At 42.3% G+C, this 288358-nt stretch overlaps 4 protein-coding genes across 12 annotated transcripts in view; 1 reads left to right on the top strand and 3 right to left on the bottom strand.

Annotated features, from left to right (window-relative positions):
- The window catches only part of LOC121608377 (glucoside xylosyltransferase 1-like), an 8577-nt gene extending 1057 nt beyond the window's left edge, over positions 1 to 7520 (top strand). The window contains exons 2-8 of one of the 2 annotated variants that reach the window (XM_041939635.1): positions 1 to 3; positions 789 to 972; positions 1363 to 1494; positions 1583 to 1834; positions 2543 to 2666; positions 2818 to 2990; positions 5967 to 7520. The exon at positions 1 to 3 is cut by the window's left edge and continues 90 nt beyond it. In XM_041939635.1, the coding sequence (XP_041795569.1) occupies positions 1 to 3; positions 789 to 972; positions 1363 to 1494; positions 1583 to 1834; positions 2543 to 2666; positions 2818 to 2990; positions 5967 to 6128 (1030 nt within the window). In that variant the 3' untranslated portion in view covers positions 6129 to 7520. The remainder of the gene's footprint in view (positions 4 to 788; positions 973 to 1362; positions 1495 to 1582; positions 1835 to 2542; positions 2667 to 2817; positions 2991 to 5966) is intronic. The other variant, XM_041939636.1, reaches the window with a different exon arrangement.
- A 39851-nt stretch (positions 7521 to 47371) lies between these two features.
- On the bottom strand, positions 47372 to 163371 carry LOC121607832 (PDZ domain-containing RING finger protein 4-like). Its single transcript, XM_041938828.1, has 8 exons — positions 163085 to 163371; positions 68755 to 69008; positions 65961 to 66063; positions 57221 to 57319; positions 54944 to 55006; positions 53003 to 53104; positions 52028 to 52156; positions 47372 to 50692 (listed from the first exon to the last, which is right to left on the bottom strand). The coding sequence occupies exons 1-8, from the start codon at positions 163244 to 163246 to the stop codon at positions 49226 to 49228; spliced, it is 2379 nt and encodes a 792-aa protein (XP_041794762.1). The 5' UTR covers positions 163247 to 163371; the 3' UTR covers positions 47372 to 49225.
- A 3468-nt stretch (positions 163372 to 166839) lies between these two features.
- LOC121607434 (contactin-1a-like) lies at positions 166840 to 229635 on the bottom strand. Its single transcript, XM_041938223.1, has 24 exons — positions 229538 to 229635; positions 197651 to 197785; positions 195572 to 195610; positions 188258 to 188384; positions 187188 to 187366; positions 186737 to 186832; positions 185485 to 185691; positions 183306 to 183405; positions 182598 to 182779; positions 182184 to 182308; positions 181550 to 181667; positions 181072 to 181219; positions 180015 to 180142; positions 179120 to 179292; positions 178112 to 178235; positions 175081 to 175242; positions 174627 to 174776; positions 173963 to 174033; positions 172715 to 172949; positions 171397 to 171500; positions 170841 to 171030; positions 170625 to 170737; positions 170385 to 170541; positions 166840 to 169189 (listed from the first exon to the last, which is right to left on the bottom strand). Exons 2-24 carry the CDS (start codon positions 197703 to 197705, stop codon positions 169113 to 169115), a joined length of 3060 nt encoding a protein of 1019 aa, XP_041794157.1. The 5' UTR covers positions 197706 to 197785; positions 229538 to 229635; the 3' UTR covers positions 166840 to 169112.
- Positions 229636 to 235744: 6109 nt separating this feature from the next.
- Positions 235745 to 261340, bottom strand: LOC121607604 (neuronal cell adhesion molecule-like). Of its 8 annotated transcripts, none has more exons than XM_041938500.1 (27): positions 261259 to 261340; positions 258978 to 259083; positions 257503 to 257696; positions 256985 to 257107; positions 256005 to 256175; positions 255469 to 255525; positions 254271 to 254382; positions 253976 to 254160; positions 253651 to 253785; positions 252700 to 252843; positions 252483 to 252594; positions 252224 to 252390; positions 251379 to 251526; positions 251128 to 251252; positions 250805 to 250834; positions 249953 to 250054; positions 248620 to 248817; positions 248262 to 248332; positions 247832 to 248057; positions 247557 to 247672; positions 247264 to 247468; positions 246313 to 246435; positions 245729 to 245905; positions 241913 to 242125; positions 241060 to 241191; positions 240519 to 240597; positions 235745 to 237823 (listed from the first exon to the last, which is right to left on the bottom strand). In XM_041938500.1, exons 1-27 carry the CDS (start codon positions 261338 to 261340, stop codon positions 237577 to 237579), a joined length of 3780 nt encoding a protein of 1259 aa, XP_041794434.1. In that variant the 3' UTR covers positions 235745 to 237576. The 8 variants fall into 8 exon arrangements, with proteins under 8 accessions (XP_041794434.1, XP_041794441.1, XP_041794440.1 ...); XM_041938507.1 differs by lacking the exon at positions 241913 to 242125 and adding an exon at positions 238749 to 238760; XM_041938506.1 differs by lacking the exons at positions 241913 to 242125; positions 250805 to 250834 and adding an exon at positions 245521 to 245525 and having other exon boundaries at positions 245725 to 245905.
- Between the last annotated feature and the right edge of the window lie 27018 nt (positions 261341 to 288358).

The raw sequence follows: 288358 nt of genomic DNA, 5'->3' as shown, positions 1-288358 counted from the left end.
TAGGTATGACTGGTTTTGTGCATCTCTATTAACAGATATTAATGTTCTTTAATAATCATTAGACTTCAACTTCAATTTTTCACCTAATTATTAGCTGCACAGCTCAGAAATGCTGGGCTTGTTGCTGCATTCACAGTGTGTCTTGTGACTACTCTTTGAGTTTGATGAATACAAGCAGTTCTCCCAAACCAATTTGGTGAAGAAATGCTTAATCATCTCCATGTAATCTACATTACATATTAACCTTGAATCTCTGTTTACTTGTCATTGATTGACATTCACATATACAGCATTGGACATGCCAGTATCTTTTAACAGACTCCTTTCACCTCTCATCCTACAAACAGTCATGCAGTCATAAACAGAGAATGATAACAGAGGTCAAATTGTTCTCTTGAGTCTGTCTTGCTACAGTTGAATCTATGCTGACTTCATCAGATTAGACAAAATGAACAGATTTCTTTTCCAGTTCTAATTGTGTATGGAGGCTTGAAAGACCATGACATGTACAGAGATATGATTGAAAATTTGCAAAGCGGTAATATTCATGAAACTTAGTTTCGTAGTTTATAAGGAGGACTTGGCAGCACAAAGCACTACTGAGTGTCTTCTTCTGCAACCTTTTATTAAACCTCATGACAGTTCCAACCTTATAGGGCTGAGTACCACACAGCTGAGCCTGCTGATATCTTCATTACCTTTCCTCTCCTGTGCTTGTCAGTATATCCATGCTGTTAATAAAAGTCAGTGTTGATTACTGGTTAATTTTACTTTGTCTTGGCCCTTAGAGAGAGGTCAAGCTCTGCAGTCAAGGAACATAGTGATTGGAGAAGTCACCTGGCTGTGGTGGCATGTGGCCCCCGGCTAGAGGAGACTCTCACCATGTTGAAGTCTGCTGTTCTCCTCAGCAAAAAGCCTCTGCACTTTTACATCTTTGCCGAGGATGATCTACATGACAGCTTCAGAAGTGCTGTAAGTGTTTTCCCCAACAACACCAGAGCTTTTATGTAGTTGTGTATTGTACATGTAACTGTGTACATAGTTTCTTAAAGCCATAGTCCAGTTATGACAAAATCAGTGTAAATGATTTATTTTTCCTTTGTCAACGGCTGTATACAGAATCACAGTTAGAAGGCATTTTTGCAACCATTGCACAAATTAAACAAATAAACTCAAGGCACATTTGAAAAATTTTGTGTTCGGATGGATAAGTGTTAAAACAGTAAAGTCTTTTTATACAGTTGTCACCTTTTAGCCCAAAGACGGAGGTGTATCATTTCTGAAAGAACAGCTTAAGTTAAAATCTTTTATGTGGATAATGATGTGGTGCAATTTGTCTTTGTGCTTATCTTTTCCTATAAGCTGGACTCCTGGCCAAGGACAGTTCAGACCAAGTTTAACTTCACCCTCTACCCCATCACTTTTCCCAAGGAGAATGTGAAGGAGTGGAAGAAGCTCTTCAAACCTTGTGCCTCTCAGAGGCTCTTCCTGCCAGTAGGTCTAGAGTCATCTTTCATGCACATAACTTGTATCAATTACACACAAAAATTTGCTCAGAAGTTTTTTGTGTTCTGTTTTCCAGCTGATCTTGAAGGAAGTGGATTCTTTGCTCTATGTGGACACAGATATCCTTTTTCTGCAGCCTGTAGAGGACATCTGGGCCCTCCTTTCTCATTTCAATTCTAGTCAGTTAGCTGCCATGGCTCCAGAGCATGAGGAGCCACGCATCGGCTGGTACAACCGTTTTGCCCGCCACCCTTACTATGGCAAGACCGGTATCAACTCAGGGGTCATGCTCATGAACATGACACGCCTCAGGGAGAAATTTTTTAAGGTATTGTGCAGGTAGAGTTTTCTTTTCTTGTGAATGTTAACCACTGTCAGCTGTTGCTATGTGCTGAAAATTTTTACTGCTTCTGGTCAGTTTAATATAAATTGTATCATGGCCATTATGATATTAATGTACACAATATGAATAAGTGCTCACCTACAAAAAACAGAACTACTAAAGCAGGTGTGAAACATCCAAAATGTAAAAAGGGAATTTTATTATGTCTAGTTCTGAATTTTTTTTGCAAATCACAGGAGTGTTTATGAGAAAAGCATGGCTCAGCAATGATGCAAATATAACTTTACATTTAATGTAGGCCCGGCCACTGTCGATAGGTTGTGTGAATCAATTACAGCTTTGGATATTTTATAGTAAAGAATAACTGTTATCTATGGAGTAATGTCATATTATCCAGTCACATCAAACATCAGCAGCTTTACATCCGGTTAATGATGATATTTCACACATTTAAAAACATTTGAGAGTACTGAATCAGGAGTAGCTGCACCACCAAGATTAGCCAGCTGAGGTCGCTCTTGTAATTCTTTCTAAACTATCACAACGGGCATACTCAATTGAGAGACAAACTGTTTCTTTGAGTTGATGTGTAGTGTTGACCAAAGTGTTCGTTTTCCAGAATTGCAGGTTTATGGTTTCTTGATGCAAGATGATATGATGCTCTCTTTCATGTTTCTGTATCTTTCCTTCTAGAATGACATGACACGAGTTGCACTGCGGTGGGAAGAAATTCTGATGCCTCTTCTCCAGAAGTATAAGCTCAATATCACCTGGGGTGACCAGGACCTTCTTAATATCATATTTCACCATAATCCAGGTTTGTGCCACCACATGCACAGCATGGTTTTTGTCGTTACATATGACACAAAGGTTTTTGGACATTTTAGTCAAAGTAAATAAATATTTGAGGGTTTGTAATTGTATTTATAGTCTTTATCAACCCAATCATGCCTCTTGCTGTGTTACAGAAAGCCTGTATGTGTTCCCCTGCCAGTGGAACTACCGTCCAGACCACTGTATCTATGGCAGCAACTGTCAACAGGCTGAACAAGAAGGTGTCTTCATTCTCCATGGTAATAGGGGCGTTTACCACGATGACAAGCAGCCAGCATTTCGAGCCGTCTACAAGGCCATCCAAAAGGTAGAGAGGGCCTTTTTAACCAAAAATCTGTGGTTTCTATGAGCCCTTATAGTAAAAAAAAAAAAAAAAAAAAAAATAATTACTTTTTTCTTTGCAGTTTTTTAATAGTAATTTACTATATTTATTCTGCCTGAAGGGGATGTTTGAAAGGCTTTATTTATTCTAGTGAGGATTGATCATTTTTATAGACTTTCTTTCTGGTGCCTCTGTTTCTTTAGAGCGCCGTTGTGTCAGTAGACCAGACTATTTGGAGAAACCTTTATTAGTCATTACATTATCAATAGGCACTCCAGGCCATTGCTTTCCTCTTACGGATGCTTCCGTCCACCAGTGCTTAATCAATAGTCTGTTAAACATTTCCGTCATCCTGTCTTAGCTCTCCCAAACCAGACAAATCAGCTCCACCCTACTTTGACCACTGGAGAAAAGCTAAAAATCATGAAGTGCGTTGCAGAGTTGATGCACCTTATGGCATTCATTCAAACATTTCTTTGGGTACATTACAAATTGTGGAGTGTTAAAATATCAGAGTCATTATTTGTAGGCCAATTTAAGATTATTCTTAACGCAGTCAGTACCACTTTGATGTAGAATCATTGCCAAAGACAGATCTGCTTGCATACTTAACTTTTTAGGCTTATTCTGTTCATGTTAACTGTTGCTCACAAATTCCATAAAAAGTCCAAAACAAACAATGCATTAGTGTGTTCCTCAATGCTTTCTAACTTCTCCAGCCTGTGTGCGACACCCAGCCCAGAGTCCATTCCACTGAAATCATAAAGTCTTCAAAAACAGATTTTAAAAACATTAATTTCCTAAACACCTGGACAGTGTAATTGTTTAGCAAATATTACTGGAGCAGGAGTGAATATTCTATTTGTTGGGCTATTTTCTGCTGCAGACTTGGTGCTCTAGTTAGTATTTCCAGTAGCAGGATCTGTGGGACCGGCTCAAAATAAACTAAAGTGCCCGTGGTTATCATAGCCAAGAAACATGCTCATTGACGTGCTTTTAATAGTTTTTGGAAGACAATGACCAACAGTAGAGGACTTAGATATGTCAGAACTGTGGCACACAGACAATAGTTGTTAGGAGGAGCAATTCATTGTTGATTTTGGACTTTTTGTTAGATATTTAGACAATAAGAAAAGCATAAAATTACCATCCTCATCCTTTAATATCCTTCTTTTGGGTTTGTGCTTATGCCTGATTTCACTTTGTTGGAACAGCTGGTGAGGTCTGGCTGTCTCTTTATGCCTTCTGTAAAATCTAAACATTATCAGAATTGTAGCATCCCTAAGTTGGTATGACACCCTACAGAGCACTGCCAGTGCATTGCTGGCATTCAAAAATGAAGACAGAACTTGGACTAAAAAAAAGTAAGACATCTGTCAAATGCCCTAAATGCGTTTCAGCTTAAAAGTCCACCACACTTCCCTCATCAGTGAGCATCATATCAGCCGGAGAGCTCTCTCACTGCTGCGCTGGCGGCTCGCCTTCGATCTGCTCTTGTTGATTTCAGCACACCGGTCAACACGCAGGCAGCAATCGGGGGAGCAAGGGAAGCTTCATTAGCTGGTCTCCATCCATTACCGCCACAGGGCCCAGCCTGGCCACTATCAGTGCGGGCAATGTTCTCAGCCATTAGGTAAACGAGCAGGCTTCATTATGGGGCACTCGGCCCTCATGCATCCATCAGTCTCTCCGACAGCATAAACACACATACAGCATCCAAGACAGCACATACCAGACTCCAGCTGATTTTAGGAGGTGGAGGAGTGCTGTGGTTTGTCATTAGTAACCATAAGACGTGTCCTGTATTCAGCAGATAAGTGTAAGATACAGATCTTTGTAGTACAATTAGCTCATTAGAAGAAAGCATTTTATCCTTTGGTGTTATAAGCTGTATTTTTTTTAAGCTTTTATCAGCGCTTCCTGTTGCTCCAGCTCCTCAGGCCCCCTCCCACTTTGTTCCCACTCAGTCCTTTGAGGACAGCATCCTAAAGCCTGGAGCAGGCAATTCTGGAGGAAACTCTCATTTCCATCCCACCAAGAGCTCCTTAGTCAGCCCGACTCCCAAGGCAAGCTCTCCCAGCCAGCAGTGGAGCTTGCAATAAAGGGCACTACCATTACCCTGCCAAGCCCACAGAAGAGTTGTAAAATTTTTAGTGCTGATGCAAGTTTGAGCCATCATGATGGCTGTGTGGACAACGCACCAGCAGCATCCACATAAAAATCGATAGGAGGCTGTTAATGGTGCTTTATTGCCTGCTGCAGTATAAGATAATAAAGGAAGTGTGCTTTGAGTGACCTAATGCTTGGCCAAACTGGAGTCAAATGAGATGCTGTAAAATAGTGATTTCTTCTTATTTACTAGAGCAGTCAAAGAATGGTGCACCTCAAAATAGAAACAAAAGGCTTGCATTACACACTTTACATACTGTATGTGACAAAAGCCGTGGCTGCTTATACTAACTGGCTGAAGAGCTGGAAGTTTTATCTTTGCTGTTCATTTTGTGACACAAAAGCATACAATAATGAAGCATATCTGGAATGCCGCAGCTGTCGCTTTCACCAATGCTGTCACGCCTTACTGAGCCCATTCTCGTATAGTTGTGGTAATGGATATTCATCGCCCAAACACACTCCGAATTGACAGATAGGAATCAAATGCAGAATGTTATTGTCTTAAACTGACAGTGATAAATGTGGCACTTAATTCATGTGATTTGAATGCAGTACATAACGTCCTATCAGGGCTGTGACAGGAGGCAACAGGTGTAAAAAAAAACGAAACATAGTTCTGCTTGATTGTTTTAAAAAGCATGTTTTGAGTCTTTCTTGAGTAATGTCAGGAGTAGGAGACACAACCACCAGAGACACATCACCATGGATTTGCAAAGCTGCAATAAAATCTGATATTTATTCTGATATCAGAAAGACTAGCACGTTTTTTTGTTTTTTTTTTCGTCACAGTACCCGTTCGGCGAGAACATGGAGACCTCACTGCTTCGGCCGCTGGAGGCGTCACTACAGACCACCACAAATACCTACTGTGGAAGAGCCAGTCACCTGTTTACCAAGAAGCTAAAGCAGAGCATCATGTCTGTTCAACAAGAAGCCACACAGAGAAGATGATTAGGACAGCACTCTAATATCATTCCATGATTACTGTCTGATTGGTGACTTGGATTTAAGACACTCCTGTGGAGACAATGAGCTGGATGACGAACAGACTCTGGTCAACATTGAACCATCGTCTGTTTACAAACTGCATATCAAGGCTGTGGAAATGGGGAGCAGAAATCTGTGGAACAGGTTATATTTTTTATTTTTAAGTGAAGCCAATGTTTGTACATATCTGTCCAATGAACACACAACTGGGTCACAAATGTTGCACTGAATCCACTTTGCCCTGTAGAGATTTTAGATTTCATAGCTGACAAGAAGGACACTCCAGACAATCAGGTTGTATTATTCTTAGTAATGAGAAGGAACCTGCAATTGTTTTGTACAATTCTCTAAGGTTTTTTGGGAAAAAGAAATGCAGCAGGGTACTTCAATACACTCTTCTTATTGAGAGTATTTTATTATAGCTGTTTTAATAATAACTTTTACTAGTGTTTTTGTCACTGCAGTATATTATGGAGAAGGGTTGCTATTATCAGGTACTTGTTAGTTATACAGGAATTATCCATGTTTTATTGAACAAAACAAATGCTCATTAAGATAAATCTGATCAGTATTTATTCTTGTCGGACAGGACGCACTTTTGACATTTACCTTTATGTGACATGATCATTTCATGTGTGCTGGCGGCAGAGGTTTCAAAGCATTGTTTACTGTACGTTTACTGTAAGTCATTTCATTAACCTCACCAGGACGCTTTCCCACAACTGGAACAATGTCATCGGGAGCTGTTCATTTTCATAAAAGCCAGCAAACATCATGAAATCTGCCTTGAGACAGGTTTAAAAAAAAAAAAAAGTTTTTCTGAAATGCCAGCATAGACATTCAAATGTATATCTAATGAGTGGGAAATAAATATTTTATTAAAAAGCGTTTCTAATGATGCAGTTTGTAGTTTCTCTAGCATACGTGGGCTTGAGATCAGGTTGATCTCAGTCATATTATTTTAAATGCAACAGCTGTAAAGTATATGATACGGTTTAGAATTTCCTTTTGGCGCCTTCAAAGTAAATGTACAATATTTTGAGCTGAATATATACTTTATACTCCAAGAACCCATACAAGTATTGACAAAAAATGAAGGAATACAACAATGAAGTGTTTGTGATAAAGGCAAATTAATTTTGGCGTAATGAAATTCTGTTATAAGGTTTGCTTTGGAATGTTTGTTTCTCAGTTTCTTATATTTTATTTTCTGTTCTTTTGGAGTCTTTTCCATCAGCCATCATAACCACTTTGCATAAACGGCACTTGTTGCCCACTCATTCCACATAAAGACCGAGCATGAGCTAGAAGGCAGCAGCAAGCTGAAAATAAGAAATTAATGTGTGAGTGTGAAGACTTCAGAAAGTGCTGTTGGATGGCCAAAAAGGAGCTGACGTGTCTGGGTCAGTAGCCTCTGGCTCTTCATTTCACAGTCAGATTGACTGACGTGCCTGGAATAAACAATAGATCTGCATGATGAATTTGAAATGTTCTCTATTCTAAGAGAGCTCTTAGATATATTCTGTTTTCTTGCAGAGAAATTACAAAGTGCGCAGTGGGTGGGATAAAAACAGTTTCTCTATTTTAAGAGCAAATTATCACTTCACAAGTTTTACAACATCTGCATCTAAAACTCAATTTTATGATGTGAAGCAAGTAGAGACCCAGCACAGCAATGATGCAAAAAGATCTGCGTGTTTGGAAATGAATGGCTGTATTGCATTGTGAGCTACTGAGCAATAACAGTTTAGGATTTTGTTGATTTCATTGGGAAAAGTTTTGGTCAAACTGGTGGATCACTTCAAACCTTGGAGCAATTTTCTCCTACTCAGAGTTGGATGACATACTAAGGAAGCCTTGTACTGTTTGCTGTGGTTCATATTTTTAGTAAGGGACCTCTGTACTACTTTTTCTACTCCCACTTACAATAGTGCCTTTAAGGGGTAGTGTATATTTTGGTTTGTTGTGTGGATGCAAAAAAAAACCTCCAAAACACTAGAGGTCAATTTATTCCTCCCAGGAAGTGATTATACACTTGCAGAGAAAGGCTCAATGATATTATTGAATACCTTGAAGCACAGCCCTTAGTAAGATAGATGTTTACAACTTCTGTATGCAAAGCATAGTCAGTTTTTAAGGGGAAAGGCTAATGCTGCTACTGCATGGTTTCACTCCCTCTGAGTATAATGGTTATTGAGGTCTCATTCTCCATCGGTCTAACAGGAACTGCCAATGGATTATTCATGTTATTGCTTGCACCACTTGGCCTCCGTAATGTTCAATAGCGATTTAAAGCCCAGACATAAATTAAAACAGTTGCAAGCAAATGGATCAACACGGAGTAAAAAGGGTCAAAAAGTAAAGATTATGCAATATTAGGCAATGCAAAATCATCAACATCCTCTTTACTTGAGAGAGTGTGGAGCTTATATCATTAACGGTTATGTGCAGAGGACATTTGCAGTTTGAAGATGAGAGGATCTGCTTTACAGAGTGCAGAGAAAAAAAAAACTGTGCTCACAAAAATGATGCATATACCATTTCCCACTCATAAACTAGAATTTAGTAGAGTATCCAGGGAGAATGTGTGTGCAGAAGATGCATACACACAGTTTTCTACAAGAGGCTGATTGTATGCTAAATATTTCATGGCTGGTATTTAAACTTGGAATGGGGGAAGTGGAAACAAGTTGAGAATGCCTCACTGACATATCACTTCTTACACTCATATGGCAAAGTTGTTAAAAAACACTTACTTATTGACATATCCAGCAACTGCACAATATCATGTTTCTGGCCACCTTATCAAGGCCCATATTTAGCCATCTTTTAGCTCTGCTTTTGGTCTCTACCAACTCCTAGTTTCCTTCTAATGGGAATACTAAACTGCCAAACATTTTACTTCAGATAACACTGTATTCTTGCAGCTTGTAAGTTGTTAACACAGGAGCAAAGAATTGCTTGAAACCAGCAGACACAGAGCAGCATGTCTTGTTTCCAGCCACCTCTCGAATGTAAGTCTAATATCCACTCTCTTATTAGCTCTATTTTGGCCTCCAACAACTATTGAGAAAGATAACTAAGTCTCCCTCCAGTATGTGTGTTGATGCTTCACAAGATGATTACAGTGGGCCTATCATAGCCACTTTACTGGCAAAGGCTGCCTCCTGGCATAATAAATAGAATAAAAGTGGCTGGGAAGCCTTCAAACAGTTCAATAAGGAGAAATCACATGAAAGTGTATAACAGTATTTACTGATATGAGCAACAGAGAAGCACTTTAGCAATTAGACTTGATGGATGTGAAGCATCTTTATTAAGAGTTGGTCCACTACTTCAGAAGATAGGAGAAGGTCTGAAAGTCAGAATGACAGGATGTAAGGACTGATTGGCTCAAGGAAAGTCATTAGATAAGGTATTAGTCTGATATTAGTCACATGAGCTGATGTTAGAATTTCTGAATGAAAAGGACTTTGGCAGTGTTGGAAAGTGGACGCCACAGAGCAGATCGAGGTGGGTTGAAAAGCAGCTGCAGAGTATTAAAGGCAATGTAAGACACAAAAGATCTTTGTTACTAACTTTGCCAGAGCTTCAGTAAATGTGCATGCCTTAAAACCAAGACAATGAGCTAAAAGAGACTTAAAGGTCCGTACAGCCGCAGAGTTTACGGTGGGCTTCATACATCCAGTACAGCTTGATATGTTTTGATGTCTGCAAGGGAGAATTAAGATGAAATAACAGGCCTGCTGACGCTTTCATAGATAAAACATATTACTCAATACGTGACATGTATACCTGAATGACTGATCCCCAGTCTGCTCATTTTGCAAGACAGCAGTTCTGAGTGAGGACGAGACTTCAGTTAGTCAACACATGGACGTGACAGCCAGTCATGTATCTTGTCAATCTGATAAACTGAACGAAGAGACAAACCAGAGCGGGGGCGAGAGGAAAGGGCGAAGTTTATCACAGCTGAGTGGACCAGGTAGAAAATCTACTTTCCCCCTGTGCATATTTCTCTGCTCCCTACCTTTCCTGCTGGAGAAGGATATCATTTAACTTAGTGAACATTTTGATCAATAATACATTTTCCAGCACTGCTGAGACACGTATAATTGTGCTGGTATGTCAGGGTTTAAAACAATTAATGTAATTTACCGTTGAGCATTAGCTATGCATGGATCATTCAGTATCATGCTGAGAAGTGAATTTGCCACCGTAAGCAGAACAAGATGTAAAATATGCATATGGAAATACAATGAAACTGCCAGTTCAGTGCCTACGGTCAGAAAGTATAATATCATCTTATCACTGCAGCACTGACAGACTTGATAGGCTGATAAACTTCCTAATTTCAGGTCAGATTTGATGGAACAAGATTAAAGTCTACAGCTCTGCAAGGCTGTACCGAGGCTTGGATTAAGCATGGCAAAATACTGCCATAATGCTAACATGCTAATGTTTAGCAGATGTATTGTCTACTATGTTTGCCATCTTAGTTCAGCGTTAAGCTAAACTTTTCTAATTAGCACAAAAGCCAAAGTAAATCTGAGGCTGATGGTAATGTCATTAGTTGACCTGATGATGACACTCGATGAAAAATCAGGGGTTTACCAAAGAAGCAATTCATCCTGAGGGTGGAATGAATGTTTGCACTAAATGTCAGGGCAATCCATCCAATACTTGTAGAGCCGTTTCCCTCTAAACCTGGAAACCATGAATGTTTACTGAAGTTTCTGGCGATCCATCCACTAACTGTTAAGATATTTCAGTCTGAACCATATAAGAGGTGGACCGACTGACTGCTACACTGACATTGCCATCACTACGGCCGCATAGCTAACAAGTTTTTTTTTTTAAAACAAAGGTTATTCTTGGATCCACTTCTAAACTTGCAATTCAAATTCCATTCCAGGAAAACATTTGACTCTACTCCTCAAAGAACGGGAGGTGAGCCAGATTAATGGCACCTCGCCTGACAGCCACACTGTGTGGATCAATGCTTCAACAAATAATCCATACCCCGTCTACCCGAGGGTGGCGGCTCCTCTCCTCTCACTCAACAGCCATAAACAACAGCTCAAAGACCTTCCACATTGACCCCCAGGGCTCTCGCCTCCGCTGCCACCACATATGAGATAGCACAGCATGTTTTATAGATGCATAACATTCAAACACACAAAAATAAGGATGTTATTACTCAGTCTCAATCTTATATTGGCTTTTATGGCCCAGTTGGTGTAAATGTCATTGAGATTGAGCATTCAAAATGCACAAGTAATACCATCTGTATTACCACTCATAAAAGAGGGTATCAATCACTTCAACTGACCTTTTTTTTTTCCCCTGATAAAGCGTCTCATCAATGAGCCACATCTCGGTGCCTGAGGGCTGAAGGACTATTGGTTGAAATCAATGCCATGCAAAGTATTGTTGGTGAACACTATGCCCCGTGATTCAATTTGCCGCACTTTCTTGATTGCATTGTAGACACCACTGACAAGCAGTATTAATGATCTGAGCATGTGATTCATGCTAACTGATTGATTGCACGGACTATTACGGGCATTCACTTTCATGCACCAGCATGACAGCAGCATCAGTAACCATAAATTGTCTGTGGCTTGGCCAAATGCCAACAATGTGTTTGTGTTGTCTGTTTGCATGCAAATGAATGTATGGCTATGTCTGTGTGTGACTGCTGACTTTTGGGAGGCATGGCAAAGACACGGGGCTAGCTCGAGCTCACATATTTGCTTTGTTCACTGAAGTTCCTCTGGACCCTCTGTGGCCTATATGACTTCGGCTTTATTGTCTGTCATTTTCTGTTTTGACCTATGTTATTTTAATTGCTTAAAAATTACACCGAACAACTGAGCAAACTTTGTTCTGTACTGTTGTTTTTCATATCAGTCTTTTCCCCTTTTCTTTTCATTCCCTTGAGTCCTCAACCTCATATACTGTAGGTCAGTTAATTGTCTTCCACATGCATCCCTCCTTCACTGGCATTTCTTAATGAACCTATCGTCCTCAGGCCCACACACAGAGGCTGCTTCATTGACTATTGGAGCAGCTCGACCTGCGTGTGGAACCTTTAATTGTTTTTCCTGGCGTCTGACAGCCGAAGACACATGATGGATTTGCCACCACATTTATCTCTGACACGGAAAAGGACGATCCCTGTATACCTTGAAAAACATTCATGGTCAAATGGGAACTTCTGCAAAATGCGGCTAAGTCAGTGCAAAAAAATGTTTTTAATGAGCGGATTTCACAAGCTTGGTTTTAGACCAGAGGAGTGTCTCTCATTTGGAGTTGAAAGTACATTCAAAGGAAATCCCTGGGGCTAAATGGGCTGTTCCACAAACGCCACAATTTACCACAAATCTCTCCCCACCTCATGAACTGTTGGCTGTGATGGAAGTGTTAAATGAACTGAGGTTCCCGGAAAAACGTAGACATGCCCCTCATGTGAAACCTATTATAAAAATCTAATCTCGAACTAATTTAGCATTCTATTTCTTGCACTCTAAGGAATTTGTAACAATGAAATAGATTAATCAGACACATTACAGCAACAATGCAATTTAAGGTTACCAAGCTGCAAAACGCATAATGAGCTGTATGTACTACGGAATATAGCACAAATTGCTCCAAGGAAGCCATTTTTCAGATACCCTTGTTATTTTCAAGGGCACTCTGACCACCAAAACACAGAGATGGTTCCTCATCAAAGCTCCTGTAAGTCATTATCATTATTTATACACGCTGAGAGGAATGGAGGGTCTTATTCTTCAGTGATATGACTGATAATAGGTCAGTGTAGATTACATGGAGTTTTGGGGGGATATTTCTCAAGAAAAGCTCATTCTGACTGATTCAGATGTCATTATTTAGGGTGAACTACCTCGAATTAAAAGGTAATTCCTCATCTCGTCACTTGGATGGTGAGCTTTTACAGCAGCTTTTGCTCTCTTCTGATCCCATAAAACAATAAGCAGCCTTATTGCTTTCAAGGATGTTCTGTGCTCCTACAGAGCAGCATCCGGAGGAAAACAGAGGACAAAGAGTTCCCAAATTATCATCAATTATCAATGCCACAAGTAGCATTTTATTGCTGTAGCTGGTGAAAGCGGAGCTAACTGCTGTATATACTGCTAGATGTTTTTAATTTAGTGGTTCACAGCCAAGAGGTCAGGCCCCCTCCAAGGCTCACAAGATAACCCTGAGGGGCCATGAGATGCTTCATTTAAGATGGGAAGAAGAAAAACCAGACAACAAAGACCCCAAAAAGCTCTGGAGCCTCATTCATAAAAATGTTCTTTATACTTTAATTTAGTCTTGAGATAATTTCCAAAGGTGTGCTTACATTTGATTCATAAAAGCATAAAAACAATCCTTGCTTTGGTTCTAAGAATCCCATTTGAATCTATGTCTACATTAAAAAGGTAGAACTACAATAAATATCTTATTGTAGTGGAGAAAAAGTAACTCTTTCCCCTCTGAAATGCAGTGAAATAAAAGTTAATAGCAGCATAAAATAGAACAAGTACATCAAATTTATACTTTAGCACAGTACTCAAATTCACAGGTCAGAGTTCAACCATCTGTTAAGACTCCACCTTGCCTCATATAAAGGATCAAGACTACAGGTAGGTGAATTTCTAAGTCCCTCATATTGTTCTGAGCAGCATATTTTCTCCCTAAGCCACAGCGCTCTTGTGTTATAGCGTTACAGGCCTGGCAACTGACTCCAGCTGGCCCCCTCAGTAAATTGCAGTTTGATAATAGCATTGCTTTCTGTCTGCAAAACATCATATCAAACATAGTATTAAGAGGGAAACACTAGTTTCACAGAAAAGCATCCATTACAGCAAAGTCAGAGGACTTGGAAAGTACAGGCGTTACTGTGTCCGGGAAATTAACAGGAAGAGACAAGACACTGCCTTTATTTAAAAAGTTGTCCATCATGACTACAGAATAACTAGATTTCAATTAAAGAGGAAAATCTTTATTGTCATGGGACCCAGAGCGAGTCACTGGTATGTGCCTTCAGGGTCTGACTTCACTCTATTTCATTATCTCCCTCCTGCATGCATGGATTTCCTTTTTCCTTCACCCAGCAGCCATTCAATGTTCCATTCACTCAATATTCTACCTATAAAGGTGTTCAAGAGAAATCAATTGAAGGGCTGTGATGTGGAGTCAACTCTAAATTGTTACATTGAGTGAAACATTTACACTTGGTGCTCTGAGTTTTTAGAAATTGATTGCTTTTGTTGCAGCGACACCTTTTATGTATACAATGTCAAATTACATGAAAAGACTCAACGTGTTACTTGAAATTATGATATCAGCCAAGACATTGTTGCAATGCAACAATGTCTTGTTGCAACATTGCAATGTTGATGTGTCACCATTTCACCTACAATTTATGATCAATTATTTGTGCTTCCAGACATATGGGATGAAGAAACACACAGTCCACTGCAGGTAACATTTGACATTTCTAATAAAGATTTATTTTGCAGAACTGTGTCAACTTTATGTAACATGTGAATGACAATTTAATAAGAAGATTAAGTTCTAATCCTGTTTGCAGATCACTGAGGTCTACTGTGTGACATTGGAGGATAATCCAGGGGGCTTCTCAAATGATTATCTTCCCAACACACAAACGCTGATGTAATAATCCTGCTTTCCATTAGTGTGGATGAGAATATATATTAAGGTGTTTAAATATTAACTCGCATACTGTTAGAATAAGCCATACACAGGCTAATAGACAGCAGGCTAAACGGCCGAGGAGCCACAGGAGGTGCATCATTCACTGAGCACATAATCTAAATTTCCCAAGGTTGAGTGTGAATGTGGTTCACGTAAATGTGCCAATAGATTTTTAAAAAACAAGCCTTTCGTTTTTAGAAACGTTGAATAAAATGTTTGAATTATTATCTGTTGAGGATAAATCTGGGTGGGGGAAGTGAAAGAGCGGCGCTTGCCCCTCCCTCATTACCACCACTGAGGTGCTCTTGAGCAAGTGAGGTCGTCGACCTGCAGCTGCTCCCGTGGGACGTGGATAAATGGATGCTTGTACAGCTTTCAGCTCCTGGAAGAAGTTTTTAGTGTCTGTTGACCTCACCTCTGGAGAGCCCGAGGGCGTCTGCAGATGTCAACAGGTGCAAAAAACTTTAATCCCATTTACATAATGAATCTAATCCAAATTCAACTTACACTACTCTTCTGATGACTGTTATCTTGTTTGCGATCAGTTTTCATGTGGCTCTGGGCAAAGTAAGTGGGAATAGAGAAGGAATAAATAAATGGATGGATTCTTTTTTTTCTGTATTTTATTTTGGATTGCAGCTGTACATTAAAGGTATATTGTGTAAACGCAGCTCACCAGTCACTGCAAATCTATAACATGAGAACACACCGAATCTCTGGGACTCAGAGTTGTGTTTCATCAAGAGTACTCAGAAGAGAAACTGGTGAAACTGGCTATTTTTTGGTAAAGAAAACTACAAAGCTAGCGTTATTCCAAAATTGCAGGAGTCTGGAGACGTGGAGGGGGGCACCTGTTGACAGCTGCTTTCCCACATTATCACACTGACTGTCACGCTGACAACTCTGTTGCAGCAAAACCAATTCTATTGGTAAGACCTTTCTTATGATCCCTCCCATCTAATTACTCTCCTGAGCTGGCTGTGGATGCACTGAAATTGCAATGTGACCTTAGTTTATATCTCTGAGATTTAGGGTGAAAACCTCAAAAAAGTTTTTTTTATATTCTTACTCTGGCTCAGTGGCTTTTACTGATTCTCACTTGGCGTTCCATGTGCTGCATAGTTTTTAAATAATATTGTGCTGTCAGTAAGAAAATAGACATCCCTTTACAAATTTCTGAAAACCTGCTATTAGGAGAATAGGCGAAATGTGCGTTGGCACAGGGAGTATAGCAAAGGAAGTAGTTTCCAGTCAGTCTGGAACAGCTGTTGTAGTGATGCCATTGTGTGGTGGTTTGTTTGTGTAAAGCTGATTAGAGTGCACAGAAAAATGTAGCTATATTCAGTTTTATTAGCACGAGCGGCTGCTGTCTGCACTCAGATGAGGAGTAAACACTTGATCTTCCTGCCTTGCAAATATTGTTTAAAAAGCAAAAAGAGATCCTTGTTTAGCTGCATCATTCTCAGAACAAACTTGTAATTGATATGATCAAATGCAGGTGAAAAATAGTCCTCATTCTCTAGTTTTAATTATAAGAAGAAGCCTGACTGGGCTTTTATAAATCAAATGCAAATTCATTGAAATTCAGATTAAAGATGTAGACATCACCTTCCAGGTGTCAGCCTTGGTGGGCTTGTCATGCATTATGAAATGATGGCACTCTGGCTGATTATGTGTCATAATATAGCAGCGTGCTCTGTAATGCTTTCTGCTGCAGTCTTTCCTGCTCTGCTTTCTAATGAACAGCACTTTTGAGCACCAGAGCAGAAAGTCATAAAAGCATCATTTGGCTTCATGCGACCACTTTGAAGAACCTTTCATGCCACTGCACTTTCCCTCAATTTCATTAGAAAATGTGTAAATGCAAGGAGATGGGAAATAGAACAACTCAGCAGGACCATGTACTTAACATCCTCACGCTTTTGATCAAATTAAAATCAGCATGTGCTTTCCTCAGCAACAGATACAGGTCTAAATCATGAAGCAATCATATCGAGCTATTCAGGGTTCTATCCAAATTCCTAATTCGATTAACAGTTTCGGGAGATGCCTTCTCCTAATCATAATTATACGGTCTGGCGTTTTTATGGCTTGTCCACAAAGACCACTGTCCCATTTAATCTCCCACAGCACTTTGTGATATGTCCCTGACTCCAAGTGATAGCTTTAATGGTACTCCACACAAGTTAAGCGCAATCGTTCAGCTGATACATTACAATCCTTCCCTCATCTCGCCTAAAGGTGTGAAATGCACAGAACACACGGCTGACAGGCAGAGCTGGCTGATAATCAGCTGTGGAGGTTTTATTATCATTATTATGTTAAACCTTGAGTGACATATATTTCTTTCTTTCGCTGCATTTTGATTTCTTAATCTTGCATTATTCATGAAACCACAAACGAGTAGCTTGAGAACACAATCTTACATAAAGGGAGGAGATACAACCGTGAGCATGGTTATGGTTGGAATTAGCTGGTCAAACGCTGCTTATAAACCTCTGAAAAAAAACTGCAACAGATTAGTGCTGCATTGTTGTTACGTGCTAATGTGTGCCGCATGAACAACTACCCTGGATGACTGGAGGCTAAATTAAAATCTAGTCTTTTAGTATTCATGCACGCTGTCATAAGGAATAATACAATGCCACACCTCTTCTGTGAAAAGCTAGTACATACTGGTTTTTGTTATTGGTGTAGGACATGGCAGGTTAGTTCTGGTCAGCTGGTGGTACCAAGTCAAGAGGTCACTATTATAGCTTTTTTGATACCTCTTTGTGTTTGTATTTTTGGGTGTCTTTGACAGTTTTTGCTTTGAGCTACTGTTGGTTGCTTTATGTGTAGAGTTATTTCATATGTATATAGAATACATATAGGTCCCTATAAAGATTAAAACGCCCTCTTGACTATGTATCTACTGTGTCCAATTGTTGTGGAGAAAAAGAGGATCCACAAATTGCAAGTCCTCTGCTCTACCAATGCTGCCTTCTGGGAATTTACCAGTCTTGCCACAATGACTAAAAGCTCTAATCCCTTTTACTTAAAATACCATTGTTTTCGTTTCTGCTGTGACAGGGCTGGTTTACAGAAACCACTCCTCTCTTCTCAATTGTCAGGCTGTGTCATTATTATTCAGGTGTTGGCGTCCCAGGAGAAATCCACCCATCTGAGGCTGCATCTCCTGTATTTCCCACATACTCCTCTATTATACAGTGAATACAAATAACAAACACTGTCTCTCTCGGCTTTGTTTCTGGCCACTCTTGCAGGCTGAGACAACAACCCGTGTCGCTGTTGAATGTTGTTGTGGAACGACAGAACAAATCTTTTTCAGTGCATCATTGTGGTCACAGTGCAAGTCATCAGATGGAAGATGCAGTAAGGGCAGGTTATTTCCCAGTTGTGCAAAGTCATTGGTCACATTTACATGCAGATTGAAATATGTGATTATAATGTGACTATGGCAATAATACCGTAATGTCTTGCTGCAATAATGCAATACAGCAAACTCTGAATAGCTGCTTCATCTTACTGTCATTAGTATGTAGAGAAAATACTGTTAAATAATATGAAGGTGAATATAATTATCTACTATTTATTGAAAAGATGATGCTACACAGCACTGTTGTGTCAATGGACAAACCTAATCTAGTCTCCTGTTCTTACATCTGTCCTTGACAACTTGTCCAAAAGTCCATTTGATGGCAGCTATTATAGAACTAGAAGAAACTCTGATCCATACACTATTATTTCAACCTCAGTGACTTTTATCTTAAAGCAAAAGGTTGGCAGTACTCTGTATTTTTCTTACTGTCAACAAATCCCATAAAAAGACCAACACCATCTGTATATTAGTTTGTCTCTCTGTGCTTTCTGACTTCTCCTGCCTGCCAATTTGCTCCTACTGAGGACATGAATCTTCAAAAACAGGTCACAGATATGAACAAAAACAAGGCTTAATACTCTCCTGTAACTTTTTAGCAAACTTTTCTCAAACAGGAGAAAGGACTATATTTGTTCGGGACTATTTTCATCAAGGGAATGATATTTTTGTGTAGTTCTAGTGAGCACTGACAGCAGCAGGGCAGTGTACAGTTTGTGGGATTGACTCAAAATAAAAAAAAAAACAGTACCCATGCTCATGGTTATTACAGGCCATGTCACCCCATATGACTCATGTTTTTAATAGTTTTTGGACCACAATGGAGCTCTACGGCACAGAGGAAAGCTATATCAGATTTTGGCCAAACAACAATACTCGTTAAAAGGCTTAATGCATTGTTGGTTTTGTTGTTTTCATGGGGTTTGTGGCAATAGGTAAAATATATAATATCACCATACTTATCATTTAAATGGCACATATCCCCAAACATATTGAGTGGATGGTGGGGAAAGGACTAACACAAAGAGTCAATGATCCAGCTGACCTGCATGTGTTGAGATGGGCTGTGAGATGGCATTCACACAAAGAGGACATGTAAACTAGGTTCAGTCGAACAGAAATGTGACAATACTAATCACTGGCTATTAGTTGCAGAGACATCATGTGCTAATGCAAACTTTTAGAACGATAAATTCTTCATATCCAATCCATTTCGTTTCATTTCATTTTAAATCCCATGTAATTCTTCTCCCTCAACTGAAATGTCCAAGGTTTCAACATCCTTTCCCCTCCCTATCTATCCATCCCGCTATTAATCAATAAAAATACTGCCCTGCGGCAGAAAGCAAAGTCAAGCGCTAAACTTCCAACTTGCTCTATAAAATGCATTTTTTTTCTCTTATAGACATATGCAGTAGGTGCTACAAACATTCAAAGTAGAGATAGGAAGTAGTTAACTGTGTACAAATGCCTCCAAGCCAGAAAACCTTTTGTACTTCTTTTGTACTCTCACTGTTGCTCTCTCTCAGTCATACTCCGATGGGGATAGAAGCGTGGTGAAGGAATTTTAAAAAATCTCGACAGGAGAAAAAACTGACATATTAAAGGCAGAACCATTTAATGGCGGTGTGGAATATCTGGGGAGAATGTGCATAAAACAATGAAGCCGCGAGCAAATGGCTCTCCTGAAAAAGGATGAAGCACACACAGCTTGAAAATATGGGACCTCTTCATACAGCAGCCTTCTGCACAACATTTAACACACAACTCTGACTTTAAATACCCTTGACAATGAATACTGCAGCTAACTGAGCTGCTGGAAATCCTACAGACTACATTCTAAATAGAGGACAAAGAAAGCTGCTGAATGAATGATACTTTTATTTCCAGAATATAAAATTGGCACTTTGAAATATTAATTCTGTTTTTCATCTACTGGCTTAATGGCCACCTAAATGCTTGGAATAATAAAATATTTACCAGCACACATAACATTTTATGAGCAAATGGCTAATTAACAGAAGAATAGCTTATTAACTGACTACATTTCAAAATCGGATTGATTTTTTCCTGAGACCACACATTGAAACAAAGGTCAGCCTCATATTAAGACTGCTGATTGTAACAAAACAATTTTTATTAAATACGTTGTTGATTGATGACAATCCAGTCTGCAGACACACACTTTCCTCTCCTGAGTGCATATATTAAGTATTACGTTTTAAAAGCATATGAGTAGGCTACATCTCCCAAATATTGAAAAGGCTTTAATTTTCATTGTGAGAATTTAGTCCCACTAACTTAGTGAACATAAGAAGTAATTTTGATGTCAGAAAACACTGATATGCTCCCTCCGTGGACCCTATTTGAAGAAACTGTTCTTTAATCCAACAATGTATATGTATCTACCTATATGTATGTTTGCACACATAGATCCTGATGCAAAAACACATGACTGAGTTGACAGCTCATTGACAGCGTCATAAAAACCCAAATCTGAATATTAAAGGTATCATAAAAGGTATCATAAAAGTAGACACATGAACTACAGGTCCACCTGGAAGTGGCCAGTGAGTGTATGTATATAAATATTCAGACATCCTTTTGGCCACACTCAGCATAGCTCATGCACCTCAAGCACCTTCCAACTCTTTGATGAGTTAACTGAAAACACCTGGCTTTTATTAACTTTCCACTGACTGGACAGTTACTGATGGTCTGGTTGCCTTTAGTGTTTAATGGTTTATACATTGTCTTATGACTTTAATTGTGAGAACCTATCCAAAAATAACAACCGCTGTAATTTGAAGAGAAAGATTAGTTTTCTTTATCAATTATCAGGGACTTTTTTATGTTGTTGTCACTTCCTTATCAGACAATTTTAATTGAGTTTCTTCCAATCAGTGAAACAGCGCCCCTCTGGGTGGTAACGGATTGTAATGCCATGCAGCCTTTGTGGTCAACATGCGACATTGCACCCTTACTGACGCCCACCTAACGCACAGCAGGTGTAGTTGCCATCCTCTGACTAAAATTAGCAAGAATCAAACAATTAGATGCGGTCAATGTTGTGCCTTTACGAAACAGTGAATGGACCGCTTCCTGGAAAAGAAACTCAAGGAAACTGTAAAGGTAGTCATACCGTGGCCTCACAACAAAAACAGCAGAAAGTGAACATAATTTTAAAGGGAACAACCCGGAGAGGTAGGCAACTCGTTTCTCAGTATTGCTAATGATAACAGCTAACAGTTAACGTTTGTTTGGCTAACGGTCGTTAGCTAACTTGTTTTGTTAGTGTTGCTAATGATAACAGCTAACATTTAACGTGTGTTTGGCCAACCCTCGTTAGCTAACTTGGCAGAGATGGATGGAGATGAAGAGGACTTCAAGGAGTTCTGCCGAGAAACAAACAAAGTAAACATCTCAGCAACATGTTCAGATGGCATGGATATGGACCTCATCTCGAAAGAAAAGAAAATGGACCTCAAGTAACGTGAGTGAGATACAACCATTCTCTGTGTACAAGTAACTGTTAGTAATGTCTCTTCGGGGCCTGTTTCTGCCTTGATACACAGTTAATTTGTCTCCATGTGTGTCTATGTGCTGTCCTTTGTTGACTCTTGTTATGTTATTGTATGTTGTTTGCTACTGAGCTACTGAGTTGTGTTATGGTGTACTGTACACAGACACAGCTGTGGGGTACCCAGCCTGCTTTGAATGATTTGGAGTTTGTCCAATTTTGCATTTTGTGGTTGTTCAGTTGACTGTGTGGTATTTGGGAACGAGCCCCTGCTGAAGGTCTGCTAGATGCTTGTCAGAAGGTCTTCGTTGTTGTTTTGTTTTTATCCTTTGCTGGATAGTGAGAAAGCATTTGCTTGACAAATGAGAAAACTGGCCTTTGTATGCCAAAATTATAATGTTTTTACTGTTTCAGTCTGTTCAGTGGTTGTTAGTGATTGGTACCCTGCTTATATTAGAGTATAAGCTTCGTGGTAACATGCATATTTTTGTATTTTAAGAAAATACATATTAAAGAGTGTGTAAATCATGTATTTTTGATGCAAGCCTGGCTCTAGATATGCAGGCCCTAACCAAGATTTTCTTTGTTGGCCCTCCTTACTTTGCCTGAAGCTAAGAACTATGAAATGAAACTATATACATACATATATACATATAAAACTATGTTTTATGTGGACAGCATGACAACCATTTGATATTGTGGCAAGAATATTCCTGCAATCCTTGGCATAATCATAATGTTCAACATATAGGCTCACAGACAACACAGTATAAAAGCAACACACATAATTAGTACACAGGGGCACAATCTAAAGGGCACAGTGCCTACTCAGACATCAGTGCTCTATGAAATCCTTCTTTTTATTTTCCAAATTCTTTGCTTTCCATTAGGATTTTTCTGAATTCTTTGTCATCAGAAAGAGTGTCTGATCATGTAGTGGATGATATTTCAACAGTTTAATAAGAAAACATTAATTTCAATGAATATCAATGAATTTAATGTAGCACAACACTGCACTATTTTTAACGGATCTTCTGCAGGACAGCCTCCGTGTGCAGCTTGAACACACCGGGTAAGTGTGTCTGATGAAGGCTTCTCTCACATTCGGGCAACACTCCTGCTTGCTTGCAATACTTGGCCAGAAACGGATGTAGCTTTTTCATTTTTTCAAACAGAATATTGACTCTGCGCATCCAGCCACAAAGTCTTGAGTCTTGAATGAATGCATATCTTGTGTTTGCTGATGTGGTTGCAGTTCTGAGAGTTTTTTTTTGAAGTGCTGAGCTCTTGGTAGTACGCTGCCTCACTCTCCCTCAGAGGACCTCTTCGACTTGACTGTGTGTGTGTGTGTGTGTGTGTGTGTGTGTGTGTGTGTGTGCACGCACGCACGTGCACGGGAGAGAGTGACACAACAATACATAACAGCATAGTTTTTCTTCCTGTTCATTTGGCTTAGACACTGTGAAATGTTTAGAATGGTAGGAAAGCCCAGAGTTTTATAAATTGCATCCACATTTTGGCATTTTTACAGTTGATTCCATTTTTATTATCAAATTCTGCAATTCCATCTGTGTTTTCTGCATCGTGGAAACCATAGGGCCTTACTTTCTTAAACAATGGTCCATTTTTGTGAATTTTTTAGTTAGGGAAGGCTGTAGAAACTTTGAAATAGTTTCTACGTCAATTCTTAAGCACTTAGAGCAACTTAAAGAAACTTCCATCATCTCTGTTTAAGCACATCATCACTTGTCTGCTTTGGTGAATTTGGCACATTAAGTTATTCCTTGGTTTGTGTAAAAATATTGCCTCAGTCTCTCCCAGCATGTTGCTGTAATGGCATGTAGGTTCCTCTGTGTCTAAAGTGTATTCTACCTGCCAAAATAACCAGCAGATATTTGTGAACACACCGTTTCATCTGATTGTTTACACTACTTTCTGAAAGAAGTAAAAATTTTAATGATGGTAAAATTGTCAAATTCTACAAAACCGTAACTGCAATTTGATCTTGTGTCCCCAGACTCTCTTTAAAAAAATCTTGTTTTTCGAATTGTTAAGTGAGGTTAAACTTTATCAACTTCGGGAAATGCTGTCTATGACAAATTCTTAATTATTTGTCCCCTTTTGTAAATTTGGCACATACCGAAATCCTGACTTCTGCTCTCTGTCTTTTTTTCATTTTTCTTTTGGCAGCACTGGAGGAATACTTGGGTGTGGAGCTGCCATCCTGTTATATCTTTTCATTTTATTTTTTTTAACCATCATGTTGTACTTGAGCAGCATAATTATTGATTGGACAGTTGCTGCAGCACCTCTGCCAATCAAATTCATCCCATAACATGATCTGTCCATTGACATTGGGGCTCCAGTCAGACATATTGATCAGCTTGACATGATCTATCCACAGGACTGGACCTAATGGACCTAATGTTAGTCTGACTGACTGTGCTTGCATCAAAATGCAGTTAATGTCTGTTACAGTGTACATGAACGTGACACGAGCTCTGACAGAGGCAGCAGAAATTGATTAAACCAGTATTTCTAGCTAGCCAGACTGTGAACACAATATTGCATTTTTTTTTTTAGCTTTTACTATGACTGTTGGCCTTTTGTCCACACACAAATGCAGGTCTTTGTCACTGAAAATGAACCTTTTGGAAAACTCCTGCCAGGGTGAAGATAAGCAAAAACTTCTTTTGCAGTGTTGGCATATAGACAGGGAAAACAGTTTTTGGCTGGTGACAATAGAGTGTGCACCTCATCTCCTTTGTTCACATGGAGCATTTTTTGTGCAATGGTGGATGTGGCCAAAAGTGCTGGTGCTAATCTTGCTAGCAGGACTACATTTTTACACATACATACAGCTACACTTCACTATACTGAGGAACAGTGGCGTCATAATGCACTGTGGGAGGTCACTGCTATATAATCTTAACATTCCCACAGACAGACGCTGCCAACAATGTTTGGGTTTGGATGAAACCCAGACAGACCTCCAGTTGCAGGTAGCCTACCAATAATAGCTTTTTTTCAGGCTTCTGAATGGCCAACATTGTTTTAGGGTTATATCAACTTCTGTTAGATTGGCATGCTCCTGACAGCGCTTTAGTTGTGCTTTTGTGTTTTCGTATGGATGGGCAAATTTGTTGAAGATGATCTGCTTTAAATTAATCTTAAACTATAAGGGATCGTGAGGATGACTGAGCTAATGATGTGACTTTGTCAGTTTATGAGAAGGTTACAAATGTAAACATGTGATTTAGAGGCTGGTTGGTACACATTTCTTCAACCAACAGACTAAAGTTAGTGTTGAATATTTAGCCCTTTCAGTATGTTATGGATTAATTAGACAAAAAATTCAACAGTAGAGAAAATCAATTTTCTTCATTTTGAGAACAGTAATTACCCTCTTCTTAGATAATTTGATATTCCCCAGAGTTTAACGTCAATTGAATAACAACAACACAGAGGTCACGAAAGGTTAAAACATCATATTGATTGGAAAGGTGATTAACTTGGATGAGTCATGACAAGTACCCTAACCAACAGCAGACATGCTCAGATGAGACAGGAAACTCATTTTATGGAGCTGTTTTACCAGAACGTGAAAAGAAACTGGATGACGTTCAAACGTGAATATCCAGTAATTGTTTTGGGTGTTTCCCTTTGAAAGTAAGTCCCTTGAACAAATGAGCTTCTGAGGCTCAAAGTCCCACTTAAACCTCTTCACATAGCAATTCAGCTCAGCAGTAAGTCGTCTGTTTCTTTCATCAAGTGGAACATTTATCCAATATTTTCTGTCCTCAGCAACTCCCCAAAGCAGCTCTTCAAGTCCCCTGAATGGCAACAAATTTAGAGCAAAGCACTTGCAGAAAGAGACCGCTCTTTCATTTTGCCAGGCGCTAAAATCAACTCCTGTGTACTTGATCACAGTGAAATTCTCTGCATAACTTTTTTATTTTAATTTTTTACCTAATTGCATTTTTTGGTTTAAAACACTGACTCATCCATTTATGGTCTGGTCACCAAAGACCAAAGGTCTGTGGTAAGGTCTCAGACATTATTGTGTTCAAAGATGGCATATACAGAAAATGTTAGACAGACATCTACACAGGTGTACACCTATACACTCATTTGCCAATTTATTAGGTCCACATGTGTGTACAGTCGACAGTGTAATAAATCCTACCTTCATTAAAGTTAGATATGCCCAGTTTTTGGTGCAGCTGTTTGAGAGGTGGGGATTCATGTTTTTTTTGTGGGTGTAGTTTGTGGTGTTGTTGAATTGCATTGTGTTTTTCTAATCATTGGTTTTGTTATTTTTCACACCACATTTATATCAGCTAGGGTTGTCTATTTAAAAGAAACGCATTTTTGTATGATTCAGTATAGTTCAGCTGCATCCTCCAGTTAAATTAGCAGGACTATATTAGACTGCAACTGCTAAATAGCACATACACATGTAAAAACTTTTGTGTTACAGTGAAGTAATGATGAATAATTATCTAATCAATGAATAAAACTTAAATAAACTCAACTTTTCAGTGAGATGAAGATTATTTATTCCACACAATTCCAAGTTCTGGAACTACTGAAATGACATTTACTCATAAAACGCCTGGTATTTTACATCAAGTGAAGCTGCATTGCATTTCTGATTTCACTGTTATGAGGCATCTGGACAAAAAAATAAGACTTTCTGTGGTTCATGTTTTCACTGAATGCAGGAATAATGATGTGAAGTTTACCTCTCAGTCAACACTATTCCCATGGTTACCTGGTATCTGAATTACAATTTGGACAGTTTGACAGTAGTGTCAGTGTTTAGTGTAATGAGGGCCTGTATAACCTTATGAGCAGAGCTTGGCATTAGCACTGCTGGAGTTAAGAATTTGTGTCCAGTTGAGGTCAGTCATACTACAATTATATGTCCGAACAGTGTATGTCATGTATCTATAATATAACTAAATGAAAAACACAGTGACAAGGCGTCCATAGTGTGTGCTTTTAATCACTTTAAAACATGTTGTTGTGAAGTCCCAATATATTCTACCCCAAATGGCTAAGAAATAAGAATTAAATAAGCAAGCATTGTACAAAACATGGAAGTGGTCAATTCATACACATTGTTTTTAATGCATCACAGCATAGTGCTTTCCTGGTATTGTTGAGAACACCAATGAGGTCCATGATCGTTATATCTGATTCTGACTTGGCTGACATATCAGCAAGACAGGTAGGACTCCAATTGCACCTCTCGGCAATGAAACAACCTTTAACCTATTAAGTTCACCCCATAATGTCCAAGGACAGAGGTACAACAAAATCGGCTAGCAATTTGCATTTAGATTGTGCTTCCATACTTAAGTATGTGAAAGAGCTAATCCAGCCTCTTTGTTTCAGCCTCAGTAAGGGTTCTCTGCTGGCAGACCCTCTGGTTGTAAACACTCAAGCAAATGTTGGGCAGATCCAGAGCCTGAATGAATTGATTGAAATATTTTGCCAGTGGAGTAAGAGACACATAGCATTTTCTTAGATTAATCAAATTAATATTTATTAGGTTCTGTTACTGGATCTAAATAAAAAAAAAACAATTTGCATACATAATTACCATGTTTTTGCTGCAATTGAGTGATTAGATCTCATGAGGCAGGAAATTTCACTGGTATGATTGCAAAATTTTGAGACATTTTCAAACTTTCCAACTCAACCCACTTTAATTGATATTGAGCTCTACTTCAGTCCCATATGACTCAACATGTTTTTTGGTCTACATAAACTGCTTCACTGTGTCTAGAAACAAAAGTAGACTACACTGCTGAAGATGAGATAAAAACTATTTCATTGTTTCTATATCACAGGTCCAATCTGTCCCACCAGGAGGTGTGACTCCTTTTATTAGGTGTATTGATGAAAGCAGCTCTGGCAATCAAGTCCCATGGACCAGGCTATTCATTTTCATTAAGTGCTCGTATTTCTTTAGGCTCCACGGAGATGGAGAGGAGCAGACCATCTGTGAGGCTCACACTAGAATCATCAGTGCTGCCTTTCGAAGGATTACCACTCAGTTTATAGGCCAACGCTCTCCTCTGCTTACTTTATCTGATGCATAGTTCTTCCACAACACACTGATATCAAAGCAGCGAGAGTTTGTTGTTGTGTGAGTCTCAGATTATTAAAGACTTCATATTACCATATTTACTTAAGAACACCTACCTGCATGTCAGATGTGACTTGGTTATTGTCAGAGCTTTATTGCACTGCCTATCTTTCTCATTGCATTCTGATATCAGATTAATTTGACAGAAAATACATTTGGAGAAGATTTGCTTCTTACAGACAATGGCGCTTCTGCATATTATACTTCATACACGTGTTCCCTGCTCTTTTCGCCTCCTGGGTCTTCTGAATATGAATAGACAGGTGGAATGAAATGATGATATCTGTGAATAGTGCCTGTGTCTGAGGGCCACGGCTGACAACAAATGATAGCTTATCCCCCACATCAAAAGGCTCATTATTCCAGACAATTTCAGTACATTCATTATTTGCACTGTTTCTTCATTCCCTCGCTTATTCCTTGTGTAAAGGGTATCGTTTGGCTGTCTTACACTCAGTTAAAGTACTGGCAGGTCTATTCAAGAGGGCCTTAATATTTCTCTTTCATCTTCAGTCAACAAACCCAGTTCAGAGGCTTGCTAATGGCATGACGGTGTTGTAATAAGGCATACCCACACAGCATTTTCCCATATCATTCTCACAGAGATTGAATAACAACATGAAGAATAACTATGAGAAGTTCATTATTAATGCTTAATGCAAGGCATATTTGTCTGTAAATACCCAAAGAAGCCCAAATGTGTAGATGCCCTTAATTAACTATGAGATGTCAGTGGAAGAGCAAAAAAATATGCTGTAGATACACATCGGCTGTCTATGTATATTAGTTCATGAAACATTTTTATATCTTACTGTTAGCTAGTGTGAAAACAAACATAGGCTCTTCACCCTGTAACAGCAGTGACATGAACAACTATGTGTCTCGGCTGCCCACCTGTGATTGGACCACCAAAGGTACCTGTTAAAGCCAGGTGTAAACAGGGCCTCTGACTAAGTAGTGCATGCTGGCATTTCACTGGCATGCTATGATGCAACCTCCTCTTACCCCCTCATTCTCCCAGCACCCCCTGGTGATTGGGTTGCCTGTCGGCAATCTTGAGTAACCATGATTGGGCGATATGAAAATAAAAACGATAGAAATGATTGCCCAACGCTACTTTGTGGTAATATCGATGGATAACTGGGCCTCCCAGACAGTCACCTTAAAGTCTAGATATGTATGATGTAAATAGTAAGAATCGAGTGTATTTATTATAATTGTAATTATAGGTTACAAATCACAAAGTAATTACATTAAACCTCCTCTGGTATTATTCATAATAACAGATTTACATAATTTATGAACCATTGTGGAAACTAAGCATCAATTTGCACACCCTACACATTGATTGTACGCATGCATATATGAAACTTGTAAAATCTGTTCAAAGTCTGTAACATCACTCAAATCTGCATATTGATGGGAATGCTGATTATCCTTGCTTTGTACTGACAGTAGCACTTTACATCACAAGCCTTGTCAGCAGGCAGTGCCTTAATAGCTCCTCCCCTGAGCTTTTTACCTGAAGTAATGCTTGATTAACAAATCTCGATCCATTATACCTCTTCAGAAGCTGATTTTAATTATGCATTTATTCAACAAAATAGCAGGCTAATTATAAACAAAATTAATTAATGCAAAGAGGAAAAATCAACTATTGACAAGTGGTTGTAACCATTTTGAAACATCAAGGTGTCCGCCATGTTTCAGAAGCATTTTATTAAATTGTGCCCATTTGTCAATTATTTGTTTTAGCAAATTGTAGAATTAATGCAGAAATTACCAGATTTGATCCAAATTTCAAATCGGATCTGCATATTTGACTGATTTCATAATGATAAACCAAATAGAACCAAATAATCTGTGAGTCAGGAGCACCCCTGCCAAAATTGAATCACAAAATACTATAATACAGTGTCATTTGCTGGCATGTGTTCTCTTGTCTGTATTGCTACCAGCAACAGTCAAGCCACAAGTCAAGCCACATTCAAATATACAGCGAAGACTGTGATTGAATTCCCCAGAGATTTTCCCTGCAGTCACATATCATTGAGATATGGGATATATGTACTGCAGAGGATGCTGCAATGAGAAAGCAGACTGGAGGAGACTGGAGGCTGGTGGTAAAGGGAGAGATGAACACAACCTCAAACAGCTGTGTAGCTGTAGCAGCGTTTAGCAGGGTAGACACATGAAGAATTTGATGTTGAGGTGTAAAACATGACTGGACATAATTTTGATCACCTGATGCATTGTGGTTAACTTACATAAACTAATCATGGTTAAATAGAGAAACTAGAATTACTGTTGCACAGCTGTATAACTCCACCATCCAGTCAAGTTGCCATTTACCTCTGTGTCTTTCCAGACTCATGTACGTAGTGAAGACTTTGATAAAATTTGGTGAAAGGTATTAAGTGTATATTTTTTCTGCAACAAATTGTAGCTCTGTAGCTCTGCATATCGCAATGTTTCAGGGATACAGGTTGAGAACAGCGTACTTGTTGGAGAGAGATTTGCGCTCAGGGAGAAAAGACAGTCAGGATTTTTTTTTGTTGAACATGAAGTTCTCTAGGCATGCTATTAAGACAAAAAAATCTTAGTTTTTGGAGATCTTTGAATATCAGTAATCAGTAGAATCAGTATACTCTGAATACACCGGTGTGTTCAGGCTGTGAAGATCAACCTCGTGTCTGCCATCACTTAGACCCACTGTGCAAACTTAATTTCTCAAATCCATGTAGTGTGTGCCAATGCTGTGTGTGCAAACTTCGTTTCAAAATAAGAGATTCTATACACACGGGCCACATTTTCCAGCATTCTCCATCTGTTGTGAGGTGGTTTGTGGAGCTGCTGAGGCCCCATGTATAATTCTGACACGTGCCTTTCTCCATCACACATGCAGCTGCCAATGAGCCTGTCAGCAAACAAAAGAGGAGTTGGCATATATAAACGAACAGCTGGTGAGTGCTAATATACAGGCCCACTGAACTGCCAAGGCCTCTGTGGTACACATATGTACTCTCAGAGACATGCTCAACTTTAGATTTCAGCCCCTCCAGGGCCTTGAGACAGCCTTGCTGTCTTAATCCTGAATCTGGATTTATACCACCACCACCACCTGTGTTGCCATACTTTCATCCAGTGGCCGATTTAGGCAAAACATACAACTAAAGCTAGTATGTAACTGGATGTTGATGGGCAACATGAGGGAGTAGTTTCTTCTGCAGCCAAATTTTGGCAAATGAGGTAACTATGGTCAGTAAGAGGTAATGTTTCTGGTTGTGGAGGAGAAGCACAATGGTAAATAATTTCTGGCAGTGATGGCGTGTGCACATTAAGATGAATTAATAAATAAATCCTGAAGTCTTTGACCTATTGGTATCCCAGAAAATGTATATTGGCCGTAAGAAGACAAAAAAGACATGATGATGTACATAAATTAGCAGGGGCCACTGCTCTATTACTCATTAGTGGACCAAAGAGAAATAAAAAGGATGATATTAGATCTTGTGGTGGTTTTGGTTAATAAGTACAAAGTTCATTTGAATTCAGTTAGAGCGTTATTGTAGTCATTAAATGATCCTTTATTGATCCCTGTGGGGAAGTTCATTTTCTGCATTTAACCCATCTTAAGTATCTAGCAGCGGGCAGCCGCTGAGCAGTACCCAGGAACGAACTGCAGCTCTGAGCCATTGCCTTGGTCAAGGGCACTGATGGCAAAAACATACATCTTTTTGATGGTGAGGGAAACCAGAGCATACCCAGGCAAACATGGGGAGAACATGCAAAACTATACACAGAGAGGCCATGTCCCGGTCAGGAATCAAACCTTCTTGCTTTGAGGCAAGTGTCTGTCCTGCAACTGTCTTCGCCATTTAATAACCTACCCAACAGACACATGGCAGTTGTGTTTATAGCCTCCTGACAAAATGTAAGATACGTTTTAACTCTTGTCATATCTTTGGTGTGGTCCCCGCCATCTCCTGAGGAAAATACCTGGCTCTATGGCAAAGCTGGCAATGCTTTACTGTGTTCACTGGGTAGTAGCGAACTTTGTCTTATATTTGGTGCTGTTCCAGTAGTGTATAGTAGAAGTTTTGTAACTAAAAACAACTGCCTGCTTTGGCTGAAACTAGTTATTTAAGAGCTCCTTCAGAGCTGACTGGAGCTTAAGGGTTGGGTACTACCTTTTGGCTTTTTCATCACTTCAGCTGCTTCCTCACAGCTTTCACATTACACACAGTAATTTGAGCCATTGTTAGCATAGGTGGTAAGATATGTGGAAATACACAGTTTTCTCTTAATGGATGCTAAAACTTGAATTCACTATTAGTGTTTGTTGTTCCTGGTTTAAACCCCATCAGTCACCTTCTTTTACATTTTTTTCTGCCTCAATCCACATTACCCAGATAAATCACACAAACAGCCAAGCTCCATTTGTATTCACTCCAACTGGGGGTCCCGGCCAGGTACACAACCCTGTGATGTCACATTAAAGTCGCCGGAGTCTGGGGATCTGGAAAAGAGATGAGGGAGCAGGAAGTAGGACATGCAACAAGAGGGTAAAAATCAGCTTAGAAAATATCCTCAAGGGGCTGTAGGTATCTTCACACAAACAGGTGCCACACACGAGCCCACACACACACACACACACACACACACACACACACACACACTCTGTTGCAAGGTTCAATGGCTGTTGTGATCCATTAGGGGAATGATAAGAGGGGCGTGTGGCAGGGAGAAGACTATAGATCTCAATGCAAATTTTCTGTCTCCTGACAGAATGAAAAGACTATTCTTTAGGGGAAAGCATGCTGCTGTGGCAGTGGCGGGTTGGCTTCACTGGGGCGAAAGAGGAAGACTGGTAAACAAGAATTAAATGATGCCGGGTATGCGCTGAGGCTGCCGGCATGACATTTCTGCTCTGCGAGATTAATAATGAAGGAGATTACAGGCACCTCGATGGGGACACACAAATGAGACAAAACCCGGGAAGATTATTAGAAGGCTGACAGCCCACGTCAAAAAACGGAGAGCCCCAGACAGCTGTTGTGAAATTAATATTTTATGGCCTTCCATCAAAGACCACAAGGAGGGATCTTGCTACTCAAAACGTGCTTGACTTTATATCGACGAAACTGGGGTGCCCATGTATTGAAAGTATGAGACGCTTGTCATTCTCACTATATAATGAGGGACATTGTGACTGCACACGAATGGAGAGAATATGAAATAATTCATACAGAATACAAAGAGTCGTGTTGTTCTTTTTAAACCTCCCCGCCTAAACCTAAACAGCAGGCAGCTAAAGCTGTGAATCAAATGGGACACCAGTTTTGCAAAATAAAAAGCAAGCAAGGCAAGGCAGCAACATCTGAAGAGAGACAAGAAGACATGGGAGGGTGCAGCTGGAGGTCATGAATGACTTGAATGCCAGTCAATATATTTTACTAAGTTTATAATAAGCTATCATACAATTCAGGAAACCACTTGGAGGCAATTACAAATTTTGATGCCTACTTTAAAGAAATCAATTTTTTTTCCTCATCTGAACACCGTTAGCATGCCCCTTTAACAGCCTTCAAATAATGTTGTGGTGAGGAATCTTGATGTAGACTGTCAGTGAGACGGGATCAAACAGATGTAGATTGACAGGTGGATTTAATTTGCAAGTTTTTTCCCCTCATTTAGCTCTGAGTGTTGATTTTGATTTCTGACAGACACATCAGCTTCCACTGCCTATTCCACTTCCCCCCTAAATGGTGGGGAAGTCTGTGTTGATAGACATCTCATAGACTGGTTTTATCTCTAAAACAGACAAAGGTGTCACAGGAGAGCAGGGTAACATGTTTGTTTTCCCCACCTTAGGGGACAGGATGTGCATCTGTCACACAGTATCCAAATAACTGGCTATTCACAGAAAAATAATTGCTCTTTTGCAGATATGGTAATTCCCTTTGACAGGGCCTGGTGAAATGTAAGCTGTAATGTTCACATAGCATCACTGGCATTTGAGCGTGAGGCCAAATGTAAATAGTCAGTGACGGGTGGTGATACACGGTAATGTAAGGCTCCATCTCAGTGTAGCCGAAGGTTATTCAGCTTTGCAAGAATTGTTCATCACCCGCCATGTTTGCATTGTTAGAATGGGAGGTGCTTTTTTTTGCTTTTTATTATCTTCGCCAGGTGGAGGGGATCATGCTTTTGGGTGTGTGTGTGCATGTGTCCAAGTGCCAGTAGCTAATCTTGCTTACTACTGGACCAATCAGCCTAAAATATTTTGTACACATTTATGCTTAAAGGATAACTTTCGTTTTTTACAACCTGGACTTTATTTGTAGCATTAATTACGACCATTTACTCACCCAGACAACTTTGGTGGCATTTGGAGTCGTTTTGAAGAAATTAGCCCCAGAGGAGCGGCGCGTATATCCGTATAATGCGAGTTATTGGGGCACCCGTGCGTAGCCTCTATAAACGCATAATCTGCGGCGAAACTCGTTCATATTCCAATATTTTGTTAATATATGCTGGTGCTATTCCCCTCTGAGCCCGTGGTGGCATGTTATCAACATCCAGCGTCTCTAGACAACTACTTCTGACGTGGATGACGTCATTTTCGAGCGCCGCGCGCTGCGAGCAGCCAGCCACAACACGGCTGACTCTGCGGCGGTCGGCTAGTTTAGCTGTAGTTCGCGACTGTTATTTTTCACAAAATGGATGAATATTTTTCTGACTCTGAGGTGGTGGACGATGACTTTGTTTACAATGGACGTCCTTACCGTTTTGAGCTAGAGTACACGGACGAGGAGCTCGTTGAAAGGAGGACGAGGAGGCAGAGAGAGGAACAGCTGGCCAAGCAACAACAAACGGCTGCGCGTCCACAAGTAGACGGTAACTGGTGGTGTTCTTGTGGACAATGTTCATCGATGACAACAGAGGAGGATGTGTCAATAAACGTCTGTATCACAACACTGGAGGAGACGTTTTTTCGTGTCCCTAAAGTGAACTGGAAGAGCCAGCCAAAGCCTGCAGGACCAAATGGGCAACTTTCGATTGAGTAAGTAGCTTACACACATGTATAGATTGTTTATTTGCCTTGGTTTTGTTTGCCAGAAGTTTATCAGTGCGCGGAAATCCTCCAGTGTTGTGATCCAGACATTTATTGACACATTCAGACGCGTATCTCCTGGCCGCAAGTCCCACTCTGAGCAACAGAGGCATTCCTCCTCTGTTGACATCGATGAACTTATCCTCCTATGTTGTCATCGATGAGCATATCCTCCTCTGTTGTCATCGATGAACATTGTCCACAAGAACACCACCAGTTACCGTCTACTTGTGGACGCGCAGCCGTTTGTTGTTGCTTGGCCAGCTGTTCCTCTCTCTGCCTCCTCGTCCTCCTTTCAACGAGCTCCTCGTCCATGTGCTCTAGCTCAAAACGGTAAGGACGTCCATCGTAAACAAAGTCATCGTCCACCACCTCAGAGTCGGAAAAATATTCATCCATTTTGTGAAAAATAACAGTCGCGAACTACAGCTAAACTAGTTATTCCCCTCTGAGCCGGCGGTCGGCTAGTTTAGCTGCAGTTTGGCACAGCTATGGTTCGTTATTGCGTATTCGTAGCCGACCGCCGCAGAGTCAGCCGTGTTGTGGCTGGCTGCTCGCAGCGCGCGGCGTTCGGTAATGACATCATCCACGTCAGAAGTAGTTGTCTAGAGACACTGGATGTTGATAACATGCCACCACGGGCTCAGAGGGGAATAGCACCAGCATATCATAACAAAATATTGGAATATGAACGAGTTTCGCCGCAGATTATGCGTTATATAGAGGCTGCGCATGGATGCCCCGAGTACTCGCATTATACGGATATACGCGCCGCTCCTCTGGGGCTAATTTCTTGAAAACGACTCCAAACGCCACCAAAGTTGTCTGGGTGAGTAAATGGGCGTATTTAATGCTACAAATAAGGTCCAGGTTGTAAAAAACGAAAGTTATCCTTTAAGGACCTATTTTATTGACTGCTCTGTTTTATACTACATTCTGCTGTCTCCTCACCCCTCTTAACCAGCCAGTAGTGGCTATAAGTGATAAATAACTGCTTCAGTTTGGAATCTTGTGCCTGTTAGGGACACTCTGTACTTTTAAGGGTACCAACAGAGTTATGTCGGTACTACTGAGTGCCTATTCGTGTTAGATCAATCTGTGCTAAATTTCGGTACCTTGAGAGTGGGTTCTGTTGTCAGTTCAAATGAATATTGTGAAGATTCTTTGAGTTTAGTAATTATGAAACTTAGACTTTAACATTTCAGTAGTATTTGCCATGTTAGGCTGTTACAAAAGAGCAAAACTAGTATAAAATAAAAAAAAGAAATGAAGAGGAAAAAAATACATAAGAGGCAGCCATCTTGGAAGCAAAAGCCAATCCATAGAGGTGAAAAGGAACAACAGTTGGTAAGCTTCAACATTCAGCAATATCACTGTTCCTCCACCTACCAGCACCCAGCCAACTTCACTATGGTTTCAACCTATGCAATGCATGCCCGGCAACCAAACATGCAAACTTCAGTGCATGTCTCTTCAGAATGGGAAAATCCTCAGGATGTACGTACAGTTTAGAGAACCCAAGCAAAGAGAGGTTGCTGTTCTTATCTTTGAGCACATGGTTGCTTCGCGCCTTAATGATTGAGTGTTGTTGTCAGTAACATCAGCTGCTTTCACATTAAACAGTGTCATCTCGTGGAGCACACTCACCAGCATATTCAGATATCCTAGCAGGTTTTTGCTCTTGCAGAGTAGGAAAATGCTTTTGTTGATGTGGTACCCCTTTGTAGTTGCACTTGCCACAGCTTAAATTTTGCTTCAAATGATTTGACATTTGAAAACATTGAATTAGTAGCCCCGTGTTCTTAACAGTGCATGTTACCTTCATGTCTTGTGTATGATGATCTTGCATTTGATAATATTTAATGCAAGCCATTATTGCTGACTTATTTAAAACATATCTTGTTATGTTACAACTCTACAGCACTGCTTGTATTTGCTCCTAAATTCAGGGAGCTAGTGAGAGGCTCCACAATCCGCCATTGCTGTAAAATAGAAAAAGGCCCATATGAGAGAACAGAGATAACATGACTCTCTCTGCATGGCTCTGCCTCTTAGTTACCAGTAACAATGCCAGGGAACCTCCTAATGAGCATTATGCCTCACTGATGACTGTAATGCAATCGAGCCATCATGTTTGCAATTGGAAACACCTGTGTTTTTCTTGCAATAAAAAGTTAAAATGTCCACTGTGAGGCAGGTCTATTTGTACTTCAAACCATCATAATGCTCTGTTGCCTTTGTGATGGATCTAAATTATGATTGCCCATTATGCACCAGTTATGGTTCATTTCTGGAAATGTACATGTATAAAACATTCCTGTACCTATTTTCAAACATACATTAAGTGTGGAAAACAAGCAATGCCCCTTATTAGATACCCTGCACAGCTTACATTCTTTGAATTGTAGATCTACAAACAGCAAACATCTGTACATTTCTTATATTTATATTTCATATATCTTAAATTTCTTAAGTTAACACTAGTATGTTGGTTATCTGACAAAACCTTTACCAGTACTTTTATGTGCTTAAGTTCTTTGTGCCTGCCGTTTTCTCATTCTCATCAAAAACCACCAAAGAGAGGAAATTAAACAGATGTTCATATTTGAAAGAAATATTGAGCCCTGTGGATCACTGGTAAAATTAATGGAATGCATTAGTCCAACAATATGACCACACATGAATGGCTATGAGGTCCCTATGTGTTTCTGATCATCAAAAGAAATATTAGCCAAGCTATTCAGCCTCCACTGTTGAATGGAATCTAATTTACAATATGCCTACAAGACCTTTTCATCGTAATATGAGGTGAGCATGTGCATATGTGAGCGAGAGGTAGAGGACTAGAATAAGAGAATATTAGAGAGGACTACCATTCATATGCACACTACAATACAACATGCTTATTTTAGAATAATGGGATGTCAAACAGCCAACAAAGCCATAAAGCCTGTGTTTGTTACACCCACTGGTCTTTTGTCTGAGCAGCAGCATGTTGTGTGTTGAATGGTGCCAGGAAAAATTGTTGCATTTCTTTTAAAACAGCGTGTGCTTAGATGTTTGCGTCCAGTGCTGTATTAGATGCCCTGTGTGCTTATAATATGAACGGACAACCCTAGAGAATAAGAGTCATCCTTTAAGGTCACACAAACAAAATACATTTAGAACTAAGAACAGGTGAAGTAGGTTAGGACTTTATGACCCAGATGTGACTCTTCGTAAATTTGTATATGCAGGGAAAGGAAATCTCTCCAACTGATGTTTAAAACAGGAAGAGAAAATGGAGCTTTTTTGTGAATGCCTTGTGTTCGTTTAGTTCAATTCACAACACATTCCCTTGTGATTTTTTTTAAATGATGTCGCCAACACATCAAGTTAAAACATTTAGAATTCACAAAGACCTGTCTTCACCTCCGGACAGAAAGGCAAGTCTTGATAGTAATTGTTGCGCACCACCATGGAGGACAAAATGTAAAAAAGCAATATCAGGTCAAGCTTGATTGTAGCCCATGCCTATGCCTATAAGTTACATGCAATCAGAGTGAATCAAAGTGAGGTGGTGAAGACCTTTCCAGAATGAGAATCCTGGTCAAAAGATCAGAGGATATCAAAAGAGGGTTGCTAAAGAAATCTATCAAAGCGTCTGACCTTTTGACAGTATAGGACCATCATGTTGGCCGTTCCTAGAATTTGACAATGAGGTTTTCAACTAAGGAAATGTTGAAATAATGCTAGCTGGTTACTGATTTATAAGATAAGTTGTTGTCACTGTTTATTTATTTAATTGTTTATTTTTTATTATTTGAGATTTCAGATATGACAGCCATTGAAGATGCTGCATTAAAAACAAGCTTGATGGTGCTGATAGGTTAGTCCTAGCTATTTACATGGTGTGTTTGAAAGGTCACAACAACAGAGGCTATGTTGATGTACTGTCGTGTGGTTTGACTTTTCCAATTCTATTTATAGGTATAGATGTTCACTTTTAGAAGCAAGTGCTGGCAGTATACGTTTGGTATTGTGTTGCCCTTGTTAAAGGCTATTTGCCTGGTTAAAGACACAACTGGACCAGTCAGACTTTGCTGGTGGAAGTTAGTGACATTAAGATCTGCAGAGGTCAAAACGTAAAGTATAAAGAACAGCTTTATATGGAGGGAGTCTTAACCCAAAATGTGTTTATTTAATGTGGTATACTTTTAATACACTTTACATAGTACCGTATTGTGCAAGACCCTTTAAATGTTCTTTGTAATGTATTTTGTAATGACCCTGATGAAGGCCACAAGCTGAAACTTTATGTACAATCGTGCTTTATTAGCAGCTATGGTGTTCACCTGTCTTCCCCACTTTAACAGTATCTTTAGTTATCCGCATTTTTATTTTGAGTAAATAGATTACAGAAAGTAGCCTGATTGGAGCAGGACCTACATTACCTAATTAGTTGGGTAAGTTAGCTTGCTAACATAGTTACAGATGTTAGCCAGCCTTCCATTACTGTAGGTCAAGCTGGCAGACTCTCCAACGAATCTTGACTGCATCAATTTTAATTTAATTCACTACAGCCCTGCCTTAAGTGTCCATGTTATCACTGTGATAATGGCTCCTTTTGTTCTGATACTAAAAAGAATAGACAACTCTGCATTGCAGACAAACTTTTCTGCTTCATCATCATCACTCTCAATACTGGGACACGTCATTGTGTGTAATCACTTATTTAACATGAAAACTGTCTTTTGCATCAGCATGTCCTCTCAGTATTGCCAAATGTTAAAGTTGAGATGATCTGAAAAAAGGCTTTTTAACCCTTTTAGATCACATTCTGGTCATATCATGCACCTATTTAACAATTTAATACAAAAATCAAAATCTTTATATTCTTATATCAAAATCCGATTGTGTTTTCTTCCTGTAAAACAGCTAGCTAGAAGAAGCATGGTACGTCGGTGTATCTTCAAGTGTTTGCTTCCTCAAACCTTATTCCTTGGGATGGATGAGGGCTATGTCTGCCTGCTCCAGTAACAGGGATGATGAAGGTGTTGAAGGAGGCAAGTAGTCCTCTACAGTTTAATGAGGGCTAGCATCCAACTCAATCATTGTGATTCTCCATGTCTGTTATAACACGGCCACTTTTCGACATTCAAATCAAATTCCTCCTAATGTCATGTCGTGCCTGCCTTTCCTGTTTCACTCTCAAATATATCACAGTAAGGGGCCTAGATACTCTCAAAATGCTGTTTCATCTAGACTTTGACTGTACACTGACTAACACAGTCCTTTTGATGACTAAGAAGCGGATAGATATATCATTTACATTGGTTAGGACAAAATCCAATTCTCCTCATTGAAAGCGGCTAACTGAAAGCAATGCCTGACTGAATAATGGAGTTGTCATGCCATTGACTCTAAATCTAAATATTAGGCCTGCACATAATGCAAGGACAAAAACTGTCCTCTGTGGCTGCACTCTTATGGTAGTTTGGTCTGTAACTGTGACTAATAGCCTAATTTCCCTACCAGAGATTCCTGATCAGAGCCTGACTTATCTTTTCAGACCCTCATATGGGCAGATTTGCCCATAACAGATGCTTCCTATTTCCTAAAAATGCTGGCCTAAACAAAATCACATGCACTTAAGATAATGAAAATGCGTACTCTATAATGGCTGTGTACACCAGTCTTCTTAAAACATGACTAATACTGCCCTCCAGAAGCAATTTTAATTGATTGCACTGCAGTATAGCAGTGATGCTCATAACTTTACATACTTTATGAGATGTCTTTGTTCTCTCTCTGCTCATATCCCCAGGTGCATAGAGAGCAGAGGGCACACCTGAGGAGTTTTGAGCTCGAGGGTATCCTAGATAATTATTCTGCGCGCAGAAACACAACCGCTGCAGCAGAATAAATGAACAACCAAGATGCAAAGTTAGACTTACATATCGCATCGAAAAAACACAAGATTTGAAGCCCCAAAAGTGCATTGTTCATACACACACAAAAAAACGATGTTATCAAAAAAGTCATTGCAACATCATGGAATGATCTCACTCAGACGAATGGCGTTTGTCTCCTTAACCTAGTTTAACAGATAAACAGAATTGTCAGCAAGGTCTAACTCATCTAGTAATTGGAGTCCATGCATACTGTAGCTACCTCGTGACAAAGCAATCCCACAGGAGACAAATTTTTCACAAGCAGTGTGCCGTGCAGATAGGATATTCAAAAATGGAGGATCAGGATGACAGTGATGTATGGCCTGTTTGCCATGGGGAGCATCACTACATTTTGTGGTGCATGTTGCTCCCAATGAGTATTTTATTGCACCACTTTTCTGTGCTATTAGTGAGACTGCGAGGGATGATATTAAAACTAATAGCGGTATTTCAGCAGGAGCCTATCTGTGATGTATGTAGTTCCACATTCACTCAAAATGTGACCTTCTCTTGAATGCACCAGGGATATCTTAATAGTAGCAACTTTTTTATATTAATGGAGAGAAGAAAGTAAAGACAGGGCCAAGAGAGGGCAGGGATGGAGTTATAGCATGCTGTGATATTGGATTACGACCGTGTGAGTGTGTGGAGGTGGTGTTATTTAACTGACTGGCTCAAGTCACATCTAACTTTACTTTTTGACACCAAAGGCCATCTAAAACAAAAGCAGTTATCCTGAGTGACTATAGCCACTCCTCTGTCGTAGTCTTTTTTCATTATAGAACTCAGCACTGTCAAATGGTCTGCAAAGCACTATGAAATCAGTAGCCATGAATCATTAAGCCTGCACAGACTTCTGTAGCCTGCTGTAATAAAGTATAATGGTGCACTCCAGCCTCAAGGTCAGTCAGTGTGAGAAAGACTCTGCTGTGCAGTCAACTGCATCAGCCTCCCTTTTGCATTACTTATCCCCCTGTTGTTCACCTGCCGCCTTTGGACAGCAGCGCACCTTGTTCAGCTTGCTTCAAAGGCTATGCAGATTATCATCTACAGAGGTGGACACCAGCTTTTTCTTGTGTAGTAATTCTTGTGTATTAATCATACTTCAAAGGGTTTAAAATGATAAAATAGTAAATCCACATCATAATGGAGGAGAAGGAGAATAGTTAATGTTTTGAGTTGCAGAATTGATTTAAGTGGTAAATTGAGAAAAGGCTCTGTTCAGCTTTGATGTTTGCCATTTTCCCAGTCGATCACCAAACAAAGCACCAGATGAGATTGGCCGTTACCATTTTCACTTCACCAATTTGTAAAAGAAGCAGGTAATGTTGGACAATATTAGCATTTCTGAAAGTCAACATGTATTCTTTAGCACAAAAACATAGAAATCAGGGTGCACTGGGTATGATTTTTTTCAGTAAAAAATTAACTTAAGTGATTAAGGCTAATCACAGTGGAGTACAGTAGAGACGAGCATATCACTTTCTGCAAATGTGACAGTGAAATCTTTGTTTAAAAAGAAGGACACACAAACACACACCAGTTGTGTTGGTCAGTGCTGTGTGCAATTTACTGTTTAATGTTATAAGATTGAGGCACCGGTTTTCTTTCACTGGCATTCGCAGAGCTGTCAATGTGAAGTTAAGTAAGTTGACTTATTTGCAATATGTTGATGATCCTGTCTAGATTTATAGTGAGGTCATTACTCACTTACTGGCTGGCTCTCTGCAGATGCACTGTGGATCATTGCCAGCTTGACTTGCCTGTGGCAAAGGCTGGAAGCAGTGAAGAGCTGAGCTCTGACCAGCATGGCCTCCTGGCAAGATTCTCATTACTCCCAGTGCAGGTATCCTGCTATCCAGAATGCAACTGAACAAGCAAAATCTCCTGCCACTTGACGCTGACTGTATCAACGTGTATCAATGGCAGAAGCGAGTTCACGTTACCCTCTACAAGCTACTATTTCATTAGGAAGTGCACTAGCAGCCAGCCAGAGTAACTGAGCTCACCATGACTAATAAAAGAGACCTCTTACACTGAAATGACATGTAAAGGGGGAGGGGGTCAATGTTTACATTGTGTAATAAATGTGAAGCAGAGCCTAGTATGCACTGACTGTCAGACATTATTTATTAATTCTCAAGCTCAGCGAGGCAATCACAGACTCAGAATCATATTAGTAATTTCCATTGGATACGGACTCTGACCCACAGCTCATGAATAAGAGAAACAAACTTACAGGAATGTTAATGGAATTCATAGAGACGATGAATGTACAAAAGGGAAAGTGTTACATTTGTATACAACATAAGGTTTGCATGGTTGACCACACATGTCAGTCATTTCCACCCTGGAGGTTAGTGAAAACACCAGGGTGAGAGACTGTCAGTTTACTGCTTCAGGCAGGGGAGTTGTGATTTGTGCAGGATTTTATCTCAAATATTTTTGAGGATCTGAATTTGAGGTTTTGACCCAAAATATATCGAAGATATGTGATAGGTGATTTGTATGTGGGGCTGGGTGGGCAGTGACAGTCAAAATTTACATTTTGTATAAGACCTGAGAACTAGCAAGTTAAAGATTAGTCGGTGAAGTAAAAGTAGTTTGAAGTCATGATAAGTTTTTGTCTGGCTGTTTGAAAACACTAAGGTAACTTAAGTAAAAGTGTAAGCTGAATGTTGCAGAGGGATTATGTTTCCACCAGTGGGTATTAACCAGCTCTTAAAATTTGCAATATTTGTCTATGAATAATATACTAGCATATCTCTGTTTAGGGCTAACAGTATTACAATATGTTTTAGGGAGTATAATACATATTCTATTTGCAATCCCAATAGTACATATTTGAGACCTTTGCAGTATGTACTGCAGTTTGGTTCACCCATTTTATGAATAATGAATTGTAATTGGAGCTCTAATTATGCTCTGAAATATTCACAGGTTTTTGCCTAATAGGTCCCGTAATGCATTTGGTTGGGGTGAAAATGAAACAACAAATGACACATAAAACAGGGGGTGTGAAAGAAAAGAACAAGTCCAAATGGTTCACAGAAGCAATAAAAGATCTTTGCCAATAATGACACACACACACATCCAGCAGAGAGTTTGAATACACAGAGCTGCAATGGAGCAAATACTGAGACAACAGAAGATACGACTTTTCAGCTAATCCTTAAAACTATTAACTTGTTTAATTTTCATATTCTAGTCACAGTTGGCTGTAAACACTTGGCTATAAACCTGGTTTTCTGCATGGTGTGATGGTGGAAACGAGTGAACTGAATGTGAAACAAACTTGTTTATTTCATTAGCATGTGAGTTTTTCTGCACCTCCAACTACTGTAGGCATTAGTGAATGTTTTCAAGTACTGCAATATGAGGCAATCTCTAAAGTTTGTACTATATGTGGTAGAGTAGCTGTACTACAAAGAATATCTAGGCGAAAAGATCACCACTGAGCCTTGTAGGCCCACTGTGTTTAATGTTTTAATTGAAAGATCTCTGTTAGGACAGACACACCAGCACTCTAGCTTGTAACATTGTCCTTTCTAGCCATGCTAGTGTCATGGCTGTATGGATGGCAATTTCGGTTTGTTGGTTGGTCCTTCACTTTAGTCCAGGGCAAAGGATCTTGACTGCGGGATAGTTTGCCATTAAATTTTGTATGGACGTTGCATATATTCCCTTGGGGATGAAATTGAATGAATGGTGATCTCCTTTTGGTCCAGTTTGTTAGGTTGTCATGAAATTTGGTACAGTTGTGTTCCCCCTCAGGATGAATGGAGAACTTTGTAAACCCCTGACTTTTCAACTAGCACCATCATAAGGTCAAAATTTTCATTTATCCAGTGCTTTGGTTTATGACCTGGTGTCACACACACACAGAGTCATGTTGAAGACACCTTCTGAGAGCGAGAGAGGCAGTGTGCTAGCAAGAGCCCGTCATTCCAACAAACTCTCAAAAGTGCAACCATGGCGGCAGATGCAAGACGCGGGTTCATTGTAAATTTTGTGGCTGAATGTGGAAAGTCAGATATTCTTTTGCAAAAAATTAAGAAGCTACGTTCATTCCTGGTCTAGCTTTGTACACAAAGAGGACTGTTGTCCAACCATTACGGTAGCCTCCGACAGACACACTGACCATGTGTGTTCAAGCTGCATATGGAAGCTGCCCTGCAGAAGATCCATTTGATTAAAAATAGTGCAGTGTCACATCAAATTCATTGATAATCATTACAATTTGAATATTTTCTCATTGAATTGCTGAAATTTGATTCATCACCATATGGTTTGTCACATGATTAAACAATGATGTGTTATTTCTGAAATGTGCTTAAATCATAAAACACAGAATTCTGCAAAGCACAGTCCTATAATAAGAAATTCTGAGGAGGTGTTAAGTTATTCCATGCACCATAATCCTCCCTAGATGCGCTTACTATTGTCTTCTGGCTCAGCTATAGCAGTCTGTCCAGAGCACCCACATCAACACTGCCATATCCAGTGTGATAGGGCCAATTGCCACAATACAGCAGTTGCAGTGACTAAGTCTTGCACTCTAGCTGCTACTGCCCTGGGATTACTGGCATGAATTTAAATTTTCTGTGGCCAGCCTGCCTTTACCATACAAGCCTAATGCTCTGAGGTATATTCCACTTAAACACAAATCAAATACATGGCTCCTACAGCAGTCATGATATCAAAGATCAAAGCCGCTATCAATTTCCAAAGTGACGCACAATCCAAGGCAATTACCAGTTTCTTACAAGCCTCTGAGATTAGCAGAGTGAGAGGAGGCACTATGAAGTAGATTGCACCATCACGTGTCAAGTGGATCTGTATGTCAATAAATATGAGCCTCCCTGGATGTATAATGATAGAGAATTTGTAGTTTTTGCTGTTCAGGGAATCCTAAAGGTTATCGGTAAACATTCATAACAGAGGCAATGGTTGTGTGTTTGCGTGTAAGTGTGTGTGTTTGTATGTGAGTGAAGCGCTGAAGAGGAGCTGAGCCACTGCTATCTGTTTGACATTTCTGTCAGTACTGGTATTTGAACTGCTGGGTAGCTCTGACAAATGCCATGGCTGTCACAGGCTCGATTTTAATTACACCTGACTGGGTCTTTCAGGGGCTCAGGGATGAACTTAATTAGCTAGCAAGTACTCGGGCTAGTTCTGGCTTTGGTTGGTACAACTCACGCCGCTTCTTCATCTCTGGCTTTTCATTGGCATTTTAATGGTCTCTGTTTATACAGACTGAGAGTATTAACAAATGAGGGGAGAGCAAATGGGCTCAGGGTACGGCAAGAGTCTTCTTTTCAATTACAATTTGGATGTTCATGTTTTGTCCATGGATAAATGGAGATGCTTTCACGTGCCAGAATATAATAGAAAACGAAGGCACTGACTATGGAGTACAACCTCAAAATCGCACTAAATGTGACACCCTGGCATTATTAATCAGTATTGTATGTAAATTAGGTAGAGTATGCCAGCAGGAAGTGCCTTCATTGTGATACACAGCCTGAGCAATGGGCCTTTTTTGTCTTGTAAGGAGTTTGGATGGAGTTCTTCACAGGCCAGTTTGCACACACTTAGTGTCTGGAAGTATGACAATATTAAGACTAACAAAAGAAAACCAAACACAAGTGCTTGGCAACAAAAACATAGACATAATGCCCGAACAATTTCTACTCAAAAGAAAGTGTGTGTAATAATATCAGGAAGATATGGTTCCTTACATTTTATCAGTTTCTTAAAATGGAACAAGTGTCCAATGGATGGAAACACAGAAGTACAGAACCGTTTTCAGGCAATAGTGTACCTGTGACACTCCAATTTCAGCTGTAGCACACTGACAACTTGAGATAATACAGAGAGCAGAGTATCCCCTGCATATGACAAGGCCATAGCAATGATTAAGTGGATGGTACATTTTAATGAACACAAAGCCATCCGAGTGGAGGGTGATTTTAATTGAAATCCCCTTCTGTTAAATCACTTAACATATCCAAAGAGGGAAGGAAAAAGTGAGTCACTTGAGGAGATGTGTTCAGTGAACAAGTAATTCTGTTTGACTCACTAGACTGCTCTTTACCCCCAAAGTGACTTTTTGTTGATCTCCACCTCTCTTCTTTGTGTATTTTCTCTCAGCATCATCACTGAAGACTACAGGAACAGCACAGATTGTTGCTCACTTTCACACTGTTTGTAAAGCAACTAAGAAATATAAATGGATCCTTGCAAATACCAAGTCTCAGCAGATTTTGGTTGCTCCACAAATGTCTGATTTAAAAAAAGAGAAAAGCATGAAACAGTGTGATATTTTACCAAAAAACAATAATTTATTATCATGTCTTTTGCAAAGATCACCATTATCACATATTTTACCTGGCTACAAATGTGCCAACTACTCATTACTCAAAATTAGACCATTGACATTGACTCCAAACAAATACAGGGATCAGTTTAAAATTTCAAATTTACAATACTTCAGTTAAAAAGGAGGCATTTGGAATGAGTATACTGTACATGTAACTGAACTTTAAAGTCTGTCGATAAATGGCAACCCATTCATTTCACCAGTTTAGTTTTTCAATGATCTAATATGCTGTGGTCTGAGTCCTGCTCAGTGGCAATCATCCTAACACAAGTGTAATGTGACCTCAAACATAATTCAGTAATGGCTATACAATATCTATGAATTTTTCTAGTTACTAAAAACTCAAATTATACAATGCATGAATAAGGCTGAACAATACCTCCCTGTTGCACAGAGATGCCCAGAAACAGTTTGTGTATTAAGTCAGTCTGCCACACAAATGCATCATTGATTCAGTTTTTGCTGTTAAGGCTATGCTGAGTAAAGGTGTATGTGGAGAGTAAAAATGATGTAAAAATATTGGTATGTAAAAGCTATGAGCAGGTCCATCTGTTGAATATGTAGAAAAAAAACTCAAAATATTAAGCAAAAATAAAACTGAATACAAAATATTTTTTACCCAAATCTGCAAACCAAACAAACAAGCAGCAGCACTGGCAATGAGTCAGAACATTTTGGACTCTTGGGATGTTGTGTTCCTTTAAATCAAAAATCTCTGTTTTAAAAGTACAATATATAGTACATACATATTCCATGTGTCCACAAAGTTGTTTTTTATTGACCTGTCAGTATAGCAGCTTCTTGTTTGTAGCTTTGTAAGAAAAGTGTCTCAAGTTGACAAAGTACAGAAAGAACATATAAACAGTTTCACTGTAGGGTGAGGTATCAAACTTTCAAAAGATGCTTTTATAAAACTGCTGATGACATTAGAAACAGGTATTTGTTGACCAGAAACGTTTGCTCATATTAGCAATTTACAATGTTCTGTAATCTAAAACCTCAAATCTTTCCTCCAAAAAAAAAAAAAAAAAAAACAGATATGGCATTTGAGCTGAAACACTTGAAACAGAAGGGGATTTTTTCCATTTCAGGTAATTGAATTTCTGACACATTAATTCAAGAAATTCTTGTCATAGTTATACTCAGTCTTTAATTAGGAACAAATTCTACAGTATTATGACTGGAATGTGTTCTATGTCCCCTTAAAGCTGAAATTTTTACCTTATTTACTTTTACTCTTTTTTTTTCTACATAAGATATCATAATTTTATAATACCTGTGTGGTTTACTATTAGCCTTTGATTAATTGGACTGCTAGTCCAAGTCTCTGCACCAGTAGTCTGAAATATAATTTGAACTCAATCTAGACAACACTGAGTGTTAATGATTTCAGCTGTAAAAGATAAGTAGATCTGTTTATTCGAGGAGCATTAAAAAAAGTTAGGGAAAGGAAGGAAACCCACTGATTCATTGTGTGTTGCAACTGGAAACTGTATGTAATACACAAAAGAAAATACTCAACTTTCTTAAGATGCTCATACAACTATTTTGAGTTATATGGTTACAACATAAATATGAAAATAGAATTGAAAACATGTTTAGAGCGAAGTAATAAAATAATTATATAGTCATAATTTCATAGAAAAAAAGCTTTTCCCGTAGAGTGATATGAAAAACAATACTGAAAACTATGAAGAAAATGGTATGATACCACTGATAAATTCTTTACAAAATGCTTTTTGGGTTACAAACTGTGAAAAATATTCCTATTGTCCTCAAAAAAAAGTGCCACTTTGAACGAGGCAAGTATATTATACCGCATGGGGTAGAATGTGTGTGTTATTTTTTATACAGTAGTGACTGATAGGAAGGCGTTGTGCACTTTGGCTCCCTCAGGGGCCTTAGTACCATGAGTCATCAGCTCCTGGATGGTCATCCAGTTGTCCAGGATCTTCTTGTTGCGTTTCTTCATCATCTTTTTGTGGCTGAGCTCTATAATGCTGACTTCCTTGCGACCCTCACTGCTGCTCTGAGGGTTCTCCTTCAAGCTTTCCAGCCGACTACGCTGCATGAATTCTCGTCTTTTCCTCTGTTCTTTTGCTCTGACCAGGTGCTGCTTTCTTTCCTCTTTACTCCAGTACCTCCCCATCTTCATTTCACTCATTGCATCATCATCCGTGGTCATTCCCCCACTACGCTCTTCTTTAATCTTTAGGGCTCGCTCCCTCAGGATCTTATCTCTCACAGGCCTCTTGGTGATGTAGCGTGTGCCATCACTGCGGATCTTGACCTTCCACTCCATCTTGGGCTCATTTATGGGCCTCTGTGGCTCTTTGCAGACACTGAGGAGGCTGAGCTGACTCTGGGCATACTCTACAGCTGAGCGCTGCTGGATCAGCTGCATGTAGCTCTGGTAGTGGCGGGCATGAGCCGGGATGTTGACCTGCCTCTGCTGGGAACTGTGGGATGGAGAGAAGTAAGGAATCTGGGAAGCACGTGGCTTGAATTTCCTGCTGCTCTCCTCCTCAGCTTGAGTTGTCTGGTTTGACTCGGAAGGTTGGCTGTGGTCAGGGCTACTGCTTTTGGCTGGCACTGGAGCACGGCATGCTGGGATTGGGCTAAGAGAAGGGCCAGTGGCAAGGCCGCTGCAAAGGTTCCTCTGGTTGGTGAGACTCACCATCCTCTGGAGTGAGTGCTCTGGGGAGCGGTCCATTGCAAGAGGAGTGCTCCGTGAACTCTCGGCCGTGTTGTAGGCACTGGAGCTGTCCTTGTCCGATTTCTCCAGCCTCTCGTTAATGTCGGCCAGCTTACCCTTTGTGGGCTCACTCCGATGGAGGCTTTGGTTTTTAGTTAAGGGTGCAGAGCGGCCCGTGGAGGGAGACTGCTGGCCCTTACGAAGGTTATGGGCTTGCATGATGTTCTGACATTCAAGCTCGATGCTGCGCAGTTCCTCATTGAGCATACGTAGCTCATGCTGTACACCTCCCTGCTCCCCCATGCTGCACTCAATGGTGCTGCGGTGGCTGTAGAACAGGTCGTACTCACCGCTGTTACGTATCTGACACTTCAGCTCCAAGAGCTGCTGGAAACGATCACCCTCCGTCTCATCATCGTCCTCATCCTCTTTGTCCTCCAGCCGTGTGGAGCCGGTGGTACGGTGTGTGTCCCGATTGTCTCTCAAGCACTGTGACAGCCGTCTCTGGATGTGTGCCAGGACATTATGCTCTGAGCTCTCCATTCTGTCTCTTAAACTGAGTACACTATCTTTATGATGAGGGAGTGTGGAGCAGGTGGGCTTGTCATCCTCTGCTCTCTGAAATGAATAAGATAAGACACGTGACTTTTCCTTTAATGAACCACAGGAGAATTATTTTTTTAATTATGTGTGTATGTACATGTTTATAGTAAGTAGTAAATATAGTATATTTTCATCTTATTTGCATGAATTCTTTCAAATATGTTTTAACTGATGAAATATTTACTGATGTTATATATGGTAATGAACTTTGAAAGGTACTCTGACATTTTCTGTTTTAGCTTCCTTTTTATAAAATGAGGACAGAAAACAACAAAAAGTTAACAGAACTACAGTATTTAAGAGTTCAAGAAGTGCAACCCTATTCTGCATTCTCCTGAAGGATTACATGTGCTGTTGTGCATAACTCTGTTATACAGCTCTGTTACTTCGGGGATTGTTTCCTCTCTGCCATGTCTTTGAAGTTCCATTTATAAGGTTTTTTGTAGCATGCTATCCTCCCAACAAAACAGAATTTTAAATTATGATTACTAATGTTTGGAATTTAAATGGTGCAATAGTCCCCTTCCATAAATATTCATAATCATTATTTTATATTCATATTTCAAAGCTTGTTTTCACTGTTTTGCTAAGTCAATGAAGAGCTTGAATCAATCTCTGCCACTGGCTAGATCTGGTTCATATTGACTTTGAATAGTGTCCTATACCGTCAAAGCAATTATTGGTCAGTCTTGTCTTATAATGTTCATTACTCACTGGGTACTATGGTCTGTCAGTCAGTGGGAATGTTAACTTAAAGGTACAATGTGTAAGAATCATATTCTGCATAAAACAATGGACATCTCTGTGACATCACCTATTTGTTCCTGAAGAACCTTTGTGAAGCCTGTTTGTGGAAATCTAGCAGCTAGCTGTCACTCAAAGAGGTCAAGCCCATAATAAAGCGAAGAGCGCTTGTGAAACGTAGCAAACTCACATGCATCTCCCAGCTGGAACTATGAGAGGCTATACTTTTGACGCCTCTTGAGATACAAAGCGGTATTATGAGAGAGGATGGGCCGCAGCTAGCTGGTTAGCATTCTAACTTCATTGGATATCTCTGCAACTCAATATATAGACGTGTTTGACAGAGCATCAGAACTTCTTCACACTCTGTGGATAATATGTTTGTTTATTTTAAAGTTTTAAGCTAAAATTCTGGCTATAATCTTACACATTGTACCTTTTAAATCTATTACTTTAGACTCACTAGTTTTTAGGGGTATTATTCTTATTGAACAGAGCAAGAAAAAAGAAACAGGCTTTCCAGAGTTTCTTTAATCCAGTTAACAAGGCTTTGTCATTGACTTGCTAATCCAGTTATGCAAAGCATATGTTTTGCTGCTGTCTGACCTGTTCATACTCCTGCTCCTCCTGTAAGGCAGCCAGTTCCATCTCCTCTCTCTGCTGCTCCTCCAACATTTCCATCTTCAGCTGCTCCAGGAACTCACTGTGCTCATCATCCAGCCAGGCCTCCTCCAGCTAAGGGTGAATGAGGAAGGGAAGCATATGGAGAAAGAGAGAGAGAGAGAAAGGGGTGAGTGTTATTTGTCAAGGCCTAAAGCTTGTGGCGACACTATGTCTCAAAACAAATAGTTGGGTGTTCCAAATGGGTGCCCAAATAGGATTTTCTGAAAAAACTCCCAGCATGGTTTTGAAATAACTGCAAGCATCAATGTGATGTGGTGTATGACAGATATGCAGTACCCTATTTCTTAACCAACAAAACAACAGCACCACCACTCATCTTTAAAACATGTCGTGTAATCTTAAAATCAAGCCAATACAGTTTAATGGACATAAGACTGCCACCTTTGACCTATTTGCTCTACACCATCCATCATTTGTTTGTCTGGCCGATGTAAACCAAATGGGATCCATATCTGAAGACTTCAGATTTACTACTGAGAGACACATTTAATTATAAAGAGTCTACCATTGCTCCTGGCTCATCTGCACTGCGGCAGAGTCCTTTCGCTTATTTGCCATCGGCCTTGGGCCTGAACTCACTCCGCATTAGCATGCCATTAGCTTTTATGGCTTACCGTTGGAAGTCAATTACAGTGGCGCTACATAAAAATAAAACATGATGAGGTGTCTCAGTGGTGGCTTCCATGAGGAGCGGTTGTGGCATTGGGGAGGGGGGAGGGTTGGCAACCCAACACAGCTAAGGTTTACTCTCAGCAAATACACTGTAAATGACAAACCTTCAGGGCTGTAATTTATGAGTAGCGTGCTTCCTTTACCCATGTTCGGCTCACAGTCGCTGTTTTCATTCAATGGCTAAAACATGCAGTATGTTAGTGCAAGTGTGTGGCCATTTCTAACCTGCATCTCAGGTCTGGCAACCAGCAGCACGATGTTCCTACATTCATCATTGGAGAGTGCTGCCATGGCTTCCTCTCTATCTTGTACGTCTTGGCCATTAATCTGAAGACGAAATACAAACATGATTACCATACTGACTATTAAGTCAGATCCAAGCAAGCAAACATGTATTGTATACACAAATGCAAATATTTGGACACAATTACATACGTACACACATGCATACACTGAAGACAGCTTCATTCTCTCAATAGAGAAGCCCTTGAGAAAAACAAAGCACCACAATAAAAGTGGCCCTGTACAGTAATGCTTTTGTTTCTGGTGGAAATTGTAAACACTCTGTGCTGCTCCCTAATATGAAGCAGGACCCAACAGTGATTATGAATGGGACAGTAACTGCCGACGGGGCTGTTGTGTTCACCAAAGTATCCGGCAGCCTACATACATCTAGCCGTACAATTAACTGGCCACTGACAGGGGGCGTCCATCTTTTTGCAGGCAGAGTAATGGCCCTGTCACTGCTGGATAATAGTGCCAGAGTACTGGTCTGCCTCACAAACACACACACACACACACTCCTGCCTTAAATCAGTCACACAACACATGGCAGACACCAGACAATTAGACCAACAGCGCTTATACATCTGCCCCCCGCATCTAATAATCGCTTGCACAGACTATTTACTTCCTCGTTGACTTTATTCCTGTTTCCATTTAAAATGAACAACTGTACTTATTAACAGATATTTTCTGCGTAGAATGCTATGGTTTGCTTCTCAAATCATAGACCTTCACTCTGCTGCCTTCATGCTGTAACTCCCATTCACTGTCAGTGTCAAAATAGTTCACATTACCCATTTGAGGTATCAAAATTTCCCTCTCCCTGTGCATTATGTTTAACCTTAATGCTGCACTAATTCATAATTTTTATATGAACAATGTACCAATGACTATAATCTAAAAGGTGTCACAACCCACAGAGAATCATCACGTACCTCTGCTGTTCCTAACCATCTCTAATGAGCTTTTGAGCCTGTTTTAGTTTGTTGTTGCTGCTGGGCCTGCAGTGCGAACTTTCCTCTCTCATCACATTTCCAGCAGCAAAATGGAACCGTGTACAGTGAAATAACCCTGATAAACCCATTGCAGTTTGGTGCTTGGAGGGGTCGTATGCAGACAGACAAAATTAGCGACTGGGTGGTGAACACATGGCAAGCTACAGAGCTATTATTTATAGAGCTGTTATTTCCCCCAGGAATTGGTGGAGGCCCAAAAATAGCTAAAAGGAAAGTGAGTATTGGACTTACATTCATCAGAAGATTTAAAAGCAGCTCACAATCAATGCTAATGTTGCTCTGTCTGCTGAATGTGTAAAAAGGCAGTTGTTTGCCGTAATGATTCAATAAGGTGAAATGTCATTGTTTTCATCTTGTTTCGCTGCCCCCAAGTGGCCAAAATAAATCCATTAATGTAACTTTAAATTTAAAATTAGAGGCTCCGACTTAACTATACAAAAACAGTAATTACCCACCTAATCCACTGAGGTAACACTATCCAACCCTCAGCCCTAACAACTCTCCTTTCATTGTCAGTCACAGAATTCCTCAATGTCTGGCCTGAAGATGAAGCTAGGGCACAATAACAGTCATGGCCTCTCAGCTTTCCCGCAGGAGGCAGTAAGCTGCAGCACAGCGCCATCCTGAACCAGAACTCTTAAAAACCCCTGTTGGTGCTGAGTCGGTAACTAAAACAGCCAGGGGGGCAATTCTCCCCCTCTAACAGTCACAGTGGGGGCAAGTACACCTTTAATGTGCAGCCATTAAAAATGAATGGGCTCTCGTGCTGGGAGACAGTGGTTGTGTGACAAAATAAAAGCGTGTTTTTACGTTGAATGTAATGAGAGCTTGTGTAGAGGGGCAGTGAGAGAGTGTCCAGCTGTACCTGTAAAATGCGATCCCCCTCTCGGATGCGTCCATCTCTGGCAGCGATGCTGTTTGGACTGATCTGTGAAGGTAGAGGGAAAAAGTAATGCCTTTAAAACACTTTCAGTCTTCTTTCAAGAGAATTGTGGAGTGCCTGAAAATGTTTTACCTCATTACGTAGACATCTCCCAGCTAGACATGTCTAGACTATTATTAACAATGTGAGTAACACACAGTAGGTGTGCTGCAATGGGAAGACCTTAGATATAAAATGTCTTTCCTGCAGCTGCATGGATGGTTTTAGCCATGAACAAAAGCCACAACAAACTGAGTTATCACCTTTATCATTTAAGTCCTGAATCGTAACCGCCTCAGTTGTTATATTCTGGCAGGTTTATGTAGCATTCACAGCCTGTAACTCAACTGCAACACATGATGCACCTGCCCCTCCTATCACTAATGCCAGTGAACAAGGGGGCAGGACACTCTTTCATCAGCCAATAAATCGGTGTCTGGGGCTGCTCGTTTCACTCTTTCCTTTCAGGTGGGATCTATGGAGATGGTGAGGTGCTGTGGCACTCCATCTTCATGATAGTCTACTCCTACACAGAGGAACACTCATTAAACCGGGAGAGAGGTCACTAGACAGGAATTGGGGGTAGGACTGGAGGGAATGGAGCACACTGAAGGTAATCTTTTTGCAGTTATGGGGAGAGGGCCCAAAGCCTAAATATTCTACAGCTGAACAATAGGAAAATATAGGGATGTTTGCTTATTATGCCATGATTACACTTTTGCCACAGAGCAAGAAGGTCTTAAGTTTGACTGTCATCTTTGGTTTTTTCTGTGTGGTGTGTGCCTTTCTCACTGTGTTTGAAAGTGGGTGGAGGATCTGGAAGAAACATAAGCAACAAGGTGGAAGGTGGACTGTAAATTGCCCTTTAGTGTGAATAGGGGTGTCTGTTGGCCCTGCAGTAGACTGGTGACCTGTCCAGGATGGACTCTGCCTTTTTGCCCTATCCATGCTTGGATAGACTCCAGCCCCCTGTGCACCTGTGAAGAATTAAACAGGTGTAGAAAACGGACAGGTGGACCAAAGTAATGTCCTTTTCTGCTCTTCTGAATAATTTAACCATTGTACTGTAAGACACAATGGAAACAAACAAATAACTCAGAGTAAAAAACAATGTGGCCATTCATCAAGTGCTACAAAGTTGGGAAATCTAGCTTGTTTTAAAATGACCTTCCATTGTTCTGAACTCCGTGTTGATGTGTTCTCACTATTTATGCAAGATCAGAACACGTAACACTCCTCGAACACATTGTGTATACAGTGACATTCAGCCACCTCATCTAAATGCAGCACACACCTCTTAGCCTTACTTTTTTGCAGAGCGAACACCTAAAGATGCTGCCAGGAGCCACAGACCACATTGATTTATATTCCACTCTGCTCTCAAAGTGAACACCTTGCAGGGTCCGAGTCAACTTCAAACGAATCGGAGGGAAAGTTGAGCAGAATGGAGAACAGTAAAGGCTTCCAACAAGTGGGAAAAAATGCTCACATGTATCTCACAGCTCGCTTGTTGTATGTCAGCTGTACTGAAAGGACTGCGTAAACAACTCAGAGAAGACCTGAGAGCATTTTGGTTTTTTCCCTGTCTTGGCAGTTATTTTATGTTTACAGCTGACAGTGTCATCAGGCTGTTAGAACATTGAACTGTTCAATAACATCAATTGTGTTTGATAAAAGAGATCAATTTTAAAATTACTATACCCAATAGAGAAACCTGCTATGCTCACATGAATACTGAAATGAATATTACATATCACAATTTATTTAGTCTTGGAAATTTAGCTCTTTCAGTTGTTTCGGCATTTTATGGAGGTACTCTAACATAGCTGTGATGATTTTCTAAAACAGTGTTTACTTCAAAGAACTGAAATAAAAGAAATCAGTAGAATTTGAAACTACGTTATGTCCTAAGTGTATTAATGTTTTCTTTTTTTAAACAGCTAGCTGTCCTAACTGTGGAGGTTGGCAAAAAAAGCTTGCAGGAGGTTGATACATATATGTTGCATGTCTTTTTTACAGTATCTCCAGGAGCAAAGCAGAGTGGGGAAAGATCAAAGAGATGCAATTCTGTGTTTAGTGAGTTCTCACATGAAAAACTTAAGTATGAAAAGTTTCTCATGGCAAACTAAGTTAGAAAATGTAACACTCATGGTGTTATTTGAAGGAGATGAACTCTTTGAACTCAAGTCTATCATCTTGAAGGGCAAGTTATATACTCACCTCACTGACATAGATGGCAACATCCTCCTCTTCATCTGTTCTGTAGCAGAGAGTTAGGCCCAGCTTCTCTTGGCTACTGAGTCGACACAGTTCCACTTCCTAAACAGGAAAATACAATACATGTAAGAACAAGACTGAAAGTGTAGCCATGCATGCCAGGCACAGTGTTGCTTTGAGCTAAATGCAATTTGGTAAGTGTTAATGGCGATGTCATTAGTTTCACAGTTCCAAATTTCATGGCAATCCATTCTATAGATGTTGGGATATATCAGTCTGGACTAAAGTGGTGCACCAATCAACCAACTGATGGATATTGCCATCCCTGCAGGATATAGATTCATTTTTGACCTTGGAAACAGTTATTGACAAAACAGTTTCAAATTAAGGTCCATTTAGAAAATATTCTGGAGTTTATATTATTATATCACACAATCTTCTTCTAGAGATGAAGTTCACATTTGTCATGGAATTGTAGATGGACAAGTTTCTATTTTTCTGAGCACTTCAAGCCAACATGAAAGAGAAATCCTTGAAGTGTTAAGAAATGTGCTACCATTCAATGACAACTGTACTCACTTAACTACTAAATTAACCTTTTGGAGATATTGTTTTGCCGACATTGAGGACCCCTGTAACCTCTAATAAAGAAACAAACAGACTCAAAATGAATTCTATACACTTGCCATTAGCTAAAATCTTGATGTATAACAATGGATACACAAACACAAAGGTTCTGCTCAACTGAGGATCAAATAACAATGTCTCAGCACAAAAATCCTACTTGCTTTTGAGACGCTCTGAGTCTGGATTGCCAACTCTCATCTGAGGTTCTTGAGTCTCAGAGTGTTTGATCATGAAAGACATTCTCAGCTCGCAGAGTTTGATCGGTGGGGCTTTGATAAATGTCAAAGGACCTCAAGTGTTTTTCTTTCAAGCCGTTGCCAAGTTATAGAATATTAGACTATAAATAAACTATAATTATGCTAGTGCTCACAGATATACATATTTATTGCAGCACCAAAGTATTCCCCTTCTTCCCTTGGGGAGAGATCAACAAACTATTGACTTACAAATCAGTGGTCGTCATATTTCCCCCGAGCCTCTTGGAACATAGCAGAGTACCCTGGCATCAACAGGAATTCTTCATTTAAGTTCATAAAAACACACACAGAGATTTGATGAACAGCTAGCACTTGAGTGAGTGGCACAGTCCCCCTTCATCTCATATCTAAAAAACACAACTTCCAATTTCTCCCGGGCTTGCAGACAGTTTATGTACATAACCCACTTTGCACTCCGTTTCCCACAACACAGGCCCAGCCAAACACCAAACAGCACAAGCCTGTGCCCCATCCCCGAATGCTGAAACATATCAAGGGTGTTGGAGGGAATCAAGTGTGAAATGGCCTCTCCTCCCAAAGTCTTCATTAGAGCAGAAACACCAACTCTCAGCAGCAGGAGCGAGGTGGTTGAGTGGAGAGGAGGGTGGAGGGGGCAGAGAGAAATGAGGCAACGGCAATGGCTCTGGTGGGGCTCAGAGGGGTCTCACACAGAAAGAGAGATTCATTTCCTCTATGACAAGTGTGGGTTGGCTGGTTACACGTGTCAGATGTGGCAGGGCTTTAGGAAGGGGACGAGGAGGGGTCGCAGTCTGACCGCGATGGGATGAGATGAGGGGAAAAGGCCAATACCGCTGCCACCTGATGCCTCTGGCTACCCCTCCTAAGCTACCCCCCACTTCCTCAAACACAAGCAAACACACTTTAGACTCAATTCCCATTTTCTCCTTCTCTCCCGTCAGTCTTTTCTTTCAACACTTCTCTGCCTCTGCTTTTCTCACACATTGGCAGATCACTGAGGTGTTTTTTGGACCGGGGATCTGCTGCTGCTGGTGGGCAACACACACAAAACAAAAAGTAATTCCTGCATCCCTGTGCAATTCCTACGCTTACACACACAATTCAGCAGAGCCCACACATTTGCACAGACACAGAGAAAAAGAGCTGAAGAAAAACTACGTCGTCTGAGCTTTGTTGTTTTATCTTTCTCGACACCCTCCACCTGATGGGGAGCTCAGATCTTTAATTGACTGCCTCAGAAGCGATGACAACCTCAAATCCTGGTTGATATGCAACGACACAATGTGAGAAAGAAGAAGCTTTGCTTCTGACAACCTGAACAAAGTGAGCTGCAAGAATCAGTCATTAGCTATATTAAAAATGTTACTAATGAGCCACCACTGTTATTGTTGGTAGAGATATTATTAAAGCGGTACATCTCCTGATGCAACGAAGCAGTCATGGAGGAAATGGGAGCCACGAAGACAGTGCACACCTTGCATGCTAATATGTGAGAAGTTGTGGGATATCTGTGCGAAATATTAAAATCGCGAGCAATGTCTCAGAGACACTGTCTAAAAATATACCACACAAATTAATTGCTGAGACTGAGGCAAAGCATAGGTGTGAGCAGGTACTACATCATCCCTATCTGGCTCTGCAAAACAAGCCTAAAGTTACCTCTGACTAATTAATGGCTAGATATAGTGCAGGAGACCTGTGGCTAAATGATCAGAGAAAATAGATTGCCACAATTACTGCTTGTTGGATGAAGCATCAAACGTGTGTGTTGAACCCAATGCAGCACACATATGTGACCCTTTGTTTTCTTTACCAGACGCTCTTTGGCTTTCTGGTTTTAAGACAATAATATGTATGAAAAAAAACACCCACTCACACTCAGATGCCTCAGTAAAAGGAGGTTGTCTCCTGATCCATCAAACACACTTTCACCAATCTCAGTCTAGCCTGTTCCCTGTTCATTTTTTTTTTCTTCTCCATTTTTCAGGCGAGCTCTTTGCCTCTCAGGCAGGAGATTGCAGCGTGGCACAGGGAAGAGGGCTGACAGTAAATTAATGACTCCGATGGCGTGATTAGGTGGAAGATTGCCGCCCACCATCAAAGTGCATTGGATGCTGTCATAATAATCGTGCCTTTGATTACCAGTAATTAAAAAAGCAGTCACAAATGCATGGATGGCTACCGCTGGCAGGAAGAGAGGGAGGACTATCTCTGAGCTTGGAGCACTTCACTTCTTTAGAACTTACCGAAACTAATCAAAGGAATGGTTACTAACATGGTGTTGTGGCCACATGCACATCAAGGGATTTGAGGAAATGTATGATGTTTCTGTGTGAAATTTTAGCTATAAGGCATAGCCTGTGTTTCATTATTCCAAACAAGCCAACCATCAGAGAGGACCGAGCCATTATAGGCTCATGCACTCCAGTCCAGGATTTGTTCAGTTTTAACTATAGGGGTGGCAGAGAAATTCTCCTTCGCCTCTGCTACAGAATGAACAATTAAATTAGCTGAGCTGCAATATACTGTATATTTTCATTCAAATCCTCCTCGCCTAGCTTGTTAAGTGAAACATATTTTAAAGTCCATCCTCAACCTTTTGAGATTATACAAATCTGATTCCAAAAAAGTTGGGACACAGTGTACAACATAAATAAGACAGAATGTGATCATTTGCTTAACCTTTTTGACGTACACTCTATTAAAAACAGTACAAAGACAATATATTTAATATTTGACTTCATCACCTTCATTGATTTTTGTAAATATCTGCTTATTCTGAATTTGATGCAGCAACATGTTTCAAACAAGTTTGGACAGGAGCAACAAAAGACTGGGAAAGTTATGGAATGATCCAAAAACACCTGTTTGGAACATTCCACAGGTAAACAGGTTGATTGGTAACAGGTGAGAGTATCGTGATTCTGTATGAAAGGAGGATCCTGGGAAGGCTCAGTCGCTCACAAGCAAGGATGGAGCGAGGTTCACCACTTTGTGTGAACACATGATTGCATGAAGGATGTTATTACATGGGCTCGGAAACACTTGTAAAACATAAATAAATAAAATAAAACAGTTTGTTTGCAAATGATTGCATTCTGTTTTTATTTATGTTCTACACAGTATAAGCATAGCATAGCTAACTGTCTTGGAATTAGGGTTGTAGATAAACTTAAAGTGAGGTGCATTATGGTGGAATTTGATTTTCTGTTCCTACTGAGTCAATTAAAAATAAATACATTGGATTGGAGTCATTGAGTCCGAATGGACCATGTTCTCCACCTCCATTGTTGACGCAGCTGTTCGGAGCTGTGGCCGTAAGGTCTCTGGTGCCTGCCGTGGCGGCAATCCCCGAACCCGGTGGTGGACACCAGAAGTAAGGGATGCCGTCAAGCTGAAGAAGGAGTCCTATCGAGCCTGGTTGGTTTGTGGGACTCCTGAGGCAGCTGACAGGTACCGGCAGGCCAAGCGTGCTGCGGCACGGGCAGTTGTTGAAGCAAAAACTCGGGTATGGGAAAAGTTCGGGGAGGCCATGGAGGAGGATTATCGGTCGGCCACAAAGATATTCTGGCAAACCGTCCGGCACCTCAGAAGGGGGAAGCAGTACCCTCCCAACACTGTTTACAGTGGAGGTGGGGAGCTGTTGACCTCGACTGGGGATATTGTCGGGCGGTGGAAAGAGTACTTTGAGGATCTCCTCAATCCCATTGCCACGCCTTCCGTAGAGGAAGCAGGGGCTGGGGACCCAGAGGCTGGCTCATCCATCACTCAGGCTGAGGTCACCGAGGTAGTTCGGAAGCTCCTCGGTGGCAAGGCCCCGGGGGTGGATGAGATCCGCCCTGAGTACCTCAAGTCTCTGGATGTTGTCGGGCTGTCCTGGTTGACACGCCTTTGCAACATCGCGTGGCAGTTGGGGACAGTGCCCCTGGACTGGCAGACCGGGGTGGTGGTCCCTCTATTCAAAAAGGGGGACCGGAGGGTGTGCTCCAACTACAGGGGGATCACACTCCTCAGCCTCCCTGGTAAAGTCTATTCCAGGGTACTGGAGAGGAGAATTCGGCCGATAGTCGAACCTCGGATTCAGGAGGAACAATGCGGTTTTCGTCCTGGCCGTGGAACACTGGACCAGCTCTACACCCTCCGCAGGGTGCTCGAGGGTTCATGGGAGTTTGCCCAACCAGTCCACATGTGTTTTGTGGACTTGGAGAAGGCATTCGACCGTGTCCCTCGTGGCATTCTGTGGGAGGTGCTTCGGGAGTATGGAGTCCGGGGCCCTTTGCTACGGGCCGTCCGGTCTCTGTATGACCGGAGCAGGAGCTTGGTTCGCATTGCCGGCAGTAAGTCAGACTTGTTCCCAGTGCATGTTGGACTCCGGCAGGGCTGCCCTTTGTCACCGGCTCTGTTCATTATTTTTATGGACAGAATTTCTAGGCGCAGCCAAGGGCCGGAGGGAATCTGGTTTGGGGACCACAGGATCTCATCTCTGCTTTTTGCGGATGATGTTGTCCTGTTGGCTTCTTCGAACCAGGACCTCCAGCATGTGTTGGGGCAGTTTGCAGCCGAGTGTGAAGCGGCTGGGATGAGAATCAGCACCTCCAAGTCCGAGGCCATGGTTCTCGACCGGAAAAGGGTGGCTTGTCCCCTCTGGGTTGGAAGAGAGCTCCTGCCTCAAGTGGAGGAGTTCAAGTATCTTGGGGTCTTGTTCAGGAGTGAGGGAAGGATGGAGCGTGAGATTGACAGGCGGATCGGTGCGGCGGCAGCAGTAATGCGGTCGTTGTACCGGTCCGTCCTGGTGAAGAAGGAGCTGAGCCGAAAGGCAAAGCTCTTGATTTACCGGTCAATCTACGTTCCTACCCTCACCTATGGTAATGAACTTTGGGTCATGACCGAAAGAACGAGATCTCGGATACAAGCGGCTGAAATGAGTTTCCTCCGCAGGGTGGCGGGGCGCTCCCTTAGAGATAGGGTGAGGAGCTCTGTCATTCGGGAGGAGCTCAGAGTAGAGCCGCTGCTCCTCCAGAGGAGCCAGCTGAGGTGGCTCGGGCATCTTCAACGGATGCCTCCTGGACGCCTTCCTGGGAGGGTGTTCCGGGCATGCCCCACCGGGAAGAGGCCCCGGGGAAGACCCAGGACACGCTGGAGGGACTATGTCACTCGGCTGGCCTGGGAACGCCTCGGGGTCCCCCCGGAAGAGCTGGAGGAAGTGTCTGGGGAGAGGGAATTTTGGGCCTCCCTGCTTAGACTGCTGCCCCCGCGACCCGGCCCCGGATAAGCGGAAGAGAATGGATGGATGGATGGACATACAGCACAGAATAAAAGTTTACTGGGAAAAAACAGAATTTAGGGTCTTTTTTCATTTAAACAGACTCTTACTTGGATTTATTTACTTTGAATACAAATGTGTCCTTTCATCCCACATAGGTTGTGTCAAAAAATGAAACCTGGCCACAATATAACATAACATCATTTAGCAAGCCCACATTCCTGACAACTAGTTTGTAATATGGCGGCGTACTTCTGCTGTTTACCTTACAACTAGAAATTAAGTAATTATGGTAACTTTTCAGACTCATAAATGGTTGAAGTGCCTCCTTGGTTTAAGCGCAGGGCTGTTTTTGGAGTTCTCGATAAGCTGCAGTCCGCCAAACCAAAACAATGACGTCCCGTAGAGCTGAGGCGGATACAGAGCTAGGTGATAATTCTCCGTCACCACAAGTAACTCCTTTCACATTCCACGTAGTCATCTGAATTATTGCTAATGTAAAAATATTAATTAGGTCAGCTTTAAGGGCATGTAAGTATACTGTCACTGGTGGAGGTTCAAAGGTGGAGGTCATAAAAGTATTATGTGTTAGCTGTACAGGTGTCAGTCTTTTGATGTCTCTCCTGATATAGCAATATGCAGTATGTTGTGTGTCCTGTGGCCACTTATTAAGTGCTAAGTACAGGAAAATGGAGATTCTGTCTGAACAGCCTTGAAATATACAGAATACTATGATTGTGTACTTCTGTGGCATGTGGCATCTCTTCACCTTATGAACCACTATCCTCCAGGACTCTGGCATGTTGATTACCCTAACAGAAACATCAATGTCCTGGTGTATTAGAAAGGTGAATTAGATTTAGACGGTTTCCCTGCGATGTGACGGCAAACTGCTCTCCCCCGCTGAGCTTTTTTCATCTAACAAAAGGTAATTTAAAGAAATGTCTTTCCTTCATTTTCTTTCCTCTCCTTCAGCGGAGAGCGAGGGATCAGGTCGACTCTGAAAGTGGCTTTTCAGCTTTCGTCTACATCCCCCTCACAGCGTTTTCAGTTGACATACAGTAAGTGGGGCTGCATTAGCGCGGTATCTAACTCCTCGAGCGTGAAATAAAAAAAAATGGCGCAGGCTACAAAGCATACACAGTATAATAGGATTTGTTAATAGCAATGAGGCATAAAGAGAGGCTTTAATATATTATATTTGTTCCGATTTGACACTGGGGCCCCTGCGATCCAAGCGGGTGCACATATCTCTTTCGGATGTGAAGAAACGGCTCAAGCTCAGTGGGTGGAAGCATTCAGAACAAATTTAAATGAAACAAATATGAGGAGGGAGGGGTGAGCAATCATCATACATCAGACCAGTCGGAGCCCTCGCTGGCAATGTGCTCGCACCTCAATGACTCGGAAATAAAGAATATTGGACCAAAGCGGAGGCAGTCTGTTTATCTCCTCCCGTCACAGTTGAATCAGTGCATCTGTATGTATATCTGTATGTGTCAGAGATCAGCAGCCTCAAAAATGTCACCTCTCCAACAGCTCCTGTTACTTACACTTCAGTAAAGATGTAGAAGCAAAGAAATGTGTTTCTTTGTTTCCTCCTTTGCTTACTAACGCCTGCCACACACACCTCACTTAACTCGTGTTTAATCAGGCTCAGAGTCAACCGGCTTGCTAGCTTTTTCCTTCCAGACTTGTGAAAACAATTAGTAAATCTCAGGTAACACTGTCACAGTATGGAGAATTTCACCTCCAAGCTCTCTTTTTGCCTTGCAGGAAAAAAAAAAAAAAAGCAAGAACACAGAGGCATGTCATCATTGCCGATGGATTTTTTTCAAGCTGTCTGCAATGTGGCTGATCATCTGTCACTACTGTGCCCCTGGAATCTGCCTGCAGACTTGGTTAGTGTTTGCGTCCATCCACCGATTGTTAAGCACCATTAAATAATTAAAGCATTAAAATAAAATTTCAATGTTCAAGTAGTGAACAGTAAAGATAATAGATTTTTGAGGATATCGTGCTAATGTGTATGTGTTTGGTATGAGGCTGGAGCCAGGAGACAAAAACTGCAGGCAGAAGAAAGCCGCTCGTACCAGCACCTCTAACGCTCAACAGGTAACACTATGCATCTCATTTGTTTAATCTGTACACAAACAGAAGTGTACAAAAAGAACAAGCTATGGTTTTCTAGCAACCTCAAAAACACTCCAGGAAGTCACAACTCCCCATAAAACCACAAAACCACACTTCTGTTTGTGTTGAATTACTACTGGTAGGCAGCTAGGTGGTATTCTAGGCTAACCGCTACAGCTACCAGACAGGCATTAGAGAGGTATAAGTCCAGCAACAAAGCGAATAAGCCTATTCCCAAAACTATTCCTTTAAGAGCTGGGACTACTTTGAGGATTTTGTGTTAGCTTAGTGCACAGTGTTCTCTGGTGTACAAACCATGCAGTGTTGACATTATTTCACTTTCTATGTTTGGCATTTCTGTGCCACAATTGTCCTGCCAACATATGCACCAGCGCATGTCAGCGCTAAAATTAGCTGATAACATTAGCCATGCCGATGAGTCTGTGAGGCTCTTGTAAGCGGTGATGTCAAGTGCGGTTCCTACCTCGTACTCAAACTCCTCTGTCCTCTCTCCATCAGCTGGAACCGGGGAGAGGTAGTCTGTCCCTTCATAGTAATCCTGGTCCATTGTATGAAGAGAATGACAGCTGTCAGGGGGGAGACACAGAGGAAGAAAGAGAGGAGACAGACAGATGGGGGGGGGGCAGAGACACAGAAAGAGGTGGAGGAGTTGGGCGTGAGCAATATCCTTCTCTTCATTTTCTTTCATATGTGTTCAATACCTCTAAGTGACAGGATTTCCTTGCCTTTGTCTTTTCGGGAATCTGAAGAATAAACGATTTGTCAAGGGCTTTCACTTGCAGAGTGTGTGTGTGATGAAAGTGCAGCCCCTTGTTAATAACAGCATATCCACATAATTTGCTTCCTGCTCTTGACAGACAAAACCCCCCACATTGTACAGTGTTATTCTATTATCCTTCCCTCAGTCACTGAACAAAACCGCATTGTGAGGGCCCGGCGAGATGAGCAGCTTCAGTGCTACACGATATAATTCACGTTGGACAAAAAACTTCAAAAAGACACTCTGTTGAACATGTTGAGTGACGTGTTCAGAGGCCGTCTGACTCTCAGATTACCCAGCACTGTAAAACTGTCTCCAAACAATCTTCCAGTCACAAAACCAGACTGGTAAATGTCAGGATGCTTTATACTTTGATGCCTCAGTATTAGCCGTATAACAGCATTGGCAGCGGGCGCAAAGAATGCAAGTTTACAATCCAGCCTCAGAAACAAGACTGACAAACATTCGTTGCATCTATAAAATCTGCTGTATATTGGATTTTGCACCTGAGCTCAGATGAAGAGAAGAAAGTGCGAGTTTTATGGGACACATTGATTACATTTGGAGTTGGCCTGGGGCTGTAAGTAGCCCGCGAGTGCACTGTGTTGCCTACTTTTTTATTAGCCCATTTGCTTTAATCACCTTGTAAACCTTCCATGAGTCAAAACGGATACACCAAGAAGCTCCAATTATGGCATGAAGGCCCTGTGGGGAATTCTATGGTAATGTCTGAGATATATACATGTGGCGTTGGTTTTGATCAGGTCATTTATAGTACTTTATAACTAGTATGTAACACTGGCAATAACAGATTTTTAATGATATTTTTAATGAGATACAGATGGAGCAGCCAACAGAAATTCTGTCCCTGAATGTCTCAGCAACAGTTACTCAGAGATGTTTATGATGGCTGGGAATTAATTATCCAGTGTGACAAACACACGGTTCACCAGCTCCATCCTGACTTCAGTTCTGCACCGTGAAGCTCCTGCATTGCAATCGTCTCATTGTCTCATTCCCAAGAGGTGAAACCCAGATTCCTTTATGCTAAACATGTCTTGTTCAGTTTACTTCTCCTTTGAGATGAAGAGAAACATAAACGAAAATGCCAGAAGAGGAAATAATGAACCCTGTTTCTTTTGTTGTTTTCCAGAAAACCTCTTGTTGATACTTTAAACTCTCCAGATATGTTCTTGCACATATTTTCATGCCTTTCTCTCGCATAGACAATAAAAACATGTGTTGGAGGTATTGTACTACCCAGCATCCAGTTGAGATGTGATTAGACTTCTGATTATACGTGTTGTTTTGATTCTTTTCATCTCTTCTATATTCACAGAGATGAAAGCCTAACAAACTTTTTTTTTTTTTTAACTAAACCTTTATTCAACCAGGTAAGTCCCATTGAGCTCACAAAATCTATTTTTCAAGGGGGGGCTGACCAAGATAGCAGCATTACAGTGTTTCAAGCAGCATGCCTGCAAATATTAAAAGCACAAAAACAAAACATACAGCATCAACTCGCAGAAACATATGCCTAAGAAGACAGACAGGAGGGAGAGGATAAAAGGATTAGGAGAAGGATTAATCTTACGGCTGTGTTATGTCTCTGTGCATGATTATCTCGGCAGAGGGGGGCATGTGAAAGACAGTTCAGCATCATAGTCTGTTAACAAAGTGCATGTGCTGTGCCCTGACCAGGGAAACAGCAGTCAAATTGCATATTGATTTATCTGTAACTGTGCATCTGCCACTCAATCACAAGTATTCCCCCTGTGCCTCTGCCTGTGCTGCGTTCAAGTGATGTAGAAGGAACACTTTCTAGGACAGATCCAGATTCTCATGTATTCTAAGTCACTTGAGGCAAACGTACATGGTTAAATTTTGCTGATGATATTCATTGTCAGTGTTTTCAAACGCAATCTCCCTAGTGATACTTTTAAATTAATGCTTTATACTAAACTAAACATTGAAATGCCAAGCACTCTTCACACATACATTCTGTATTAATGGTTCATTAGGACCACTTAGCTCTGTCCTTTCTTTCTTTTTCTTCTTCTTTTTTTTAATTAGGTTTGTCCTGTTGGTAAGAAGACGACGTGAAGGACGTCGAGGAGCTCATTCATCAAACAAATCTATATTTGTCAGAAAAGACTGAGCAGCTGGTTAGACAATTCATTTATATTTTACAGGCGGCTTGCATACTTCTAATGCTAATCCTGCAAACACTGATATTTCTGCTTCACAGCTCAATAACATTTCTCAGTCCCTTTTTTTTTCCTGCTTAATTACCAGCAGTCTCAGCCAAAGTCAAAGCAAGGACACAACAAACTCTTTGAGGCACTGAACTGAAATCCTGTGGAATTGTATCATATCGAATTTAATAAATATGAGATTTATCAAATCACTGACCTTCAAACTATATAATCCTGTTTTGAATCACATTATCAACTGACAGAGATGTAAAATGACTGCACACATTTCCTGTTGAACGTACCTGTCAGAGAGCAGGAAGGGACAGACGTCAGGCACGGGAGGGGTCGAAGGTCGGAGCTTTGCCAGCGCCATGATGTGTTCAAAGGTGATGTCGGTCTGAGTGCACACATCCACCACATGGATTTCCTGAGGGGGGCCATGGGGGCGGCCACTGGGGGTCCGCCTGATGACCTGCACCACAACGGGGTCCTTGGCAGCGCGAAAGGCTTCCACAGTCTCCTCGTGGCTGGACTTGGACAACTCCTTCCCATTCACCTGAGGAGGACAGGGACAAACGACCGTTGTTTATGTTCTGTCTGCGATGTGAAGACGGCGATAGAAACCTTTTACAGAGCAGAGCTGTTGCTGAGATAGACTGAGCCCTACTGGTTCAGCCAAATCTCTGTTTGCAGAGCCGAAGAGAAGAAGTGACATTAGATAGATGTGTTGGTCTGTTTGCTCTCACTTTGCTCCAGAGCATCACATGAGCAGAGTCATACCACCAAATTAAAGTGCATGTTGTTGCAGCAAATGTTTAAAACTGTAACAAATTGTACACGAGTTAAACTGGTTTAAAGGTTTACTGGGAAACCTAAGCACCAGATCCAAACACCACCTCCATGGTCTCTGAACATGCAACATACTGTACCGCATTGCAACTCCAGCTCTATGGTTGAAATTTACATTTTTTCATTCCTGGATGTCTTCTGGACAGAGGATCAAAATGAAATCTTTATGAGTATAACACTGGAAAACATACACACAAAAACACAGTTTGATGCAACGTTATCAGACTGTGAGATCAAAGCCCAAAAGGCCCCTGCTCACCCAGTCCATCTTCAACCTCCTCTTCACTAAATGAACTGGATTTTCTGGCAGATTGAAAACGATTTGCAGTACAGCTGGCACATATAAGGAAAATCATTGCTTCATTTAACATCGGTAATTTCTGTGGAAGAGAAGCCATGGCCCTGCAATACCTCTGAGAATGTGCTTTGGTATAAACGCTGAAACCAGAGATTGTAATTTAGATAACCGCAGAATGAAGAAAGGTAGACACAGCATAATTACACTTGCAGTTGTATTTAAATATGTTTTGGAATGGAGCATTTTGCTCGCAAGGAAAAGTGAAATGAGTTTAAATGATAAATGTAAAAGAAAGCATGTATTCAAGTGTCAGCTGTGGAAAAACAGGAAGGCTGGAAACTCAAACGCATCAGTGTTTTAGAACTCAAATCACAAACTCTCTTTAAAATGCAACAGAGCGGTAGAAATAAAAAAAAAAACAGTCCAGTTTACACTCTAGGTCTACTCTCTGACCTAAATTCATGAGTAGTCGATGGTTTCAAGCAACTCCAGCTGCATCTATGTGCTGCCTCTAAATGAATATTAAAGATGCAGAAGCCACCAGGGAATTCCTACAGAGTTTATGTTTTCAACGCCAGTATTGCTGTTATTCTACCACTAATTCTTCACTTTTTCTTGTTCTGTTACATATCGCACTGACATTTACATAGTACATTCAGAGAAATGACTGAATGTTTTGAGCAGCAGTAAAGTGTCAACAGAAGCTGATGGCATAAATCCTCTGGAAAGCCACAAGTCCCCACCTGAGATACACAACCCTGATTCCTTAAAAGTTGGGATGCTGAGTAAAACATAAAACAGAATGTGATCATTGGCTGATCCCTCTTAAAGTATACTGAACTGAAAACAGTAAAAAGACAGTATATCTAATGTTTGACCTCATCAACTTCAATGATTTTTGTAAATATCTGCGTGTTCTGAATATGATGCAGCAACACATTTCAAACATGTTGGGACAGGAGCAACAAAAGACTGGGAAAGTTGTGGAACGCTCCAAAAACACCTGTTTGGAACATTCCACAGGTAAACAGGTTGGTTGATAACAGGTGATAGTATCATGATTCTGTATAAAAGGAGCATCCTGGAAAGGCTCAGTCGTTCACAAGCGAGGTTCACCACTCATCTGGTGGCCTCACTTTTCTTCCTCCTAAAGGGACACTCCACAAACTTTAAGAGGTAGAGGCCGAGAGGAGCCTCCAAGCTCCAAAACACTGGCTACTACCCTTCCTATAATGCAACTTTATATCCTCGTAGACATGATGTCATCAGGGGGTTATATTTTCTACCTTTAGGAAGCCCCCTCCAGAAACGCCACAAAAGACATTACAAGACTGTTAATGAAGCCGATCTTCTCGTGTAAAGTCAGTGGAGGGACCTTTAATTTATTCGTTCAATTTCACAGACTTCCACATAGCTAACCTCATTACCTGCTAACAGAAAATACAATGAATATTTATAATGTAATACCATAATCGTGTGTTACTCTCATTCCTGGTTCATTCCTGTGTGCGCGTGCAAGGTTGTGTGTGTGTTATGTTGTTTCTTCCACTTCTCAATGTGTGTCTCTAGAGACTGAGTGATGCCCTACAAAACAACCACCAACTTACTATCTCAGCCATAACAGCACCATATATAGCTCCCTTAGCTCTTGTTGTGCTGTGGCCTGCTCCCCTGCCTCCTGACGTGACCTTTGTTTGTAGCGATGCTGCATTAATCACCTGAGCAGGAGATAAACTGGGTCAACACCACTCGTGCGCAACTGCAGGGCAATTTAGAGGAAAAATAAAAATGCGCTCGTGCAGCCTCTCTCATCCCTCCTTCCCTCACACTCCAAACCTGCTTTCATTCTCATTTTTTGGCCAGTCAGCAGGTATTAAATCGTGCACCACGTACATTAGAGTTAAGTACTGTATTAAAGAAACATGGAGCACTATAATAATTATCTCATATAGTTCCTTTGACTCTGCCTCTCTCTCTGTTTTATTTTTCCTGCTCGTCTCTCGCTCCGCAGGCTAATCCTGGAACAGGAGGCCTTGTGGAAACAAAGGAGTAGGAGCAGACAAATGAGGCAGCCTATGGCGTATGACAGTCCCGGAGAAAAATGATCAAATTTCCCAGCTCTCCCTCTGGTACAGCCTGTCCGGTCCAGGCTCCTCCTCCTCCAAGCCTTGCCGCTTGCTAGCCATGCTCCATGACCATAATGAAACAAGGGGAAACATGTCAGGAAAAAGAGGCGGGAGTGTTTGGTTTTTCCATTCTCTTCGCTGGTTTTCACGAGAGCCAGATGGAACAATTAATCCCCAATCAACACAGGAATATTAAGTAGCCTTAACTCCTGCACAAGGGACTTCGCCATCCTCGTTGCATCCCCTTGGCTGATGTCTATCCAGCTAAACACACCGCTTCGGTTAGTATCTGCAATCCTATCTGACAGATGGGAAGGGTTGCTATAAGCCCGGCTGCAGCTTCAGATATTCCCAGATATTCTCACACGGAAGATCCGCCTTCGGCACAGTCCTTGAGTTATCTTACGACGGCTTTACTGTGCAAAGTGCATCATCAGCTAGCCGCCTAAAGATGCTGAAGGTGACTATACAGTGGAATTTTAATGCGAGTCATTTTTGCAATTGGCTTCATTCCCAAGCAGCCTTGATCCTGTCAAAATTAAGCACCAAGCACCACCTCAGTACAAGCTGTAGCCTCTTAAAGTTTCATCACACATATTTTGATGTAGTCACACAAGCCTACACTACCCTCCTCAAGTGTGCATGCACAGTATGCAATTACATATTCATTCATAAACACATGCTGGTAAACAAAATCTGTTTGCAACAAATTATTTAGCAGCTGTGGTGTTTATAGAGTCCAATGCAGCTCAGTAAGTGCTCCATATGCACAGAGTCAACATGAATTATCTTATTGGTCTGGAACAAAACAGTGGTGATTATTCATGAGAGATCATTTGCTGTTCAATTGGGCCAAGAGATGATCAGGTAAATGTGAAGTTGGAGGGAAATGGGCGCTGGGATGAGGTAGCTGGACCAGGACGCATCTGCTGGTTGTTTGCACATGGATGTGCAGCAGCTGTAGCCAGGAGAGGAATGTGTTTTTATTCAAAGCCCCTGACGCGACCACCAGCCTTTCCACAACAGGCGCAGCAAAACCAGCTTAGTGGAGTGTGTCAAGAGGATGAAACCTCTTTTCTTTCTTTTTCTCTGTGGCATAGACCCATATTGACAAAGACTTTCAAAAATTGTGCGCTGGTGATGCAGCTGGGTGCATTAAGTCGCCGCTTCAGCAAATATCAAACGTCACTTTAAGCTGTTCTGAGCTGTTACAAGCAAACAAACAGACTTACATGAAAACTTCACCAAAAGTCACCGTTTTTACAACTACGAGCCTACAGTCGCCTGCAGCAAAGCACGATCCTGGAGGTTCTCTCATCTGTGTCCCATCTTATCGTTTATCCTCCAGGTATGAGGACAAGCAAGACAGAGCAAACGCGTAGCAGCTTAGCTCGACTCCTCAGGCGTCTCCTCCGTCAGTGCTTTTGTCTCATCGACTGCTGCCTCCCATCAATATCTCCAAAGACCGAGGGCAGAATGTAGTGACAGTGGCAGTAAAGTGGGGCCAGTTTATCTGTTAAGATGTCAACTTCAGCCACATCTGATGCTGCTTCTGCTGAGGGACCGTTTCTGTGGCAGGAGGCACAGACACTGCCAGCAGCTTGCAGGGGGATTACTGATAGAAGTGATTGATGCACTTCTTCTGCAAGGAGAAAAAAGCAGCCCCAGGCAGTAGGCTCTAATAGTCCATTAGCTTTTTTATGCCTTTGAATTAACTGCATACATTGCTTTATGGCTTGCATGTAGCACTTTGAATCTTAATGAAATGTTTTTGTTTTCAATTTTACAGAGTTTATGCTGCACACAAGGAGAAAGTGTCCGTCTTCACTCCAGGCTGAACTGGAAACGCGCTGAACTGAATGAAGCAAGGTCATCCTTTCTACTTCAGCTACACTGACAAGTGAACAAGGCTTTCAGCAGCGGTGGAATGAACATCAGAGGCTCATATTTAACCAGTGCGCGTAACCTTGTGTGTTGTGCTTAACATCTGTGCAGACAGTGAGCCTCCGTTACACACAGCCCGCAGCTCCCATGTGCCGTCACCTGCTGGTTTGAGTGGCAGCCTGTGGGGTGTTAAGTGTATGCGGGCAGATGGAGAAAGTGTAACATGTAGGTCATCCGGCCTCGGGAGTGTAGCGCTTACAGCCGTCAATTACACACCTGTTCTGCCTCCTCCTCTTTTGGGAAAAGGCAACATGACCCCACAGCGCTGGGGTCCAGTCAGCCCTCAGATGAAAGAGACTGAGGGGTGGTGACGGTGCAGGTACAGTACATGGGCCCAAAGGAAGCCACTAGAGTTGGGCTCCGGAGACAGAAGAGGTGCTGCTGTGACTGGGCAACCATCAAAACTGAGCGCTGACAGAACAGAAACCACTTTTCTAACACTCGTAAACTGAGGACAAACACAGGATGGGACAGGGTGTGCAGACAAACCTTCTCACATACTGTAGCCTGGGCGAACATCAGTGTTTCTCAACATAGCAACACAGAAGTGTCCTGGATAATTAAATAAGACAATAAATGAAAAACCACACCTTGTTGTTTTCACACTTCCATTTCTCTATTGATTACATGAGATATAACGTTGCCTTTTGACACTGTTAACAGTCTTTATGCTAAGATAAGCTAACCAGCTGCCATATTCTCTCAAGTCTTGACAAGAAAGCAAATAAACATATTTCCCAAAATGCCATACCTACTACTTTTCACAGGTTTCTCATTAAGCAGCTGCAACAGAATTGTGCTTTGCATTGGCTGTCTCATACCAAACTGCTCCTCAGAAGTATTTTATGACTTTATTAGTGAGACAACAGTACAGAGATGACAGCAAATAGGGAACGATTTGCAACAAAGGTCCCTGGCTGGACAAAGTTCTGGGTTGGCTGTTCCTCGTAGGTGAATTCTCTCCTTCAGTGTTTATGTACACATGCCTGCAATGTTCACTTTCTCTCAAAGAAACATATATTCAAATTAATCTTCTGTACTGATTATACAAGCCTCAGAAACTGCCACTCATGTGACATTGTCTATGCGGTGAATGAAGTGGATTTCTACTTGACTAAAATAACTGCTCCATTGTTTGTTGATTTTCCTCAATTGAGTCTGAGCAGCAGTACAGCAGAGGACAGCGAGACAGGAGCGCCGCTCACGTCTGCCTCTTCTGAGGCTCCAAGCACCTGAACAGCAGCCGCTACACTGCAGCTCCAACAACAACATCAATGTGTCGCAATTCCCTCTCTCAACATACGAAACTCAATTTGCATTTTCATAAATAAAAAACTATATACAGGCGAGAACGGGAACATTCAGTGGAGAAGTGGAATTAAATACTCCCTGAGGTAATTCCAAATGCGGGAAGGCTGAGTTTTGATGTGAGCATGACTGCCACCCCGTCCTCTCAGTGAGAAAACGTCTCGGGTTCCTCTTTACGCCAAAATGTCTCATTTCAATAATAAGTGTCAGAATAAAATACGGGCCAAGGTCCGCTACAGTACAGCCCTTATGACTGCATAAATCACTCTCAGACAGTCAGCGATACTGTCTGAGCGACTCAAGGAACGCTCCAGTGACATGAAACGAGAGAGAGAGCGAGCACGCCACTGGGGAAATCTGACGATCCCCTCAACATCTCTACATGAACCAATGTACAGGCCTCCTTTAACCCCTCCAACCACATAAAACACACTCCACAAGGCCCCTGGGTTATTCTTCACATTAAAGGCCTTACGCGATGCTGCTGAGGTTTTATGCCCGCAGAACATTTGATGAATTCTGCCAATTTTCTTCTCTGAGCACCAATCTCGTGTGGAGTGCTCCCTTTATTGCGCAACTCGTTCAAACTGCATCAGCTCTTTCACTCTGCTCTAAAATTCATGGGCCGCCTTTTACATACGTTTATTGTCCAATCTTGTGCCGTAATCGCCCAGCGCAAGGACAACTGTTATAAAAGGACAAAGGGAACGAGGTCTTCGCGTGAACTCTCCCAACACTCAATGTCAAAAGTGTTGAGCAGACGAGCAGGCGAAGAAGGCTCTAAGCTCATGAATGAATTGTCTCATCATCTAATACCACCACCATTTCCTCCACCTCCTCCTCTACACGTGGCCCTGGATGTCAGTTTCTCCGTGGAGGGTGTAGATCAGTAGGGTTAGGGCTTGGGCTCTCTGTGTGTAGTCAGACTGGTCCAACTTATGGTGTCTTATTCACATGTTGTGTTCTTAATTAGCAGGCTTGCTAACATTAGGCTGAATATGCATCCAGAATATGTGACATGTGAGACTTTTGAGTTGTTTACCTGTGACGAAGCTGGGCTGAGTAATTAATGTAAGTTTATTCTATGAATTATCAATAATGTAATTATTTTATGAGGGAGTAATATACAATGAGTAATTTCACACATTTTTCAAGTAATCACATTAATGAAATGCTGCGGGCTGAAACCTGCAACGGCTTCTTTGGGCCTGTCAGTTCCCCCAGCATGAACAAAACACACCAGCGTGCACACAGATAGGACAGACTGAAAGGCACACACTGGCGAGCATAAAGCCGTGCTCACAATGCTGCACGGGAAGGATTGTTGGGTAAACATTTCATCAGATTTCCTGTTCTATTTGGCCCAATCTGTCAGACGCTCCCTGTAATAATATCCACAATATCCTCCTGTTCTGCGTATGAGCACTTTCCCATGAAATTAGATCAATACGGCGTTCCATTTTCATCATTAACAGATTACGGCTGAATGCCTGATAATTGTACTACCTTATTTTGGCTGGATTATGAAAATTCTGCAGCAGACTCTAAATATGATTTGGGACTGGTGAGGGAAACGGAGTGCTAAGCTAATCAGCTTGTTCAAGGTTAATGGTACATGCAGGGTATATTTGTTAAAGAGATTTAGAGATGCACAGTTAATCTCTGTGCTTAACTTTGAAGATCTTGCCATCTTGGAGTGAGTTTTAATGTAAAATGGAGGGAGAAAATCGAATTAGAGTAAAAGCGGCACTTGGGTGGATGAATAACTAATGGATGAACAGCCTCCTCCTTGGTGATAACTGGTAATTGGTTTGGGGGGTGGGAAAGGAGCGGGAGATGGGGGGTAGTTGGATGATACTGTGTGCTGTGCAGATCAGCAAAATAGCCGGGGTGGCGTGAAAAGATGTTGTAAGGAGTAATGGTGCCATCCATATGCTGACTGAAGAAAATCAAGCGGGTACTGTCATGGAACACGTCCAAAATGTGCTGAGAGTGAGGCAGAAAGGAGGCACGACAAACGAGGGTGCCTGGTGGGTGTATTTTCAACGCGAAAGAGGCACAATATACAAAGCAAACATGCAAAAATACAACCACTGCTGCTCCATCACTTTGACTACTCGTCTGTAGCCCCTGTCTGTTATTTACAGAAGAAGAAGGAGCAGACTAAATGTTAAAGGAACAATCCGGTTTGCTGCAGCTTGGGTATTATTTGTTGTTTTGGCCATCATTTCGATCGGCAATGATAACACTGTGCTAAGATCTGGCACAGCAGGCTAGATGTTTTCTCTTTTTTTCCCCAGTCATTATGCTAAGCTAACCAGCTGCTGGCAGTGGCATCACACTTAAATCGCACATAAATTCGAGAGGTACTGATCTTCTTGCCTTTTAGCAAGAAAGCAAATACATTTTTCAAAATGTCTAACTACTCGTCTGTGGTAACGTGGTAGCGCCTTACATCATCAGTCAGAATGCCTTAGCATACAGGAAAAGTGTATATGCATGCAACTATGGTATGTATGATACAGCAGAAAGATTGATAAACCAGGAGGATGCTCTGTGTTTTACAGCTCTCCTTGGTCTGTTCATGTTTGCCCATATTTTCAGCATTATCTCCACTTTCCCAGATCCCAGCAATTAACTTGGTGAGCACAATGTTTTTATTACAGAGACAAATAGTGGTAAAATGGGAGAAATAAGACCCAAGTTGTAATAAACCAGATTTATCCTTTATAAATTTCCTGTGAACTTTTAGAGTGCAGATGAGGTGACACAGGTAGCAGATGGCACCAGCGCCGCCTTCCAGTGCCAGGGCCGGTCTTATTCACGGTGGCCTAGGGAGACTTTGAAAGCGGTAAATTGTTTCCTTCACGTTTAATATGCTCATCCTAGCAGCACAGGCAATTAACAGTGGATAAGCACTATTTACATAATGCCAGACACACTCGTGATCACAACAAAGGCGTCTCGTCTGACTTCCTCCTGCCTCCGCTCTCCGACTGGCTCTTTGTCTGCGAGGCTGTCGCACGGTCGCTGGTTTAGGAATGAGAGTGGAGGTCAGACGGTGGCACGTGGAGCTTTGACAGTGCAAATAATAAACTGGAAGGGTTTGAAAGGTCAGTCAGGACCCCTGCGGCTGGCCACTGATCTGCCTGTTAGCCATTAACTGGGAGCCAGGTCAGGCGAGGTGTCCAGGAAAGGAAAGAAGGAAAGAAAGGACGACTACAAGGTGTTTCCAAATCCAATCCAATACATTTCTGCACGTGATGTGTGTGATTGCGGGTATCTTATGCCTGAGGCTGCTGTTTTTAACACTTTCCCCAGAGGGAAATACAGTCATTGGTGTCCCATCACACATGCCAGCCACCACAAAGGACCTGACAAGAGAGCGGACCTGAAATCAAGAGTGCCTCGTGGGCCAAAAGCGAGCAGGTTTGGTCAATGCTGCCAATGTCAAAGAGAACAAATGGACAGGATTACTGATGATAGCCCAAGGCTGCGAGGACTGAACTCTCCCTCAAGCTTTCCTTGCACCAAACTCATCTTCAAATCTTAATTCAAACACTGGAAATGTTTCAGAGGAAGCAAAAGCTGGGGGGGTGTCTGGCAGGTGAATGGCTGGTGTTTCTTGATGAAATGTCAGGTTTATGGAGTCGCAGGATTATAAGGCCTCTCTGGTGCCCAATGAGTAAACACGAAGTTATTGACTTCAGAGCACTCAGCAAAGCTCAACACCACAGGGATCAAGCTAACATACCGCAAATACTGCCAACTCTTTGATTTAGTTTCAGAAGTGCTTGGGAGTTTTGTAGAGCAGTTATTACGTTCAGCTAGCAACTAACAATGCGGCAGTAAAAAACCCTGAGAAGCAGCTTTGAGAAAGTGAACGCATTTAGCTTCTCGGTTCAAGGATAAGACAGCACACCGACCGGAGGACAGCGAAACGACCAAAAACATCCAGAAGGGATCTCGTTTGAGCTGAAGGACACAGCAGTAAATAAGATCCAAACTTCCAGCGAAAAGCAGAGCTGTCCAATTAGGACGGCATTTGCAATGAGACAGTGATGAAGTTGCTGATGATAATCTTATCCTTGTAAAGAGCAGCGGCACAATGCGTGATTAAAAGGAAGGACATTATCTTAGAAGAGTGATCACAAGTGTAATCAATCTACTTCAAGGCTCCCTGTTGCGTTCTTCGCGGCACAGCGAAAGTGCCAGCGAGAGGTTAGGAGAGTCGATGTCTGTGGTTTCCTCTCAGCCCACTCGAGTCCCACTCCTTGTCAGGTCCCCGAGTCAATAAACAAAGGGAAGTGAGAGGAAATTGGATGCAATTCAGTGCTTCCCACTGTGTCCTGATTACACAGTTGGAACAGCGGAGGCAGAAATGATGCTCAGAAGAGCTTCTGTGTAGTTGATAACCGGGAAGGACATGAAACCCTCATCGCTCACATTGGCCTCATTAGTCCTTTGCGATGTTTGGGTCACAACTGATTGACCATAAAATGAGTTGCTAACAGGGAAAATGTTCAAATCAACCTCCTAGTGGTAAGTCCATCAGGACAAAGCACTTGTTTTTGGGGTCTGATGGTATCCACCAGTTGCAGACTTACATTTTGATGGACTTTGGTTTCTAAACAATGAATGCAACAGATTTTTTTAACTGAATGACACAGAAAAAGGCTAAAATATGAATATTACTATAAAACTTTGACTGTTACTAGTAAGTTTTACTTTCAAGATTGAGAATAATATATATAATGGCTAATGGCTAATAACATAAAACGATTCTTGGAGAATTGATGTGCACAGGAAAACCTTCGACAGCCATCAGTGTGTCAAGTTCTGGAAGTTTCTTTTGCCATATGACAAAGCTTTTTATTATCATATTCTCAAACCTCATATCAATAAAAGGTTATGAGTCAGTTGTTTGCTGGTTTATTGTTCTGGATACAAATGCTAAATTACAGTCTGGGAGTCTGCACAGGGTGTCTTATTGTGAAAATCTACCAGATTCCCTCCACCGTTCATGTGTCTGGACTTCCTGTCCAGCTCGATCTGCTCTGTGCAATTTGACGTGTCCGACAAAAATAGCCTCTGGGCTTCTGAATCGGAGACAGAACACTTGTGGAATTGCCGTGCGTTGTCTAGAAAGGGCGCCATCAGCTCAGTCATAGGTGACGCGGACATTACACACCTGGTGGAATTTAGGGGTTGGGCCAAAATAGCACTGTCCAGTTCAGTCATAAATTAACAAGACAAGTCATCAGTTGGTAATTAGGAAATGCGTATCGATTAACAAACATTATTTTAAAAGCTTCTTTCCAAGTGACAGCCACTTTAGAAATGACCAAATAGCCCTTTGTAAGGTGTATTATGATCAATTAAACAGCAATAGAGCAACACAGGCCAACTGCTGTACAGTGACACAGCTGAATGAAGTGAAGACCAACACGAGTTCCCGCATCGCCGTCTAATAACAGAGATCATGTAACCTCTAATAGAAAATGCAAAAAAAAAAAAAAACTGTGTCAGCCAGTCTATTCTGAACGTAATGAAACACCTGTCAAAACATGTTTATATGACCTGAAGCTTTGCACAGTAAATGAGCTGTAACATTACCTTGCTCTTGATGGAGAATACATTAATAAAAAAAAATTGTCCACCTGGCAATTTTAATGTATGCAAAAAGCAAGCAAACAAACCAATCTTGATTAAGAACACCTGGCGCTGTTGTTGTCTGAAGAGTGCATCCAGGAATGAGTGGAATGATTTACAGGCAATACACTGCAAACTTCTGATTAATGATTCTGCTGCCGCTTGAAGTTTCTCCAACAAAAAAAAAAAAAAAAAAAAAAAAAAAAAAATGTGTTGATGAACATATTGAGCTGGTGGAGGCACTCCAGAGCTGCACTTATTAGCTGGCACTTCAGAAATATTTTGACGTTACAAGGAGTACGCAGGCGCCAGTGCTGCATCCACCGAATGTGCAAAAGGATGTGAGATGGGGGGTGGGTGGGTAATGTGGTAATGGTATGCATGTGTGGTGGTGGCAATGATGGGGGGTATTGGGGGTCTTCACACTGTCATGGGAACCATAAGTAGGCCACGTATGTGCCGACTGGGCTGCGTGTTTGGGGTCCCCTGTTTCATAAGGCTCGGGCTCCTCTGGCTAATGGGTGTAATAAAGGATTGTTCATGCCAGCGTCCGCTCATTTATTCTCATTCCTGAGAGTGCGAGGGGACCGCTGCAGCAATCAGCCTCTACTCACTGGTTAATTCCAAGGCAGATTTATAGTCCGACTGTGTAATGGATGCGCCGTGTGCACGCGCATGAGATTGTTCCTGCGTGTATGTGTGCTTCAAACCCGTCCTACCAGTGCACAAAGTCGGTATTGTTTTACAAGCCTTTATCCCTACAACTGCGAGCCCAATATTAAATTTTAATCAGCTGCAAAGTGCAATCACAGCCATGGTTTGGATCCCAGTGAAGCTTATACCCGGTGCCCACACCTGGACCGTGCAGGCTGGAGCAGGGCTGTCATCTGTCCTGGCTTGCAGACAGGGACGGGTCACTTGTGGCTGTGGCAGAGAGGAGCAGAGACATGTTCCTGCCAGGCGGAAATGACAGCTGCTCTGCCTCCCCAGCACAGGGTGCGCGGTATGAGCGGTAATGAAGCCAGGAGAAAGATGTGAACAGTGGAGGAGGAGAAGAGACAGTGACAGCATGATGTCCAACTTGAAGCCTAATAAACAAACCCGACTTTTCCACTGGAGGGACTTGAAGCAACACTAAGCTAATAAAATGCTAAATAAAAAGCTAAAGTGCTAAATTCTGGCCCAACCTGGAAGCCCGCTCTATCCAATGCTGTTCATCGTAACTGGTCAAGCTAATGTGCAAACTAGTACCACATCTGCAACAGTGAGAGTTATTTTATCAAAAAAAAAAAAACAACTGGAAGACAAATGAGGACAAGCTGTGATAAGCATTTGGGAATCAGATCCTCAAAAGTGAGCATGTTTAAGCGTTTGGGGAATTGGGGTTGAACCACATGGCAAAACAACGTGTGGAAAATATGAATAAACAAGATTATAGAACATTCAAGGACCACAACATGTGCTTCAGAGCAAACTAACCAAGCAGCCATTTAATGCACTGGAAGCTATTTCAGCTTTGTTTTGCAAGGGTCTTAAACACCCAGGTCACAGGGTGCTACATGAAGAGGCAAAAGCCTCTTTTTGTCTTTGTCTTCACCTACTTTCCATTTCCCTCATTTTCTTCCACTTGCAGACGCCTAATTGTGGTGCGGCCCTGCCAAATGCAAGGCACAAGGACATAGTAGTTATTAGCATTAGAAGGTAACGCAGCTTCACACTCGGGCCTTCTCACTGCAGACACGAGCTTCAAAACGAGACACCACCAGCCGAGGGAGGCTGAGAAGTCGGGCACCACAGCAGGGTGTAGCGGACCACTTTAGCTGAAGTGGAAGTTCTTCTTTTGTTCTTGTCTGCTGGACAGTGTGTGGAGTTGGCGAGCGATTAGGTTCATTTATACCACGGCAGCCACTTGGCAAGGATCACCACTCCATGTGGAGCCAATTGTAACACTAGAATGAGACCAAATGGCTCTCTCAATTGGAAGGCAGAGAGGGGGAGGGTGGGGGTATTGGTGGAGGGCATCTGCTCAACATTTACCTAGTGTTTTATAATTAGATGAGCGCAACTGCTTGGGAGCAAAGCGTCTGTTCCACTGTGATTTTCCGATAACAATTCTATGACTTGGAAACAGGCGGAGGAGGGCTGGAGATGGAGACAATTAGTGAAGCTAATAAAATATGAACCATATTGCAAGTGAAAAGAAATCTGTGTTTAAAACATACAGACCGATGGCGGGTTGGACGCCGGTCGTGACAAATGCTAATTGGTCCCAAACAGCAGTAGGGCAACCTGTTAAAGCCTGCTCACATCTGGCACTTTTAGTTTCCTCTCGTCTCTCCGTCTCGCACATTCAGTTCTCTGTCAAACACCAACATTTAGCACAGGAGCAGAACAGCTCAGTGGGTGCAGAAATACAGTCTGTGTGGACACGGCGTGATGCTCAACAGAGTCTCCCCAGCGGTTTAAGAAAATGTGCGTTTTTTTTTTTAATCGGGCCTCTCTCTCAGCACACAGTTGCACCAACAGCACAGGTGTAACTAATAACATTAATTAATGGGGACTCTGTTTAATTCAGGTGTGCCGGTAAATCATTGGACAGAGTCAGCCTGCACGCTACCAGAACCGGAACACTGCGGCCATTATTAATGTTATTAATTACACCTGTGTTGAACATATCAAAATGTCTGTTGTAAATAAGGTCAATTGCTCTGAAGCACACACACACACACGCTGCTTTGGCTTAATCTTTGAAAACAAATACCCACGATGCCCACAGAGATGCAATTAATGTCCCGAAGCAAAACCGACGCAACACCTGTATTCATCAAACTGAATACATATAAACATATGAGTGTTTTCTATAGTGAAGGCACGGCCAAGGCTACGCTGCTCAAACACACTTTTAACCATCTTGAACACACTTTCAGCTGGTTAAAAGAACAGTTTGACCTTATTGGGAAATATGCTAATTCTCTCTCCTAGATAAGAGGCTCGATACCACTCTCATACAGCACATGTCCATGAAGTATGACGCTATTAGATGACTAGCTTAGCATTAAGCTAGCCTGGCTCTGTTCAAAATGATTCTGCTTGTGCTGTAACGAAGCCTTGACCAGGCGAAGGGACGTCCGCCACCTCTGCTTGTTGCCCGGCAAATTCAAGAAACCAAAACTACATTAAACCACAACTTGTCTTTTCACACAACAGGATATAATGTTTGAATTTGAATTAGCAAAGGAAGTCATTTTTTGTAACTTAGGACAGACCAGGCTTGCAGTTTCCCCCTGATTCTAGTCTGTAGGCTAATTGTCTGATTAATTTCTCTGATTTATAGTTAACAAACAGGCATGAGAGCGGTACAGAATCTTATTTCTAATTTTAACACAGTCCTCCAAATGATGAACTGGCTATTTCTTTAACATAAGGAATAGTTCAGACGGTTTGATGGATAGAAGCTATACATAAAAATACATGTGTTTATTATTGCTAACTAATAAACAGAAAATCTCTTGCCTTTATCTATTTATTTTCAGCTTATTTCAGTTTGTCTTGGAAAACATGAGTGTGTGTGACCCTGCCTGCCAATTTTACACTTGGTTGCGCCCATGGTGTGTACAAAAATCAGACGGCAGACGGAAAGTGAACTGATAAGATGCAGGTTCAGGGTGAGCATCAAGATGCTGTATTATTCAAATATTCACATAACAATATTGTTGGCAGTGTGCCATGTGTTGTTTTAAAGTGGATTATTTCAGAGTTTGTGCAGGAGGAAAAAAGAACTTCTACTACCTCCAGATCGCTGGCTGCTGTCCTGACTACAGGCCACATTATCACAACATTTCATGAGCTATGGAGAGGAGATAACATGACTACAACGTAATAAGCTTCATAAATATGTTACCATAATAATAATAATAATATGGAAATAATATCCAAATATTAAAAGTAAAGCTAAGGCTCAAAACCAGTGAACAGCCTGAGCTACAGCTTGGGTACTTTTTGCCCAAAAGTCTGACTGAAGGTCTCACCCTCGGATGAACTCACCTGTTCACCCAGCAGACAGAGCAAAAAATATGCTGCTGCAGCAATTTTGTTCACACATGCCACAGCCAGGATGTGTCACTTCAGAGATGATGGAGCTCCTTTCCTCTCGCCCACCATCTAAATTTAAAGTCAGCTCAAGTGTCGATGCAGCAGACAATTCATGTGGTATCTGTTATAATCCTACAGATGGATCAGCTTCCACTTTACAAAGAATTTATCCTTAGTTTGCGGGAAAAAAAAGGGCTGAATTTGAAAGCCAGCCCTCAAGTGGCGTTTATTTACTGTATATCTCACGCTGTATAACCCAACCTGCATTCAGTGCAAACATTTCATCCTAATCCTTGATACCATTGTGTATTATATTAGCTTTTTTATTGTTTTCAGTAAATCACAGCTACAAGTGTCACCTATATTTAATAATCTTTCATATATGACCCGGAGGACTTCTGCACTGTTGCAAGCTTCAGGTCTTGAGTGGCCATTTTCCAGCTCAAGAAGACCTATACATCTCAGATCCACCCGGGGCCATCACTGAGGTGTGGGCTGCAGTGCAGACTTGTCAGACAGAGAGGAAAACGGAAATCCCTCCGTCGTGCGACTGCCAAATTGATTCCTGCGCAAAGAACAAGCGAGCGTGGTAGATTTTCCCCAAGCAACCGGGATATTTCCAGACTCTGTGTTTCCTGAAATACAACTTCTTCCAGAGAGCAGGGAAATCTAGTGGAGAGCTGAAAAAGCAGGATGTGATGATGTTTTTGGCGCGCAAACGTGCACACACACACACTTGCATTAACCCCCCTCAAAACCATGCAGACACACAAACACACATAAGCAGTGTCAAGTGGGAGCTATCTGCTCGCTCCTCGCCCTGTTCGGGTTTTTTTACAGCCTTCTGTCAGTTCCCTGATGAATAGCAGCCCTCAGGTGGAGGAAGTAACCCATCCTCACCCCACCCCCTTGTCTCTCTCTCTCTCAAAACATACTCTGCTATTGATTAATTCACAAACAGTCTGAAATGCACTCAGTGTCTAAAAACAGTCATTACTGTATTGATTATCTCTGTGCTATTCCCTCAGGCACTCCTTCGAGGAAAACACTGTTTTCAAATCAAATTTGCTTTGTTTAACTGCTATCGCTATAAAATAGTGGCAATTCCAAGTCAATACTCAGACCTTTTTATGCAACCATACACAGTTTGTACAACTTGCATAAATCACAGACCTTGTTTACGGTTAAATAAAGCGTCATTTGCTGCTGAGCGTGTTTGGCTGAAGCGAGCTTTGGGACTTCGCTGTGGTCTTTTGGCACTGCTCCGTCACTGTCTGTTTCTTTTTTTTTTTTTTTAGGAAGCTCTCAGCGTGTCGGTGTGATGACAGCAGCCACTCCCTCCTCACATTTGACAAGCGACGGAGAGGAACTGACATGGACCAATGACACTGAGAGTTTGTGACGTGCCGATGACACTAATGGACTACCGCTCAGCGCTCCCCTGACATTATCCAGTGTCGTCTTTCCCGATCTGTCTCTCTCTAGCTGGCACGGCTCACCCCAGAGGACAGTCGGATCGGCGGAGACGGAGTCTGGGGATACATTTAGAAAGTTTCTCTGCGGTTGATTTGGCTTTTGCAAAGTGAAAGCCACAGCTGTGTCTTTTGAAGAGAGTTAAGTCATCTACATGTCAAACATCCAAGTCCAAAAAGCATCATCGTGTATTTATACAAGCTTGTACATCCATCCATGGTCCCGGTGGCGAGACATCTCTCTCTGCTGCCACATCCTGTAGCTCTTTCTGGCGGAACTTGAAGTGTTCCCGATCCAGAGGGGATATGTACAGCAATCGCTCCAGCATGTTCTGGGTCTGTCTGCTGTCTCCACTCTTGGAGCACCTGGAGAAGGAGGCTTTCAGATCAGATGCCTACAACCATTAGCTTGCTCTTTTCAATGCAGCTGAACGTGATGATGAACGATGATGATTATTGCTGTACCGCGTACAGCTGTCGCTTTTTCATACTTTTTTGGACTAATTTGCCTGATCCTCACAGGTCTGCAGACTGTGGTGGAAACGCAGACAACAACCTGAAGGAACCTTTTATTTTCTTCTAAAGCAGTTCCTAAGACTAAAAGTTCTGGGTTCTTTGGGTGAACACCTAACATCATGGTAGAAGAAAACCAAGGCCCCAAGCCAGGCACGTGATTGGAGCTCGTAGGTGTTGGGGTCTGCACGACCACCTCCACTTGTGAAAAAAAAAGAATGGAATTGGAGTTATGAAAAATATGTATATTGGTATGATGAGACAAACTGGTAAATAAATAATCTGCCAATGAAAAAAAATAGCTCTTGGCAGGCAAATTCCTTGAGACAAAATTATACATTTTTAAGGCTTAATGGTAAAATTACAATGCCTTATTAATGGCTCAAGACTAACACATTTTTAAGCTTTTACAACTCAATCTCTGAATGCAACTTGGTAGAGAGGAAGGAGCTGAATAAGGCAGGTGGCTCCCTCCCCAGTGTGCCAGTCTGCCTGCTAGTGTTGAGGCTGTGAGGAAGGAGGCCTGACTGTGAGAGGATCTGGGTTGTGTAGGAGGTGCTGGGTTGACTGCAGTGCTGCGGGGGAGAAAACGCGGTCGCCATTCCAACCTCGCAAAGATTGCACCTACTTTCTACTGTGAACTTCTGCTCGCTGCTGTTTCCCAACAATGTGCGGCGTTGTAAAAATAGCTTCCTTTCTAGCACACGCTCATATCGATGCATATGAAACGAAGCGTGCCTCAGTTTAAAAAAGGCGCTTTCCTCTTTGCTTTCTTCTGATTTTTCGTTCGGAGATTAGCACGTAACAAGCTCTTCCATATACGGAACACTTTCTTGCAAATCAATTAACCCTCAGATCCGCTTACTTCAAATTCTAATGCAACTGGACTTTTAAAATAGATTTTGCAATCCAATTAAAACTACATTTACACTGAGGTATCAAGTGAAACTCACCCTACGCTGATGAGGCATTGATTTCATCTGAGAAAGGCTGGAGTTTTTTTAAAAAGCCATTGTGATGCTCTCATTGCCAATGCAGCTCATTAAAAGCGAGGCCTTTGGAACTGTGTCAGTGTTTCAGTGTGACAGCGGCAGCGACAAAAAAGCAACGGCTCTCCTCGCCACAGTACGCTTTAATACTCGACCACATCGCAATCTGGAAGCAGAAACCCTCGAGCTTTATTTACAAAAACACAGCTAAGGGCTTGTTGGTCGTCTGGCTCTTTTACTCTGGCTAATAGCACCTGATTCGAGCGGCTCCTTGTGTTTTCTTTGGATACCAGCCCTTGGGAATGACTGTTAGGTACCTAATGTGACTGAAGCAGCCGCGTTCATGGAGCTTCTTATCGCTCTCCTCCCCAGGGCCCGGCCATGCGAGCTGTGGGGCAGGGAGGTGTGAGTGTGTGTCACCCTCCCCATCAAACGGCTGTCAGGCCGGGCTTATCATGGGAGCCGCAGGGGGTGCCTGCTGACCTGTGGAGTGACACCCAGCATGGCCGCCTCACCCGGGGGGCTTTGTGTCGCCCTGACACCCTCCAGTGCCACCCCCTCCTCCCTCTTCCACACACACACAGACTGATCTCCTGACCTACTCCAGAATCAGCCATCTACACACACACACACACACACACCTGTCAGACAATCCACACCTCCTCTGAGGCGCCGCACTCATGCAGAGGTTAAAGCATGAAAGTAAAAGCGATGTAAGAAAAGCAGGGAGGAAGAGTAAAAGACAGACAAAGGGCGAAAAAGGGCCGTCACCGAAAGCGCCTGCCGCAGGAACCGGAGGCTCTGTCACCTCTTTTTATCGACTATAGATCACACAGGCAGCCCCTGCCCTGACGCCATCCTATTTCTCCAAATGTCAGCGGCGATGTTGGAGCTGATATCTCGTGGCTGGGGGGGAAACTGGACGCTGAACACATTGTAGCGTACAGATAACAGATAACCGAAAGCAAGGAGAGGACCTCGTTTCTTGTCACCACGCAGCAGCAGCATTGAAAGCACCCACAAAAATGCAAATCTCTGGTTTAAATCAATGAAGACAATATGTTGTGTATTATTGACTTTTTTTGATGACGCCATCTAGAGCTCAGTGATTAACATTATCTTATATCTCTTATATACCTCAATATTTTTATCTGAAAACAAACAAAATTAGTAATTGATGGTTTTCCTTCACATTTTGATTTAAACCCTAATAAAGGGTCACAGTGCCATCTTCTATTAATACCATGATATAGATTTCAATCCACATGCCCAGCCCTAACCCATTTTTAAATCTTTTTTTCTCTGTAATACTAAATGTTGATAAAAGAAAAAATCCAAGCTATGGTTCGGAAAAATGTCCTTAATTCTGATTTATTAAGAGTTTTCAATCAAAGAATGCGCCTCTTCAGGACTGAGTGGTTCGATCAGGTTTGACTGACAGTGGCGCCTCCCTGGTAGTTGACATTTTTTTATTGATTGGTTTCTGAACATCAAAAAGGCGGGTCGTATCTAGCGTGAGCCTGTCAAACAGTGAGAGGAGGGAAAATGCATGAAAGTTGGTCTGCTGCAAAGAGACGGAAAACTGGATCCCTGTAGGAGCCATTTGTTTAGTCTCTGTCTGCATGTATCTGTTAACCTAAATGAACTGTGTGGGCTGCGTGCGGCTGGCGAGAGGATGCCGTGCCCGGATGCCACGCTGGTGACAAGCCAAACTCACCGGTGCTCACACAGGATCCACATCCTTTCTCTGGTGTGGGCGACCGATTGCATTAGTGTGTATTGCTCCCTTGAAGTAGCCAGAATGCCTTCAGGGTTTGGTTGAAATTATTTACAGAACCATCTATGTTGCAAAAACCACCAAAAGTGCTATAATTCCAGTTTTTACATTGCCAAATTCTGATTGGCACACTAAAATGCCGGATATCGCCTTTTCCCAATAGGACAGAAAACAGAAATATTGATATTTCTCATGTAAAATAACCAAAACTGTCCAAATTCAGGTAGGAAATTGTGTCTGTGTCAAATCCCACCACTCACAGTAAAAGTTGATTGAAAAAAATAAGTTTTCAAGGCTTTAAGCTTCAGAGGTACCAATGTTTCATAGTCATTATGATTCCTAAATGTATTGAATGTGTTTCTAGCTCAGTTTTCCTTCCTTCCCAGCATACAATCCCTGCTAATTGGGAGGAAGAGGGAAGATGCGTTCCTGTGAATGGCAATAAATTAATGAGGACCCTTCTGTCTGCTTAAACTCAGATAATCAGCTAAGAGGCACCCTGGATGCAGATGCACAGCCCCCTGTGCGTATCCCATAGCTCTTTATTTTCATCATGTTTGTAGTGAAAAGCACAAGCTGTCAGGTCTGTTCTCACTCTACACATGACACACACACACACACACACACACACACACACACACACACACACACACTCACAAACAGAAGTTCAGAGCGGAATTTAACAGTCCAGAGTCTCCAGTAAAAAGCGACCGCATACACACAGACAAAACACACACGCATGCATGCTTGCAGCAATCAAGCGCAGACGCAAACCAATTCAGACAGAGACGCAAGTAATTGTGAGCTCGCGCACACACATTTCTATGCACACACGCATGCTCATGTTTCCATAAACAGTCATGCTTGCACACACCAGAGATGCGTGTGCAAAGGGGAAAAAGAACAGCAGCTTTGAAATGCACACTGTCATGTTCTGAGTTATACTGAGGGCAACAAGTCGTGGCTCATAATAATGGGGGCAGAAAAATATGCCTCCTTTGTCCTTTGTTTACTGGCAAAGATACGGTAACAAACAAAGAGACTCGGACAGAAAATATTTCATATCCCCCAAGCCACAGTAACATGCCATTTCCCGGCTCTTTACACACACACACACAAACACACACAACATCTGAGTCATTGTATACCGGGTTCAATTCATTAAATAGACGCTCTGGTTCACTGGGGATTTGCACTGAGATACTCAGGCATGTAGTTCATTTTCTCAGTCGCTCCTCCGGCCTGATTGAAGTTGACGGCCTTTGATCCTGACGAGCATGTGAAAGTAAAACATGCGCTAAGACGAGGCTCCGCGTTGCTCATGGATGACGCCATGCTGATGTCATCCTCATCAGCCAGAGTGAGATCTACCCTGAGTGAAATTACTTTTATCCCAATGAATTAACGAGGCGCTGGAAATCAAAAAAAAAAAAAAAAAAACAGAAGGGGAGTGTGTAGAATGACCTCCAGGACTTTGTTTGCTTCCATAATTGGTTTCTTGTTGTTTCTGTGCACGTAGAACATCAGATGATAACCTCCTTTCACAGCCCCTTGTCTGAATAGCTTAGAACAGCAAACAGCCAAATCAAGTACTTCCACATCCGACACAGAGCTGAGAGCTGTGGAGAAATCTGTTCTGTGACAAACAGCTTCAGCTCCCTGAGGAAAACGGTGCGTCGTGGTTTGTTTGTGCAGCCCTTCCTTGGCGGTAGGTGCGAGCGAGATGAAAGAAATCAGTACAGGCGGAAGCACATGGGGGAGATAAAGCTAATTTTGAAGAGCTATGTTCATGTTGGGCTGGAGAGAGCGCGGGGAGATGAGGGGGTCCGGAGACTTGACATGTGGCTGAAAAGGTCAGCTCGGTTCTTATTGAGATAAGAAACAGATGAAAAGGAAAAGGTCAATTCATCAGCTCCCGTTTTAAATCCCTCCTGCTCCTCCACGGTGAGATTTAGTGGCCTGACTGATAAAAACCATTGACTTCTTGTCTCGTGGCAAATGTGGCATCATCTGTATCCGAGGAGTACAGCGCACACATCCGAGCCAAAACGTATCTGGATTTAACTTCCTTTTTCATTTCCTCTTATCTAAAACAGTATTGTGTTTAAAAAACAAACCATCTGAGCGACAGTAATCCGTTTTACAGGAGTGATTCAAGCAAATGAAGACAATGAAATCTCCAGTTACACAGTCAGTGTGAAACTGTTATGCAACACTCTGTAGCATCTTCAACCTGATAAGCGAGGGAACAGCATTAGACGCTGAGAGGGGAGCTATAGAGAGGGGAGGTAAATACTGCCCCTCTGTAAACAGCCTAAGTGGAAAAACATCATCTCAGCGTATTTAGATCTCAATTTCAGCCGCTGGGAACCCTGAGCCAGACAGCGGCGAAGCTCACAGACATCCATTTGTGTTGTAATCAAACATGGCTGGCTGACAGATTGGGCTTCTGGTTAGAGGCTGTAGGATGAAGCACATAGCGTTGGAACTGATGATGGGAATTGGGCTGACACAGAAATATGGTTCTTTATATTAGCGAGGCGTGAGAAGGGTTTGTGTGTGTATGCATCTGTTCATCTGCGCGTCCAAAATACAGACCTTTGAATCAAGTCTGAATTGTAAAAGCAGCACAGAAAACCCGGATTATATTTCCAGCTAATCTTTCCCGGGCGGACAAAAGATCAATCAAGCGGGACGTTTTTTTCCTCTCCTCCCCCTCTTTCTTCACTTCTATCAGTTTTAATGGTTGAGGGACATCCTTCAAAAAAATATAATGGAGCAAGAAGATGGATGAGAACATTTGTAGCTAACTGTCTGGAGATGTGATGTGGGGTGAGAGCAAGGTTCAGCCTTAATGTACCATCAAAGCCATCACGGGCACGTCCACGCATAGAGGCGGGAGGACTGCTGCTTCCAGACGCATCTTCCTCTGGTGTAAAGCCATATTTTACTGTAAACCTGCAACTAACCATTTTTGTTAGTTGCAGGTTTTTAGCAATTTTTCTGCTAATTATTTCTCAATTCAATGCTTGGTCTTTAAAATGTCAGAAAATAGTGAAAAATACCCATCACAGTTTCCAAAAGCTGTAACTGAAGCCCTCAAATGTCCAACCGACACAGCAAAACTCAAAGATATCCAGTTTACTGTCAGATAAAACAAAGACAAACAGGAAATCCTTCCAATCAAGAAGCTGAAACAAGGGAAAGTTGGCATTTGTGCTTGATTAATCTGTTATTAAAAAACTGCAGATCAATCTCCTTTTGGCTGACAGCCGCCGTTTCGACTGAGAAAGAACAAATAAAAATAACTTTGCTGAAATTGGGAACAAAACCACAAGCTATAGTTGCTGAATTCCAAAGTGAGCTGATTTTAACTGTTTAACATGTTTCTCAGCTGTCACATTAACAGCCTGCACAACATAATGTTCAGCTTGATGATTACACTGTTTATTACAACAATGCTCCTGTAGTCGTAGTTGACTTCTCTCCTGTTATTTTTATATACACAGGTGTGGACTTTTAATAATAACTCTTTTTACTATTGCACCTTAAACGCAAAGAAGAACCTCAGAGTGCAGAAACATTTTAAAACATTTTTAAGCAGGAAAGCCCAAGACGCTTCCTTGAGGAACATCGTATTTATAATTAAAGTCTGTGAGACAGAAAGTACAAAGGAAACCAGTCAAGGACTAGTTTTAACTTTTTAACAGAGGAACATAATATTTGACATTTTTTGTAATGATGATTCAACAGGGTCTTGGGAAGAGCTCCAAGTAACATTGTTTATGCAGAAAATGAACTTTCAGAGCGCTGCACACCCAGGATTACTCCTCTCCCACTTTGCAACTCTATAGACCAAAAGCATAACTAATGCCCTTATTCACATAGATAACACAAATGTAGGCTGGTCTTGGCTTTCTGTATGTGATGATCCATGCAGCACGGCACAGCTTGCCAACCCTTTTCTCGGGAAGCCTGGCTCTTGTGATAGCTGCTCAACCTTTTATTGAATGCATATCCATTACACACATGGCAATTGGCTTCGCAGACGCAGCAGCAAGTCGGCTGTGTCGTCCTTAGACCCGCTCCGGTCCACAGGTTTCACATCTGGTGCTGCCACACAGAACCGAGTAGCCACCGTGCTTGCAGGACCAAACTCCTGGGAATCGCCCTGAACCCTAGAAACAAATGAATTCCAGATTTGCTTCATTTCACACGCGTCTGTCCTGTCGTGTCAACCCGTTGACACCGCTCAACATGACGTCGCTAAACTCCGACATTCCATTACAGTCGGCCTCCTGAGCGCCGTTATACTAAAATTCATGAACGTGTCTTTCTGGTTTTTTAGTTAGAATATTCACTAAGACTGTTTTTGTTTCCTGTCAACAGATATGTGTGTGTCGCCTGTGTGTGTGTGTGTGTGTCTGGACGGTGTGTGCACCTCATTCTCATTCATATGCATCAGCAAGTTATCAGGGGCTGCTGTGCCTCATTGAGCTGAGAAGCTGCTTTCCATTTATTTCTGAAATGCAGCGGAGAGTGATTCTGCTCCCGTCTAATAAAACTTATACTTTAAAACTGGCTATGCTGCTTTCAAAACTTCTGACAAAAAAAGACTCCTGGGCTCATTGGAAAATTACAAAACAGGATAATGAAATATAGAGGTTTTGTACGCGGCACAGCTAAAGGATGAATTTCATTACAAAGCAATCTTAAAAGCGGCTGGCTGCTGCTTTTGCCTAGTGGTGGCTTCCCATCAGTGCTAACTGCTGAGCTCTGACACCTAAAGGAGTCCTAATGGGTCCTTTTGTTTTGACTGCAACCCTATTTGTAAGAAAGGCTTCTGCCAAAAGACAATGCAGCCCATTACTGCATCAACACACTTGCAGAAAATTTCATCCTCCCCACATAACTCTGAGCTATGCAGCGCTGCTCCTCTCATCAACATCTGCCATCCTGCTAATTAGCCCCAAAAAAGCCACACATCACTGGGTTTCAGCGGTGCACAGACAATGCGTGACACTCACGAGGGGAGCTCACGGACACAATGGGAATTACAAAGCGCTGCCAGATCACAGAGTGAATCAGCTACAGTACGTTGTTGTCTGCAAAAATGTCCTGAGCAGCAGCCTGGCGGAGAAGGTAGGCTGTAAGAGTCTGGTTGGCCGTCGCATGAGAGCGGCTGAACTTTGGGGCAAAAGGTTCAACAAGGTTTCATTGTTTTTGACCAAAAATGAGAAAAAAAGACTTCCTTCTACTTCTCCTCTGCATCAGGACAATCATTAGAAGGTTAACTGGAGTGGAATCCAGCAGAGAGCAGGCTAGAGCAAAGGTTGAGACAAAGAAGAAGATGAGAGATCAGAAGAAATCAAAAAAAAAAAAAAAGAGTAAGACAAAAAGAGAACGGTGCACAAGGAATGATCAATAGTGGTATAAAAATAAGACACTGGGGGAAAAAGGAGCAAGGCTACAAGAAACAGATTCCTGTGTCCTCTTGTCCAGGCAGGAAAGCTGATACAATAAATAAAAAATGTCACCCTGTGAGATAGCTTTGCAGGCCAGCTGAGAAAGGTGAGCACATTTCCATGCAGAACACCCGCAGCCGTGAGAACAGAGAGAAAAGGGGAATGGAGAGAGAGTGAGGGAGCCAGCTAGTCATAAATCTCCCACAGCTAGTGGGGTCAGGCAGACGGGGAGAGTGTCAAAATTGTTTCTGGGTGCGAAGGGAAGGGGAGGAAGGTGGCTAACCAACCACTGTGACTGACTCCTGCTCCTCGAATCAACCTACTGCAAGGCCGGTCAGTCACGCTGTGACACCGGCAAAACCACCTCTACCTCATTTGCATACACACGTCCACCAACTTTGCATAATCGCAAGAGTAGAGTAGTGTGTGTGTGTGTGTGTGTGTGTGTGTGTGTGTGTGCTTCTGAACAGACAGAACACAAAGACAGAATAAAGAACTGGGCAAGAATGATGGAAATAACATGAAGCGAGAGCCGAGCAAGCTAGACAGATGAGCCGATATGTGTTAGAAAGAGGATTAGGTTTCCGGCGGTGTGAGCGGGGAGCGCTGCTTCCTGCTGTCACAACACACTTTCTCCTGACCACAAAGACACGGTGACACACTTCTGTAGCTGCAGGGGGAGCTCCACCGCCTGGAGGAGGCTCTCCTGACTGCCTGTCTTCCTCTTCATTTCCACCAGGTGTGTTGCTGTTTTTATGTATTTGCCGCGCTGGTGCCGAGGCTGTGCTGCTTGTTTTGTTTGTCTCTGAGGACGTGTGAGCGTGTGCACCAATATGTACATGCAAGGCTGTGACAAGAGGTGCTTTTCTCTCTGGTATATTTTTATAACAACCTCCTCTTTACTCTCCTACCCGCATTAATGAGTGTTCACCTGTTTCCTCCCTTCTTTAATTTCCCCTTCACCCTTCTCCCTCCCTTGCACTTTCTCTGTCGGCTGCATCTTTAACGGCTTACTCTCTATTCCCATCCCGGTCTTTATCCTCCATGCTCTATATCATTCCCGCCTTTCCTCCCACAGCGGTGATCAGAAAGTAGGTGCTGATGTTGCAGCTACCGCCTGAACCAGCTCCGTATATCAGTGGGTGGACAGACATGCCAGAGAGCTCCTGTCAACAGCGAGTGTGCCCTGGAGACTGGCCCACTTGGTGGATACTGATCCCTGCTGCTAAACCACGAGGAAAAGGAGTCAACGCTACTTCTTAACAACTGGTGTGGAGAGAGGCGCAAAAGCCAAGATAAGCACCAAGACAGCACTATTTTTATGGTCCTCCTGAGGAGAGGCAGACAGTGCAGTGGCAACCTATTCATGCTTCACGGTCCCTGGACTATTCTGTCTGCTTGCTAATATGAAACAGACCATTAGCGAATGCAGCCTCCTTTGCTGCCGATCTAGAAGCTACCTCCAATCATTCACACAGCTCCAAATCTGACAATGTCCATCACTGGAGTTCATGTCAAGTTGCACACGAGCCGAAAGCCACAGGCAGCGGTTAACCCAAGACAGGGTACCTCCTCCTCTTCCTCTCATCACGTCTTTCCACAAGGGTAAAGAGAGACATTTCACGTCTAATTAATGCACAGGATGGTTGTATAAAACGGCTAATGAGGCTGTGATCACAGTGCCGTGAAGGCAGGCGCTACTGGGGAGGGGGGGGCACTACTCCACTTCCAGGAGATACTGAGCTTTACAGTTATTAGCCTGTCACAGGGAAAAGGCTGATGGGGAGACTGGAGGTGGTGAGGTGAATGCTTGTTTATCTGTTCTGCTAACCCACAGTCTGAGATATTGTTCTCTGTGTGTTAACTCCCTGCATGCCCAGGATTAATTCATCATGTATTAACAAGCAGTGAGTGAATTTCTCATACACATGCACAATTATTCTGTAGATGCATCAGAAGTCTAACAAAGCCTGAATGAATCTGAAACTGTACGAGCTGCATGAAGGTATATTGCATCTGTGGGCTGAGAACGAGACCGCTGAGGCCGAGCGCTCTCCAAGAAGTTAAACAACAACCCTGCTGCCACAACACTGAACCGCCTCACAAAGTGGCAAAAGAAAACTTTCAAGGTTTTCAATGTTCAAAGACACACTCCGAAAGTGGCGCAAAAAAATCATGTGGATTTTTATTCATGTCCAGGTAGCCCATGCTGCTCCCATTCATCCAATAGGATGAATGGGCTGCACACTGCCTGTTACTAAAAACACATCTGCTGGTGAGTACGAAGCCTCTCTCTCCATTATGATGCCTCACCTTCAATTTGTCTATTAATCCCTCATTCACACCTTATGAATAATCTCCCTGAAACACTCCCAACAAGGCTCCTGTCCTGGTTTGAAACCTGTTTTGGAAAACAAGCAGCAGCAGCAGCCTGAAAGTACTCTCCTCACGGCACGCATAATGAATCATACACAACAACACACACAAATCGATGCCAGAGTCGGCCGTGCCGCCGCTCACCTGTGCAATCTCATACAGCAGCTTGTAGTGTTCCTCTCGCTTCTGTAAAGTGCACAGATTGCAGCCCATTATAGCCGTCGTGGAAACGCCAGGCGTCCAATTCTCCCCGAGCAGCGGTGGTACGGACACAGGGGGTCACCCTCCACACCGGAGCGCTGGTTCTCATCAGTCACTCCTTAGCAGGCATCTCTCTCAGGCATCCCATTCACACACGAGCGTCGTAAACAAGCCCAGCTGAAAGGAACAGACAGCTCCAGCTGAGTCGGGCAGGCGAAGGTTCAGATGTGAGCAGTGTGGCGGCAGCTTCAGCAGTGGCACAAGTAGCAGCATCAGCCGGCGTTCCTCCCCTCTCGCTCCCTCTGCTCCACAGACTCACACACACATGCACACACTCGCATGCCGGAGATGTGACTCGCGCTCGCTGAGACACTCCCCCCTTTTTCTCCTCGGTGTCGGCGCACATGACTACGCTGAGAGCAGCTCATGAATAATGAGGAGGGGGGGCACTGCGATATTCATGAGGGAGGCGGGAGCCGGGGAGGAGACTGCGAGGAGGGAGGAGTGTGTGCGAGCAGGAGCGCTGGTTCATTAAAACTGAGGCACAGTTATACAATAAGCTCCTTTGTGTGAGCAGCTCCTGCGAGGAGCCTGGGCAGGGCGGACCGAGCCAAGGCCACACTGTGGACAGGGGAGGGTTTCTGGGGCTTATGGGTGACCTGCCTGCATCTGAGGTCACACACTGAGCGCTCATCGGCTTCACGAGTGACGGATGTGTCGCCACGAAGTGCTAATTTTTCAGGGAAATGACGAATCACAACCTCCAGGGGAGATCAAGCGGTAAATACCATTACAGCACATGATGGCAGGAGGTTTAGCACTGAAATAATTTGGTCATTAAACAAATAATTGATGCCAAGAAATTTTATAAAACAACAATTCTGCCAATAAATTAACTGCTTAACAAGCATAAATGTTGTTTTTCTACATTTCATTTCACTATTTAAGTAATATCTTTGTGTTTTGGAAAAGTGGTCTTGCCATTTTTTTTTACTATTTCTGGATATTTTATAGGCTAAACACTTTGATCTAGCTTTTTTTGTTAATCAATAACAAAAATTAACATAATATACAAGTTGTAGAATATGTAGTCTTCCTTATAGCCTGTTATCCTAATAATTCACATAATTAGAGCTGAATACTTGGTTAATCCATTGACAGACAATCTGTTGCTATTTTGATAATTTCAAAATCAAAAATGTCTGATTTTCTCAGATTTTGCTGCTTTTCTGCGTCTTATGTGATAAATAACCTAATATTGTTAGTCTTGAAGCGCTGTGTAGACATAACAAGCAACATCGTGACATCAGGAAACAGTGATGGGCATGAAAACAAATTATTGCATATTTATAACTCGCTTGGCACTACAGGTGTCATTGATAATGGGGGTCTTCACAGCAAATTGGCAATCAGCAAAGCTTCAGACATCAGAGACAATCTATCAACCAGCGCCTTCCCTCAAACTGCGATAATTGCAACACAATAGATCTTGGCTATTGTCTCCACCATGGAGTTCCCTTTCACTAGCAGGAAGCCGCACTAACGAGCAATAATTGTTAACAAATTGGCCTCCCAGCCAACAGCAGGGCTCGCTGTGCAGAATACAGCAAAGAGTAGATGAGCACTCATCAGCTGGTTACTGGGCATCTCAACCCCCCGGGGACTCCATAATCCGATTTTCTGGGCTTTAATTTTGCTCCAATGCCTGGAGGCAAGCCAAACAGAGACCTACATCATAACGCACCATTATGGTTAATACCATCCACCATCATCCCTCTTCCCCTCCGCACACCCGAACCGTAGTCGCTACCATCCTCCCCTCGTCCTGAAGAAGCCACAAGGAGTGGGTTTTCTGCAGTTGCCAGGCAATATCAAATCCATGAAGAGCTGTTCACTAAAGTGTCAATTTGACATCAAAGGGTCTTGTTGGGAGGCTGAGGAGCAGGGATATAATATTGCATTTGATGAACAGCGGCGCTATGTTTGCACGCGGTACAATGGACTGTGAAGAACATGTGAGTCAGAGGCAGTCTTCTGAAATTGCATGTGGACGGCTGGAAGCTATGAAGTGCTCGTGAGCGACGAGGAGCGCCAGTCTACTTGTCTACAGTCAGCACAGATGGAAACTGTAGAACCGTCGAGGGTCAAATGCAATGTCCTCCCTGCATAGAGAGACGAATATCAGACTGAGATGTGCTGACAGTATCCAATATTAGCACGCGTGAAGAAGCGTACTCAGGGTCCAGGTCTGGATGACCATCGCTCGGAGATGCTGCACTCACTGACCCCGAAAGGTTAAGATGCTCATCGGTCACCCAAATGGTCTTTCTCATCATCTGTGCAGCGAGACTGATACAGTAGCCTCTGCCTGCGGTCAAGCAGCACCTCTCGATGGGACATGCAGAGTGAAGGATGCTCTTTGAGGAGTGCATTAAGACTGATAAAAGCTCTCCGGCGGTGCTTTATGGCCGTGGGTTTTACATTGTGACAGGGTGAATTTACCTGAGACTGCATTTCCAATGTGACCTGAGGGCAACATGAGCACATTATAGATACATTTAGCAAAGGCATTTACTTTGAGACAAGGTGAAGCTGCACTGCATGTAGAAACGGTCTCTTTGCCTCTCTGGCTTTTTATGTGGAGGTTACGATCAGGGTTAACAACATAAAAAACTTTATAAATCTTACTGTTTAACATTTCTATGGAAAACAAAAGTAGCTACTGTGTTTAAAGTCTGTGTTTCAAACTGGCGACCACTGATTCTGTCTCCTTCTCGTGTCCTTTCGACTACCCTGCTGTCCTTTTCCTACTGTCCGGCGGTCATTTATCACCCGGTCTGCCCTTTGTCTGCTCAGGTAGAAACAGACCCTCAATCGTGTTCATTCTCTCAGTTAATGGGCCTCACATCGCTGGGCATGGAGAAGCGATTTGTCCTCACCATGATGGGTGTATTTGGAGGTTTCTTCAATTGCATTTCTGACAAACTGATATTTGAGCTCACCTCAAACCAGGAGGTACAACCTTCAGCCAAGTGTGTAATGTAGGTATATGGCCCAGTTGTAAACCCTCGTGCCTGCAGACTTACCTAATGCTCATGCAGCAATAGAGTCGTTTTCTCTGGCTGTTCTGTCACACGCATGCACAGTACATACTCACAAGAAAATGAGCAGCAAAAACACCTCTGATCAGGGTGCTGCCGGCGTGGGATGTGAGATCACAATCAGTACTCAAAAACTGTATTTGTATCGATTTCTTGTCATGGGATAAATATCGCCGGCCGCCATTCACCAGAGCACAAAAGTTGGATCAATTCAGCATTCCTCTGCATCTGGTTGAGCAGCCTGGCATGCATCCCATCTGAACGGCTTTTAAAGCAGGTAAAACACAGAGTGCATTTGTCATTTCCACTCTGGCAGCAACTTTTCAGGAGGACTGTAGCTGCCAATCATCCCTATTGTCAGGGACGCTCTCGACAGCAGCTTCGGCAAACGACGACGTTCGACGCTTCACATATCGCAAATATGAGATGAGTATTATTCAATCAAACACACACCAAAGCTCAGGTGTGGGACAGAAACGTGGGGATCATCCCAGGCTGGTGGAAGAGGTATCTGTATTTCAACACTTGTCTAAGGCTTATGGTAACCTTGACAACAAACAGGAGAGCGTCTCAGAAAAGCTGGAGATTTAATAAGAAGCACTTATTGCTGTGATTACTTGTCTATGGCGACGTCTGTCAGGAATATCAAGTGTCCCTGCAGTGTTTAATACATAAACAGGTTTATTAGGCCAGCTCCGACACACCAGGTGGGCTGAAATCTCTTTGCTGTGAGCGCTGAAGATTGAAATCCTGCTCACGTGAACGGAGAGCCGTGGGGATCTGAGAGTGGTTTGTGATGTGGCGCGTGGCTCAGATCTGATCGCCCACTGCCGCCGCAAAGCAGCCGCTCCCCCTGGGTATCCGTGTGACCTGATTTGGGAGTAATTAAATGAGGCCCGTTTGTGAATGAATCATCGTTGCAGCCTGCTTCCTCCGATGACAGCTTTGACGGGAGTTGGTCCAGCGTGCACACACGAATGCACAGGTGGGTGCTTCAAAGGCAGCGTGGCCAGACCGTGGGAAGCCGACCAAAACATCTTTCTCAATGACAATAAATTATTAAAAAGGCTTGAATCTTTAATTCATGTGGGAACATGACCAGGGATAAAAATAGCCCGTTGTAGGCTGCCTTGCATGATAATGTATGCAATGTTGCTTTTCAAGCAATCAACATAATGGCTATCTAATTCAAAGCCTGTAAAGCAATTTAAACTCGTTTCTGCCCACACAAAGTGTCTTTTCTTTTTCAAACCACACAAATTACACAGATTAATTAAGAATTACTGGGATGAATTACCTTGTGATTAGCATGTTTAGCCAATAATGACAATATCTCTGTATCTGCCACAGTAACAATCAGTAACCTAGACCTTTTTTTTAGCAAAGCACAAAATCCCTTTGCTGTTTCTCATACAGTAATGGCTACATGTATGTAAAAGGTAAATTCTGAAATTAAATTCACATTTATTTTGCTGCAAATGAGTCTGAATGTGAGAAATCACACCACCTCCGAGGAGTTTTTCCTACATTTACGCACACAGCAGCGCATGACATACTGTACACACACCACACAACAGACGTCCTACATGAAATCAGGTTAACCCTGACACCCCCCCCTCTTTCTGCATGAAGATGAAACAAAGTGCACATCAGAGAGGAAGCTCCGGCTTTTCACTATCTGACTGTGAAACTGCTGAGGAAGTGACATATGCCAAGCTTTCAGTTTAGACAGGGGAAAAAGCAAAAGACAAGAATGTCTGTGAGATCATGATGAAATGTAAGTCTGAGTGGTGCAGCCATGAGTGCTGCCAACACTTACAGTTTAGACTGTCTGCATCTAGGTGAAATATGCATGATCAGGCTTAAGGTTGACTAATTACTGTGTGTAGAAATCTGTCAAAAGTATGAGATTTTTCAACACAGTTTGAACCATGGCTGTTCTATCTCTGATAGTATTCAGCCCTTTCAGGCAGTGCTACAAATCAATAAGCAGGACTGTTTACTGGTCACATTGGATTAACAAGATTTTTACATCAATGTGATGGAAGTCAATAAACAGTTTATGGAAATGGGTAATCCACCAAGAGAGAGACCAAGAAGGTCCATAAATAGACTTCACCTGATGAAGAACACATCAGATTATTAACAATAATTACAACATGAAACTCAGATATATCACTTCCATATTAATCACACATGCCATCAGATCCTTAACTCCCTAAGACATCCTCTGAACATAGAGATGTAGCTCATAAACATAATTAACATTGTTGACTACATCCTACAATTGAACAGTGTATGCAAAGAGAAGACCCATTGCTGTTGTACAAACAGGTCAACCAAAAAGTACAAGACATGAACAAACTAGTGGCGCACAGAGACGAGAGGAGGATGTTAGAGGGGCAGGAGCACAAATTCATGAAAGGCGTTTTTTTTTTTGCAAGTGAATATATAAAAATATGCCTGGAATGATCAAACAATATCAACACGCATGACCTTAATGATCAAGATATTAGAGAACATTTATTTTCTTTAATAGGACTGAGACAGAAATACCCAACATCAAAACATCATCACCAACAGCTTGACTGTCTCAACTACTACTACTACTGAGGCAACAAGACAGCATTTAATCTGCTGTGGTGTGGTGGGACCATTTTTTTTAAGTTTAGTGGCTGAGACACAAGAGCTGGACTTATTCCACTGCTCCCCACATTACTACCAAAAGGTAACAAGGCTAGCTTGTTGGCACATTTTGAGGTGCTAAATAGTTCAAGCATGGATAGATGGTACTTGCCAAATACTGTCAAGTAATTCCCAAACCACATCAACATCAATAGAAAACAAAAATGAACAGTATATTTATACTGCGTTCTTTGTATGTGGTACCTGAGTTACTGCTAGTAAGCAACTGATTACACTGACTGTTAAATGTCTATGCATGTGTCCACATGCAGTTTCGTGTGTGTGCTACTTCGCCATAGAAAGGCTTTTCTATAGTGAAATAACACCCCAGCAAAAGGACACCACCTCTCTTGGAGGCAGGTGCACAAGTCCCCTTTGAACTCTGGGTTTTGTCTTGAGATTGTTTTTACCTTTTTGCTCAAGCACCGGCTATGTTAGGGTGTGCATGCACTAACTTAAAGGACCATAAACCAACAATAACATTTTCATAAGACCCTCTTTGCCCAGTATTTAAAGGACCAGTGTGTCAGATTTACAGTTGAGATTGCAACCAACTTGCAACACTCCTCATCCCTCCCCTTCCAAGCTTGTAGGAGAACCTACGCTCGCAAACTCCATCTCTATAGAGCCAGTGTTTGGTTTGTCCGGTCTGGGCTACTGTACAAACATGGCGGACCAACTCCCTCAGCAGATATAAAGAGCTCATTCTAAGGTAGTGAAAACACATTGATTCTTATTTTCAGGTGGTCATACACTAATGAAAACATACTTATGAAAACGATATTCCTCCTCTGCCATAGTCTGCCAATAGATCCCATCCCATGTCTGTCAAACTACATACCTCCTTTGTAACGCAGGCTGTCTGTTATAAAGTTAAATTACTGTTACAATACATCATCAGCGTTATTTTCTCAGCCTTGACTAAGCTCCTTCTGGAGCCACAGAAGAAATTATACAATACAACCATGTTAACAAACTGAGTAGTACTTAAATTGCTGTATAAAACCAGTAGTGCCTCTTTAATTGAATTTTCCATTACATACAAATCCATATCCCAGTGTAAAATTCCACATGGCATCACCCATCCTTAGTCAGAAAACATTATCATCACTCACTTAAACTGTTCATTCCAAATTTCTCCCAGCATGTCAGAAATGCCAATCATGTGTGAAACTGGTGTGGTTTACATCACGTTAACACATGTAAGAGCAGTGACCTTTCCAGGAGGAAAACACTCAGTTTGAGGCTTTCAGCTGCAGGAAAAGAAGAGGGGACGAGTGAAAGACAAGACATTCCCCTCTGCCTTCTCTACTGGATGCTGCTGCTTTCGCATTCATTCAACCGCAGGCTGCAGAGTGTGTGACCTGCACTAACTGCTGCCGTGAAAACAAAAGCACATGACACTGTAACCCCGACACCACCCGCGTAGCAGGACACCCTCAGGACATCCTGCACTACTGCTGCACCGGCCTCCCTGCAGTTCTGAGGAAACAAAGGTGAAAATGCTAACTCCTTTATATTTAGCCTTGACGGCTGTTAAAGTTCCCTCAGCCGGCCTGTGATGAATAGTAATCGTTTCAGATGCATAAAGCACTCGAGCATAAATAAAGCTGAGCTGTGAAGCATGCATCATATATCCGCAGATCTAACAGGGACACATTAGAAGTCCATAGGTCTGCCTGCTCCTGTTGCCTGAGGTGTTTAGTGATATTTGAGGCCAGATACAGTCAGTTTGTGTGCTGGGCTCCACCCTTTTTATTATGTTATCTGACATACAGTAACAAGACCAGCGAGACCTGCAGCCGTATGAACCTCCGCTGAGCAGGTGTGTATAAAAGCACTGCAAAGCCACCTGATTGGGAGCTGAATCAGAAAAGAAAGGTCTTAAAATGCAACAAATACTGTCTGCATACTGTGAAAAATGCATAGCTGTTATAGGTTTCAGATGGAACTACTGAGACAAAAACATCTAATCTTGTGTTTCCATGTTCAAGGACAGCAGTGCAGGTATTTTACATCTTAGAGTGTTACAAAAGGATTTTGGATGATTCAAGTGATACAGACTGGCAATAAACTCAATTTATTGCCTTTGTAATGGCTTTTCCATATATACAGGAATTAAAACTGTGAAATTACTTCATATTTTTTTGTTTTAGTATTTAAAACATGTATCTTTAAGGGCAAGTAAGGCGGGATAATCAATTTATGCACTGTCACAGGAGCTCAAGGTGGCAATTCTCAGCGACAACAAGCAGCAAACATGTACAACAGGCACGTCATTGATTTCACACTCAGCCCACTGCTGGCTGAGTACTCGTCAATACACAGTCAATACACCTTTGATTGTAGATGAGAGTTTTGTGCTCCTGAAGAGAGAAAGTGGATCTATAGAGACAATCAGCTCAGAGGGCAAACGGGTTAGACTCCATACCAACCTGTTCTGCTCCGTCTATTCAAGTCTTATGCTGATTCTAGCATAAACAGAAAACCTGCAATCTCTTATTGTGTCCTATGCAGGGCCCTTTTGAGGCAATGTCGCCAACAGGTCATCTCATTTCAGGGACACAATAACAGCGTCCTCATGTTCTTTCCCAATGTCATGTTGAGGCAAAGGCACACAGAGCACCACCAGGTGGTTGCCACCAAAATCCTGATAATGAGATGAGACTATTGTACAAAGGATGGGGCAAGCATTTTGAAACATGCATTTAAGCAACCTTAAAGCTACACTAATAAATATTCCCATAACAATGGATCAAATGGCTATTTGTGATTAAAAAAAAAATTATCACCTGACTTTGCAGCTCTATGCTTCTCTACTCACCTTTTTAAGCCCCTTTTAGCTTGTTTTGGTTTTCCAGAGCGCAAATTCTCATAAACCTCATTTTCTACCACAGACTTGTCGACAGTAGCAACCAGCTATAAAGGAAAGCCAGCATTCAATCATATTTTTCTCAGGGGTTAAAAACTGAGCTAAAAGAACAGTGAATACTAGAGTGACTGTTAATGCTGCAAATTGTTGCTGAGTAAACAGGCACGTTTGCAGACAGGTTGCCCATAAAAACTTAACAAGGTGATAATATGTCACATGTTTTCAGCTTGTTCCGCTGCATCCAAGTGGCTTAAAGAGAACAAAAATTAATGCAGCTTTAACAGGTATCCAGTCAGCCAGCTGATGAGGTGTGTGCAGTGTTTATGGTTTCACTGACCTCTGCATGGCTGCCTCCTCTGTAGGCCTGCAGCTCGATTTCAGCCATATTTTCAGCATGACAAAGTAAAAAAAAACAAAACTAATTTCAATCTGTGTTTCCTGCTTCTGGCAGCAAGATTGAATCATAAATGTAACATGTTGATGGAAAAAAGATTTAATAAAAGCAGACTGATGCAGACTTTCAGATGAACTGCCATTTTATTCTCAATCTGCACTTTTACAGTAATAGCACAATCTGCATCTGTAATGTGACCTCTGTATTAGGGTTTACTAAAATCAACTGATAGAATTTTCCCAATTGCTCCAAAGATGCGAAGCAAAAATAATAAGATTTAGAAAAGTTGAAAAGCAAAGTATCTCAATACTTTATAATAGTCAGACTTTGGCAGCAGCACAGTAATTTGTATTTGCTCTGCACTGATGCAGCGGCGGGCCTCCACCGGCACCCTTCATGTACTCTATAATTTGTGTTGAGATGGGCTTGTTCATTGTGCTCCTCCAAGCGCTTCAGCTGGCCTTGTGGGTGCACAAACAAACCTCCATTTCCTATATGCGGTGTTTTTTGGTGACTTCCATTCCTTGCCTGTGCCGGGTGGGAGGAAGTCATCAGTGCGCCCGAGGATCAGCTTAAAACCTTCACCTAAACTGCGACGCTCCAGAATGAGGATGGCTACAGATCCGGTGGTAATAACAGACCTGCAGATGGATCACGCGCTTGTTTTTCAGCACACAGATTAGTCTGGAATTATGATGATACCCAGGGGGCAGGAATCTTATTTTCTGTCCCCCTGATAAGGAAACAAGAGCGGGCGACAACCAAAAGGAAGGACAGGGAGAGGGAGATGTTGGTGATTTAACATGCTGTGCCGCATGCTGGTGTGCTGGCACTCCAATTTAGGGGACTGGATCAGATAGTGTCGGACGGGTAATGTTTCAGTGTTGGCTATGACAAATTCATGTCCTGTAGCACAATAGAACACGCTGCGTTTGCATCCATTTGGCACTTCATAAAGTCATGTTTAATTACATGCGCCGTTATCTCGAAAGCTCATTTCGTATATAGAACATCTGGATAATGTGAGTGTGTCGATACCGAGAGTGAAAAAGAGACAAAAAAGGAATAAAGGAAAGAAAATCTGTTGGTGAAACAACCACTTTTTTCTTTTTTAAAGCTATCAATGTCTAAGGTATTAATTCTACCTTTACAACGTTATCCCCTTGTTGCTATTTCTGGAGCTAGCTTCGGAGTTTGGGGCCTTACAGCAATTAGCACAGATGACTTAGCTTTTTGAGAAGACTTTTATTGCATTTGTAGGTTTCATGATGCCTTTTCTTCCTCCCCCTCCCTCATGGCTCAAATATCCTATTTTGGGAGTGGGAGTTTACTTTCTGCAAATTCTTTGTCTTCTCGTTTCCTGATTTTTGACGACTGATTCAATGTCTAATCCAGGTGTGAGAGTTGGGATGAGGGTGGGAGGGAAGCACTTTCTGTGATTGTTACGTCTCCTTTGTTGTTGTGTTTGGTTGCAAATGCTCAACTGTATGGGGTTAAATAATTTTGTGTTCCAAATAAATATAATCTTAAAAGTCAGAAGGGATTTGACCTAAAGATAACAGCTTAGTGTTAAAACAAGGATGGAAAGTTAATCGACAACAATTTTGGTATCGATTAATCGTTTGTCATTTATATATAAATATATATCAAGCAAAATGACTGAACATCCTACATCCTACATTTTCAACTTGTCAAATGTTGCAATTTGCTGCATTTTTCCACTTAACATCATCATAAATTGAAGACTTTTGGGTTTTGGACTGATAAAAAAGGAGTCTGAAGACGTCTCCTTGGCCTGCAGGAACTTCCAAAAGACTTTTTTTCACATCTTATAGACTGAATACTCAAACAATTCATGGAAAAATAATAGATGAGGAAGCTCGACTGAGCTTTTCCCAACAACGATGCCTGAAGAACACACACATTCACTTTTACTCTCTGATTCGACACAAAGTAACTGTAGTTCATCTCTGTTTGAGGAAGAGTGACAACTTTCCCCTCCATTATCTCTGAAAGAACAGAGAGTAACATGTACAAGTCTACAAGGAGTTTAACTCAAAGAAAACTGAATGAGGTAAATATTTCAAACGGTTAGAAGATTCACCATCAGGATATCAAAGGTACTTCTCACATTTATATACTGTGAGAGACAGTAAAATAGATCGTGTCTATAGTGTCCTCACCTGCACCTCATCATGGAGGTTATCAAGTGAAACATAATCGCTGATTTGCACTCTTGGGCGCTGAACGCAGGAACAAATAAACAGGTTTGACGGCTTGCTGTCGCTCTCTATATCCCAAAGGAAAGCTTCCGATTTTCCAGCTATAATCAACACCAAAATTATTGAATGTCAGATGATAAAGTGCTGGCGTCCGCAGGCATTTCTCCACGATGGGTTTTCTGAACCTGGCCGTGTCACCATGGCAACCCCGGCTGTTTGACAGAGCTTATGACAAAGAACTGTTCTGCACAGATTCATCTTAAAATCCACACACACACAACAAACACACACACACACTTTCAGAGAGGCTTTCAGTATTAAAATGTACAAGAAAGTTTCATACAAGAACAAAATTTGAAATCCTCGGAAAAGATTTGCAGTCACACATTTGGTACAACAGCTGAAGCATCGAGACACTTCACGGAAACAAAAGCATCGATAAGGACAGACAAACCACGGTCAACAGGCAATAAAATCAGAGCTCTAAATCTGCGCTGCGGACAAAAGCTACTGCATAATCATAAAAGGCCGTATTTCTTTGTAGCAGCCATCTAATGAGATTATACATCTTGGACGTGGTGTTTTATTGATTTGTCTGTTGTTATGCTTGATGGACCTCCAATAGCTGCAGGGCATCCTCACCACTCGTGTGGGACAACAAATCTGCTGTGATGCCGGACTGGAGCATCACTCGTGCAGACGTCTTCTGTCCGGGGGCACGGCCTCGAGGAATCAGCCCAGCGTAGTGTTGATCAGATATTGCAATATTGAACCTACAAGGGTGACCCTATCAGTGTAGGCCTACAGCGACGCACGAGGGGCTATCTGGCTGTGTACGCCTGGATAAGTGTCAGTCAAACATGCCCTCAGATCGCCCAGCTCACCGTTTAATAGAGTCCATCTCAAGGGTTTGGGTCAACACAGGTCAACGTTCGCCCGGTTTACTTAGCTGAAGAGAAGGTCGGGGTTCGCTCCCCTGCCAAGGCGCTGTTAATACACAGGAGATAAATTAACTACCCCCTTCGGCAGTCTTCGGGGAATAGTTTCCGCCTCACAGCACACAGCAGATTAAACCAAAGGGGAACAATATTCACAAATCAGCCAATGGTTATGAGGAAAGAGGCAACACTATCTGTCAGAGGCCTCTCCGCCCTCTCTAACCCCTCCTCAATAAGCTCCAGAGAAACTCTGCAGTCCTCAAAACCACCTCCATCTACATCTTATCCGCTGGATGAGCCCCCGACTCTTCTTTCAGGGGGACATTATACATTATGCAAGGCAGGCAAGAAGAGCGTATGCTACCAAATCACAGTAATACAAAGAAGTGCTCCAGTGGAAATACATTGTTCCTACACATGCCTATAAAATTACTGTAATACTGCTGTGTGTATGCAGCACATTGATCACTGTTGCATCATTTGAATTTCAGATCCTTGTTTGCTCATATTGGCTCCCCAAATACATATAGATACACATATATACATTTCTGTTAATGACATTTGAAAGCATGGGGGTGGGTTTTATTTGAAGACTTCACATTTGCATATTCCAAAGGCCAGATGCTTTGTTTGCTGTCTTTTCTATCTGTCCAACTACCCTGTCTCTGCTGAAGTTAGATTTTTTTTTCTGCTGGCTCATGTTGCGTGTTTTGCTGCCACAGAAGAAATAATAATCGTAAAGGTTCTACCCACAGACAGAGATTCATCTGTCAGGCAGCCAAGAAATACGGTGTCACTGGATGTCATGTTAGGAGGTGATGAGCCCAGAAAGACTGTTTGAAAGATGCTAGTCAGAGAAAACCTCTCTGAAAACCTCCAAGAGATTGATGGAAGAGTGACTATGATGGAAAAAATCTGACAAAAAGCAGGAAAAACTTGCCTTCCAAATGTGGGTAATTAGTGTGTGTGAAGAGCTGAAATAATTAGTAGATTCATCTATTATTCACTCAACAGAAAATTAATCAACAAACTTTTCATTTTATTTAAGTTACACTCCCAGCTTCTACCGTCTCAAGTGTGAGGATTTGCTGCTTTCCTTCTTTTTGGATCACTGCAAATGAAACATCTTCAGTTTTGGACTGTTGGTCAGACAAAATCAGCAATTTAAAGACATCTTCTGAGGCTCTGGGGAATTACATTTTATAGATTAAACAATTAATTAATGAACCGAGAAGATAATCCGCATATTAATCAATAGCGGACACAGTCATTAGCTGCAGCCCTGTTTGTTTATATGTGTAAAGCACATGGAAGCTGAGCAAATGAACATTCATGACATTCAGAAATGTCTTGCCTGCTACAGATTTAACTGAACAGTATTTTCACATTAAACCTAAACATGTTGTGTTCTCCTCTGCAGGAAATCCCATCCAGCCTTTGATAATGATGCTCATTACAGCGTGCCGAACATTTCCTGTAAATAACGCAGGCGCCCTGATCTAGAAAAGCAGAGCGACGGCAGTACACAACGCAGCTCCCCGGTGATTCTGCAGAGGAGCATCCTTGCCCCCTCGCTCACCCCGCTCTGCTCCTCACATCATAAAACTGCTGTTAGCTAATGCTGTGTGTTTAATTCCTCGTTGCGGCGCTCACCTCAGGATGCCCCTGCCAAACCCTGCCCGCAGGAGATTTACAGTCGGCCATTTTGTGGACTAATTGCCCAGTCTTAGTGCAGGGAGGTCAGCCATGGCCAGCGCGGGGGGAGCCGGCTCACACACCTGCTACAGGCCAAGCCAGGCGGAGGGCAAACTCCTCAAACAGCATGACGCGCCACACCAGGAGTCTCCTTGAGTTGTCTAGAATAAGGTCTGTCAGACGTAATCACCCGCACTTGCGCTCCATTGTCTGGAGATAAACAAGTGCCAAATCATTTTTTCCCCCCCGCTGTCTGTACGTCGCTGGAACATAAATCAAAGTCAGATAAGAGGCGGACGTGTGATAGTGGAGATAGATCCGCTGCACGCTCTCCTTGATATGGATCTAATCTCTTCACTTTGGATCATATTTGTGATTCATCTCCTCCTCCTCCTCCACCCATATCATCAGCCCCCTGTCTTCCTGCATAACCTCCTTCCAATCTCCGTTTGATTGGACGGATTAGACCGATGCGCCGACCGCGAAAACATGAACGGCGGAGCCAAAAAGATCATTCAGTGCTGCCACTTAAACCCCCCTCTCAACATTAACATTTCCAGCAGATCATGCAGGTATTATTAGATGTAGGTGTCCACCTCATTGACTCCTCTTATTGGTGCTGAGGAGTTAGATCAGTCCACTCCTCACCATTTGCTGCACGGGCTGAAGTGGTTCTGCAGGATGAGCTGACAGCTAAGCACAGTTTTGCCTTTATCTGGTCATTTTTAATAGCTCTTAATGACCATCTATTAAAGGCTACTACAGACTCCATGCTATTCTGAGCACTCTCCCTTTATTAGCATCAGCTGACACTCCCATCATTCAGTGGTTCCCTTGACTTTATCACTGCCGGTGACCCTTCCATCTATCTAATTAACCACAATTTACTAATCACATAGGGCACTTTCCCAGAGCAGCGCGCCCTCCATCAGTGAGCAGGGACAAAGGCTCGTTAACGGGGCTCGTTCCCACCATTACTCCAACAGGGATTCCTCAGGTCAATTTGGAATCAAGAGCCATAAGATATGCAGAGGTATTGCCAGCGCAGCTCGGTAGGTATAATGGCTCCGGGCCAAAGACACAACAATACAAAAACAAGAGCATGCGGTGAAAATAGACCCTCTGCTTTCCAGAGGCCCGAAAAGAGAAGCATTATATAAATCACAGGCTGCAAAGTTTGTCGAGAGCTACAACCTGCAAAGTGAGAGAGGAAGGAGGGGAGGGGGGGCAATTTCAGGTTTCATTTTACAAGAGGAGGAGGAGAAAATCGATAGTCTGAACGTTGGCCTATTGCCAACTTGCCGAGAGAAAAAATGAGAAGATAACCAAAAGCAGCAGGTTGGTATTTTTTTCCCCTTCCACCGCGCTCGCAGTCCAGGATATTACATCACAAACACAACAGCAGGTACAGTTGAGCAGCGCTCACACACACACACACACACACACACTTACAGCTGGTATAGCGAAACAGAGAGGCTCATATCAGGAATGTGAGAAAGCTTGTTTCAGAGAATCCTCTGCCGTATCACAGGTGTTTGTTCCAATCATGCTGCAGTATCCTCGGCTTTAAAACAGTTTTCAAAGGCACCTCTGATATGTTCATGCAGCACATGTGAGCTTCAAGGAATGATCAATGAGTCCGCAACAGAACAGACAACTTTCAGCTGTCGGTAACTAGTTTTTTAATCAAGCAATGCCAAACATTCAGTGATTTCTGCTTCTCAAACGTGATGATTTGCTGCTTTTCCCCGTTTTGATCATGGTAAATTGAATAACTTTGTGTTTTGGCTTGTTGGACGAACAAAAACAAACCATTTGCAGATGTCACCTTGGGCTATAACAAACTGTGGTGCGTTTTCTTGAGCCCATATTGCCAGGACCAGTGTTACTGGATACTGTTAGCTCATCACAGATATAATCATTACCAGCTCACAGGACATTGTGGGGATATATTTTAATGGAGTTCTATATGTCGACCTAAATATGGTTGGAAAAAAACTTGCATTTGAACCACAAGCCTCCTGGTAAATGAAGGATAAATTTACATAAAAAGATGTCATTGGAGACAAGCTATTTTATAGCTTTCAAACAATCAAACTCTTTAAATGTAATGTTTATTACAGTTCTACATCGTTTATTATTTTTAGGTTTATTCGGATGCATTTTCTATACTTGAGTCATATTTCAAAATCCAATGCAAAAATTATTTTGTTGTGTTTTGGTTGTTGTTTATATATTTTTTATACTGATATGAATTTAACTTCCAGTGAAGAATGTGTGGAGTTTATCTTGGTCACAACTTTTTAATAGCCAAATTTAAGAGATCCATATCAAAATGTTTCTGTTAAAACAAATACTGGCTGATCTATTATCTTTGTCGCTCTGATATTGATAGTTATTGTCCTCAAAAATCCAGTAAATGTCAGTTGTAGATTTGATTTTATACTTTACTGTCAGAAAGAATAAAACGTGCATTATAAAATGCGTCCTCTTTTCCCGAAACCATTCAGTAACAGAATCCAAATCAATGAGTCACACGCTCTTGTTTTCCTTTTTAATGCGTGTTTCCATCGTTCAGTGAGTCTGACACACTGTGGCTCGCATTAGTGAGTGAGACCGCAACTCTGTGCAGCTGCTCATGTCAGTGATGGGCATCAATAACCGGCGCCAGGCCTGTGGTTTGTAATTGTGTTGGAGGGGTCAGTGTGGGGTCAACAGGGCATTCCCCCGGCCTGTCTAATGAAGGGAACACGACTCTCCCTCACACCAATACTCCGCACAGCCATCTCCAATCCCAGGCCCCATTGCCTGTGTCAATCACACCATCAGTAATAGATATGTGGCACCGCCTAACACTGCCAGCAGGCCGGCAAGCCATCAAAATATACAGTACTCACGGCCGGTGAAATCATGCTCCAGCTAATGCACTGTTGTGTTTACCGTCAGACTACACATATTTTTCTTTTATACACCAAAGCTGGACAATAACAACAGACACAACCAACAATGTGAATCTCTGACCTAAATTTACTCTTAATAATAATCTAAACAGCTAAAGAGCCAGATATTTCTCTCAGGAGCTGGTGGAGCAGAAAGCTGAGATAGAAAGAGAGCAAATATTTCCACACCTTTAGTGATATCAATGATGTGTTTATAGCTTATTCTGCTGCCCCCAAATGACAAAAAAAAAGATCCGTATACTGCAGGTTCTACATTGCTTTTAATGAGAAAATCTGAAATCGCCTGCACACGTCGTGATATCAGACAAACGCAAAGCAAAAGAATTAAGACGGCTCAAGTGGTCGTTTTCTAATTATGTAGATAAACTTACAGAAAACAGACCTACACAAGAAAGAGAACGTGCAGATGTTTTTAAAATGTCTAACTGTTGTGCATAGATTTCCTTCACTTACAACAGTAAATTGGGTACAATGCAATTTGCAGTATAGCCTTAGCTTGACGCATCTGTGATGAGCTCATTTCTTTAAAACTCAAATTACTTACTGAGGCGGCTGTTCCTGAGAAGAGGCCTGACAGTCTGGTCCACTACCTCTCAGCAGCAGTGATGTATTACAGGTCATCCGTCACCACTGGCTGGCGTGAGGCAGGGGAGGGCCCGATACACCCGCGTGTCAGACATACGCCAAGGGCAGCCAAGGTTTGTCTTTGAACTCTTAAGTGGAGGTAACAGAGCTCATATTGGCATGATTGGATTAGACTTCAACTGCCTTCAGGAGTTTGTGCACATGGGAAATGAAGTTAAAAAGCTGTTTTAGTTGAAAGCAGATCTGGGTCTGCCTTATCAAGACCGGAGAGATGATGAGACAAGAGAAACAAGAGATTTTTGTCTACCAAGATATCCACAGCAATGCGTTTGTTTCATGTAGGATTAATTGCAAGGCAAGTAAACAAGACATCTGAAAAGAAAGTTTCAATATGGCCATGTCAATTTTCTTTTGCCTCCAACTGAAGCACCAATAGATTAGGGTGGAAGTCTAGCTGGAATTGAATTAGCACTGAGTGAATGGCTTTGGTTACGTGGAGAACAAGCCATGTCCAATCAGTGTCTGTTTTCAGAGTAAGACGCTCCTAAACATCGGTCAATTACACTTTGTTTGAACAGTGGGAGCCTGAAAAATGCCGCAGAGGAACAAACAATGGATGGGGGGTGGACTGGGGGAAGATGGAGAGAGTCAGCACGAACGTAAGAGAGAGTGAGGATGAATGGCGAGTGGAGGAGCTGGTGATGGAGGAAGGGCAGAGTGCATACGAGAAGGGGGGTGGGGGGGGTGGAGGTGGCGTGGCGAGACAGTGGAAGAGAATTAGAGAGAATATTTGAGAAATATGGCTACACAAGTCAGCGAGCAGCCCAAGACGTCAGCATTGTGTAAAAATAACCTGTCCAATTATGAAGAGCGACTGCTCGCCTTTCTATCCGAGATGCTTTACTGTACACCCCATCTGATCCCTCCCCCTCCCCTCGCAAATACATCTCCTGTATATATTCAGATGTAGTCATATATTGCCTCTGATAATGTGATTCCAGAAAATAGATTGGAAATGTTCACTGTCTTTTATAAAGATGGATTGTTCTGTCAATATCCTATGGCTGGCTAGCGTTAGCTCGCCATGCGGCATATGACTTTCCATTCCCCAGCAAAAAATGGTGTTTAATGCTTCCCTGGGAATGTATGGCTGCTGCTGTTTCCATTATCCATTTAACAGCCTCTAAAAGGAGGATTTATTTCTGTAAATTAGCTCCTGTATAACATGATTGTATCATGGATCATAAACTTTAAGTCAATACAGCGTGGGGATGCCGTGGTTAGAGGAAAAAAAAAAAACACCTAACCTCTCCTCTCCTGCATGCACAGCATCCGGCCGGGGTGGTGGCAGCTGTTCCTGGTAGAACTTTATCTTATTCTTCCTCCCTCTACAAGGCCCCCCAATGTCCCACAGTAGCCATTTCCTCATCAGCCTATTACTTTCAATAGGCGTTGGAGTAATTGGCTATTTCACACATGTAAGGGTTGAGCTGGCAGAGGGTAAAGGCCAGGCAACCAGGCTGTCGGTGTCCTGCACCACAGTCATCCATCAATTATTATCAGGCACAAGGAAAGCCACTGTGGCCCTGAGCCGGCACTTTGTCAAACCTCATCCAGGGCTCCCTGGTTCATCCATTAGCATGTGTGAGCTTCAGCAGTGCGATTGAGTGTTTAGCTTTAATAAGATATACGATATAAGATAAAGTGAGAGAAACATTTCAACATTATGTAAGATGATGAAGATGGGAACTTATGCATTGCATTGTAAAAAATGTCTTTCGTGCGTAAGACTGAGTGCATCACCTGCAGCAGTTAGCAACTGTTTGTTTTGGTGGAGGGATACGCTATACGAGAGGAGAAGGAGGTGATGGGTTAAAGCTGCTGTAAGGTTCTGCTGTCCGACTTTACCCACAGCTTGAAATGAATTGTAACACAGAGTGACATGCAGTGCATACAGTACAAACTGACAGCTGAGCAAAACAACAACAACAAAAAACAGTGATTAAAAAGGTGGAATTATACTTCAGAATCACAGGGATCATCATCTGGGTGCAGCTGGAAGACTTTCACCTGTTTTACGACGAGTTAACAAGGCAATCAAGCTCGTCTTGAGAGAGAAAGATAGAAATTTGAATCCAGAAGGTTGTATTTTTCTGTTTAATGAGGAAAAATAGGTATATGAATGTTTCTTTTTTTAACATGTGATGAGTTTATTTTGTTCGTTTATTAGACTAATAAACATAGCAAACATGCCCCTCTCACACATTTCCCAGCTGAAAATGAAACACACACCTGTCCGAATACACCAGCAATCATTGGTTGTCGGTCTGATGGAGGCCAGCTGGAAAGTTTCAACATTTGACCCGACCCTAACACATTATCAGGCTGTGCCACAGTTTAACTACATACCCCAAAGTGATTTCTTTCATTCACTTTGTGATATAAAGCGATGAGGGAAAGCTTGCTTTTTTTTTGCTGTGCAAACATTAATATGTGAAGTAATGGTGTTTACGTCCTTTTATTCACTGTGACAGAGAGCAGCAATCACAGGCAAGCCAGAGCTTCACAGCAGAGATGGCTTTTCTTCATGTGATAAAAAAAAAGGAAGAAGATCACTCAGCCTTTTTTCATCTCGCTGTCTTCACTTTTAACAATCGAGCATTGGAAACTTGTCAGAGAAAACACAAGCTCCTATAACTGACTAATAACACTGTTGATGGGCGCTCTCTGTAGCTGCCTTGGCCCCAACATGTAGTTACATTTTTTAAAAAGCTGCACGTCAGCTATGGAGGCTATGCTGTATCCTTTAAACACACCTGTGAATCCAGCTTTAGTCCCAATAACCATCATACACATCATAAGCAGATCATGACGTAAGACGCTGGCATCTCCAATAATGCTAGAGAGCAGAAAAGAGGGATGAAAAAGAGAGAGATAAAGCAAAAAAAACAGGCCAACAGATGGGTTCTGATTGTTGTCTCAGCCTACTGAATCAGAAGAGAAGCTGGCTGGCAGGTTTTCTGACTGTGCTAAAACACAGCCTGTGCCTGGACACCAATAAAACGGCTCATCTGGAGAACGAACAATGTTCTCTATCTGGATTCCTCATTCACATTCACTGTGATGTGAATTTACATGCAACAGCTTCAGGACGCATGCACACTGCCGGGTCCCCTGCTGAAGAATAACCAGTCTAAGCAGCGCAAACGTTGTTGTATTTCCTGCTCCGAAGCAACTTTTATTCATTAATTCAACCACAGCACCTGCCGACATCCTGCTTGAGAAGCAAAGCACATCTTCTATGCAATGTTTGGATCTTGATGTTGCAAAGTAACACAGTGTTGCAGCTTTATATTCATAAAAGGCAATGAGTCACTCTCTTTGCTCCTGCCATCTCTCCATCTCTCTCTGCAGTAAACTGGGGGTGAAGATAAAGGAAGGCAGGCTGCTGGTTGGTTGGCTAGTTTGCAGGCTAGGTCCCTGCTGACAAGTTGTGATAGGTGTCATCTATCACCTATGAAAAGGCCTGAGGGCTCACCACACCAATCACACTAGTGCCAGATGTTACAGCCGAAGCGCTGCACACATACACACCAACGTAAATCACACACAAACACCTTAAACACATGCAGGAAGATGGTATTGTTATTCACAATGAAGCCATATGTATCCACCGATGCATGAGCACAATCATATTTATTATGTTTTTCCTTTCAAAGGCATCGAGGACGCAGAATTCAAACAGAAAATTGACCTCCAGGTCCATGACAGTACAACAGGTCCACAGGAAACACGAAGGGAAGCTTTTAAATGCTCCAAAAACCCACGTGTAGAATAAAGCAGTGAAGAACAAAGAACAATGACTTCGCCATCAAGTTATCACCACAGAGGCCCCCCCACCGTCTCTGACGGACCAGTGCAGACAAAAGGGAAGGCCACCTCGCTGCATGAGCAATTACAGCAACAACTTCACATCTCTCTATCCCCCGAGGGGCCAGACATTATGAGCCCACCTGTCAAGTACCCGCACGGCTTTCCACGGTTTCTCTGGATGCACACAGAAGCAGGAACTCTCAATTAGTCCGAGGAAAAAGAGCATTTTGAGCTGTCATAGGATCCTTCAAAAAAACAACTCCAATTAAAAAGACAGGACTGAAAACGAAATCAGGAATTTAAATCACAATGTCCAAAAGCTGTGGTGAGGCTAATAAGGTCTAAATAATTTTAATAAAGTAGATGATACACACATACATACACACACATAGGATTGCTTTCAGAAGTCCTTCCCCTCATGCTGTGCTTGCTAACGAAGTCATCCAATTACTGATTGGAAATAGCCATATTAGACTATGTAATAACCCCTCTAAAATGTGTCTCCCCTTTAATTTGATTGATGGCTTTTGCTTAACCGCCACACGCTCTGAATATGATTCATTCACTTTTTAATCTGCAGCATTATTCAAACGCAGCCCTGTGAGTGTGGCTTTGGTTTCAGGGAGCCTGAACGCTCGGCCGGCTCCCCGTGTTATTTCTGCTGGTGTGTTTCTGAGCTGTGCGAAGGGGGAGCGGAGGAAGGGGAGGGTCTATGTAGAGGTAATGGACCTCCTCATGCTATGCGTTCCTGGCATGGCTGAGAGGTATGAAGGGCGATCCTATGGCTGCCTCTACATCACACTCCGGGATCTGTAGAGAGTAAAGCAGCTGTAGAAATGTTCATGTTGATTTATCGAGACAGACTGTGATGGCTGCATTAAACTGGGGTTTGAACTCCTGTATGCGAGGGGTTTATGTAACAATAAGTGAATCAGAAAACCGAACCAGTAGTGTTGAATGCATAAAGATCACCTTTGCATTGCAAATTGCAAAATCTTATAACACCTCAGTGAATCTAGTATGGCTGCAGATATCTTGTAGTCTAAAATATTGGTTGCAATCTGAATAATTCACCTGCAATTTAATGAAAGATGTTAAAAAACTTTTTTTTTCTATCATTCATTTATTAACACAAGTTAGAGCTTCAACACCATAGCAGTGTGAGACATATCCCCCGGCACAGGGAAGACAGAGCTCAATAAATGATGTCGACTCGCCATTGTGGTGACAAAATAAATTTCAATTACGGCCATGTGAAATTGGATTTCCTTGGAGCATTAGGGGATTGAGAATCGTTGAAAGGTTTCACGCTTCTGCTCGGGTCCTTTTCTTCTACACGACAGTGCGTCTCGGTCACGGGACCCGCAGCTTGTTGCAGCTGAGCTTCAGCACCGGCTTTGCTGGCAGTCTTATGAAATCAATAAGTCACTTTGGACAGATGTGTTTTCTCTGGTAACAGCTCACAGAGAATTAATACAGATGATTACAGGCTGCAGCCATTCTGGGTCGTTTTCCTCCACCTGGTGACCTACCACAGCGGCTGGGATGACCATTTTGTGTCCATTGTGTCACATTACCTGATCAATAACATGCAGAGTTGCATGCTGTCGCTGTAAATAAAATTTATGAGATCAATAAAGATAGTGATATACTGTAGATTTGAGAGTTTATAAAGGATGGTATACTGGTCAAGAATTCAGATTCAAAATTCAACAAGCTCTAATATCTGAACCAACAACTACACAACAGATGCTTTTATTTTCATCTTGGTACAAGAACCAGGGTTTGCTGGCATGTGCATGACTAGAAACACTGGATGAATCCCACATGTATAGTGGATTTCAAAGTTGCAGAACACTTATGTGATACTGACAATAATTTTGATGATCAACTAATCATTGAATCCATTTATCAACATTAAAGGCCAAACATTCACTGGTTCTTCTCAGATGCATTTTAAAGACATCACTTGGGCTACAGGAAATGTGAGGGGCGATTAATTCTGAAAATCTTTAGGTGCAACCAAACTGTAGAAGACTGGATTCAATCAGTGTGGACAGAAGCTCTATAAAACCTCCACCAGACTTGTCTTTAGGGTGGTCACTGAAGTGTTAATGCCAGCTAATTGATACACGAAAGAAAGGGGAATTTTAGGTCAGTCCATCTGGACCATTTCACCCCAGGGTTAACTTCAACTACACATGACCCTCTTATCTAGTGACGCATGACCCTGGCCTCTGGGTCCTTGGAGCACCGAGCGATGCAAGCATCTCAGACGACGCATTCAGTGCCCAAACTAAATCTTTGTATACACCTGTCTCACCCTGTCAATGTTTCTTTCTTCTTGTACATTCAGGTGACATTTCCCTCCAAATACTCTAAATCTTCAACTGCAGCACAGTTTCACTGTTGAATGGTTTCCCTGAATGAACCTAAATGTGCCCGGCTTCAGTGAGAGACTCATTTCATTCACTCACAATGGGCAATGACAAGAAGACATTCACCCTTTGAGTCCTGCTAAAACCTGACTTTAAGCACCACCCCGCTCCAGGAGAACCCTTCATGAAGCCGAGCTTTACTGTCCACAAAGACACTGAATGTTGAAACATTCATCGGTGCTGCTGCTACGTTTTCCACACAAGTGAACGCTGACAAGGATTGTGGTGCTTTTGGTACATCGAGTGCAAATTTCTAGGAGTTTTACTTCACCATGAAGCCAAATTACTTTTTTTTTTTAAATCCAGCAGTGTCATGTGGCTGTCTCACCATCAGTCGCAGAACACCTGTGTCTGCATTGACAGGGGCTTGCTATCTAAGCTGCACAGATATTTAGCATCTTTAGTTGACTTCAGAGCTAATAACATGACACCACATCACAGGATAGGTTGGATTTTAAAAGTCCTGCACAGCAACTCTAACCTGGTTTTAAGTATTATGCAATTTGCTATTGAAGGAAATGCAACACAGTTTGAAGTCAGAGACACTCAGTCCACTGAGAGGCTTCAAAGCTTTACTATCTTATATTTCTATTATTTGGGATTGTTGTGTGTGTGTGTGTGTGTCCTTTGTTCTCATCTCTCAAAGAGATCTTGAGCTCAATGAGATTTCCAGAATAAATAATTTGTGCATTGCACTGAGGGACACTAATGACCATTAAAAGCAAAAAAGATTCAACTCTCTACACACATAAAACTGACTTAGTATTTGAATGTAGTATGGAACTGGGACACAGCTCAGGTTTCAATTCCCAACAGCAATCCAATGAGCACGCACAGTATGCTGGTTTGGGAAACTGGTTTAGGATGACCCATGAGAGCAGTGTTCGACTGGTCAGGGGTGTGGAGAGAGAGAGAGAAAGAAAGCTGGTTTGAACTTCTTTCTCAAGCTACTGTCACTGTTACACTAAACAACAGATGTTAATCTCATGTGTACATCACTCGCTCCTCTATGGCAGCAGGCTTTCACCCTCCATCGAATCGTCATTCTGAACAGCTATAAACACTGTTGCCTTGTGGTTGGGCGACATGTTGTACAAACTTTTCAGTTTGTCAAAAATAGAGATTTTTCGACATCTGTATATCAATTCTGGATATTTGAAACCATTTCAGCTCAGTTTCCAAACTACTGATTGACAGTGGCACCAGCTGCTCTTTCTCTGCCTCTCCTCCCTCGACAGCCCAACGTCCTCTCGCTCGTCTCATTCGCTGCAGCTGACAGGCTGTGGTATGTTGGTTTTTGTGGTTTTCTTATGGTATTAGCTCATTAAAGATGTGCATGTGCAGAGCGTCTGCGACAGGTTTTGGTTGACAAAGAAAACAGCAGGAGCGCTGTTTGGAAATGCTTCACATTTGAGGCAAATGAATGAGGAATTGCAAAGGAATTCAATCCAGTCTGTGTGCAAGAGATGCAGCAAAGCAATGCTAACGAAAGGTGCTAACACGACAAATTGAGCAAAGCCTTTTAAAAACCTGATCTATAGAAAAAAAAGGTCCTAAAAAAGCACACCTCCTGCCTTGATGCGCCAAAATAACACCTGTTTTTTTCTTTTACATCATTATGGTTCCTAAATTCTTTTTTTCCCGCACGTTTAAGACAACACATGCTCTCACTGGAGGGAAATGGTTACAGCTGATGAACTGCTCCTAATCGTCCGCTGCCTGTGCGCTCACATGCTGCAAGATTTGTTGGATATCACGGAGTGTGTGATACGTCAGCCTGGTTATGAATTCCTGTCAATGACTACGCCTCATTTCCATATTACGCTCAGGCAGCTTTGATTTGAATATCACTCTTCCCAGTTCACCACTCCAGCCTTTAGAAGCAGGATTGGAGGTTGAGAGCTCTCAGCGGGGGGCACTCAGAACGTGGAGATGGAAAACTGAGTGTGTAAATTTTTTACACTCAGGAAATTCTTCCATTTCAACAGATAATGTGAAAAAAAAACTCCATGAAAACAGTTTTTTTTCCCCAATAACTCTTATTTTGACAAACACATTTAACGAAATGAGTTTATTAATCATATCAGCCAGAATTCTCAGCCCGTTTGCGTTTCTATGTGCTCTCGTGTACATGAATATGTAATGTAAAGTGGCACAGGGGTCGAGTGTTTGTAAAGGTGCAGATAACTCCAGGAGCGGCCCATCAAAGCAAACCAGCATCTAATTTACCTGAGAGTCTGGTCTCTTTATCAGGCTGAACCAGACAATGACAGGTAGGACCACCTTATTGCCTTCATGCTTGAGCTCTTCAAAGTACACCGTATATACTCAACACGGCATAAAATCCTACATACTGACTTCATAATTCCTTTACATTTTTTCTTTTTTCCCTGGTGGCACATTCACACTTCATCTTATAGCCCCTCGTCCCAGAGGAGCCTTATGGGCCGGTCCTGTATGTAGCAACAAGCGAAGCAGTGGAGAAGACAAACCTCATGATTTTAACTCCATCATCTTAAAGCAGCCGTTTGACTAAATACACACAGAAATGTACCCGTTCAGCAACAATGGGGTCAGATATGATTAATTGAGTCATTTATAAACAGTGTCACCGTTATCTTGTTCACTAGAGAGTATTGACAGGTTTATATTTAAACTGTCCCCCTCAGTGCGTATCTCGGTCATGTGAAGCCTTTTTCGAAGCAGGCATTTTATACTGGCACTGCAGGAAAAGCACAGGCGTTACAGATAACATGAACAACGCCTCTGTTCTATTCTAGTGTCCCAGTGAGCCAGCATAAACAACACCAAGCAACTACATGAGCTTCAGCTATCGTGAGTTTAATTAGTGCCGCCTGTGTTTTTCCTACTTTCAAAATGTCTTTTGTGAAAAAGGACGAGGCTGTGCCCTAAAATCCTTCCCTATTTACTACATAGTGCGAGAGTGTGAAATTTATGCTTTAAATAGCCTCAAAAAAAGTGCCATAATGGAACCAAAAACATTTCTGCAATGTGTTGTGTCTTATATTTGTGTGAAAACCAGTGTCATGTGCGTTGACACCTGTCAGTGACACAAAAGGGTAATTACGCATAAGTGTCAGATTTACTGCTCTCTATAGGCTCAACTACTGAGGGTCTATTATACAGTGTGCACAGGAGTGTTCAGTTTTTGTGGCTCATCAGACCTCCACTTGGTAGAGTGGAGGTCCTTACACCAACTACAACACAGGTTGTTGTAGTTGGTGTAAGGTGTAACTTCGACAGGTGCACCCCGACAGGTGCAGCCAGTGGATGCACAGTAAGTGCAAAAAGGTGGATGTCAATCACAGTGTGCACACGCCCCACAGCTCTCAGAAGAGCTCTGTCAGGACACCTGTGCAGGTGTATCAAGAGTGTGTAGGGCCCTTAATGACCTACTGTACAATATACATGTCAAAGATGTTATTAAGTGCTGATGTTAAGAAATGAATTCCCCGCATGACTCCACTGCTGGCAGCAGAGCAGCAGGACAAAACCACAAATTCCTTTAATCTTACAGTCTCACCGTATATTAGCATATCGCAGAAGAACAGACAGTCATTGAACCGGCCAAAATGATTCCATCCTTCATTGATCCAATTTTGGTAATTATGTGACCGCCCAGACCTTTTCCCAGCTCCACACACACACAGACACACACACACACAGACACCCTGCATGTTCTCAGTGAACTGTTTCGTTTAGTCAAACAATCTCTTCACTGCATCTTTGTGCTTTAATTGCATGTGACTCACCGCCTGCAGGATTTAAGTGCCTGAATATTCAAACATAATAAAGTGTGTGTGTGTGCCTCCACACAGTGTCAGGGTTACTGCCCATGTATAATGCATACCTCAGCCCTCACAGCTGGCTCTGATAACACCCTCCAATGGCTTCATCTGTCAGAGGTTGGGTAATGGCAGCTTTAGTCAGCAATGATAGTCAGTCTCTATTACCGATCGCACTTTCTCCCCCTCGGATGAGAGGCGAAGAGGACTCCAAACAGAGTGGAGGAAAAGAAACGGAGGACAGGTTTACGTGACCATTACCTTGCTCGGCTGTCGAAGTCTGCCTTCGGAAGCTATGCATGATTTTCACCATGTGCTGGTTGAAACATTATCAGAATCCTAATGCCTCTGAAATGTCAAACTGAGAGAGGTTCATAAACTTGCATGAAAAACTGAACAAATAAAGTATTTCAGTCCACTACAGCTCTCTTATCTGATTTATGTGACATAAGAGACATGATAGAGGTCATTACCATACCACAGTACAGCTGTTATGTGGCTCGCTGATTAGAACACATTATCACAGCATTACAAATCTGATGCTCAAGGAGCTAATTTATACAGAAAGGAAGCTACGAACAATGACAGTGGAGGACAGCATGTGCCTAACTGTCTTCCACTGAGGAGCAGCTGGACACTAAACATACTTAATACCTGAGTCTGGAAAGTGATCAGTTTTATAAATGAGATTCTGCCGTATGGCTCAAGAGAGGACTGGACCAAGAAAGTGGACTCCTCAATGGGGACGGTTTTGGAGCATATCTGCAGTGGTGGAAAGTAACTAAGTACATTTACTTAAGTACTGAATTTAGTTCAAATTTGATGTACTTGAGCATTTCTATTTCATGACACTTTCTACTTCTCTACATTTCAATTGTTATAAGAAAGTTAATCTGCAACTGTTTTGATAACTGCTTAATTTGGCGTTTTAGACTGTTTGAGGATGTCACTGGGGATTCCTCACCGCTTTGTTATGTTCAACAGAGCAAACAGTTAACGAATTAATCAATGACCTCAATACATCCTCCATCATTGACTATCTACATGTTGATTTGGGCCAACTGACCCGTCAAGGTGAAAGAGTTTAGACGGCATCAAACTAGAGAGGTGACATTCTTTAAGCAGCCTATAATATTATTCACAGCCTCTTTCTGAATGTTTGGAGGCCACGAGGGAAATTTAAAAAGTGTCTGCTCAGATATCCACAAACGCTTCGAGCAAAATGTCCTGCTTTGACCATCTCAGCAGACTTCATGCAGCAAAGATAACAAAATAATAAGGCCTCACCAGGTGTTTGTTGTACTTTTTCATCTGTGAGTCTTATCAAACCAGCCGGTTCCTTGAATAATGATCAGATTTTAATTCCCAAAGACGCAAAACAAATCCAAACAAACTCCACGAGGAAAACAGCTTGTATTTCATAAGATGTCACCCCAGCTACACAGTGACCCTGAACCTCTGCTGGACTTCTCACACAACTTACGGACAGAGCTGGGAGTGACAGGCTGCTGGTCACTGTGAATAAGACCTGGTGTTACAGCCCAACACTGCTGAAATGAACATTTTCCTTGTGTGTAGTACGGCGGCTGCGCCACAACACAGCTGCTCAGTCGGGGATTTAGCCATTTAAATGCCAGGCCTTGTCTCCCCATGTGCAAATGTTCTGCCAAAACAAGCTAAAAGACACCACTGCTGCATCCTCGGTTTACGCCACCCCAGACGACTGTCATTGGTTTAAAGAAAGACACACAAGCCTGAGTGTTTTTCCCCTTAACCAGAGTGATAATGATGCAGCCAGACTTTTCTCCAGAGCTGACACTGTGCTTTCAGATAGCCTTGCATAGCCAGACCTAACTTTGTATTTGCATGCAGTGTCACCAACACCAGCGCTGCATGAAAGATTGCAGCCCTTTCGTTCATTTCGATGGCGCCTCTGCTGTGGGGCTGCCAATGCAGACATGAAAAATGCAGCGTCTTCCAGCACAAAGCTGAATTACCTCGTCTAAGTAGATTACTTTGTAACATGAGCCGTGTAATTCTGCTGTTTATCTTGTAATTGTTGAGAATAAAATGGAGGATAAAGTGACTGTCAGGATGATAACTTTCCAGAGTCGTAAAATCCTGTCGGCTGGCGTCATAAACCGCTGTGCAGTGTTGCGGCATCTGATCTGAAACCCAGGGCGGGCTCTCTTGCTTAAAGGAGTGCTGCAGTGACAAAGCTGGCTGCTTCTATAAAGTTTGTCACATTTCATCTGTGTCTTTGATCACCCCCTCACTGCCTCTCAGACTCTCCAGTGTGTTACACAACTTTCTCTTATAATGGTAAATGGAGTCTACAGCCCTCAGGAGCAATTCGGAGTTGAGTATCTTGCCCAAGGACGCCTCGACATGCAGACTGCAGGAGTCTTCTTACCTGCTCTGCCTCCTGAGCCACAGTCGTCCCAAATGAATTTATTTTATACATTTCTAGTTGCTAAACCCAGAGTAACTCTGATCATCACTATGACATAATCAAGGGATAAGCTGCATTTATTTAATTTATGCATTTATTTAAAAACACTACTGGCAGCATGGTTTGGATATGAAGAGGTTAGCGTAGCTGCTCCTATAGCATCAGTTAGACCAGAACTGGAGAGTGTTTCTTCATTGAAAGAGGAGCAAAGAGCGGCACTAAAGGCTTTCATCAAAAGATGTTTTTGCGCTTCAACAGGAGTTTTGCTTTCCTTCTAGGGCCACATGGTCATTCATCTGATTGGTTGAAGGTGGCCCGTGATGGACAGAAGGTTCATCCAATCACCTGCCAAGTACTTTTTGAAAGTGTCTGTACTTTTCCAAGTAGTTTCCAAGGACGACCTCCCAGATGTTTCTGTGTAACAAACCATCTGGCATATCAAGTTACCGTCTTTCCCTTCCAAGAATAAAATAAATGTTTACCCCTTCTTTCAAAATGCAATCAAATACTCATCTTGCATTTATCTAAAATGGTAGCTAACGTGGCTATTACATCATGGAGAGGGTCTTCCTACCAGAATGAACTACACGTGGATGCTCTCTAACGTACACATATAGCATCTGCTTTACTTGAGCATCCATCAGAGGTTTTCAAAAGCCCAATGTGTCATTACAATGTCTGGTTGAGTAAAAGCAGTAACACAAATCAAAGCTAGGACACTGAGTGACGCCCTCTATCTGCCCCCCCTCCCCAGAATGCATTGATAAAGGGCATGGGCGGCATAAATTTAGTGCTAAATGGCCAACTGTCATGTAGAAGGTGAAGGATCACATCATGTTGCAGGCATGAGCAGATGCCTGTGAAGGTCTAATGAGGGTGACCGTGTCACCTCAGTGTATGTGTGTGTGTGTGTGTTGGTGTGTGTGTCTATATGCACATGCATGACGTCTCAGACATACGGCCCACACATACGCCCACACAAGCCTCGAACCAGACTGCGAAAGAACGCCCACAGCATAAAACCTTTAGCATATATACGAGTCATCTTGGCCGTCGATTTCACAGGCATCAGAATTAGCCGCTCTCACGAAGCAACGAGGAGAATAAAGGAGAACGCAGAGCAGAGAGGATCGGCGATGAAAATCACATCTGTCATTCAGGAGAAATGTGAAGGGCTGCTGATGTGAGCCAGATGTGATGATGTAATGCATCTGTAGATCCATCTGAGTTAATTCAATGGAACTCACCATCAAAGTAACAGCAAGGTAACACACACACACACACACACAAACACATCAAGCCTATTAGCAGTATTAGCACAGGCGGAGCAACGTGGTGAAAACGTGCGTGTGTGTGTGGGAGGTGGGTAGACTGGCGGGGGGGGGGCGTATTTGTTTGCCCTAATTTGTGTAATGCACAGTGACAATAAAAAAGGACTGAGCGCATTAAGACACCATCCATCATCAGGCTAACTGTTGACTGGTTCAGACCTCCGACGGACCAGACCTGCTTCCTAATGTGAACCAGACCTAGTGCATCCAAGCAGTCGTTGCATCAGCTGCACGAGACTCAAACTGAAGTCAAAATGAGCAGAAAATTAATCTTCAGTTTCATTAATCGTTATAGTTTATAGTTTAATGGTGAATATTTGTTTTTCTGTGTTTTGCATCATTTTAAACTTTGGGTCTTGTGCTGTTGGTCGAACAAAACAAGGATTTGAAAATGTGACCTTGGGCTCTGAGAGCTATTTTCACTCTGTTTTTGATATTTTATAGGCCAACTATTAATTAGATTCATTACAAAATAATTATTAGTTACAGCCCTGACATACATTTCTTATTTTGGCGTCACATTTGTGAATGTGAAACGGTCTCGCCATCTTTCAAGTGTCAGTTTGCGGCGTTTCCTGGCAGCACAGGAGTGGACCAATAAAAATGTAATTTCTAAACTCAAAACATTATATACCGTTTTGTTTACGGGTATGTATGACCAGCGGAAAACTTTATCACATGTCACAGCGCCTGTGTTCCTTGTTGTAAAGGCTGTGAAAACATATTTCTGAATGAGAAAATATCTTCAATCCAATAAATCACTGAGCAGACAAAGCCGGCAGAGGAGGCTGCAGCATTCTGCAAATCATGGCTCGAGGCTTAAGCATATGAGATCATCTGATACAACTTTGTACATAAACAGAGCGGCAGCTTCAGCAAAACAAACTGTTTAACCTTGCCGTGAATAGATTTGCATCCATTACAGTCAGACACAGTATTGTGTGAGGAGGACAAAGAAAAAGTCTGTTCTGTTTTTTTTTTTTCATCCCCCCCAATGCGGAGGCAAGTCACATCAGTATCTTGGAGGATAAGCAAATTCATTAACGGCTTCTGGCAGCACAGGAGACAGGATTAACAATCCCTTTATGCTGAAATGTAATTGAAAATATGGCCCGTCTCATTTTTCACACAAATGTGATTGGATATGCTCCTGTTGTGTTGAGGTTAGCTGCGGTTAAGCCATAATTCGATTTTGAAACGGCCGCAGACACGGAGCGTTACAGTCACCCGGTTAAGATAATGTCAAGCGATATCATTAGGATAAATTGGTGATCGACTCCACTATAGGAAAAACTATTCATTTTTCTTCTAATGAAAAGAGTGGATGGCTTTTCAATATTCTAGATTCCACAGCTTGACTGTATGTATTTGCAGCGTGCAGCAGGACCAATGAACAAGAATGAACACGTGAATTCAACAAACACTGCATTTGTATTAATACATGCAGCCACGACAGCTAAACGCTAACTGCACAGCGAAAAGTGCTTCAGCACCTTAAATAATGACACCAAAAAAAAGCACAAATCACCAGCAATGGACACTAAAACTGACAGTCTGTCATGGAGGGCACATTTTACATAGTGAAATAACTCTTTGCTGGATGAAGGTTGGTGGAAAGACACCCGTGACATTTCTCACTCAGCCGCCCCAACAGGTTATGAATTGGCCAGGCACACATTTGAGCTTCACGCGCTTCCGTCGGTTCGCGGTGAAACTAATCATGACGGACGGCTGTTCCCCGTCAGCGCGTTATTTCACCAGCAAGCAAAACATGCTAAGCAACAGCATCCAATCCTAATCAATGTGACATTCAGGTACAGCTACTCTCAGCGTGTATCGTGTTAGCAAACAAAGGTCACTGTGAGGACACGTGAAATGTATTGCAGGCGTATTTTATTATTTGATGAGAAATGCTCTGGAAATCAATAATGTATCCGGAACCATGGGGCATCTAAAGCACCCTGAAACTCTGTGTGGCATTTCAGAAAGAGATTGTATGCTAACCAGGAAAACGCCAGCCCAAAGGCACATTTCCACTGAAAAATCCAATTTAGCATCTTTCTGCTTGGCTATAAGGCATCAGGACTGCAAAGTGGCGAGAATACGCCAAATAACGATGTATGATATATTTTAAAAAAATTAACTGCATGACGAAAACCTTGCCCCCGTCTAAGTTCAATTGTTTGTCAAAGCTGATGTTCAGGAGCGGCTGTTGGCTCCAGATTACATTATCTTGCATGAGTAGCCTTGTGAATCCAGACTGGTTGCTGTGGTAATGGTGTACGAGGGCATACTTAAGCAAACTGGTGAAGTGATGGAATCTGCCTGAAGAACGAACATGTGAACATCGCTCTTCACACCACGTAACATCTGGTCACATGTGGTCCTCTGTTACTCCAGGCAACATCAACAGAGCCATGGCTCACATTCCAGTTTGTGTCGTTTCTAATATATTAACACATAGATGCAGGTTCGCACCATTTCTGGGAATGGAATTCTGGGAGATGTAGGAAATCCCTGACTGAGGAAGAAAGAGACACGGCAAGACAGGAAGTGCATTTCAAGAAGCAGTTGCAGAGTAGTTTCAAGCAAAAGACAGAAACAATGACAAATGAGAGGATCTGATACTTTTCTTAACGTAAACTGATTTTTTTTGTGGTGGAACGACACAAAACATTTAGAGAAGTCACCTTTAGTTTGATATTTCAAAACGATTAGCTGAAAAAATCTGCAGAATAATCAATGATGAAAATAATCATTACAATTGCAACTCTTTTAAGGAAGATAAATTAAGGGATGCTGGATCAATAGTGGTGCAGGATACTTATGAATTAATGCGACAAGTGGTGTAACTGAAATACATCTCCTTTCTGCTTGGTGCATTTTCTTGCACGTGTGGTCGTATGTTCACTGCATGTGATACGGTGTAGGGTTTACAGGAGTGTAACTGAGCATCATATTACTTCAATTCATAGTTTCTCATTATTTATCTGATTTCTCTTTATTTACAAACCACTTCCGTTAATCGAATTACTGCATTTTTCATTTCAAGTTCATGCTTTGAGAACCAAGTTTGACAATATACTCTTAACTCAAGGTCCACTTACTGTCTCCAGCCCTGCTTGTGAACAACTGAGCGATAGGATGCTCCTTTCATACCCAATCATGATACTATCACCTGTTACCATCAACCTGTTTACCTGTGGAATGATCCAAACAGGTGTTTTTGGAGCGTTTCACAACTTTCCCAGTCTTTTGTTGCTCCTGTCCCAACTTGTTTGAAACATGTTGCTGCATCAAATTCAGAATTAGCACATATTTCCAAAAATCAATTAAGTTGAATAAATAATTGAATAAAATATATTGTCTTTGCACTGTTTTTAGTTCAGTACATGTAAAAAAGGATTAGCAAATGTGAAATAAAACAGAATATGATCAAACATGAATTACGCACCACAAATAAAAGGACTTGACTCCAGAGTTAAAAATCAATGAGACTTTAATGTAAAAGAAGACCTGCAGGTAAAAAAGGTCTTTTTTCTTTCACAGTGACTTATGACACTAATATAAAAATTTGCCACAAGTGTCCATCCACCTCACAGGAGAGGCAGCGTAGACCTCTATAATGACACATGGAGAAAATAACTCAATTTTCAGGATTGTCATGATCGATATTTAATCCATTGAGGAGAGGGAGCCTTCAGGATGGAGGAGGCGGGTTGTCTGGTTATCTCAGAGACGCAAGGCTGAGGCCATTCTTTCTGCGGGTGGCCTGAGAGTCGCCTGATTGGCAGCCACTGATGAAGCACGCCGTGATAAGAACCCGGCCTCGGCAGACGCAGTGCCTCCCACTGACTCTCCATTGTTTCTGCCATCAAGCCTGGCACAGTGCTGATTCCTCTGATAAGGACAAGAACTTTACTGCTGCTTTTCTCACTGAGCGCACAAAAAGAGAAAAAAAAGAAAAGAAAGAAGAGGCACCAATGGAGGGGGAGGAGTAGCTGAGGCAAAACCGCTTGTGCCTGTATTTATTGGCTCATGAATCAATATGGCTTTTCTTATACAAAAAGGCCCGGCTGTCATGGAGAGTGAGTATCTATCACTTCCACCTGGAGCTGGGGTGCTGTGGCAAGGTCGCCGCTGATAGCCTCGCATTGGTTTGTGGGCGGGGGGGCTGAATGAAGGGGATGACAGCAAAGCGATATGAGCAATATAACTCATATACTGTAACTCATCTTATACACGAACAATGGCAATGGCCCTGATTATAAGAGGTGATTTACCGTATCCCTAGCTCAGGCCTCATAAACATCCAAGCATAGGACGCTGCATATGGTCCCTGTTTTATGTTGATTTTTTGCACCATTAGGTCTATTTGCTGACCTGCAGATCTAACGTGTGGTAATAAAACATGGCGTCCGTGGTTTATTAAGCATACGACGCAGTTTTTAACAACAGGCACTGAATAAACTGTATGGGAGGATTAGTAAAGGATTCTTAACTGAACTGTAGTGCCAAAGCCTCATCAAATTCAGGACAGAGACACTTTATTCCCTCTGTTTTTTCTGAAAAAACAAAGAGGATGAATCGTTTTTTATTCTTGCAGACAGTCAGCAGTCCTGCTGGAGCCTAAATGTCAAACTCTGCGACTTCAAATGTAAGTCATGCTTCCAGGGCCTAAAGTTTGTCATGTTTCCAGGTTTATGATGCTGTGAAACTGAGAATAAACAAGCTTATTTCTTGCTGAGAGAGGTTTCACAGCTACCACAAACCCGACTGTATGCATAATAGTCACAATTAAACATAAAAGTGGCGGTGAAATTAAGCAGCAAACTTCCTATAACGACTCTCAAAGATCACCTTAATGTTGTAAAGCACAATTAAAGTAACTGATGTCAAACTCGACACTGAGCCGTTTTGATTTGCATATAAAAACATTTAATATTGGAGGAAATAATTCATCAGATATGGCCAAAAAAATCCAGCAATTCTTGTAGGACAAATAAACCAACATGTTTGTGGCCTCGGGGCCATAAGCTGGATGTATCATCTCCGCTGTCTGTCTTGAAAGTAGGTGACGCTGTGCAGAAATCCCTGCACTGGGACATAAACAATGACATGAAAAGAAAATGAAATGTATGTTTTCACAGAATCGCCAATAAAAGATTGATAAGCAGTACCTTATCCAAGGCCTGAATACATTTCACAGTATAGCACATGCACTCAAGTATGCAGTATTTCCATAAAGTGACCTATTTACTGAATTACCTGCTATTCTCACTTCTGCAGATAACCTATTTAAATTCCCCGACTTTGCTTTCTGGAACAGACCTCAGAGATACCTGTAACATCCTGGAAATTCCACTGGGAATGCCGTATGATGGCAAAGGGGTGTGGATAAGAAGGAGAAGCATGCAAAGGAAAGAGGAGACAGTACTGCAGGATTTTATCTCAGGCCAGTGGCGGCGCACATCTGTAGCGAGGACTTCAACACAGAGCTTTATCTCCAAAAAATGTCGCAAAGCTTTTCCAATGCAGACGTCCCTCTTTAACTGATACAAAAAAAATAAAGCTGGCGAGACACATTCGGATCCATCTTTGTGCACAACCAGAACATTCAACCTTTATGTTCACACGGTACAGATAAACTGACCTATCACAATATAACAACCTCTTATCCAGGTTTTCAACTGACAGTTCAAATGAAGTTTATTCAAACAAGAAACCCTAAGCCAAGTTGTTCAATCAGAAGCCTGAAAAAAAGTTATTATCGGTGGGCTACCTACAAGTAGAGGTCTGATACTAATAAAGAGGATAACGGTGCACACTCTGTCGTCACCAGCTCAAACCTTTGTTTTCCCTCTTTACACATCAACACTGCGAACTGAATACCTTCACCCTGAAAACAGTTTTACAAAAGCTCAGCTTCTGACCTTTAACTGCATTTGGTTGTAGACAAAAGGCCAAAACACATAGAAAAAAAAAAACAGTAATTCAAAAATACCTGCATACGTGTGGACTCGGCCTAAAATTAGTCAGGGTTGAGTTCAAGGTTAATAATCTTGCTTAATCCAACCCAAGTCCACCCAATGTACACCAACCAATCACCCGAGTTTTCCCAAGTTAGAAACTGTACAGATGAGAAACTGTACTCATACTCTCATCTTCTACTTGTGAGAATTCACTCGAGTTCATCAAAGACGGGGAGAACAAACAGCACCCCTGCTGCAGTATTTTCATTCATTTGGAGGTGTGTTATCAGATCAGGTCAATGCTGGTGTAGTACCTCCGCCTCCCAGACTCTTCCCTCGCTCAGACTGTAATTAACTGTCAAGGCAGATCTGGAGGAGAGGTCCCATGTCAGAGTGTCAGGATGGTTAATTAAGAACCTTAAAGGTGTTCGAAGGGAACAAAGACCAGTCCACCCCACCAACAACTGCGACACGCGGAAACATTGCCTCTGATTAACTTCAATTAACTAAGCTCTGGAAGATAACCCTGTGGGGTTTTTCTAATGTTAATGCGCTCCCGAGGCTGATGGACAATAAAGAGCTCTATCTCTCTCCTTTCTTTCTGCGATAGGATTGCAGTCGATCAGGAGAGGAAATCAAAGGGATGGCTGATGTTTGTTTCTCTTCTTCTGTGCACCGGGGAAATGAAGCCTCAGCCTTTGATGGCATCGGTAATATTATTATATACATATCTGTCAGTGATATCGCTTAATTACACAGCTGTGGACATGAGACGCTATCATCTGTATTTGGTTGCGCCTGCCTGGCAGCTATTATCTCACTGGACATCAATGAGGTAGGATATTATTCAAAAGGCAGGCGAATATTTCATATTTCTGCACTCCACACACACACCGCACCATTTCCTTTTATATTTCTCATTTTCAGCCACTCTTTTTGTCTTTTTTTTCCAGTGCCATCATGTTCTATTAAAGTGCTTGTTTACGATTTCTTTCTCTGCCTACTCTCGCTGTGTCTGACTCTTTTCACTCCTTGTTCCCACTTTCCACCTCAATCCCACTTTTCACTGTGTGTTCAAGCGTCGCAGTAATGAAAAAGAGTGTGTGTGTGTGTGTGTGTGTGTGTGTGGGCCCTTGACAGTGGTGAGAAGGCACCGTCTCATTCTGCTCGCCTGATTGCAGGCTGCTGTGACACAGTGAGACGGGACGGCTCGGTGCCAGCCCCCCTGACCTCACCCCAGAGACCACCTCCAGCCAATCAAGACGCTCATCAGCAGCTGGGAGAGACAATCAGAGGGAACAGCACCACAGGCAAACATGAAGAGGCAGGGGGAAAAGCCGCGGGGGGACACAGCAAGAAATTAACTATTTGAGAGAGAGTACGAATAGAGGGGTAATCAAAAAAAAAGGAGAAAATGAGAGACTGGGAGAGAATCTCATTTAGCCGGATAGATTATTGTAAAAGTATCTAACTGGGGGGTCAATTGAAAATCAAGGAGGATAGCCTAAACAAACCAGACAAAAAACTCACTTGTTATCTGCATCACATGCTTGCAGATGGTTTTGCACTATGGGAAAATGAAACCCATCTACTCCTCATTTTAGGATCCTCGTCTCCCTCCCATTCATGGAGCACTGCAGCCAAAGAAAACCGGCTGGATATTGCTGTATTAGTCTCCTCTGCCATGGCAACCCAAAGTAATCAACTCCATATCTTCTGACCTTCCCGCTCATCCACCCACTCCTCCCACCACCATCACACACACGCCACTTCCCCTGCCTGGTAACCCCACAGACAGGTCTCCTCCATGGCAACCCACAGCAATCTAATTTATACCTAATGATGCCCACCCTCTAAGCCGGCCTACCCACTCATGAAAATGAGATCTGAAATTAAAGACTAACAGGCAGGTGGACCGTGGATGCAGGTTCTGCAATCTTGCATGGCGAGATTATTTAGCCGATACTACTGACTATGAGAATGTCTCCTCTCTTTTGTTACTGACAGTTTGGCAACTTGGAAACAGGACTGACCAGGCAGAGTCCCCGTGGATACAGCTGTCGCTTATCAGCTGTGATTGTATCTGAAAGCATCCACAGTTCCATCAGAGCATCCTCCAAATCCTGGCTGTTAAAAATTAGTGTGTTCCAAATCAAATGTGTATTTCTTGTAGGGTGTCTAAACTGGCTAACAATGGTGTTCGATTATTCCTCCTAAAAACAGAACACACAGCTTTCAATCACATGGAATATTTGTTTTTGTGCCTCATGTCCATAAGAGGGAAAAATAGTACAGAGACATGCCAGTTGTTCATCTTTTCAACATAAACATCACTTTACAAAACAAACTAATAAAGTAATGTCCTACACTGTGGCCTGACTTTCATTTCATTTTCAGTCAATGAAAGGGACGTTTTGTTTCCAGTTTAAGTCCAAACAGGAAGAATTCTGGTCACTTGTTATCTGATTATGGACCCTATTCTCTGATGTTATTCTGTCTAACTGACTAATGGGGACACCAATTTGTGTTTCCAGTATAGAGTGAGAGCACTGCAGCCGGGAGCCAAGAAACTATATCATACATTTAAATGTGACAATGATGTTGTCTTAAATTGGAGACAAACTCTGCTTTTTTTATCCCTTCTGTGTTTCAGTGAAGTGAAGCTGCTGCAGATTAAATGCAGTTCTATTGACTGTCATCTGCAATGTTTAAAGAGCAAAACTGGAACTGTTTTCAGTCAAAGCATATTTATAACTGCAGTGAAAAAGTGAATACAATCCGAACTCATCGAGCTTTAAGGGGAGCAGCATAGCCTTGTGCATGTAGTAACCAGCACATCCTCGTACTGAACTGCTGAATAGATCGATTGGCAAAGACTCCAAAAACACCTCACCGTCGGACCGTCATCGCGAAACAGTTGCAGCTTGCTTAGGTTCAGGCTCCCAGACTACTTGATTAGGTTTCAGGGAAGATCATGGGTTAAAATGCAAACTTTGTCATTTTTCATCAACTGATTTCCTCCTTTTCTCCTGTCATAATTACTGCAGCCACTGGCAAACAAGGGTCATAACCTACTTGCACAGTCGACCTACAGTCGTTTCTCTGGTGAGGACGGGCTGGTAGTAACACAATGAAATAATCAGAATGCAGTTATACTTGTGATAGCCGCTGTGTTAATTTCTATCATTTGAAGCACATATTTCACACTTATTTCGAAAGTACCGTGCAAACTAAATGACGGTGCTTCTTCCTGTGTACTCTCTAGAGGACAATGTTCTCATTATTTGCAGTCTCTTACATCTAATAACTCCAGGTGACAGTATCCCTGTTGTAGACCTTCACAACATAGCCTCCCATCCATAAACATAAAGGGCAGGCCAATGGCATTTCCATTGTAGACAAGTTATTTCTCCAAGGACTCCAAAATAATACGACCCTATCTTAAATTAAATCCAGCGTTTCCTTGTGTCACTTCTGGCTGAGCAGAAAGAGGAGGGGCGTCCTCAGATGCAACAAGGTCTGGTGAAATGATGGGTGAGCTCTGTCTGGTCACTATCTCAGGTTAAGCCCCAGACTCCTGATAAGAGAGCTAATTGAAGGGTAGTTTGTGAGACAGAGGACAGGGATCTGAAGGCTCGGAAATGAAGCGACGGGATATGTGCATCTGTAATGAGGCTGAGGTGAGGTGTTTTTAACGAAAAAAACGGATCGTTTTAAAAATGGCAAGGTGAAGCGCGGTTGTCCTTTTTCCTCACATGAAAGCAGATGAAGGGTTGACAGAATCATTCTTTACATTGATTTCAGAGGACATGGAAAAGGAATGGCTTCCATCAGTGGTACTAAGGGCGAACAAAGACTTTTCAGCTGTGGTGCCTATGACCGGAGATAAATGTTTGACTGAAGGCTATTCTCCCAGCTGTGGCATCCTAATGATCTGCAGCCGTCACACTCCCATATCTCTTGTGGTACATGAGGCCCTGTGACACTCGACGCTCTGGTCCATCGGTCAGAACGCAGCCATATGTTGTGGGTCCACCATTTTTCTGCAGGTCACAATTATGGCGGCCCACAAAAAAAGAAAAAAAAAACCTATTCTGTGGTGTTTTGCAAGCAGCTCTGCACAACACATTGATCTCACAACAGCTCCGACTCAGTAATGACGACGGATTGTTGGGGCCTCGGACTGGGTGAGATGCTATCAACATTAATATTGCAATTTATCGAACCAAAGAGGATTAATTATGTTTATCTTTTAATCCTCAAATGGAGCTGTGTGCATGCCCCTTAATAAGCAGGAGCAATACTCCTGGGCCTCCCGTTCTGTCAATAACAAGAGGGGTAGCTCCCTGTCAAACAGTGTACAGTAAAATTAGCTCCTAATGTCATGGCTTTCTAACTATGAACACCCTTGCCCTCCCTTGGCTCTATAAATGAGCAGCAAGCCACTGCTGTCGAGCTAACTAGCGGGAGAGTGAACCTCCATTAGACTCGCAATTACTGCCACCCCCATTAAAAAGAAGAAAAAATATTATCCCCGACTCAGCCGCAGAAATCAAATGAAATACAAATATGAGCTTTAACGGTCACCTTCGGCCACAGCATCCTTATTAGCTGCACGCTCTCCTCTCTCTCTCTGTCTCTCCATATAATATCTCTTGAGCAGGCAACCCAACAATGCCAGTAATTAAAAACATATCCATCTCACTTAGGCTGTGCATTAAGAGTTCCCCACGTGAGGAATTTTGCACGGCTACGTCTCTATCCGGACTTATGACAAAAACCTGGCACGGTAAGGTAATGATGCACACGCTCCACAGATGGTAAATGGGCACGCACCACCACTGATTGCCTAATTAAAAAGAATTCTAACATAACATCCATATTATTTTCCATTAGTTTGCTTTCGTGCACAGCAGCATCTATTTATGATCGTAACAATGCACTGACTCGATTCTGCCGCGGCGTCAAGAGGAGGTCTCTGCTGCAGTCTTGATTCGCTTGCATTGACAGGATGTTAAGGAAATTTACTGTACCAGCACTCTTCCAGCAGCGTGCAAAGACAACTCAAACTTTAGAGTAACTCGCTGGCATATCAAGGTGAACTTCAGTGCCTGTCTGCCCAGCTTCTCTCTGGCTACCCGCTCCCATTGATTTTGATTAGCCACTGTCCCCCCGGTTGGCTACAGGGGAACGCTGGTAATGACAGCCCCTCAGATGTCTTCATGTCAGCGGCGGAGCCATCCGTCAGCCTGCAGTGCTGTGAAAAAGTGGCTGACGTGCCACCTCTGTGCATGATGGATGGAGCCTGTCTCTGTATTGCCAACCTCTTTTATCTGCTGAGGCAGGCCAATCCCTCTGGATCCGCCTATAATCAGCTAGACCTCTTCTGATCCTTGACGAGAGCCCCAACCCCACATCTATTCATGCTTAATGTCAGATAAGAAATTGTTTGTGTAATATATAGCCCGCGTATGTGGAGCTCTTTTGAAAAATCACAGGTCTTCAACCGGGTTGAGTGCATCTTTCTCCCATTTTCCAGAGCTTTTTGATTGATTTGATTGCTTATTTAACCTTGATAGAGACGGCACAGCAATGGTGAGCTAGAAGAGGCTAAGAATAGACTCGCTACTGTTGGTGACCAGTATGACATATCATAGCACGAGGAGGAGGTGCAGGGAGTGTGTGGGAGATACAAGATTGTGGGTACTTTTGTGTCCAAATCCTCTTGAGGAGCGGCATGATCTCACAACACTCCTCATGCAATACAAGGCTTTACTTATCAGGAATATGCATGTTGCTTAACATGCTCCACCATCTGCTACAGAGCATTTCTACACACTGATATGTGACCTCCCCTGTTGTGCTTCTGATTAACTGTACTTGATTTTCCTGTGATAGCACGGCGTGGTCATACATCTGGAGACACTGCAAGCGGTTAGAAGCGGGAATAGAGAGCAGGGCGTGCATCTCCCTGCAGGACCTTATCTAATTTTAGATCCAGCAGGTCTTTGCTGTTTGGTCTTTGCTGATATGAACCTCCAGCACCTTGAGGAACAGTCGGAGGCTTCAGTTGGCAGGAACTTCCAGTGCCTCTGGCTGAAACAGGCCACTGGTGTTACTGGAATTAAGCGGGTATGTGAATCAAGAGGGAGGTAGTCCACACCAACAGGAAGGATAATTTTTGCCCCTCTGTCTTCTCTTTTGTATTCACTTTGATCACTTGGTCTAAACTGAGATATCTCTGACTGCATGGATTTCCATGACATTTCAGACAGACATCCATGATCCCCAGTGGATGAATCTTTGACTTTGGTGCTCCCCTGACATTTTTACTAGCACCACCTAGCATCACCAGCAGGTCAAAGTTTTTACTGATACAGTGAAATATCTCAATGCACCAGATAACTTGCCACAAAATTTGATAAAAACAGTCATGGTTCTAATTGATGTATCTTAATAACATTGACAAACGTCTGCAGACTTTCCTCTAAAGCCACCATGAAGTTGACATTTGTGGTAATCCCTTAACTTTTCATTTAGCACCATCATCATAATTAAACTTTATTTATATAGCTCTTTTCTCCAGATAGGGCAGATAACAGGTCATGGGCACAGAGGAAGTAAAGACAATAAAAGGAGCTGAATAAGACTAAATAAATAGGAATAAAAACTGTATAAATAGAACATTTATCAAATATTTCCAAAAGCTTTCACAAAAAGAAGATCACCCGCAGACACAAACTGTGACCTAGGAGTAACCAGCAGGGTTCAATCCACAGGTCTTACTGGTCGAGAGGGCACATACCAGGGGAACAGATCAGAAAACCATCAGGTCAATATTATTATTATTAATATTATTATATTACTTTTGCAGGTATTTAGTCATAAAGCAAACAAGTTGCGTTTTGTGCTAATTAGCACATGCTAGCATGCTAACACACTGAACTAAAATGCTAAACATGGCTATTATTGTTATACCTACTACACATCAACACTGTGAGCATGTTAGCAGACCGGCGTTAGCGTTGAGCTCGCAGCGTCATGGCTTCGGAGACTCTTGGTCTCGTTCTAGTTTGGACTGTGTTGATTACTTGGCTTTGGTTCTGACAGGCACAGAGGCAAAATCTTCAAACCACACACGGAGCGACACCACGAACACATAATTAGCTGCAGCGTAGCCATAAAAATCAATCTCACTGAGCTATCTGCAGGCATGTCGCTTCCAGCTACGGGGTCTTAGTCCACGCGCACTGGCACTGCCGGCTGAAATGTCAAGGGTAAGGTCTGGCACGACAGCGAGTGTGATGGTTCTGTGGGAATATGAGCTCTTCTTCGCAGAAAACGGTCTAATTTATCCCCTCGATAGCTCTTGAACTCTTAATGACTTTTCCTCGGCTCCAGTTCACGGCCCTTCGTGGCTGTGTGAGCCGGGCTGTGGCTTCCTGTAGTCTAATAAAACCTTAAGTGAGCAAAAATGTCTTTCATAAAATGTGTCGGTTCAACAGCTTTATCATCCCGGCTGTAGCAAATGTCAAACGGGAGAGTTTCATTGCCACTCTATCAACGTCTCTCGTAAAATGGCCAATAAAACTTTACATGGTCCATGAAATCATCTATTTATTAGGAATGTAGTTACACTAGTCAAAAGTGTGTTGATTTCTTAAACCCTTCATGAAGTACTGAGCAACAAACAGTTCGTAGAAATTTTAAATTCTCACACACACAATTAGCAAGTGACCGTCATCATCTGTCGTTACATCAGTGATACAGTTGGAGGTCAGAAAGAAAAACCTTCCCAACAACAAACGTGCAAAGTGTTTCCATCAGAGACTCCAGCTGGTCAGACGGCCTCAAAGCTTATTAAAAAGACCAAAAACTTTTTCTCCATTTTTCCCTCCCAGACAACCGTCTCCCCTCGCCCTTTCTGAGATTACCAGAAGGAGACGTTAATTAGCTCTGCAACAGTTAAGACAGCTGTTAACCTGGGCAATCTCAGCGACCAGGCCTCATGACATGAAAAATAAAAACCCACACTGGTGCAGCCAGGACAATAGATCATGAGAGGCATCAATAAATAATTAGATTTAAATGTCTCTTAATGAGTGGAGTTTGCTGACTGGGCCAATGTTTATGGCCTCTGATGAAACTGCACGCACAAGGCATCCATAATACAGAATGTCATAAAAGACTGGCCTGTTAATGGCTCTCAGTGCTCTGACTGCCATGATAACAGCATCCTCAATTACACACTGACGACATGCTACAACTAGATATGCAAACACACTGATATTTTCCTTTGAAATGTCTGCCGTCTCAGCAGGGCAGATTTGCATTTAATAGTTATTGTAATTATGCATTTTATGGTATGGGATTTTGGGAAATAGCCGTTTGTTTTAATAAAAATGGAAAAGTTAAAAGGGTCGGTTCATTTCCTCACTCGCCTCTATGTTATCATTCATGCAGCTCTTTCATTTGTGAAGCCTTTGAGATGTTCATCTTGAATATTTCTGCCATATTTCCCGACGCTGGTTTCTGTTTCTGGCGCTCATGGCTTTGGGAAACGACATTTGAACATGACAGCAGCTTGTTTTCCAGGAACACATAAAAAAGTAGTTGCAGAGAAAACTGTTGACAGTGAGGTCTGCGGAGTAACCAGGACAACGTTTCTCACAATTTGATGTCATTTTCTCGATGCTGTGAGCACCACGAACAAAAATGTTGTCCGCTCCATTGTGTTGTGGTGGAGGCAGAAATCTCTGAGATGTTGATGATGTCTCGAAACCTGGGCGAATAAAACCAAAACTGTTTTGAAAATGGCACTTTTTTGTCATTTGGGTGAACCGACCCCTTTAAATTGCTTTCCCCAAATACCTCTGCTGAATGTATGGAGTCAAGTGATGTCATGTGAACTGAGGCGAGGAGAAATATCTTAAATCACACATATGCTTGGTTTTTGTCCGACACGATATCAGAACATCTTACAGAGATTTTATTACTGGTTTTAAGTAAATCAATGCTTGAAACTCGAATTTCCAGAATAAGAAAGCTGTTTGGATCAACACTCGAGCACAAAACTGATTCGTCCAAATCGGAGTTACTTTGTTTCCAGACAAATGTACTTGATTTTAGTCTGGCTGCCCTATTTTCAAGACAACTGTAGGTTGTATGAGTCTCGATACAGTGATCCCTCGCTATAACGCGGTTTACTTTTCACGGTTTCGCTACTTCACGGATTTGCATCGTGCATTGTGTTCTGCATTCTGATTGGCTAAAAAGTCACCCCGCTTCTTCTCTACCTGTGCGTCAATAACGTTGCCAAATTTACATTATGTACGTGCAAATTCTCTTGTAATTTCGAGTTTTGCCTATCACTATGTTCTTCTCCCGAACAAACACACCTGCACCGCGGACTTCAAAAGAAGAAAACACTGCAGAGCGGAGTCAGGATGCAGCGGCTCAGTCTGAGGAGCAGTGAAATACACCTCAGTCACTATTTGTCCGACTGTACTTTGTATTTTTTCATAATCATTTTTAAATTTCTCCCGTTTAATCCAATTACTCGGGTCCCGGTGGGCGGTGCTAATCTCCGCAATTTGAAGCCTTCTGTTCACATCGATGATTAATGATTATTATTTGACAGTATAGTACAGAAGTTATTTGTTGAAAAAAAACGTTTCTAATGTACTTTTATTTGTGAAACAAATGCTTGAGCCTGTAAAATGGTTTGTTCTTTCTTTTCAATGTATAATAGAGTATTTAATTGTACAATAATTGTAAAAAAAAAATAAAGGTGTCTACTTCACGGATTTTGCCTATCACAGGTTCTTTTTGGAACGTAACCCCCGCGAAAAACAAGGGTATACTGTATTCTAACAATCCTGGACATTTTTCTGTTCTGTTGGCAGATAATTTTGCTTGTTTTAAGAAATATTTGTGATATTTTACTGCTTTTTTTTTTTCTTGTTTTTGAGATCTGATTTTTTTTTGCACTTTTAAAGATTTTCATTCAATGCCCTATGACTACCAGCGTGTGAGTGTGTGTTAAAAAAAAAATTGACTCTTCCCGGACCTCGACACGGCTGACAGACGTGAAGCCAAACCTCAGTATGACTGAGGAAACAATGAACGTTTAATCCAAGCATGTTCGACATGAAGGCTGTGGGAGAGACGCTCCTTCAGGTACACTGGCCTCTTATCTCCATGGCTGCCTTCTTAATTATTCATCAAGGGGTGTGTGTGTGTGTGTGTGTGTGTTTATGTCAGGGGCACTGGGACCTGTAAGGCTTCGCGAAATGATGGGCGCGTTAAGACACATGAAACAGGTGCAGCGGCGCCACAGCACAGCATGTGACCACACACGGAGACACGATCAGACGCGCACACACACGAGGGTAAACACATACACATGCATATGTCACTGACAGACAACTGTGGGCTTGAAAGCACATGGGAGCGTACCAGTTTGATGGTGTCACGCAGGGAACGAGCGCAAGGAAATGAGAAGACAATAGGATGGCTGCTGGCTCATTTTTACACTGTTATTATGGTACAAACACACACACACACACACAAACACACAGAGAAAGAGACATGCATGCCTACCTGTAGAACAATGTGCTGTCTTTCTGCTGTCTGCTCTGTGGCATCAACCGGGGTCTCCAGTGATCGCAGCTGACAAGCCAAGAATACCCCATCACCTCCAAACAGACATATACTGTATACTCACACACACACACACACACACACACACACACACACACACACACACACACACACACACACACACACACACACACACACACACACACACACACACACAGAAACACCCACGCACAGCTTTCTTCAAACATCACAGATATTTATCACCATAAATAATGTACGTGGTGCGCTGGGACCGTGCGGTTACCAAAGCACTACCACACTGGAGATTAGAGGGGAGAGCAGAGGCTGTTTTGGTGAAGGCTCACTGTAGCAAAACAACAACAAAGTTTAAAATAAAGGAGAAAAAGGAAACGACTGAGTGGGTATTGAACCAACGGTACTCTGTACTTGTATGCACACAACAACTGGTCAGAGGACAGCAACAGCCACAAGGACACCTCAACAAGGAGGGACCAACTGTTTGCTTCAGGGACTGAACCTGTGACTACGCCTGTAACTATCAGTTATTTTCATTACCGAGCACTGAGAATTGTGACATGATAATCCATCCAGAGCCTTTTTAATATCTGATATATTTCAAAGAGCAGGAGATTAACATGAGAAACACACTCAGGTGGAGGTTTTTGGGTACAGCTGACTGCTTTCTGGTCATTTTTAAGGCTGCAGTGTGGTGCTGTTGACCTGTGTTGCATTGTACTGACAGGTGCTTGTCCACTCTATTTAGATCAATGAGAGCAGGCTAAATAACAGACACCCCTCCCTGTGTAATGCAATATTACTCAACAGCACCATAAACTGCATCCTCCAAAATGATCAAACAGCTGCAACAAAAGCTGAACATCTGCTGGACTGTTGATTACTTTTAGCAAGGTGTGCCTAATAAACTGGCAGGGAAGTGTATTAATGCCACAATGTGCAGAACTTGAAATTTTACTTCAGCGCCTCCTAGTGGTAGCAGCAAACCAGATACAGCAGCAGACACCAGGAAAAAAAAACACTATCATAATAAACGGTTTCTTCCCACAAGTCTTCACCCTGATGACCAGGTAGCAGTCATACAGCATCACTAACTCTGACACCTAAACATCCACTGACCGGCCGTTTATATTTTATTTGTCCTCATTGAGCTGTTCGTCTTTTTTCCTATAAAACAACATTGAGCGCAACGTTTACACCGGAGTCAAATTCCTCGTACGTGCACACATACTTGGCCAACAAAGCCGATTCTGAGAACCTACAAGAATGCGGCTCTCACTTGGTTGAGCCAGCAGGGTTAGCTTGTAAAGGCTTGTGCAGCAATAAAGAATCAAAACGCTCCTAAATCATTTATACTTTCTGATGTTTCTGCTGCATATTCTTTTTGTTCTTCCCCTTTACTCTTTTCTTCACTTCAAAGTCAACCAGCTCACTCTTCTCAACACCAAAGTACACCATGCTCACGTTCATTGATAAATTGACCAAATATCTGAAATCTAACTGGTTGACATGGGTCTTTTTCACTGTCGCTGTTGGTGTGCAGGGACACTTGTCTACCCCAACTTCCCAAAACATCCTTGATAACGCTGTCGGCGCGAGAACACTCCTGTACATTGGAGCCATTCTCTGCTGAATGCAGACTCTGAACTGGGACAGTATGTGGGCCCCGACTGACGAAGCAGAGACCAGAACGCAGACTGAGAAAGCGAATGCCGCCTCTGTTGTTCTGCAGATGAAGCGTCGAGGCAGAGAGGTTCAAACATTTTTATTACTCGAATTAGTTCTGCGAGTAATTGCTTCAGCCTCTCTGTGATTTTCCACTCGCAGGATGCTTATTACACAGTTTTGCCAGTCCGAACACGCTCACCATCACTGGCTTCCTTTGTGCTCCGCTGCAGCCTCTCATTGCATTCAATCACACTGTAGGTGATTAGCTTCTAGTTCATGCGACTGGCCGCTGTGCTTCACCCGGGGCCGCAACACTCTTCCTGACAGTGAGGCAGGAGATTGAAGGAAATCAGAGATAATAACTGGGCTTTCTTCTGAGGCCTAATGTGCGGGACTCGTGGCACAATCTCCCACATTCGCTCTCATCACATCATCATACTTAAACATCAAACGAGAGACGCAAATCAGAAGACAAAGCTAATTCCGCCACGGCTCATTGGGTTGAAAGATGTGTCGCAATTTCCTCCTGAGACGCAGATTATGTTTAATGTTTTCTCGTCTGCTGATGATGTTCCTGCGTGCAGCAGGTCAATGCCGAGTGTATAAATTACTGCAACACACCGAGAGACGTGTGCGTACATCGCCGTGGGTTGTAGGAGCTTTGCATTGTGACAGAAACATGTGCTGGGAGGATAAACTACAAGCTTGGCCGGTTAAAGACAAGAAAAGGTTACTTACACTTCATTCACTCCACTAGGACGCTTCACGCCGAGGAAGTGAGGCTAGCCCCTCCCCCACCCGCTACTGCTGTATGGAAATGTATGAAAAATAGCCCCGGATAGGCCCGGACAGCAGCCATCCATCAGCAGAGTGACAGAGGCGAGTCTCCCACTCTATTGTCCCCCTCTCTGAGCGTGTGAATGAAGATGGTCAGATTTGGGCTCAGATAACTCCAACCACCACAGGCTTCTGCCCCAGGCCCATCAATCAGTAGGCGATACAGTATCTAATCATTAGGCACCCTCCCTCTACGCAGAGTGAAGCTGAAAGTGTATCAACCAGCCAATCCAGCGGGCCCAGAGGAGAGCATCGCATCCCAGAGACAAGTACTCCTCACAGAGTAAACAGACTCATAAAATCCCCACAGAAGAGCCAATTATGCCAGGAACCTGACACCTCCTTGTCGTAAAAGCTACAGGAGGCCGTAACTATCGGACAGTGGGTGAAATACAGCCAGTTGTTATTGCCGCCCATTTGTGGCGATTAAAAGCCACCCTGGAGACCTGTGGTACCTTGTAAGGAGGGCAGTCTGAATGCCTTGCCTCACCGTATGGCACAGCTCCGGGAGGCCTCCGGAGGGAGCTCCCTGTGCCAAGCAATCCTCTCTGCGAACGCCTGATTTATCACCAGCCATCCACAGCTAATGTACCAGGCTCTCTGGCTCTCCTGGTTGGCCCGCGTTGATAGAAGCCTGCTTTATTATTATCTGCACTGGCATCGAAGACTGAGCAGCTTGTATTATTCATAAGATCACCCACATTTCCTCATCCAAATACGAGACACATTATGCAGAGTGCAAATGCAGGTCTGATTTATGGCCTTTTGTTGTGTACAAACATACACATTGATAAGATTTAAAAGATCCTTGAAATAACACAGCTACTTCATAATGCACAGAAAAGAAGAGATGGAGGGTGAAACCGGAATAAAAATTCTATGGAGTACGCTACCAAAATGATGAATCACGCTGCCTCTGCCTCGCAAGGCACAGCAAGTTCTCCATCCACAGGCAGCTGACTCAAGACAAAGAGAATAGCAAATTATAGAAACGCTCAATATCATGCACTGAATGAGGGTGAGAAATAAAGTCTTATTCTCTCCACTGACATCCCGGCCTGTACCACAAAACAACTCTGAATTATGGCCAAAAAAAAAAAAAAGCTTCGTCTCTCCATTCTTTCCAGTGTGTAACAGCTCAAGCCAATTACACAGCCCTAAAAACAATAAGGAGTAAAGCTGCCGTCTGCAACAGGGGGCCAACTACTCACTTTGATTAGCCACAGACTGCTAGCTGACATTGATTTTAGCCCTCGCTCTGTTGGGAAGAGGAAATTTCTGTCATTTGTATAGGAGGAGGTTTTCAAAGAGAAGCCAAAGCATTATCCTGCAGGAAATCATCATGCAAACGAAAAAGCATGCAGAAAAATACATGCAATCATTATTCCTCATTTTCTCTTTCTTCTGTTTCAAGCTCTCTCTTGCACACACAGTCATTATCTTTGTCGTTTTTCATTTCACTCCATCTCCCCAACACGTACGCAGCCACAGCGCACACGTACGTACACGCACATTCACAGCTAAACACCTCAAATCACTCTCATCAGTAATCTGCTAGTGTTCGAGGCGTTGATAGTCCAAGGCTATTGATTTCACGGTGCAGCAGCACTCAGCGGTCATTTGCAGTGATGAGGGAAGACAATCGGAGCAAAATCAGCTCTGGCGTTTATTAGGAGGCTAAGCGGAGGAAACCAACTAGTGAGAGTCTATTGAAACTTAATCAACAACTGGTGCAGGCTAATGGGGAGAACAACAGGAGAGTTTGTCTTGGTTGTCCCAGCGGGTCAATCTGTGCAGTGGAAGCTGTTAAACAACTAGAAATCAACAGTCCAAAGTGTTTTCTTACATTAATCTATACTCTAGTTTTGTGCAGTTTCTCACAACAGTTGTTTGTGTTGACCCCAGCCATACAAGACCACTTCTACACCCACTTTCTGTGAAATATATGACACAAAAAGCCTGGCATGCTGTTATGTGAGCACCATATGATCCACTTCATACAAATGCACAGAACAGAAGTGCACAGCTTAGATGAGTCACACTGGGAGAGAAGACGAGAGATGAGGGAGAGCAGATCAGCACATCAACACCAAATCCTTTCAAATGTTGGAGAGGTGGTGCTCTTCTATGCAGCTGTCTTGAACAGGTTTCCTATACAGAGGAAACCAAGAGCAAAGACACATTTTCACAGATACAGGCTAATTTATGTCTTTGTGCTGTTTTTGACCAGTTATCACAAAATACATGGGTCCTTTTAAAAAGATTGATTTCAGCACAGATTTTCATGCATCCAAATTTTGCTTCATGCCGCATGAAGACGATGGCACCATAGTTGCAAAACGCAAAAAAAAAAAGTGCTCGTCACGCACCAAAAGTCTCAAGTCAAAGTCCACTTACTTGCTTCTTCTGGAGCTTTCAAATGTATCACACAGTCCCACAGACTCAGCAGACTGAGTTTGCCAAGTTAACATGGAACTGTGCAACATTGTCACATCTGATTTAAAATGTTATATAATTAACAGTTTTTAGCTGGATTTTGCCCATTTGTAATATTCAAAATATAAATATAAATAAGATAAATTCTTTGACTACTTCTTATGTAGAAAACAAAATTAAGAACAATGTATATAAGTTGTCACTGAGGACCACAGTTCAAAAGATCAAAAACACATCTATGAGTCTCAAATACACACAGCTGTCAGATGTGCAGCAAAAACATCTAAACACGTTCTCATGAAGCAGTCTATTCCCATCCATCCTAATTAGCTTAATAAATACAAATCAACACTTCTGCCAACATCTGCAGTGGGCTGCAGTAAATATGAGACTGCACACGTGGGTGCTTTCTGCCATCTGCTGGTGAAACACAGCTGTTACACTACCCACATGCATTCAGATGTGGAAGCACTCAGGTTAGAATTTGGGTGGATACTGATCCCAAGTCAGTGCACAGCACAAACAGGCACCACCACACTTGCTTTAGTCTGCCAAACAAACGGCATTTAATGAGAAACACATGACGTGCAAGAACAATGTGTTCTAAATGTGGGGAGGCTGCAGAGACGCCAAACCCAATCTGGAGCGCTGAGATAGAATCAGATGTAGCGAGAGATTGGCGTTGCTGTCTGTTGGTGCGACCAGATGGAGGCCTGGTACCAACACCAGTGCTGCGACCTCAACATGCTGACTCAACACCACCAGCTGCACTGTGGTCCAACAGATCTGGCTCACTGTTGGTGGTAGCTACACAAACACACATGCAGATTGCTATCCGCCTCCTGCTCTACATGGTGGAGATCAATTAGGAGGAAATGAAGCAGAGAAACACTGACGTATGTGCACGGCCCGGTGAAAACGCACTGAAAATTCAAACTCATGCACACATATCCAGGCTGCCGTTATCACATGCTCCTTTTTTAATGGAGAAGCATGTGATTTTTGTAGTGACTTTCCCTTTGAGGGAAAACACCAAACATTAGTTCCTCAATCGGAAGAATTTCCAATTTAAAAAAACTTTCCTTTTTATGAATGAAAATAGTTTATTAGCCCATTTGCTACCACTTAAAAAGAAACCTTGTGGAGTGGCTGGCCACTACCAGCACTAAGGAACAAAGTTTTTACAAGTGGAAACCCCTTTTTTATTTGTGGATCATGCATTTTCCACTAAGCAAAGGTAAGGAAGAAACAGAGAAACAAAGATGGAAATGCAACAACATGTTTGTTAGACTTCAGGAATACTCTAAAATGTGTTTTGGTGATATACACTGAATGTAAATAATATACCTTTGTTTACAAGAGAACTGTTAATAAGTGGAGTTGGTGGAACTGTGAGGAAACTGACATGGTGACACAGGGGCAGCATGTTGCAGGAAGCCTGACAATCAGCTTCTACTAAGTGGTATATGAGCATAAAGCATTTTAAAAAATTATGCTTTCTACCTCTGAGCACAACCGTCTACTTGAGTCACAAAAAAATGATTCAGACTTGTTGCGAGACTTGACTCAGAGGCCTGACTTGAAAGCAAACACGTTCAAGCCTTAATGTTCAACCTGATTAACTCAAATCACCACAAATACTAATTAATATGGCAGCTAATTGCTAAAGGACCAGATTAGGCTCTGGAGCTTTCACTAGCATCACACAGTTCTCATCAGCAGTGTGAGCTTTCTCAGTTGCCGTTCAATTGTGCCCTGATGGACATCATTAGCACTGAAGGGACTTGGTCTGAGTTATGGAAAATCTCATAACACGGCTTTGAAAGATAATGTTCAAGTGCCAATTGTCATTTTAACAGCCAGAATTCAGGGACCTCAAAAGACCTGCGTTTGATTCGTAATCTACTCATGAGACTTGAGGCTTTTTCTTATGGACTCTCCAACTGAGACTTGCTTTTGGAAAATTGGAGACTTGACCTCAAACTCTTATAAACAGCTTTGCCTGTAAGTGAACAGCGCTATCAATAAGCCCACATGATGATCTTGAGACTATAATACTGTAGATTATGTAGTAAATGGCTCTGAAATGACCACAAAGTGCTTCAATCTTCAATTATATGCATTACTGGAAAAAGAACATTTAATAAATGTACTTGAAACAGTTACTTTCCTTTGAAGATGTTGAGACTGTTATGATTAAACCTCAGCTCTATCTGTAGGATAGCGGCAATCACTATGAATATTCATACTCAATTTCTCTGCAAGCCCATTTAGCTAATTAAAAACACATCCGTCAGCGCTTCCTCTCCAACTCCAGCGACAACATGCAGGCGATGATTGGAATGAAATTAGGCAGCTCTATCTGGCTGCGAAACGTAATACACTGAGCCTGTCACTAACTACCTCCTAAGAGGTCATGCTACACCGGGCAAACATCACTCTCTGGCTATTACAGGAGGAAGCCCCCCTACTCACTGCGATGAGGAAGACTTGAGGAAGTGTTTGAGGAAGAAATAACAGAACTAATTAATATTCATGAGGTAGATTTCTGGGAGAGGAAGCCCGTGTTTATTTATGGTAGAAACTGTGATTCTTATTTTTGGTGCTCAAGAAGCTATTTGTGAAGATGAGCTAGACAGGTAGTAAAATGTGCAATAACAACCTTTACACGCAGGAATTCCACTTTATCCAGAATGCAAAGGAAAATAAAATCATCTTCATTACCCCATCATTTAAAAGCTGTTTAGCCATGCTGTCCAGATGGTTGGTCAGGCGGTCGCTTTGTTTCTGATTGAAATATCAGCTATAACAGCTATTGGATGGATTGCTGTGAAATTTTAATTCATGGTGTCCAGAGGACGAATCCTGGCGCCACCGTGTGCTTCACTTCACCTGAAGGATCGGGAACAACAATTGAATGGATTACCATCAAATTTGGTACACGCATGCCTGTTCGCCTCTGGATGGATTGGAATGTAACCATGACGATCCTTTTCATCGAGCACCACCATAAATGCTCGCCAAGATAATCACGTTCTCATCAGCCTCAGCTGCAACACGCTTAACCAAGACGCCAAACACGGTAAACATTATACCAAAAAATGAATATCTGCTTTAGCATTCCAGAAAAAGGTTTAGGATGTCCCAGTGCATAGTAGGATGTGTCAAATGCAGTATGCCAAAGTACCAGGATGTCCTACTGCGTCCAATCACAGAAGCCAGCATGCTGTTCTATTCTGATTGACAATCCTCTGCCCAGCATATCAACTGGGCCGAGCTCGTACAACATCTTGGCACCCTTCTAAAATCACTACACTTTGTCTTTTTACTTCCACACAGACCACAAAATTATGAGCAAGAGGGTCAAAGTTTAATATTATTATGAATATATTTTCCCATTCGTATGTATACTGCATGCAACAGCACGTACTTCGTAAGGCCGGCTGCAGTATTCACTGAAAGCAACAAGTATGTGATTTGGAACCAATCAACGATTCAAACAGTGTTTATAAATGGCTCTGAAAAAGCTGCAAAGAGGTGTTTCACCCAAATTACAAATTTTACCTCGACTGGTTTAAAGACACCCAAGTAGTTCTGCCTGAAGTTATCCAGATATTGCCTCGCTATAAATAAATTCATGAAAACTGTCTCAGTGGAAGCTGTTTGGTAAGCTGGAGGTGAGCTCCAGTGAGGTAAGAAGATGTCGGTGTTACATGTTTAATGTCATTTTTCAGTGCTGTGTGGACCACAAACAAAATTCCTCCATTGTATCTCAAAAACGGATATCTTCAAATCTAGAAAATAAAACCCAAACTGCATGCATGGCGAGATGCCACCAGAGGTGACTGACTGATAGACCATTGACCTGCCTGTGGTGTACGTTTGTGGGTGTCTCTGTTTGTGCGTGTGTGCGGATTTAAGACAAAATGTTCTACTGTTTTCTTCCCCTCAGTAATGCCCGACACAGGCGAGCGTTGGCCTTCAGCATGAAATGAGAGCGAGTATTCAAAAGGGTGGGTTTGTTTTGATCCCTTGTCTTGGCAGGCGCACAGTGCCGTGCCAGTGTTTGCTAATACCCTGGACGCACCTGGCATATTACACAGGCTTATCCCTCTCCTCAACACCTCCCTAATGTACCGCACCGGTCCCCCACTGTACGGCTGTTTCTCTCACTATATGGCTGCCTCTGCCCAGATGTAATTAAGCCCTAATCCTCCTGTCGACAAAAGCAGAGGCGGCCTTAATTCAGTTTGCAGATGAACGTGCAGTAAATACAGTCTGCAGGCACGGCGCTTTGATGATGATGATGCAGCTCCACTGAAAGGCCAAAGGTAATGTCACGGTCTCCTCCGACAAACGCCATGATGTGCAGCCCAACATGATCCACTGAGGCATTTTAAACTCACCAGATTATCAGTAATGGATTCAACAGCGTGAGGCCCCAGTTTTTTATGGGTTCAGGTTTAACTGACAATAAATGTCGAGACAGCCCAGTGCCGGCTGCTGCTCTGATGTACTCGTGACCTGGTAGTGGAAGGTAACTGAACCATTTACTCAAGTACTATACTGGACTGCAGGTTTGAGGTACTTCTATTTAATGCTATTTCATACTTCCACTCTGCTACAACTCAGAGGAAAATATTGTACCTTTTACTGCATTACACTTATGTATTTGACAACTTTAGCAACAAGTTACTTTTTGGTTTCAGATTAATAATACCAAATATAATAAACACACAAATTGTAATGTATTACTATGGACAAAGACTTTATTGATCCTATGTTGAAACGCACAAGCTACTCTGCAGTGTGCATATATAGTAAAAAAAATAAGGCCCACTTTAATGTACAAATATCAAAAATTATAATCCAATACATTGTTCTGAAATGGGCCAGTCTGCATTATGAGTACTTTTCCTTTTTGTACTTTAGGTATAATTTGATGTAAAAATCCAAATGCATGACTTACTTGTCACAGGGTATTCCTACACTGTGGTATTACCACTTTTACTTAAGGTAAAGATCTGAGTACTTCGTCCACCACTGTAGTGACCACAACTAATGAAAGCTGTGATTCAAATTAAAGCTTTGTTTCATCAGTGTTGTCCACTGCACAGACTGTCGCACCAACGCACTGACTTCACAAGTTAAAAAAAAAAAAACAAGGGAAAGACAAAGAGCGATTATGTGAGATGCGTGTTTTTATAGTGCCGTTTTTATTACTTTAACTGCTGTTTATTGCATCTATAAAAAAAGAAAAACAACATGAGTGGATATTACTATAATAATGTACATTGTGTTTGTTGAAGAGAACCAGTAACTGGTGTTTCTTTACATTTCATTTGCAACTGTTATGTCATCACTAAATCGAAATATGCTGTAAATATATTAAACATCTGCGTCCAGTCCAGGTGCTTTAAAGCGTCCTCGTCATAATTCTCAATTTTACTCTGAACCTGATTCTACTTTCGAGTTTTCTTTACTAATTACCTGGATAACTTGATATACCTGAAAATGAAAATAATGCTGCAACCCGACTCGTTGTTATTCCTTGACGCTGGCACTGGCTCTTAGTGCAGCTCTCACAGTGAAAAGGTCCAGCCACAACGCTACCTCATTACACCCTCATTACAAGCTGCGTGGAGAGCCCTGATGATAGAGTGGCCACTGCTGTGTGTGTGTGTGTGTGTGTGTGTGTGTGTGTGTGTGTGTGTGTGTGTGCGCTCACATGCAGCTGGCCGTGCACACGTGTGTACATGCTGACTCAAGGCTTTCACTGTAATCTCCCTGCAACAGCTGTAGGTTCAGCCACATGTTTATCAAGAGGAGAGGAAATCAGTAGGTTGGTGTGAGTTCAAAAGGCACCAGGTCACTGACTAACCAAACTCCCCGGTGGTGGTAAAGATGGGAACAGAGGGGGCGACCGAATATAGATTTGACCACATGTGTTTAGTTGGTGAATCAACTTCACAACAAGCCATTTTCTCATCACACTGAGAGACAGAAGAGAGTGTTTGGTTGCATGAGAGCTTGTGTACAGCAGAGCTTTCCGTGACATCAGTTATAAAAGGGGGTAGGCGGTTTATATCATCTGTGCCAGCTGTGTACAAGTGTGCATTAGCACAATGTGCACAAATTTCTGTCTGTACAAACATGCATGAATATATGTGTGTGTGTGTAAATAAGCAGGTTCATGTTCACGGTGAGATTTCTTAAAACACCAGATTAGGAAGCAAACTGGAAAGTTCATCAGTTTTTATTCAGCCACTTAGTTTACAGCCTCTTCGACACTAGGCTCTTTTCCAGATGTTGGCTGTTGAGTCCTGAACGAGGCTCTCGCTGCAGTTCGCAGAAAAGCGGCGGAGACCGGCGGGCTACAGTCACTGAGGTGTGAATAAAGCCAAGTGTTCTCCTCCTGGGGAGCTGAAGTGATGAATCACTGCAGTCAGCGAGCGCTTCCTGCAGTACACCTGAGAGCAGAGCTGCAGGACTGGACTGAGCTGCGAAACATGAACATCTGCTCAAGCCTTGTTCCTGGGAAAAACAGCACAGACCCGGTCCGCAGATCAAGCCCAGAACAGACAAAGTGGGAGAAAAGTTGATGTCGGGAACTTATTGTGACAAACAAACAGCTGCAAGCACATGTGTGCGCACACACACAAGTACAGAGATAAAGTTGGTAAGATGCAAACTAAAGCAAAAGTGGCACCACAGTCACTGCTATTAGTCCAAGACTAGGAGTGTAATATGTGTAAGGGATGCAATGATTTTCACTATCATTTCATCTTCCAATTATTTTAATCAATTAAAATGTAAACCACGGCAAGCACAATTACCCCCAGCTCAAGCTGACAGCGTTTCTTGAATTGTAGTTGACCCATTTTGTAATATTTTGTCCTCCCCATTTATATAACTGAGGTAAGAAAGAGAAACACCTCAGCAAAAACTGACCTTTATTAAAACAATCCTGCAGGAAGAATTCACTGCCGTATTAGACTTCTGGCTGCGTATTTCACCTTGCAGATGTTTTCAATGAAAGCATCTAATAAGGAACATAGTTTGTCACCATAGTGTGAAAATCAAAACAGTTTATCCGAGTTCGAGTCACCATGAATTACTCTCCGACATCCCGCAGAGCAAACGAAGCAACATCCCCTTCACGTTTGAAAAAGGGGCCTTTCAGGAGGTAGGGACACATTTACCCAGAGTGCTCCTCTTTACGAGCACGGTGGTCTCCAGTGGAACAGTTTTCTTTTTCACGCCTCCTGCCTAAAACAACAGACCTGAACTGCTTAAGTAAATACATGCAAACACACACAAACAGACATACACACACACACAACTATGGACAAAAACCCACAGAGGTGCATGATTTACCCGACAGCCACTGCTCTGGGTTGGTCCAAATCCACAACCCTGGAATCTGGAATATCCTAATCTCAATATCTGCCTTACTAACTAACAGCCACTTGCCAAGAGCTTTGGAAAAACATTTCGTTCGCCAAACCGACACCTATGAAAATACTGCAAATTCCTTCAACGAGTGAAATTCCTATAAATACGCGTGAAGATAAGCAAGAGCACGACGTTAAACAACAGCCCTAAACGCTGCTAAAGAGGCCTTGAATGATTATGTGCTTATCTAAATCAAATTTATCTCAAATGATAAATCTAAGTTCATGCAAGCTGAAGTTTGTTTTAGCAGCTTGGTGTGTGTGTGTGTGTGTGTGTGTGTTGGATTGGAGAGGAAATAGGAAATGGTGAGCAGGGCGGTCCCTGTCTCACAGGCGAAGGATAAACAGCTGCCATGTAAATTCTGGGTAAATGACGTCCCAAACAGAGCAGAACAGGTACGGAAAACACCTCCAGAGGGCTAAAGCACACAGAAACCCCCTATTTACAACAACTCACTTTCCGCATCCACCAATCCCATTTAGTCGAGCTGTCAGCTGTGAGGGGAGCAGACAGTGAGCTGTAACCGATGACTATATGCCATTTACTCTGAATACAAGCGTTCTCTTCCATTTTCAACAAAGTGCTTGTGGGAACTGGAGGACAAAGTGACTATAAAGCTGTCTAGACGAGCAGTAAAAGATGTGTGCAAATGTGAGCACAACTGATTTGACTATTAGACATCTGCCTTTGCTTGCAGAAACATATAAAAATGTTTTTTTCCCCTTTTTCTCAGGTAGTTAAATTACTTTTTTTCCCCCAACCAGGCCAACACCCAACTTCAAAAAGGGGAAAAGATATTCGCCTGTTTATCATTTTATTTGGTGGCTCTGTTTGTCTGGGCAAGAAAAATCAAATCAGCTGACATAAAAGCAGGGGTCATAAATCCATCTTTCCTCTTGTCGCGAAGCAATCTGTCCTTATCATCTTTTGTTATGGAAGCAAACAAACTGGCCTGCTCTCGTCCCCGCCTGACACGCAAGATTGGATTTTGATGAGGCCGATACTCGAGTTGCGTACTCGCCTTTCCCACTCCGTCCCTCCCCTTTCGTTTCTCTTGGTGTGAACACAAACAGGAATCAGCGGGAGCTACTGTAGACAGGTGAGGAGGCCTCAGTGTCTCTGTCAGAAGGCCTTCGCTGAGGCACAGGCACAGTCCGGGGTCCACAAAACAGATTTTCACCGTCCTGCGAAGTAGACACTTCGGTAATGGATGATGAAAAGAACGGTGCATTGTGAGTGACAGGAAAATATTTCCCTGGCTTCCAAAACTTTTTAGCTGACTCCAAGCTCAACTGTGGATTTGGGCAAGAGTAGGAGTGGGACTGTTTTACCTCAACTGCGGTCTGGTCTGTGTATTCATCTGGTTTTAAACAAACATAAGAGCAAATTGCATGGGCAAATGAAGACGGTGTGTTTTTGCAATGGTGACTAATCCCGTTGCAGTTTGAGTGCTGCGTCTTGCCTCCATTATCCCGTTTCAACATGGCAGAAGTGGCTGACTCACCCAGTCGCTGTCAGGCCAGTGATCAGCTGGATCTGCATCAGAACATCTGAGGTACATGAAAACGTATTGTTTGAGTGGCATTAAAATCAGCGTCTTAACTGCCGCAGTTTTCACGCAGAAGGTTTCTGTCTCTGTTTTCACAGAACAAGCTGTCAGCAGGCTGTTCTCCACAGCAGCCATCAAAATCACTGACAACAAAGAACAACTGGCATCTGTGGAACTGCTGAGCTGCTGGAGCCACTTCAACAATACACTCAAAGCTTGTTATGCTCCTAACAGTAAAGTCATTGTCCACAAACCACTGGGACAATATTCTCAATAAACAACGTTGAACCATTAGCCAACGTGTAACTCTATCAAGCTGACCAGCTCATCAACGGATGGTTCGCTTTAACTGTCCTCTGACCAATGATTGGACAATCAGCTTAGCAGCTCTAACTTGGCACAGCAGGTCTGTCAAGCTTTAGCTTTTAAAGAGTTTGTTTGGAGGGTGCTGCTTTTTCAGCTTTGCAGAACTGAAATGCAAAAACTCGATTGTTAGGAACGGGAAAGGTGAGCTGCAAAACTTAAGCACGACCAGCTTAAAACACGTGGTAGTAAAGTGTAGTTTCAAAGCCAAGAAGCACAGCATTAACACTAGCTAACTATATCATTTTCGGGATTACAAGCTGCATTAGAAAAAGCCGGGTTCAGAACCAATGGGAGCAGGTCCTGGTCGATGCTAAGTTGCTATATAAGAGTTTAGGGTAACGTAAGGTAACCATATTCTCAAATCCCCAAACCAGAACCCTTAAGTGTACCGAATGTTCATGCATGTGCTCAAGTATGCATTTATGCACACACCGTAAGAATTTTAGCAGGATGGGGGCACAATCATTTCAGCATTTAACGGACCTGACAAGCGCACCTTACAGCACCATGAACGCAGCATGTTCATTACTGCTAGCTTTAGGAAGGAAGGACTGTTTTTTTCTTCGCTATGATGGTAAACTGTTGTCCGGCAGAAACAGACTCACTGGCGACTGACACATACAGACAAATCAGTGTTGAATTCAGTGTACGGTGCATTGTTTGTTTTTATATTGGGTTAGGCAATAAAGAGTGACATGATAAACATCTATGTAAGTACTGAAAACAATAACAATTATTATTTTACTTGTGGTGAGAACTGGGATAATTTGGTAGTGAAGGTTGAACCCTGGGAGTTTTTGCCATTGAGACCAGGACAATCCTGGACGAACTGGACGTCTGGTCACCGCAGGCTAACATGTTCTTCAGCAGACGCTAAACGTCATGCAACGCTAATGCTAAGTTCCATGTCCCTAAAGCCATGTTGTCTTGTAAAAGGCAAACATATTTGAAAGCTGGAACAATAAACAATAAATCTAAGCTCATCTTAGATTATTTTTTATATACCAAGCATCCAAACAGATATGCTAGAACTAAATAACCATCTATTTCCTTATACTGACACATGAAGGCTATTTTGCCGCCCTGCAACACATTGTCTCTGTTTACGTGTCTTCTGCGTAGTTTTCTGCCTGAGACATGTAGCTTTAACCTCAGTCTTTCAACATTATATCATGTTTGTAGCCATAAAGTGCATATTTCCTTGTTACAGGGTCCTTCTTTAAAACTAGTCATCAGCCAACTCGCATGTTAAAGCTAAGTTGGCTACCTAGCTAGCTAGCTACATCTGCCAGCTTTAACTGTGATTTTAGCCATCAAAATGAAGGTCACCGGTTACTGATGAGAAGCCTACTTACGTCTATCTGAAATCATTGTTTTAAAAATGACATTTCCATTCCAGCACTGCATGTGCGCCACGCCAGAACGGAAAGCTTGACAGGCGACTAAAGGGGCTCAGCAAAGGGTCAATTAGGTTTGCTTTCCAACCACACAAAGGGACTCTGAACGTCCCGATCCATAACTGCGACTGGGATGTTTACCAGTCATCCAGCTCTATTGTCCATGCAGACAGAGAGCCCATCGCTTTCCCAACAAAGTGGATTTCCACTAAACTGTAAAACTTTGTTTGATGAACTGCAACCCAGCTCTCTCAAGTATTGGAAAATCCATTTTGGAAGGCAAGAGACGAAAACACGCAGTGAGAAAACTATTAAAGACGCATTAGATAAAAGTTTTTAAAATGAGGAGAAAAAACAAGGAGCTGAAAATAGATGCTGCGTTGCTGCCCAGCGCTGGCAGAGGAGAGTGAGCAGCGTTCCACATTAATCAAAAGTGAGTCTGTTGCACTCACAGCATGGCCGAGGCAATTAGAGAGACACTTTATGTGACCATTACCACCATTAAACCCATCCACCCTCAACAGCAGCCCAAGCACAACACGCAGTGCAAACTTCTAGGCTACCTCGTGAGCTTACTAAAACAAGCGGTATTAGATTTGGCAGCCGTGCGGGGAGGTTTGATAAATTGTTCCCTGCAACAACAAAGACTCGGGAGCAGTTAGAAACGTGTCCGCATAGTGTAGCCCATTACGCCCAAGTTATTCAAAAGCACAGAAGCGCACAGGCGATGATTAACGTGCAATCCAAGTGTGAGAGTATTTTGTTCTTTGGTAGTTTTCATGTGCAAAGTGTCCATATAGGGCCCATGGTATCGCAAAGAGCACCTGTACAACATGCTCACTCATGCAGCTTGAATAAACAAACCATATTCCATAATGTGCATTTAATATGAAGCACAATGTCAACAAAAATAAACAGATTTTCAGTGCTGGAGCAGGATTTCAAATGTCTTATTTTTTTTCCTTTGCAAGCCTGGACCACAGTTATGATGCAGTGCTCCTAGGTGAAATGTGATAAGGTCTTCAAACTCTGCAAGAAGGGCAGGACATGACCCAAACAATGACGTTAGATCAGCTGAGACCCAAAGGAGAGGACAAAGACCACGTCTGTCAAGTCACACAGGACGGGCCGGACAAGCCGAGCAGACTTCAGTAGCTGCAATAAAGCTCCAGTCAGGGCACTGAGGTGGACACTGGTGACTACAACAGTATATAAGCTTATATAATAATCAGCTTCATATAAAACAAATGCCCTTGCAGATAAACACTGAGAAAGAGAGACCACACCAAATGGCAAACAACAGGGACTGTGGAGAGATTACCTCCTAAAAGCTGTCTTCATTCAGAGACAGCTACCACTACGCAGCATTCACTGTCATCCCAAAGTCAACATTTACACAAAGAAGTGTCTGGCAGCAGAGTTAAACCTGAGCCGAGGCAGCAGGTGAAACTCTCGGCAGAAGCAAAACCCTGGTGCTTTTGAAGCCCTCCAACCCTGATCCTAACTTCAACAGCGCTGGGAAGAGTCTTAGTGGGCCCTAACAGTGGTACTGACAGATGAGAAAGCAGGAAGGCACTGAGCCTCCAGGCATCATGGATGAGCACAACCGAGATTTGCTGGATGTGCAAAACTTTTCTGAATGAGCCATAAATGTCAGTGTTTCCAGCAGAAGGACGCAGACAGAAAAGCCTCTCTTACCTCAGGTGCTCTGAGCTGCTCCTGTGGATCTGCACAAGCTGCTTTATCTGATTTCTGGCTCTGCATGTCAGCAGCTGTTCTCAAGTCAGTCTAATTCAGCCAACAAACACACGAAGTTTATCAGCCTGTCAGGTATCATACTTTTCCCTCTAATTACAGCCGTGGCACCACATGCAAACAATCAATAAAGCATCCCTCTTACCTTGTAGTAGCCAACGACCTGCTCTGCAATGCTGTTGATGTGCAGCATGTACTGGTGCAGTCTCCGCTGGTACTTGAGGGCAGCGAGCTGGGCCTCGTTCTGCAGAGTGGACACCTGGGCTAACAGAGCCTGCTCCCTCCTGTTCCACCTGAGCCGCGCCATCCGGGCTTCATGCTCCAAAGTTGCGCTCCTTCCCTCCAGCGCGTCGGTGACGGCGCGGAGCGCGTCCACACAGCAGTGCTCCCCTTTGCCGAAGTCCAGCAGGAGCCCGCATCCTCTCTGACAAACACCCCCACCACGACGACCCGTCTCCGGCTTTGTGCGCGACTCCATTCCGCCCGGGTTCAGAACCTGGCGGACCGGGTCCTTTTCTCCGCGAGGAGTTTTGCAATCAGCGCACATAATTCGCAACTTTCCTGCGCAGCACAGTGAGTTAGGACGAAGTTTCTGAACAAGCCTGAACACATGAAAGCGTGAGTGCGGGGAAAAGTTTGGCCGGTGTGCGCAGCTCACGCGGGGCTGAGGGGCTGCGCCACTTCTCGCTCGACCTGAGATGAGACGCTGAGTGGAGCGAAAGCTTCACCCTGCTGACTCACCTCTGCCCTGCCTGCTCAGGCTCACTGCGAGCCCCCAGATGTGCACATTAACCACACCATGTTTCAAACTTTTTAATTTCAGAATCGTGTAGCCATCTTCGCGCGCTGGTAGTTTAGTTTTTGGTGCGGATTAATTTAGTTTATTCGGCGCAGCTGGGACAGCCGCTGTGGCGTTTATGTGTGATATAAAACCTCACCGGCAGATGTCGCTCTTTCTCTCACATACTATAAAACGCTTCTTGACAGCAGACCCCTCAATCTGAGAAGGACTCAATTAAAGAGCTTTTAGTCCACATTATGACTGAAATTATCACAGGGGTTTTAATTGTGCCTCCCATCAACTCTGATAAAGGAACTTTGTTCCTGGGAGCCTCCAGGTCCTGCAGAGATGATATGTCAGTGAAAAACATCTCTAGGGGATGATGATCCTCCAGTGGCTAAACCCCGCTTGTAACACAATATCTGCACGGGGACCCTCACTTATAAAGCCCTCCTGCATGATTCCAGGCCAGTCTTACTGCCTGACACAGCATGACATATTGCAGGCATCTTACAGAGGGCATCACGTTTCAGGTCTCCCAGCAAAGCGGTCTGGTTCTGGTCTGCTGTGCACCACTTTCAAGTATGTTTTGTGTTGTCTGAGCTGTCAAAGGACAGGTGTCGATTTACAAAGACAATAGCGCAATCTGTCCCGGGACAGCACACCTGTCTGCAAAAACACATGCACAAGGAGGTCAGGAGAATGTGTCCCCCCGTCAATCACAGCAAATGAAACAGTAGCTCTTGTGTTACTTTATGGTGTGATATTAAAGATTGGAAATAGCTGTATTTCCAGGACCAATGAGTTCACAGTGTGCTGGATGTGATCTGGAGGAGCAGTCAGACTGAAGCTGGCTGAGCAGCAGTCATTTTGAGTGTGTTTTGGGTGACGTGTTACGCAGCCACCTGGGATCAGACCTATCACACAGGCCATATGCTTAGACTGATAAGCCACTGAGAAAGAAAAAGTTATCTCTGCCTTTTCTTCTCCCTGAGAGCTGATTTCCATTAACCATTAAGAACGATGATTGAAACGGAAAGATGAACCTGAAGCTCAGTAAAAATCTAACATCTGATTCATTTGGCCTGACTTAATCCATGAAGAGCGGCGATATCCATCTGCATTTCATCTGCAGGACACCCGATAGGAGAAAACACTCCAACAGCTGTTTCTGCCTGAAAAACTAGACATTGACGAAGTTGGCCTTATCTCTAATGGAGGACAGATTGAAATGCTATCTCTGATATATTTTGTGCTGGTAAAGAATAGCTTTTTCCTGGAGACAGACACATTTAAAGGAGGGAAAAATCCACACATCAGTTTAGGACTTGTTGCAAACGCTTGACTTGATAATGGAAGGTAGTCATAAATCATAAATGATGCTCTAGTTTCTCTGATTTGGTATGCAAGAGCTGAAACTGCTGTGAATATTTCACACATAGCCAGTATTAAAGCTCCAGTTCTGTATAAAATATGTTAATCCCAAGGCAGCAATGACTAAGAAGACAATTGATCAAGGTTTTTTTGTTCCAACAAAGCTTCATTTTTTGCTGAATTTTTATTCAAATCCACCTCAGGAGTGTCGGCACTTTGACACGTCTCAGAGCAGAGCAAAAAGCACCTGAGACCACCAGCAGTCCCATCCTGGTGTGTGTTTAAAGGGACACCGTGGACATGCTGAACTGGAAATATTCTGCTGGACTGCCTGCATTGCTTTGCTTTCGTGGACGGACTTCCAATATTAAAATTAAATCAGCATTTCAGACTGGCAGTCCATCCAGACTCACTTCATGATTCATTCACCAGTGAACTCGGGCTGACTCACTGTCAACTAAAACGTTTAACTGGGATTTTTCCATCACGTTTTTCACTCATTTGTCCTGTTTGCATGGGACACGCAGCTACAGCTTTTAATCTACGCTGCAACACAATGAATGGGGAACAAATCAGTGCCGTTATGATGATAAAGATCATGTCATGTGGTTGAAACCTCCAGACCAGCTCCTAAATGGACTGTGTGGTGAGCTTTTTTTCCCCTCAGCTGCTTTTTCCAAGGTCAATAATAAACTTAAATTTTAAGCCAACATGGAGAAGTCCTCAAATGTGCTAAAAAAATCATGTGATATGATCAAAATCTTGTGGTGTGATTGTTTTCCCATGATCAGAATTGTTTTATGTAGCTCTGCTGTAGCAAAGGTAAAACTCCGGTTGAATATTTTGGTATATTTAGCATCTATCCCGATGCTCGACAACAGTTTTTCTGTATATTCTTGTATAATGCAATAAAAATGATTTAGTGGGCTTACTGTTAACTCAGACTTTAAAGATTCAGAACTATTCCTTTGAGAGTCATTATATTCATCAATTATTTTCTTCGTAACTCCACTCACGTTGAGAGTCAGTCAATTTCAGACATCTTACACTTTTACCCTGAACAATGGCACCCAAATTGTGCTTGAAACACCAGTTTAGTCATAGACTGTCAGTGGTGGAATATAACATTCAAGTGCTTCTACCCCACTGAATTTCAGAGGGAAATACTGCACTTTTTACCCCAATACACTCACCTGACAGCTGAACTTACTAGTTATTTTGCACATAACTATTTACCATATGAAATATATAAGGAGCTCAAGCTCATATAGAAGTGGCTCTACTTCAGCCAGTTATATAATTAAAGTGCTGGGCACCACTTTCAAGTAATGCATGCTTTATATCATATGTAATTCTAATTGTAAGCTATTTATAGTCACAACTTTTGTTTTCTAGGTATGAAAACATCCTCCTTTGTAAGGAGTTATTCTGCATAATGAGCACGTCCAATTATGATAGTAAACCACATTTTGCTAGTAATTATGTACTTTGATTTTTAATGCAATGAATTATTTCTACATCGTTGTGTTGTTACTTTTGCTTAATGATCTGAATGAATGCTTCTTTCATCAGACTGTAAACCTGTCTCACCAGAACTCAGCCAAAAGTGCTTAAGACTGGGTTTTCAGCTGCACTCACACTCTTTAATAATAAACTCACATTGTTGAGGAGTCCACAGGATTCATGTCTGAAAAGTCACTGCAAAACAAGAGAAAACACCAGAGCACTTTAATAGGTACCTACACTTTTATTGTTCCTTGTCCAGCCAATGAGAGGTTCCAGTTTCATCCCTCACAAGTGCCGTTCGAGTCCAGCGAAGTGCTGAACTTCAGCAAACACGCAGCCACTGCCACCAGTGACGCTATCAAACCCCAACCAATCGTGTGCGCGAGACTGCAGGACCATTTCTGAACTTCAGTGAGTGAGATTCCTTTAGTCAGTGTAAGATTTTCCCTCTAAAACTCCTCTCCCAATGAGACGACGGCTTAATGGAGCTTAGCAGCTAATGCACATATTAGGCTTACATCTACGCTGTCTCTGACATAAAGGGATGTCACTCAGGAATGGAATGTATTTCATATGAAGCTGAGAGGTCGAGAAGTTGCTATGACGTCGATTTGTTGCTAAGTAATGTGCCACTTCGTCTTCCAGTGTCATGCATGTTAGAATGTAGAGCCGCTTCTTCCGAAATGTCAAAGTTCAAGGCATTCATGCATTTGGCAACTCTGTTTATGATTTGTCGCATGAAGGGAAATTGGGAAAAGCACTTTGTGGTGGATGTTGATATAGTCACAATGTAGAAGCACGGCCAGCATCAGTCACACAAGACATGAAATCGGAGGAATTCAAAAACACAGCATTTGTTCCTCCATTCGAGGGAAATGAACTTTGAAACTGTCCAGCTGGAGGCGGGTCATGAATACAAATATAATAATCATAAACAAAAGCGACAACAGTTGATAATGTTTATATATCTCTGATCACATGTTAATAAAAAGACAAAAATAATGCAGATGAGCTTAGAATGGGCTCCCACCGTCGACATGAATGGCTTTGCTTATGCTTCTGTTGATACCAGATAATGAAAAATTAAATATACTAGATCACTGTTATCGGAGCTAGGCAAGTTGTCTTATTAGAAAATGTAAAGTAGCCACAGATGAATCTGACATTGCACAATTATTGGAGGGCATGAGCGTCGCTACCGTTCACTGTAACAGTTAATAGTGACTCTCACACAAAAGCATAAATGAGAGAGATGAAATGAAAATGTTTACGCTAAATCAAATGCCAACATTCTTTACAAAGCACCAGCGGGTACCACTGAGGTCCTAATGATACAGTCAAAACAAAAGCTTGTTTTTTTTTTTTTTTTTTTTGTTTAGGTTTAGTTCACAAACATGGAGCAGTTTTCAGTCTCAGCATTGACCCAGATGTTGTGGCAAAGCCTTGATCACTGCACAGTTGTACATTTTTAACCAGAGGTGAGCAGGCAATCAGAATGACCACTCTCACACACTGTTTGCTGCAGTTTTCCTTTTTAAACTGCATGTCTGATATGTTGTTCAGTTCACTTCCTGTCCCTGTGGTTTGCTTTACATTCAGCTTTGCAAATGTGGATCCCAAACACTTTTGAGGCATTGAAACGCTTCCTCCAAGTAACAATGTCAACATGCACACATTTTCAAAGTTCTATTAATTGAGCTCATGTTATGATTTGGAAATAAGCCTTGATTGCAGGTCAGAAATCTATTTTTCTCCAAATAACATCCATAATATATTAGATAGAGGAAAAAAAAACATGAATTATTGGATATATTATTTCAGCATGACATAAATTGCTCTTTCCTCTATGATGTTTGTTAATGAAATCAAGTATGAGAAGGTGAGATTTGCTTTGACTGTATCTCGGTAAAAAAGAGTGTGCTTCATCTTAAAAAGAAAACAGAAGAAAATGCCACTGAACTGCGAGTAAAGAAAGACAAAAAGACATTTTTATAAACTCATACACTTATCCTTCACAGCTACTTGTTTACCTTAAACTATGGAATGCACTGTAGGATAGATTTTCCAAAATATCGCTGATCAAATGAAGCCTACATTCCTGAGCAAACGGCGTCTTTATCTATGTAGAGAAATGTCGGCTTCATGATGTAAAAAGACGGAACAGCCAAACTATGCAAAGTGTAATGTTCACACTTTCTTTCATGATCCATTTTAAAACAAGTTCGTGTGGAAGATAAGTGCAGTCATTTATATAAGGCATATTTAAAAAGTTGACAGAACTCCTTTGACACTCCTCCAAAGAGGCTTTTTGTGGATAAATAAAGGATGTCTTTGTCCTTTTCCAATTTTTTCCATTTCTGTGTCTATTTCCACAAACATATTCCAGTTGGAATATGACATCCCGGGTTATAGGGTGGAACCAAACGTTTGTGGAAAGAGTCCCTAAGTCCTTATAGGCGTCAACCGTAAAGAGTCTCCTTCATGGGAAGTGAAGACAAAGATGGCGCTACATTCAGAGGCTGAGGCAGAGGAGAGCCACCAGGAGCAGGGAGAGTACGCTGAGAGACTGGGCGACCATAACACCTCCACCTGAGAGACACACAGAGATGAAGGCATGTCAGGTATCGCTTGAAGAATAACAGGACTGACAGTCAAATTTGCTGCTGATTTGAGGGGGAAAAAATAATACATGTTCCTTGAGGGACCAGCTCTCATCCGTCAAACTAAAGACCACATTTGGTGTGTGAAGTGTGATATTTTACCCATCTATTATACCCCATCACCTTAAATGCCCCTCCATTTGTCAATGCCCTGCATTTGAAATTCCCCACGGCTTAAATTCCCGGTCTGTGAAATCAAGCTGTCAGGTGGGTCTGGACTGAATGATAAGGGATAAGGGAAAACCACAGGAGGGGTTTCCTCTACTCATCAAGATCAATTACAGAGGCTTAAGGCCTCCTCTACCCAGCCGGCCTGCCTGTCACTCCATCAGCCAGTGAGGGGATCGAGTCAGTGGGCTATCGAGGCTTTAGTCACGGACCGTAAAGTTTTTCCCATCTTACTCCTCCAATCTAAGGTATGAAACCTGAAGTGACAGCTCTGCGCCGGCCCATGGGAACCCTCTAGCTGTGACAAATGATAACCTTCTGCCAGCTTTGAACCCGGTATAATCTCACTAGCAAATGGCAGGCCAGGAGCAGCCACAGTGTGTCACCTCAGCACTATGGATTTAAAATGTGATTAGATAACTGAGGGCTTTCTCTACGTTTGTTCCAGTGATGTGAAACTAAACCTGGGTGAATACAATAGTTCTTTTTGCAAGAGATTACTCGCAGTCATTAAATTCATGTTCATTCAAGAGAAAACGCCATTGAAAGGAGAGGAGGAGTCATTCCTCTAAATTAGCACCTCTGTCATAAGGTGTCAGCAGCTTTTCTGCTTCACACCTTCCAGTTCTTAACACTCTATTACATGTTTACTGAAAAGAAAAGTCCAGGTTGATTTTGGCTCATTTTACTGTCCTGACCCCAGATGCATTGTGTTGTGTGACGACTTCGGTAACTTCTGTAACATTCAACATCATTGACCTTTAGTCTACTATGTCAAAAGAGTTATTTCATAAAATGTCTTTTTACTTCACAGTATTAATCAACAAGAATGAATAATTAAAAAAGCTTTATTGATATGGCAAGAAACAAGGATCATGAATGTTATACATTTGTACTGCTACATTATTCAGAACTGTGAATGAAGGGAAAAGTAAATGATGGAGGTAGTCGGTTACCTGTGATTTCGATTTGTGCGACGGCCCCGTCTCCCCCCTCTGTGTGCGCCCGGACCTCCACCACATAGTTCCCCTCTGCGGGCAGGGGAAGGTCTATGTACCGTCTAGAGGTTGTGTACAGCGTGCCTGTGGAGTGGCCCTGCTGCCTGAACAGCACCTATGTATACACGTATAGGCTATAAGAAATCTAAGGCTGAGAGATTATAATTGGTGGAAAAGTAAATGTAGAACTGTACTCACTTTGTAGCCATCTATCGACGCCTCGTTAGCCAGTGGTGTCACAGTTTCCCAGGCAATATTTACAGATTGGCCCTTTAACTTTTTACCAATTATTCTCGGGGGTCGACTTGGAGCTGGTAAAAGACACAAAAATAGGAACAATCACATTGAAATGACAAAGGATTACGAGATAAACGTTATTTTCTTTGTAGTGAACGGCTTTAAAGCTCAACGTACGTGCTTTCTTGGTGTGGATCTGAAGTCGCTCGCTGGCCGGTCCATATCCTGCAGAGTTGTAGCCCCGAACCTCAACAAGGTATTGGGAGTTGGCCTTCATACCCTCCAGCCTGGTGTGGTTCTCCCTGCTGGGCACCACCACCCTCTGGGCGCCCCCCTCACTGTCCTCATGATTCCGCCAGTACTTCACCTGGAACACACAGGAACACAGGTGAGATGGCTTGGATCCAAAACCAGCCGGATGTACAAAGGACTGATTTACAGCATAAGGACAAGGAAAATATCATAAAAAGCAAATACTAATATAACTAATTTGAAGAAAACTCAAGATGAAAAAAATGGCTATTCTATATTTCATATATAAACCAACATATTTTGTAGTAACTCTTTCAAATAACACATGTGCTGACTTAAACCAGCTTTACTGTGATTTTTTTCCAGCCATGTGGTGTTAAAATACAACACTTTAAACCAAATCACAAAAGCAACCCAATGCGTACTACATCTCACAAACATAAGTATTTTTCAACTGCATGTCTCATTAGTTTCTGCTGACCTGGTATCCATCTATATTGCTTTGCGAGAGCAGCAGCCAGCACACGATGGCCTCTGTGGCAGAGAGAGCTTTGCCGTCAACACTTCCAGGAGCTTCAGACGGAGCTGAGGAGAAACACAAAGTGCACTTTGGTAAATATGTTGCAGTTACGGAACCATTTTTCTTTTTCGTTATTATTTTTTATGATTATCTTTTAGGCATTTCTGCTTTATTAGATAGTGACAGCTGGAGAGAGACGGCAGGGGAGAGAGAGAGAGAGACCATGTAGTCTTGATATATGGTCTATGACTGGTAGGCTCCTGTTCAGAAGTGATTTTTATATTGCACACACAAAGCTTCAACATAGGGAATGTTATATGTACCGCATGAATATATTTAGCTTGATATCAATCTGTGCACCACACACGCTAATGGATCCATTAGCCTGACTATAAAGTATATCGTGTTTCCTTGTTTGTGTCTATCGGCCTTATTAATGCCATTTTCTTCTCAGTGGTGCTTGAGCATTATTGTAATAACGTGAATCATTCACCGTAAAGAACAAGAGAAGTGACAGAAATCTTTCTTGGCCGTTATTCCTTCACCGAACACATTTCCATGACTTATGGGCAAGTTATCCACTGTGTGTAGGCTGTCCCGGCCAGGGATGTGTCCTTGAATGTTAAATTGTCACGCTGGGCCTTGAACCAACAAACTATCATATACCATCACTGAAACCAATGCACAGAAACAACACTGCACAATGAGCGTGCACACAAACACAAATGGCCACACCCCTGGAGGCAGGGCGCTTTGCAGGCTTAGCAATAAAATAATAGACACTCTAACTGCAAACGGTTCCCAAAGTGTGTTACCATGGCAACAGGGCATCTCTGTAACCCATCACGTCTGGGTTGCCGGTGGTTATCTCAACTGTCTGTCAGTGGAAGTTAATAACTAGGCTAAATGCTTTGCATCCTTGGGCGAATTATCAGCTTTCTGGTTCATGCTACATAGATCATGATAATCCCCCTGCAAGGAAAGAGCGAGCGAGGGGAAGATGGGTTCACTTTCAAGGGGTATTAAAATTCCTCACAACTATACATGAGAACTCCTATTAAATGGATCCAGCCCCATTGAAAACCCTGGTCGTGATAAGTAGCTGACACTGACAGATTGAAATAGCAGAGTGTTGGCATATTGAGGAATTCCTCATCATTCTCTGTGATACTGAGAAAACTGGACCAGGTTGATCTGTGACATCGTTTTGAAATCACTTTCGCACATTTTCGCTTTTTACACTTCAGTGTTGAGAGCTGTGAATCTCTTCAGAGCTTACCATCCTGTGCAGAGTAAATGACGGCTGTTAGGCCGAAGGGTCCCTCTCCTTTGCTGTTGAACGCTTTGACTTTGACTTGAAACTCTGTCGATGGGGGGAAGGAGGAGTCCTTGTGGACGTAGCGCTTGGCCTGGGGGTCGGCTACTGTCACCTTCCTCCACTCGTTATCGTCTTGAGGTTTAAAAGCCACGATGTAGCCAAAGTTAGGCCCGTAGTAGTACTGTGGCTGTACAGGCTGATGACAGAAACATCAAACAATTACGTAAATGTGGCAAATGTTTTATCCGACACACATCTACACCTCTTGTCCTTAGTGGGAATTACAGTCGAGCATCATCCACTTATGCTTGTCCCATATACTAGAGTTCACTCAGAGAGGGCAAATTCTACTAATCTGATGATATTTACATACTGTTCAGTAAAATGACAAACAGAGTTGTGACACTTTGCTGGCTCATGTTGGTTGATCCATCCTCATGCCTCATTTCCTCTGTTGGCACTCTGGCTTTTATGTCACATTATCCAGAAAGACCTGCCTGCATTAGGCACCGCTAACCTCTAAAACACTACCTCATCCTCCAGCTGCTCGGGAATTGAATGACCGTGCCTCAGCCAAGCGAAAGGTAATTTACCCATGAGAGCTAATATATCCACGGCTGCAGGAGGGATATATAGGACAATGATTCAGTGCAGTCATTGATTTTTCATGACACTGACTGTTTTGTTTGGTTTTGTAATATGCTGTCCACAAGTTTCTCTGCCATATATTTGACCTGCCGATGTACTACCAAGGAAACTGGAAAACTTATCACTGGCTTCCTTTAAATGTCTATAAAAAATGCATTCAGCATTAATTAGCCCTGTTCTAAATTCATTTTATTAATTTGTGAAATTTTCATGGGCCACTTTTTAATTGTTTTGTCAAACTGCAGTCCTGTTTTATAAAAATGTTGATCTTTATCCGTTGCATCAGAGTCATGAGCATGCAGCTATACATTCTTATGTGATGTCTGCCTGCAAACAAGAAACTGGAAAATGCATGCATTTTCCCTCAGCATTTTTATTGTCATAATTACATCTGTTTCAATTTGCTCTGGCATGTTTTGAATTTTGAACAGTGCTATAAAATAAAGGTTAGTATCGAAACTATAATAATACTATTAACAGCCATATATCTCCTCTCTGCGAGCTTTTACATGAGCTTGTGACCCTTTTCTCCTTTGTACAAAATGGAGAGTCCAGACCTACCGTCCACGTGATGGTCAGTTCTCTGCTAGTCCCTCCACCCCCGCCGACGTCCGAGGGCGCCACCACAGGAACTACAATGAGACAGCAACAGCAAAACCCTGAGCCCACATGCTAAGAATCCACACAAACAACGCCAACCCACACAGGCTGTGTAACCTATACCTGGCATCGGTACTGAAACATCCTTCCTCTGCAAACACAATATCAATGTCCTCTCCTGTGCCAAATGCAACACCTTAATGTCAGTGTGGGAATCTTGCCACTGAAGGAGACCGAGAGGCAAAAGTTCGCTTGTTTTGCCTCGAGTCTAGTAGCTCACCCTCAAATGATGATTGTTTTTTTAAGAGAGGTTACTGTAGGCCTGTGATTTCCATTTTATAATTGAATTTCAGTATACAGTTTCAGCACAGTGCTCATTTGTAGAGGTTTGTGCGGTGAGTTTGGCAGCATGCTTCTGCTGCAGGAAGTACAGCTTGATGGGATTTCTGCTGACTCATTTCTACAGCGATACTTAACATGAGTAAACAGTGCTATAATAGAATGATGAAGAATAAATATCAGAATGGAAAGCTGGACTGTAGGGACCACATTTCCATGACCTTTCAAGTCAGTCTTCATACCATAAATCTGGTGTACCGAGCCCAAAGTCAGGACATGATCTTACTTGCTTCCAGGGTTTTCTCTTTAGGTGAGGGGCTGCTTGGCTCTCCTGTCCCCAAAGTGTTGGTGGCAATCACCCTGAACTCATATTCTGTCCAGGGGACTAAACCCACGACTGTGGCCATCTCTTCATTTCCCTCTACATCTGCAGGCGCTGCAGAGAAATGCACAGATTTAATGTTACAATGCCAACATAGCACACTATGTTAAAGCATTATACCATTTAACAAAAATATCCTTAAAGCAACAATGAATTTCCATTTTTGGAATCCATTCCTATATTTTAAGTCCTTGAGGCGTGACTTAATTACACTGTAGCCGTCCTTAAGAGACATTAACCACCATGTAGGCCTACAGTATCACTATGTGGCATGACCCAAATTATCATAACACCAGAGCCAGCTCAGCATTAAGGTAGCAGTGTTTATTTGACCAACCAGTGCGCTGGAGTCACTCACATGTAGTGGCAGTCTTCCAGACGTCCTTTGAGAAGGAGTCCCTGTACTGGATGGTATATTTGGAGATTGGGCTGTGGTTGTCTGCTCCACGGCTCCACTGCAATGTTACACTCTCGTCAGTTTTGTTCATCACTCGCACCCCACCTGGGGCACCGGGGGGACCTGGGGTTAAAGAAAAGAATAAGAGACGATTTAAAAGTGTTGATGGGTGGCCACACAGTTGTTTTGAGACTGGTGACACTGTCCTTTAGCCTGAATTCATAAGTTTATATTTCCACATCGACTTGTGTGAGAGAGAGAGTGAAATTGTAGACAGACTGAATGAGGATATATTGTTATTGAACGAAATTTATCTTTGTTGAAGCTCATGGGGACATTCTCGGTGAAAGTCCTGAGCCTTTTAACATCTTTGTACTTTAACACCAGTCTCCAAAAAGGTAACTGTTTGATGCACATGAAACACAACACTTGCATTTCCTCTTTTAGTCGCTTCTTTACAAGACATCAGCAAAGACTGATGGATTAACACATTAAAGCTTAGAGCCCATTGACATATATGAACTAAAGCTTAAGCAAAAGCTTTTGAATCCAATGTTTCTCTTGGTCCTCCCGCTCCTCTTGATTCTTCTTTTGGAACACAGAAATGGCCTAATAGAAAACCCAGACTGCCTCAGGGTTAGCCTCCCAACCCACAGCCTCAGAAATCAGCCAGGATTTGCTTTTTCCAAGTCATGAATATGAGCCGAGACAAGTAAGGCGATTAAACAGCCAAAGCTGGACAGCCCTTAAGCTTCCCCTCTACTCCAAGAGTAAGGAGAGAAAGCAGAGTAGAGAAACATTTACAGCTCTTTTAACAATTCAGTGTAAGGGATGAAATATTGTGCAGATTTTCCATGTCTGTACAACACTGTGTCATACGGACGCTTAGCACGATGTGTTGAGAACTGATAAGCTTCAGTGCTTTTTACTGACTGTATCCCAAGAAGCACATTTTAACAAAGTTTCTGAATAGTTTTGCTAATTCACAGACACTTGCATTAACAGAGCCACATTTCAACACCGGCAAGGCTGTAACATTACACTACGATAACACACACACCCGTCATATGAAAACAGCTCTTCTCCCTATCTCAAATCCCTACTAATAACAAGCTACAGGTGCAGAGCTGTGTTTTTTGGTCTGACAATCTCCTGCAGCAGATCTGCTTCCTCATCTGCCGTGATAAATGGCTGTCTTTCATCTCTCCTTCCCTGCACCCCGGACTGCTGGCATTTGGCACTCCATTAGGAGCGGCCCAGGGCCTGTGTTTTGGTTCCACTCTGGGAGACGTCACAGTCAGCCGCTGTGCGTTCACCTGGCCATCTGTCAACACCTGCTCAGAAAGCAGCGGCGGTGGCAGCACACCCAGGGCACAACAGGGATCACTGGCAACCAGATCACTGCTAGAGTTCTTGGGTTGCTATCTGAAGAGACCCTTTGTCCGCCAACACTGGGCCTGTTTCAAGACCCGAGGGGAGGGCTGTAAGGCAAGCTCTCACTCATCAGGAAGTGGAGGGTGAAAACAAAGCCTGATGAATCATCCAGGCGGTGAAATACAGTAAATGACAGACGGAACACTGTGGATGTTTGGCGTGTTGATATCTGTATGTGGCTGGAAGAACAAGCAGCACGCCGTATCAAAATATTGAGGTGAAAGATTGAAATCTGTTCTACACGCTTTAAATACCCATCACATGGCATTACACAACTCATACCCTCAGACATTGTAGTTGCTGTAATGCCAACAGCTCTCACTGCTCTATAAAAAGTTCTTCTTCATTCAGTTACAATGAAGACAAGTGGGAGCTGACACTCCATGCACTCAATACACTTATACTGCTGGTTCAAATAATGCAACCACAGCAAGAGCTTGTTACTAAGACCCACAGAAAATAGAAAACTTCCTGCAAAAACTTTGTAATTTATTTTCCAAGTTACGTTGCCTGGCTGGACATAGCATATTTTTGGGATAAATATTCCCTCCTGGTCAAACAATGTACTGTAGAAGCAAGGCATCAGCAGATATTTTTGAGTCGACTTCTTCACTGTTTCTTGCACTAACAGAAAGGCTGCAGCCATTCATTGGGATGTAAATGCATCATGTTTAAGCACACAGCCTGAGAAGTTAGGCTGACCTTTCCTGGGTGGTAGATAGTAAGTGCTCCCTGTGTGTGTGTCTGTCTCCTGCATGAGGACACAAGACATTTCCTTCCATAGCTTTTCCAGCGCTTTCTCTCTCACTTTCTTTTCGCATCGAGTCTCGGGGTTGACAGATTATCCGGAAAAAAAGGCTACGGTCTGGTTACTCTGAAGAGATTTTCTTCTCTCCAAACACGCGCTGGAGAGCGTACAGTGCTTGTGTTATCTCTCTCTTTGTCTCTTCTCTCTTTTTTCACACACACATGGATTTTTTAGCTGTATATTAAAGGTCTGACAATAAGACTTAGGGAAAATTTTAATTAGTTTTTAAGGAATATGTGCCTGATTAACTGCAGAATCTTTTAAAAGTTATGTTCACTTTAATCCCTCTTAAAACTTTGATTTGAAGCTTTTCTTATTAATATTAATAAACAAGCAACTATAAAAATTTTAACATGCAAAAACTCAGCTAGTCTGCTTCATCAGGACTTTGTGGCCGTGCTTTGATGAGGTTTGATTGACAGTAGACAAACAATCCAGCAATTATGGTCACATTTTGACGCAAATGTTACTTAATCCTGATTGGTGCACCGAAGCATGTGACATCACATTTTCCAGCTGAGTCCCGCCCACTTCAAATCAGTGAAAAGAGCACATATAAAACACAGAACATAAAAATGGCTCATGTAAAATGTCAAAAACGGAGAATAGTTTTCATGTAGGATCCCATCACTCCTCGTGAGATGCTGATTTTTCTCCATCAGCATCAAATGAGCTTTCAGAACCTTGAAGACATTTCATACACACAACTGTATGCATATGTGTACTGCAACTGCACCACTCATGACTCACCCCTGACAACCAGGTGGGCAGAGGCTGTAACATTGTCAATGGGAGTCTGTGCGGTGCAGGTATAGCGTCCAGCATGCTTCAGCTGGGCGTTCTTGATCAGTAGCTCGCCGTTCGAGCTTCCATTCTGCACAAAACAACACAACAGACAACAATTAATTGAGGACCGAGCATAACATTGTGCATCTGGTAAGAGGATTTCCCACTGTGTGCTTAGCAGAGCAAAATTATCAGGTCAGATTTCCTCACTCAGCTGGAAATGCATCTCGATATACGGAAAAGGAGACTTTATATCAAATACTTAAGACCAGAGGGACTGAGATACCTTAGAACCTAATTAAGGGAACTGGACATGTGATTCAGCTAAAGGGCTATCGCCTATTTCCCTGTGCAGAAATGTCAAGCTGCATAGTGTTTGCTCTAGTCAGCACCCTCAATGTAGAAAGGTAAAACCATCATGAAAATCTGCTTTAAAACCAAACACGTGACTTCACTGAACTCACTGTTTGAGAGTCAAACTGGTTTCACTAATACCACACAAACAGCATTAAGTGGAACTGGACCCCATTTTTTATGAGGGGAAAATCCTCCTTGTGTACAGAAATGGGGTATCATCAATCACAATCATAATATGGTGTTTTCCTAGTGGGCAGAGAGACAAATGAGAAATGCTAACCACTAACTTATGGTTAGAGCTGCACTATAGAGAGAGAGCAGTTCACGTCAACAATAATGAATGTTAGCGGAAATTGCTATTAAACAGATATACAATGCACTTTTCCACTCAAGGAAGGAATGTGAAATGGCTTTTAGAATTACATTCATTTACAGCAGGCTGTACTTTTCCGTTTCAGGTATTCCAATGAAAATACTACGGACATCAACCTGACCTCAAATATGATTTGACGTGGATGAACTCCAAGCTAGAGCTAAGATTTTGCAGTTGGGGCAAAGTTGGTGCAGTCGAGTCAGTGTTCATTTCTCATTAAAATAATCAATATAATGCCTCACCGGAGTGCGTTCATAATGTTGACTGTCCTTGTGCAGGTCAATAACTCTGCCATCCAGTGACCAGATGAAGGTGATGTCCAGAGAGGAGTCGTGTGATGCGGCGCACTGCATCCAGGCGTTCTCACCCACTTTAACGTCAGAACTGGATGGTGCCAAGGTGATCTTTGTGGAGTCTGGGGAAAAACACAAGAGGATGAGGGGATCTGTGATGAAGAGCAAGAGGTCTGTCCAGCGACTGAAACCTCATTAAGGTTATTAGAAGTTTGATTTAGTAGAAGAAAAATGCAGATAAATAGCTTAAATGAAAGAGTGAGTCTCACCAGACAGACATGGTAGATGTTAGATAGTGCAGAGGGTAAAAATTTGGTGTTAATATGATACAGCTCGAATTGTTCAATATGCACAAATGTCCAGAAGAGGGCAATAAAGAGCTGTATATCCAGCACCGCTGGAGATCAACTGTAAAAACTAAATGTTTGACAGATGAGATTGCATGTCCACAGAAAAGACATGCAATCAAAAAAAAACCCTCAATATTATTTGGTATTTAAACTATCTCAACAAATTCATAACTCAAGTCTGATCCTCCTTAGTCATTGAACAGTGTGAGGACTAAGCCCTTGTCTCATCACATCTGAGCTATCCCCTCACGCCGCTGTCCTCTGGGATTGACTGAATATCCACCAGTAGCCTGTATACTGTCACTCTGCTTAGAGGGCCATAATTCAACAACAGCAGAGATTTGGAGGTCAGGACTGTTTGGTCTGCCTGAGAGTGACAGGGAGGATTGCCAGCGAAGGCCAACATCAGTCAAAGCAACACCAACTGTCCTCGAAACATTACAAAAAAGAGGTTTAAAGAGAGTTATTAATTAATTTCATTAGCCGGAACTTGCCTGTAACCAACAGAGAGCCTGTGCTGTTGGCCTTGCCCCGGTCATTCTCTGCGAAGCAGGTGTACCTGCCTTCATCTGCCCGCGTCACGTTGAGGATCTCCAGGCTTCCATCCTCCAAGATGAACACCCTGAGGAGAAACCAGAATTAATTCTTCACACACTGGCGAGAAAGAGCTGTATGATATGAAATATTCAGCACAACGTGAAGGTCAAAAGTCCAGTGTATGTTATTCCATGGATATGTGGATGATAAAAAATGATGAGGGTAGTCTGAATGTTTGCCAGTTCCCTAATGGATTTATGGCTATCCAAGAAAAAGGGTACGTGAAGTTGAAACTACTCAACAAGACGCAACATTAAATTGCGCCACAGCAAGGCAATGATGTTTGATTCATTTTCCACTGCATATTTCATATTCATGCATGACAAATACCATCGTGCCAGCTGCCCCGTCACTACTCCACACCCTTTCTCACGCAGACAGCCACCATAGAGGGTATTAGTGGGGCATATGCTGCGTAGTAATTTGGCCGCTACTCCTCCTCTATGTGAGTCCCACGGTAGTGCGTGCGGGTGAGTAGGGTGTGGGGAAAGGGTTGGGGGTCTTAGAGCTCACAGATCAGGCTTGTTTTGTCAGTGAGGAGCACAAGGCAGGAGTTTGCACATCCTGTCTGTCCACACTGATGAGCTCGAGAATGAGCTTAATGTCAACCACTGACAGACAGCAAAGCAGTGCACAGCAATCACTGACAAACAACAACACTAAAGACTTACACAGAAGATTTAGGAGATCTACAGTGTATTTAGATCACTGTACTGTATGTCTTGCTACTCTTGTGGGGGTTGACTCTGGATCCAGATTCTTTTCCCTGTGCTTATATGACCCAAATGTATCTCTACAGTCATAGGAAAAGGTTGATGAATATTTTCACTAAATACTACCAAGGAAAACTGTGCCATGATAAACCAGCCTCTCTGCATGAAGACATATCCTTGCAATATTTACAGATCAGAGGACAAAAAGAGAGGAGAGGCATCTCATTAAGAGACTGCTCACCTGGTAGAGTTGGAAAGCAGTTCTGTGTCTCTGCTCCAGGAGAAGGTAGGCTTTGGAGCAGCTTTGGGTCGACATTCGATCACCACACGGCCGTTTTTAGCTGCCAGGACTCTCCTCACTGGGTTGTGTTCAAACGTGGGAGCGCAGGCTGAGGAGGGACAGTGTGGATTATTCATCACAAACTTCGTAGAATATGCATTAAGTGCATTCATGCATAAATGTATGACACGTTTTACATTCATAAAAATGTATAGCGTATTGATCTAACATATTGTACATGCTATTTTGAAGTCTATTTTTGGAAAAGGTCTCAATTTGTGGGGTTTTCAGCCATTTTTTCAGCAATGTAAAAATTGTTTTTTCTTAACAAAATCTGACATTGCACTCCTAACAAGATCCAATTAGTCAGCTTGAAATGTGACCTTTAAATCTCTGATGCAGCCATTTGTGCTGCGCTTGTAGCCAAAGTGTGACTCACCAAACACACGCAGCTCTGCGTTGGCATATATGACTCCGTGGTGATTCTCTGCTATGCACTGGTACATCCCTGAATCGTCAAACGTCAGGCTGCTGAACCTCATCTCTTTCCTGTCCAACTGTGAAAAATAAGGAGTGAGTTAAACATAATTCTTTAATTTCACCAGTTTCAATCAGTTTAAATTATATTACAAAGCAAAGATCAAAAGCAAACTGTTGATTGTTGACATCCACAGAGAGAGATGGCAATTAGATCATGTGACTGGTAGAGGATTTCATTAATGCATAATGATGTATCCAGTCACATACATCAAACAGCCTCCCCCACACTGCTGTCACTACTGTACCTGCTTCTCTCTTGGGCATTTTTCAGGCCTGATGACAGTTGTTTCTATGGAGGGTTACACAACCCATGCTGGCACCCGCTCAATAACAACAGGTACTATTTCCTGACATGATGTGTACGCACAGTGCCAGCTTCCTGTCACCGCTGTGCGACTGTAACAACCTTGGGCTGCACACTGAACAGGTTCCAAGAGACCTCACAGAGCTGCCAAGGAGGCTCTGAGCATTTTACAGCTGTAGCTAAATTGCTCAGTTATAGGACAATTAAGATTTATGATTTTGAACATTACCAGCTCTCCATTTTTCAGCCAGCGGATGTGTGGTTTGGGTTTGCCACTGGCAATGCAGGACATAGTGTATTCACTGCTGAGGTCTTTCTCTGCGCTGCTGATGTGCTCCACCCACTCAGGAAAAGCTGCAAATGAGCAAAATCAGAGTTAGTGTTGGAGGAAAATGGAAGAGAACTACAAAGCTGCTGAATAATATATGATACTGGGTGATACTTTAGGCATTACAGTAGGTGTTAGATCTAAAAAAAGGAAAAGCCTGAAAAAATGCACTAGATCCTGATAAGAACAAATGGCTGGTGAAAACACCCCACACAGTGAGCTTATCTGGGAATATAGTACAATACAGCTGACAAACATTCCCTGCAATATGCTTTAAAGGATGGAGGCTGACATGACATACAACATACGTCTTACCTTCCACAGACACGCGTGCAGTGTGGTAGTCCTTTCCTCTCGAGTTCACCGCCTCACACTGATAGGTGCCGCCGTCTTCAAACTGCACATTGTACAGGTGCAGATGAGCCCCCGCCATCCGCACCTCGTGATTGGGTGGCAGCTGTCCGTCTAATTTCTTCCAGCGGATCTCAGGGACGGGGCTGGGAAGGGGAGAGAGAGAAAAATAATACACAAGGCAGGCTTCAACTTGCAATGCATCACTGCACTCAAGTCATCATCATTCTGAAACATGATTTATAAATCATTAGTTCAGTGAACAGGCAGTGAATCTACGGTGGTCTAAGCTACAGTAAACATCACTTTACTATGCATTAAGGGTGAACAAATATTGTGTTTTGAGAGACTGATACATCCCTTTTACTTTAAATGTTTATTTCAGCTGATAGTCAATATGTACTACTGTGTTTACTGAAATGCTGCATCATTTAAATCAAATATTCTATGCCCCAATAATTACAAAGACTAACATTTCATCATCATTATATTACCAACTAACCAAAAAAGTCAAACTTCACTGGCATTCATTGAAACCTTTGAGACCCATTTTATGGTCCTTGAAATGTAGAAGAAGAAAGTCACTGGCTTATACCAGATTGTCATGAAACCTTTTCTGTCCAAACGGTGCACCGTAACAAACAGAGGTAACCAATGATCTCTCACACTTACTTCCCCAAAGCGAAGCATTCCAAGGTGATATTCTGCCCCACCAGAGCAGTGGTGTCTGGGAACTTGACTTTGAGGTCAGCGGGGTATTTCCTGATCGGACCTGAGAGGAACAACAGCAGAACAGAATTATGACTCAGCTGCTCGACCTATTTCTAGCTGCTAAGCCTGAAACAAATTGCTTGCAAGATGATTTCGTGTTCATTATAACCATCTTAGTGTTTATTTCAAGGTTTCAATCCCAGCCTCTTCTGTTATTACCTAAGTGGGTCATAGAAACAAAAGACACCTCTTTGTAAATGCTGTTTTACTCAGATGTCCTACTGAGACACACAAAAATCACTATGTGACGAGACTTTTTTAGGTTAGCAACACAAAGACTATATTTACATGCACACTAATATCCCTGGTTCTGACTATTTTGGGTTATGGTGTTTGCATGGAACATGAAAGAGCAGGTTATTCGTTCCCCAGTACACATGTATACATGATTCTAACAGCACTGCATTTAGGTTTCACATAGCATGGGTTGTCAGGTGTTTGGATTTGTATTGTCCCAGCTCTATTGGCATATTTCCAGTGGGTTTGTCTCCTGCAGCCTGTCATTTATAAGGGAAGCTTTTCTCCATGGTGTGACAGGGTCCAGATTTTGCAGTACACTGTGTGGTGTTTGTGATTTCTTGTCATCTCAGCCAGTCATTTCTGTGTCCTCTGAGTTACCTCAGCAGGTGAAGCTGAAGATAGACGTTCATTTACAACACCAGAGCATTTGGTGGTTTGAATTTTTGATTTTTGTTATTTGATCAGCAGAAATACAGAAAGCAGGAGACAGGAACAACAATAACGTATAATTTACATTTATGTCATCATTTTATTTCAGCCTCATCATCAGTACATTGTTGATCATATGAATGTCTTTTCAACTAATGAGGTGTTGAAGTATCTGTGTTTCAATCAGAGGGGTCCAGGCAGCATCCAGGTTTCTCAAAACCAACATAAGGGCTTGTCCCAGTTTCTGATACCAAGATATGGTGTTAACATACCAAAAACACAACCAGAATACTGCAAAAACCAGATAAGACCTGTGATTCTACTATACATGTTAACACACACTGTAATAATATGGATGATGGACAACTCAAATGATTAGCAGTCATGGCGAAATGCAAAGGTATGCAGAGAGACAAAGAAACTATTAAATACAGGCCACATCATACCCAGAAGGCATCTCATGATACATGTATGCATGAGAGAGTCCAAACAGCTGGTATGCTCTGCTCTGATCCCGACCGCTCTGGTGAAACATAACATTGTGTTTGTGTTCTACGTAACAACAGTACTATTCACTACACATCCGCCACAGCTGAAGCTGGCCAAAGTTACATAATCATGAAAGTCAAAATCAAACAATGGAATAAGGGATGGATTCTGGGAAGGGCCCCCAAGGAAAATGTTAAAATAGTCACCTAGTTTTGTGTTTGTACCTCTTACATATTGTCGCACAAACACGCAGAGCATTAATAAAACTAAGTGCATCGCTTTAGTTTTCTATCTCTGGGGCTGTTCATGTTCCAGTTCATACTTTATAACATGCTGGCTCTGTCTTAAAGCGAGTTCTTGTGCGTCATTCGACTTCTGAGCTGAATTGTTCCTGTAAATCTCATTTAAAGAGTCAACAACAATGGCATGACCTTATCACATTTCAAACAGGCACTGTTGTGATTAAACATGGCGTTTCAGTAGGGATGAAAGACTCATCTCTTTAACACCCATTTTTTCCCAGTTCTATACTCACTCCTCATTTTGTTGGTCAAAGAATATAAGAATTACAACCTGGATTCTATTTCTTAATTAAAAACACTTCTTACAGATCCACAGCTTTTAAAGAGACACATGTATTCAGTCTCTGTGCTGTAATTCAACAGATGTTCTACTGATCTCTGTTGTTTTGAGTTTAAGTAGATTTTATGCATCAAAACACACAAAATCTTTGCATAATGGAGTGAGAATCATTAATTGCAGTGAATTTCAAATGTCGCTACCGTACTGTGATCAATCTGGCACAGGATAATTAAACCAACCTAGAGTTTGACTTGTTTTTTTTATGTGAGTCATTTAACATCAATGGCTGTAAAACTCTAAAACTGGGAAGATGATGAGTAGAAGGAAGTGAGGTACTAACGTTCAGCCAGAGGGACGAGGGGGATGTAGTTGGAGAAAACGCTCTTGGAGATGGACGGGCTGGAAGCAATGCAGGAGTAGTTGCCGCTGTCCGAGGAGTCCACCTTGGAGATATAGAGGTTGCCAGTTATCTGGGAGACAAAACGTCTCTTGTCCAGTGGGATGAAGGTGGGGAATTCGTTAAGGATCCAGCGGAATGACAGCTCGGCTGCACAGAAAGAAGACACGAAAAAACACCACCCGTCAATCAAGACCCTGGACAGGCAGCAAAAGCTTTGGAAAGAGCCAAAGAGCCGAGGGAATAGGGTGTGAAGCTGGCTTACTTTGAATAATCTGAATACATGCAAAATAAAAATAGCACAATTGGTCGATGCTGAGGGGGACTTATTATTCAAGCATCCATTGACCTTTTCGATGAAATCTTATAATTCTTTTAGCTGAGAGGCATAATAAGCATATTGGCTCGTTGAGGTAATTCAGATGCTATGCAGAGAGTTCACAATGCTTTCAGACTGTTGTGTTCGACTGATTTGCATTTGCATGAATATGAAAAATACACAAAATGAAAAAGTAGGGGAAAAAATAAAATGAGGCCACATACAGACCAGTGAAAGAGGGGAAAACAAACAACAAGCCTTTTAATGGCATATTAGCCTGAACTAAATATGAGACTGATGAAAACATTTTGTGTTCTTTCTCTTTTGCATCAATGAGGAAGCAGAAGTAAAACCAGCATGGGGATGAGTGCAAACTGAGAAAAAAACCCTTAAAAACGGATAATGAGACAGTTGCAGAGTCGGTCATCATCATTATTTTTATGCCTTAGAGGACATTAAGAAGGGCAATTCAATCCTGAGCCAACAGGGGACAAAAGATCTTTGGCTCATTTCATATAGTCAGGTCATCAGTTGGGAGATGGCAATGATGGATAGAAAAAAGCTCACAGTACTGCATGTCAAAGGACTACTATCGTAGTCACATATATTTATATACACGTGTGTGTGTGAAATGTACAGTCTTCAGTCAGTCTGATTGACTGCAGCATGAAGGAGGAAACTCACACAATCAAGGAGAACATTAAAAAACAGAAACAGAAAGGACCAGAAAATCGTGACAGGGAACAGTGCTAGCTACTGTCCATTGTTCATCCACCCACTTATCCATCAGATGCTAATGCTACATGATGACGGAGGGTGAGCGTGATCTTGCAGGCACACTTCAGCAGAAGCGCTCTCAGCTATCACATGCTGTACCTGGATAGTGTGGCGGGGGAGCGCAGAGCAGCACGGCCCCCTGTCCCTCTTTGACGTACACCGACTCCCTCTCCTCCGATGAGAAAAGATCGAGGTCTGAGAGAGGCAGAGACAAACATCAGTTTGTAAGACTGTTTCAGATTCAAGAGCTACTCAGAATCCACTGTAATACAAGCATGTCTGAGAATCTCCTGCAGCTAATTTCCATAAAATCTACACTAAAGGTTTCAGGATTGTGTAAAGTTCAACTACTGTAGCTTTTAATAAAAAAGTGCATTAGCCATGGTCCCATCACGAAGTTAGATCATTCACAAATTGCACTTTCCACACCACTTATGATTTGTCCCAGCTGCAAATTCAGCGTGCTTAATACGCATGACGGTACAGCTCCTGTTAATTCTGCATGGTGATTCATCGCAGCCTAAATGCGGGGCTCATCTAGGTCACTTACATCCAAACTGGACTGAGGCCTCTCGGCTGATGACCGTGCCGTACATGTTGGTGGCCAAACAGGAGTACTTTCCTACATGTTGGGTTTTAATGGGGTTGCTGATGACCAAGTTGCCTCCTGCTAAACTATAGTGGCTGCCTTCTGCATTCAGGTCAATTTCCATGTTGTCCATCATCCACCTGCACAAGGAAAACAGTTCAGTTCAGTTGGCAAATGGTTTGTTTACATGGAGCACTACAAGGAGAATTCTTTCAGGTAAGCTGTTTCATGCAGTGACATGCATGGTTTTAATGGCAGGTGGTATTGTCCTCTATGGCAAACACCTGACGCTTGGCCCCTCAAGACAAAATCTGACCAGAGTCTGCAGTTGCAATAAACATGTGGTTTCACTGTAAGAATTTACCAAGATTCAAAAACTGAAAACTGTTCTACATAAAAGCAATCACAAATTTCACGTTTTGAAAGGCACAGTGAACTGTACTGCGGATGAACCATCCTAAAAACTTAATGCCAAATCTACTTCTTTTCCCTCCATATAATTCTGGGGTCTCTGACAGTGAGACAGATTTGGGGGATGCCAAGCAATCTCATTTACATACATTTGCATCTAAATTGAAATGAATCACGCAAAACGCTTTAAATTTTGAGCTGCAAAATGAGGTCGAGATATGATGGCAGCACTGATGCGCTGCTGCTGCTGCTGCAGGAGCAACATTTTGAATGTTGGGTTTCTCTGGCCTGTCATATTTTGGCATTTAAATTATTGTTAGAATGAGGAAAAAACAAACATCTGCTGTGAACAAAAGTTGTGCAGGTTGTTTGACAAAAAAAATTATGCGGGAATGTCTTGAGAATATATCACACAATAATGCACTGCTGGATGGTGCACACACACACACTGTAAACCTTGGACGTGCATCAAGGTTAAAACAAGCATCCTTGCGACCTTGCCACTTACAGGCAGATCCTAAACCAGTCTAAATACAGCCTGAGAGATGGTGAACGATGGGAGCCACACAGAAAACACAGCGGGTAGTAATGAGACCGGGTTTATGGGGAACATATGTTACTTGTATGTGGCAGGTGGACTGGCCCGAGCCCGGCAGCTCATGGTGATTTTTGCCTCGGGCGACTCCTCGGGGTAGATGGTCTCCACCGGCTGCTCCTCAAATACTGGCCCATAACCTGTGGCTTCGTCTGCCGACAACAAACAAACGAGACCAGAGTAAATAAAGGCAAGCTGGGTCAGATTTACAAACAGGATATATCAAGGTGTTAGAGCTCAGCATCTGTCTGGCAGTTCTGGGGCAGTTCCATCAAAAACGAGACAGCAGGGTTCAGATGTAGCACAAAAAAGAAAAGAAAACATATTGACTAGACTCTGAGATCGCCCCTGTGAAGACCTGCCTTTTAATTTCAGCCTGGTTTGTGGTTTTCACAGATTCACATACCTCTCTCTCCTCTGATGTCAGAGAAATCCTGGTTGTAGCTTTAACTAATCTCACCCTTGAATTCACACAAACTCTCTTTTAGGCATGATGCAGGGTAATAAGCCCCCAGCTTTATTCCAAATCACAACATCACACTAATTATGACAGAGACAGGCTCACTCAGGTGCCAAGCCACAGTGACACATTCATCTGTTGCCAGTGAATATGATATTATTATAAGCTAATACAAATCCTGGAGATGGAAATGCTAACTTGACTTAGCATAATCCAAACCCCTTTCATACTGCATGTGTCATCGTCGGTGCTGTGAAGCTGTTGCACTGTCAAATCCAGGGAGAAGAGTCCCCTTGATGAAAATGCCTTTCTTGGTTCAATCTGCGTTTTACACCGTCAACACACACATACAATTAGCCCCGATTACTCATTAAAACTGACAGACATCACGAGCAGTGGCATGAATAAGACATAAACACAATGCCGGGCTATGAATAAGCAATGAGGCGAAATGTTCTCAAACGCTGATTATTCTCTCAGATCAAGAGTGTGTGTAGGTGACTGCAGGAATACAAATGTGAAGGGTGTGCGAATGGGTGTGCGCATGTGTGTTATTCCCCCGCGTCTCTGAGTTCTAAGAGAGCACAGCTGACACCTCAATGGGGAGAAGCCCGCTCTTTCAGACAGTAATATCCTGCTTCTGCTCAATGCTTCTAACCAGGCCTGCATCGGCGCTTAGGACTCGCTCACTCCGAAAATGTCATATTGACTGACAGTGAGCAACCTTTAGAAGTCTGAACAAAAGATGCTTATTTTCATAATGTTGTGCAATCTGAAACTGCACTTTCCCTAAGATTTTCAATACTATATACTACCACAAGAACAGGAAGGTATGTTTGTGCAGGATATTAAGAAAACAACGTAAGAATCAAAGACATTCAGGCAGTCCAACGTGTGTGAGCGCCTGACATCACTGTAATCAGCGAACTGCATGCATATTTATCTGTCTGTGCTATAAGGACGCAAAAGGAATTAAAAATCTTATAATCCTAACAAGCATGAAGACAGACTTGTAACCACACCAGCAAGTTAGCTGCACCCTCCTCACGCCAGGACGGCCAACCAGGAGGCAGCGATTAAGATGTCAGGAGACAGGAACCACTCCCGCTCACACACTCCAGAAGCCAACCGTGAGCGAGTGCTTGACACTGATGCAAATCCCAAGGAATCTGAATTACTGCTGGCTGGGAGAGAATAAAACATACTATAAATGGGACATTGTGTGGCCGATGGAAGGGAAATTAAGTGGAAAGGTATGTTCTGGGAACAAGGGGGAAAGAAAAAAGTAAAGGAAAAAAAACAAGGAACTGAAAGAAAGACTCACATGTATTGAGTATAGTAAAGGAACTACAGTGACCCTATTCTAGTATTGCACTTAGATTGCTCTGCATGACTGTCAGATAAATGCTTTGCATGTAAATATGAAATATAAATGTGGGATGGGCTGGAGGAGGGGAGTCACTGAGGCTGTGGTGCAATGCTGAAATAGCAGTTGGAGAGTAACTCGGAGAGATGAGCACTGGTACCGTTCCTGTCCTTCCCCTGTAATGTGGGATGTGACAGATGGTGAAGGGGAGTGTTAAAGCAGGCCACATAAGGCCTGCTGCCTGGAGACACACACACACAGGCCTCTTCCATTCTCCCTGCCTCGTTTCACTTTCTCTGTCCTCTCTCCATCTCTTTAAGCTATATTCTACTGTCAGGCTCTGCTTCTCTTTCTTTACATTTCATGGATTTCCTTTTACGACTACTTTAATTCTAAAGGTCTCTTAACTCCCTGGTTTTCCCTGTCAGCTGCATGGCTCAGGGATGGCAATGCCAGTCAGTCAGCCCAACACTAGTCAAGACTGAACGGCTATGAAAACTTTGTCTAGACATTCATGGTCCACCAGATGATGGATCCTACTGACTTAAGTGATCCTCTAGTACCACCATGAGGTTGATGTTTTTGGTCATTTTGATGGACGTCATTAAAATTTGATACAGATATCCACAACGCCCAAGAGATGAACCCAAATGCTTTTGGTGATCCCTTAGCTTAATCTAGCCTGTTGTGTTTTGACCAAAACACTCCAAAGACACATCATCTCTCTTCGAATCTGTTTTATCCTCTCTCTACGATATGTATCTACTGTACGTGTCTCTAAGGTTCTCTTTTTAAAACATACAAACAGTTTAAAGTCAGTCTCAGAAAAGGCTGTATCTGTACTAAAAGAGGAAGACACACACACACACACACTAGTCAGAGGCTATGTGTCTCCAGGGTCTGCTAGAAGTGATCCTCCTCTGGACAGACTTCATTACCAAACACAGACTCCTATTAAACTGAAGAGCAGGTAACTTTAGACTCTCATCTGAAATGCCATACAGCCTGTTATTTTAGGAGCTGGCTTTCTTCCCTAGCATCAGTTTCTTTTTAATGAGGCATCAATTATTCATTGAGGTTTGAAATAAAATTTTGGGTGCATGACAATGGATTGTTAACTTGAAACAGTACGTATGAACACAACAGCAGCTGTCCTATTTGTGAAATTGTTATTTAATCTCCTGTCAAGATTTCCAGCTGTTTCACGGGTTGCCGTTTCCATTTCACAAACTAAGTCTTTTGTATGTTTTTGTTTCTCATAAGTCACATAATTACCCCAAATCCCTGAGGAACGTAAATCCTCTGATGACTTTGACTTTACTCACAGCTGTGCGTTTTGGCTACATCTGCTGCACAGTTTGTTTGCATGACCAAGAGAGTGTCCAAGTGGGACAGATAACATATTGTTTCCTGGAAGCACCAAAAGCACGATGTAGCAATAATTACCCACAAGCCCTTGAGCCACATAATGAGGCATGGTGGCAGACCTAATTATCCCTGGGGTAGAATTCTACTTTTAAAATTTCATAGGTTAAATAAATAATTGTTCTGCTTCACCGCAAGTCCTACTAATGTGCAGGAGTGTGGACATAAGAGTGGCAGTGTTGCTCAGTGTGGTGCCAGCTGTGGTTTCACTGCACTGAAAGGATGAGCGTGTCCAAAGAAACTTCTCAGACAAACTCTGCAGCATCATTCATTTCACAGCATGTCGGTAATATTGTCAATACAGCTGCAGCTAACAATTATTCTCATTATAGATTTATCTAATGACTATTTTCTTGATTCATTGTTTTACCAATAAAATGTCAGAAGGTTGTGAAAAATGCTTGTACGATTTTTTCAACGGCCAAGGTGACATTTTCATTTGTGTTGTTTCGTCTCACTAATGGTCCTAAATGTAACGATGTTCACTTCATAACATGTACAAAAAAAGCATCTCACGTTTGAAAAGCTGCAACCAGGAAATGATTGATGATGATTAATTTTCTGCCAATCTACTAATCTTTTTCACTACTTTTCACAGAACTATCTAAACCTTTGAATACACTGCGGGGCAGGCACACAAACCAACACGCCCACCTGCTCAAAAGCTCAATAATGTCAAGCCTAAGGTTTGAGAAGAAAGTGGTGAATTCAGCCATATATTGGAGTGTCTGAAACGTACTGAGCAAATGGCTGGACAGCAGAGAAGTGATATGAGTCTCCTTTGACATTTTGATACATTTTAATGCCATCTTTCAACCCTCCAGGGGGTTATTTGGTACTAAAGAAAACAGCAGAATGATGGGCATTAACATTGCTATGGGCTGAATGATAAGCACTGTGCCTCAACTGGAAGGCCACCTACACAATGTTATGCCCTTTGAGGAGTGTGAGATCAACTCTGCCTCCTCCTAGGGCTACTTCTTCATCTTTGTCCAAGTCTGACAAATAATTCACAATTCTAAAGCCTAAGCAGCATTTCTCACATTTTGTGGTGCTGAGTGAACAGAAACACTGTAGTCTATAGTGTATCAGATCTCAAAAACATTTAGTGGAGGCCTTGCTGCATTATGCTGTGTTATTTGTGCAGACAAGTGGAGATAATGTCAACATGTCCAGGAGGTGACACTCCAGGTGGGCACACAGGCTGTAAAAGTCACCTACCGTCAATTCTTCACGGAGAAGAAAAGAAAATGAAAGGGTGAAAAAAAACAACAAAAGAGAGACCACCAGCAAAAATGAACCCTCTCCTCACAGGATCCATCAACAATTCAACCTGCATGCAGCATCACAACTTGTTCCCAAGCAACGAAGCAGCAAGCCTTCCTTTTTCCAATTTACCCCTTGCTGACAGTCTGCCTCCACTTTATTTTTCTCCCAGAGAACAACACACATGGTACAAATCGTATGCTGATAAAGCAGTAAACACTGACAGCACAGTGTCTGACGAACAGGAAGGAACTCTGACTGATCAAAACTCCCAATTTATTATTTATGAATACAGATCTACAGTGTTTTTGGAAATGGAGAAAATGCCACACTGTTCTGATTTTTTACATTTAAAGGCTGCACCTTTGAAAATCACACTTGCTCTTGGAGGTTTTCATATTCCTTTTGCCAACATACACAACTTAAAGAAATTACGACATTTTGGGGAATCTGTTTCTGTACTGTCTTGCAGAGTGCTGGATGAAAAGATTGGCCTATTTCTGGACTCTTCCATGGCCGGGCGCAGAGACTTCCTGGACTCTCCACTAGTTGCCTGGCAACCTCATAGACTGCACCCCACCAAGAAATAGTCTGGCACCGTGGTTTATACACTTTGGTTTTTGTACAGATTAAACAAACGAGATACAGCTTGTTAATTAGTGCGCCTTAGTTGCTTGTTTTGCTGATTTTGTTATCTTTGGACTGAGCCAGACTTGTTATGTCCCCGTCTCCAGGCTTTATGCTACGCTAAGCTCAGATAGCTTCATATTAAGCATGACATGAAAAGCAGCAGACAGGAAAGTAGTGATCTATCTTGTCATCTAACTCTTGGCAAAAAAACAAATACACGTAGTTGTGTAGTAGGCCTTTCAATTGTGTCTCATAGGTTTGTCTCATAAAATATAAGGATAGTCTGCAATTATGGATTAGTTACATAAAAAAACAAAAAATATATAAATACATAACATAATTATTTTTAAAATCACAAACAACTAATTCATATATGGGTGTCTGAATGAATCACACCATCTTATGTTCTAATTTTTCTTTTTTTCTCTCATCCGTCATACCAAGACCTCCACACAATGAGGCAGGGCAGCTCTAATACAGTTTCTAGCTCTAATGACCATCCTAAATCCATCTGCACAGTAATGTACAGTGCAATGTCTTGGACTTTAACCATCTCCATTTAGATTAATCTACATCTGCAAGCAGGAGAAATCCAGAAATAGCAACCATCGAAAGAAGCATGACCTCCCGATAGATTTGTTCTGTGCTATTGTGGACCATGGGAAAGGGAGCCGTCTGTCACTACATGCCCCTTAACAAATCCTGACAGGCAGATATTATATATATACCACCTCAGGGGCTGTAGTGGGCATAAGATGGGCAGAGCCACAGCTGAAGCTCATTTGGATCTGACATACATCTTTTCTTTTGTTTTTCTTGTATTTCAGAAAAATGAATAAAACAACTGTAGAAGCTTGAATAGTGTGTGTTCAAATGAAGCAGAATATTTTTCACAACAGCTTTTCTGCATTGTTCATTTGTTGAAACTGCTACGAGAGAGGGGACAGCAGAGGCCTAAAGGTTTATCATGTGGTCTGGTTCGCTTTATATAACATCAGGAGCTGATTAAGAATCAGAGCAAAACTCAGAACAAAACAGGAAATTGTGCAACATGAAAGCAGCCCCTTTTCTATAACAAGAAAGTCACAGGTCACAAATCACTGGTCCTTCTCTGCCAAAACAGATCTGCCTTCACTATAAATCACAGCCTGCTTCCTCCTCTGAGCTGAACTGAAACAAGAGCTATTTTTCATATTTCAGACATTTACTTGTATCCCATGAATTCCTGAGATGCACTTTGACAGAACACAGATGAATAAAAAGCTGTGTAAACTCTGTGTCCTTGGTTATTAAACATTCTCTGTAGCTTCCTGGTCAGCATTGAGCTCGAGACCTTATATCCGCTGATGGAACATATTATGAATATTTTGTACGGAAATATACTACAGCTCAATCATGTCCCACGCAAGAAAACTTTGGACAGACATGAATGAAGATTTTTGGTGGAAACTAAAAAACTGCATTTCCATTCTACTCTCGCACATGAAATGCAGAAAGTGGAGGAGTCTCTTGTCTAAGTCGATGGTGCTGGAAAGCTTGTTGTACTAACATTTAGCAGAGAAATGTCAATGTGTAATAAGTGTGTGTGTGCGTGTGCACTACTCATGCTGTTCAACAGTCACATGTAGGGATCCAACTTCCTTTTGGGGACAAAATGCAAGTCTCCATCACATAAATCATTTACTTTAGGGTGGAGTCTTAACATAAAAAGTAAGGGTTAGGGTTAGGTAGGTAGTGGTTATCATTAGGGTACATCTCAAAGAAATGAAAGCAAGTCTATTTACATGCACGACTGTCCATGTATGTGTGTATTTGTGCTCTTCGTGCAACACCTGCCAAAACCAAGAAGCACTTATTTTTAGCATTATTTGGTTGCAGATGGCGATGCAAAATCATGGAACTTGATAATAAAAACGGAATTAACTGTGAAATACGGAAAACTGCAGAAATTACCAAAATGTGGATGCAATTTATACAAAAAACACTTTTTCATCAAAGTAACTAAAAATCTATTCATCCACCACATGATTAGAAACTCTTTCTGCTGACTAAATGTGCTTAAATTCTAAATTAAAGCAAGAAATACAAACCTGGGAAAAGTGTAAACAAATTTTACAGGGAAAGGTTTCACAAGATATTTTATGGCACTGGAACAAGCAACCATGATTATTTGGTATTATAATCAGTCTTACCTTCATAAAAGTCGGGTACCTCCCCATGCATTGATGTATCTGTAACAGTTATGAAAGGAAATGAAGTCAACATATTGAACCATGATGCTGCAAAAATAACAAATAAGACATTCATTGATAATAACATCCTGTGCTCCTTAACTGCAGGTGCATTTCAATCACTTCTCACAGGACACAGAAAAATGGATCAAAACAAGTGTCTTTTTCAGTGAAGAGCTTTGACTGAATCCCTTTTCTGCTGCTGAGAATGTGATGGCTGGAAACCCTGCTTTGGAGTGAAGAAATATCTGTGGCTGAGGGCCATTTCTGTAGAATCCATTACAGCCTGTCCTTCACAATAACAAAAGGAAACTTCTGTAGTTGGCCTAGGCGGATGTGGGTTTAATTACTCTGTGATGTTGTATTCAAAGGGTCACCGATGCACATTTAAAGAAGGGAGAAACCAGCCTGATGATTAAACAATAATCCAAACTGTTAAACTCTGTTGTATGCTTATGTTATCATACAAGCCGTACTAAGGGCCAGCTGAACCACAGAAAACAAACACACACTCCATACTTTTGTTCTAGGATAGTGTGTGCTTGAGTTTTGTTCTGCTGTCACAGCATTAATGTCAAATTAACCATCAAACTTTATTCTTGTTGGGGCTAAACAAAAATGTCAAGCCGATGTTCTCTCCCCACAATAATGACCTGAGTCTGTTGGCTGGCTGCTGTCTGTTTAGATAGAGAAGCCATACAGTTCAACCCTGTGTGGATGAACTCTATAAACCGAGTGTGTGTGGACGGTGCAACCATGTATGTGGTGTTGTTGTGTGTTTATGTGCCTATCCTAGCTGTTTAGATGTACTGTATGTGAGTGCATTTTCAACAGGATATTCTAAGCTTTAGCTGCAGTGCTGCTAGAACCTTTGGTGAACTCAGCTATAATAACACAAGTGCCTTACCATGTAGCAAAAAAGAGAAAAGGAAAGATAAATCTCCAAGATCTAAGAGTCTGTTTGAAAGAGATGCGGTGTGAAGTTGGGAGAATTCCCAATCCAAGCTCCCCCTCTTTTCAGTTCATGTGAAATCAAATCTGAAACAAGTGAGAATAGCCTAAGGTACAAGAACACAGAGGAGGTTGTGTCTTTTTTACACAGGTCATTTTCAGACCCCCTGTTCTCTGACCACATTGCTTAGTTTCCAACACAGCTGATCACAAAAAGACAAATGGAAACCTGCAAACTCCAGGCTCAAGGCACACAACTGCCCAGCCTGGCCTATCAGATACACAGTACATTAGCTTTGTATCTTATTTTACGATGTGTGCTTTTTTACAGTTGACCTTTGAAATGTGTATCTTATCTTAAATGTATCTAGATCTGATTTAATTAAATTGCATTTACACCTACCATTGCAGTGCTTTAATGCTTGTTAACACCTTGTCTCCCATTCATACTGACAATCCAGTTTTGACAAGTGCTTCTAGCCTCCAAGCTACCTGCCACCTGTGTGCTTTTCAGGCTTTGTAGAAGCAGCCACACATCATGTGCTTGCTGTATGAGAATATGAGACACAATGCACTGGCAGTTTTTTAGCAGTTGCAGCAGTTAGTGCTTGTTGCTAAATTTATGTTTGACAGCTGGATTTTTGGATGGTGATACTAAAAAGATGAAGGACACACTGTACAAGTATAAAGAGTCGGGCTAAATGAGCCGAGTCCTTTTGATTTGAGAGTGTGGCTCACCAGCAAGTTGTAAAAGAAAATTCTCAGAGAGCAAGCTGCCACGAGCCACTGAGCTAATTACAACATTTCATGTAGTGTCACTGATACCTAATAGGTCCAAGTGTTGCGTGTTACATGTTTTTATTTCAGCTGTAGCTCTAATTTGAGAAACTGATTGACTCTTGAGGTCATGCAAACATTCAAAAGCTATATATAAAGCAGCATGATAGTCACATGAAAAAAGGATGAACATAAACTCTGATTTTTGGAGATGCTGTCATCCAACAGCAGTGACACAGTATCTCAAAATATCTTTTAACATATTCTGTCAATTAATTTATCTGTTCTCTTTCAGCTGAACGTTCTACTGACCTGCAGGGGAGAGCGAGAGGACCAGGAGATGGAGGAGCAGCGTGAGGTGCAGCATGATGTTGAAGTGAGGACCACCTGGTGGGGTTACAGCTAGAAGCTCAGCTGATGGAACATTAGCAGGACTGCCTGGCTTTCCTTGAAGAGATATAAAATAGAAAGCAAAAGAGGCTGTCAAAACATAGAGAATTCTTCAGAGAAAGAAATCTGTGTGCTGGCAGGGACTGTGAATTTACAAAAAATATGATAAAACCTCTGCTGCCCTTCAGCCTGAGTGTATTTACCACAATATGGCAAAAATATAGAACAGTTGTGCAAAAAGAGGCTCTTAACCTGCTGAACAATCAACTGTGTGGCCTCTTTGGACCCAAACCTCATTTTCAGTCACAATAAAAAGCAGCATGTAAATGCTAAATGAAAAGGATTTGCTTGTTGGACATTGCCATGTACTACATCTTTTCTAAATTATACATTACATAAAATCAAAATCAAAAGACAGGAATCAGCAGGAATAAGACTGAAATACATTCCCAATTGCAAAACCATAGACCAGCAGTTACAATGTGTGTATGTAGGACTGTAGGTACAACTTATCTGATTAATGATTAATCTGGTGATTTTTTTTTTATTGATCAATTGTCTGGTCTACAAAATGATCTTATCTAATGAAAAACATTCTTAAAAATAAATCAGAACTGAGGGTAATGTCTAAACTTCTGCTTTTGTCTCACCAATGATATAAAAGTCTAAATTCTCTCTAAAATACTTCATTTGAAACCATACAACATGGCAAAACAAATATGCAACTCATCTGGTTTATGAAGCTGGCACCAGTAAATGTTTGGCATTTATGCTCCACAAACATAAACAATTAATCAGTGATCAAAAATGTTGCTGATTAATTTTCATCACCTAATCAATTAATCTAATCATCTCAGCACTATGTGTATGATACTGTCTATTACAGGAGAAATGTGACCCATATGGCAGCCTCACTGTGTATGCAATGTGTAAACTATATCAGAATCAACCTGTGTCACAGCACATGGTAAGCTTCACCAGCCAATCCCCGCCTTCATTTGAACCACCAGCAGACGGTGTCGCAGCATCTTTACTGAGTGTCTGCCTCCTGTCAGCCTTCAAGGCACCAGCTCCTCGATAGGTTGACGCCTGATGACTGACATTTGGACAGTTCCCAGAAGAAAGCCCGAGCACTGGTTTAGCTGAGCGGTCGTCTCGCTGCTCACTCACTGCCCCCGAGACGTTAACACCACACCAGTAAGCACCAGCGGCGCGCCAGCTCTCAGCCTCACGCCCAGTAACCCACTATGAAAAGCAACAGCTGTCTGAATACAGAGACAAGAGGAAGAATGACCATTTCTCCATAATGGTTGAGAGTATCTGAGTTGAAATTCTACTACTTAATGCGTTGTCTTTATATATAATTCATATTTTTAATCAGATGGTTTAAAATGTAATGATTATCAGTTTTATTAAACACAAGCATAGGTCCCCCATCACAGAAGCAAAGATGTACAGGCTTATGGCAATATTTTTTATAGTTCTTTGCAGGAAAATATATTTTCTGCATATATTTTTTTTATAGTTCTTTGTAACCTTTAGTGTGTATTTGGTATTTCTCTATTCTGTTGTTATTTTCCTTCTACTATTGCCTGCTGCCTGTAACACCCAAATCTCCCCAGCTGGGGATTATTAATGTCTTATGTTATCTTAAGATAATTGTTTGATTTTTGTCATTGGGTGAGTTGCTATCTAACAGTTTTTATATATTTATTTTTTTGGAACTTTTTATTTGTAAGAACATAAGTAATACAAATGCATAAGTAAGACAACAAAAAAACTAAACAAAAGCAAACTTTGCCAAAGTGCAATGGAAACAGACTAAATGAATAAATCATGACGCATGTGATCACTGTGCCTCATTTAAGCTGCAGCTCAACTGAAGATATGAAAAAGATAAAAGTCTGATTTGTGTGGAGCCAAAAGTAGACTGTAATGCTCCTCAGATTAATAGACAAAATAAAGATAAAATCCATATGTTCACCATGTTTTCTGTTGTTTTTCACCGTTTGAGGTTAATTTAATCACGTCATCTTGATTCGCCCTCCTCCTCTGCAATGGTTTAATGGCATCTGACTGAAAAATTTGCGCCACCAGCTGTTTATCTCCATGATCCAACTCCTTACAATCACAAAAGAGTAGTGGATGGAAATGTGCATTCATTTCCATTTTCATTTGTATATTTTCTCAAATTTTGGTTCAAATTTGCACTGTGTTTGGATGGAACCCCAGCTAGCGTCAGTCAATTCTAGTTTGAATGCCTTGTCAGTGCTTGATGACCTGAACTCCTTTTCAGCCAACACTGTCAAAACTAACAACAAAATGTAACACCTAGTATCACAGTGCTGATCATCAGTTCAATATCAGCAGACATTTCCATTCATTTACAGGTTGTGCTGGACTGGTGTGTGTTGATTAGAGTGTAATTGAACATGAGGCAGACACTATTGATTCTTTGTGCACAGCCTGAGGTGTCAGCTGGCGGAGACTCAGAGGTGTGACAGCAGGATTGAGATCGTGGCTCTCACCAGAAAAATAGTCTTATTACAAATGATGGATTTGATATAAGAGAGTCTGTGTAATATGTCAGCTTTGCATGGCACAAACAAAACTGCATTTCATGCACAGTTATTCAAACACTGACACACAGGGATACATGCACAAATATGAATTAAGACAAATGGGCAGACACACTGCACAACTGCACCACATGCTCAATAAGTTGGACATAATGTCCGAGCTGTACAGCTGCGGAAACGCAATACAGAGGGGATTTCATCTTCACACTGGCCCGTATCCTAGCAACACCTTTCAAAAGGAGCAGTTTGTGTGCTGCGGGGGGCCTTTTGTGACCGGCAATGAAACTATGCAAACACTCATTTTAATCTGGAACAACACTGCTGTTGTGGAACGAAGACCAGGGGAGCTCTGCTCATCTATTAAAGACATTCATCTCTTGAAGTCAGACAAAGCATTGAAAAAATAAGTTTATTAAAACTCTCTCCGTCTTTACACTACAGCTGTACAGCTACTGTAAAATAATTTCTGTTGCTCATAAATCATAAATGATCAAAATAGATGCACTTAGGAGATGAGGGGAGACAACAAGGAGCCTCATTAGAGCGTCAGAGCACATTGTGAATAAACCAGTCCCATCTATCCCATTAAGAAATGTCACTGAATTGATATACTGTACAAAAAAACCCATCAGACCAGCACCACTCAGAAAGGCAGCATGCTCTTAAAATCAGTATTAATGCGACCTCCTACCTCTCCTGTCCTATCTTAGCAGCCTGAATGCACGTGATGAGAGTGCTCCAGTCATCACAGTAAATCACATGGCCCAGATGTGACAGCCCTCAAACAAGGCCATTTCTTCGCCCCCATAAATCACACCCTGGAGGATGAAAGAGCTATTACTGCTTGGGGTTTGATTTTGGTGGTTCTTCTTGTCAAGGTTTTTTTTCCTTTCCTTTCCCAGCTTTGCTTTGCTTGCTGAATTTCAATCTCTTTTTCTTTGTTCCCCTTAGAATTCTCAACCTTATTGCTCAGAAATCAAAAATCATATAACACCGAGGAGATTCTGCTGGGGGCAGATTCGAGACTCTCCACTGCTGCATTGCAATGACCAACACTGTCATTTACGCTTTTTATCATGACCCCATAACCCCCCTTAGGGCGCTGTAGGCTAAGTGAGCGTGAGTGAAACCTCTCCGTTTCTGTACTGGGCCTGATGTGTGCTGCATAATCAAGTGGGTAACTTTATAGAAACGTCTTCTTTTATCGGCTGGGGCAGATCCTCTGAGGTGGGGGAGGAGAAACAGAGAAAAGAGGATAGGGTGGAGGGGCGGTCAGAGGGCTTGACTTCAAAAACAAGATGTTGCTCCAACAACCCCACCCCCCCCCGCCGACTACCGCCATCACTCCTTACATACACAAACACCATCAGCCCCATCACCACAATCAGTCATTAACAACAGATTTGCAGTAATCCTGCAAAGGGAAGCCAAGATGGGGTTAACGCTGGATTGGTCTTAATCAGTCGGTGAAGGGAAAATCAGCACTGCTTAGTGTCAGCTGCTGCAGCATCCAAGTCATGTCTGAATTCCACAAGGATGCAAACATTTAGCAGACACATTGCGCTGTTTATACTGCTCTTCTCTGTCTAATATCAATGTAACTGTAAACTGTTTTTAACATTGGTTGGATAAAACAAGCAATTTGAATATGCCAGAGTGGGCTCTGGGATATTGTGTCAGGTGTTTATTATTTTTGACAAATGTATATTTTATAGATTAATCAAGAAACTAATAGGGAGATTAATCATTGATAACAAATATTAATAGCAGCTCTATTGTTGGTAGTAGTCTTGTATGTGAAACATTCTGCCACATAGGCATCATCTTAGTTTACTGTCCATTGTTATTCTTATTTTTTTTAAACCAAAAATGTGTGTTTCATTTTCACTAGTTAAACATCATATCGTGATAAAGCAATAGTTTGACATTTTGGTAAATAAGCTTATTTGATTTCATGCTGAGAGTTGGATGAGACGATTTATTCCACTTTTTAGCATAAAGACTGGAAACAAAAGGGAAACAGTTAGTCTGGCTGTGTCTCTAGAGCTCACTAATTGACATTATATATTTAAATATAGCTGTTTCCCATTTCAAGTCTTTATCCTAAACTAAACCAAGGCTGCTGGCTATAGCTTCATATTTAGCAGACAGACGGGACAATTAACATTGAACTTCTAATGTGAGCAAGAAAGTGATGAAGCACATTTGCCCAAATGTCAAACAAATGCTTAAGTATTGGAAGAGGGTCTGCTGGTTAATGTAGTCCGGCCTATTTCTTCCCACCACTGCACCCCTACAGGGCAGCTTATTACCACTTCTGCTGAGGCATGAGATGTGGAATCCAATATCAGTACAGTGTCTGATGACTACTCATCCTAAAATCACACATTTTGTGACACAACAGATAAGATTTAGTGTCATCACTAAAAGCAACTTCGAAAAACAAGCGAGACAGGGAGAGGAATATTGATCCAGATTAGATTTAGATGAAACAGTAAGACATTGGGTCTGACATCATCTGTGAGAGGCAGCAGTGACTTAGTCTGGTTTAAGGAGCATTACTGTTCAATCTCATTTTATCTTTATTCATCCTGAGCCTGCTGAGACCAGTTGCTGTTTTGCTGATTTACATTCATGAAATTACACACCAACATGCCTCTCAGCTGCCCAGTATAACCACTGGAGGTCCGCTGAAGCAGCTGGGAAGTCTGATCATTCGATTTTTCCATTAAGCAGTCAGATAGCAAGTATATTTGAAGCCAGTTTACCTGCCAGCTTTCTTCAAGGTTGCAAAATGCTCTACAGAAAGTCTATTTTCAGAAGCAAATTATCTGCCATAGTGTCACCAAATATACTCTACTTGTGTAGGAGGTTTGCTATTAAAATGCTACCTTTAGAAATGTAGTTGTGTGACACGCTTTTCTCTTAAATGGAAAGCAAGCAACAAAAAAAAACATCTTTACATCTAATGAGATCAGACACCTGATATGACTACATACTGTGCATAAACATAAATCCCGCAGTGAAACAAGCTGTGATCTCTTTGATTTTGATGCTGAATCAGTGATATTTTATCACAAAGTAGTGGTGATACATTTAGTCTAACTTATAAATTATTGATGACAAAATCATTGATTTTGATTCCAAAATGAGCCATAGAGAGCCTGTGTCTTTTCAACCTTGGTTCTGAAAAATGAACTCCTTCTCCACTGCATCTGTGTGGAAAATGAGACTGGACTCGGCTACAGACAAACAGGATTTCTATCTCTCAGAAGACCAACAGAATGATTCAATTAAATAAAGGCTACAAAGACAGGCTATCCAAGTCTATTACACAACAGATACAGCAGTAACCCCAAGACACACGAAACAACACCTGCGGAAAAAGACATGCTTTGTGCTGCACAGGCCCCCTGTTGCTAAGCAGGAACTGTTTCAGCACTTAACAGAAAAATAACTTTATTTTTCAGAAAGTAACAGCTTGATATCTTCCGCAGTGAGAATTCACTTTCCACTTTTCCTTTTTAGCAGTCTGGGAGAATAAACAGCAGAGTCACCTGAACTGTTTTCTTTTCAGCAGGACTAGTCGTTCATCTTGTTCTTTTAAATAAGAAACACTCTAGTAATTGATTGACATGGACAAAGAAATTTTTGATACAACTGTGTTAGTGAAGTGTGAATTCAAGTCTGCATTTATTTTTCAGCCCGTTACTTCATTGTATTGTCTGTAATCTAATATGTAGATTGCTTTAAACTACAGTAATTTTTGCCCATCCTCTGCAGAAACACCTCAATACCTCCTGACCCCAGAGAACCGACAGACTCACGACGAGGTACAGGATTATTCATGAGGTAATCCAGCGGCAGACGATCCAGTCATGGCTCGTTCACTGTGTCACTCTGTCTCTCTCCCCCTCCCTCTTTGCCTCTCACCCAACAGAGGTAGCCATGCTAATGTAAGCTATTTATCCCAACTCCTGCAGTCAACACAATGCCCCCAGGGCCACACAGGCTCAGCAACCTCAGCTGACCTGAATATCAATGACACCAGTCATTCAATCCATGAAATCTGGAGCTGGACTGCTGTATAAATTACATTAACCTCAAATCAGGTAGTGTCTGTAAATGAATGCAGAGGCACAATAGCAAACACGTGACTTGAATCACAAAAAATGACTGCCACTTTCACCTTTGATGTTACAGTGTGAGTTTGTTCACTGTCAAGTAATAAGGAAGCCATCATTTGATGCTGTGGCTGTGAGTGACAAACCAAGCAAATGGAATGACAGTTGATAATTTTGTTATGATGAGAGAGTGTACGCTTCCGAAGTGATGATTAGCACCTGTGCTTTGTCTAATTCTGTAACGGCTTATTAGCTGCAACCACTGCAGAGACAGGCTTCTCAGCTGATGGATGTTGCTGCTGCCAAGTGTTCACATGGTAAACTCAGTCAAGTATTTTCAAAAATGGCACACTTCATTCTTTAAAGAGGCCATGGAGAAGGATAAGTCACAGCAAATATTATTAGAAAAAGAAGATAGAAAAGGTAAAACCATGATATGCTCTAGTCAGGTACAGATGTATAAATGTAGATATGCAATAAAATGAGTAAATAAGTAAACTGGACTAAATAAATAAGAAGAAAGTCTACTTATCTCTGTACTCCCTCTCGTAATTTTTTACTCATTGACATCCAACTCTAGATCCAAGCCTGTCATGAAAAAATAATTTCTAAAAGGTAGAAGGGATCTATTCAAATCCAAATGTACAATCCATGGTTTCCACATACATTAAATCATTTTATTCTGATCATTCTTAGTCTCTCTGCTTGAACTGAGCAGAACCACAAGTCACATCTTAATATTAGGTACTCTTCCAGGACCGTTTCAACCAACATGAAAGCAAAAAAAAAAAAGCCAACATTTCTTGGCAGGAATAAGACAGTATCACATAGAATATCTGTCTATGGACTGGACGAGGATGATCTTGAATTTGGCACATCAAAAAAATGATTATAAGAGAGCCTGATTCCAAATTGGCCTTTATAATATCTGAAATGCTATTAAAGATACTTGTCCAAAAAGACTGAATCTTAAAGCACACTAAGCAACTACAGTATAAATAAGACTTGCCTCTTCTGTCTGGCACTTAGATGTTACCATTGTTGTTTACATACAACACAGAAATCTCTGTCATATGCTAAGCTAATTATTCGAAATACAGAAATGCATTGACCTTTAGGTGTCATGGAAGAGTGTGATATATTCTGTGAGAGGATAATACTCAGATATGAGATACTATATGTGCTTCCAAGTATGCAAAGTATATCACATCATGCATGAAAAATTGTGCCATATAGGTAAAGGTCAGAGGAGACTTGCACTATAAAGAAAGAGTGCTCATCTTAATTACTTCATGCCACATCTGTCAGATAAAGATATTGGCTGAGAGGTTTCTATAGGGGAGCAGCAACATGCTTTCATTGGTGGCTGTATACTCTGCAGTAAATAACTGTAATTACTAAGTGACAGAGTGCTGCTTACACTTAATGGCAAAGCTGTACAGATCAGGAGGAAGAGTTCATATGCTGCAATTAATGCATCCTTAAGTATACGGAGAAAAACAATACCCTCAGATTGCACAAAGAAATATCTCAGAGGGAAAGCGTGAATACACTGCATTTATTCTGCTTTGGGCAGATACAATAAATGGCAAACAATAGAAAGATTAACCTAAGTTGAGTCTTCCCCACAACATTTCCTATTCATCCATTATTGGATTAGAGGGTGTGCATCCAACATTATGCCACAGATTAACTTGACAAACTGAATGTTTAAATGTAATCAAAATATACGACACAAACATCCTGCTTAATTGCACGGTCATGAAAAGGAGGAGGTTGCCTATTATATCACCAGACAAAGCTATAAGAGACACACAGTTAAACAATCAAGGCAAGGCATGTGTGTGATGTGACTCTGCTAAGTGCTTACCTTGCTGTGGAGAGCTATCATGCCAGTGGCTATGTGACAAGATGAGCTACTTAGCAGCCCGTGTCCCCATCCCCTCCAACATGCCTACTCTGCCAAGTGTCCTAAATACTCTGCTCCATTGTCTGCCACAGAAACAAGCAATTCTGCTGGATAGAAGCACTCTCTCCAAGGTGCAAAGACGAGGGAGGGAAAATGGGAAAAGAAAAGGCTAATTCCCAGAGCAGGACAGGGAGCCATGCAAATGGGACGCCACTGAAGAAGCCTCCCTGCAGTGAGAGCGCTCCACAGAGGGGTCTTCTCTCGTCGCCGCGGCCAGGCTGGGATTTAATCTTTTAAGCCTTCCCACACACACATGCAGTTACACCGCAGCACACAAAATAAAACATGAACACACACACACATACAGACAAGTAACACCCCCCTCTCCCCCAGCACCCCAACTTTAACCCCACCCTCCAGCCTAACTTCACTCTCATCATTAGCCTGGCAGCGGGCCAGATGTCTCATCAGCACTGTCATAATCATCATCCCCACAACTGTCACAGAGAAAGCAATTTTTCTCCTGGAAAAGATGCCCATTGCTGAGGTGCTGAAGAAAAAAAGCAGGCAAAGCACTTCTGTACGAGATCAGCGAAGTGACAATAAGACATGAGAGGCTGTTGCTGTGATGTGGATTGCTAACTTGAGAGCTGATAAAATTCTCTCAGTCAGAAGCACATTCTGAAGTTCGTTTTCCTTCTTCTGTTCTATTTATCTTACTAAAGACAGCCAACAATAATTCGGCTCCTCTTTCAAGTTCATTTATCTCATCTCCTTGAACAAAAGTAGGATTAAGTCTACGTTTACTTCCTTTTACGTATATTAAGGAATGAGTATACTGAATAATTCAAAGCTTCCAGGTGTTAAAGGCACAACCTGTCACCCAAAGATAACCCAAAGTCACCCGGTCATTAAAATGTAAAACAAAGCAGAGATCATCTCAAACACTCAACACCCTCTATTTCTAAGTTAATAATGTTTTCTAATTGTGTCCAGGATTTAAATGTTCAGTATGTACAGCATGCGATTTCTGCCACTGGGGGTCTTGCAATTAAACAATAACAAAAGATGGAGTTTATGAGGTAGCGTGGGATCATGGGAGTTGTTGTCTTCATCACACAACCACCATTGCCAGTGAAAATGAATAATCATGCTCCATCACAAGCAAGCGATAGCTAGTTTGTTTACTTCCTTCCTCACTCTCTGACGTATCATCTGGTGTTTCTCTCGTTTCTCTCCAAGTAACTCAAAGCATTTCATTACATTTGTGAAAATGTCTATAATATGTAATAAATAGAAATTTTGACTTTATATATATTGGCCTGTACTAGCTCATTGCATTATTACTTTGTTATCTGTATATAACTTGGCTGATGAATAGCAAGAAATTGTAAAACTGCTAAAGAACAAGTTTCAAAAGTTTAGAAAGCTGGCTTCCTGACAAAAAGGTCAGAAATTTCCAAACTTTCTGGAAAGAAAATTGATAGACGTACAAAAGCTATGATAAGCACTCAAGAGCCATTAAAAAGACACTGAAACCCAAACCTCTCCAGCTGAGCTACTCATGGTCTAACAGCAAAATGATGATGTATAATTCATCTGCTCCCAGTTTTTTGAGTTTTATAGTCAGCCAGTGTGGTAACATGAGGTTTAAGTGGTGTCCGCTCTGGGAACACTTTTATACAAATCTCACATAGTGACTTTGGGCTGCATTAACTGAGAAAATGCTGAGTGTGGCAGGGATTTGGTAGAGGTGGCACTAGAGCTGATATAGGAGAGTCTTGTGTGGCCCATACAAAAAAAATTTGGTTGGAGTTTCAGCGAGCTGTAAGTCTACATTACCACATAGAGCAGCACTTGAGCAGCAAATGACTTGCTACTGCCTGCAACCAGATCTGACATCATGATAAATTGTGTAATCAGGCCAAAAAGGGAAAAAAAAACCTTTGTGCTGGGGCAACAATACGGAGCAATGAATTGATTAAAATTATTGGATTTCTAGGTGTTTAATCACGCAGAGGTGCCAAATTTCTCCCAGTATCCTCATACCATATATCTTCTTGGGCAATTTATGTCCAGCTGATGCCCTACAGGAAGAAAATGCATCTTAAGTGATCTTTATTCACTACTAAGGCATTGAATTATATCAGGATTGTATATGAGATTGTGAATGACATAGGAAGAATTGAATTGAATTGAAGAATTAGTAAAAAGAAGATCATTTAGTATTATCTAAGGCTCTGAGTAACAATTACTTTGTGGGTCATCCAACTTACATAAGTGATTACAGAAAGTAAAAAGGATTACGGAGAGCAAGGGGCGAGAGCACTGTGTTTCAGTGCTCAAAGCAGATAAATGCATTCGTACTAAAATGTAGCCAGTGAAATCTGGAATCCACAAATGTCTGCACTTAACCTTCAAGTCATTAAAACCAATGGATCAGGTCAAGAGTGCTTGAGACCAAATCCAGTCTAATGGCTTCTATTTAGCTCAGCCAGCCAGGACACTAAAAAGTCAAGAGAATTGTGCAAAGAAGGAAGAAGTGCCATTTCTGCCTTTCAGCAAGCACTCCGCTACTATTCATAAACCATGAGCTTCCCGGCTAATCAAACCCAACGCAAATCTCTCAGAAGCATACAGCATGTGGAGCAGCGCCAGGGTGCAGTGGCAGAGCAGAAGGCTTGTGTCTGGCTGGCTTCAGTACAGTCCAATGTGATTTACCCAAGAATTCTGACTCAGCACAATCCCACCGCTGACAGGAATAAAACAGGATCATTTCGTCCTTTTTATGTTACAGAGCTGCAGTACATTCAGAGTGGGTAAATACTGCAGAGTTTGTTCTGTTTCACAATACCACTGTGACCACAACAGGCAGAAATAGCATTAGCATTTACAGGTAACTGCTGGTGTTTGTTTCACTTGGATGTAATTTGTGGATGGATGTGATTTGGGGCAGGGCATCTAAAAGTCCAGGTCACAGCAATTCAATCCAGACCCAGCCCATAATTCAGAGACTGTCAACTTGGGCCACACACATCCCACGGAATATTAATGTGTTCACAAAAAAATGTGTGCATCTAATTTTACTCGCCAGTGGAAGAAGCCCTGTCCATCCTGAGAGTGATAGTCGATTAGCTTAACAAACCCTGGCAATGAGCCATCTGTTCTTTTGAGACCCAAACTGAGTGTTTTTCTTTGCTTCCTGGGATCCCAAACAGGAGATTTTGTTGAGACAGGGAGTTAGTTAAAGGTTAACTTTCGTTTTTTACAACCTGGACCTTATTTGTAGCATTAAATACGACCATTTACTCACCCAGACAACTTTGGTGGCATTTGGACTGGGGGGACAGGGGATTGAATGCATGAAAGGAATAACAGAAATACATATTCAATGACACTCATAGTTCTTATGAAGCATTTCCTCAAACAGACCTTCTAAAGGAGATTTGGGGGTCTACGGGCTTTTCATCTGCCATCTTGCATTGATTGATCTTTCTTACATACAGTTGTTGACTGTGTTTAACTGGTTTTAACCCCACAAACACCCTCTTTGTGTTCTGCTCTGAGCTGTGCATGTAACGATGTGTTTGTCATTAACTGTGTCCTGCTCAATATGTAGTGAACTCTCACCTCATGCAGGTTAAGAACAGGTCAGTGAATCAGAATTTATTCACGTGAATAAATGAACTTGTTTTGCACAAATGTTTACAGGGCTTTACTGCTGCTGTTTATGGTTGATAAAAGAACAGACACGACAACAGTCTCTCCGAGGCTTGAGCTGAGGCCAAAGTAAATTGTGCTTGATTGCCCAGATTTGATCCTTTCCTCAAAGCCTTTCTTTGTTGCTCAATGAGTCATTTGAAGAGAATAGTGGAAGAACAAGCTGGACAACCTGTGACTTAGGAGAAGAGCCCAACCTGCCCAAAGAAGCTTTTGTGTGCATGTTAATGTGAGTGGTGCTGAGAGGCTTGAGTGGATAAAGGTACCCTGAAAGGCGTTCAGGTCTCATTGCGTACACTTTTTACTGTATGCCAGCTGGGAAATGAGGTAGGGAGTACAGCACAATTGGAAGACAGGAGAAAGAAAATTAAAAAAAACCCCTCATTGACTAATTTCATGAGCTGTGATCCATGTGTGGCAACATCTATTAACACTCCTGAAGTTAAAAAAAACAAATCTTGGTTATGACTGCAGGGCTCAACATTTACCGTGGCCTGATGGCCCGTGGCCACAAAAAGTCTCTCAATGAGATTACCTGTCTAAATGAAGATTCAATTAAAAATCCCCATTCTGCCCTCGTCAACATGTTAAAGGTCGATTTTGACAAAGAAGGTTACAGTTGGAAGTATGTTTTATAGGTTTTCTACTGCCTTTTGTAATTTTCTTTTATTGCAGACATGACTGACTCAGGCACAGTGCTGGGAGGGAGGAAGGGAGGGAGTGAGGGGATGTATGAGGCAGAGGCATGGTACTAAAACCCAATATTAACAGGCCCTGGCACTAAATTATTAAAGACCATAGTATTGATAAGATCTGACTTGACCGTTTCTTTTACTGGTACTTTTTAACATTTTGATATGATTTATCATCATGCTGCAGTATCTCCTCTGTTCTCTGTGTCTGGGCTGAGCTCCTCCAACTACGCTCTGTAAGAGCAAGCAATATTTCAATCTGCTCTGTCTGCACTCTATTATCCACCGCTGCTATGTTCTGCACAAGCACACGAGCTCTGCTATTAGGGAATTGTTACAAACAGGCTAAAACAAAACAAAGTCCAAACTAACAGTCCAACTGTTACCACGTATACCACGCATCTTAAAATTTGGCAAATTCTTGCAGGCTTAGCCAAACCAGCCTCCTCCCTCTACCTGTGGCACCTGCAGGCAGTGAGTCACATCAGCAGCAGGAGAAGGACAGAAGACAGATCTGACTGATACTGACTGACGTCACCGAACATGTACTTGGGCCACCAAATTTAGGGGCTTGGCAATGGGACCATTGCTGAAAAATATTGGAGTTTATCCCTGCTGACTTAGTGTAATAGTCAAAATTTTTAAAGCTAATGATAGCTAATCTGCTTGGGGAGGGGGTTCTGACCTAGCCTACTTTTGGGGACACAATTCAGAAAGACTAGTTTACTGAGGACAACTTGTCTATTTGTGGACAAAGGTCAAATGTCCACATTTGGAAAAAAAAAAAAAATTGGCTCAGCAGTTGAGGCTAATGTTTGGTTTAGGATAGAGTTACGGTATAGATTAAGATGACATAAGACTCCAGGAAATTCATGCAACTCTATGTAATGGCCACTCTGACTGTCAGTGTATGTGAGCAAACATCCCTATAACTTGCACTAGATTTTGATTCAAAGGTTGCTTTATTGGTGTATAATAGTACAATAGATAGTGACATCACATTTTTCCAACTGAGCCCCATCCACTTCAAACCAGTGGGGAGAGCACAGAGAAAAATACAACTACTAAACCTCTCGTGAAAAAAAACAGACCTGATCAAGTTTGGCAGAAAAGTTTGGTGCTAATGTAGAACCCCATTACTCATAGAAGTTGACTGAGAAAAAAGATTTTCGGGAGCTTAATGAGCACACACATTTGGAAAATTCAAGTTATTTCACCTTGGGGTATCATTTGATTTACTTATTTGGTGCATTTTTCCAAAGCCATTTATACAATATTCAGTTTGCACATTTAGTTGAAAATCATTCATCCATTACCATAATCTACTGACTACTAACGACTAAAATGTTTTGCACATGCAGGATTGGCTCCCACAACATGTTCTCAAAGCACAGAGAAGGAGAGAGAGAACCTGAATTCTGAGGGTAGCATGTCACGCTGCTCTTAATGGTACAAGCCCACTGACATAAAATCATGCATAGAAAGTCATTACATAAAGGTCATACAGACCCACATCACATGGTGTGAAGCTTCTGAGATGGAAAAACACTCACCACAAGCGACATTTCCAACACTGTTGGACTACTTAAGGCCTACAAACTCTACATAGATGGATGAACAATGCACATATAGGGCACAACATTATCACAGCATACATGGTGATGAAGCTAGACGACTATTTGCACAAGTAGGTGACACGGGGCATACAAGACAAATGCCTCAGTTGAGGTTTGATATGAATAAATCACACACTGTGCATGTAGGGTAGCAATATACAAAAAAAGAATGAAAATAAGCAATGAATATTTAATGAATGATTTGGTGGGTCAAACATGTGAAAGTAATGCCTCAAGTAAGAAAAATGTAAACATGACAAGACTTAGAAACACCTACATGATGCACTTACAGGCATACAGCAGAGGAGATATTACAACAGATTCCCGCCACCCTTTTTCCTTACAACAACCTACAAACTAACAGGGACATGTACTGTACAGTAACACACACACACAGGCGCACACACATAACGCTTCAATAGGTTTATCCTTTCAGTGTGCAGCATTGCAGTGTTGCTTCATTCTGAAAGGCAGATAATGAGCTGTTCCCTCTGCAGAGGACAGAATCACGCAGCCAGCAGAGTTGAGTTGTGCTGGAGGACACACACACACATACAGTACACACACACACAGACTTTACAATAACACAAACCAGCAAACTTCTTAACTCTCTGCTCTGCTCTGGCTCCTCCACGTAGCAGACACACAAACCAAACAGTGAGCCCACTCTGCCACCCACCTCTGTTCCCGAGCACACAGCCCTGAGGTGCAGGCAGAGGCACCCCAACACGCCTGTAGTTCCAATCCCGTTAGCGATGGCAGCAGTGAAGCCAGCTGTGTATCTCTCTGCCACAGTATGCCTCGGGATAAACTGCTAGTCTGCTAGTGCTGGTTAGCAACTGCTGTCATGGCATCCTGCCCCCTTCTATCACAGGCACTCAGTGGCACAGAAACCCCCTCCTTTACACACACACATGCACTCTCACATAAACATTTAGCTGTCAAATCATAGGGCTCTCCAGCTGTGACCTCACATCACACTGGAGGAGGAGGAAAGGGAGCATGAGAGTGAAGAGAGAGAGAGAGGGGAGGGGGTTGGGGTTGCATGTATGTGTTTTACAGAGAGAGGGAGAGTGATAACAGGGTATGACCCGAAAGCATGGTAGCCACAGTGAGGAGTAAGAAATTACTACAGCGTGGACGGATAAGTAAGATGACTACAGTATGCACCATGGGGAGAATGCTGTGTGAGGAGGGGAAGAAGAACTAATACCAAAAATGTTGCTGGAAAGTTGCAGCGGTGAGAACAAACTGTGGGAGGGAGGGAGGGAAGAAGAGAATTTAATTTTGATAGCTGTGAGAGCTGGGTCTGTTCCCTCAGCTGGAAATAAACACCACAACCACACGGGAGGAACAGCAAGATCCAGCAACAGTGAGGCAACTGAGCTACAACAAGCTGCAAGGTTCACTGCCCTGCTGCAATCTTCACTTCCTCTCCTCTTCCTCATTCACTCATTCACTGTTCTTGTGGATCACATCTTCCTCCCATCTTTACTTTTCCCTCTTTCTCATCCCTCCTTCCTGAATTTTCACCCTCTCATCCGGCCCTATCTTCCATTCTCTCGCTCTTTCTCCTCCTCTCATTCTCCTTACATCCTTAGACTCTTTACACTCATCCTCTCATCCATAATGGATAGTTTGGAGATATCCGCTTCCTGTAGTGGGCCCTGTGCCCCTGGAGCCAGTCAGGCTGTATTGATTCCTGCACAAGAGGAGTCATCAAGGCAAAGATAATAAGGTTTAGAGTCACACTGAGTTTTCTGCATCCTTGCCTTCCCTTGGGGAGCCAGACCATCTTCTCCTGTCCTCTACTATCTGTCCTACTATCTGAATTCAACTAGCACATGGATCCAGCGGTTTAGCAAGTATGTACTGTATGCGAGAAAAAAGGAGAGCAAAACCAAGATTGAGGGAGGGAGAGGGTAGGAAGTCTGTAGTAAATGTGAGCATACATGTGGGAATGTTTTCATGTGTGTCATTGGCAGTGGTCTGCATTACACAACCATAAACACGGCAAAAGCACACAATTGTTTCAGCCTGAAGAATACATAAACTACCACACAAATCCTGTCTCCTCTGGTCTAACTGTGTGTGCCACAGTATGATGCATGTCGTGTCACTGGATGTTACTTTAAGCCTCATTAGACTAGATATCTGCCCTATGCTGTGGCTAGCCGGCCCCTCCTTTGACCCAGGCCTTCATTTATAGGTCAACATTGGCATTCAAGTGACTGATATGTGTCACATGTACAATGCTGCTCTTTTAAGGACTGGACAAATAATCACTCGTGCCCTGCAGCATTAACATATAACAATGTCCCATACGACAAGGATAAACCAGAGTGAAATCTGTTGTTCACTTAAAGCAGCACCTTCTATGGAGTTAGGAGCCTTTAGAGGAGGGGTCAGTGAGTTGTTCCTGTGTTTCAAGAGGCGTTGCATCTTGAGCAACATGGGAGGGCATCATTAAATAGGGCAATTTTCATGCTCGCTGAACAAAACACATACAATGTAAAGTGGGCGGCTAGATGCAAACAGACAAGAGGAAATGAGTCAAGAAAACAAGTTTTCAAGGCTGTATGATGAATCTGGAATGGTACATAAATGGTAACAGTAGATTGACGTTAATGGAAAGAAATCATCTCTTTTTACACTGCATCTCTCTAATAGCTGAACAGAATGAGTAGGGGTCAGGTATATGGATGCAATCTATTTCCATGGTAACTGTGTTTCTATATCAAAACAGTGATATATTCTAACATATAGCACATTTTCTGGATTTTAAGTCTTTATAGATAAAATTACCAAATAGGAATTTACATGGGTTAGTATTTACAAACATGTATATTGTTACATTTTAAAATAAATACATTTCCATTCATACTAACAATCCAAGATATCTAATATCATAAAAGGTGATGAAAATCCAGAAATATTCACATCTGAAGACCTGAAACATTTGAACATTTTTTTACATTTTTGCCAAGAAAAATAATTGAAAAATAGTTATAGATCAATTTTTTGTTGATCGGCGAATCAACTTATCAGCTCTAAATGTTATTATGATGCACAAACAAGTTGAATGATGCTCATTTCATAGAGCTAGAACACTCAAATCATAAAATGATATCATTTAAATGTAAAGCTGCCTTTAAGACCTGTGCTGTTATTGTCCAGCTCTACTTCTGAGTTGTCTTCCCTATGACAAATTTACTATTTGTGTAAGGATTCAGAGCTAAACTGGGCCTGTGTGAAGCAGATTGAGCCAGTACTTGTGACAGTAACAGTGACATTTTTGCAGCATTATACTGCGTTGTTACATCTATGTTCACAGCTTTATGCAGTATTCATGAGAAAGGGCTACCCATACAGTAGCATCTCTAATGATACTCCCGACTTTCTTTCTCTCACACACACCCACACCCACACAAAAAGACATAGACCCTGAAGAGCCAGCCATCGGTGGCGAAATGAGCGTTCCCATCGCCTTCTGGCAATCTCAGTCCTATGATATGAGCTTTTTTTTCTGGAGTGGAAAAATAGGTCTGACACTTAATTAGCAAACAAGGTCACAGCACAGAAGCCAGGTCCCATGTTTGTGACCCCCACTGTCCTGGAGATTTGACCCTCTCTCTCTGTCTCTCTGCAAAACAGTCAAATGCAAACATGCTCAAATACAAACAAACAAGATCTTTTTCCCTTTAACAACAGAGTGGGGGAACTGAACACTGAACATCAGGCTGTCTCTTAATTATTACTGTACATTAAGCCTAATCATAGAAAACAGAGTCCATCGCCAGTTAACTGCCCACTCCTTCCTTTTTCACCTCACAAGCAACATCTCACCTCTGGCCTGTTCTGTCTTCATTATCCAGGTCTGCTCAAAGGACTGTTTGAACAAACTGCAGGTGAGAAGATTTCAGCAGAGGAGTCTTGCAGTGGGGACTAGTATTAGCAGACACAGAGCTGTATGTGTGTAATGGCTGTAATCGTTACCTTCCTCCACAGCGGTTTGACACACAGTCAAACCAAACAACCCTCCCCTCCTTTCTGTGTTTTCCTTCAGTGTTGTCAGAGAAACCCAGCAACTCCGGAGCATTTGGGTGGGTGGGTGTGAGTAAGTAGTGTGTGTGCACTGTGCTGTAAGTCAGCTGAAGAGTGCAGTGTTTCCTCGCCTCAATGCTTGATTGGACCTTTTCACCACCAGCAACACTGATTGTAAAATGGCAGAAAAAAATGTACCGTCCAACCACGTGACAATATAATGATCATTAAGACACAATGTAAGTCAGTGACGGTCACGGGCCAAACAAGATGCTTTTCACTGCAAGAGATACAGCGACGTCTTTGTGGATGCGACCCAGACATTAGCCAATCATTGACATCTATTAATCAATTCACTCATGTTAGGATGCACAGAGCAATGCCTGAGAAATGGAATCCATCAGGGGATGGGTCAGGCAGGCTGGTTCAATCGCACAGTAATGATTTGTTAATACGGCACTGATACCTCGGTATCACTGCTGTAATCAATCACCTGCATGATTAGGACGATTACAGAAGAAGCCTCGTTTCCAGTGCTGATCACAGTGCTTATGTTTCCCACGGTTTCTCACAGAGACAAGTCCCATTTCAAGTGTATGTGTGTCATTCTGTATTTTTCCAATGAAAAGACCAAAACCTGACAACCCCAGCCTGTATGAGGCTCTCAGATCTCGAAATCTTTTAAAACCGGTTCCTAAAACAACGGAGCACTGTAATTGTTGTCATAAACAGGAAAAAATAATGCTTTTCAGCTATGGATTTGGTGCTTTACTCTTTACAGGAATATATCGCTCTTGTCCATTTATTAATGTGTGTTACTAAAAAGATTTTTGTAACATTACAACAATTACTCAATAGATTTATTAGTCTCAAAACAAGACACAGTGCCCATTCTAATGGCAATGAAGGAACATGTCACACAGTGCAACAGTAGGCTCATTTATGTGTAATAGTTATAGTTTTTGGACAAGGACAACAGTGGAGATGTATGGAACAGCAAGATATGATACATCAGGCTACATCAATCTGTTGGTGGTTCATTGGATTTGTTGACAATAAGAAAAATATAAAACATCACCAGAATTTTCTTTGTGTTACAAGTTTGCCCCATTCTAACATCATGTTGTACCCATGTGCTTTCCATTATGAGAAGCTCTCTGTTTGCACTGGAGTCTGCACAGATCCTTACGCCATAAAGAAATATCCTTTCGTGCAATGAGGCAATCTAGTGAGTTTTTATTGGTCTTGTTTGTTCACAGTAATTACACTAAGGTCTCAAATTGCTACTGTACAGCAAGTCCCTGTATTTTGACTGCTCAGATTCTAAACAAGTGTAAATACATTATCACGCCCTAGGCCTGATATCTTTGCAATCAGCAGTGCCTCGCTCTGTGTAGTACAACAACCATGTATCTCCATCTGCCCAACAACCAGATCTGTGTCTTTTTTCATTTTTCTCAGCAGAATCTGGCCCTGTAGGGAAACTTGGCTGCAGCTTCACACACATCCTTACAATATGTCTGACCTCACAGCTGCATAGAGACTATAGAAAAATGGATGAAAACAGATGCATGCGAAAGGCAGACAGGGGCAGCAGATTGATGCATGCATTAGATGCGCTGAAGCTTTGGGAATGATGATTTAATTTGTTAAGGCCATTGTGGCTGTTAACTCCCAATCCACTGTAGTTTTGATGCAACAGCAGCCCTATTGCCAAAGGCAGCATTTTGCAGCTTTCAGAACTTGACAGCGAGCTCTGCAGATATTTGTTTACTTCTAATATTTCCTATTTCCTATAAATTTCTCTCCAAGGCAGATGTGGATGACTGACACGGAATTCCGGGAAATGAGAAGGAGAAAAACAAATCCCCCTGCCAGTTAGTCTCTGAACAGTGTTGGTTGCTGTCTAGAATACATCTGGACCACAAGAAGGTCTTTTTTAAAGATCTGTGGTGCATTGGATACGAGCTGAGTTGTTTATTTTGGTAACTTGTGTTGTATCACTTAGCAATTCATTAAACCAACTCAACCTCTATGAATCCCAAGTGAAATATCATAATTCCAAGTTGGATAGGGGAATGTAAACACCCTACGATCTTCCTGATGAATAAGTAATTAAGTAGTGAGTGTGGAAACATAATTAACACAAAATAAAGCTCTTCATATGATATTGTATTTATAAGATTTAAAGATTCTTAATCAAGATTAGAGATTTCTCTTTGTGAGATTTCTGCTGTGGCACTTTAGGGCTGAACAGTTCAAACGAGAGGCTCACAGGCCTCCTCCAGAGTTTAAAGTATACAAGACAAAGACTGCTCTGTGAACCCATTGACTGCCATACTGTATTAGTCAGTGCCAGTGCTTTTAAGCGATGCCATGCATATTAATGCCTACCCATCAGGACATCTTCCTCCACTACTTGTGCCCTTGCAAGTTCCACAGTCTCTCTCAATGGGTGCATTTGGGTGTAAAATAATATTTCCCTGTTATTTGGCACTCAAGCTGAGGAATCGCATATACTATTTAACAGCATGAGATCTTTTTCAAATTCCAAAAAAACAGTATGACAGCTGGGACGAGCTAATACCTGCTGACAGATTATCCAATTTACTGTTTCTCTCTTATATTAATCAAAAATTTCTGTTAATTTTGCATAAGGATATTTATCTGGACCAGGCCATCCACCATCATATACATCCATGTCCGGAACACAGTGTCCATGTCAACAGACCCAGTCACCTGTGTTTACTCCTGAGCACATGGCCACAGTCAGACAGCCTGTTGGAAAGCGGTGTGTGTGCCGACTGACAATGAGCACAGCCTGGGCAAAGACCTGAGTCATCTGGTGCTTCTTAGCCAAGTCACACCATGTGATCATGGCTCATGACACAGAACAGGTGTCCACTTAAACAACAGAGAAGAACAGAGGGAGACGTATTACCAAAGAGAGCTCAGATCACGATGCCAGATCATGATCAATTGACTGTGTAGATAACTCTCCGACTATGATGAGGTTAATGTGCCGTCTCTTCAAAAACTGAAATGTTCAAACACAAAAATGGCACATCATGCCATTACTTGGCTGTGTCTGTGTAAGGGGGTGCAGATGTGTGGGAGCTTTCTGGCATTCAGATCACAAGATTATCACTTTACATAAGGAAACATCTTTTCACTGTTATGACGCTGTATGTGCACAGTCCAACTGCTGTTCGAGACACAGCTCAGCTGCAACCCACGCAGCTACATGGTTTACAGCATTTCCAATCAAGCTTGTGTTCCTCCCAGTGGCAGGAAGAAAGCTAAAGTAGGTTAAGAGACTTTCATATATTATGCTTCAAAGAGATGCTTTTGCTTGACTGCCCAAAGAGAACTCACAGGGCCCTCTCACCTACATTGTGCTGAGTTATATTCATGCCAGTGCTTGAGTGAAACTACAGCATCGGTTACATTTTTTAAGATTTTCAAGTGATTCTTCTCGAGACTCTGTCTGTCTAAATTTGTAGCATTCACTCTGCTTTAAGACTGTTAATAAATAAGCTACCATACTCCATTCAGCTCATATTTCATGGACAACAAATAACATTTTTTTAATTCAGAATTGTAAATGTTTCTCAATCATCAGTTTTGCTTCCAAAGGATTTGTTTTACTCTTCTCTGCTTCCTTGCAGAGAAGGTCAATACCATTCTCACATCTGTCCATTAATTATGAAGCTGGCGCTAGGTGACGGTGTGGTTAGGTACCGAACTCTGTACTATGAATTACGTCAGCATCCGAAATTCCTTACCAACATGCTATTCAGAACAGTAAACAGTATGTTAAATTTTTTAACATATCCAAAAGCTTAGTATGAAGCAGTGTGTGAATTGCATACTTCCAGAAAAATATGAACGGTACCCAACCCATTTATCTTATTTTAGCATAAAGACTGAACGCAGGGAAAAAAGCCAGGCTGGCTCTGTCCAACAGTAATCTGGTGTTTCTGCTGGTTGCCTAGCAACTTCACAGTGATGAGGTAACAAGACTCCAGGAAGTCACAGTGCCCGCCAAGAAAATATTCTATAAAACCACATATTGTCAGTTGTAAACTTTGATTTTCGTATGAGATATAATGTGATAAGTGAGATATAGAGGTGGTAGGCACCTGCACCTTTCTAAATGTCAAACTAGTCTGTTAAGGAAAAGTGTATTCATTTTTTATTATTTCTCATTTTTATTCATGATAATATGTTTTATGTTTTGTTTGAAAAACCTTTTGCTGGAAATGTGATTTATTAAATTATATAGATCGATGCCTAATATATGCAGTTAGTTGCAGGCATTCCTTTTTTTGCAGCCTTTTCATTTCATTGTACTGGAGTCAAATCATAATCGGGTTGGTCATGGGTCATTGTGGAAAACATTAAGTACTCCTGCAGTCTCTCAACACGAAGTAGCTGCCATCCCCCTTCAGTCATATAGAGGAGCAGTGGTTTGCTTTGTGTTGTTATCCTCTGTTGCAGGGGAATTAAGAAAGTACAGCCCCTCCCTCTTTCTATCCATTGTGTTTGTGAGTGTGTGTGCCGGGTGGATGTGTGCTTGCCTGACTGTGACGCTGTGCCCTTCACTCCGTATGCCCTCCACACACTATGGCCCTGTGTGTGCAGCATGAGTGAAGCTGTGTGTTGCAGATAACAGTCAGAGTACTGCAAAGGCGAGTGTGTGTGTGTGTGTGTGTGTGTGTGAAAAGAGCACAGTAGAAAAGGATTCAGTGCTCTTAGTCCCAGTCAGATTCACCTCTGGATGCCCTTTCCTTCACTCACTGCTATTACACCTTCTTCATGAATAATCCAATCAGTGACACTAGCTGCTATACTACGGACACCATGGGGCTGTCACACACAGTATGGAGGTTGTCCACTGCCAAGCCCTACTGGACTCTGAACAAACAACTCCATTAATATGCATGCATGGCTTATTTTTTCTTCATGGAGTAATGTGAGAGATATTTTCAGACGGGCAGGGAATTGATGTTGTGATTGCTGGCACCTCCCTCAGTCTAGACGGCCAATAATGAGGCTGAAAAGGGTGGTATCTTCACTCACATCTTCATTATCTGCCTGTTTACTCTTCATATAAATTCCTCTACGCTAAAGCTGAAATGTCCAATGTTAGAAGAAAAAGATCTCTAATTAGGAAGCTGGCTTCCCCTACTCTCCCTCCACCTCTCTCTCTCTTGGCATCAGGATGACTTGCTCAAGCAGTAGTCTGACTCATGATAATTAAAACACAGAGATGGTAAACACCAAGATCGAATGTGTTATTTTTCATGGGGTAATATTAGCCGCTTCTTCTCAGGGGCAATTTGCTGTTGCTAAGTAAAATTGTGAGAATAATGTCAGCACCATGAATTAGCAGATTGCAACAGACGCTCCTGCAGCTACAAACCGAGCCAAGGAAAAGAATCTGCAGCATAATTAGTGCACAAGTCTCATGCATAAGTCAGCCAGATTCCCTTCGAATGCTTGGTTCAGATCTGAATAATGATATGCCAAATGGAAAGAACAGCTTTTGTTCAGGGACATTTTAGGGTAGTTTGTCGGAAGCTATTAGTGCTGGTGTATTGTCCCACTAGCACCTACAGAAAACATGACGCAGGTGGTTACATCACCATGTGAGTTTGTGAGCCAGATGTGACAGTGTCACGCCAGCTAAAAAGTGTTGCCCTGACGTGGCAGTTGGCAGGTCAACGTCTTGTACAAAGAGTACACTGCTTGGACTGAAGAGGGCTACATAAGCATTGTTTGACCTCTTTTATCCAATCTCATTAGCTATGCAACAAGAGGGCTGATTTGAGACCCTTTGAGAGAATCCAGAGAGAACAGGTTTGTCAGTGTGAAATGGGAAACCAACCTGTTTGTCGTGCTCGCCTACACCGAATGCTAATGTTGCCCACATCAATGGGCTCTTCATGTCGAGATGCAGCCTAGGGCCCAGGATCTCGGAGGCTGACCAGCGAAACACAAAATACACCGGCAGCACAGCAAAAGAGCCAGGAGAGGACAGCGGCGGCCCACAGCCCAGAGCCTGCACCAGTCACAGCTTTTATTTCTGGTTACACTGATCTAAGGAATGAGGGGAGAGCTCCAATTTTTTTGTTCTTCTCTGTGTCTCATTATACTCCCGAGCCCCCTTCCTTCTCTACTCCTTTTCTCTCTCTGCCTTTTACATAGCAAAAGAGTGAAAAACAACAGGCATTCTGTGTTGAATCAATACAGAAAGGCTGCAGCAAGGCTCCAGTCATAATAAGAAGCATTAATATACAATCAGTTAGTCTGTATGGGAACACGACACAGCCTGACTTTCAATCGATCCCGCTAGTGAAGATTTCTCAGTGATAGGTAGTGTCCCGGAAATTACAGCATCCAATGAATCATGTAAAAATACAGCACATACAGTGTTTTTAAAAAGTATGGGAATATCATCGCATATTTATGGATGAAAGTGTGTAACAAAGAAAATGGAAGTCGAAAAAAATTAGATAAGCTGGGAGTGAAATGACTGGATGGATGGTCTCAGCAGACGCACTGCAGGTAAACAAACAGGGAGATTGAATAATGGGCATTGCAATAGCACTTGCTGAGGCCCCTAGTGCTATGCTTCCCACCTCTGCCAAGTGTAATGGGATTTCTTGGGTTTAAATGCACTTCTCTCACTCTGTGGAGCCAGTAGGAAGCTAAACTATTGATCCACAAACAATTTAGCTGTCCAGCTGTCCAGAGAGAGGGAAAACAGGACGCCCCTAAATGTATAATGAGGCTTCCCAAGAGCTCAGCTTCCTCAGTATTCGCTCCACGTGCCAGGAGGCCTTCCCCATTGGGCTCTCTGTGCGATTAGCCGTCTATTTTCCATACACTTCTCACACATACAGACCTTCCCACAGGAGGCTAGGGGTCAGCCAGCTAAAGAACTAGTATGCTTCTCACCAAGGACTTTTCTGATTAGTGCAAGGGTCCTCTTTGACCCCCTCAGTCTTTCATCATTTCAACACACAACTGGTGAGAAGTTCATAAGTCCAGTTAAGTATACTATCGCAGTAACAGGGCTGAGCTGTCCGCTACATACAGCATGCATCATCACTGTCAGGCAACATACGCTGTGTTACCATGAAAAACATCAAACAGTATACATGAAAGGTGACTGTATACGCAGAGGAGTGTTGTTATGCTTGAGAGCCTTGAATGCTGAAGTAGGACGTAGCTGAAGGTGTGTTTTCGTCTTCCACACATGATCCAAGCACCATAGCAACAGGCCTTGCTCAAAGGCCCCAAGAGTGGCTTGGCCCCAACGAGGAAGACGCTTTTGTGTGTAATTGGATAGTTCCCTGCACCATTGGGCTTGTTCTTTATCCTTGGCACTATAAGATAACAATACAAGCTGTCAAAACGTACAGTAAGCTTTCGCAACCCCATGACAAACACAGATTAAATAGGATTAAATCCAAAACAATGCTGCTTATTACTGAGAATATCAATAATGAAGGACACAGAGGTAATTTAATCTTTAAAATGATACTAAACACTAGTCTTCATTTTAAGGTTATAAAATTGATTACTACATGACAGCATAGTTGTGTAAGTAAGTTTTTGCCAGAACCTTTAATCATCCAAAATGTCTCCACTACTCCATACAACAGCTATCCCTTAATTTTACAGCTTGCATACTAAGGTCGTCACAAACAAACAATCTCTGTCATTCAATATGAATTAGACTTTCTCTCACAATATGTTTTGTAACGTCTACATCAAACGAAACATCTCAACAGATGAGGAATTTACTTGCTGACAACTGCAGAAGTTTTCTACACTGCAACACTCTGTCTGAAATCCCAGGGCATAAATCAGAAACACTCCACTGATTTTCACATTGCATGAAATTGAAAGCCATTTTTTACAGGACCAAAATAGCATACGTGTAGTGTTGTCTGACTGCGCAGAGTCTCAACAGCCCAGTAAACAACGTGTCTGCCTCCATCTACAAAGGTGTAAAAACAGATGGCTCAAGACTCCCATGTGAGAAGTCAGTCCACTGTGTGTAATACAATATTTCTGCTCAGTGAAATGTTAAACAAATTCACAAGAGGCAATCTGACACTTTGAGGTGTAGTTTAATTAAGACCCATTCACATTAAGATGCTTAAAATTGACTACTTAATTATGGAAAACTGTCCTCTGAACTTGTTAACCTTGCAGTACAGTCACTTTTACTTCTTCTCATCATTAAATGCAAACCTCTTTAGTGCTAGTTAACAACAACCAAAAGGCAATTAGCTATCTGATGAGCAAATAACTCTTGATATTACTGCAGAACTTGAATTCATCCCAGTAAAGCCAGATAAGGTCTGCCCTGCTAATACGCAAACAAACAATTCTCTGTACTGACATTGTAATGAAGCAAGTCAAATATTATCTGAAAAAATTAAAAAGGCTGATCGTGCTGTTAACAGACATTAGCAGGCGAAGGGCACACATCTGTAATCTCCTTCTAATTGAGTCCATAAATCCCAAAAGATCTACTTTGATTGTAAAGTCTAAAAATATCTCAGAGGAAACAGAGCGACGAATCAGAGGAAAGAAGTGAAATACTATCAAAGGTAACCTAGTTACAGATTTTAATTGTTCTTAAATGCATCAACTTAAACTCAACATTTAAAATGATCAGACACAGAAAGATGGCCTGTAAACCAATAAACTCATCATTTAGTAAATCAATCACTTACCCAGTTCATCAGTGACCTCTTTAATAAATTAATCTTGATTATTTTTTCAATTGCAATTATGATTTTTACAAGTTAAACTCTACAGTTACTGGAACAGTACACTGATAAATCCCTGTTGCTGAAGTCACAACACTTTGATGACATTGATCAATGTCATCCTGTGAGTAGCCCCATGAGTGGCAGTGGGAGATACCAGGCCATTTCTGAACATTACCTTCTTGTCCGGTCCACATTATCTTAATGGAAGGCAATCCGATTTTGAATGAGACATCACTTTGGCAGACAAACAAGAGGAGCCGCATGAGTCACCGAGGCACTTTATCAACCAACAAAATCATACTGATAAGGAGGAGGACAGATTAAATGTTCAATGATAAAAGACACTAAGTCATATCTTGAGGGGAGATGGGTTCTTGATGTTTTACAACCAAGCCATTTCTTCAAAGCCATTTTTTCTATCTCAGTAAATGAATAACATCTTTCTCCAGGAGCTTTAATGCTATAAATAAGCTGAAAAACTATGGGTTGATATCAGATAAATCTATTTCTATTTTCAGCATTGAGCTGAATTCGTGTAAATTTAACAAAACGCCATTTATGCAGGCTGTATTTTAGCCTGCTCATAGATGTGGAAGAAAGTAATCATTGACTGCAGAAGAGCTAGATGAGTCACGCTCACATACATGCATCTGTGCTCGCACACACACACACACAAAAACAACTTTAATCCAGTGTGGCTGAATAATTATTAATTTGAGGTCTGGCATTAAAAGTAACCAGCCTCCTGGAGTGCCGGAGGCAACTATTCGAGATCATTAGATTCAAGTAGGAAACAGTGGCCCCAGAAATAGAACATCAGTCCCGGCAACAAAATCTTATTCAGTCAAACAAAGTGAATGATTTCAGAGGAAAGTCCTGTTCATCGAAAACAATGTAAAGTGCAGCTAGTTACTAATGTTGGCTGCTGCATTAAGGCTGCAACAAAGGATTATTTTCACTACCAATTAATCAGTCCGTTATTTTCTGGATTAATCAATTGGTCAGGAAAATATGTCAAAATGCTGAAAAATACCCATTACAGTTCATTTTACTATCACATCAGACAAGAAAAGCAGACATATGAGAAGCCAGAAAACCAAGTGCCAAGTGTTTGGCATTTTTGTTTAAATAAATCTATTATGAAAATAGCTCCAATAGCTGTCAATCGACTAATCAATTAACTGACTAATCATTTGAGCTCTAACCTGCATGCTTTTCTTACCTACCTATTCACTTGACAAAGCAAACGAGTATCACTATTTTACAAAATGTTAAAACATAACTGTTAAATATCCGACGGCCTCACAAAAGAACGAACTACATTTAGAGTTTGGCCTGACACTGCACAAATTAGATGGATAATCTGAAGTGTGATACAAATATGCACAGTGTCACTGTGTTTTCCCCACTTAGCTCAGTCTCTGCACATAAGATCTACAGGGTCACATGCATGCAGAGAGCAGGGAGCAGTCGACGGGGAGAATCAATGGCAGGCCTAGTGCAACTAGTACTCAGACAGCCAAAGATGGCAGATGGGGACTGAAGCCCTTTCTCCTCTTCAGGCATTAACAGAGGAGAGGTCTGTCTCCAGGCAAACACAGGACGTCATGTCTCTGCCTCACTGCCGTACCATTAGTGGATCTCTCTATTGATCGGCCGTGTGTAAATTGCTGAGCAATCTAAAGGAAGCATCAAGACAAGAGCATTGCATGTTTTGTCAGCAGGACAGAGAAAAGCACTTGTACACAAGAGGCTTGTGTTTGTATCAGTGGGTGCATCTGCACACAAATGTTCACGTGCAGAGGCTGTCGCGTCATGCTATATGATTCTCTTTAACAATGAAACAAGTTTATTCCCTCTAGCAGGACTGAGACTGCAGTATGACAGAACAAACAGAACCTTCCAAACCAGCCCTGTTGCTCCCAAATGCCAACGCTGCCAATCAGTTTAGAGTCTCTTCAAAATCACACAAAATCTAAACTCTTCTCTTCAGCTAATGCCTTGACTCTTTGCCCAAGAATTTGTCACCCAGGGCTTGGAAGGACATCTGGAAACAAATCTAATCTCCTAAAATGACTCTAAAATCACCCTAATCTCAGATGGCAAATGTCCAAGGTTCTGCTTTGAGCACCAAAATTCTAATTATAAAGACATTAATGTTAACGGGAAAAAAACTCTTCATGCACTAAACAGATTTGCAGTAAAAATCTTACCCAAGATGAGCAAAAGCGGTCTCTACCAACTTCGTACTCATGTGAGGTGAAGATGGGGAGGTAGAAGACAGTTCTATTTTCTGCCTCAGGTGAGGTCAGCCTGTCTACGTCAATACATGACAGATGTGTGTGACTGACGCTTCAAACCAAAGGAGAAGTAACTGTGCGGTTATGTTGAAACATTTGACTGTGACACTAATGGAGGCTGAGTCTGCAGCCTTGAAATGCATCATGGAACAGCCATATCTTGTACTGTGTTATATAAAAAGTTCCTTGTCATGCAAGCTGCACAAGCCCCACAGCCAATGTGCTGGCAGGGAACAGCTTACTACAAACTCTATATACTACATATTTCGTTATAGAGCAAGGGGTGTAAAAATGTAAGATGATGCATTGCACGCAGTACGTTAGCCTACTTCTGAGCAAAGTAAATTCATTCTCCTAGCATGAAGGAGAGGGTCTGTCCTCAGGGTGTACACAGGACAGCACAGGATGCATTAGCAGCAGTCAAGCTTACAAGATTCATAAAGTGCTCCACCTGACAAGCAGCCATGGAATCCCTCTGACATTTTGTGCCACATATATGGCTCTGATTCAGTCAGGACAAACACATAGTGACGACTCTCACACATGGCACTGAATGCCAAAGAAAGCCGAGATGGAGATTTGGGTCAAAAACATTTAAGTGTACAGGAGCAGAAAGCCGCCAGACATTTATCACCTCATCATCTGAAAGGAGATCTTCAAGGAACTATGTGCCATGTAACATGTTAATAACCGACATTAATATGTCGATCTCAGAACCATAGTCCAAAATACCAGGTTCTGATTCAGTCTAGACCTGTGAATAGCAAACAAAGAGGCCCATTAGATATCATCACAGTTTAGTGCTGATCACATCATGAATGATTGAGCTCATTAGACTACAGGATACTCTGCTGTCTGTTGCAGGGAGCTGTGCACAAAGCCATGCACTCAACCGACTATTAAACAACATTATGAAAATTATGGCCGTGCTTATCTAAATATCAACTCATTACAAGATATTTAGATAGATGAGAGTAGTCATGTAGGCAAACATCTTGAGTTTTCAGACAGACACAGTGACCAGAGCCAATATTGCAATTTTCTCAAAGAACAATATCTGCCATATTGTAATTTGCAATGAATCAGTGCACAGCTGAATAACTTCTGTGCGATTATAATTACAATGAATGAAACCTCCATCATCCTTTTCACAATGTTAACAATGAGTGGATTAATATAAGAAAAATAGCCACTTTATCATGTATGTAACAAAAACATGAGGATCGCCTTGAAAATCACTCCAGGTCTCGGGCAACATGTAGCATGAACAGTTTCTCTCCACTGAAGCCTAGTCTGGCGAGTCTGGACGCGCCCATGACACCTTCTCCAGCACCTGACAGAAATAACCCTGCCAATGGGCCATTGCTAAGCACTACGGCTCGGTCTGCCAGTAAAGATGACAGACCCGAACTAAATGCCTCAATCGCGGCACTAACACCGGGACATGCGGTTTAGTTCCACCCCAGATGAAAGTGTTTACAGTCGTATGGTGCTTCCTAATCTCTTGGCTATAAAGCAGGCGGCAGTTTGAATCATCGGTATGTGCGGCGCTATTAGGCTATGGCCTCCGGCGTGGTCTAATGAATGTCATACCCAGACTTATTACTTTAAAGCAGATGTGCCACATATTGCTGGAGCACATCACACCATCGTTACATCTGCTCTGTGCATCGACTATTTTTTGGGAGGGAAGTAGACGCCAGGATGTGCAGCAGATCATGTAACAGCATCATCCCCACCACGCCACGATAAGTCAGATATTGCACACACGGTATCTCTCTGCATCTGTCACTACGACACACACACACACACACACACACACACAAAAAGGCAGTTTCTTGATACCCAAATCGTTAGCAATTCTGCATTGCGGAGGGCTACATAAGCTCCATCCCATCCGCGCATCCCACTCAGTACGTTGTAAACAACACTGATTTTACAGCTGTCAAAATGCAGCGCCCGGCTACTCTGGAAATAATCTGAAAATATCAGTATTCACAATATCTGTCCAGCGCTCCCCGTGTCCTTACCTTCCGTAGCGGGCAAATGCGTCCGTACGTGTGTCCTTCACGATGCTCACATCTGCTCAGCACCGCATCGCCGGGCGCTCAAGAGCGGGGAAAGAAACTGACAGAGCAGCGGTCCTGTCCCCGCGCATTGGATGAAGGGTTGCCACTGTCATCTTTGGGGGGCGCTAGACCTCCTTGTTCTGCAGGACCACGGAGCAGTGGCTCTCTCTGTGGTGTCCGGGCTCCTCCTGAGCCGTCCCAGCAGGTTCCCCAGCAGGTCAGGATGACCTGAGGATCAGTTTAAATATATCTCTCCGTTTACACACATTACAGTTCACTACATGATCCAACTTTGCCTCAGTGTGTGAGCATAACTGGCTCACATAGTAATGTTTACAGGATACCTTTAGTCCATTACAGTTAAAACTACAAATCTGATACTAAATAATTTTCTATTATTATGCACATTTTAAGTCATTCTCCTACAGTGGAAATCACTGACTCCCAGTATCCCCAGGAGACATGCAATTTCAGGGAAACAAGAGACATAACCTCAGTCAGTACATGCCATCAACAATATATAACGTTAAGATGATTAAAATCATATCCATATCATTCATTTAGCACTAGCTAAGTCGCCTGATTTGCTGAAATCAAAGTTATCTTTCATTAACAGTCGTTGTAAACTCAAGTTTTGTTAGCTAGCGTTTTGGTACTGAAGTCAGCCGTAAACTACGCTATTAGCTAAGCCAGTCAGTTAGCTAATATTAGCAAGATGGCTAGCTGGCTTGGTAGCTAGCTATCTTCATTATTAATTTAACGTTATAGTCGTAGTAGTGGCGGCGGTAGTAGTTACTATGTTAACTAAAAGTTGAATGAATTTCATGCCACCCTTGGGGCAAACTAACATTAAAACAATAAAATAAACTACACAGCCTGTGCATATTTTAGCAAACATTTGCCTACTTAGAAATCCAGCAGATGTGCTAGTATTCATTCGAAGTCCTCTCTCTGGCCAAGTAATGAATTTAAGTCCGAAATTCACTCTGCTTTTAGCTCTTTGCCTTAGTCGCCACCAGTTCCTGAGAAAAACCTCTGGGTCGTTTGACAGAGGACGTTATCACCAGCTATTTGCTAACTAACTGTCTGTCACGATAAGAGATGCTGAAACTGAACTTTAACGTAATTCTACAGTCATGAAAGTGGTCTAAATGTTGACATATCTTCCCTAAAGAGACAGGAGAGTTGGTTTTATTTTTCCCAAATCAGCACAATGGCACGTAAACTATACCAACAATAAATAACTCTGCTCCTGATTATTAACCTGTGTGCACATAGATTAACAGTTTGTACACTTTGATCACATTAATAGTCCCCTGGAATGAGTAATTGATGCACATGAATGAAAGAACAGAACATCTGTTATGCCATAAAACTGTAATCATCTGACCAATCTCCTGTCTACACACCTGCTTTGCATCAGTCATCAGCCCCAGTATTGTTTACTCACCACCAAGCACTCACCTTTTAACCAGATTGCCTGCTGCCTGCCAACGTGCCTGTCTTCCTCCCTTTAGCTTTGTTTACCTGACTGAATGCATTCCCTGTAATGACTGTGTTTTTTAATTCTGGCCTCATAAAGACTGTTTTGCCCTTCGGCCTGTGCTCCAAGTGTACACTTGAGTCAACTTTCCTGTCCATGATTCTCATCAAGCAAATTTGAGGGATATCAAAGCTAACCCAGTGTTTTGTTTAACATGGAAAACCCTGAAGCATAGCCAAATACAACACTGCATAAGTCCCAAAAAGATCATTTAGATTGTTCGCTGTTTAATTTCACACATGTGTGCACTTAGCAGCTGAAGCTGGAGCTACTTTTAAGACAAAAAGCACTCATAAAAAATGTTGACAGTGAGGTCTGTGAGTTATCCAGCGTTTTGCCTTTCACTGAAAGTGATTATGTCCCATTGTTTTGGGGTAGCAGCAACAGTTTCAGAGCCAGAAATGTCAAAACATGAGCACACATATCTATTTGCATGGCTGAAAACCACAAGGGGTGGATGAGAAACGCGTGCGACTGCATGTTAACCGTCAGCCCGTTTTTCGTGGGGCAGATATCAAAAGGGCACCTCCACTAATTATATTGCCTTGCCCGAGTGCCAGTCCAAACATGAGACCATCTCACACCCCTGGGATTAGATTTAAATCTTGGATGTAAACACCACACAGCAAATAATAATGTGCTGTGGCGGCGGCCCATAAATAATGCAAAAATCTTTGAGAAAGAGCAGGCTAGAATTAATTGAAGGACTTACCCCCCTTGGATGAATTTGGGAGGTGGGGGGGGCATATCAAAGAAGTTCTTCATAATGTGATCAGAAACTGACTTTACATGAAGGTTACAGCTCCGTATCAAGTTGTCGCTGCTTTGTTCCCTAAAGGCTATTTTTCATACTTCTCATCAGAAAAGTATTGTTTCCTTTGAGATGAGAACCGTTAATACACAAGAAAAAAATCATTATCTTCAGCCCGGAGGGGATGTACGAGAAAAATAAGTTGCTCCACAGAAAATGGCCAAGGCAAAGAAATTCAGTGGAGCAGCGTAATACAGGACCCAAAAGGATATTGTTTTGTTATCCAGGATCTAGGTGTATTCAACTCGCAGACAAACACTTTTGCTCCTCTTACAATGTGGCAGTGCAAATAGAGACGGATCCTGCTGGTGAATAACACTGTTACAAGGCCGGTCTCTGGGGTGGATAAGAGGAACAGCAAACACCCTGCTGTCTGGAGGAAAGAATAGGTGGCTGTCATCTATCTGCCTGGCAGAGGAGTAGGAGGAGGGAGGTGGAGGAGGTAGAGGGAGGGTTGAGGGTAAACATGATTTAGCTCCAATGATCTCCATGGGGGCTCATACAAAGGTAATCCCCCCCACCCATCCACCCACCCACACACACACTGACCCACCACCACCCACCCAGTCCAAATACACATGGGACATGGTGGGGGTTGCATGGGGAATATGAATCAGGAGGTGGAGAGGGTTATAATCCTGGTGCTATCATGATAAAAAAAATGGAGGGGGGGGGGGGGGTAGATAGAGAGTGTCAGATCGATAGAACAAAGCACTTTCACTTTATGTATCATCCATCCAACAGGAGCAACGCTATCTGGCACCATATCAGCTCACCACCTCCCCCCAGGGAAAACAGTCTCCTCGGGTTGATAGAAACACTGGTGAAGAAATGATACGGTTATACTGAAAGGGGTGATTTCCCTCCCACGGTTGGGGTTTTCAATTCCAGGCTAACCAAACCTACCATTCAAGCTCCAAGCAGCTTGGTCTTGACAGATGTGTGTGTGTGTCTGTGTGTGTGTGTGTGTGTGTGTGTGTGTGTGTGTGTGTGTGTGTGTGTGTGTGTGTGTGGCAGTGAGTGCGTGTGTTGGCAAACCCTTCGTCAGCCATATGGAAATGTCACAGAGCAATCATAAACAATTATCCTCCTCAGCTCTCAAAGCATCAGAAAAGGGCAAATTTGCATAAAGACACAAAGACTCTGCCACTTACATCTAAGTCAGCGCAACACACCCACAGCAAATATCAGAAACTAAATGATGGTGTTTTTCTAATACCTGCCTTCGATATCCTTTATTCTGCATAATGTTTCGCTGAGAAGCTTCTGGGATGCAAATGATGCACTTTAAAAGATCCCAGGTTGTTTGGAAGCAGGACTACGAGACCATGTAATGATCTTTTTCCCTATTGAAAGCAGGCTGGAGGCAGACATAAAAACCTGCTGTAGATCAATTCAAACCAGGCTTTCCGCCCAGCAGTAAATCAAGGAGCTGGACGCAGAGGAGGTGGGAATGGATAATGGATGCTGTGGCAGACGTACAGCCGACACGGAATGAATCCACCGAGGAACGGGAGGATGGAGGGAGGGATCGGCAGGAAAGGGGGGGTTGGGTGGAGTTCAGAAGGGTAATGGGGCAGCTGCTGGTTTGGTGGCAATGATCACCAATTGCTGGACAAATAATGTGATTTTGTTGCCATGAAACATAAATAGCTAAGCCTCTTACAGGAAGCTTTTGTAAATGAGGACTAGGGATGTCAACAGAGGGCTAAACAAATTCATAAGCTTACAGAAAGTCAGCCAAAATGTAAGGTAATTCAGCATATTGTGAATTGATTTTATAGCATGGTCCAATTGTGGTCTCTATATAAATTTTTCATTGTTGTCTCCTCCCAGTTAAAATGTCAATAAACTGTTTTACTGATGGTTCAAATCATGTGCCTGGCGTGACATTTAAAAGCCTGTTGCTTATTTCAGCCACCGGTGTAATTGCCTCATATCACTAGGTGGCAGTAAAGTCAAGAGGGAAAATCTGCCAAACATAAACAAATTGATGAATCATCATCCAGTGGCTGAAGGTCAGGTGTTTGGGATCATCGCAGCTGTGTGGGGGTCATTTGTTATGGACATCCTTCCAACTAGCTGTAGTTCACACAGATGCACTCATCCTTCATGGAACTCTCTTTTGCCTCATTTTTGAAAAGAAAGAAGAAAAAAAGGGAATTCTCAGCCCAGGTCATAAATACGTGGTGCAGAAATCCACTTTCAATCACTGATGCCAACTGCAAACAATCCTGTGAAATGTCCCCAAACAACTTGACTCAGAAAAAGGAATTAGTGTACCTGAGTGAACAGAAGGCAAAGAGTCCTTGCCAGAGGGAGAGAAAGTAATTCTAAGACACTCGATACCAGACTTCCCCGCTTCCTGACACCACTGCAGTGTGATAATGCACCAGATGGCGGGCTGCTCTCTCGCTATTACCCTGACAATATGACTGTAATGGAAGTGGAAGTGCCACAAGTGAGCGCCAAAAAGATGTAGCCCAACTGTCGTGTTCCATAAGGCCTTTCTATAGCTGCGTCACACAAAGCAGACTGAGGCAGGTGTCGGCATCCATACTTACACAAAGCTATCCCGCCTACTGTACAGGGTGGTGTTACTGTTCGGAGTGTATTTGAGGATGTAGGTGCACGTGCGTGTTGCAGCGTGTGCATTGCTCTTATCAGCCTCTGCAAAGTTTCGGAGGGCTGAAATCTGACGTTTGTTCAGCATCATTTCCTTCAGATCCATGTAGCTCTAAATATATTGCCGGCCTGTGCAGCAGGAGATGATATTGGTCCACTGCCAACACACACACACACACACACACACGCACACACAAACACACACAGTGGTGGAAAGTAACTAAGTACATTTAGTCCTGAACTTATACTTTTCTTTGACTACAATCCACACAAATATCATTTACTCTGCTATATGTATTTTAAGATTTTACCTAAAAAAACATAAAGTTATAAAATACAATGCATTGCTTAATGTTGGTTTGTGTTTTTCCACACACACACACACACATACAAACACACACACACAGTATGTATTTGGGGCTCCTTTTCACGTTTCATGTCAGATTTAGATTCAGACAGAGTTTCTGGCAGCCTCACCAAAGACAGATTTTCCCTCTAAGCAAAGACAAGAGAATAATACAAAAATGACAACAAATTTGTGTAGCAGAAGTGTGTTTTGTTTTCATCTGTCCTACCACATGAATCATCTCACAACACCTCGGATGTTTCTTGTGACCCTTTGGAAGAGGCTTGACCCCCTGGTTGAAAACCACTGGACTCCAACTGTGTATAAGGAAGCTAAATCTAATATTCCAATATTCAAGAATGAGTCGCCTACTTTTATTCCACGTACATTAAGCTGATACTTCTGTGTATTTACTTTATAGGATTTTGAATGCAGGACTAAATTGTTGCACTGATATGTTTCCTTAAGTAAAAGATATGAGTACCTTTTCCACCACTACACAAACACATTTGAACACATATGAACACACCAACATGTACATATAGGCAGCAAATATTTTATTCATTTTTCTATACAGCTGCAGAATTGGTTATTATTACTGGTCTGTGCTAGAATTTTTGTTACATAATGAATCATTTATGGGTTATGTGGCACTAAGCATGCACGGCCTGAATAACAGGGTTTTTATGACTCACTGAATCTAATGGCATTCAGATCATCGCTCATTTCCAGAGAGGGCAATGACATTTTGAGTAAAGAGTCTGAAAACGGAAATTAAAGCAGATAATTATTTATTCATTCATTATATTTCCAGTAGCTTGAGCTTCATACTTGCACTAAAAGGAGAAACTTAAATAGAGACAAAGAAAGTATCTGTTAGTACAAATCTGTTTCTTAAATACAAAACCATTTGCAATACTGTCAGAAAAAAGCATCCTTTTGGCAGTATATTGGGACAGCGTAGAACCAATACAAATCAGAATAATATAATTCTGTGCATCAATTAATATTGTCGCTATATCCTACATGTTCTTGTACAATACCAAAGTTATGTAACTCGCTGACAAGCAAATCAGAAAACAATCAGAATTCAAATTTATATGCAATTTTATGTCCAGATAGTTACAGAACAATGTACAGTGTGCACAGCAAGAAAAAAAAGGAATATATGTATATATATTCTCTACAAGTACTCTATATTTAATACAGTCCTATCAACAGGTTAAACCATATCATGCACAATATTGCCTCTTAGGCTGCCTTATAAGCTGCTTGTCCCTGTACAATCAATTAAGGTATTTACAAATTTAACAAATATTCTACACGTCTTAAAAAAAAAACTTGATGCAAGTTAAGAGAAAAGAAATCTTGATCCCATCCAAAGGCCCTCAAGTGTCAGTTAGTACAAGTGAACAATTTTTGCCTAATAGGAATTGAATGATGTACTGTATCTGCACACACACACACCTACACACTCACAGATATCCATACATTCATACACTGCAGAAATACAATCGGGTATTGTACATGATGACTGCAGATTTTGAAAATGCACCAGACATGGTTTTAATGATGTTTTATGTGAGTGCGTTTAGCTTCTCAGAGGAATCAAAGCCAGTCCTGTGTTTCAAGGCATTTGGAGGTGTCTTTAAAAAAAAGATGACACAAGTATATGAATTATTCCTCCCTCCACAGAGTCCTCTTCTCAAGCTTATCTTATCCATCCCTGGGTGTGACTTCTGCAGTCCTACTACTCTCTCTGTTCCAGTCAATGAACTGTGGAAAGAGACTTCACAATCGAATCGTTGTTTTGAAGAAAAGGCACAACCTGCTGAAGGAGCGCTGCGGGGACTGAGGCAAGCTGTCACCCCCTCAGCGTCCCCCGCTGGCCCTCAGATCACACTCAATAAGAGGAGGTTACATGCGGGGCAAAGGTTATGAGGTAACGTTACAAGCCATGCAGCGTTTCAGCCTCCTCTGTCATAGGTGCAGTCGCATCATTCACAACAGAGGGGTGACAGATGAGGATGTACCAATGCAGCAATCACAAGCATGCAGTGTGCACTGCTCCCAATATTCAGTCTGCAAATAGTTCACTTTATATATATACACTGTACATGACCTGCCTTGTAAACGCATGATGGAATTACATGGAGGAATTACATTATTAAATACAGATTCCTGTACAAGCGTGTGTTGGAAAAATACATGGAATAATAGCCTTTTACTGTAGACACTGATTACTATTTGAACATAGTAGATAATATAATAACCAATGACAAAAACAAATATAGTTCAGACGAGCACTGCATAGTCCGTAAGAGATTTGTGGTAAGAATGCAACACTTGTTAATATCAAAGTGTTAATTAATATATGGATTTAAGGTCATATCAGGTATTTCATGCACTGTTAAAATCAAATGTCAGGTGGAGCTACTTCCTTGCTAAATGCTGCTTGGGATACACTGTAATGAGCACAGGTTTGAAAGCCTTTCCATGAAAGATTTCCAAGTGAAAACATAAACGTCTTTGATAAGTTGTCTGTATCTCACGTGTCATGTGTTGTGCTGGGGATGGAGACGTGATCATAAAGCCATGCGGTGTTGGAACAGCCCTCTAAGAGAGATGTGGGGATGGAGCAGTCAATGTGCACCACCTCATACCGGTCTGTCAGGCTACACAAATGAGTTCAAGGAGTTCATGGCATTAATAGGGGATGGGGCCTCCGAGCTCTCGTGGCCCTCAGCAGTGTCCCTGCTGGCACTCTTTCCACTATACTGGCCGATAAACGAGCCATCCTCGTTGAACTGTCCGTCTCCTCCTTCCCCGTAGTCAACTAAACTGTCGTCACTGTCGTCCCTCTTAACTGTCCCATTAGATGGCGTGCGGCTCCCTTTTAACGGTTTATGGTCCTCATTGTCACTGAAGGAGAAAATAACATGCAGGTGTTACAGGTGAGATGATGTGACAGATGCAACAAGGAGATTAGTGATCACTTTTTTTAGATGGAGCACTAAACTGAAGATAGTTGCTTTCACCACAGTTTGATGGCTTTTTCCAGATTGAAAATAAGTCTTTAATTTTAAAAAGTGTAAAGTCATCAGCTCTCATTAATATGCAACAGTGAACATTCCTGCCCACTGCACGAGAAGCAGATCTGAATTTGGTTTGCTCCATGTCTAAAAAACGGCAGCTATGAATGATTAGTTGGTTTCCATCAGGCAACAGGGGAATAAAGCTCAAGCAATCATACCCTGTTCAAATTCCCCCTGAAACCAAATATGAAGTGGTAAATGTGTTGTTTGACAAAAGCACCCCCCACCCCCACCCCCCACCCCCTGAGACAGAGGTTGTGATGAAAAACTGAAAATCCAAGGCAATGATGTGAATAAAACTTGGAAAGCAAGGTTTCAGCCAAACATCCCCCAAAGCAAGCATGATAATAATCACAAATAGGCAAAATGCATGAAAAATCTGCAAAGAAAGTTTTCTTTGGACATCAGATAGTCGAAAACATTCCACATACATGAGTCGAACATGAGATAAGATCACAAAGCCATCATAATGCTGAAATGTCTTTAAATGTGAACAGATATCAATCGGTGTGCAGAAGCCTTTTCAGGGATAAAGCTAGCACAGCAAAGTTGTAGATGAGCGACCTAAAAGACTTGTGTATGCACTGCGCACATGATGACGGCTTTATGACCACATGTTAAACTTGATGACAGCCTGGGATGCTTTACAGTGAGCATTTTTCTCCACGGTGACCCGACTATCCACCGACCCTCCACACATGCTAGATTTACAGAACAATGACCCCACCCCTACACACCATCATCACCCTTACCTTTCCTGAGACCTACACCCCTGCGCCCTGCGAGCAGATGAGGAGATCCAGCTGAGATCCCACACAACACAACAGTCACTCCTCCTACGGATGATAGCGCTATGCACACACTTGAGAAGATTTTTTTTTTTTTTTTTTAAGTGTGGCACTTTAGCAGGCACATTCGCCATGTGACTGAACTTACAGTATGCTCTCCTGCAGTCAAACAAGAACAGCTCAGGTTGAGTTAAGTTATGCCTTTATTGACATACTGTAAGGTTCCAGCTGAGCTTAATGAAACAGCATGGATATAAAGTATACTCTCACAAAGGCACTATAATATTTATACACTTTGCCTTGTGATATATTGTCTACTGTTGTTCTTTGAGGTCGATGTCCATTGGAGAGATGCCCTTGCAGTCTAAATAGGTCTCTCATTTTACACAAACTGCATGAGTTTTAGGATGAGACATATTCTACGTTTTTCTTACTGTCAACAAATGCCATGAAAAGACCAAATTAATTGTACGAGCAAATATTTACTGTGCGTCAAAAAGCCTGCCAGAGACTATTCCTCCATAGAGTCAAGTCTACAGTAAGAATGTGGGCTTGATGCAGAGAGCCACAAACAAGCTGGAGATGTTTTTGGTCTATTTAAAGAATTTGTTGCAATAAGAAAAACACCGAATATATTATCCTTTAAGAATTATTACTATTAAAGAATGGCTACTGGCCTGTTATAAACAGCATTAACCAGCTCTTGTACACTCCCTCAAACATGCTGATAATTTCATGTAAGATCCATATGCATCTATATACTGTATACTGCAGATATATGAACAATAATTCCACTCAACATGTTATTGCCTAGAGCAAAGTTTCATATATCAGATCAGATCTTCACATCATGCATATCACATATTATTTATATATATATATATATATATTTATATATCGATATGTATTTATCACAGCATAAAATCCATAGGACAGATTTATGTATACATAATACAAAAAGGAATATAAAATATAAAAGCAAGAACATCTTAGAAATCGACTTGTAAAAAACAATTCAAAAATGCTAGCTATACAGAAGTAAAGTGCTTCATTATTCTTTATTCTGCGTGCGACTGGAGAAGCAGCCTAGAAAGAGGATGCTGACAAGCATAGCTGGATAAATGCTGTAAGTTAGCGGGAGTGATCATTTCAGTGATTTCCAATCCTATGTATGTAGTTGTGTATGTAAGTAGCAATACACTAGGCAAAGTGTTAATACTATGTATACTGTACACAGGATGCATACGAGTAGCTTATTAGTTGGAATGGGATTCAATGCTCGGGGTCAGTTTAAGATGTGTTGCAAATGAATCTAGCTTCTTTTTTTTTCCTGACAGTCTTTTTGAAAGTTTAATATTAACACCCAAACCCCTAAATCCCTTGAACCTGAAGAATCCTGCTTCTCAGATGACACCACACAATGTCATATCAAGCAAACACACACAAGAGAGTCCAACGCAAGTAGCATCCAGGACGTCCCAGAACCCAGAACGAAAATCTTGTGCTTCACAATGGTAGGAGTTCAGATGAGGGGCACTTCTTCTTCTTGTTTCTGTTATTGATGATCCTGGGCGAGTTATTGGTTAGCTGTAAGGGTTGAGAAGAGGGGAAGAGAGTGCAGAGCTCCAGCCCAGCCAGAGAGAGCAGATCTGGACAGAAAGCATGGAGCGGGGCAGGGGTTGATGGGTAAAAATGGGCTCTGGGGGCTCCAGAGGCCGGAGCACTTTCTCTCACCTGTATTCCCCAAAAGTACAGTCATCGTCTTTCATGGGCTGAAACTCCGGGTCTGTGTGTGCATCCTCCTTCTCTTTGACTGGTGAGAAAAGAAGATGCAATTTAGACGAATCAGCTTCAAAAGAACGTGTAATATTGCATATTGTTTAGAACAATGTATGAAGTTTTTATTTTTCTCATGTTGCACATTATTTAGACTGAATGTGATTTAAAGAGAATTTTAACCCTATAAAAACCTTTTTCATGTTAGAATAATATGTCAAATTATTCAGTTTTAGTCATCTTAGGCTGTGTTTCAACACGCTCTAGAAGTAAAATTTCATCGCTTACTAACAAGAAACTTTTCTGTGTGTGCAGCTTTATTTCTGATATTCAGAGTACATTTTCTCTTAATAACAACAAACTGAGCAATTTTTTTTTTGGCACTGCAAGACAATAATCTTAAAATCCTATTAAACACAAAGGAGCGCTTGCAAATTAAGCATGAAAGCGTGGGTGTATGAACGAGAGTGTCCGCGGTGGTGTTTGTGCTGCTACTCACCGGGGTATTTCCCTCCCTTATTCCTCTGGATGAAGCAGATAATGAGGAGGATCAGGATGAGCAGAGCAATGGCACACATGAGGCCAATGAACCATCCCTGAGTGGCGATGTCCACCTGTCTGCTCGCCACAGCTGGCCAGAGGAGGAGAGGAAGACTTAACATTTACGACTGGCTCATCTTTTCCCAGTGGGAAGGAAAAATCGAAACAATTATCCACCATTCCTCGCTAAGGCAAGCATGTATTAAGTAGAACAAGTCATTCTCTTTAGCATGTGCTTGTTAGAGATTTCAGCTCATGAGTGGATCATGATTGCTTATTGCTACAGAAAAATTTCATGTTAGCCGAGTTAGAAATCTCCTACATTAAGATAATGGTGACTTGAGCACATTATTAAAAGCACATTAGTACATGACGGAGGAAATCAGTCTTTCTCTCATAGATACACACACACACACACACACACACACACACACACAGATTACACATAAACACACATACTGTACGTACAGGTTTACTGTGGGTGAGATTAGGTTGGATATTATACCACTAAACTTATATTAAATTTCTATATGAGAATGATTTCCACTTTTTCTAATTACCAAATCTACTGGACTGACTTTAATTACGCTGAACTTCAACCACACAAATCATGCACGCTCCTACACACTGTCTCTATATCACGACAGTACATGCCTGGAATACGGAGTGGCCACAACACAACGGTTAAACCCATGCTTGACTGGATTATAATTACACAACGGTACAAACTACTACACACTCTACACACGACACAGTGCAAGGCCAGGCCAGGCCAGGCTACGGTGGAGGCGACCGCCCAGGAAGTGCCTCACCTGGGACCGTCACCAATACCTCCTCAGAGAGGTGGAGCGGCTGGTCGTGGTGACCTTTGGCCACCACACGCACCCTATAGGAGAGGCCCCCCTTTAAGCCCTTCAGCATAATGTTCTGAGAGCCGTTCACAAGCTCTTTCTGCCACTCCTCTTCAGCTTCACCTGCAGGAGGGACGTTCATGAAGAGAGGGACGTTTGAGGGAGCAAGCACAACTTCAAATGGATCATGGAGGTCACGATCATCATGGGAACTACTTACTCTTAAGAATCTACTGACATGAGATTACACTGCAGGCAATTCTGTCTATATTAGATTTAAATAGTTCATATTAATGGAATATTCATATGGAGTCCTGAAAAAACAGTTCAGGCTATAAATTAATCATTACGGTGGCCCTGAAAGCTCAATGCACGGCAACTTGAGAAAAGCAACTTGACAACACGTGTGCAGCATATAGAAAAAATGCTGCAATATGAGAAAATCCAACCAAATACAGAAACACAGAGCCACAGACAGAAATCCTGCAAGTTACACAAAAGAGAGAGAAAGTGAGTTACACAATTACACAAGTTTCCGAGGGACGAATAAAACGAGATGGACGCACCTCACATATTTATTGTCCCCTGGAAACGACTTTTGTGACTCATTTATGCTGTCTTCTGTGTGACTTGCTGTGTTTCTGGATGCGATCGTGTTTTCTGTATTTGGCTTTGCTTTCTCACTTTGCAGCATTTGTAGGCATGCTCGCAACGTGACCCACGGATGGCGGCCAGTTGGTCGGTCAGTGTCGATTTTAGGTAAATATCTCAATGACTGTCGGACTGGCTGAAATTCGCTAAATTTGGTTTTCTAATACTTTGGTAAAATACTTTTTATAAAACACAACATGTGACATTCCCGTCCACCTTAGCTGTACTTTGTATTTAGTGCTAATTAGCAACTATTAGCATGCCAACGTGCTTAACTAAGCTGTTGAACATGAAACATTATACCTGCTAAACATCAGCATGTTAGCATGTGGACATGTTAGCATTTAGCACAAAGCACCACAGTGCGTAAATTCCATAGATGGATTAAGAATACGGCCTCACAGAGCTGCTAGCATGGCTGTAAACTTCCTTCCTAAATGCTGCTCATGTGATTTTATCTTCATTTTCTTTTGTTTTTGTGTATTATTAAGTTCCAGAGCGCTGATCTCTCGGGGCCACCATAAATTATACATGTGGTGATGAGCAAGATATGAAATGTGTTTGACTGATGATCACAAGATTATGTTTTTGATAACAACATTTTCTAAATGAATGCGATCTGTAATTATGATAATCCCTAATTGAATCCATTGAGCAGTAGGTGTGAGAGAGCCATACGACAACAACGCAGCGTTTGTTGTGCATCCTCGCTGCAGGTGGATAAAAATAATGGAGAGCACTTCAGTCAAAATCATTTGGCATAACAGGAGTGTTTGTGCTGCTTTTTATGATGTTTGCCTGCACAAGTTCCAGCGTGATTGTCACGGGAGATGCACGCAACTCCAGTCAATAATAGGACTGGGTAATTAGTAATCCAATCACAGACCGCCTTGTTTTTCACATCTGGGTCCATGTTGGCAGGAGCCAGCATCAACATGATTGCCAAAATTTCTATTCACCTGCACAAGCCAATAATGGAGTAGGGGTCTCTTGCCACCTGCATGTGAAACTGACAGAAATGAAGGTGTGATGCTTCGCTTACTGTTTTCGTTTTTGTATTCTACATAAACATTTTTCTCTGGCCCCCAGTACTCCCAACTGATCAGGGCCCCGTCCTCTCCAACCGAGGAACTAACGTTCCCAAAAGGACTCACAGGCAGCGCTGAGCACACAAGAGAAAAGACAACCATCAAGATCGGTCTGTTGGTCAAAGGGTAATCCAACAACTGGCTGTTAGTTGCTTTGATATTACTAAACCTAGACCCTCACAGCCAAACAAAACAGCAATTTCGAATCAGGACACTATACCAACAAACAATACATAAAGCTGATCATGTAGTGTACTAAGATCGCAGCATGTACCCTTGTGGGGCGGGTGGCGTGGAGGAGACTGTGCAATGGGATGAGAGGTTTGGGTGTTTCCTGTAAACAACATGGAGAGGGGTAAAGACCGCACCACACATGAGACACACACACAGACGCAAGCAGAGACACCACAGACACTGAAGTCATTATACAGTTCACTGGCATGCCAAGCAAACTCTTGCCATGCAGCAGGAAGCAGCACCAGCAGCCACAGTGGAAGAAGTGACAAGGGGTCAAAGTCGCCAAAGGCTCAGTTAAAAAGAAAAAAAAAAAGCAGCCGAGCGCTTTGAAAAGACTCATCTAGTTTTATCACATGTCATTAAAGAGGCACATGTCACATGGCATCTTTATCTATGCGGCTTTGAACTTTCCCGGGCTTTGAACTCAGCAGTGTTGTGGTGGGTGGCGGAAAATTTGATAGAGACGAGGGGAAATTGCTTAAAGATGAGGAGTGCATGCTCGCCGCGGGGTTTGAAGCTCTGACTGTATCTGGAAAACATGCGTCGGTCTAGATACCACCGGTACCTGTGCCCACATCTACGCCAAGCTGTGATATCAGAGCTTGTAGAGAGAAACAGGACACAGAGAACAACAGGATAGGGGTCACTATGAGATGGCCCCCCAAGCTGGGTCACTGTATGTAACGTTAACAGAAAGGCATCCATGTAGTCATGCTGTGTAATGTAAGAGGTGGTCAGTCTGAAGATTTATAACAGCATGGGTCACCCTGTGTAACAATGCAACTGGATCACACTCATGTTCAACTAAACACGGACATGGATGAGGAGTTTATGTAAACCGTGCTGTGCAAAATGCCAAAAACAATAAATAATACTTTAAATAACACACACAGTGGACTGACGGGAACATTTCACATGCACAAAACACACGGCAATGTTCCGACTAAACAGCAAGGCTAATTTTTTCAATTGATCAATTAGTCATTTAGTTTATAAAATGCCACAAACAAGTGAAAAATGTGCATAATAATTTCCCCAAATTCAAAGTGACATCTTCAAACAGCTTGTTTTGTCTGACCAGCAGTCTGAAACTGCAACATATTCAATTTAGATTAACATAAAATGGATAAAAGCAGCAAATTTTTACATTTGAGAAGCTGGAACCAGTACACGTCTGCCATTTTTATATTAATTAAAAAATCACAAAATAATGCTGTAGACTGATTTTCTGTCAACTAATCAATAAATCGACTATTGTTCGTTTTGTTTTTCAAAGCAAGGCAATCATTTCTGACTTTGAGCAGGCGCACGCAGTGAGGTGCAACCAGTGTGAGCTTCAACACCAGTCCATCCAACTTTAAACACTTCACACAACTCCTCTCCAGAACACCATGAGTTTTTTTCTTCCAGCGTGTTGGGCTATCTTGCCTTCATCAGGATAGCGTCTGAGGCTGATTCCAGTTTCCTTTAACGATCCATCAAAGTCCTGCAGATAACTTATAGATCACAAAAAACTAAAGACTACATAGCAAATTTCCATTATCTTTTTAAATATACTGTATTTTAACAAAAATATAAATTCATCTTCATCACCAACCCTGATGAAGGCAGGATAGTCAAAAAACACCCTGTGACTGTGACATTGCGTACTGAGGAGTTGTGTGACATGTTTTAACTTTGCATGGACGTCACACTGTACATGTGATCTGCAGATTAACGGATCGTCTGAACTCTAAAGCATTCCACTTGAAGAAACATGAAAAGGTCATTTACTTTCAGTCGTCTGCATTTGCTGACTTACCTTCGTCCATGATGGTGACACCTTCCTGAGAAATGGCTGGGCCTGCTCCCCTGACTGTTTTCGCATTCAAATAAAACTTGTAGCGTGTGCTGTACTTGAGGTTGGGCAAAGTGACTGAGGTCTCATTGGCGGGCAGGGCCAGCTCCTCCACTGGGCCCAGCTCATTGGAGTTATTGACTACAGGGGTGGAGGGTGAGGTGACAAGAATAATGGGATGGAGATGGAAGTTGGGGAGTAGCGAGGTAAGTTGAATAGAGGTATGGGGAGAAGGGGGTCGTAGATGGGGTTGGAGCGTCAATGATGAAAAGGGTGGAAATGAAAGCATTTGGAGCACAGAGGTGTAGGGTTCAGGAATAGAAGGTGACAAAAGTTGATTTGTTAATTAATGTCGTAGTTTAGGCAAAATAAATGCTACTTTAAATCCTTTATTCTTATTTCTCTCTGTCTCAAAATCTGAGTCTGAGCAGGATGACAGTACAAGACATGAAAAAGGAGGACAAACTACAAACTACATGAAGGAAGGTGACATTTACCTGGCAAAGATATAAAGCTCAGTGGTTGCTTAAGGAAGAAAAAAGTCTCACCTGGCTGATATTTGAGGGTGTAGCCGGTGATGCGTCCATTACGGACATGAGGAGGATTCCATTCAAGGGTTAGAGAGTCCAGGTTGGGGTTGGTGACTATCAGGGAGGTAGGAGCCCCCGGCACTGCAGAAAACACATGAATCATGACACCTTTCACCAGTTTGTCGAAGTAAATCCAAAGAGGTTACAAAACATTATTCTAAATGAACGATTAAAGAGTGTCGCTGTCTGTGTCAAGAGTCATTGAAGATGTCAGAGTTTGGGGGGATGCTGCCAGAACCAGAACTGGCCGAGTGGGCCACAGAAGTGGGTTCAGACCAGGGCCGAATACAACCTTCAAGACCGACACAGGTCAGTTTGACGACAGGGAAAACAGTACTGAGGTGATTTACAGCAGCTCCAACCAGGACTCTGACTACGGGACGACGAAGGCACGGCACATTCAGGAGAGCCTCTTTGTGCAGAATCACATTTGATTCTTGAAAACTGTTTACATTCATCTGCCGAGGGCTCGGACACAAATACTTATTCCAAGCCGAGTACATTTCATACGCCTTAAAACATTTCTGACGGTACATTTACTGTATTAATAACTGAGTGTCAGCAGGAGTTTAAATCTACTTGTCCAGTATTTATCCATAACATCAATTATTAAAGGCTTTTATGACTAAATCACTGTTTTTGAGAGGGAACCTTCTCAAGCTTGTGTTATCAAATGCTGAGTAAAATAAAGAGACAATGCTGTGACCTGTTCTGATTAGCAGTTTTAATTAGGACTTGTATTGTATTTTTGATAGACGAGCAGCCTTTCGATTTACATTCGTGTCTTTAATACTTTAATCATCAACTTTAGGTGTGGCTGTTAGAGGAAGATTGATGCTGATGTGTGTTTGCTAGCACTCAGTTGCGATGTAATACAAAAAGGGAAAAATAAGGAATTCCTTCGCCTACCTCCTTCAGGCGTGTCAAACTGCTGGGTGGGGCTGGGAGGACCCTCGCCCTTGCCGTTATAAACCCTGACATTGAACGAGTACAGACTGAAGGGGTGCAGACCAGGCAGCATGCCGCGGCTGTGGTTCCCACTGAAGGTCAGGATCTGCTTCTCCACGTGATGGGGGTTGTGTTTGTGGAGGCTGCGTTCTCTCCAGTAGTACACCTACGACACACAGTATACAGTAAGTGCTGTGGATGTGTTATGGTTTGTAGGATTGCTGTACATGTACACGTGGTCTTTTGCACTGTACCTTAAATCCTTTGAGGTGTCCCCGTATTGATTTAAAGGGCACAGGATCCCAGTGCACCTCTGCCAGAGTGCTGTTCAGCGCTATGGCCTGCACGTTTTCTGGAGCTGCTACTGGCACTGCACAAAAGACAAGGAGCACAACAAAACAGAAAAAAAAAAAGAAAAAATATTGAGTAAAGGTTGTAGGTTTACCAGCCAAATGCCTCCTTATAAACTCTTGTGCACAGTATAGGGGGTATACTGGGGTAGTATAAAGGGTCTAAAGGTCTAACTCACAGTCCTCTCCTGAGTATCCGTGGGCAATAGCAGGCTCCGGTCCGGCTCCGTAGTCGTTCACAGCCTGGACTTTTAGCTCATATGGAACAAACGTGGGCGTTCCAGACACAACAAACTTGGAGTTGTTAGCCACAGACACTGTGGTCCAATCACTGTCCACCGCCTTCTGCCTCCACATCACCTTGTAGTGAAGCCCTGGACCGTTAGACTGGAGGCCTGACAGCGGCTGCAGAGGAGAACGTTTTAAATGTATCTCTCAATATTTTCTCAGAAAAAAAGGCTGCATGCACATTCTGATGTATGAGGTTTTGGTGGATGATCAGAAAAAGGAGAGAAAAGTAAGAACAAAAGTGTGCTTCTATGTTTCATGGTACTCCAGTACAGTAACAGCTTTAGGATTAAAACAGATAGACTTATACAACTTTATTACCTTCCAGGAGATTACAAGATTATCATGTTCTGTCCCAAATCCCTGTACACCTGTTGGATTCTCATCTGGAGCTAAAAAATATATAAAAATAAAGACAAAGTGAAACATTATCCAAAAGCAAATCTTTGACTGAGGCTCATATCATCCTGATTTTATTCTTTAATAAGTTTTTCAACATTAATACGTTTACTTATAAAAATATATAATAATTATTGTTAATTATAATTTCCAAAATAGAAAATATCAGATGATCCACTCATTATTTATGTACCATTAAAATGTTAATACACAAATTAAATTACAGAATGCAACACCAATGAGGAACTCAATCAAAGGCTTGAGGCAGCTGTGTCTGTACCTGCAGGTTCTGTCTTGAAGACCCTGGAGGGGAAACTGGGGCGGCTGAAACCCACAGCATTGAGGGCCAGAACTCTGAAGGTGTAGTGGATGTAGGGTGACAGTTTGAGGTGAGCTGTCGTCTTTGTTCCAGGGACCTCGGTAAGATTATGCCAGTGGCCGCGGTGGTGCAGTAAGTCTTCATATTGGATCAGAAATTCTGTGTAAAATAGAAAGAAGTATTCCAGAGAACTGAACATTTCTGACACTATATCTGCATCACTGAAATGAATCCCCTGAAGGATTTTTGGGATACTGTAACTCAAAAAGCAAAGTTATGCTGAAATATGTCACAATGTGCTACTTGTGGCAGGGATTTGAGGCTTCAAGGAAATGAGGGATTTATCCATGTTTTTGTGAAGTGATAAGCGTTCGCAATAAGCTGCGTATATTATAACCTCGACTCCAAAAAACTCAATGTATAAAACATAAATAAAAACAGAAGCAATCATTTGCAAACAACAGTTTTACAAAGTGTTCCTGAGCCCATGTAGTAACATCCTTTATGCAATCATGTGTTCACACAAAGTGGTGAACCTCGCTCCATCCTCGCTTGTGAGCGACTGAGCCTTTCCAGGATGCTCCTTTCATACCCAATCATGATACTCTCACCTGTTACCAATCAACCTGTTTACCTGTGGAATGTTCCAAACAGGTGTTTTTAGAGCGTTCCACAACTTTCACAGTTTTTTGTTGCTCCTGTCCAAACTTGTTTGAAATGTGTTGGTGTATCAAATCCAGAATAAGCAGATATTTACAAAAATCAATGAAGTTGTTGAGCTCAAACATTAAATATATTGTTGTTGTACTGTTTTCGATTGAGCATATGTCTAAAAGATTAGCTTTTAACTTTTTTGGAATCGGGGTTGTAATAGAGAGTGGGGAAGAAGATTAAGCTGCAGCAGTGGTTTGAGAGATTTCTGTGGCTGTTTTGGTGTTTTTTTTTAAAACTTGTTATCAGATTTCAGGCTGACCTGAGGTCAGCAGTCAGTCACTGAGGAACTTTTTTTTTCATTTAAATTTTTTACAGCCTGTCGGGGTTACTATTGGGTTGGCTTCTCCACTTTTGATTTGACTGTAGTTATGGAGACTCAGTTATTGTAGATGATTCTGATTTTGTTCACGTATCCCCACTTGCTGCTTAGGGGAGTCAGCTAAATGCCAAATACATAATTAATTAAAGGGCTGCCACAGTGATTTAGTTTTGTACTACCATAATGTTGGGAGAATCAGATTTTTTGGTCAATTCATGACAAAATCGAAGTACAACTACACACACAAACACACACACTTACTCTGAATAGGACTGTTATGTTCATCCCCAGGGGTCCAAGTGAGCTGAACACTCCTCTTTTTCTGGTCCGTCAGCTCTAGGTCAGTTGGGGGGTCGGGTCGCTCTGGCGGAGAAACAGCACAGGCAGCAACATCAGCACACAGTTACAGCTACTGAGTGTGAAGGGTTCATGCCACGAGAAGATGAAGCAAAAACAAAAGAGGATAACTGGTTACATAATTTCGCTCCTGCGATGCTAGAATCATAATAAATGCTAAGAATGTTTGTTTAACCAAGCACACCTTAAATTTACTGCTCTATTTCTTTACTCTTTCCATCTGACGATGTTATTTGCCCCACGATGCACATGCAGACACTGCATCATGCATATGAAACGAGTGATGCTCAACTGAGCATCTTCCATAATCACTCTGCATGAAATAGAGTCTCAGGCTCACTAGAGAGGCTAAATTGAAGCTCATGTTTAGAAATTGTAATGATACAGCGGAACGCATGCTTGGAATAAACGAGTGATGAGGAAACTGTGCATTTGAAAAGATCCCAAGTGGTGCAATGAGGAGATGTCTGCTTTACAAATTATCTTTGCATTCAAGTGGGAGTGAAATTGCTCCCCCTTTGCCTAAATGTTTAATGCTTGCATCAGTGCTTTAATGCATTCAAACTTGTGAAAACATACAATTTAAACCAAACCAAACAAATGCTGGTAAATCAAAATGAAAAAAAAAATGGACTGAAAATGCTCGGCGATTGTCAAAAACAAATCTTCAGGCCACGGCATGCTTCACTTAACAGATACAACACAAGACCATTCAGCAGAGCACATCTGGGTGCTCATGTGTGCTGCAGGTTTTACCGTAGACAACAGCTGGTGTTGGCGTGGCCTCTGCCAGGTAGGAGGGCGGGAGTGAAACGGGGAGTTTAGTGGTCAGTCAGCCATAAGAAAACAAAGAAGATTATCTGGCTTTCTGAGAGGGTAACAATCAAATATTCATGCTGCTGACACGATAGCTGACTAAATCCGCTCCGGCAATTAACCTTGACGGGCTGAAAGGCAATCTGCAGAGGAAGTTATTGGACGGATTCACTTTTCTGGGAAGGCCTGAGACGGACACTTTAATAATTTGTGAGTTTGTTTTATGAGTCAGTGAAATTGAGCTCCTGCAAAGATGAACTTACCGACAACAGTGAGCTCAGCGCTGGCTGAATCATGGTCCAGAGTGGTGTTCGTGATGCAGGTGTACACGCCCGCGTCGTTCTCCGTCACATCGGTGATTGTGAGGCTGTCAGAGCCCAAGATTAATCTGGAAACAAAGCATTCACACAGACAGTTCAGCACTACATCGGATTCTGTCAAATCTTGGAGCAAAGCCATTAATGAGGAACAGTGTGATTTAATTAAAAGTAAGACGTCTGCAGACAGCTCTGACCTCTCATCATCAGGCAGCTCTCCGTCGTCTTTGAGCCAGGTCATGGTCGGGACGAGTGAGGGGTCGTGCTTCACCTTGCACTCAAACACCACAGACCTACCCCTCTGGACCACTTTGTACTCCGGCTGCTTCAGGATTCGGGTGGGCTCTGATGGGACGGGGACAAGCAGGTTAGCTTCAGTTTGAATAGACTAAAATGAAAGAATCACCAGTGTGGGCAAATATTCTATAAACCATGTGTCTGGAAAAGGGCTTGACATCAAAGGTTATTAATGTTTTTATTAACAAAAAATTGATCTTTTTTTTCAAATAATTATTTAGCTGATGAAATATTAAAGATATTGACAAATGCCAACCACACTACAAATTACACCAAATATGTCATAAAAAAGCTTATTTTGTGACATTCAAGCATCCTTATATAAGGATGAATATAAGTTGAATATAAGTTATATTCAATTTAAAACAAACAAGAGAAGAAAAGCAATCATTTGAGAAGTTGTAACCAGAAATAACTTTATTTTTCTTCCATGTTAGCTTACATTTTTCTTTCATTCTTAGTTTTTATTTTCATCAACTTTCTTGCAGGAGTACAATTGCGATTTCCTCTGTTGATTTTTGTTTACATGATGCGTCCTTCAGACAGAGAGCTTCTTGCTGTCATATAAGATCTGATCACCTTAAGCCTATTCTGGATTTTTTTTTGGCAACTCAGACGCTGTAAACAGAACCAAACACGCGTTTTTATATCAAACATCCCACTTTAACAGCACTATGTGAGTTAATAGCCGGTTCTGTGCCCTCCCTGTCTTATAATAGGATCTTCAGTGCAGAAACGCTCTCACCTTTGACCTCCAGGAAGATGTGATTCTCATAGATACCGATGCTGTTCCTGGCCACGCAGGTGTATCTGCCGCTATTGTGGGCTTGAGCTATGTGAATCTCTAAAGTGCCATTGTCATGAAGGATGTAAGGGTCTCCATCCAGGGTGCTGGACCGGCTGTCTTTGAACCTGAGAGAGAGAGAGAGAGGAGAGGCAGCCGCTGTGAGCTTTTGAATAAAACACAAAACAAGCATTCCTCTGTTAAAAGGTCATTAACTCACCATGTAATTTTAGGGATGGGTGATCCAAAGGAAGCACAGTCTATCAGGGCCTGGTGATTTTTGATGACCTGGTAGACTTTGTTGGCTGGTGTCAGCACTCTGGGTGGCTCCGCTGCGGTGATGCAGCAGCAATTATTGCCATGTTATTACTCTCCAGAAATCAATGCAAATGTAAAACAGCATTTTAATGCAAATGGATGTCGCGTAATGAACTTACACAGCACATTGACGAAGGCGTTGGACAGGAGGTAACCGTAGTCATTGGAGACATTACACTGGTAGACGGCGCTGGAGCCCGCCTGCACATCAGTGAAGATGATGGTGTCGTCTTCCACCTTTCTGCTGAGATCCTTGGGGGAATCTGTTCATGGATACGGGGGTTACAGAGGCTGTTTGAATTCTGGATGACTCCTGAGGAGATGCTTCAAACGTGCTGACAGCAGCTTTCAGGTGTTTTGGTTGCCATACAGACAACTTTGGCTTTCATTTATGTGTCTCACATGTAAGGCTGGATGTCAAACCTTAATACTTTCTGAGTGTGTTGGTAAGATTAGATTAGTATTCTATATTATTTTAGTAATAGAAGTAATAGTGCAACATTTCAGGAAAAGGGCCTATTCTCATTCTTGCCTATTTAAGGGTTAACACTGATGTTTGCATCAACTTTGCATAAAAACTGGCATGGCTCTGAAAACTAAATCTGCCTAGCCGCACCTCTGAAGCTCACTAATTAAAACACTGCATCTCATTTATTTAACCTGAAAAAAGTGTAAAACTGAAGTTATTGTTTTACAGGGGGTTGTGTGTGAGACTATTTCTTGGCTTGGTGTGGAGACTTGGAAGACTTTGAATAACTGAAAATTTCTTGAAATGTTGAACTATTCTTACGAAGAAAATCGAAATACTGATGGAATAGAGGAGTTTTGCTCATTTTGTGTTACACTGAAGAAAAACATCTTCCTGTTTTTCACTGTGTGAGAGAAAAGGCATCGTAAATACTCAGTATCAAGCAGTATTTACAAATGTGTACTTTGAAAACAAAAGTCTAGTCTCAAATAATGAAATAAAAAAAATACTTATACTTAATCTTATATGAAAAATGAAAAATCGTGAGCGGGAAATGTCTTTTCTAAGCACAGTTTCAGTCAAAGGAATAGGATGCACTCACTCTCTATGGGGATGCCATTCATAGCCCAGGTGATGGAGGGCTTGGGCGTGCCACTGGCCCTGCAGGTCAGCACACCGCTCTCCCCCGGCGCTAGAACAAGGTTCCTGGGAGCGCCACTGATCCAATATGGAGCAGCTGAAAATAGAAGCGAGCACAGCAGAAGGCTGGAGAATTAATCACTGAACACACTGCCCCGTTGGCATCTGTGCATAAATCAATTATGAGATGGAGGGAGAATGAAGAGACGGGAGGAAGGAGTGACTGTGCCGCCACATGGCGAAGCGAACGGCCTGATGGGATGCTGCACGTTTCACCACAGACACACCTTTGACCGTGACGTGGATGGTGTGGTGCACGGAGCCGAGCTGATTCCTGGCGGTGCAGCGGTAATCCCCAGCGTCTGACTCTGACACGTTCACAATGCGTAGGGTCCTCTGGTAGTGCAGGAAGGATGTGCGCTTGGCTGGGAGATCGCCGCTCACTTTGGTCCAGGAGATTTCAGGAGTGGGCCTGGGATCAAAGCGAGAGAGAACGGAAGAGACAAAGAGTGATTATGACACTCGAGCACGTGGGCACTTGAGGCTTTCAGGACCAGAGAAATGGCGGATTCTTTCACTTACAGCGCTTCAGCGATACACTCCATCTCCAGCACCTGTCCTCTCAGCACCGTCTTGGAGCTGGAGGGGCCAGATGGGATGAGGAAGGATGGTTTCCTGTCATCCGCTGGTTCTTCTACAGTTACACACAGATTCACAATGAAACTATTACCAACTCCTCTGCATAAGCCCATAGCAGTGAAGATCCAGGCCTGAGCCAGGCCCTTCACAGTCTCTGTGATTTTATGAAACCTCTCGTCTACAATGGCTCTGCAATGCATGGGCACTAAGCCACTTCATTACAGACCAACATTCATATTCATATTTAATGGTCAGACGTAAATATTATAGCCATGTTGTGTTTTATAGCACTGCTTTCTGTAGTTGTTTATTGTCTATTAATTACCCTCTGGGGTTACCCTCTGGGGCTCTGCTACTCACCTGCACATGAAGTAAGCAGCTAAACTCATAATAAAAAATCAGACTAAATGTTTATGATGACTGTGATGATGATAACTTAACATCCTGGCATGTGAACAGTTTGATGAGAGACAAATCAAAGATCTTCTAAGCAATGAGAAGAGATGAAAATGATTGGTGACAGAGAGATTAACAAATAAGTGTGCTCTAAAATTAGGCAGGGCAGCACGGAAACAGTGATTTAGAAAATGAAGACTGCAGCTATGGCAGAGGAAAGGCAAACAAAATGCATAATGTTTACACTTTTAAACTTCAATAAGTTGAATTAGGATCAAATTACCAATCGGATGACATTTTAGTATGTTAATTCGATGATCTAATTACTGTATTTTAAGATACAATGCTGTTTTCAGAGCTTAAGACTGTACAGATGTTGTCACATGTAAAAAGTGACACAATCCGCTCAGTCGATACTGGAATCACCATGCAGAGCTGGTTTAAGAAGTTCATAGGAGGAAGTGAATGGTTTTCAAAGGGTTTTGATTGGATAGAGCAGGAGTGACAGAGGGGTGGAGAACTCACTTGGATTCTTGGATTGAGGGGTTATTGTTAGTGGGTAACAGCTACAGTTGATGCTCTGTGTCGGGGGTAAACACTAGGGGGCACCACTCACTCCTAAATAAATGAGTGAGCTTGTAAGAAGCTTGAGGTTGTGGGGTTTGAGGGTTAGTGTTAGTGGGTAAAAAGCTAGAGTTCAGAGCTCTAGGTTGGGGGGTAAACACTAGGGGGTGCCAAAACTCACCACTAAATAAATCAGTGTCATTGTAAAAAGCTGCCATTGTGTCATTGATTGCATCCACTGAAACACAACAGAAAAATGAAACACGCCACAAGTTGAAATCATCAGGCACATCACAAAAAAACAACAAAACACATGTATTGCCAAGTTAACATAAGAGTGTCCAGAAACAAAAAGGCCAGAACTAAACTATAAATGACTCAAAACTGAAAATGATTGTAACCTTGTGGGAACAGCCTGTCCTCATATCGGCTACAAAATGCTAGACTGAATGAGAGCAGTTCTTTGTTGTCGGTGGCGAGTGCGTATACAGAACGTCTCACAGAGGCAATATAATGAACGTCTGCCTGGCAGATGCAGCGCAGGGAGCCTTGAGAGCTCTGACAATTTGTCTTTTCAGTGGGATGACGACCGCTGGCGTCTCTGAGGATGAAATCAGAGATAGGAAACGCTGTTTCCCTCCTACGCAGTCATGCTAGCACATACGACTGTAAATGAGCTGCCTCTCGTGCGGTCACATTGCGCACAGTCAGACTTACTGTTGAGGACTTTGACGGTGATGGGCTGTTTCTGCTGGATGGTTTGTGTGTATGGGAAGCGGGCGTAGCAGATGTAGTCGTTTCTTGAGTCATCTCGGAGTACATTAGAGAAGTAAAGGTCGCCGTTCAGGGACTGGGCCACCCTGCTGCTCTGAGGCAGCCTCTGGAAGTCTGAAATGCACAGAAAATGAAACCTTTTGATGCATACCTTTCAATACGTACGACTGTTTGTGCTGGCTTCTTCGAAGAGTAAATTCATTCAAATTACAAACATTTTCATGAAATATTATAAGTCTTAGTTTTCTTCCAAGTTTTGATTGGAATGTCTTTCTACCAGAGAAATTTGGAGTTTGATGGACCACAAATGAAAGTCAAATCACCTCTATTGTACTGGGGTGTAGGCACAAATCTCAAAAAGAGAGAGAGATATCAAGAGAGATATGGCAAATTAAACTAAATTAGTTATTCCTGACCTCATCACAAGGTCCATTCAGTAGCTGTCCTGGAGCTTTCCACTGTGTCATGCAATCTTCCTCATAAGGTGGAGTTGCCCAGTTGTGATGGAAAAGAAGATACAATACAACTGAAAGCTCTACAGCAGCTACCAAATGGACCTGGTGGTGAACCAAACCAAAATTTTCTACATAGCTGTTTGATGTGAGAGAGAATGTGCCTTTTTTGGAATTTGAGTGAACACATTTGATGAATAAAGCAATAATTAGCTTATTAATTTTGATAATTAACGTAATTCCATTAAATATACAGGGCCAAGTATGAGATTTTTAGTAGCCTCTAATGATGTTTCTCAACATTAAGCCCACATTTCCCATGAAACCCTCCTTCTCTGCCACAAACAAGTGATGCTCGCAGTTGTTTATATTAATGTCTAATTGTGACTCTGACATGTTTACATCAAAATGCCAAACGCAGACGTGAGGAACACTGATGTGAGTATCACACACTGTAAGCAGCAAACTCACTATTGTCCATCCAGAATATGATGGGAGGAGGCAGGCCAGCAGGAGGTCGACATGGCAGCACCAAGGACACGCCCTCCTGAACGACGATTGGCTTGATTTTCTCCTTTGACCACAAGGGGGATCCTGGATTGTTTGGAGAAGAATACACGTCAGTGGATGGGATTTCCCATGATATGACGTGAAACATGGGGTTGCTAATGGGCTGTTGCTGACATGATGACAGAGGTGACGAGGCAAGATGAGTGGGATGGTGCCTAACTGGATCACATTACGCAAAAGGAGAAATACAAAGGAGTATTCACTCTATCTACTGATACATCCTGCAGAGTACAACATGCTGCTTCCTGCATGCAACCTTTTACCTTTCAGGAGCGCTCTTAAGATGGAAAATGCAACTTAATTTTTAAAAAAGGGGAAAAAAAGATTAATGTAAGAGAGATGTGAGATATGCATGCCATTAAGAAAATGGAAGAAAATAAAGATGGAAAGATAGAAATGATAGACTGCGTGGCACTTACTGGACTGTTGTACGACTATGTTGTTGGAAACAGCAGTTCCATGTTTGTTCCTGGCTGTGCACTGGTACACGCACTCGTAATGCTCGGCCTTCGCTCTGCTGATGTCCACCACCAGGGTCCCAGAGTGGGGCCTCATGGTCACGTTGGGGTCCTCGTCGATGTCAAAGTGGGTCCCATTTCTCGTCCAGGAGAAACTGAGGAACAAAAACCAGACCAGTGTCATCACAGCATATCCACTGATGACAAACTGTGTTATGATAAGCTGGAGCGTACAGCCACCACACTGTATACAGGAGGTGCTGAGAAAAAGTCTGAACTGGTTAGGTTAGCATGAGTGTACTCTATCCTTGTGAGGACCGTGTTTTTGTTATGGAGAATGAGAACATTTTTGCAAAGTGACGACATTCTGGCCAATTGTCACTCTGAAAACTACCGTTTAACACAGTAACTGCAAAAAGGGAGTAGGATTAAAGGCTTTGAAAACTTACTGTCAAGATTAGGTTGTTGTGATGCGTAATGGGGTCCTACATGTGTGTGTAATTTATGCAAAAGTTCAAAAAGTTTTGGTTATTTCACATTTGAAATTTCGGCGTCTTTTCTCCATCTTCGTCTCCATCTTAGAGAAGGGTGATGTCACATTTTTCAGTGCACCAATCAGATGAGAGAGATGTCAGAGATGTGTCAGGACACATTAGCGTTTATGCTAAAGAAGATATGAGGTCAAATGCGTCCCACACCCCCTCAGTAAGTTTGAGTGATTAGATCACAATGTGTCTTGCTGGTTGTTTGCACTTGTACTGGCACTGCCACTTGTGATCTGACATATTGTAAAGTATAACCAGAGTAAAAGTTCAAATTCAAATTAGATCCCACATAGTGCTGGTGAGGCAGTTTTTGACCAAAAATTAAAAAAATACTCCCTAAAGACTTTTTTCTTTTTCACTTCACTTTATCTTTGATTGTTGCTTAATTATTCAAGTTCTCAGGGGCTTTAAAAGAGAATTTAAAAAGATTTGGATGTGCAAAATATTTTGTACTTCCCAGTCTTTTTCAAACGGATGTTTGAGGGTTACATAAGACCTGATTTTAAACTTAAGGTTAGATTAGGGTGAAGTGAAGATTAAGGGCTGAGAAATCTTTTTTGTCAATGACGGTCCTCGCAAGTATAGAAGTACAAATGTGTGTGTGAAATTAATTAGGCTCTACACTGAGAAAGATAAAGGACAGAGGATGGCATAAAGGCAAAAGATTCAAAAGCATTAGCTAAAATCAGCCTCTGATGGGTGTGTAAAACACCAGCTTTACTTCTTATAAAGTTTGAATAAACCACAGCTTTCAAAATACATTTTCTGGAGACTTGCCATCTGCTGAGGCTTTTAACTGAAATTTGACAGGTGGTGGTTGAATCCACACCTGGAATATCGTTCTCAGTAACAGCATCATGAATGCAAAAATCACACTTCACAGATTCCTACCTGGGGTGAGGCTTCCCCTTCGCCTCGCAGTGGATTATAATATTCTCTCGTGGGTCGATGATGTAATCCTTGGGGGACTGGTGAGTTATGGTAGGCGGCTGCGGCACTACAGGCGATCAGAAAGAGGGTGATATTCAATCATGACCTTTACTGCATAACTAAGCCTTTTTCTGTTGCGGCATTGACCACACAAAGCAGCCATTAGCAATCGCATGTCGACTCGCCACACTGAATCAAACCAGACGGCCGTTTGCTGACAGACGAGAAAAGCTCTCGTACTATAACATGTGCAACAGCGGGGAAAAAAAAGCATGCAGGCCGCTTAGGTACATTTCACTTTGTTGTAATGATCTGATGGTTAATGTATTCCTGTCAGTGCTGGGGAGATGACTAATGGACCATGACAAAACAAACAACATAAGAACTCATGCTGTTTGCAACACTGCTCTACAGAAAAATGCTCTACGACTGCAGCAACACACAGAAACAAAAACAGCAAACAAAGAAATCAAAGAAATCAATGCATGCAACAAACTCAAGTCCAGTCTACTCAGCATCTTAAAAAAAAACTAAAGAAAATATAACACAAAAATATAATACAGATCAACGGTGACCTTTAATGCACAACAAAAACTGCCAACACAACCTCTGCAGTAAATTCACACTTGTTTCAGACTTACATCCTTCCAGAACTTTAGTGTTTTTCCAAAGAATCAGCAAACAAGAAAGAAAAATTGTGACAGTAAAGAAAACCAGACATTAGTGGTGAAACACATCTTCCTGCATTATCTCTGCTTCAGACAGGGTTTAAACAAAGCCGGCTCCCAGTTGAGAAATGCCAGCCTCCAGTGGTCAACAGCTCCAACCAAACAATATGTAGAAGATCTACAACCACAGAGACATCAGACTGAGGTGCTCGGGGCCAGTCTGGCAAACTCCTTCCTTTTCCACATCAGTCAGGATGAGGAAGACTGGGTGAAAAGAGTGTTTCCTTTACAGAGCCAATACATACAGTGCATGGTTTAAAATATAAGCTGCTCAGAAAACAGGAATCTGACCCTGGCAATATGTAGATGTAAATGTATATAGACAGGTGGTTGGAATAAATGTAACTGGAGGTGAAAGGATTACTCAAGTAATCAATTAGTCGATTGTCAGAGAATTCATCTGCAAATGCTTTGATATGTGAAGAATTCTTTTTTTCGTCAATTTTCAAGCAAATGTCTCAAACGGTTGCATGCTCTTGCTTTTCAGATGTGAGGATTTGATGCTTCTATTTGTCATACATAACAGGAAACTGAATATCTTTGTGTTTTAAACGGGTCAGATTAAAAAATAAATAAATAAATATCAACCCGAGCTGTGGGAAATAGAATGATTAATTGATAAATATTTGGCAGATTTATGAATAATCTAGAAACATAACCATAAATGTGATACTGACAAACAGTGTAGAATACCACCAAAAAAAGTTACTGAGGGGAACATAAAAGGAAAAACTGGATCCCATTTGGATAAAAACGGGAATGCTGTAAACAATTATTTTCATTACCAATCAATCTGTTTTTTCTATTAATTGATGAAAGGACTAGTTCCGAGAGTTAAATGAGAAGCTCAATGCCACCCTCCTGATCACGACCCCGGGCAGCTGGTTAGCTTAGCGTAATACAATGAGTGGAAACAGGGGGAAGCAGCTAGGCTGACTGTGTCTGAAGGTAACAAAATGTCAACAAAATGCTTCCAAACTCCTCTAAAGATCTTGTTTGTTTAATACATATGAAAGCTGAAGGGTACAAGTGAACCGCTCTGGTTTTACACAGGATTATGTGCTGGACAGTTTCTTGGCTGACAGAGAGTTGTATCTTCTCATTTAACTCTTGGCAAGCAAGTGAAAAACTGTGATGCCCAAAATTGTTTCTTTAATCTCTTTTTTGTTCTCAAATGTCAGGAAACAGTGAAATGTGCCCATTAGAACAGAGCCCGAAGCTGCAGCACGCATCAAAATAGCTTGTTTTGTCCTAGTAACTATCCAAACCCGTCACATGTTCAGTTTACGATCATATATGACAAAGAAAAGCAGCAAATCCTCACATTTAAGAGGCTGCAACTGGCAAATGGCAGCTTTGCTTGTTAAACGACTTACCGTTAAACTTTCTGTCGATCAACTAATCGATTAACAGACTAACTGTTTCAGCCTCAGACAAATCAAACCCCTCACATTAGTCCATTTGCACTCTCTGGGATGCGAATGTGCTGTGCAGTGCGTGATCTGTGCCCTTACGGTCGAGCGGGACCTCCAAGGCGGCGGCGAGGTGTCCCAGGAACAGCACCAGCAGCGCTGCATCCATCCTCCTCCTCTCCATCAGCGGTGTGTGACGCGAAGGTCTGCCCCGAAATACAGCGACGCCCCGCCTCTCTGCTTCAGTCACACTGTCTGAGGACACGTGCACATTCACAACTGCAGGGACAGAAAGACAGAAAGAGAGAGAAGCCGTCAGAGATAAGAGGATAGAAGCAGGAGCGGAGATTACCGGGTTGAATAGCACATCCAGTTACCGCCGATATCAATCATAAAGCTGAGTTTGTTCTGTTTTGTGTTCATCAGCTGGAGAGAGAGAGAGAGAGTATGGGAGAGAGACAGACACATACAGCTCTGGCCACAGATCGATGCTAGTTGCCATGCAGTGTAGTTTGCTGGAAGCTATCTTTTTGATCTAGTGCACTCCAACGCGGGCCAACGGGGCCCACATGGGCTCATTTTGCTCGGCTAATCACCGGCGTGGCTGCAGTGCCATTAGGCTTTTCTGCCATATCGATCACATCAGCCGGCAGATAACATGCCAAGGGACAAGACAAGGGGACACTCACTTTGCTTTCAATTTCACTCTCGGCTTTATCAGTTTGATCGACTGACTGAGCCAGCAGCAAACTGATTGGCAATTAGGTCAGACTTCAGACACAGAGCCATCGTTCTTTCATGAGATTGTTGTAGTGGGAAACATCACGTGTGACTGGATCTAAAATCTCTAACGTGGGTTCAACAGGGTGTTCAGGTTCAGGCAAGGTGGCTCGTTTACAGGCTTGAAAAAACTGGTGAAAGGCTAATTGGTCATTGATTAACTGTTAAGTAAGTGAGGATTTTCTTTTGTTACACAATATAATCCAATTATACCTCCATCACCACTGTTGGGTGGTGGATGGACTGCAAATAGAGTCTCTCTTGTTGCCAGGCAGCTCGGTGTTGCCACATCACACCTTCCTCCAACCAGAAGCAATTATTTATTGAGACGGCTAGAAAGAAATGACAGCAAAACTAAATGTTTTAATCACTGTCAGGATCAAAATGCTACCCGAGCTTCAGAGGATACGAATAACAGAGTCCAAATGACTTTTCTCTGTTACTCATCTGCATAATTCAGCCCTGGTACGAAGAAATGATCAGTATAGTTCATTATATTTGTACAAATGTGAGCTTGCGAGTGATGAGTAAACAGTATGAGGAAGGTTATGGGGAGCTGTTGTCTGTCTTTTTTACAACTACAGCCTGACCTGTTTTTATCTCGCTCTCCTGCCTGTCTTACCCACGGCGTCCGCTGGCACAGTATTAAAATGTCACCGCTTAATTTAGAGCTCAGGCAGACTAATTTGCTGTGTTATCACAAAAGCGCACTATCAAATCTGTGATATTAATGCTGGTTAGTCCATGAAAGAATCCAATTGAGCCTATTAAAGGTGGAGTTGTGTATGTGTACAGCTCTCTCCCGCCTTTGGGCGTGGGTCTTGTCAGGGCTGCAGATGAGGTGGTGGAAGCGGTGTCTGGGACCAGAGGGTAGACAGCCAGGCAGTTATACCCTGGCCCGGTCCTCCTTGGGGAACTGATGTATTTGTTAGTGCTGCCCTACAGTCATGATTCAGAACCGGCTCCAGAGTCAGTGTGTCTGGTAGCATGGGAAGAGGCCAAGGCTAACGTCTGCTGCCCCCGGCTTCCACTACACCTCTCTGGGGAAGGCTTGTATTAATCGCCTAGGGCAGCCAATCACACTGCTGTGGACACCATCAGGCAGCTCTCTGTTGGGATTTGACATAAAAAGATCAGACGGGGGGCAATTTCATCAAGCCCTTTTACAGGCTGCAGACAGGAGCTGCCGAAAACCTTCAACAAATTTTCACCACCAATGTTTATTATCAACTTGCTGTGTGTTTTTTGAAATTTACAATCAGATGTTGTTCATGCAAAATCCCTTCATGGTGATTAGTAAGATACCGCATTGTAATATTTTCTCTAATTTTGTTAAAGTAAAAAGTTATTAGGATCATTGGAATTTGTAAAAGAACTTAAAATACGGGCTGAGCAGTGCACAGTCACAGGTGAAGTGAAAAAAATGCAGCCTGTGACAGCAAGAGAATAAATGTGTTAATTATAAATTTTATGGCGAATCCCCGAAAGCGTGGTGATTCTTATCTGGAAAGGAGCCAGGGCTTCATCCAGGATTCATTTCCCAATTTAATGAGGTGTAGCAGCTCAGCTCAAGCTGGTCAGCATGTGTGTGTCTTTGTGTGCATACTGTATATGTGCGCCTGTGTTCGGTTGTGTGTACGTGTGCTATAATTATCCCTCTGAGCTGCAGTGATACGGGGCCAGCCCCTCACATCCCTCTCACAGTTGGAAGACAGTGGAAACTCAAGTGGGGCTCTTAAGACGAGGAGGCAACCGCCAGGGTCTGAAACTACTGGCATCCACCACCTGAACAGTGAGCGCAAAAAACGATTAAAATGTTCCTGATTTAAAAAAATTGATTAGGCATGAGGCGAACGCCTGCATAATGAGAATATTTTGAGCTGAAGCCAGCGCAGTCTTGCATCTTTAAGAAGAAACTACACTTCAAAGCCCATTTCTTATTTGACTGTATAATTCTTGAGGGGACATGCAATCACAAAACATCCATCACAACTGCTGGACCTTCCTATGCGTCCTGTGCTGATGGAACTGGAAAAGCCAGAGTAAATAAAGCTCACTTCAGGACAGACTGCTGAGGCAGAGATAAAAACACAGTACTGCTGGGAGTGCTGTGCCAAAAGCTGTGAAACGGCTGATAAAATCGAACAGGAAATGGTCTGTTTGAAAGAAACACGACAGGTGAGGACACTTCCAGAGAGGAATTTAAGCTATTTTTTCATAAAGATGAGGCTACAAGGACAATAAACAGAGTGACCGTCTCATTTAGAAAACTAGAGAGTACTTAAAGATCAAACCAGAGTTTTGGCTCTGCAAACATGCTCCAACTCATTTGTTGGCCACTTGGGAGCAGTGGAAAGTTGTAAGCACAATAATATATTATCACTTGATGTGGTGAAAATGTTGCTTATTTAGACACCAAGCAGATACAGAGCAACATTAGCATTCATTTATAGTCATGTTTCTGGTCACCTGATGACTTTAAGTGCAATATTTACTCTCCTTTAAGCTCTGTTTTGCTCTCCACCAACCAAAAACTTGACTCTGTAGCTGCTAAATGCTCCATTATGCTGTTCGTTTCTGGGCAGGTAGTGTACAATGAGCTCTTAGGTCTTCTTTGTAGCTTCGGCTAAAAACACCATGAGAATGTGGGACTGAACCAAAACAATGAAGTTGTGGGCAGCAAGACGAAAACAAACAGCTGAAAGATGCTAAAATGCCCTGTACATCTTGTGGGTCCGTCACTATGAGTGACTCCATGCATTTTGCTAAGGATCTTGAAATGCATGCTGCAGTGTTTGTTTTTTTTCTGTGGAACTTCCTGAACATTTCAGGCAGCCATTGATTTCCATTTAAAAAATACAGACAAACTTGCATTCATTTTTTTTGGGTCGCATGGTAATATAGTGTATATAATCTGTGCTTAAACTGCACTATTATGTAACATTAATGTAACTTAGACAAGCTTTCATGATTAGTGATCGATCACAGGAGTTAAGCAAATTTGAGAGAGTCTACCAAGTGATTTTTGTACATTTCAGGGATGAGTTCAAGTCAATGGCTGTCTGTAATGCTTGGAAAAACACACGCAAACCTGAAACACGAACAGCATGGTTTGTAAAATAGTTGGCAGGGATGTAATTCAAATTTGATTTGTATTAAATGAACTAAGGCATGCAAAACCATGGCACCAAGGACCTTTAAGTGCCACTACACAACCTAACTAGTTGCTTTTCTTCGGTAAAAATTCATGTCAGTAAAGTGAAAGGCAACGTTAATTACTGTCTACAACTACATTAGACCACCTTCAATCAGGACTTGCTTTTCTCTCTGTCCATTTTGTCCGTGGAGAAAACACTCCGCACTTGTGTAACAGCTGCATTGAGCTGTCCGGCCTCTCATTCAGCCAGCCTCTTCAATTACTCCATTGTCATTTTCCCATGGCCAGCTACTTCACCGTCCCAAAACTAATTGGTTTTGTGCCCATGTCAGAGACGCAGTGCACACAGCGACGCACATACACACATTCATGCACGCTGGCTGCAGGACGTGAGGGTCAGGACATGTCTGAGCTCACAGATGGAGCTGACAGGGGCACGAGCACTGAGAATTGAAGCACATCACGGGGGAAATGAATAGCAGTCAGCAGGGGAAAAAACCCAATTGAATTTCCCTTAAAGCAACAGATAATACTATTCCATATGCTTTATGCTAGCCACTAGTGAAGATATTGCCATTGTCCGTGCCAAAAAACAGTGATGCAATACTGCAACACTGACAAAATCGCTGCTGTTGCATCAGTACTGTACGGTTTAAACATCTATGATGAAAGACGAGCCTTTCTCCAGTGCCAAGCACCCTAATTAACTCCTATAATCAGTGCTATTGATGGCTCATGCAATCAGGGGTTTGTGAGTCTCGGTATGGCCTTAATGGAGCAGCAGGGATCCCCTACAGACGGCTGAACGTGGGGGTATAATGATGAGAATGGCTGCGCACTCAGGAAGGTGGTGATGAGAAAACGGATACGGATGGAAGAGTTTATTTTTCTGTGGCTGCCGGGTGCTCCCGCTGCAGTTCAGGATGTCACTGCATGGCATTCGAGCCCAGGGCTGCGTGCCCATTTCTCTGTGCCATTAAACATCTATTGGGGAGCGGGAGTTCACTTGAAAGGCCTCGCTGTAGGAGATAGTGAGACAGTCCTTTATTTGGTTACCAAAGTTTGGAAAGTCACAATCATATGGGATAGATAATGTTATATCTCTGTGTAACTTCTTTAAAACAAACGCTGAAAGGAACATTCGATTTGCTGAGCTATGGATTTATAGTCAATGCAGTGGACAGGCATTAGCAGTAATATGAAACAGAGGCATGATGTATGAGGTTGAATGTTCAGTGGCTTTGACTAATACCTCTCACAGGCCTTTTATCTGCAGCTACAGGATCACAATGGAAATTCCGCGTCCCGGCTTCAGCATGTGTTTCCCATAATCTTCTCATTAGCTTTTATAATTGGGGGGCTGTATGCAAATAATTGGTGTGGTTAACATATGAATTGGAGTCCTGTTGTTCAGGGGGACCCCGCAGCTCAAAAACACTGCAGCGCTTTCATCTGCACTGTACAAAGCCAGACAATCAAGTGAGGATCTTTAATTCATGTGCTCCACTGTAAATATGTTGTTGCTGGTCTGCTCCTGTCTCTCTTGTTGAGTTCAAAAACACTAAACTGGTTTTGATTTCATGTTTTTAACACAAAGCTTGGGGTACAAACTTATAGAAAGTGTAGGCTCTGGTGTTTTTGAGGCTTGAATCACACTATGCAATAAAAGTCAGAGTATTTTGGCTTTTGCTGCATTGATTCTCAGTTGAGTCCCCAGCTTGATGGAAGCACAATATTAAATCTCCAGTGTAGCCCTTTAAGGATATGTTGCTCTGTTTTCAATGCTTCTCCCCCAGCTATCAATCGACCACAACTCTTAATGCTAATGGGCGTCTGCTACTAATGCAACGTGTCCGGCAATTTGTTTGGTCCTCCTCCTATCACAGAGGACGGCACATTGGCATTCACTTAGCTTCCTCCCTGTACACGCCAAAAACACTCTGGGATTCGCTCTCTGTCCCCTCTGCCCAAATGCTAATCACTGCCGGCGCCGGCACTTCTGAGAGGAGGCTCCTCTTTAGCATGCAGATGGATGCAGCTCCACTAGATGGGACGGCTGTGTTAAGGAGGAAATCCCTGCCTGTTCAACCTGAATGGAACCGAAAGGCGTTTTGCTTTCATCTCATTGCTGCAGACCAGCTAAATATGACATATAGTTGGTGAGTCACGTCCTCGCATTACACCAGCACTCCCCCTGTGAGCGTTCTCGTGATTGGATGGGTGTATGAGGCCCTCTCTTTCCCAGATAATTGCTGGTGGCAGATTAGAGGTCTTTCAATCTGTTTAGAGCCTCACAATGTAGCAAAAGCTATAAATTATTAGTCAATAAAGTAGCAATGGCAAAAGTTAAGTCCCCAAAGTGCATTGGTACACTTGTCTGACACCTGACTTGTGCAGTAGCTCATTACTGAAGAATTAAGAGAGTGGAGACACTTTTAAAAAGCATTCATTAAAATGAGATCAGGAGGGGAAGCAGCACCAAGCTGAACGAGCAACTGTGGATCTGAACCTGACCCTTATTTGATAGCTAATCCTCACACTGTAATTACTCCTTAAAAGAGGCTGTTTCAATATCGCCAAGCAGCCCTGCTCATGTATTTCCGAATAAATACTGTTGCATCCATTTGCATATGCATCCTCCTTGTTTATATGTGTTCGCATAGTCTATGGGTCAGCGTAGGACGTGGGACATTAAAGATGGAGCTTGAGCATGCTTTGGCCTGCACTATGAGTGTGTTATGGGTGAGGCCATTCATATGCTGAGCAGAGGTTCATTATCATGAGCAAATGCAGAGAGTGGGAGGAATGCATTCCGACTGGCTTCCTGAATAGCTTAAAGGACTCTCAAAATCCTAGGCACACAACGTCAAGACACACTTTAGCTACAGAAACATAACAGCTTTGAGAAAGTAATCAACATAAAACCAATCTGCTGTGGGAAGGCAAGCAAATCCTTTGAGACAGCAGACAGAAAGACCCATGCATACGTGAAATCAGAGACAAATACTGTTATTATAGTTATACGATATAATCCACGAGCCTCATAGCTCAGCAAATGCAGGAAAATGTTTTATGGCTAAATATAGGGACACAGTTTTCAGCAGAACAGAGCCACTCCAAACTGCACTCCAACAGGGTTCTCCGTATCCATGGCAATCCCCTCCTGATTTCAGATCTCCATGCTGACAAAAAGATGTCAACCCTCTCATCAAACGCAGACATGTGGGAAAAAAAAGGGACAAAGAGGTCCAGACCCATTTGTCATCTCATAAGTAACCTTGGAAAGAGACTGTACGCTTGACATCTGCTGTGCCCTAAAAAACATCTCAACCTCCTCTGAGCTCAACAAAAGAGGTATGATTAGAATCTCAGTTTGCCACCGTGTCCACACCGGACGGCTTTCCCCACATGTGAAGGGTCTCTCAAGATGGGGCCAATATGTAGAGTTTACTTTAAGCTTAGCAGTTCAACAAAAAGAGCGTGTGAGAAAGGCAGGGGAGGAAATGTGCGCCTCAAACACACGAAAGCTGGCAATGCTTTGTAGCAAATGAACTCCTGGCAATGTCAGCCAAAGCAACAAAGAGAAACAGTGTCTATAAATGATTGCTCCGAGTCAACAGTTAAAGCAACCAGGCCTTTCTAGAAAAAGCACTACTGTATAATAAACACTCTTCTGGTGGAATTTGAATTGTGCTGATACAGTACAGGCATCCAGGCAGCGATGGGTCATTTAAACCTGTCTGCGCTTTCTATGGTACCATTCAGTCTCGCAAAATCTGCCGACAACATCAGATAACAAAGCGTGAACGCTGACTGTGCGCTGGAACAATCTGTTACCACTGTGTGTTACCAGAACATGTAATTTGCCAGCGAGAAAGTAGCAGGTGGACAGAGGCAGCGAGGTGAGGACTTATTGAGGACAATCTCCTCTGTCCCGAGGCCATGAGGCTCATAATCAGACTAAACAGCATGGTGGAATTCATTCGCAGTGTGAAAAGGAATCCAGAGGCATTTAAGAGATGAAAGAAAAGGACATTTTAATCATGCAGCATCTTTAAAAAGGTACCTATAAGAATGGATAGAGATCTAAAATATGCTGAATTTATAGCCACTGCTAGTGATACAGTGAAGCTAATAGCATGCTAATATGCTAAAAGTGACAATGCTAACATGCTGATGTCTAGCAGAGGTAATGTTTATACAATGTTTGCCATCTTAGCATGTTAGCACGGTAAAAGTTACTCAGACACTCAAAACCACAAATGTGAAAGAAAAAGATAATCGGGGGTCACAAAAGTATTTAGAATTCATCATTTGGGCAACATGGATAACTGTACCAAGTTAATGGCAATCCATCCTTCAGGTGTCAAGATATTTCACTAAAAGCCTAAAATGAGAATGTGATGGAAAAGTCAGTGGGTCAGGAAAGTCAGTAGGTTTTATCCTCTGGGGACAATTAATGTCTGCACAAAACTTTCACTTTTGTTGAGACATTTTGGCTAAAAAGGAGCAAACTGTGCTAGAGGCCGACTTGTAAAATCTACAGACAGCATCAGAAAACAAAGCGTGGGGACTGACTGTTTTCTGGAACACTCTGTTACCAGAACATGTAATTTAGCAGCGATAAAGCAGCGGTGAGAAAATCCCCGACAGGTGGACGGAGGCAGCGAGGTCTAGTGTTATTGAGTGGCACCTCTACATTCACAGAGGGCCACAATAGGCCTCTCCTGCCGCTCCCCTCCTCCTCCTCCGGCCCCTTCCACTCCACCCCACCTGTGTCTGTGAAAGGTCAGCACAGAGGAGGGTCCTCACCCCCTCCCCGAACCCACAGCTCCCACTCCACAATCAGCCCCAACACTGGAGCCCAGTGCCAGGAAACTCAATCAAAGAAGGGCTTCAGAGGGCTCCAGACCTCTCAAAACCCTCCATTGTCTCCAGAAGGCTTCCCCACACCGTGGCCGGTCTATATGTAACACTGTAAGAGGAGTTGCTCATTACTGCCCGTCCCCGGTTCCACTTTGTCTCTTTTGTGTGGCTGACAGAAGAATCCAGTTGCCCAGCCGGGCCAATAAAAGAGAGTGCAGTTCCACAAAAAAAAAGAAAAAGAAGAAGAAAGAAAGAAAATGAGAAAGAGGATTCATTTGCAGGAGCGGATGATGGCAAGACACAAATGTTGCATGTGTTAGTGCAGAATGATCACCCTGATATTCATCCTGCTGGTTTGAGGTAAAAGAGACATGCAATGCATAAATCTGTCACCTGCTGTGCCACTGCAAGACAGTTCTTTAATGGCATCTGTTTAAAATTTGCCATTCATCCCACGAGTTAGGCAGTATTGACTGATAGACACACCACAGCACAATGTGTGTGAATGTCAGAGCAATCCATTATCACATAAAGGAAGCACTATGTAGTTGCCCCCTCTCTCTCACTCTCTCTCTCTCAGCCCCTCCTCAGCTCTATTCAGATACGGCAGGTGAATACAAATCATTTCCCCTTCGCTGCTCTCTAAAAGGACTCACCATCCAATTTCAGACATAGAGGACACAAACAATAGTCCTTTCAAAGTGTGAGAAAATCAAATCATGGTCTTTTTTTAATGAAAGACACAATCAGGAGTTAACCCGTTCAAAATGCTAAACAAGCTCTGAGAAATACATTTTTTTCTCATTAAGACTCATTAAAGGATCTAGGAGTTAAATTGCAAGATCCTGCATATTAGTGCAAAAAGTCAAGCGGAGAAACATGTGAAGAAGAGATACTTTGTGGCAGCAGAGGATGCTGTTTGACCAGACTGCATCATAACAGTCATTAATCTTCCACGCCATTGTTTAGTTTGTATTTGTTGACTTGTATTTGTTTTGCTTTCAAAGATGGATTTTTATTCAGTTTTAGTTGTTTTCACGGTGGAAAAAAGGTTGGCAACAAATATTTTTCAGCAAAGTTTTTACTGACAAGTCATCAATCATCAATGCAACATCATTTGCATTTTGGAAGCTGGATAAAAGACTCAAAATGATCAATAATAAGCCAAATTGTTAGCGATATGTATTCTGAAGACTGACAAATTGATTTAGTGACTAATGACGTATGCACAACTTTGACATGACATTGAGATATGCTCCATCATTTGTATATTACTCTATACATACAGTAGCAGTGAATGTTGCTGTTGAACTGGACTCATTCCATCATTACGTATTTAATTCCTTTCAGCATAGTTATTGATTCCATATGTTACCCTAAGTTTAGTCTAGTTTTCATCCTGGAACAAACACAGAAACAGAGGAAAGCACCAAATCTCCACATTTGTGAAGGTGGATCCAACAAATGTTTGTGGGTTTTTTTTTTTTTCTTGATATAATGGTTAATCTGCAGTTATCATCAAAATCATTAATAATTGATTTAATGTGTGAGATATTTCCATCACTTGCAGAGCCACTCTATTCATGCAGAAGCAGCGACACAGTACTTGCTGTTAAACCAGACAAATGGGACGAGCCTGTTAGTGTATGAAACCTGAACCACACAGAAAGTAATCCACATAAGACACATAATTCACCGAAATACACACAACACATGCAGAAATGCTGCTTAATGTGAAAATAATGTGTGTGCCAGCCGCACTGATCCGAACACTCTCTTTCAGCCAAGTCTGAATGAGCTTTGATTACATTGGCTTGAGCTATGGCCACTCTATTTCACGAGTCAGGTTTTCATATGCTAAACTCAACAAACAGCTCAGGGGAAGCGAACAATTCATCAAAGATAGCCCTGAGTCAACTCCTCTGACTGTATGTGAACTGAAGAGCGGTGCTGTGAATTTTCCTTTTAAACCCCCCCGCCATTCAAAGACTTTTGATGGAATTTGATCTAATTAAGTTCTGAGGCTGAGAAACTTGTGATATTTGACCAAAAACGAAATAACAGGGAGTGAGATAACATCTCCCTTAAGCGAATGGAAGATTTTTTTTGTCGGCAAGTAATTGGGTGACCCCATTTTATGTGAAGCGCTGCTTTTTGTGAAATTAAAGAAAAGAGTTGTGAAGATTAAAGAAAACAAGGGAAAGCCCCTGGTGGTGCTGACTGATGGTGACTGTTGGCGCTTCACCAAGGCTTAGTGTGAACATGTTTCTATCTGTCTCATGGGTCTGGATGACTGAAATGTTGGCTAATGAGCATTAATGATGCTAATGTAGGACTTAGCCTTCTCATAAAGGAAGTCCCTTTATGTGCTGTAAAAGTCTCACTTTGCAAGTTGAAGACGAGACACGAAAACTCACCAGAGACTCAAAACTGAAAAAAAAGTTTCCTGGTGCTATAGCTTAGAGATTTTCCCCATTACATCCATCACTTAGAGTTTGAGTGTGTTTCCAGTGGGTTTGGTGTTGTACCCAGAGGGCGTCACAGCTCAGACAAACACTGCTCCATCCTTACAGATCGTCTGGCCCCGTCAGAAATAATGGCCCCGACAAGAACTGCTCCATCAACGCTCATTTGTCAAACTGTGATTCCGGAGAAAAACACTGCTCCAATTTAACACTAACAGTCCGCCCGGCTTCCGCTAACAGCCTCTGTCCTGTGTCTGTGTTTGACGGCATGGGACCGGTCACTAATGCAGGAGAAGTGTCTGCTGAGTGTTGGATAATGGCGGGGTGAGGCTTCTCCGACTGCGCCTATCGCTCGGCGCAGGGACAGTGAAAGGCTGCGGCTGGGAGGTGGATAAGGTGTGCGTGACTCGCCTCCGCTGAAGGACACCAGGCGTGTTTCAGTGTGCTTGTGGTCCCAGGTTCAAACATGATGGATGAATGAATTGCTGCCATAACAGATAATGGTACAGCATCGCTGCTGGAAGCAACTCGCCCTCCACTGTCAACTCATAAAGTCTGAACAAATGCATTTTATGAGCACCTACATGAAGCACATTCAACTGTGTGCAGATATACATTTTGTTATCATTTATGAGCAGGGCTCAAACTAATTTACTAATCCTGGTATATATAAAGGAAGGATATTGCAAGAGATTGAAGTTGGTTTTATACTGGATTCAGCTTCCAGAAAATGTTATGGGTAATCATGAACGCAAGATGAAAAATCCCATGAAATAAAATCTATGTACAGAAAGAAGAAACATTTTTAGACGGAGACGATGCAATTTACCACACAACAGAAATCCAATCATATAAGTCTGTATATAGCTCGCTATTTCAGTGTGCCTTCACGTTTCGTATTTATCCCATTTCGCTCCTCTCTCTCCTTCTCAGCAGGTACAGAGAGATTTCTCATTAGAATTGGTTGAGATGCAGGTGAGCGAGGGGTTACATCTAAATTCATCCATTTGTATTCCACCACAACACCCGGGGAGCAGGCTGTTTATATTGATGAGCAGATAGACTTGGCCTTGGACCAGGACCCCCGCCTAACAGCCACATAAATCATTTTGTTTCTTAGAGGCCCTTCCAAACAGATACATCCCACCAGCCTATGACGTGTGAGGACAATCTTCTCTGTCCTGAAGCTACGTCGATACTTGGAATCAGACTAAACAGACCTCTGGCATTCATAAACAGTGTGAAGGAGGATTCAGAGGTGCACCAGGTAAAAAAAGATGAAAGAAAAATGACATTTAATCATGCAGAGACAATAATTCTGTACTTTGAGGATAGAATATTTGGCATGTACAATTAAGGCGTGCTAAAAAACGGAACATTAAGGTAGTAAGCTGGTTAGGATTTTGAACCATAAGGAGGGCCAATATAACCTGGGCTCTATCTCCGCTACTACCTCTCTGTCTAAATAAAGAACAGAAGCACTCAGGGAGAACAGACTACATGCTCCCTCCTCTCAGGGAAGTCAAGTATTCTGTCTGAACATCTTTTTTTTTTTCTGTCGCTCGGTTGAGAAATCCAGTTCCTTGAGAAAATCTTAAGCCAGCAAAAACATCCTAGAAACAAGAAGTGGATCGCTCCATTCAAGGAACAGCCCAACGTTTGGGAGGGAATGCTCACTGGCTTTCTTGCAGAGAGTTAGACGAGCAGATTGATGCCACTCCGGTCCTTGAATTGTAAATGTGGAGCTAGAGCAAGGAGATGATTAGCTGAGTGCAGATGAGCTTTGCTGGCTGCAGGGGTGACACAGCTAGCCTGGCTCTGTCCCAGAGATAAGTCCACCACACAATGCACAGGTAAAACTAAACAAACATGTTAATCACTGAGCTTTAAGGATGCTGGTGCAGGAAGACTTTGTCACCTTACCTTTGTTACCAGGCTAGCGGTGGATGTGTTGGTACTAATCCTTAGACAGAGCCAGGCTAGCTGTTTCCCCTTGTTTCCAGTCTTTACGCTACGCTACGCTAACTAACTGTTGCCCTCAGGTGTATCTTTAGCATGCAGACATGGTATCAACCTTCTCATCTAGCTGCCAACAAGAAAGCGGATGAGAGTATTTCCCCAAATGTCGAACAACATATAGTCTGAAGTAAACTGACTTTGCAGCTGCTGGATAAAAAATTAAACTGCAATATTCAATACTGGAAGAACTAACCTTCCACAATGGATTACAGACAAATGCATACAGAGGAACAAATAAACATGCATTCAGTGTTGTGAGTGAGGAAAATTTTCGAGGCTGGACCAGATAATTGCACAGAGAGGACGAGTGGTGAAGGTAGAACAAGGCCTCGAGGAAGGTTTGTGCAGGTGAAAGAAGGTGAACGGAGCTGGAGGAAGGAAAGCACACGGAGATGCAGAGCGAGATATAGAACTCAGACTCTCCAGGCCCGTCTGCCGAGCAGTTTGTGAGTCAGTTGTGCATGAAGCCGACTTTCTCTACAACCCTGGAAGACGAGGAAGGAGAGAAGAAGCCCCTCAGGAGGGGCCTCACCAACCTCTTTCACATCACTCAGCCTCTTTCTCTCCCTCACTGTCTTTGTATCCATCTATTCATCTATTTGTTTATTCATGTCCTTCTTCCTGACACTTTAGCTGTGTGTCTCTGCACCTCCCTGATCTGCTTCTCACACCCATACACACAGTGTTGTCTGTTTAGCTTTTGGAATCATTACATTGACTTACATTCATTTAGTGGAGACTTCTTAACCATAACCACTACTTCCCAAACTGTAACCCAGGCCTTCCACCTAAAATTAAATGATTTACGTTCCGTCTTTCATTTTGTCCTAATAAGGAAGGCAAGTCCCCGCAATGTCAACGTGTAAACAGATGTATGTCCCCACAAAGTGAGAAATATACGTCCACACACACACGCACACACACATCCACTCAATCGCATCCGCACACGGCTTCTTCCTCACACACAGCAGCTCTTTCACGTAACATGTGCAGACAGGAGTGTTGACACAGAGACCCGTCGGAGAATTGTCAGGCTCGTATCAAAGAGACACCTAAGAAATATCTCGCCGCATTCATCTGAAACGACGTGCGCTGGGAGCAGCCCAGGGGCCCCCTGAGCGTGCACGCATCCCTCTACTCATCTGCAGCTTGTCTGATCTCAGAACTGGCGCCGCGTAATATCGCTGCTTTCTAACCACATGTGAGAAAGCTGCAGCTCAGAGAGCGGACGACGAGACCGTTTGTGTACACTGGCATTTACGTAAAGGAGGTTCTTTGTGAGAGAGTGAGCGGGTCACTGTCCACTCCATTTAAAAGTAACTACATACAGGAGCTGATAGTGCAGCCACTGTTTTATGGCTGCGAGCTCCAGCACATTGGATTTGAAATAAAAAACATCACTATGAGGTTAAAGTGCTGGCTCTAAGATTTAACTTGAAGGTGTTTCCAGAAATAATAGATTTTATGGAGATATTATATATATTATTACCCTTTTTATATGTGGACTTCAAATTTAAACATATTTGGACAAACTAAAGAGGAAATTCTGGTTTCATACATTTGGGCAATGCCCTCACCAGCTAATTTGAGGAGCTCTGGGAAAATGGCGACATTGCTAAAGACGAGTCAGGCAGGGTAAGAAACATGAGTCGTCAGATGATGATGCCGGGTTAAACAAACCTGTAGGTCAGCTGAACTTACTGCGTGATGATTGATGCAAATGATGGCAAAACAACAAAAAACGAGCAATGTTGTGATTAAATTGATTTTTAAGTGCTTTTGCAATGTTTTGGGGGTATTTCTTTTACATTATTAGAGATTTGACAGTAGAGAGATGACAGGAAATAAGGGGCAGAGAGGAGGGAAATGCAACAAACAAATCCCCAGCCAGACTTGCGGTTCATGGTTGGCCTCATGGTTTTCCTCTGGGCCATTTTTCCTTTAAATATCTCATCATAATCAATACTTGGTTCCAAATCCTTTGCAGAAAATGACTGGCCTGCTTCTACATCTATCAGTAGAGGGTTGGCATGTTCCCTGGTATTGGTCTGCCAGGCCTGTACTGCAGCCATCTGCACTTGTCGCTTCTTTGAGGGGCTTTTTGCCTTCAGTCTGGTCTTCAGTAAGTGCAACACACGATGAGTTGGCCCTCAGGTGACAGATTTGGACAATCAATATTTTGGCTATAAAACTCCTGCCTTTCCTGTATGTTGCAGCACTCTGCTGTGAAAGTGTCCTGCAGTTCATTCCAATAGATAATATGCACACAACAGGGGTGCAAATGCTACTAAAACTGAGAGTCAGCACTTTAACCTCATTTAATTTTAAAGCGCATTGGAGTAGAGTCAAATGGAGGATGCCTCATTTCACAAATACTTTGTGACTGCACTGTCTATGAAGAGACTGGATTATGTAATTCTGTCTGAAAGATTTACAGTCAAAAGCAGAGAGTTAGAGTAGAGTTAACAATATCATCTACAGAGGCAAAGCTCTGATTGGGTGATCACTTTCCCACCCACCCCTACTTGGCATCAAACCACACACACATACAAACAATGATACCACACTCCCCAATGGCCACGTGAGAGAAACCGGTGAAAGACAACACTATGGACGTAAACAGAAACCTCTGTGGCCTTCTATTGAAGGGCCTGGGACCTGAATGCTACTGCTCACAATGGACGCTTCACGCCTCACTGTGTTTCAAACCGCAAATTCAATCAGCAGCTCTCCTAAGTGTGGCCCTCTATGACTCGGCCATTGAAAACTGTGGACTCAGCCTCTCTGGCCTGCAGCACACCTTCACAACAACAACCACCGACGGCCACAGCGAGATGACAAGAGAAAGAATGAATGAGATCCAGAGACTGACAGACTGAGGCAGAGGCAAAGCGAAAAGACTGAGAGCGAGCGAGGCCACCCCATCGCCAAAAATACAACAAGTGTAGCACCAACAGCAGAGGCGGATGAGCTCTGAGCCGTCAGAGTCCCTTAACTCTCCACTCGGCCATGAGCGCTGCCTCCCCTGCCTGGCTCGGCGTGCCACGAGGCCGAGGCGGGATCCTTCCTCCACACTCAGCTGGGCGGTGGACACACATCTCACCGCGTCACCTCCACTCACAGAGCATCAGATCAACTCCCCGCTGAATCACAAACACGCTTTCAGCTGAGCGAGGGGATGAGCCAAGGGTTGGCGAGGGTCATTTTCAAAGACCACTGAGAGAGTCAATTCTCTGGGTTCGCGGAGACTTTGTGCTTAAGGGAGCTACTTTAGCTGTTAATTGTGCAGCTGCCATTAGGGAACTTTTCTACCTCTGCCTGCTCCATTATGACACATTATGTGTCAATAAGAGAGGAGCACTATGCACAATTTAGGCTTAAGTGCTATTTTGTGATTTCTAAGTCTTGACGCCCACCATCACTGCAGTGGGCGAGGATGAGAGTGCGTTACCTTGACAACCATATGCATCAAACAGACAGTTGGACAGTGGACACACAGTGTTGTCTTTTTTTTTGTATTCGGTGCCAAACCTCGCTGCCAAAATGGATGCCAACACAAAACCACACTTTGCCGGTGGACAAATGCCAGTCGAGCGAGCGGCGACCTTTGCCTTACAGCTAGAATAAAAGAGAAGGCATCACAACTGAGAGCGAAGGAGAAAAAGAGTCGTAACGGTGGAAAGGTCGGGTAGTCGTTCAGGGACTTAGCTCTACAGAGAGTGTTAATATTAATACATTCACTGGCAGTATCATAGATGAAGATATTTGGACTGGAGACGCTTGCCTGGCATGGCAAACAGACTGACAGCTGTGCGCGTTCCCATCTGACAGGACACGAAGAACAAGAACGTTTGATTCTGAAAGGCCGAGAGTTCACACAGTTTTGGAAAATGATGCTGGAGATGATGGCATGAGAGAAAAAATGGCCTGACAGAAATGTTTCCAACTCACCCGAGCAACCCGAATCCCCTCGCTCCTCCTCCTCCCTGGCCAGTTGTCTGCTTCCTCTTCTTCTTCTTCTTCTGTGGTTTTCTTCAACCTGGTTAAAAAAATGGAAGAAAATTTTAGCACTCATAATGTAGATTTCTCTGTTCTCCCACATGGGACTTTAAACCAACCAAAAAGGAAAATCACATTTTTCTTAATAAGGTTTTGCACAGCTACGGCTACAGCATGCATATGTTCCAACCTCCACGCCATCAGTTTGTCTTCATAATGGCTCCACTACTCAATGTTTGGTTTATTATAATCTGCTAAAATCCCTCTCATATTGGACGTCTCCTGCTCCGTCACCATCACACCACAGATTACACACCGGGATGATCCGACACGAAATCTCTGCTTCTCATCACACACTTGTGAAAGGAGAGATTTTTTTTTCATGCATAATCATCCGTGAGCGTGTTGACTCTTCGCAAATGCTCTTAAAACACTACCAACTGTGACACGTTTCGGAGGTGAAAAGAAAGCAAACATCCAAGCTGTGTAAACCAAAGTGTGAACATGGATTTTTAGAGGCAGGGGTGTGTAATCCAGACTGATAGACACGGAGGCCTGTGGCTGGGAGCAGGAGGAGAGGCACGTCTCCTCCCCTCGTCTCTCCTCTTGTCTCGTCTCAGCTCCCTGATCTCTTCGTCTCATCTTCTCGACGCTCCTGCTTTCCCTTCCTTCTCCTTTCACCTACAGTCCTCACTCCTCCCCTCTGATCCTCTTCTCACCTCGTCTCCTTTTCTGTCTTCAGTGCTCTCTCCATTTTCCCTCCCTCTCCTCACCCCTCCTGTGTTATCTCCTGCTTTCACCGATCCACTTTTCTTCTTCCTTCTCAAGAGACATGCTATCAGTTCGGGACCTAAAAAGTCTAAGACACCTTGTCCTAACCTCTCCTGTCCTTTCCTTTCATCTCCTCTTCTCTAATCATCATATCACCTCTCCTCTCTGTCCTCCTTTGCTTTCCTGCCCAGTTCTCCCCTCTCCTGTCCCCTTCTCCCTCCTTCTATCTCCGAGTTCTTCAGTGAGAACTCATTATGAGAACCTGAACATGGAGTCCTGAGCCTGAACAGGCTTATGTGTCCTGTTCTGATCAACCCTGTCCTTTTCATTCCTCTCTACTCACCTCCTCACATTTTCTCCCTTCCTGACTTCCCCCTTTACTGTCATGTCCTCTGTCTTTTTTCTAACATCATCAGCAGGACACTTGTGGCAGAAAATTGACAGATGAGGCGTATTCTTAACACAAAAATAAACGTTTTGAGATAAATAAATACTCATCCATATCCCTTGCTCTTAAAAACAAAGTACCAGATTGTGTTTCTCATTACAAAATGGGGTCTCATGTCCTCTTCTGATCTATTCTATTCTTTTCTTTGATCTTGCCCTCCGTCATCACCTCCTCTCCTCACACCACCTGTCCTCCTCTCCTGACTTCCCCCTTATACTAGTCATGTCTTGGTTTTATATTCCACCCAATCCTCTCCCTTCATCTCCAATCTCAGAGTTTTTCAGCCTCAAGGTCAGGAGCCCCCATGCAGACAGTCGTGGGAGATGTGTCTTGATATATAAAGCACAAAGCGCTCCACATAGTTTGACATGCCATTAGTTGGCATCTCCTTGCTGTGAAGATGTGGGATCTCAACATGGGGTCGCAGGCCAGAAGAGGCTCAAATGTCCTGTCCTAACCTAAACTGTCCTTTTTTTTCTCTCTCCTAGTCTCTTCGCATTATGTTTATTCTCTTTTCTACCTTCCCATTTGGTCCATCCCTCCTTCCTTTCATGCTCAATCCTCTACTCTCCTCAAACACTGTCATAGCGACCACAGACGCACCTTCTGGAATCGATCGGCAAAATGATTGAAGAAGCCAATCCAATTTACTTCAAGCAAAGGCTTATCGACTTCAGTCTGCTCTCCGAATAAGAATGTGGAAGCCCCACTGAGGGCCGCCGCTTTCTGCAACGCCACACAGATATAATTGTGAACTATAGGCTTACATTAATTCTGTGTCACACAAATAACAGATGTGGTGTCGTCCATTGTTTTCCCTCAACATCACTATTTTGTCTCGGCACACGAGACCCGACTCTGCAGCATCGGCGCACCGCAGGCTTGTCTAAAAACATTTGAGGTGTTTCTTCGTGCTTCATGTTTCCTCAGTCTTTTGTGCAATTCAAAGGTTTAGAAAGCCTGAGCACCAACGCGTGGTCAATAACATATTTGAGAATGCTACAGAAAATCTGTCTCACAGCCCTGAATTTGAAAGGATCCTGACCCAGTTTTTAAAAGGCACTGACATGCTGCACATGCTATTCACTCACTGCTTCACATTGTATTATTGCTGACACCTGTGCTGACACCACACGTACCACAGAACTTCAGTTCATCTTTTTCAACTGGAGGACCAGGCTTATTGTGCATTTGCAAGATGGCACTAAAACATGTGATTACAGCTGAGATCTATGAATAAAACAACAACAAAATGACCTTTCCACATCCTGTTTGAACGAGCTGATGGCTGATCCCATCAAAAGAGGCCTCCCCCTATGACATCGAGCCAGCCGCCCCTCCACCCCACCTCTGCCCTCAGACACCACAGACTCGAGCCGAGCTCAGTCCAGCTCAGCTACCATGGTGATAAGAAGGGGGACGGAGACTGAAAACAGCCGAAAGATCTGGTGCCGACAGTGGGCAGCGAGCGGGACTACAAAAAACCTCACAGCAAGAGACGCACGGTGCCCTCCATACCTCTGGGGTAGCTCTCGTGCCACGAGTGCTGACAGACAAAACTGAGGGCTGAATCTTTCATGAGGACAGACAACACAGCAAGAAGAAATCACCACAGGAAACAGTAAGCACATAAAGGAAAACTGTTATAATTAGTCGCTCAAACTGATGAACCCACAGAGACTCTGTAGTTCCTCTCAGCGATACTCAGAATTTGTAGTCTTTAAACTCACTGTTCTGGCTTTATAGCCCCCCACTTGGACTCATTTCCAGCAGCAGGCAGCACTTTTCAGCAAAAAGGGTCCAATAAATCCACCATATACTACCGGCTCACCACCAAATGTCAGGCACACAAAGTTAGCTGGTGAGTGCAGTGAAACATGGAGCAGCTTAGGAGACAGGAGTTAGTGAACCAGAAACACAAATAAATCCTAGTGTTGCTCCACGTCTGCTGCATGTGTAAATAAGCAGCAGTTACAGTTTATTTACACGTCAGCAATATGAGCTTTAAAGGTGATAATAAATCAGTGTTGTGGTTCCAACTTGTTGTGCTGCCCCCATGTGGCCAAAAAATGCTGCATTATAAATGATTAATGTTGGGTGGGTAATTCTTAGAATTGTACTTTTTTTTTTGACCAAAACGTCTCAGTATAAATACTGATATATAAAATATTTAGTATTTAGTAATGTGGATATTCTAACTCCACACTGGTGAATTAATGCTGTTCATTTCATTCAAGTGCAACAGTATAACTGCTTTAAAGGAAATTTAAGCGCTACCATAACTATGAACGCACAGATCTAACAACACTTATACACATCATACTTTTACACATTCATACATTATAAATTGGTTGTCATTTGTCTCATGGGGGTCCACAGATTGAACAAGCTCACTGCAGATAATGCCAGGTAGTGAGGTGTCACACGCCTCTCTAATGAGAGTCTGTTGATTTTCTCCTCTAGGCTGTGTTGTTGTGTGTGTGTGTGTGTGACTGAAGAAAGGGGCTCAGCACCAGCATAGCGGCCTGTGGGTTTAATTTTAGACTGTTGCCTGATGAGAGGCAGAATGTGGCTGCAGACGATACCGCTCTCCTGATGTAGCATCATTACCTCCAAAGAGGGGAGAAATAATTAGAGCCGGAACTCACACTTCCCCTATGATGAATTTACATTAGGGGACACGGCTTGCAGGGACAGAAACAAGCTCTCGTGCCATCACACTGAAGACAAGCTGCGATTCAGCAGAATAAACAGCGGAAAAAAAGATGATGCGCTGATGTGTGAGTGTTGGAAAAGTGCAAACCATCCATGAAATGGTAATAACGTCGCTGATTGTCAGAGGAAACAATCTCTTATTAATGCCCCACTGTAGAAAAGACGAGCTCATGATATTTTACCACACTGCAAAAAACATCCTCACCTGTCAATATGCCACAGGCTACAGTTAGAAGACAAAAACAACTTGATTAGCGGTTTTAGCAGATATTTTGGGAATCATCTAGGCTGCAGCTGATGATTGTATTCCTTATTGATTAAACTAGAGATTCTCGATTAATCGAAGTGCTGTTTTGTGCACAGAATGGCAAAAAAATGTGGCGACCGTTTCCTTAGGCCCAAGCAAACATCTTTAGATGTCTTTGTCTGACCAACAGTCAATCAACCAAAGATATTCAACTGTCACATAAGAGAAAGAAAAGCGGCAAATCTTCACAATTGATAAGCTTGAACTGGGGAATGTTTACTACTTTTTGCTTGAAAAATGACTGAAATGATGAATCAGTTACCAAAATAGTTGCCAACAAAATTTCATGCCGACTATTAAATCAAGTAATTGTTTAATTTCTAGTTGATTTGTCTTCAAGTCTGTGATCAACAATGAAAATAGTGAAAAATGACCTGAAAACTCAAGGTAACATCATCAAGTGTCTTGTTTTATATGACTAGCAGTCTAAAACACAAACATATTTATAGAGCAGTGAAACCTTATGTTTGAGAGGCTTGCATTAAATATTTAGCACTGACTAATCGATTAATTGTAGAATCGAATCATACGAGAGGCTGGACTTGGACTATCACCTGCAAATCGCCAAGAGCATCACAAGCTGTACTTTCTCCACAACAGGTGGCATGAAACACTCATTAATAACAGAGAGAATACATCACCTTTTATCTCTGTATGTGTCAATAAGTCCCCTCAGTGTGTGCATCCGCTGTGCGAGAGCATAATTCAGCTGTCATAATCCCAGTGGCTGCGTTTTCCTCGATGTGTCTGCTGTGACTGAGTGACAGTAAAGAGAGACGAGCCGATTCCCTCACAAAATCACCCCCACCCCCTCCACCACACCCACCACCCCTCCTCCCCTCCTCTCCAGTCCCTCCCCTGACCCTCCCTCCCCTCTCACAGTGGGATTAAAACAACCTTTTGTCTCTCTACAATAGGGGTTAAACATTTCCTGGTATCACATGAACAGCCACCACAATCCACAAGTTTACCGTGTGGGTTTTAAAAACAAATTTTGTACAAGAGCATAAAATATTCAACAAGTTATTTGTTTTGTATCAGACTCGGCCGTCAGCAGGATGAGGAGATGACAGAACATAACATCCTGCAATATGAATTTGGCAGAGCATAAGAGCAAAATTGACACAATAACTGCATGTTAAATTAAACTGCCCAGTGTACACAAAATAACTGTCAGATGCACTGATTGTGCTTGAGTCAATGCAGCTTTCTGGATGTTCAATAGAGGGTGGAGGTGCAGTAAAACCAGCAACGCTAAGTGAATAGAAAGGAAAAAGCCTCAAGGCACTCCTAAGGACTTCCTTTCCCATACAGTGAGAAGAGAAAGTGCTCACCTACACTCAACAGATGTCCCCATGCAATCTAATCTAGTTGACTCGGTGAGGGGAAGCTTATTTATTGCCGACTCCTCACCGGTATTATTGCAACCCATTTTAAAAGAATAGATGTGAAAAAGCTCTTTGACGTCCGTTAGCTATGGTTGCAGAGGACAACAATGGCAGGAGCTATCCCTTTGAAAGAGTCACTATTCTCTGGGCCCGGCCCTAAATAATGCTCCTCTCACTACAAAAGCACAGAAAATGTAACATAATCAGCCTCAAAGCACATTGTCCATCACACTGAACAATGATTTAGACTCCAGTATCCAAAAAAACATTGCTTTTTACACTTTTCTCTCTCCCTCTCAACTGAAGCAGTGGAAAGTGTTTTTAGTCATGCACTGCACTGTAAGTACAATTCTGAGGCACTTTACTTCAGTCACAGGAGACACTTAACTGCAGAACCAGCATTACGGTACAATTTGTTGATTTTACTTGCAATGGAGCATTTTGCATTGTTTTACCGGGACTTAAATTTAATAAACGTTTTTCTACATGCATGTGAAACACAGTACACATTTCTGGTTTCAGGCAATTCCACTGATCTACCTGTGACACCCCAACATATGCAGCAATGCGCCAGAAAAGGCCGGGAAGAAGATGACTGCAAGCAAGTACATGTGCATGAAAACGATGCTGGATTTAAAATATGCTGTCTTATGAGTAAGGAAAATGCATTCATTTATCAGAGCTCAAGAATACACTGAACTTGAATGTAAACACAACTTTCATTTGTTTAAACTCCACAGGGCCCCTTTAAGGAGAAGATGTGAGCACTTCTTAAACCGCTGCTCAATTGTTTCCACTAGTGTTCCTTGCAGGTTTGGGAATAGCCACTTAATAAACCTACAAAGGCATATGAATTCTTTCTGCACCAGTGGGATGCGCTGAATGGCTTCACAATGGTCATTGTTGCACGCTACTGCGAGTATTTAATTTCCACCCACTTACCATGATGAAACCATCAGCCTACAGACTGTCAGGGCTTCGTTGGTGGTCAAGAGACCTGAAACCTCTGCGCTGGAATCCCACCTTAATCTACTAATGAACCGCTTCAGTCGGCTTCTTTGCAAACATAACTCAGCACGTAAAGCTTTCTCAGCATCTAACGTCACCACATGAGAAGCCATTAATTTAAAATATGTATAATAAATAAAAGCATTCACAGTGGCAGACATCTTTCAGAGAGATGATGGATAGCGGCGAGGTGTATGGATTATGGTATGAAATGAGTGAAAGGGCCATATTTCATTGAGCGAGGGGCGTGATTGACCAAGTCTAATGGGCATTATTTCTGCACACTGACTCTGTTGATCAGAGACACTGGGCGATCCCCGCCGGCCCATTGCTCCTTCAGACTCACACTGAGATAGGACCGGCGCCCTCCCTGCTCTTTGTCACAACACCAATAGAATAACAATATTTCAATGGCGGCCGCATATTTCAATGGCAACTTTTAACAGAACAAAGTTCACGCTGCGGTCTAGACCAAGCCCTCCTAACTAGAGCTGCACGCTATCTGCATGCGTGTGTGTGTGTGTGTGTGTGTGTGTGTGTGTGTGTGTGTGTGTGTGTGTGTGTGTGTGTGTGTGTGCATTTGTCAATCAGTGGGTGTTCGTGGCGAGGACTCCTTTTTGAGTTTCCCATTCAGAAACGTGAATGGGAGTGAAATATGATTGGCTCAGGGAGAGAATAAGGGGCTGGGTTCACAAGGCTATCAAGGCAGGGTTGGGTGGGGGGTGTGGGGGGGCACTTGTAAAATACTTCACTCCTGACAGAGTAAGACTGAAAAGACAAGTACAGATGATTTAGTCTTCTTAAGTTTGCTTTTGTGTTTCTCAACACATTCCTATGAGTAATTTTCAACGCTAGTTTGTCTGAGTGCTCCAAACACGCTTTCTGGTCACATAATTGTTTAAATGTTGTCCTCTAACAGGTAATAAACCATGACAATAACCCTGATAAGGCGGAACATCACTGTCCATGTCTCAGTTTTAGCCGCGTTAACTGAACTCATTCCAGCACAATAACAGTGTCAGAGATATCACATAGCAGGGCTATCATGATAACTTCAGGTATCTGGTTAAGCATCAAAGGAGCTCGGTGAATTAAATTCTCATTTTGCATCAAGCTGCATTGATGATTCAGGCATCTAACTCAACTCAGGAGACGATAAGGACAACAAAGCAGCTGGGGTCTTAAGGGAATTTACATGAATTACAGAAGAGGCCCACAGAGACGGCCGCGACCTCTCCTCAGTTTTTGAAACTAAACAAGACCCTAATCCCGCCCATCAACACACATGCGCACACACACACACACACACACACACACGCAGGCAGTGTCTGCCTCAAACACACACATGCACAAAGACACACTGGTAAAGAATGGTGTGGCTGGTTTCCATGGTGCCATGAGGCTCACTGACAGGGCTGGAGTGTTAACATGCTCACAGACAAGAGAGAGGATGATGGAGAGAAAAAAGAAAAGGACAGAGGGAGAGAGGGAGGCAAGGAGAGGGCAGTAAAAAAAACAAAGAAAGTGTAGAATAGGAGAGATTTACCACACACATGCAGCAGACCGTCCCTGAGGTTAAGGACCTGTGGCGTCCCCAATCGTATTTCTTTTTCACTGAAAGATCCTGACTGACACGACTCGAAACAAACAACAGTTTGACTTCACAGAAGCCAGAGCAGCACAACTCTCTTTTATCTTTCCCTAACCTGCTTGCAGCATCAATTCTTCTTCTGCTATGTACATTATTAAGGGATAATTCTCTCTGTTATGTCCTATCATGAATAATAACACTGTACTCACTGTTAACTGCTGAGATCTGAGCAAGCAGCAACACTGCAAGTCCAACAGGGCACAAAACTACACTCGTTCAGGTCTTTAACCAAACCCTCATGTCAGCCAAACTTGTTTATAAGAGAAAATAAAAGCAAACAGTGAAGTTCTAACCTAATCTTTGAGCTGAGACAACAATCTCAAAATCCTGGATTACTCTTGATTGTTGTGCAACTGTTTTGGATTAATAACCTGCTGAGTGTAGGAAATCTAGCATGCACAACTGAGTTACACTCAGCAGTTAAAACCGGGGTTTTATTTTTGTAGCTTGAGCCAAATGCTGCTTCGTTTCACTTTATTCATTCAGCCATACACTGTGTTCATGTGATGCAATTTTGTGTTTCCTGCTGTCATGTAACTTTGCTGTTTGCTAAAACCAGAGTCCTAATAAACCATATTTTTCCTTTCAGGCTTGTTATCTGCATTGTTTTTCTTTCACTGTGCTTCCCAGAGGTCTGTGGGTTTGTTTGTATTATCTGTTGCTGTCTTGTTTGTTCTGTTTCACAGCTTCCCTAAAGGATTATTACTGATATTTCCAATGTGCTCGTTCTGAGTTATAACCATGGACTGGAAAGTAGGCTCAAATCTTAACAACCAGTCTGATCATCTGACCATCAGATGATCAGACTGGCTATAATTAATAAAAATAATGGCCAAAAATAAAGCTCAAGTTGTAATAAGATAGAACTTCCCTTTAAGGATATGCACCACCATGACTGCTCCTGCCTTGGCTATTGTTAGGCCATTGTACGAGCCAATGACTTTGAGTGACTTGCCAACAATAGCCATACAGTATATGGCAATATGGCAGCCATTCATGTGGTAATAAGAAAGTGAGGAAGCGCTACAGCCTGGTTTGATACAGTGTGTTTATGGGGCTTGCCTCCAACTGCAGAGCACCAGCTGAGAGCATGAGGGGAGGTGGAAGGGATCCAAGAGGCTTCTGCAGCAAAGACAGAGAAAGGCCCACCGAGCTGGTCCTCCTCCTCTATATGCTCCATACTGTCACCAATAAGAAGATCATCCTCGGTCCAGTGAGCATCCGCGGGAGTCAATAAACACACACTACCCCACACACAGACACACACAAAAGAACACACACCCTCGCCCTATCTCAGTATGTACATGTGTGCTGATCCCTGCATCCATATGTGCCCACAGAAGGTGCAGGCATGTGTGCACCTCCCTTGCTTCCCCACCAGGACCAATTTCCATCCGCCTTCTGTGTGAGAGTGTCGATCGATGCTGCACAGGGCGCGTCATCCAGGCTGTTCATTACTGTTGGCAACACTGCAGCCATAAGCGCAAACAACCTGCCCCGCTGACGCATTACACTCCAGCCATGGCCGGATGAATGCACGTCAGTTTCATTTAATGCTGCGCTTAAGCTTTAACCCGTTCACTGTGCTGTTCGACTGTCGTTCCTGATTTCCATTAGTTTTCATTAGT

Source organism: Chelmon rostratus, chromosome 6 (genome assembly GCF_017976325.1).
Source record: "Chelmon rostratus isolate fCheRos1 chromosome 6, fCheRos1.pri, whole genome shotgun sequence".
NCBI classification, from domain to species: domain Eukaryota; kingdom Metazoa; phylum Chordata; class Actinopteri; order Chaetodontiformes; family Chaetodontidae; genus Chelmon; species Chelmon rostratus.
The sequence above is the reverse complement of the archived record's forward strand: the minus strand, read 5'-3'. Positions and strand labels throughout refer to the sequence as shown.

What these genes read in the sequence shown, in the direction of transcription:
- LOC121607434 (XM_041938223.1), bottom strand. Translation starts at nt 197,705, where the DNA reads ATGCTGCACCTCACGCTGCTCCTCCATCTCCTGGTCCTCTCGCTCTCC. An exon ending in AGAGAAAACCCTGGAAGCAA is followed by an intron (nt 174,034 to 174,626) that starts GTAAGATCATGT and finishes GTCTCATTGTAG; the next exon opens with TTCCTGTGGTGGCGCCCTCG. An exon ending in CATTTACTCTGCACAGGATG is followed by an intron (nt 171,501 to 172,714) that starts GTAAGCTCTGAA and finishes GTTTCTCCTCAG; the next exon opens with CTCCGTCTGAAGCTCCTGGA.
- LOC121607604 (XM_041938500.1), bottom strand. Translation starts at nt 261,340, where the DNA reads ATGGAGAGGAGGAGGATGGATGCAGCGCTGCTGGTGCTGTTCCTGGGA. An exon ending in CATATTCTGGATGGACAATA is followed by an intron (nt 256,176 to 256,984) that starts GTGAGTTTGCTG and finishes TGTGCATTTCAG; the next exon opens with ACTTCCAGAGGCTGCCTCAG. An exon ending in GAGCTGCCTGATGATGAGAG is followed by an intron (nt 251,253 to 251,378) that starts GTCAGAGCTGTC and finishes CTTTGTTTCCAG; the next exon opens with ATTAATCTTGGGCTCTGACA.
- LOC121607832 (XM_041938828.1), bottom strand. Translation starts at nt 163,246, where the DNA reads ATGGCGCGGCTCAGGTGGAACAGGAGGGAGCAGGCTCTGTTAGCCCAG. An exon ending in CAGAGGAGTTTGAGTACGAG is followed by an intron (nt 57,320 to 65,960) that starts GTAGGAACCGCA and finishes TTTCCTGTTTAG; the next exon opens with GAAGTGGAACTGTGTCGACT. An exon ending in AGGAGCAGGAGTATGAACAG is followed by an intron (nt 50,693 to 52,027) that starts GTCAGACAGCAG and finishes TATTCATTTCAG; the next exon opens with AGAGCAGAGGATGACAAGCC.